Source organism: Triturus cristatus, chromosome 10 (genome assembly GCF_964204655.1).
Source record: "Triturus cristatus chromosome 10, aTriCri1.1, whole genome shotgun sequence".
In the NCBI taxonomy this organism is placed as follows: Eukaryota; Metazoa; Chordata; class Amphibia; order Caudata; family Salamandridae; genus Triturus; species Triturus cristatus.
Genome location: NC_140593.1, coordinates 88,137,109 through 88,425,466, shown reverse-complemented (window position 1 = coordinate 88,425,466; position 288,358 = coordinate 88,137,109). Strand labels below are relative to the sequence as shown.

General features: G+C 47.8%; 2 protein-coding genes and 2 long non-coding RNA genes across 4 annotated transcripts in view; 1 reads left to right on the top strand and 3 right to left on the bottom strand.

Annotated features, from left to right (window-relative positions):
* The first annotated feature begins 52,810 nt into the window (after positions 1-52,810).
* On the top strand, positions 52,811-133,669 carry LOC146788900 (receptor activity-modifying protein 1-like). The gene is made up of 3 exons (XM_085629956.1): positions 52,811-52,932; positions 104,281-104,419; positions 133,299-133,669. The coding sequence occupies exons 1-3, from the start codon at positions 52,887-52,889 to the stop codon at positions 133,570-133,572; spliced, it is 459 nt and encodes a 152-aa protein (XP_085486082.1). The 5' UTR covers positions 52,811-52,886; the 3' UTR covers positions 133,573-133,669.
* On the bottom strand, positions 62,739-220,572 carry LOC146788898 (uncharacterized). Its single transcript, XR_014969722.1, has 3 exons — positions 220,390-220,572; positions 98,258-98,425; positions 62,739-63,857 (listed from the first exon to the last, which is right to left on the bottom strand). It is a non-coding gene; the product is annotated as an uncharacterized LOC146788898 (long non-coding RNA).
* On the bottom strand, positions 152,421-153,589 carry LOC146788899 (uncharacterized). Its single transcript, XR_014969721.1, has 4 exons — positions 153,526-153,589; positions 153,399-153,437; positions 153,231-153,319; positions 152,421-152,796 (listed from the first exon to the last, which is right to left on the bottom strand). It is a non-coding gene; the product is annotated as an uncharacterized LOC146788899 (long non-coding RNA).
* A 66,982-nt stretch (positions 220,573-287,554) lies between the features above and the next one.
* Positions 287,555-288,358, bottom strand: part of LOC146788897 (uncharacterized) — a 2,560-nt gene continuing 1,756 nt past the window's right edge. Inside the window, exon 2 of the mRNA XM_085629955.1 lies at positions 287,555-288,358. This exon is cut by the window's right edge and continues 129 nt beyond it. Within this exon, the coding sequence (XP_085486081.1) occupies positions 287,613-288,358 (746 nt within the window). The 3' untranslated portion in view covers positions 287,555-287,612.

Genomic DNA, 288,358 nt, shown 5'->3' with positions numbered 1-288,358 from the left:
GATGCTGGGGTTACCAGGATGGACTTGCGTAGTCACGAGGTCCATGGCTGCCCGGCAAGGAACTCAACCCGGGTTGGAGCCTGGAACAATGGCCCAGCCCAATGCTGGTCAGGAGGATGTTGTAGGAGACGCACCCTGTGAGATGGATGGGGAGCACGCGGAGGTGACCCCGGAGTCCGCAGAGGTGGATGTTGTTCCCGTGGGGGACTTGCCGACCCCTGCAGAGTGGCAGGTGGAAGGGGGGCCTACCCGGGAGGAATTTTGTCGGGCACAGAGGGAGTGCCCCACGCTTGAAGGTATGCGGCGACAGGCCGAAGCCCAAGCAACGAACCAGTAAAGACCGGCAATTATCATATTTACTGGGAGGATGGTCTCCTCTACAGTGAGCCTAAGGCTCCGGTGCATGGGTCATCTAGGGCCTTAGTGGTCCCCCAGTGCTACCGGACCTTTTTGCTAGAGTTGGCACATGAGATACCACTAGCAGGACACCTGGGCCAGGACAAAACCTTTGCTAGGTTGGTCCCACATTTTTACTGGCCCAGAATGCGAGTTGCCTCTGACACCTTCTGCAAGACCTGTAAGACTTGCCAGGCGAGTGGCAAGACTGGAGCCAAGTTGAAGGTCCCTTTGGAACTTCTCCCCGTGGTCGGTACCCCTTTCGAGCGGGTAGGTATTGACATTGTCGGGCCGATGGACCCGCCGACTTCTTCGGGACACCGGTTCATCTTGGTGTTAGTGGACCATGCCACCCGGTACCCGGAGGCGATTCCTCTGAGGACCATCACTGCACCTACGGTGGCACGGGCCTTGATGGGGCTTTTTACCCGTGTGGGATTCCCCAAGGTCGTGGTGTCGGATAGGGGCACTAATTTTATGTCGGCCTACATGCAGGCCATGTGGAAGGAGTGTGGAGTGACCTACAGGTTCTCCACTCTTTACCACCCCCCGACTAACGGGCTCGTAGAGCGCTTTAACAAGACTCTGAAGGGGATGATCCGGAGTCTGCCCGAGGACTTGAGGCAGAAGTGGGACGTCCTCCTGCCCTGTCTGCCGTTCTCCTACCGAGAGGTGCCGCAGAAGGGAGTCGGGTTCAGCCCCTTTGAGCTGCTCTATGGCCAACCCGTTAGGGGGCCCCTCAGTCTTGTGAAGGAGGGGTGGGAGAAGACTTCTACGAAGCTTCCCCGGGACGTGGTCAGCTACATGCTGGCGTTCCGCAGCCAGATGGCCAAGCTGTGGAAGGAAGCCTCAGACAATCTGGAGGCTAGCCAAGCCGTCATGGAGGAGTCGTATGACCGCAACGCTCGGATGGTGGAGTTGGATGTTGGACAGAAGGTCTGGGTCATGGAGCCAGGAGAGCTTAGTGCCCTCCAGGACCGGTGGACTGGGCCGTACGACATCGTGGAGAAGAGAGGCCAGACCACTTACGTCGTTGACCTTAAGACCCCCCGACAACCCCATAGTGTGTTCCACATCAACCGCCTGAAGCCGCACCATGAGAGATCGGAGCTTGCTCTCCTTATGGTGACGGATGGGAGCGAAAAGGAAGAGAGTGAGCCTCTTCCAGACTTTCTGGCGAATCAAGAGAAGGATGGATCGGTGGAGGGAGTGGTCCTCTCCCCATCCTTGACCCCTGAGCAACAAAGGGACTGCCGCCAGGTCTTGGAGCAGTACGCCTCGTTGTTCTCCCTCACTCCTGGGATCACGCATCTGTGTACCCATGACGTGGGCACAGGGGACAGCCCGCCCGTGGAAAAAACCAAGTCTTATCAGCTGTCCAACAAGGTCAAGTCCAGCATCCAGGGTGAGGTGGTCAAGATGTTGGAGCTGGGGGTGATTGAGCCTTCCAGCAGCCCTTGGGCTAGTCCGGTGGTGTTGGTGCAGAAAGCGGCCCCACCGGGCACCACACCAGAACTTCGGTTCTGTGTGGATTATCGTGGCTTGAACTCCGTGACCAAGACGGATGCTCACCCGATCCCTAGGGCGGATGAGCTGATTGACCGGCTGGGAGCAGCTCGGTATCTAAGCACCATCGATCTGATGTCCGGATACTGGCAGATTGCCATGGCCGATGGAGCAAAGAAGAAGACTGCGTTCTCCACCCCCGAGGGCCACTTTCAATATCGGGTGATGCCCTTCGGGCTCAAGAATGCTCCGGCCACTTTCCAGTGGTTGGTTAACCAGGTGCTGTCTGGCCTAGAGGCCTTCTCGGCTGCCTACCTGGCCGACATAGCCGTCTTCAGCAGCTGCTGGGAAGACCATCTGGAGCACCTCCAGGAGGTGCTACAGGCTCTACAACGGGCTGGCCTAACCATCAAGGCTAGCAAGTGCCAGATTGGACAGGGATCTGTCGTCTACCTGGGACACCTGGAGGGCGGGGGAAGGTGCAACCCCTCCAGGCCAAAATTGAGACCATCTTGGCCTGGGAGCCCCCCAAAACCCAAACGAAGGTCCGGGCTTTTCTCGGCCACACGGGTTACTACTGCCGGTTTGTCAAGGGGTACAGAACCATCGTGGCCCCCCTGACTGAGTTGACCTGGAAAAAGCAACCCCGTAGAGTCATTTGGATGGCGGCCTGTCAAGAGGCCTTCGAAACCCTGAAGCACGCGTTGTGCACCGCTCCGGTGAATCGAACTCCATATTTTAATAAGGAATTCATCGTGCAGACAGACGCCTCTGAGCATGGCATTGGAGCTGTGCTCTCTCAACTGAACGAGGAAGGCCAAGACCAGCCAGTGGCCATTATTTCCCGACAACTACTCCCCCGGAAACAGCGGTGGAGTACCATCGAACGCGAAGCGTTCACCGTGGTCTGGGCCCTGAAGAAGCTGAGGCCGTATCTTTTTGTCTCTCACTTCCTCATTCAGACCGACCACCGACCCCTTCGCTGGCTCATGCAAATGAGAGGCGAAAACCCAAAATTGTTGAGGTGGTCCATTTTCCTACAGGGGATGGACTTTCGGGTGGAACATCGACCCGGAGTAGACCACGCCAACGCTGACGGTCTCTCCCGGTTCTTCCGCCTTAATGAAGTGAACTCCCTAGAGGCTGGGTAGCTCTCCCCACTTTCGGCTGGGGGGGACGCATGTTAGACCTGTCAGCCCTAGGGTGGTCTACCCCGTTTTTTTTGTCCTTTTTGCCTCATTTTTTTCCGCTATCTTTTTGTTGGCCCTAGGTCTCTGGGCGCCTTACCACTGCCAAACAGTGCTGAGGTGCAGGTGCTCTCTCCTTACAACATGGCTGCCACCTGCCCCTGCTACTGCGGAGTGGCGATTGCATACACTCACTAGTAGTCAGGAGCAGTCTGGGACATTTGGATACAGTATCTTCTTCCATCCCGCCTTTTTGTCCCATAGACTATTATGTGGAAGCTCCTGGAACCTTCCAGCCCTGGGAGGGATTATGCTTTGCCGCCTTTGCAGGAGGGTCACCTGACCTGGGGGTATAGGCGGAAAGGAGGGAAACCTGACTAGTTAGTTGAGGCACCACTGGACCTGGGGAACCACTGCCAGAGCGTAGGCGGTTGGGCCTAGGGGAGGAACCTACACTACTGGGGACTTACTGAGTCTAGGCCCTGCAGTACCCAAGCTAGATGAGGGACTCTGCCTGCCTACTGATCTTGCCCAGCGAGGGGGGAGCCCAGGGGATCAACTCCAGTGTGCTGCAGGAACCACCCTGCCTCCTGTGCCAGCCAACTCCAACCACCCACACTGCAACTACCCTCTACAACCACTACCTGTCCACCTCTGCCGGCGCCAAGTCTAGGAAGCGCTGGGAGCCCTCCAAGGTAAGCGCTGTGCCATCCAAGCGCTACACCTCCAGGACCTACCTCCGTCCTCTTCTGCCGGCGCTGTGCTCACTACGCGCTATCTTTGAGGAGCTGGCCGCATGTTGCTGGCACTGGGGCGACCTGAGCGCCTGGCTGAAGGGATCTGTGCGAGGCTAATTGGTGCCCTGACCACGCTGTTTCTCCCCTGAAACCCACCGACACTGGCGGCGCCCCCTTCCGTGCTGAGGAGCGCGAGCCGGCCAGGATCACCGCCGCCGGAGTACCTGTCACTGGTGCTGTGCTCCAGAAGCGCCGTCTGGTCCTGTTCGCCGCCGTGGCCCAGGAGTGAGGAGGAGAGCTGTGCGGGCTTCCCCCGAGCCGTGGGGGAGTCGCGTTGACCCTGTGTCGCTGAGAGGCCGGGGCCGCGCCAGGCCTGAGATCGTGCCTGGGGCCTTGGCTCAGGCTGACGGCTGTTTCGCCTTTCTAGCAGGTGTGCTTCCATTGGCCCCTGTGACCACGCCCCCGGGACAGCCGTGCTCCCATTGCCTCCCGCGCCCGCCCCCAAGTCGCCAAGACCTCATTGGTTCCCAGGCCGGAAAGAGGAACCGGAGGCCGGGAACCGGGGAGGCGGCGTGGAGCGAACGACGGAGGCTTGCCTCTTCCCCCCCCCCGCGCCAAGTGCCATCTTCCCCCCGGAAAGGGAGGCGAGGCCCACGGACATCCCGGGAAGGTGGACTGACTCCGAGTGGCAGCCCCAGGACTGCCCAAGACGGTGGGAGAGGTAGGCCAAGTGGTAGGGGGCAGTGTCTCACTTTCCTCCTGATTGGGCCTGGCATGGTGTGCTCCTGGGGCCTGAATTACTCACCGAGCGGCCCGCCTGTTGAGGGAGTGCCTGTATGACACCTAGGGTTAGGGAAGGGTGCTATTGCTGGATATCCCCACTGAGAGGGTTGCTCTTCAGGAAGGTGGGCCTCGACAATGCTGCCCCTGCTAACTGCCTGCCTGCATTAACTTCCTAATGGATCGGGCTACCCTGAATGAACTCGAGCCTGTGTCAACCGGGAACCCATTACCTGCCGTGGCCCCTGTTTCTGGAAGGGTCTGGGCTACTGCCTTCGTCCGGCCTGCAGTTTCAGGCCCTGTTGCACCTAAGTGAATTGATGCCCGTTTGAACCCATTGACTTATTTGTTGTCCTGCCAGTCCCTGATTCTTGTGGCTTGATGAATTGTTTGATCTACTGAAATACACTGTTTTACTTGCCAGGATGAACTGGCTGTTGCCCAGAAATGCACTGATTTATTCCCCGTGATGAATTAATGGTTGCCCTGCTATTCACTGATTTATGTAACTGAATGAAATGGTTGTTGTTCTATGATTAATGAATGTAGATACCCAGATGAATTTACTGCTGCCTTGCTAAGTAACTGCATTATTCCCGAAATGAGTTGATCCCTCGCTATTTGAAATAGATAAAGAATCTTGTGTTTTACTAAACAACCTGATGTGGTGTCCTTCATTGTGTGTGCATTGCTGAATCTGTGTGAGGGAGTGCTGCACTGGTGGTTTACACATTGCCTACGGGTGCCTTCCTACCTCGCGCCAGGCTACCACGTCGGAATTGGTGACCCCAGTTCTAACAAACAGTATTAATTATTTGTAAATATATGACGTATATGTGCAATGTAGAAAGTCATATCTCTTTGTCTATGAAATGTTTATTTGTGAGATGTACTGTTATTTCATGTTCTAACCATCATCACACACTATTTGTTTGTAATTTGTCACAGTCGAGTTATGTCAAATCAAGTATATTACTTTTCTATATGACAAATGTGTTGTCATGAGATGAATTTAAAAAAACTGAATGAGGTAAATATCAGACCAGTTAAAAACAAGGCATTAGAGTATTTATTCCTATCCTATCCTATCCTATCCTATTAATTTGTTATCATAAGTTGGAATTCACATGCGAAACAGGAGACGGGGAATCTTAGTACCTGAGAAAAAATAATACTAGAGTAAGGATTGTTCATTCTTTGAACAAGAGTAGAGAGACTCCTGTAGATATCCATCTAAGAATTAATTGCAATCTATGGTCTGGGAGGAATTGTATTGTAGCGACTTCATTTTTCAAGCCTCCAGGGCCCTAAACTGAATCACTCCCCTTTAGGAGCCCATTTCTCCTGTCAGCCCCACCTAAAACTGAACGAATTACTAACCATGAAAGTGGGGAGAGGATGTAGTGTGATGGCCAGAGCTGCTGACCTCGGAGCTGAGGAACCAGGTTTGAGTCTCGGCTCAACATCCTGTGATTCTGGGCAAATCACTTAATCTCCCCATGTCTAACATAAATGAATAAATGTGTCCTTAACTGGTGCTGATGAAAAGCGCCGGTGATGGTGATGAGCACCAGAAACCACCAGCTCAAATTAAGCACTGGTCCAATGTACACAACTGGACTCTATCTCCATCAGACTCGTGCTTCATCACAGTCGAAGGAAAAGGCGTGGTGGACCGTTCACATGCTGTTTGTGCTGTAGCTACCAGGAATAAACCTTGGTTTTGTCACTGAAACTATATTTACTTTACTTCATATTGTGGTGCTGGTTTAGTAACCTTATTTGAGTTCCTACCCTATTCTGTCCCGGATTTCACACATGTACGTCAATTCACCAAAAGGCTAGGGGCGGCGGAAGTGACATCACCCACTGTTCACTCAAACACACATGCTTACACATAAACACACTCTCACCGGCAGGCATGCACACAAAATACATTTTAAATCATTTTTAACTTACCTCCTCTGCGAGAGAGGATCATAGTCCAGCTAATTGTACTCCATTTTGTATTACATTAATACAGAATAATAGTGAATCGTATATTGTTATTCACCATTAGCATAATAAAACATTGACAACAAACAAAGATATTGGAGCCCCAGACGGTATTCATGGGCGGCCCCTGTGATCCTAGCACTTATTTTACTACTTCTAAGGCCAGGTGCCGCAAATGCAGTGCCAGGGATTGTAAGGGATAAACCAGGGATCACAACTGTGGCCCCGGTCGACCGCTAAATGACGTCCATGATTTCACAGTAACAAGCTGTCTTCTTCAACGAGGCAGGCCTTCTACTGCACTAACACGTCAGGCAACCAGAGGCTGGCAGGGTTCTCTAACTCTCCCCTTACACCCCAAAGCTTGGGACAGCATGCGGATCTGACTCAAACCTGTCCATGCTCACAACTTTCTTTACTGGAAGATAAATACAGATCAAACAGCCCCCACTAAACTAAAAACTATGGGGCAGATTTATGTTCCCTGGCGCATCCCTGCAAATCAGCATGGATGCGCCAGGGAAGATGCGTCATGAAAGTTTACCCTTGCGACACAATAGATGCGCCGCATTTACAATGCAGCGCATCGTGGCGCAAGGATAAACAGATGCTTGACGCATCTGATGGCGGAAGGTTGGCGCATTGCTGGAGTTGCGTCACAAGCGCGACGCAGCTCCAGCAAGGCTCGGGGGTGCCCTATCGTGACAATGCTGCGTCAATCCTTACGCCTGCTTCAAGCAGGCACAGGGTTTTGACGCAGCATGGCCGGAAAAGTGACTGAGTGAAATCTTTTAAATTTCACTCAGCCACTTTTCGGAGGCGTTCCTGCGCCGGAATGCCCCTCCCCCTGTGCAGGTACGCCCACATGTGGCGCAAGCTTTACAACGTGACGCATCTCCCTAGATGCGTCACGTTGTAAATGGGGCGCAACATGGCGCAGGGTTTACGCCGCCGCTGCGTCACAAAAGTGACGCAACGGAGGTGTAAAAGTGCCGCAAGTCCGTCATAAATCTGCTCCTATGTTCCGTCCACCCAGAGTGGTGCAGAGTGGAACAAGTTATACCTGGATACAAAAGTCATAAGACACACCCGCAGACCCCCCCATCATCCAAACGGGCATCATCATAAAATGGTACTTGTCATACAGATCACAATGGTGCTGGTTGTTCTGTATGTCCTTGGAGGTTAAGCCCAGAGGGCTGAAAGTGTTTGTGTCAATGTGTCTGTTATTTGTATAGTGTGAACCTAGACAGGAAGCAAAAGAGCACTGCAGAGGGTCAGAGGCAAAGATACAATCAAGGAATGACGGGATGAGCAGCAGGTTACTGACAGTGAGAGGGGACGTTACTGCTTCGGGATGTAGAGATCTTAGAAGAGGTGAGTCTTCAACTCTTTCCTAAATTGGAGCAGCGTTGAGGTGGTCTTTGTGGATGTATGGATCCCTTGAATTTATCCTACATTCTACAACATTTCTCAGCAAACCCATCCTGCACCAAGAAACACCAAATAAATAAACTGAATTGGCCCAGAATGGTGCCAAAACGTTTTAGATTTATTGGTCAGGAAAACCAGTCTTGAGGCACAGCTACCTGTACCAAATGCACTTTATAACATTGTCATTAATCTATTCCACAAACCCGGACAACTCTCTTGTGAGAGGCCAAATAATCATTTAACTGGATGACAGGAATGGTGCAAAGATGTTCAGTGATCCCAGTAAAATAACATTTTGCCAATTGAGCACTCCTTGCCGCTCTAATAAAAAAGCCACTTTTTTGGGCCTTGGCTTGTGACTTGATACCACCAAAGGATGGTGCTCTAAGACTTTTGCTGAGTTCAATATCACAATCCATTTTGCCAATGGTAATATCCAGAGTGCATTTGTTTACACGGTCAATTCTCACCAGGGACCATATTATAGAGGGTGCCCCAGGATCGCAATGGACATGTGCTCCCACTTTGTGCACCCATGGTGCACTTTGGTATTATAGAAAGGGCCACAGATGCTTTTGCGGCCCCTCCTCTAATACAAACAGCGCTGGCGCACATGTAGTGCCAGTGCTATCATTAGAGGGTGTTCCCTCAGTTGCATGGGTGCATAGTCCCATGCAAATGAGACAATCAATTTGTCTCTGTGCCCGCACCGTGTTATGGACGTAAGTGCAGAGGCAAACATGCCTTTAGGAAGTGCACTGAAAGTGCGCTACAAAAAGGTGATGCACTTTCAATGCGCTTTCTAAAGGCGGCCATCTTGAGGGGCGAAAGGGGGCCCCATTGAGCCCTCAGACATCTCCTTGAAGGCAGGTGCAGATACTTACTGCACCTGCCTGCAAGGGGATCTCTCTCTCCTTTTGAAAGTGCAAGCGGGTGCTGCCTGCACAGAGAAACACAAAGCGTCTTTTTTTTAAATTGATTTTTCATTGAAAACATTTAACAACATAACAAAGTTATGCCACATTTCTCAATTACAATATAAATCACACATCTAATGTTCTCTTTACTGTTTCATCTTAAAGTGTCTGCACATTCATTTTAGTCTCGGCCATTTTGCGTCTGTACACCAGCCGGGTCCAGAGCATCTGGGTGTTCCAACAGATATACTGCAAGTGGTTTCCAAAAGTCTTTGGGCTTGACATTTTAGGCAATTCTTCTTCATATGTTTTTAGTGTGTCCCTACAGTATATCATGTCCTTTATCCATTTCCGGCAGGTAGGTCTTACCTTGCTCTCCCAGTGTATTGACACCCTCCGTTTTGCTAATAGCAGTGCGGTCACCACTAGTTTCCTCTTTTTTTGGTGGTATCTGATTTAATAGACCTAGCAAACATATTTTTACTGAGCATTTCAAATCACAATCTCTAATACAGCTTAACATCGTTATAATTTGTTCCCAGTACTACCAACCTTCTTACATTTCAATGTTAAGTGCATAAAGTCTGCATCTGGTGCCACACACCTGCGACAATTTGCCTCTGCCCGCAATCCATACCCACATAGCCTTACAGGTGTGTGATATATCTGATGTAAGTATTAATAGTGTATAATGCGCAGATTTCCATTCTGGGTCAACATTCATGTTAGCTTACAGCAGAATTGCCATTCGTCCCTGTTCAGGGGTATATCTAGGTTATGGTTCCATCGCTCTCGTACTTTGTTGGTGTCTTGCGCTATTTCCACCTGCATTGTTCTATACAATTCTGTGACCATATGTGTATTTGTGGTGTCACTTATTATCATCTGCAGCGGTGTCAGTATGGGCGGCTCATTTGGAAAAGTTGGATATAGGACTTTAATTGCCACCCGTAGCCTGTGATATGTGAATTGGAATAATAACATTTGATTATTTACATAATTCAAATGGACAGTTTCTAGAAATGTACCATCTTTATTTAAGTCTCCCATGGTTCTCAGCCCCACCTGGCACAGCATTTCCATATTTCCTTTCTCTTGTGTCACTGAGATGGATGGGTGTTTCGCTAGTGGCAATGCTGGTGCGTATAATGGCAGTTTACGTGTCATCATAACCCCCATTCGGTGCCATCCTGTGTTTTTCGCTTGTATCGTGTTTATTTCTTTTGCGGTCACTTCTGCACTGTCTTGTGTCAAATGCTACTGAGCTATGTGGGGTGTGCGTCCCCTGCCTTCAACGCCAAATGGGGCCTATATCGCACTGGGTGGAACCAATAATGTGCGTACTGTGCTTGCGCACGTAACTAATAAAGCAACAGATAGGGCGCTGCAAAACCCCCTTGCTCGTATGGCAGTGTTAATGTTTTCCAATCGATTCTTGTTTGCTTTCCAGCCCAGACCAGCTTGACCATGAATGCCTTTGGCATTTTAAAGATTTGGGGCCCGATTCACAGAACTAACTTAAGACAAAATCCTAAACTTACTACCATTTTCGTATTCACAGAAGGCACTTACTCATTTTGGTATTCACAGAAGACACTTACTCACTTCGGTATTCACAGAAGTTAGGAGTCCTAAGTTTAGGACTCCTAAATGCCTTCTGTGAATACCGAAAGTCTTAAAATTAGGATTTTTCTCAGTTTAGGAGTCCTAAAGTTAGGACTCCTAACTTTACTACTACTAAACTGAGAAAAATCCTAATTTTATGGCTTTCGGTATTCACAGAAGGCATTTAGGAGTCCTAAAGTTAGGAGTCCTAACTTTAGGACTACGAAATTGAGTAAAATCCTAATTTTAAGACTTTCGGTATTCACAGAAGGTATTTAGGAGTCCTAAAGTGAGGAGTCCTAACTATACTATTACTGAACTGAGAAAAATCGTAATTTTATGGCTTTCGGTATTCACAGAAGGCATTTAGGAGTCCTACAGTTAGGACTCCTAACTTCTGTGAATACCGAAATGAGTAAGTGCCTTCTGTGAGTACCAAAATGGTAGTAAGTTTAGGATTTTGTCTTAAGTTAGTTCTGTAAATCGGGCCCTTGGTTTGGTAGAATTATTGGAATATTATTAAAAACAAATATAAATATTTTGACAGCACAACCATCTCCGCGATGGATATTCTGTCTGCTAAATATAGTGGCATTTGAATCCATTCGCTGACGTGTGTGTCCAGCTGTTCTATCGCTGTCCCATAGTTTGCTCTAATCACTTCCGTTGGATCCCTATGGATCCATATACCTAGATATTTAACCAGACCATTCTGCCATATTAGGGGGGATTCCAGCGGACATGGGTCAGTGGCTACCGTTAATGAGATCACAGTGGACTTGCTCCACTTCATGTTATTTGTTCCGATACCTGCCTATTTAACCGGACACGTGCTAGCGGTTCGGTGTATAGAAGCTTTATCCATTGTATCGACGCTTCTGGCATGCCCATTCTCTGTAGGATTGTGAATAAATAGGTCCACTCTATTGAGTCGAAGGCTTTGGCTGCATCAAGTAATACAGTCGCCGCCCTCAGCTCTGGGTTCGGTTGGTGCTGAAGTGCAGATATAGTTTGTATGTTATGTGATGTGGATCGCGTTGGTATGAACTAAGAATGGTCCGGTAATATAAGGTTTTGCATTAATGGTTGCAGTCTCGTAGCTATTATTTTAGCTAGTATTTTAGCGCCAGTATTGATAAGTGACAGTGGGCGATATGAATCGCAGCTGTCTGGTGCTTTGTCAGGTTTTAGTAGCGCTACTACCATGGCTTCTCGGAGGGTGGGTGGTAATATCTTTTTAGTGTATGCATCCTTGTACATATTCACTAAATGCGGGCTTAGTAAGTCAGCATACTCTTTGTAGAATTCACTTGTGAACCCGTCTGGCCCTGGTGCTTTGCCATTTGGCAATGCCTTAATGGCCTCACTTACGTCTTGCACTCTATTTGGTTGTGCTAGGTATTCCCTTTGGCCATTTGATAGCCATGCTATTGCAGTGTCCTCTAGGTACTCTGTGATCTCAGTCACTCCTGCCGTCTTGCAGGACGCATACAATTTACCATATGTCTCTGCAAATGCCGTCAGTATTCCTTTAGTGTCGTAATGTGCAACATCATGTTCATCCGTTATTTTTATTATTTTCTGGGTCATGCTTTCGGTCCGTATTTTTTTTTGGGCAGTGTGTGACCAGGCCTGCCCCCCTCACAAATGCCCTCACCATCTAGAGTTTCGCCATGTATTTGATTTTGTTTTCTGCAAATTCATTGTAAAGTGTCAACCCTCATAGTTCCTAGTATATCCGCACGGTGCGGTCGGTCATATTCCTCTTCTAGTTTTTTGAGTGTCTTTTCCAATTTCTGCAGCTATGTGCGTATGTCCTTCAGTATTCCTGCACTTGTGCCAATGCAGACTCCTCGAATGGTGGCTTTAAAGGCCTCTCATAACATGCTTGCATCAGTCACTGAGCTATATTTAACTGAAAGTATTCTTACGCTGCGTCCCTGATATCTTTATTGTATACTGGGTCTAACAGTGATGCTCCATTGAATCTCCATATGTACTGTGGTGGTGTGTATGTCGGCACATCTAAGGACAGCAGCACTGGTTTGTGATCTGAGAGTGTATTAGGGAGATGCTGAATGTCAGTCACACAATTGCTGCCCCCCCCCATGCTAGCCAGTAATCACTCCTGGACCAACTGTGTGTACTGTTGAGGTATATGTGCCTTCCTTTTTTGTGGGTTTCGCAGTCGCCATATGTCTACTATGTTGAATTCTTCCATACCATTAAGTATCACCTTCGCTGCTTGCTTGTGGTGTTCTCTTGCTATTAGTGATCTGTCATTGGTAGTATCTAATGCTACATTTAGATCTCCCCCCAACATGATATCCATCTGCGGTACCTCCCTCAGTTCATGTAGAACCCAAGGTCATCTGTGTTAGGCCCATATGTGTTGATCATCCCTATCCTCATACCACGCAATATTCCAATAAGAATAATGTACCTGCCTTGATCGCCCATAATGACACACTCTACTCTGAATTGCACTCCCTTTTTAATCAGAATCATGACACCTCTAGAGTAAGAGGAGTAGGAAGAGGCTATTGCTACTTCCGCCCACCGTTTCTCTACTCCATTTTCAGTATGTTTGGTTAAATGGGTTTTCTGCAACATAGCCATCTCTACCTGGTGCCTATCTAGGAATGCTAACACCTGCCTTATTTTTTGGGGGTTGTTCAGGCCTCTAACGTTCCACGTTATCCATTTCAGCGATGTACTTCAACCTTGACTATGCATTGGTGCGTTTAGTGTACATGCTTATGCGTATCTCAATGTGTGCTTTTCTGTCGTGTAATTCAGAAATGTGGAAATGGGTTTCTAACAGACTAAAGCGCCCCCCCCCCCCCAACCACTACTGCATCCCAAACATGTTGCAGAAGTTCCCACAGAACAAAACAACACTTATCCATATATCAAATGGTACTGCATCTTTAAAGTTTCGTATCATCTAGTACACAACATTTCGGGGCTTACCCACTGTGGAGGCATGCCAGAGTCCCATCTCATGCCCCTACTTGGTGAGGGGCGGCCGTGAGCATGTGTTCCGTGTGACCATCCATCATGTTTCCTTTGAACGTATGTCAAGTCCAGTTAGTAGCATCTGTTGTGCTTCACCATTTTGTCTTCCATCCCCTCGTTGCCGTCCTTTCCAACACAGCACTTCCCGTTCCTTGTGAGTTAACAATTCAGCACCATTCCTTCAATCCTCTTCAGTATGCTGTCTCTTTTGCTTGTTGCCAGTTATTAGTGTATCCGTGTAGTGCATGGCTGCTTTTGGTGTTTGGAAAGCTTTTTCTTTGCCTGTATGCATTAGCTTAAATCGGGCAGGGTAAGAGCATTGCCTAGGATATTTCTGCTTTTTGCAGATGCTTTTTGGATTGTAGATACTCTTTCCTGGCCGCCTGCACTGCCATTGTAAAATCTGGAAAAGAATAGCAATGTGTTTCCCTGATGATTGATATCTCTTTTTTCTCTAGCTATCCGTAATATTGCATCTCTGTCCCTACAGTTTAAGAGTCTTGCAACAATAGGGCGTGGTTGTGCCCCAGGTGGTGGTCTGCGTGCCACGATCAACATGAGCCATAGAGCTTCTACTCCAAAGATGTCTTTCAGCAAGCATTCAACATAAGTCTCCATCTGTCCAGTGTTGGTTGAGTCTAGTACGCCTACTATGCGTATATTAATGCGTCTCGACCTCGCATCTAGCTCCTCATTTTTAGCTTGAATTACCGCTATCACTTTTTCCATATTCTGGCTTTTGTTACTCAATTCTTGTGCAGTGTCTTCATTTCGTTCCTTCTGATTATTTGCTTCTTCCATTTTGGTAGTTAAGTGATCAATTTGTGGGTTTAAATTATCTATTTTACCATCGATTAATTGCAGACTTTGTTGCATAGCTGCCACCATGGCTGCAAGGGTGTCTGTGGAGTTGCCTTGCTCTTCCATGTCTTTCGATGTGACTCTGGTCGCTCTTGTGACCTTTCGCGGTTCAAACGTTATCCTGGGCTGGGCTTTATCTATTTTCCCCATTGAGTTGCAAGGGTGACAGCAGGGCCTTTCCCCTCCGTATGTGCAATGTTTATTTCGCCCATATTACGTACTTTCGTCATGTGGTGTTGTTTATTTCCCTGAGTGTGTATAGCAATGGTCTCCTTCGCCTGTCCGCGAGTAGGCAGCTTCTAGTAGCTTTGTGCCTCCCACACTACTTATTTCCACATGGCTTACAAAATTATGTTGCGGTGTCCTCAGTTGTTTTTACATGCTGCAGTTTTACACTTTGGCCCAGCTATATCACCTTCTTGCTGCTTTTGCATTTGCAGATTTTTCAGATTTGCTGTGCTTATGCTGGCTAAATAGTCGCGTGTCCCCCGCCGCTCTCGACATCTCAAAATTTGTCAGCACAGGCTGTATTTGTCCTCACTTCACGGGACTCCAATCCATCCCTGCTCTGCAGTTAATCAGTGGGGGAGTCCAACCTAAACATGAAATTCCATAAAAACTCAAGTGACAATATACATGAGAAGTACACAAGCTATAACTGAGTATACTGCGAAAGTCAAGAGAAGTAGACTGGTGAATTATCTGCATGCCACACACTAGCAACTGTCAAGGGTTGTGCATGATAATAACGTGAACTGAGGAAGCAATTTCAATCATAATGACTTTATTAGTAAGCACTGCAAAACACGCAGGCAAACAAGGCTGAGGAAGAAAACTGATTGGGTGCTTCAGAACATTGATGCAGATGTTTGTCTGCTTTGATTTATCATTTCTGTAGTGTAAACAATGCTAAATACAAGATTTAAGGTAGACGTATTACAGACAAGTGCAAGCAACACCATAAATAACATTGCATGTAGAATAAAAACAAACCCTATCAGCAAGTACCTAATGACAATCTATATACAAACTGTAGTTGGTAAAGCAAAAGAAAAAGTGCAAATACTTTCAAAGTGCAAAATAAGGCAATCACCAGTCCAGCAATATACAAAAATCAAGCATGTTTTGTAAAACAATCCAACTTTCTTCTTGCATCAAGGTGAAAATATTTTCAAAGTGCATGGTAAAAACAAGTCTAGCAGTATGCAAAAATGAAGCCAGGTTAGTTAAACAATTCCCTGTTTGGTGTGCGCATAAAGGCACACATATTTCAAAGTGACTGATAACTACAGCACCATCCAATAATCAAACCAGTTTAAACTAACAATTCCCTTTTTGAAGACTCAAATATTTCAAAGTGACTAGCAAAACAGTAACAAGTACAGCAGATAGCAGCATACATAAATTAAACCTATTTAGTCAGACTAATTCCCCTTTTGTTTGTGCATGAAGGCATAAATATTTCAAAGTGCCTGGTAAAGTAATAACAATATAGCAGCATAAATATCAAACCCGTCCAGTCAAACAATGCCCCTTTTATTTGTGTATAAAGGTGCAAATATGTCAACGTGAGTGATAAAAACAATAAGTTTAGGAGCATAAACATTAAACCAGTTTCGACAAAGTGTGCCCCTTTAGTTTGTGCATAAAGGCGCAAATATTTAAGTGGCCCGCAAAACAATAACAAGCTCAGCAGCAAAATAAACAAAGCTGTTTACTCAAATAATGCCCTTTTGTCTGTGCAAAAGAAAGTGTCTGGTTAAACTGAATTCATTTCTTCTTGCCTCTATAAACGTATGTTCAGAATATTGAGGTAGCCTATATATAAGCAAACAATATTTAAAGTATGATATACTGGCAGAATACCATATTACTTACTGCTTCCTCATGGAACTCAAAGCAGATATATTTAGAAAATCAGACTTGAAGTAGGAACAGTACTTGCAGGAGCCTGATGAAATGTATTGCAGAGTTTGAAGGCTGGTACAGCAGAAAAAAATACTTAAAGAGTGAACACAAGGCCGAAGACTGCTTACACCAGGAAGAGTGACTGGCAAATTAGACTGGTGGCTGAAGGCTACTACTGCTTGGTTCACTGAGTTGGATAGATGCACTTGACTGAAAGAATGTTTGCGTCTTTGCCTTTCTTTGTGCAAACTCTTCTGTTAAAGCTTTCACATTTATTTTTTTTGCTCGATCACTCTCAATGCTTAAGGTTGCAAGCCCCGACAGCCTTTCCTGCGTCATTGTGCTTCGGAGATAGTTTTTGATTAATTTTAACTTTGAAAAGGACCTTTCTGCACTGGCTACAGTAACTGTAATTGTTAGAAAAAGTTTCAGTGCTGTTGCAACATCCAAAACACTGGGCAGAATTGCATGGTTTCTCAAAAATAAAAGGTCTGCCAGATCCTTTATGTGCCACCTGAGATAAGTTGTATTTGTTCTTTCAGCACTGCTTTGAAAGCGATGAGTTGTTGTGGAAACTCTAGGGACAAGTCTTTTTCGTAATGAGCTGCCAGGGTCATGGCTGCTTCAAACAACTCCTCCTCACTAGCTCTGAGCATTTCTGAAGGCATCATGAAATTAAAGCATTGGATTATGGTGTTCATACCCGCAAATCGAGTTTTTATCTGATTTACAACAATATCTATGTTAGCATAAAACACAGACACCTTAAAATTGTCTTCAGGATTGCACAGTCTTTGGTCTTCACAGAGTTCATCGAAGTGCTTTTTTTTGCGCCGTGGTCGTTTTTGTGTAAAATGCAATTGAATTCCCCATGCAGATGCAAGTAAAGATGCTGAGCTTTTAACATCTTCAAACTGTTCTCTGAAATTGGCAAACGTATTCGCTGCGCTACTTAACATATTTGATGCTTGTAAAAGGTCCAGATCTGTAGACTGAAGCAGTTTGGACACAATATTTATTGTCTCCAGCACTTTGGACTGGATTACAACCATTACCACAATCTCAAAAGTCTCCATGCACTTCCTAAGACCCTGAGCTTCTGTGCGCTCCTCAACCTTTTTAGACTGCAGTAAAATGGTAGTGAGTGCTTTCATGATGTCCATAAACCGATAGCGTACAGCATGGTGAGCATCATGTCTGGATGCCCAACGTGTTGGACAGAGTCTCTTCAGTGTTGGCTTTGAATGAGTTGTGCTCTCTATTGTAATGGTAAGAAGTTCCCACCGTTTGATGCTTTGGCTGAAAAATAAATATAATTTCTGTATAATGTCATAAAATTCTGCAATCTCAGGAATGTGCATGCATGCGTCATTCAACACTAAATTTAGATTATGGGCAGCACAGTGTACATAGACTGCATTGGGTTCTTTCTGTTGTATTCTGGTTTGCACTCCTCTATATTAGGCCTGGGCGAAGCACTACGCTACGCTCGCGTAGTTTGCGAAGTTCGCGCTACTTCGCGCTACGCGAACTGCACGTAGCACAGTGCGAACACGCGTAGCGTAGTGTTGCGTAGTGCTGCGGTCATTTTTTGCTTGCTCGCGGTCCTCAACGTCAAGTTGGCGACCGCGAGCAAGCAAAATGACATCCTGGCGAGACTTTTTCCTTGTTCGCGATCGCGAGCATGGAAAATAAACCTCCCGGCGAGATTCCCAACGCGAGAAGGTCAGGTTTCTCATTGCGAGGGGTCGCGTATGCTCGCGACCGCTCGCGATGAGAAACTACCAGTTCGCGTTGAGAAAGCTGCAGCTCGAGTAAAAATCTACTCGAGCAGCAGAAAACTACAGCTCGCACTGTGCAAGATGCCATTTTCAATGATTGCACAGTGCTGGTTGCTTGTCCGCACTGTGCAATCATTGAAAAAAACATCTTGCACAGTGCGAACATGTTACTTCGCAGTTCGCGAAGTGCTACGCGTAGCTCGCGTAGTGCGAACTTCACTTTGCGTAGCTTCGCGAAGTGCTACTTCGCGAACTACGCCCATCCTTACTCTATATATACCACTCATTGTGCTGGCACCATCATATCCCTGACCTCTACATTTATTAAGGACTAGGCCTTTGTCCTCTATAAGGTTTACAAGTTCCGTTGCTATCCCCTCAGCACTTTGGTCTGTAATTTGATAGAAACCAACAAAGCTTTCATTCATTTTGATTTCAGTTGGAATTTCATCAATATTAAGGCACAGTGTTACATATCGGATAACCAGGCTTAATTGGTCTTCTTTTTTAATGTCCTGTGTTGTGTCCATTATAACAGAGTAAAATGGTGCTTTTTTTATTTCACTTACTATCTCACTTTGCACTTTATTCGAAAGCATTTCAATCAGCTCATTTTGAATAGCAGGACTCAAGTATTTAACTCTACTCTCTGTTGTAATCAGATGGTTTAAAACAGGATCATATTTGGCCAAAAGTTCAATGACTGCCAAAAAGTTCCCACCATCTTTTTCTTTCAGTTTTTCTCTATGTCCTCTGAAAGGTAAATTGCAAGTTGACAACAGAAGTGTAACATCGATGATCCTACTCAGAATTTGTGTCCAATAGTTCACCTACTCTTTGTAGTCTGATTCTAGTTGTGTATCGATCGTCTCGTCTTGCCTCCATCTTCCATGTACAGCACAAGCAGCTAAATGTGAGCGCGTCATTTCAGGTTCTAAATCGGACTACATTAACTGTACATGTATTCTAAAAATCTAGCAGCAGGCCCGGCCCTTATGGTCCCGTCCTACAACAGGGTAGACTGGACCTAACACAGCAGCTTCGTAATCCTTGGAACCATATTACCTTACACTTAATTTATTTATTTAACATAGTTTTGCATCTAGACCAATTGCAGGATTTCGCTCACTTTTCGGTGCAAATCTGACATGAGATGAGGGGTCAGGGGTGAGTGTGTGTAAGACGTCTTTCCCAGGGGGTGTCCATAGACAAGCCTGTTAGCCAATGTAAAACGAAGCAATGGGCGGGCAGCTCTTCACCGACTAGTCTCTATGATTTAACATCTCATTAGCTCAGCCAAAGAGAAGTCCCAGATCTGTGAGGGCGGAGCTATCAGCCATCTTGGCGCGTCACTTTCCCAGTAATTTTCAGCAGGTGATGAAAGGTGGAGAAGGTTAACTGCTTGCCCAATGCCCAGGATAACACAATGTGGTCAACTGTGTGAACGTTGGGATTTGAACCCTGGTTCTCCGTTCATGCTGCCTTCTTTTTCTATGTTAATGATACCTTGCTGTTGTTTCACCCCTTTTAAGAGCCCCTGCAGCTCCACTCTGCCTATTGCTTAAAGATTCAGCCCCCCCCCCGAAATGTTTTCTTAGCCCCCCCCCGCCCGAATTTTGTCTCTAGTTGCTGACTCGAAGGCATCTGTCTACTCACTGGCAGCGCAGCGGCAGGCAGCTCATCGCGCGCAGCATTGCTTACGGTAAAATGCTGAGGTTATGTTTCCTATGCATGGGTTCTGATGAGCAACAAGTGGTGGTAGGGCCCTGGCCTTCAGTAGAGTAGAAATAGCCTTAGGGTTTGACTTAGCATGTTTAACATTGTTATTATATATCTCTCTGTACGACAGGCCCGGCTCCAGGAATTTTTATTTGGGTGGGCCAAGGGTGCATTCGGGTCGGCCACTGCTGGCCTGATTTATCGCTTATATATCTAGCCAGGCCTGCTTCTGGGCCCTCTTTTATCTCTACTTAGTCTTACAAGGCCCAGTAAAATGCACTATTTTCCAAGTCTCTTTCTAAATGTTATCACTCTCAAAAAGTGTTTTTTTCCATGTAATGTCCCTTTGATGGGAAGAGCAGGTTTCTAAGGTGGGAGTATCAGGCAAGTGACACTACTCGGGCTCCCTCTGTGCGAGCCTTCAGGCAGAAACCCTCTTCATTACTACCTCCACCTGACCCCTGATTCTGCAGCGCGCTCCATTACAGGCTTGATTATCCACTTTTCTACCACCCCTCTCCATTGCACCTTATCTCACAGCTGACCTTGGGCCCCAGCCCAATATCAGCCACCATCCAGTTCCTCTTTCATTATTCCCAGTAGAAAACAATAGTAAAATCACCTTCAAACTTAAAAAATTGAATATAGCAGTGAATGTAATTAGCACGCACTTTAAAGTATGCTCCAAAGTTGTCCTAATCACCTGACTGTTAATTAAATAAACGAAAACAGAAAGGCCATGACAGGGCCGGCTTTAGTACTCTTTTTTGGCACACCACCAATGACCTCTTTCTCTGTAGATAACTTAACTACCACCCTCCAACATTGCCCTTCATCTCTCCGTAGCCCCTCCCCCTCATGGCCTCCTCCTCGGCTTCCCTCACTGCCATCCTTCACTAGTGCCCCTCATCTCTCTGTAGTCCCCCACCCCATGCCCCCCCCAGATTACCTCACTGCCACCTTCCACCAGCACCCCTCATCTCTCCATAGCTCCCCCCACCCCATGACATCCTCCTCGGCTTCCCTCACTGTCACCCTCCACCAGTGCCCCTCATCTCTCCGTTGCCCCTCTCTCATATCCATTTCATTTGTTGTATAGCGCTACTCATATCAGTGTAGGGTGTCACAGTGCTTTACATAACAGCACACATTATACAGAGACAATAAATCAGTCTATGGGGAATGTTATATAAGCCAATGAGGATTACAGAGTGTAGGAATCGCATGTAATCCATACTGGTGGGCAATATATTTTATGAGGGTCTGGTCTGGAGAAGCACAAACACAAACTAAAGAGTACTCCAGTGGTTGGGGGTTGGCTTTACTGATAAAAATGTATAACTGCCCAAACAAACTCCTTTTAGTAACATTAGAATAATGAAAGACTGGAGAAGTTCTAACTATATCACAACACAAAAAAGCAAAGTTTGTATGCAGCTCTTTGATGACAGTTCATTGGTCACTGTCCTATGTTAGGATTGTAACTTCTGAACTGCAAGTAACACGAGGATCTCTATGACAAAGGCAGTAACCCACTGAGCTATTCTCATAAAATTCAGTTTATCAGCATTTAAAAACTACCAACAGACACATGGTTGCTCTGCAGCAGGATCGTAAATCACAAGTTATCTGTATTTGTTTTATTGTTGTTGTGCATCATTGGCAGATTCACTGCGAGGGGCAAGGCTCATGTTTGGGTGGGCCAGGCTCATTTTGATTGAGCCTGGCCCACCTGGCCCACCCTCTAGAACCGGGCCTGCTGTACGACCTTCAATTAAGCATGATTGAGCATAGGAAAGCGCAACCTGGCGCAAATGTATAACTAACAGAAACAGAATAAATCTGCATTGGAGTGTCAGGGCCCCATGCCCGGCCGGCGGCCGGATTCCATTAACCACCACCCCACCACCCACCTCTCTGAGGCAGAGGCGCTCCACTCAATCCACTATATCCTGACCTGCCTCCTCGGACATATTCAATTTCTCACCTCCTTAGGCCTGGCTGGCCTGCAGCTTCGGGGGAGGCGAGCGGGCAGCAGAAGACAGGGCGACTTGGCGAGACTAGCCACCAGGCAGGGGCTAGTAGTACTGTCCTCTACTTCTATAAATTAATTATCCTCCTGGCACGTCGGCGGCCGCACCCAACTACTAAAGTCACGCGCACTTTTAAATTACAATGCGCATGACAATGGCACGATTTAGTCACAAGCCCCGCCCCCACCCTGAAGATCGCGGCACCACGCAGACGTATTGACAACAGCTTCTGCGCGCCGCCACGTCCATGCATGCACCATTTTAATTATGAAGAGCCGGCCCCGCCCGGGCGCACGTACTGCTCACCAACTATTGTTTTAAATTAATTTTAAAAGGCCTAGGCAGGCCGGCGCCGGCAGGGCGTGCGCACGCACATGGCACCATAATTATGAAGCGAGGCATAGTGGCCGTCACATTGGCATGCAACCAACGTTTAATTTATGGGGACTTGGGGAGGAGGCAGACAGTGCGTGCGGGCGGTGCGGGCGTGCGCAGTTTTGAGCACCATTTATTATTTTATTTCCGAACACTGTTGAGGCTTGCCTTGCTCTGCCTCTTGCCAGCCCAGAGTGAGGGGTCGGGGGCCCCTGGAGCGTGGGGGCCCCGAGGAGGCAGACCGTGCGTGCGGCATGCGCGCAGTTTTGCCCGTCTCCCAGAGTGAGGGGGCCCCTTGAGCGTGGTGGGGGCCCCAAGGAGGCAGACCGTGCGTGCGGCGTGCGCGCAGTTTCGAGCACCATAACCATTTATTTCCGATTGAGATTCCCGAAGACTCTTATGAGGCAGAGGCTTGCCTTGCTCTTGCAGCCGTCTCCCAGTGTGAGGGGGCCCCTGGAGCGTGGGGGCCCCCCGCACCACGGGGGCTGCGGGGGCCTGTGTTACGCCCCTGCTCCTTTCGCCGCAGTATTCATCAGCCCTACAGCGCGTTCTACGAATGGTGCAAGCAGGCTAGACTGCAGCCGCGGCCTGCCCTTCCAGTGCTATCTGCGATATTAGCAAGAGTTGTTGGTCCAAGGCTCTCGTCCGGGTTACTCGGGCTCTCCTTTCTGCCCGTGGTCACAGTCCCCAGATCCGTTTATGTTTCAGTAGGCTCCTCTGCAATTGCTGATCAGTACTTTAGTCGGGTAACATCACCATTTTGCCTAGCCTCGCCTGGCACGGTCTCCGATTTCAGTATATAGCACAACTTCTTCTTGGTAATTTTCAGCTATATCGAGCCCTTTTTTGCTCCGGTAATATCGCCCAGCGTTTATTCTCATTTGCGCTGGCTGATGTCAGGATTATGATGGATTGCAAGATCACAGCCAGCTGAGCTGCACTAGGTTGCGGCCATCTTGCCGTGGGCTCTCTAGTGCCCCCAAGAAACACAAAGCGTCTTTGAAGCAGCCTCCCTATTTTCACTTGAGTGCGATGCCCCCAGGGCAGTGCGACTTCATAGCTGTGGTGCAAACAGAGAACGTGTACCCTTATGACAATACGGGCCATGGTGGTAATTGCCATTCAGACATAGGAATGAGAACTGGTTGTGTATAGCTCCTAATCAGCATTAGTGCAAAATTCAGTCCAAATACTACATGTGTCTGTTTTATTATTAGCACTAGGTCTAAATGAACCCAATTGTGGTTACGTTTTCTGATAGAAAACCCTGGCTTCATTTCCGTTCAAGTGTAAAGTGAACTGAGTTCTGCCTCCTTAGATAGACTTTTGCGGTTGTCCAAGTTCGTTGTACATTGTAACAAGGCCCCCTGGAACGATAGCAGTGTCAACTATTCAAGGTCTCAGCCCGTGCTTAATCTGCATAAAAATAAGAGCAGGTGCCCAAAAATGTACTTCAGAGTTAGCTTCCACCACTACCCAAGGCCAAGACTGTGTAATAGCAAGGCTAGGTTAGCTTTGTTTCCACCTCCTGTCTCTTTATCTCACTGTTGCTAATTCTCCCTGCTTTCCCCCTTTGGGGAATATTTTGCTAACGCCATGCTCCGGCATTCTGAAAATGCAGGGATGCACCGTATTTAAAATGGTACGGCACATCCCTGCGTATTCACTAGCACTGGCACTAAACTCAACTGCCTAGTGAAAGCACAGGCACCCTTGCACCATAGTGCCTGCATTGAGGGAGTGATTGTTTATGTGCAGGAAGGTGTCCCTTTCCGGCACATAAACAATCACTAATGGTGATTTGTACTTCTATATGTTCATACATGTGTGCATACATAGTTGCAAATCGTCTTTTTTATATGATTGTTTATGTGCAGGAAGACAATCATTAATGGCTTTTTGCTCTTTCTATGTGTGCTGCAGAATGCAAGCTGGGTGGGTGGGTGGCACAACCAGTGCTGAAAGCCGACCAGCAGCATTTGATTTACAAGCCCTGGGCACACATGGTGCACTGTACTAGGGTCTGACAAGTAAATAAAATAACCCAATCATGGAGTCATTAATCAATACATCAATTTAACATAGGGAGCACTTGCACTGTGCACTGAATAGCAGTGGCACAGTGCCCAAAGCATCTAAACCAGCAAAACATATCAAAAGCAGAGGAGGCAATCAGAAAAAATGGAAGGGAAACCCACGCCAGTGGTACCAGGTCTAACACGTGTCCCCTCAGCTGAAATGTGCGGAGAACTACCCTTCCCCTTGGGAGTTCTCTTCACCAGGGCGGAAAAATCTGGACAGACCATCAGCGTTGGGGAGTCTGTACCAGGGCGGTGTTCCACCGTAAAGTCCATCCCCTGTAGGGAAATGGACCACCTCAACAACTTTGGGTTCTCACCCCTCATCTGCATCAACCATCTGAGGGGCCTGTGGTCTGTATGAACACGGAAGTGAGTCCCAACCAAGTATGGTCTCAACTTCTTCAGCGCCCAGACCACAGCAAATACCTTACGCTCAATTGCACTCCACCTCTGTTCCCGTGAAAGTAACCTCCTACTGATGAAGGCTACAGGTTGGTCTAGGCCCTCTTCGTTAATCTGTGATAGAACAGTCCCCACACCATGCTCTGAAGCGTCTGTTTGAACAATGAATTATTTTGAGAAGTTGGGTGCCTGAAGCACGGGTGCTGTGCACATGGCAGTCTTCAAGGTGTCAAAAGCCTTCTGACAGGTGTCAGTCCAGTTCACTTTCTTGGGCTGCTTCCTGGAAGTCAGCTCAGTCAAGGGTGCAACAATGTTGCCATACCCCTTGACAAACCTCCTGTAGTACCCAGTGAGTCCTAAAAAGGCTCTTACCTGTATCTGAGTCTTTGGGGGTTCCCATGACAGGATGGTATCAATCTTGGGTTGCAGGGGTGCCACCTGGCCGCTCCCTACCTGGGCCCCAAGTACACCACAGAACCCTGCCCGATCTGTCACTTACTCGCCTTGATTGTGAGGTCTGCCTTGCGCAGTGCCATCAACACTTCCCAGAGGTGACACAGATGTTCTTCCCAACTGGCGCTGAGCACTGCAATGTCATCCAGGTAGGTGGCCCTGAATCTTCCAGTCCAGCCAATACCTAGTTGACCAACCTCTGAAAGGTGGCAGAGGCATTCTTCATCCCAAAGGGCATAACCCAGAATTGGTAGTGCCCATCTGGTGTGGAGAATGCTGACCTCTCTTTGGCCCCATCAGTCAAGGCAATCTGCCAGTACCCAGACGTCAAATCAAACGTGCTGAGGTACCGTGCAGCCCAAGACTGATCAATGAGCTCATCAGCTCTGGGGAAAGGGTGCGCGTCAGTCCTGGTGACTGAATTGAGCCCTCGGTAGTCCACACAGAACCTGAGTTCAGGTGTTGCACCAGGCGAGGCACCCTTTGGGACCAAGACCACTGGGCTGGCCCAAGGACTGTTGGAGGACTCAATCACCCCTAAGGCAAACATCTTGGAGACTTCCTCCTTGATGTAAGTCTTGACCTTGTCAGTCACTCTGTAAGCTTTGTGCTTCACAGGAGGACTGTCTCCAGTGTCATCATCATGGACGCACCACTCAGTGACACCAGGAACAAAGGAAAACAAATCAGAGAATTGTCCCAACAGTTGGCGACAATCTTACTGCTGATCAGGGGTCAGTGTGGCAGAGAGGCTGACACCATCCACTGACCCATCTTGCTCTGTTGCAGACAGGAGGTCAGGAAGAGGCTCAGTCTCTTCCTCCATTCCATCATCCGTTGCTAGGAGCATGGCCACTTCGGACCTTTCTAAGTGGGGCTTCAGATTGTTAACATGTAGGACCCGCAAAGTGTTCCTTGGAGACCGCAAGTTCACCAGGTAGGTGAAATCACTCTTGCGCTCCACCACCTCAAATGGACCGGTCCACCTGTCCTGGAGCACACAAGGCTCTACAGGGGCCATGACCCAAACTTTCTGTCCAGGTTGAAGCTCAATCAAAGTGGCATTCTGATCGTACCACCGCTTCATCTCTTCCTGGCTGGCTTCCAGATTTGCCTGAGCGAGCTCTCTGAATCGCCGAGTCTGGTTCCTTAAGGCCAGCATGTAACTATATACATCCTGGGGAGGGTTCCTGGGAGATTGCTCCTAGCCTTCCTTGACCAGACCCAAAGGTCCTCTTACCGGGTGTCCATACAAAGGTTCACAGGGGCTGAACCCTAGGGACTTTTGTGGCACCTCAAGGTAAGCAAACAGAAGGCATGGCAAGAGGATGTCCCACTTACGCCTCATTGGTTCTTCAAGACCCATGATCATGCCTTTAAGGGTCGGGTTGAGCCTTTCAACCAACCCATTACCTTTGGGGTGGTAAGGAGTGGTGAACTTTTAGGTAACACCACACTCCTTCCACAGGGACTTCATGTAACTAGATATGAAATTGGTATCACGGTCTAACACCACCTCTCTGGGGAACCCCACACGGGAGAAAATCCCCATCAGTGCACATCCCACCATGGGGCCGTCACTGTCCTGAGTGGGATGGATTCCGGGTATCGGGTAGCATGGTCCACCAAGACCAGGATAAACCTGTTGCCCATGGCTGTCTTGGGGTCCAGTGGCCCCACAATGTCAATTTCCACCCGTTCAAAGGGGGCACTGACTACAGGGAAAGGTTGGAGAGGAGCCTTGTGCTTCCTTCCACTTTTCCCACTTGCCTGGCAAGTTTGACAGGTCCTACAATGAGTATCTGAACTCTTCTGCATCTGGGGCCAATAAAAGTGGGTGACAAGCCTTTCAAAGGTCTTGTCCTGCCCCAGATGTCCAGCTAAAGGTACATCATGAGCCAACCCCAGTAGGAAGGCTCTGAAGCGCTGGGGTACCACCAGCACACGGACTGACCCAGGCTCAGCAACCTTTTGCTCTGTATACATGAGGTCGTTCTCCCAGTAGATCCAATGTGATCCAGACTGATCACCTGCTGCCTGGTCTGTGGCCTGTTGCCGCAAACCCACAAGAGAAGGGCAGTTCTTCTGTTCTGCACAAAATTCCTCCACGAGCAGACAGGCTTATCTCAGAGGCAGTGTGTTAAGCATTTGTGAATACATTCAGTAATACAGTGAAAACACTACAGATGGACACCACACAGGTTTTATAAAAAATAAGTATTCTTTATAGAGGTTTAACACAAGACCACAAACGACAAAAATCCACAATACTGTACTCAAAATTGACTTAAAGATGGTAGAGTTAACTTAGTTCAAGTTGTTGGTAAATGCGACACAGTTCTCACAAAAGTACCTGGATTCGTAACGCAAAATAAACAAAAGGCTCGCAGCGTTGGAGATGCGTCGGGGCCTTGCTTCGGGGGAGACGATGCGTCGCGCCTCCATGCTTCCGCAGAGTAGGGGATGCGTCTTGATCCTTACCGGAGAGGAGGTGATGCGTAGATTCTCGTGCTGCAGCCCAGTTGCGATGCGGCAAGATGGTGCCTCGATGCGATGCAAGAATCCGGTGCGATGTGATAAGATGGCGCCCTTGATGCGACGATGTGACACGCCCTGGCAGCCTTGCGGCGACTCTGTACTTTGGAGCCGTGACAGGCCCTGCGACACGCTTCTCCGATGATGCGACAGCAGACAGCTGCGACAAAGGCACGCTTCTGGGAGATGCGGCAGTGGCACGCTTCTCCGGCGATGCGATGACTACAGCTGCGGCGGCGACACGCTTCTTCTAGTTGCGTCGCGCTTCCAGCTCCCAGCGACACACAGGCTTCTGCAGATAGAATTCCCAGCAAGGGAAATTCAGAGGGGAGCTGGTGGAGTCTGTTGTCCCTGAGACTTCAGCAGGAGGCATGCACAAGTTCAAGCCCTTGGAGAAATATTCTGCAAGATGATGAAAGTTCTGTAAAAGTTCCTTCTCCTCTCCTTGTCAATGAAGACACCACTGCAGGCCAACCCAACAACACAGCACACTGGCAGGGGGGCAGTCCAACTCCTACAGCTTCCTTTGGTTCTTCTCCTTGGCAGAGGTTTCTTCGTGTTGTTCCAGAAGTGATCTAAAGTCTTGGGGTTTGGGTCCTCATATTTATACTACTTTTCTCTTTGTTCTCTGAAGGCAGAGAGGCCTTTACCTAGTCCAAACCAGTTGTGGTCAGTCCTGGAGCACATTGTTTACCTGACTCCTTCTTTCCTTTCAGAGTGCAGGGCAGAGACATCAGACACACCACAGGAGGTGGAGCCAGCATTGTGGAGGGAAGGCACAGCCCTATTCAGGTCCCAGGTGCAACTCCTCCCACCCATCTACATGCAGATGTTCCTATTCAGCCGTGTGCTGATTCACCCTCCTCCCTGGAATCCCCAGCCCCTGTCACTCACAGAACCAGACACACAATACAGAACCTAGCAGAGGCAGGCTTGGACAGTTAGGCAAGAAATTACCTACTTTCTAAAAGTGGTATTTTCAAACACAGAATGTTAAAACCAACTTCACTAAAAGAAGTATTTTATCATTCTGAGCTCGGGCATACAAAATTCAAATTTTTACCATGTTCCCTGAGTCAGTTAGGACTATAAGATGTAATAATCAAACTGCCCATTCTAGCCTATGGAGAACAGGTAGCCTTGCAATAGTGAAAAATGAAAATGGCTGTAATTCACTATTAGGAAATGCCACACACACACCAGGGCATGTCCTACCTTATACTTACAATGTGCCCTGCCCTTAGGTCTACCATAGGGGTGTCTTATATGAAGATAAGGAAGGTTTAGGGACTGGCAAGTAGGTGCACTTGGTCAGTCAGCATGGCAGTACCAGACTGCACACAGGCTCTGCAATGGCAGACCTGAGACACACTTTACAAGCTGCTTCTGTGGGTGGCACAACCAGTGCTGTAAGCCCACCAGCAGCATTTGATTTACGAGCCCTGGGCACACATGGTACACTGTACTAGGGTCTGACAAGTAAATCAAATAACCCAATCATGGAGTCACTAATCAATACATCAATTTAACATAGGGAGCACTTGCACTGTGCACTGAATGGCAGTGGCACAGTGCCTAAAGCATCTAAACCAGTAAAACATATCAAAAACAGAAGAGGCAATCAGAAAAAATGGAAGGGAGACCCACGCCAATGGTACCAGGTCTAACAGTAGCGTGAAAGGGGGCCTTATTTACAATGTGACATTAAGCCACGTTAAGTGGCTTAACACCTCCTTCTAAATAGAGCAAGGGGCTTATCGCCACAGCAACGTCACAAAAAGTGACGTTCCTGTGGCGAATAAGCCCCTGTAAATATATTCTTTTTTTCCCCATGTTTTTCTGCATATTTTTGCCTTTTCTGCGCCCTTTTTCTTACTCTGGATCAAGGTTTCATGCTGAAAAATGAGTACTGGAGACCAAAACCTTCCCTCACATGCATAAAGTGAGCACTGGTTTCAGCGTGTGCTCTTCTAGTTCTGGCAGTATCAGTGCACGGGCAGAGGCCAAGCGCACGGGCAGAGGCCAGGCTTCCCAGGTAAAGTTTATCTTAAAAGTGATGTTTTTTATTGCCTTTATGAAGAGTTTGAAGGCTGTGCCTTCAAGCCTCTTGTGGCATTTCCCAAGAATATTTAATCTAGGGGGTTCACTTTTCTGGGCTCCTGGACAGTTTCTATGTGCTGTGTAGTGCCTGGGTGCTTGTGTAAGTCTGAGAAATGTTGAACATTTATGGAGCATTGCTTTGTAGGTGAGGCTGTCTATAATGATAACACAGCTGGCCATGACTGCGAGCCATTGTAAGGACATAAGACCTGGTGTTCTGTGGTAGGGGTGGTGAGTGCCCGAGATATGTCAGGTCAGTCTGCATTGATAAAAACCAGCCAGCATTGCCTTTCATTGTCTATCCCTGGCATGACCAGTGCCTGCACTAAGATGTGCAAGTTAGCCCCAGGGATGTAGGCTCTTATGTCTCTAAAAACATGTCTCTATAGATTCAGAATATATACACCAAGTTATACACGAGTGTAAGCAATTGGATTACTGGTTGAGGGGGTTGAACACCTACTTAAGCAACAACCACAATCCTTGTAGGGGTGCACCACAAAAGTCACTACATTTGCCTGTGCTTAACCCTCTGTTAGCGTGGCACAAAAGCAGTGAGGGGTTTAAGTATTGATGTAGCATACAAACAGTAATAAAGCGACAGCACAACACAAGAAAAGTCTCAAACCAATGTACAAAAATGGGATAGATTTTAATAAATAAAATGAGACCAGAACTACAGAAACCCGATCAGTAGAACCAGAGATATGCAGTTTCAAAAGTATAGCACATAAAAGCACAAAGCGCTACTTGCGGTTTTCTGGTCATGGTAGACTGGGGGAAAAGCACAAGTTCAGGCCAACGACGATGGAGCGTGGACCAGATACAGGGGCTGGGGCAGTTCCACTGAAAAAGTTACTGTTTCAAAGTCCGGTGAGAAGAGTCTAGTTCACGGTGAAGAAGGCCACGGAGAGAAGGGAGAGTGGTGCGCATGGTTGTCACTGTAGCATGAAGAGCCGGCCTGGCATCACAGTCAGTCATTGCTGTAGCACCCAGATGATTTCGGGAGTCACGGAAAGTGGTTGCCGGAGCTTCGCATTGGCAGTGACCACGGACCGCTGTTTCTTTAGTGTGAAGTGCAGATCACGCATTGCCGGTTGTGGCTGTCGGTTTATGTATCATGAAGAGTCGGGTTCACCAGAGCTGTGTGTTAGTGGTCATTATGGTGACGTGTCACAAAGGCCCCAAAACTTCAGAAGTTCTTCCTTGCTTTAAGAGGAGTACACTCTGATGCCAGCGAATCAACTAGGACCTGGTGAGTCACCTTTTGGGGATCAGAGACTCACTCTAGCAGAGGCCAGCAGGGCTCAGGCAGGTGTAGTTGCAGGTTCAGGCAGATCCAGTTGCAACAGCTTAGCAGGGAAATTGCAGAGAGGCCTCTGGAGCTTGTTGTGTCCCTGTAGCTCAGAGCAGGAGGCCGGTAAACTGCCCCTTGGAATCACCCAGGTCTTCCTGGGAACAAAGAGTTGGCCTGGTTATCCTTTAGAAGGGCAAGCACCAAACAGCAGGAGAGTTCTCTGGGGTCCAGGCAGGCCTCTAGAAGCAGTCCACTGGTAGTAGCAAGGTAGTCTGCTGGAGGTCCACACTAGCCTTTAGCAGCAGGACAGTCCCCTGGGGGACAAGGCAGTCATTCTGCAGTCTTCCTCAAGTCTAGGAGTGTACTGAAGAGTGGCTCATGAGGTCCAATATTTATACCTGGTGCTAGTCTTTGAAGTGGGAGAAACTCCTGCGTTGCCTCCACATCTGGTTTTGGAATGTTTCTTCCTTTCCCTGCCCAGGCTCCAATTGGTCTAGGGTGACAATAGGTTGGTGTCAAGTTCCTTTCTGAGTTTGCTGAAGGCACCCCTTTGAAATGTAAGTGGGGCAAAGTCCTTCTTCGAGGATAAGATCAGGACGATCTTAAAAGACATCAACAGCTCTCAGGAGTCGGAGATACCTCCTTTGAATGGAATTACTGCAGTTTCTGACTCCATTCCACCCAACAATTCCATTCCTGAATCTCTTAGCCTCTGGAACGACAAGTGACAGCCTCATGAAATCCCCATAGCTAGGTTGGACAGTTTTGATTTTATGTCCAAGGAAGGCTTTCACACTCTGTTTATGTCTATCAGATCCGGCTCTCCCTTGGACCTGCTTCCTCCCAATCAATGGAAAAATTGGGAGGATAAGTTACTGCCTCCAATGTTTCAACAGGCCAATTTCCCTCCTCCCATTTCCAATAAAGATCTTGGAATGATACATCAGTAAAATATTTTCCCATCATTTGGAGGACCACTTATTGTTAGAGGATGAGCAATTTGGCTTTAGACCAGACCACGTCACTGAGATTGCCTTACTGTGTGGCACTGATGAAATTCGTAGAATGGTGGACAATGGCCAATCAGTGGTGCTCCTCCTCCTCAATCTGTCAGAGGTCTTTGACATGGTGAACTGCCACACCCTGCTCACTAGATTAGCCTCAGTAGGTGCTGGTGGTCTCGTGTCAAAATGGATAAAATCATACCTACAAACCCCAGCTTTTGCTTGCTTCCTTCTGCTCTAGTTTTAGGAATATTCTACATGGAGTCCCACGGGGCTCCTCACTCAGTCCAATCTTGTTTAATGTCTATATCAAGCCATTGATCTTGCTTATCAAACCCTATAAGATCACTGCAATCAACTATGCAGACGATACTCAGCTGATTCTGTCACTCAATAGCAATCAGTCTGACACTACAAACAGCTTTCAGGCCTGTGTACTGGACATTTCAAATAGGATGAGTTCAAATTTGGTGAAACTAAATGGAAGTAAAACAGAGCTTTTCTGCTGCTCACCCAGTAAGGTTCCGGTGCCTCTGTCCTCCAATCTTTGGCCTTTCCCCATTTGGACTCCGCTCGGTTTTTCAGAGAAGCTTAGGAACCTGTAAATTTTCTAGATGATCATCTTTCTCTTGAAAAGCATGTCAACGGAGTAGCAGGAGTTTGCTTTGCTCTCCTTTCGGAGTCTTAGAAAGCTTTTCCAATGCTACCTGTCCAAGCCAAATTTCTAATTGCCGGGTGTTTCTCAATAAAAGCTGCCCAGGTCTGGAATAAGTTCCCGCCTCACCTAAGATATCAGGCTGACCTGCTTCAGTTTCAGAAAGCCTCTAAGACCTGGCTTTTCCCAAAATAATAATAATCTGATGACAGCTATCCCCCCCTACCAGGACTTAAGCGAACCTAGCGCCAGGATACCAATCTGGTCACAGTCCTGTCTATAAATACACCATACATACATACATGGAGGGAACAGTTCTGCCTCACCTATCCTGGCAGGATGGCCCATCCTGCAAACACTTAGTCCAGTTTTCTCACTGTCTGGGAGGAATACACAGAGGGCAATTGCCAATTATTCACAGTCATGTGACCCAGGGCAAAGCCTGCAGGCACCAAATGGGTACATAACCCATGCTGCAACGGACGCGCAGCGGATTAGACTCTGACGATCACCTGTGTAAATGCTCTCCTCGGTGTTCTATCCTTAAAGTCATTTGCTGGGGAATTCTTAATAGCGCTTTTAGCCTTTGTTTTTAACCTGATGCTGCTAATTACTTTGATTGTTGTATTACTGTGTGCCGGGTGTCCCTTGAGGAACCGCGCTGTGTTTTTAAAAGCTCCAATTGCTTTTCTATTTTAATCATTGTGCTGCGTGTTTACCCCCATTCACTTACTTTGTTAAACTCACACACTTCCCCCCTGAGCCGCTTTCCGGTCCACCACAGCTGGTGCTGATTGTGTGGAGAAAGCTTTGGCTCTGCCCCGCCCCCTCAGGGTGGCGCTCTAGTTTCTCTCGTGCCTACATAACCCATGCTGCAACGGACGCGCAGCGGACGCGCGCCGCGGGTGCGCCGAAGGCGCGCCTAAGGCAAGCCCGTCTGCGCCCGTCCGCGCCCGACCGCGTCCAGAGGCCAGGATTCCTGGCCGGTTTAAGCACTACTCTAAGAAGGACCTGCTGCAGCTAAGACCCTTACCTTCGGGGACTGTCCTTCCTGTCCAGATGGGTAAGGCGCTGGCTGACGAGAATTTACTGCGGCTTCCAGTCGATAAGCCACACCAGTTGCAACCAGCTGCGCCGCTGGGACTGAAGACGGTCCTCCTAAACACAAGATCTCTCACCAAACATTGTCTCGAGGTTTTCACTCTGCTGCAAGATTCTGATGTGGATATCTTTGCACTGTCTGAGACTTGGTTGAATGACTCTACGCTACCTGACTTAGTGGCCTCCCTTCCCCCTGAGTTTACCGTTCTGACGAGCAATCGCCGAGGTTACAAAAGAGGTGGCGGGGTCGCATTGTTTAGTCGTGGCACCTTTGCCTCGGAAAACATTGTGGAGGAATGTCTGGACGGGGCGGAGGTGCTGGGCATTAAGCTTAATCTTACTTCATACTGCCTGATAGTGATAGTGGTGTACCGCCCCCCCCAACCTTCGCCTTTGTTTAATGATTTATTTTTTGATATTATGAGTGATCTCCGAACCAGGTATCAACATATCCTGGTTCTCGGAGACTTCAATTATCATTGGGATGTATTGCCAAGAGAAGGTGCGGCCAGCAGACTGGACGATGATTTGTCATCCTTAGGACTGCAGCAAGTTGTGAAATCCCCCACACATGAGAAGGGCCACATCTTAGACTTGATTTGGACTACGTCGACGGCCGATTTGCGGGCCGATTGTACTCCCTGCAGCTGGTCCGATCATTTACTGGTCAGCCTTCTGCTCCCTTTTGAGAACCGCCCTAAGCAAGCGCCAGTGGGGTGGAAGTCATTTCGGAATTGGAAGGCCTTAGATCCCACCACCTTAGAAGACGCCCTTAGGATGACGTCAGCACTCAGGCCGGGGTCTACAGACCCAGATTCGGCCTCGGCAGAGCTCTCTACCTGGCTGACAACAGCCATAGACGTAGTCATCCCCACCCAGAGGACTAAGTCCCTGCACAAAACTTCTAGAGTCCCATGGTACACTTGTGAGCTCAAAGGAGAAAAACAGGCCCTTCGTCGGGCGGAACGAGCTTGGAGGAAATCACTAGCTTCAGCCGATAAGGAGCGTTTTAAATCCAAATTAGCCCATTATAAGGACTCCCTTATCAAAACTAAATCAGCTTTTTATGAAGATAGGATTTGTAAGGCCAGTAACACGCTGTTAGATCTGGGGGTCTCTAGTTGGCAGAGGTAAGCACCTTAGACCAAATAGGGACCCTTGCTTCTAGTCAGGGTACAGGGACACACACGGTAGATAACCCCTGCTCACCCTCTAGGTAGCTTGGCTCGAGCAGACAGGCTTATCCCCCAGGCAATGTGTAAAGTATTTGCACGTAATCACCACAATGACCCCCCTAGTACCCCACAAACTGAGACCACACAGGTGAGTATATCAAAAATATAGCTTTATCTAGTTTCAGCAGTAAAACTCTATTATCATAGCATTGCACATTAATCTTCTGTTTCTCTTTCAGCTTCCTTGGATCGTTAGGTACGCAAAATAATTAGTCTCTAGTCTATTAAATGAATTCCACAAAGAATATGATCGCAGGTTCTGAGTTCTTAATACACGTTGTTCTGTTGTGCCCTTGCGCTCGCGACTGTAGCGCTCTTCTCCGGCGGTCCCCTCGATGGGAACCAGCTGATTAGACCTACGCGGCAGTCACCGAGCCCCCCCACGCTACGCGGGCTGTTCGGGACTGGCGAAGGATGCTACTACGTCACGGATCCCCTTTCCCTCTACAGACTCACCAGGATGGGGCCCGGGGTGTGAGGAATCGGCGCGTTGGAAGGTTTCTTCGGTGCAGGGCTCCTGCAACTCGCTAGCGCTGGCCAATCCGGTCGCGGCTTGTTCGTCGAGCCCCCAGTGACGTCGACAGAGGTCCCCGGGCAACAACCAATCGCAGCGCAGCTCCTCCGGCCAAGCCTCCACGAACCACCAATCGGGTCGCGGCCTTCTCGCTTCTTCCTTCGCGGCTTTACGGAGCGAGTGGGTCGATACGCCGCCGGGCTTCACAGCGGCTCAGGAGGCACCCACGATCTTTTAGGCTGGCAGGAATGCACGTGCCGATGGGCACGCCGATCTCCTCTCCACGGCAGCCGGTTTCAGGCAGGACTCGGTGCGGCGCTCTCAAGCAGAGCGGAGAGCAGCCAGCGCAGTTCACGGGCAGAACAGAATCTTGTAGTCACGGCAACCTTGATGTCCCTGGGTTGCCAAACAGGAGGCCAGTTCTTCTCAGGCCCTTGGAGATTCAGAGTTTGAAGACACAGCACACAGCAAAGTCTTGTTTGTAGGTCAAGCAGGTAGGGTCACAGCACACAGCAAAGTCCCTTCTCCTCCTCAGCTTCAGTTGTACAGCAGGACAGGTCAGCCCTTAGAGCACACAGCAAGGCAATCTTCCTTTAGTCCTTCAGCAGTCCGTCTTTCAGCAGAGGTTCCTCTTGATTGTAGAATCTAAAAATCTGTTGTCAGGGGTCTTGTACTTATACCCCTAAAAGTCTTTGAAGTCTTTGTGCAAGTGGGTCCTGAGCCCGGTCTGATCCAGTTCTGGGTGTTGCGGGAGCACTTTGTTTTCCTGGCTTCTGCTTTCTTTTCAGAGTGAGGGGCAGAGTCGTCAGCCGCCCAGCAGGAGGTGGAGCCAGCAGTGGGGCAGGCTGGCACAGCCCTATTCACTCCCAGGTGCTATCTCCTCCCTCCACTCTACTTGCAAATGTCGCCATTCAGCGAAGGGCTGACTCAGCCAACCTCCTGGGGGATCCCCAGCCCCTGTCACTCTCAAGCCAGACAGTCAATCCACAAGCATGCCAAACAACCTCTCCTAAAAGATGTGTTATTAAATGCTGAGCTCAGAGATATCAAACACTCATGTCTTATCTTGTTCCTATGGGAAGATAGGCGGATAGCCATTGGCACCAGCCTCCCCCATGTTAGCCTATGGAGCAAGATAACCTTGCAGCAGTGAACACACAAAATGGCCGCTGTTCACTACCAGAGCATGGTACCTGCACTAGTACATGCTCTACCTCTTACATACACTGCACCCTGCCCAGGGGGGTACCTCGGGCCTTCCAGAGGGATGACTGATGTGCACAAAAAGGGACGGGTTAGGCCTAGTCAGTGGGGACACTGACCAGGGTGACATGGCAGTCCGGGGACTGCAGGCAGGCCTGCGGTGGCAGGCCTGAGACATCATTTTAGGGCTACACAGGTGGGTGGCGCAATCAGCGCTGCAGACCCACTAGTAGCATCTGTCATCACCAGCCCTGGCACACACAGTGCACTTTACTAGGGACTTCATGGTGATACAGATATGCCAATAAGGTATATCCAATCAATATGATATTTTACACAGGGAGCACTTACACTCTGGCACTGGTTAGCAGTGGCAGAGTGTCCAAAGCATCTAAACCAGCAAAACGAAATCCATCACAGCATCAAAAATCCAGGTAGTAGAGGCAAAAGATAGGGGAAAAACCCACGCCAAGGATGTCAGGTCTAACACGTGTCCCCTCCAGCTGAAAGTGGGGAGAACTACCCACCCTCTTGGGAGTTCTCATCACTAAGGCGGAAAAACCTGGACAGACCATCAGCATTGGCGTGTTCTGTACCGGGACGGTGTTCCACCGTAAAGTCCATTCCCTGTAGGGAGATGGACCACCTCAACAGTTTTGGATTCTCACCCCTCATCTGCATTAACCATCTGAGGGGCCTGTGGTCGGTCTGAACACGGAAGTGAGTCCCAAACAGGTAGGGCCTCAGCTTCTTCAGGGCCCAGACCACAGCAAATGCTTCCCTTTCAATAGCGCTCCACCTCTGTTCCCTGGGGAGTAGCCTCCTACTAATGAAAGCTACAGGTTGGTCCCTGCCCTCGTCGTCCATCTGTGAGAGTACTGCTCCCACACCTTGCTCTGAAGCGTCTGTTTGCACAACGAACTCACTCGAAAAGTCAGGTGCCTTCAGCACTGGCGCTGTGCACATTGCAGTTTTTAGGGCATCAAAAGCAGTTTGACAGGCCTCGGTCCAATTCACTTTCCTGGGCTGATTTCTAGAGGTTAGTTCTGTCAAGGGGGCAACAATGGTGCCGTATCCCTTGATGAACCGTCTGTAATACCCGCTGAGTCCTAGAAAGGCTCTCACCTCTGTCTGGGTCTTGGGGGGTTCCCAAGCCAAAATGGTATCAATCTTCGCCTGTAGGGGCGCCACCTGGCCGCTCCCCACCTGGTGTCCCAAATACACCACCGATCCCTGCCCTATCTGGCACTTACTGGCCTTGATAGTGAGGCCTGCCTTTTGCAGCGCCCTCAACACTTCACAGAGGTGTTGCAAGTGTTCCTCCCAAGTGGAGCTGAACACAGCAATGTCATCCAAGTACGCGGCGCTGAATTGCTCCAGCCCGGTCAGTACCCGGTTGACCAGTCTCTGGAAGGTGGCAGGGGCATTTTTCAATCCAAAGGGCATGACGCGAAACTGGAAGTGCCCCTCTGGTGTTGAAAATGCCGACCTCTCCTTAGCCCCTTCAGTTAAGGCAATCTGCCAGTACCCAAATCGAAGGTGCTGAGATACCTGGCAGCTCCCAACCGATCCACGAGCTCATCAGCTCTGGGGATGGGGTGCGCGTCAGTCTTGGTGACCGCATTGAGCCCACGGTAGTCCACGCAAAACCGAAGTTCTGGCGGGTCACCGGGTGTAGCAGCTTTCTTGGGAACTAGGACCACTGGGCTAGCCCAGGGACTGCTGGAGGGCTCAATCACCCCTAACGCCAACATCTTGGAAACTTCTTCCTTGATGCTGGCCCTGACCTTGTCAGCTACTCTGTAAAACTTCTGTTTCACAGGTAGACTATCTCCAGTGTCCACATCATGGACGCACCAATTGGTGACACCTGGGGTCAGGGAGAACAGGGAGGCGAACTGACCCAACACCTGGCGACAGTCTCTCTGCTGTTCTGGGGTCAGGGTGGGCGAGAGGACCACCCCATCCACTGACCCGTCTTGCTCCTTGGTTGCCAGGAGGTCAGGGAGAGGATCACTATCCTCTTCCCCACCATCATCTGTAGCCATGAGCATTGTCACTTCAGACCTCTCAAAGTGGGGCTTGAGGCGGTTCACATGCAAGACTCTCAGGGGCTGCCTAGGAGTCTTCATGTTGATCAGGTAGGTCACCTCACTCTTGCGCTCTACCACCTCGTATGGCCCGGTCCACTTGTCACGGAGCGCACAAGGCTCCACCGGCGCCATCACCCACACTTTCTGCCCAGGATGAAATTCAACCAGAGTGGTATTCTGGTCGTACCATCTTTTCATCTCCTCCTGGCTGGCTTCTAGGTTCTCCTGAGCGAGCTTCCTGAAGCGCTGCGTCTGGTTGCGGATGGCCAGCACATAGCTGAACACATCCTGGGGGGTTTTCCCACGGGATTTCTCCCACCCCTCTTTCACCAGTGTGAGAGGTTCTCTAACAGGGTGGTCATACAGCAGTTCAAAGGGGCTGAACCCTAAGGACTTCTGAGGCACCTCCCTGTAGGCAAACAACAGGCATGGTAATAAGACGTCCCACTTCCGTCTCATGGGCTCCGCTAGGCCCATAATCATACCTTTCAGGGTGCGGTTGAACCTTTCAACCAACCCATTTCCTTGAGGGTGGTAAGGAGTGGTGAACTTATAAGTTACCCCGCACTCCTCCCACAGAGACTTCATGTACCTAGAGATGAAGTTGGTACCCCGGTCGGAGACCACCTCTCTGGGGAACCCCACACGGGAAAAGATCCCCATCAATGCACGGCCCACCACGGGTGCTGTGATTGTCCTGAGAGGGACTGCTTCCGGGTACCGAGTGGCGTGATCCACCAAGACCAGGATAAACCTGTTGCCTAAGGCGGTCTTGGGATCCAGGGGCCCTACGATATCAATGCCCACCCGCTCGAAAGGGGTGCTCACTACAGGAAACGGCTGGAGGGGCGCCACGCACTTCCCTCCGCTATTACCACTGGCTTGACAGGTTTGGCAAGACTTACAAAAGGTACCGACGTGCTTCTTCATCTGGGGCCAGTAGAAGTGGGTGACAAGCCTGTGATAGGTCTTGTCTTGCCCCAGATGTCCTGCGAGAGGCACGTCATGAGCCAGACCCAGTAAGAAGTTCCTGAAGCGCTCGGGTACCACCAGCACACGGGCTGCACCGGGCTCAGCAAACTTAGGCTCACTATAAAGTAAGTCATCCTCCCAGTAAATCAAATGTTCCTTGGACCCTAGGCCCGCTGCCTGGTCTGCAGCCTGCTGCCGCACACCAATGAGAGAAGGGCACTCCTTCTGAGCCTGGCAGAATTCCTCCCTGGAGGGACCACCCTCTTGCTGCCAATGGGTCAGCTCAGGCAATTCCCCCAGTTCGGCCACCTGTTCCCCTGTAGGTTCCAGGGCATCCCCCTCAAGTTCTGCTTCCTCCTGGACCGTGGGAACAGTGGGGGCCGGTTTCCCGCGCCCTCTGCCTCTTCCTCTCCTGACAGGTTCCTGGGCCATTGTTCCAGGCTCCGGTTCTACTAATCCACCCTTATTGGCTGTCATGGCACGTGTGGATACACAGATCCACGCTGGCAGTCCTAACATCTCCAAGTGAGTTCTGTGCTCTACGTCCTTCCATGGAGAACTCTCCAGGTCGTTACCCAACAGACAATCTACTGGCAAGGCATCACTGACACAGACTTCCAAGGTACCAGAGACCCCCCCCCCATGTAAAGGGAACACGCGCCATCTTGCAGAGGCGCACTGAAGTGTCAGCTGCCACTACTGGGCGGAGCACATTGGGAATAACTTGCTCTTCAGACACCCATTGACACCTGACAGATGTCACACTAGCCCCGGTGTCTCTCAGAGCCTCTATTTCCCTCCCATTGATGGTCACCTTTTGCCCGTATTTCTTAGTGTTAGCGGGTATCAAGGTATCCTGGACCATCTCTTGGTCTCCTAAAGAGAAAAGGGTCATCATAGCTAATCCCTCCTCCCCACTGGAAATCAAATCCCCTCCCAAAGCTACACTAGCTAACCCTGGGACTGGAGCAGCAGCTGGTGCTCGGGGTTTCTTGGGACATTTAGGGGCGATGTGCCCCACTTCCCTACAAGCATAGCAAGTAGGCGGTGGTCTGTTATCCTGTCTGCCCTTATGGGGCCAAGACTTCTTAGGCTTGGGGGCTTGGGACTCCTTTTCCTGGGAACTGTTTTGGGGCCCTTTAGAGAACTCCTTATTGTTACCCTTGTTCTCCCCACCTTTCTGCTGGGGACCCTGTCCACCCTTGGCTGGGATACTTACCACCCCTTTGTTGACCCTGGTGCTAGTCCAGCGGTCTGCCTCTTTAGCAAGCTCACTGGGATCAGTTAACTTGCTGTCTAAAAGATGCTGGCGCAGCTCTGGAACACATAGACTACTCAAGTGCTCCCAACTAATCAAGTGACACAACCCCACATAATCAGTAACTTTGCTGCCCTTTATCCAACCTTCCAGTGCACGCGTGTACATACTCACACACTCCACCCAAGTACTTGAATCAAGCTTCTTGAAGTTCCTAAACTTCTGGCGGTACTGTTCTGGTGTAAGCCCATACCTGAGGCATAAGGCCTCCTTCATAGTGGGGTAGCTTAAGGTACCTGCTGCTTCTAAGGGTGCTAAGACATCCCTCCCAGAGGCCTCAAAATGCTTCCACAAACCTGCCCCCCAACTCTTCTCAGGCACTTCATTCATCTTCAAGGCAAGCTCATAGGATCTAAACCATGCATAGATATCCTCACCCCTCTGATAATTCTGCTCCAAATCTTTCGGTATGTATACTTTACCCGCCTGTACTGGTTGTGCGCTGCCACCATTCGGACTGGACTCCACCTGTTTAGCTTTAATGTCCAGCTCCCTCATGCTCAACTCATGAGCCAACTGGAGTTTTCTCTCTTCCAAAGCGAGAGCATTCCTCCTCTCCTCCGCCTTCTTCTCACTGTCAAGGCGCAGTTTCCTCTCTTCTGCTTGAGCTTTGAGCTTAAAAAGTTCAATCTCATGGGCCCTAATCCTCTGATTCTCCTCCAGTTCCTCTGGAGAAAGGCCCCTACTGGAATGGGTGCTGCTCGCCCTCGAAGGCGACACATTTACTGGCAAATCATTGGATCCAAATCCATGCTCCTGTGTATCATCCTCTCCAGTAGTATCTTCTGTTACAAAATTTTTGGCCTCCCACCAGGCCCTTAGAGCTTTCTGTAGCTCATCTTTGTTAGCGCTGCCCTTCACTGGGCATCCAAGCTGTTTGCAGAATTGCATTAGTTGATCCTTCTTATATGTGAGCAACTTTTCTACTTCAAATTGCAATTCCACCTCCTTGCCTACTCCATTCAGAGACATGATGCTTCCTAGGTCTTCCAAAAGTAGGTTTCAAAAACTTTTGTGCAATGCAACTGCTAACTAGACTAGTGATGTACAAAGAATCACTGCAGGTCAAGTGCAAATACTGGTTCTAATCCGCACCGCTGACCACCAATGTTAGATCTGGGGGTCTCTAGTTGGCAGAGGTAAGCACCTTAGACCAAATAGGGACCCTTGCTTCTAGTCAGGGTACAGGGACACACACGGTAGATAACCCCTGCTCACCCTCTAGGTAGCTTGGCTCGAGCAGACAGGCTTATCCCCAAGGCAATGTGTAAAGTATTTGCACGTAATCACCACAATGACCCCCCTAGTACCCCACAAACTGAGACCACACAGGTGAGTATATCAAAAATATAGCTTTATCTAGTTTCAGCAGTAAAACTCTATTATCATAGCATTGCACATTAATCTTCTGTTTCTCTTTCAGCTTTCTTGGATCGTTAGGTACACAAAATAATTAGTCTCTAGTCTATTGAATGAATTCCACAAAGAATATGATCGCAGGTTCTGAGTTCTTAGTACACGTTGTTCTGTTGTGCCCTTGCGCTCGCGACTGTAGCGCTCTTCTCCGGCGGTCCCCTCGATGGGAACCAGCTGATTAGCAAAAACCAAAGGAAATGATGGACGGAGTGTTGAACATTGCAAGCACTCACCCCCAGTCAACCGATCTGGGTTTAATCCATCACCGTTCTTTAGCCCACTCTGCCACCCCAGTTCAGACATGGCCATATGCAAATCAGTCTGACCCTGTGCCTCATGGGAACAGTCCAGCCCGAACTGCCAAGCCATGTCTTCCCTCGACCGGAAACAAGCTTCCTATGACCGGTTTCTGGCATTTCAGCCGTCTTCAGCCAGGCTTGCTTGAATCCAGTGGCAAAGTGAGCAAGGGACTCACGTCTGAGCATACCCTGCCAACTTATGGCGAACAAAGCAAAAACCAAAGGAAATGATGGACGGAGTGTTGAACATTGCAAGCACTCACCCCCAGTCAACCGATCTGGGTTTCCGGTCCAGGGAAGACATGGCTTGGCAGTTCGGGCTGGACTGTTCCCATGAGGCACAGGGTCAGACTGATTTGCGTATGGCCATGTCTGAACTGGGGTGGCAGAGTGGGCTAAAGAACGGTGATGGATTAAACCCAGATCAGTTGACTGGGGGTGAGTGCTTGCAATGTTCAACACTCCGTCCATCATTTCCTTTGGTTTTAACCAGCTGATTAGACCTACGCGGCAGTCACCGAGCCCCCCCACGCTACGCGGGCTGTTCGGGACTGGCGAAGGATGCTACTACGCCACGGATCCCCTTTCCCTCTACAGACTCACCAGGATGGGGCCCGGGGTGCGAGGAATCGGCGCGTTGGAAGGTTTCTTCGGTGCAGGGCTCCTGCAACTCGCTAGCGCTGGCCAATCCGGTCGCGGCTCGTTCGTCGAGCCCCCAGTGACGTCGACAGAGGTCCCCGGGCAACAACCAATCGCAGCGCAGCTCCTCCGGCCATGCCTCCACGAACCACCAATCGGGTCGCGGCCTTCTCGCTTCTTCCTTCGCGGCTTTACGGAGCGAGTGGGTCGATACGCCGCCGGGCTTCACAGCGGCTCAGGAGGCACCCACGATCTTTTAGGCTGGCAGGAATGCACGTGCCGATGAGCACGCCGATCTCCTCTCCACGGCAGCCGGTTTCAGGCAGGACTCGGTGCGGCGCTCTCAAGCAGAGCGGAGAGCAGCCAGCGCAGTTCACGGGCAGAACAGAATCTTGTAGTCACGGCAACCTTGATGTCCCTGGGTTGCCAAACAGGAGGCCAGTTCTTCGCAGGCCCTTGGAGATTCAGAGTTTGAAGACACAGCACACAGCAAAGTCTTGTTTATAGGTCAAGCAGGTAGGGTCACAGCACACAGCAAAGTCCCTTCTCCTCCTCAGCTTCAGTTGTACAGCAGGACAGGTCAGCCCTTAGAGCACACAGCAAGGCAATCTTCCTTTAGTCCTTCAGCAGTCCGTCCTTCAGCAGAGGTTCCTCTTGATTGTAGAATCTAAAAATCTGTTGTCAGGGGTCTTGTACTTATACCCCTAAAAGTCTTTGAAGTCTTTGTGCAAGTGGGTCCTGAGCCCGGTCTGATCCAGTTCTGGGTGTTGCGGGAGCACTTTGTTTTCCTGGCTTCTGCTTTCTTTTCAGAGTGAGGGGCAGAGTCGTCAGCCGCCCAGCAGGAGGTGGAGCCTGCAGTGGGGCAGGCAGGCACAGCCCTATTCACTCCCAGGTGCTATCTCCTCCCTCCACTCTACTTGCAAATGTCGCCATTCAGCGAAGGGCTGACTCAGCCAACCTCCTGGGGGATCCCCAGCCCCTGTCACTCTCAAGCCAGACAGTCAATCCACAAGCATGCCCAGGCACACAGAAGGGTCAGACAAGAGAACAGCTACTCTCTAAAAAGTACTATTCTCCAACTCAGGATTTAAAAACAACCTCTCCTAAAAGATGTGTTATTAAATGCTGAGCTCAGGGATATCAAACACTCATGTCTTATCTTGTTCCTATGGGAAGATAGGCGGATAGCCATTGGCACCAGCCTCCCCCATGTTAGCCTATGGAGCAAGATAACCTTGCAGCAGTGAACACACAAAATGGCCGCTGTTCACTACCAGGGCATAGTACCTGCACTAGTACATGCTCTACCTCTTACATACACTGCACCCTGCCCAGGGGGGTACCTCGGGCCTTCCAGAGGGATGACTGATGTGCACAAAAAGGGAAGGGTTAGGCCTAGTCAGTGGGGACACTGACCAGGGTGACATGGCAGTCCGGGGACTGCAGGCAGGCCTGCGGTGGCAGGCCTGAGACATCATTTTAGGGCTACACAGGTGGGTGGCGCCATCAGCGCTGCAGACCCACTAGTAGCATCTGTCATCACCAGCCCTGGCACACACAGTGCACTTTACTAGGGACTTCATGGTGATACAGATATGCCAATAAGGTATATCCAATCAATATGATATTTTACACAGGGAGCACTTACACCCTGGCACTGGTTAGCAGTGGCAGAGTGTCCAAAGCATCTAAACCAGCAAAACGAAATCCATCACAGCATCAAAAAACCAGGTAGTAGAGGCAAAAGATAGGGGAAAAACCCACGCCAAGGATGTCAGGTCTAACACACGCAAAAAGAGACCTTCACTATTCTTAAAGAACTGAGTAGGCTGGCCGAACAGAAGCCAACCGCTACTCAAGTCGATTGTGATAAAATCCAGAAATATTTCCTATCTAAAGTTGAAGATATTATTCTGGCTATTAAAAACACATGTGTCGCCACGTGCCCATTAACAGTGGTGGAGGCACCCTTCGATCCTCCTAAGACCCCTTTCGCTCAGCTCCCGCTGCTTGAACCTGAGGCCCTAGCCCGGATAGTGTCTAGGGTGAAGTCTGGGTCCCCAGAGGACTTCTGCCCCCCTAGAGTGTTCAAGACGCTCTTCCCTCTGATCGAGACCGAGGTCTTGGCCATTTTGAACCTATCCCTTAGTTCCGGACTGGTTCCCCGGAAGTTCAAGGAGGCTATAGTACTCCCATTGCTGAAGAAAGCGGGTGCTGATGCTAAAAATTTGAAGAACTTCCGCCTCATTTCCCAACTCCCGTTCCTGGCTAAAGTCCTCGAACAGCATGTGCTCAGAGCTCTGACATCGTATACCGAGCAACACAACCTATTGCATCATCAGCAAGCAGGGTTCCGTGCACATAACAGCACCGAACTGGTCATGCTTTCAGTTTTGGACGACCTGCGGCTTGCAGCTGACAGAAAGGCCCACTCTGCTTTGATCCTGCTTGATCTCCCAGCCGCTTTTGATACGGTAAATCATGGGTGACTACTCTCCCGTATGCAGCGGCTGGGAGTTACAGGTACGGCTCTCCAGTGTTTTTTTTCCTTTCTGGAAGACCGCCAGCAGAAGGTCCAGCTTGGGGCTCTTATGTCCAAGCAGGGCTCCTTGCCCTGGGGGGTCCCGCAGGGTTCGGCACTGTCCCCCCTGCTTTTTAACATCTACCTCCAACCCTTGGTTGAGGCCCTGGCTGGGCTAGATTGTCAGGTGTTTAACAATGCGGACGACACTCAGTTAATAGTTCGCATCAACCACTCTTGTGACTCTCAACAGAATGTTCAGAACATCCTCAGGTACACCATGAATTGGATGACTCTGAACTCGCTAAAAGTAAACCCTGACAAAACTGAAGTCCTGGTACTCTTTCCAGATTCCTCCCCTTGGTCTGATCTGTTTTGGCCCCAAGAGTTGGGCCCTACCCCCATTCCGGTACCTACCGTAAATAGCCTAGGGATTATACTGGATTCCGGAGTGACAATGAAGAACCAGGTTTCCGCTGTGGTGGGAAGCTGTGTCGGATTACTACGTCAGCTCCGGAAACTATCGGCCCTTCTATCATTCACTACCATGCAAAGGGTGGTAACTGCCTTGGTATTGTCTCGGCTTGACTATGGAAATACAGTCTACATTGGGCTCCCTGCATCACTCCTGAGGAAACTCCAGGTAGTCATGAACGATGCAGCTAGATTGATTTTCAAGCTGCCTCGTAAAACACATGCCACCCCTCTGCTGCGGCAGCTGCACTGGCTCCCTATTAAACAAAGGGTATGCTTCAAGGGCTTGTGTATTGCTCATAAGTCCCTATTCGGCAGAGCACCCAATTATATCAAAGACCGTCTGAAGCCCTACATCCCAGGTCGCCACCTCCGTTCTTCGCAGGCCAGTTTTCTTACTTGCCCCCGCTTCAATTTATCGACACTTGGGGGTCGTGCCTTTTCTGTTTGTGTCCCGCAGCTGTGGAACAAACTCCCTGAGGTGCTCCGGAAAGATCTACATCTACTCTCATTTCGGAGGAGGCTGAAGACTATGCTATTCTCGGAGGCCTATGCGTAGGCTTACGGGATGGGGCCATGTTCAGAGTGTTACCTCGATTGTCTGTTGTCTAAATGTGAAGCGCTTAGAGACCTTGGGTGATTAGCGCTATATAAATTACAATAAACATAAACATAGGACAAGAACATGCCAATTTTTGGAAAATGGCATTTTCAGAATTCAGACTTGAAATCCAACTTTACCATTAAAGAGGATTTTAAATTACACTACTTTTGAGGCCAAACACGATATATCTACCTGTTCCAAATCAAACATTAGCCCTTATTAAATGTAATAAGGTAAACCAATGTTATCCTGTGCGAAGGGTAGGCCACACAGAAGTGAAAAATGATTTGAGGAGTTTTTCATTACCAAGATATGTAAAACTACAAACACATGCCATACCATTTAAATACAATACACCCTGCGCAATGGGCTGTTTCGAGCCTACCTTAGGGATAACTTAGATGTATTAAACAAGTAGGTTTCCGCTTGGCAAAAAAGGTTAAGTTTGCAAGTTCGCATTGCCAGTTTTAAAACTGCACTACAGGGTGCAATGGGAGGCCTGATACATGTTTTAAAGGGCTACTTAAGTGGGTGGCCCAGTGATTTCTGCAGGTCCACTATTAGCATTTAATTTACAGGCCCTGTGTACACGTAGTACCACTTTACTAGCGACAAGTATATTAAATGTACCAATTGGGTGTCAGTCAGTTTTACCATGTCTTAGGAAGAGAGCACAAGCCCTTTAGCACTGGCTAGCAATTGTAAAGTGCAGAGTCCTTGTGAGAAGTTGGCCTGGCATATGCTGTCCTCTAGTTATAGGGGACACCTTGCACCAGTCCAATTCGACTCTTAAGGTGATAGGTTAAAAGACAACCTTTAAAGAAAGCTATCCTAGTGGTAGCTGTGGAGAGCAGCCTTCAGGCTAAGTCTTGAAGGAGTGTTAAGCTTATTGTTTTACCATAGATAACCTCTTGAATGACCAAATGAAAGAGTAGTCCACACAGGTATATATATAAAATGTATGTATTTATTCTAAGAATAGTCCCACTAGTTTCTTTATGAGGCTAGAGGTAAAGTTACAATTCAAACAAGCATTGATAATTACAATAAATAGCACTGGAATCATAGGGCCCCAGGGGGGGATCAAACCATATATTAAAAAAGTGGTATAAGAACCACGACAATTCTACAGACAATGCCTAGGGCATTGAGGGTCTCTGGCCCCTTAAGAAACCACCCATAGTAGTGAGGAAGGGGGCCCATGGGAGACGCGTGCAGTGGTATAAGCTGCTATCGGCATCTCTACTAAACCCTATGGAGAATGTCGCAGTTGAACTTTACAAGATTAAAAACACTTCTAGCAGGAGTTCAAGTTCAAGAGTTTAGAGTTAAGCTTTTGAAGGGCCCACACCCACGAGAGTACCGAGGTACCACTGTTACCTGCCCCAGGGAAGCCGGGTGCATAGGTCGTCTTCGATGTCGAGTCGTGGGCTGGTCTTCAATGGGAAAACGTGAAGAACTGCTGCTAGCAAGAAGCGTTGTCGATGTCGTGAAGATTGAAGATGTAGATTTTGAAGAGGAGGACCTGAAAGCAGATGGGACAGAGTCTGGGTCACGGCACAGTGACCAGGGAGCTCAGGAGAAAGAGCCCTTCAATGTCGGGTGCTTCAGGTGGAAGATGAGTAGCTTGGATCAGCAGCCACGGGCTCCGGGAGGCTTCAAGGAAGGCCAGCTTCTGGAGGGAAACTGTCCCACGCAGGATGAGGGTTGCTGCGGTGTTAGTGTCCGGATTGGATCCACTAAGCCTTGGCAACCACAACCCACGCAAGAATCAAAAACAGCTACTGGTGCAGACCCACGAGGTCTGAGCGAGGTCTCCAGCAAGGATATTGAAGAGCAGGCCTGGGGCAACCAGGGGAACTCTTGAAAGTAAAGATTGACCTCTGCCAGGGCCCACCAGTCGAGAGACAAGGGACTGCGGGAGGCAGCAATTTGGCATGCGTAAAGATGCGCCCACGGGTCGCTGGAGCAGGCTAGGGCATCGATCTTTGGCACAGATGATTCTGATAGGTTGGCTCAGTAATGGGCCAAAGCACAACTTCCCCACTTGTCGGGGTCGGGTGCTGTGCAAGAGGTGGCCGGTGTCCTGGGGTATTGGAGATCTCGGCACCCACGGGGTCCACGGTGCTCAGTCTTGCTGTGCACACTCACTGGCCTCTGGGATGCTTTAGAAACCCACCTCAAGGTAGATAGGAGTCATTGAAGTCCGTAGGAGCAGCAAAGTTCCAACCGGGTCACTTGCAGTGTTTCAGGTGCCTGACAAGCAGGGGGGTAACTCCTTTACCCCAAGGGAGATTTCTTCAGTCAGCTGGGCAGCAGCTCATCGAAGGTCAAGTCTGTGAAGTCCAAGATTAATCTGAGGCTCTGGGGACCCTGCACCCACCTTTATCCAGAGGTAGAGGGGGGTGGCTAAATCAGAGCCCACCAATGAGAGTTCAGGCGGGAAAGGATGGCTACACCCTCTCCCCTTTGTGTGTTTCCCGCCTGGGCAGGGGACAGGATGCCCCTGAACTGGTTCCAGGCGGTGTATGCAGAATGTAGGCGCTGTAGCAGCCTACGTGCAACTTTGAACGGCATCCTATGGTGCACCCACCCAGTTCCAATCCACATAGTCTGTCTGGGGAGGTGGGAACACCTCCCTGCAACAAGATCCCTATTGTCCAGCTGCCGTGGCTGGAGTTCTGCCCAGCAACAGGCAGCCAGAGTCGTGTGGGTGGCGGGTAGCATCCATTTTGTATTACGTGTGCACTTTTAAATTGGTGTCTAAATTCTGCCGCTTTTCCCATATCGCCCCTCTAGCAGGGGGGAATCATGCCCTCATGCCCATGGCTGGACTGGGGGTATGATTCCTTCATGTTTGACACCAAACACGACATGGTTCTGTGCAGCCACTCTCAAGTTATCACGCTATCGCGATTACTTATAATGCGGTTAAGAGTATATGGTATGGCTGCCCTACAAACAACCTTGCACTAGTTTTAATGAAGGTTGCAGAGGGGCCCTACTCAGGTAGGGGTTCCCCCTCACACATATCTCAGCACCCTGCCTTGTAGGATTAGCAAGACCTGCTTTAGGGGTGACCTATGAGATTATATGTGTTGTAAATAGGTGGGATACAGGGTACCTGTATCCCTGTAAGGGGTGAAAGCACCACCTTACCCAGTCTACAGTAGTGGTCTGGTGGTGTCAGTTTTTTATGGCTGTCCCAGGGTGGCACAATAAGTGCTGCAGCCCTGGTAGGCCTCTGAGGGACTCATGCCCTGGGTACCTAGGGTACCATCTACAAGGGACTGACAGGGCATCCTCAGTATCCAATTGGTTTGTACCTAGGATACTCACATCGGTTTAGAGAGGAAGCAGATAGGCTGGGGTCCTGGATAGCAGGGCCACAGCCTGGCTAGAGTCATAAAACAGTCAAAACATCAGCAAAAAGTAGGGGGCAACTATGCAGTCGATGCCACTCTCCTACAGTCCTACAGCCAACAAAAACGAAATCCAGACAATAGGAGGGGAGAAGGCAACAAGTTTGGGGGAAGATCACACCAAGGATGGCAGGTCTAACAATGTGGCGTTTATGTTGTCAGGATTTAAAGCAGGCATTTTGGGCAATGTGCAAGGATCTCCCATCAATGGCTAATGCTGGCAGCAAGTTCTGGAGGTGAAGGTTTGATGTAGAAAGTGTCTGACGGAGAAGTTCCTTCTTGTATATATTCAGTTTGAAGGGGTGTGGGGACGATTTCACATCAACCAAGTAGAGGCAGCAAAAAACATCACCCAAGTAGAAGCAGCAATAAAGTAGAGACCTGTATCAGAGCTCCTAGATATGATATGCATAGTATTTATTTTGGGGCTCAAAGGTTTCCTTGGGAGGCTGCTGCTGGCACTGCCGAATGCTTGCTTTGCTGAAAACTAAGGCTGTCTAGTCTTGATTTTATCCCATACCTCTATATTGCACCACCTCCCACTTCCTCTTTCTTTATCTCACCCTTGCAGTGTCCTTTTCACACCTACTTTCTTTCTTTGTCACTGTTTTCCTTTCTTTCTGTGTTTTTTCTCCTTAGTTCCTGTTTGGTCTTTCTCATGGTTCCTCTGGGTCATGAGACTGATGATGAAAAATAAGTCTGGGCTCCAAAATTGAGTGTTGGTGCTCACCACTGGCAACAAGTGGCACAAATCAAGCTCTGGATATACTCCTCAAAGACCACAGCCAACAATATCGGTGCCATCTTGAAATGGGCAGAATTGAGAAAATGCTAAGCATTTTAGTGGAGCTTAGGGCCTGTCTTGTTAGAGAGATCCACCAGGTGAAATCATTCAACACTCAGGGTCCTTGTGCGCATGGCCGGAGCATTGAGATCTGACACAGAACTCCCACCCACCCACCACCAATCAGGAGCTGTGTTTTTTCATCTCGTCTTTTTGTCTGACCTTTGTTTTTGTGCAGCGATAAAAGAGCTTTTGGAGACCATTATATGGTTCGAAGAGTAATTAAGCCCTGTCAAAGCGAACTGCTGGAAGGTAAAAACGGGCACTTTGCAATATACGGGTGAGACAACACACATGCCCAACACACAGAGACAGTGAGGCGATGCCCTTCAGCTCCCAGTGAATCAGAGAAAGGATATTCTTTGACTCCAGAGACATTGTGACAAAGGTACAGGTCAACATTGCCCTCTCCATTAGCAGTTCTGAGTTTAGCCTCCCTGATGTGCCCTGCCGTGCATTGAGTTCCAGCGCCACCTCAGTGAATTTGAGTGACCTTGTGCCTTCTTCCAAGGATACCCCAGTTTTCAGACACCAAACTGCAGGTAGGTACCGCCATTTAAAGGTAATAGAGCTGAGACAGAGAGATGCCTTAGCAAAGAGAACCATGTTTCCGGTCCTGCAGCCAAGTTAGTGTATCCGGTGGTGGCCACCGCAAAAGTAAATTCGGGGGAGGAGGGGGCGGGAAATATTAATAATAAAATAAACGTGCCTATCACCGATACTGACAAACACCTATGTGGTTCTCTGCACCCAGTGGTCACTGCAAAAGCACAGGCTCCCTGCCCAATCAAGACGCTGCTCTCACTAGATGAGCGCAGCCCCATGATTGGTCTGAGCGGCCTGGTCTGCCACTCAGACAGTGCATGCGAGTCTGTGCTCTTTCTCCAACCCAGGCTGCATCTGTGCAACACAGCTGGGTTGGCAAAATAGAAGTGTGCATGTGGGTTTGGCCAGCCTAAGAGGGCTGGCCAAACAGGCATGTACACTTTACTGTGGCGATCACTCCTCTCCCTGCCATGGCCTGGCCCCGCCCCCACCCTACACCGGCATTGGCTCAGTCAGTCACAGAAAAATAAAATGATATTATTGTTTTATTATCATTTTATTTTTCTGTGGCTGACTTTGACCAGTGGGGCGACGCTCCTCTGCAATTAGTGTGGCTGTGAAAAATCGCCCCCGCCTTCCGCCTTCCGCCTCCCGAGGTGTCTCAGTCAACAGGCTTTGCCCTTTGTTTTTTCCTGTGTTGAGGCTGTTCTAGCAAGATGAGATGCGACTTGCCTTCTACAAGCTATTAGTGAAAAGGAAGTGACATCATCTGCAATATTTGGTGAAAGCTTGACACTCGAGTGCAGGGACATAAAAAGTGTACATACTCACAGCACCCCTTGACTTCTGATCGTGGTCACACAGGAGAGATCTGGCGCCATCCAAGAAGAGTGACCAGGGCTTCTAATGAAGAATCTCAGCTGTGGTTTGTTTTTCCTTCTCATATTCTTGGGTAAGTAAGAAATGTTAGAATGTTTTTTTTCGTCTTCCCATTCATAAGTTCGGGCGTGCCTGGGCTCAAATGCTGTTAGCGCCGCTCAGTGCCTGAAGGGCGATCGGTGCCTAAGGTTTGGAAATATTTCCTATTGGAGTTTCGCATTCTGTACAACTCTCTGCAATTGTTACTGCAGGATTGTCGTGAACTGGCAGAACTTTTAAAAAACAGGGTTCAGTCTGTGCTTTAATGCAAGTTAAAGTAGATCTTTGGCAGAGCTGATAGGTACTTTAGAAGTACAATGTGTACATACGTATCCCAGTGCTAGCAGCATTTGTTTATGAGTATCTGAACGTGCACTTCTTGAACCCTCACAGGGGACTTACTTATCATCATTTCACACAACGCAACACAGCAAGACGCCCTGCTGCGCTGCATTAAAGGGAGGGGGCAGGGATGCACCATGTCTTTCAAGATATGGTGCGTTCCTGCTCTCTGCCTGCGCTGGTGCACAAACGGCTGCCTAGTGCCAATGCAGGCACGCTTGCGTCATGGTGCAAGACTGCATGTGTGACGGGCAGGATTGTATTTGTGCAGGAAGGGATCCTCTGGGGCTTTTTCCGCTTTCTATGTGTGCTGCAAAATGTAGCAAACATACAAAAAGGTCAAGAGGGAAAAAGAAGGAGAAATAAAGCTATGTCTTCTCGTTGCGCCTCCCCTGTGAAGGCGTAGGATTCGGATGCATTCCCAGGTCTACCAGTGTTGGTAAATCTGGGAATGCTTCAGAATACATGGGTGGGTGTGTGGGAACCCCCACGCTCCACCCATGGGATGCCTCAGTGGCCTGGCTTGGTAAATCTCATAATAGATTTTGTGTCACCCTGTGACCGCTTGCGTGGCACAAGGGCGACACAAAGCCCTTGATAGATATGCCCCAGGGTCTTTTGAGTTTTCCTGGTGCGTGCTCACATCAGTCAGTGGATGTTCTTTATGATGCTTACCATATGTACATCTTGTACGACTGCCATACTCAAGTTTTGGAATTCAATGAAATTCTCTGTGTTTCTTTCCGTGACAATGGATGACCAATGGGAAATCCAGGAATAGCCTTACATTGTAATCACGCCCTTGTGGTTTGAACTCTTTAGTTTCTACGTGGACTCTGGGAATTAAATAATTGTTTATAGGTGTAGCTCATAGTGAACATTTATCAACGGCACTTAAAAAACATTTGCTGATAAAGACACCTCGTCTTGCATCCACCACTGAGCAGGGTATTCCAGGAGGTGCATTGGTTGTAAAAAACTGCATTAAACTCAGCTTGACTGCAGCAGCATAGTAAGCTGTCAGGGGCCCTAATGAAAGCTGTTTTGATGGTACAAATAATCCATAATCAGGTGCAGCGGGCCCCTAACACTGCTGGACACTAATGTCACTGCCCCTATTCCACTAGGGCTAGTTATGCTCATGCGTGGCTGTGTTCTAAGGAGCGAGGGAGCCCAGTAGTATTTAAGGGACCATGGGTATAAGCATTTTGAGGAACAAGGGTCCTTTACTATGAAATACCTTAAAACTAATTGCACAGAGATATAATGAAATCTATGTTAATTGTCCAAATGGAGTTGCAGATGCATTTATTAAAACATATAACACATTAATGAGGTGGGAAGCACAATAGAAAAAAGGTCAGAAACCTTTAAGACTCAGCCATTTTACATGTGACCCTAATGAAGACAAGAAAATCATGTCACATATTGCAGAAAGTATCAATGCTCACATATCAAATTATATATCAGTCTTAAGAGTCATAGTAATGTTTGTCAATGACGTTTCGATCCCTTCACAGAGTATTGGGACCATCATCACGACATAAGGAATTATGCCTGAGATGAAAAAAAACTAAATGAAGAGGGCGGTCTCCCACTCTTGGCGTTCACGGCCAAAGTACACCTTACAATCCGGATGGCAGGTTATCTCGCCCTGTCTCGATCTGGTTCCTACAATGGCTAATTTTTTACGCTCTACTCAGATCTCACTGTGCCACTTTGGGACTGCTCGGGCTCCCGTCCTGGCTTGTCATTCGACCACTACAATTGGGTTGCTTCATCTCTGTATTACTCGCCTCAGGCATAATTCTTTATGTATATGTAAAATATATATACATGATTTCTGATTTCTCAATTTTTACTTTGCAACACAAAATTATAAGTCTTGCAGTAACTGTTACATTAACAGAAGTGTAATAATTTGTGCGATGCTCAGTATAAACATTATGTAGGACTGTAATCTGTAAATATCTCGGCTCCGCATGTTATACACACACATACCAGTACAGGGTGAATGAAAGGTTACAATTAAACCAAACCAAGCAATCGAGGAAGGGAAAAGATTAAAATGAGGTGTGGAAAATCCTCAAATAAAAGAAAGAGTGAAAAAATAGAATAAAAGAAAACAAATCAGATCTGGTGATAATTTCATGTTATGTGCTCTTCTGTGATATCAAGAGACCAAAGGTAGTGCAGGTAACGCCATCATTATGCCAATCTGTTTGGAAACCTGGAAAATTCTGCTCCCCCCCCCCCCTTTTGTCACAGAATGATTACTAGCCCGGGAAGAGTGCGCGGCAAGCTCGAACCATGTCCTTCCAGGTCAAAGTGTATCATTCAAATTACAGATTGCAAAGAATAATTTGTGGAAGCAAGTATTGTCACCTTATGCTCACTCACACGGAAATCCGTGACCCTCATCCACTTCTGAAGTCAAATGTGTACTTTTAATTTCTCACTGCAGGGTCTGGGGACCTATCATATGGAAATACAGACGACACAGGCAAGTTGTGTTTCTCATTAGGTCTCGCGTTTGGCAGCGCATGCGCTGCATGCGCTGTCTCAGCGAGACCTAAAGTAATCTATATGTTGGCTGAAACTTAGTCTATTTTGTTTTTCTGCTTGTGATTGGTTTAACTGAGGCATTGTGTTTGTGTTTGTGCTTTCTGTTGGCTGTTGATCCTCAAGTTACTTCCGTGTAGTTCCAAAGCAGCGGCGCTTAACTACAGTTTTCGTCCGCAACTCGCACTTGTTTTCATTAACTGCAGTGTGCCATCTGTTTCTCATGCCACGTTTGTTTATTTATTTAAGACGTGCTCCCCGTGTTCGCGATAGAACGGCGGCCTTCCTCCAGCCCAGCATGCTACTTTCAAGCCTGTTTTTTTATTTCCTACTCACAGCCGGGTCTGTTTCTTCTCACTTCCAGCCACCCTCGGCTCTCCCCTCTCTTTTTAATCTTTCTCTTCTGCGAGGCGCGGGCGCTCGTTTAGAACTTGTGACCTGCTTCCATGTAATTTGGCGCTTGAACACACTGAGCCCACGCCGAATTCATGCAGACGCTAACATTGACATTTATCAAAGGACAGAGCATGACTCCGCCTAACGCTGCGTCTGGTAAACACTGCACCGTTGACGGTCACTTTGTGCACACTCACCATCGTTATGCCAACAGATAAATCCTGCACAGTCAAAGGACTTGTTCTCAGGAGTGTTCTGGTTTTCGCTGCCCATGTACACAGATCGCTGTTCTCATTGTCTAAAACGTTTCATTGGTTTGAGATAGCGCATACACAGACAGTCAGGCCTGTCGCTTTAAAGAGCATGGCATTTTGGCAGTGTGTATGAAAGCGAAAAAGGTGTTAAACGAAACCAATATTTAATAATCTTTAACTGAAAGTAATGCATCCAAGGGCAGTCAGGTGTCAGAGCTGCCGACCTTGGAGCTGGGGAGCCAGGTTCTAGTCTTGGCGTCGACTCAGCGTCCTGCGATTCTAGGTACATCACTTAACCTACCCGTGCCTGCCAACAATGAATGTGTTCTTGTGTAATGTAACAGGTGCTCATTCAAAGCCCTCTAATACCTTGATGTCGTGTTCGCCCTATATAAAACTGAAAAAAAGGCTGTAAGTAAAGAACCAGGGCTCGATTCAGAAATACTTTTCTGTGACTTGTTCGTGGCTTATTCCACCAATCCAAAAGTGAGACAGATATACTCCTGCAATTGAGGCGTAAATCAGTAGTACTACAGGAGTAAGTCAGATGTAGTTGCCGAATCATCGATGACGCATTACTTTTCAGAGATGTCCTTAATGCTGTCTTCTTCCCTGGTGGCTTTAGCTTGTGTTTGTTTCAGCAGCTGCTTTTTTTTATATGTCAGCTGCTGTCTTGTTTTAGGAGCGTCCAACATGTTGAGAAAGGTCAATCCAAGCCGGGATTTCAGTAGATCCACATATGCTAATATTACATACAATGACTGGAATTTATTTGCATAGTCAGTGGTTACCATGAAAATCTCTTGTGCATCGGCCCCTACTGGACCAGGGTTGGACACCCTGAAAAAGCCCCTAATCATTGAATCTGCCCTGGACTCTTAGGCAACAGGGCCTGATACTGGCAAGCAAGCATCTGGGAAGGTGTCCCCTCCCGCCGAGGTATGTGGGTGCCTGCTTGAACTTGGCCTTTAGACCAGTGATAGCGCTGTGTGTCGCCCAGATATTTTAAAGTGACTTCGGTAATCCTTTAATGTATCTCACCTTTATACCCACGAGAAACCCTCCTTATTTTCGTTGCTGTAGGAAGCAAAGCTCTATCAACCCCTGCAACTCTCCTCGACTCCTCCAAACAACCATATATTACCAGAATTAACAGCAAATGGACACCCGAAAATAGTACTCGTGCAACAAACAGAGAGGATGGAACCCGGTGATAGTGCTTTCAGTGTATATGTGTTGAAGCGCTAGAATGTTATGCTGGGAACTCATGCCCGGAAGCAGCATGTGTAATAATAATCATGATCAGGGCCACTGGAATTATGCGGCAGGGAGGACTAAATTGTGCGATACAGCTGGATATTTTATGCAGCGTGAAAATGCTAATTATGTGGCATTACGTGGCACATTTTGTTGATTACCTCATTATTTTTGAATTGGTAGAAGTGTTAACACTTTCCATGTAAGGTTTCACCCCATCAGCACCACTTTGAAACACAAATACAGAAATAAGCAGCAGAAGAGTGAGCAGTCAACCTGACGCATTTTTAGTAACTTTGGCTAGAAACATGCCAGTCCTTGCCCCCTGCCAACTCCCGTCATTTGTAAATTGCTTATTCCCCTAATTGCTTGTTTTATTTAGGTTCAGGCATTTGAACACAGGAGGGTCCGGGACATGCTGGCTGAGCTGTGTTACCTGCTCATGTTTGTGTGTGTCTGCACCCCTCCCCGCCTCGCCACACATCAGTTCTTGTTATTATTCACGCTTCTCTTTACAAAGGTACAAGATATGTATCTTGGCACCTTTATAAGAGAGAGTACGGTAGTTGGTACGGTCCTGTTTTTCGTCTGCATGTCTACTAAAGACAGTATCAGGGCTGCTGTAGGGACACATTTGTGGTGTGCATGTATTAGGTGCCTTACGGGTGCTCCCTGCTCAGCAGTTTCTGGCCCCTCTCTGGGGACTTGCCACATACTACACAATCCTTGCAGTAGACTTGCCGCAGTGGCCGTTAGAGAGCATGCTAGCTCAGGGTTTGCTGCTCCGGCAATGGCTTTCTGCTGCTTCCCAGGTCTCTCTGAGATGTGTGCCGAAAGCTGCCTGCTCCTCTCTCGGCTCCGCTCAGCAGGGCCACCTGTATAAATGCAGGGAAGTCTCGATACCTCTGGTCACCCTGCGCACCGTCTGGATCCGGCCTCCTTCCAGCGCCACATACAGGGCAAGTGTGATCTGCGACACCACACACAGATAGCCCTGGCTTCTTGTTCTATATCTCTTCTGCCTCGTCACTAATGCCTTCTATTCTCTCTTCTCCCTCTCTCCTCGCCAGTGTTTTAGCTAATTTTTAGGTCGAGCCTGTAGCAACGCTCATGCAAAAAAAGCATTTGCAATGCAATAGCTATTGCTATTGGTGTTGCATTATTATGAGCAATGTCAAGATCTCAAACTTTAATAATGCGAGACCTATTGCATTGCAAATGCTTGTTTTTGAAGAATGCTGTTTACATGTATGTTTCAGCACCCGTTGGCTCTGTGCACCGCCCTGATTGCCTCTTTCCTACACACAGTTTCCTTCTCACTCAATGCTGCTTCCACCCATGTCCACTATCGACAAGATTCCCACGGAGCCAGCAGGGCAGATTAATAAAATGTTCCCGCCTGTAAAAGTGCTGGACAGCTATGGTTTAACAAGCATTTGCAATGCAATGGGTCTCGCATTTGTGGAAGTTTGAATTTTTGGCGTTGTAAATGATTTAGTTTTTTTATTTATGTTTAGTTGTTTGGAGTGGAGTGGATGGATGTTGTTTGAAGTGGAATTATGTGGTTTGAATTGGAATTATTAGTTGTTGAATTGTGTGAGGTGGAATTCGGTAGTATGTAGTGTATTTGTGTGTTGTAAATATGTGGTATGGTGAATAGATAGGGGTGAGAGCTGTATAAAATACATAGGGGCATATCAACAACAACCGGCGATAATTATCTCTAAGCGCACTTAGCGCTAGGATAATTATCGCCGGCTAGCATGAATTTTTATCGCTGAGATAGCGTGCTATTAGCAACGCTTATCTCAATAGCGATAAAAATCCTCACGCTAACAGGCTAACATGAGATTATCGCTGGAAACCCAGCGATAATCTCACGTTAGCTTGTTGATAGGGACAGACAAACTTAGCCATGATATCCTCCTTCCGTAGGATATCATGGCTAAGTCAGAAAAATACCAGACGTAAAAAAGCAGTGTTAACCGCGGTTAGCGCTGCTTTTTTTGTCTTTAACAGGGTTAGCGACATTCTTGATAATAGGAGAAATGTCGCTTAGCGACATTTCTCCTATTATTTTACTCTGGAACGCCCCCTTTGCATCTCATTAGAGATGCAAGGGGAAGCGTAGAGAGGGTGCTAACATGCAAATTTGCATGTTAGCACCCTGTTGTTGATAGGGCGCTAGTTTTATCTCTGCTTTTTTGGCTTTTAAAGCCAAAAAAGCAGAGATAAAGCCCTTGTTGATATGCCCCATAGAAAGTAAGAATGAGAGGGATAGGTAGTTTGTGTATGAAGAGGTTTAGCAAAGGAAGAAAATGAAAGGAGACAAAAGAAGGAATTGGTGAAAGAGAAGGACAGGGAGTATGTGGAGAAGAAGAGTGGGGTTGAGGTGATGTAAGTAATGAAGAGAAGGGAAGGAGGTAAGGAAAAGTGAAAGGAGTGAAGGAAGAGAAGGAGCGAGGAATGAAGCGACTGTAAGCAAGTAATATCTGATGAAAAGGAAGGACATAATGTGTTAGAGCGTGGATGGAATGGAGAAGAATGAGAGAGAAAAGAGGACTAGAAGATAGTATCATAGAAAGGCAGGAAAGGAGTGGAGTGGAGTGGAGTGGAGTGGAGTGGAGTGGAGTGGAGGCAGAAGGATGCCAGTAATGCTGTACGAGTATTGTGCTTCATACTTTGATTTTTGTTTTTAGGCTGACATATCGGTTCTCCTGTTCTAAATCTTACTTTCACAGAATTTAAGCCCAATTGTAATTATATGCCATGTCTAATCCCTGTTTCTGAATTTCTTTTTGAGGTCAGAGCCACAACATATAAACCAGCAGACATAGTGGAACTATAGAAACTGCATAAGAGACAAAGATATTGACAGAAAAATATCCCTAGAAATTAGGTTCTCATCCACAATTTAATTTAGCATTTAATGTATGTCCTATGTTTTCTACACTTAGAAGTGACAGCTGAAAATTTAGGAAGCGAGCAGCGATGCTGTGGCCAGGCGTCATGTTAAATTTGCAGTGGCTCGAGGAAAATTCCTTTACTAGCTAATTAACAGCTGTGTTGGATTATGGGTATTTTGTGACACTCATTTAGGGTTAATGTCTACAAGCACTGCTCACTTCAATGACACATAGGTGCAGTGGAGGAGTGCATAACAGGTGGTGCAGTGACAGGGCTGCAGTATTTGAAATGGCGAGTGCCCCAGAGTTGGTATTTACATTACGTATGAGTAGAGCCACTGAAAATATGCGTTAAGGGACGACCAAATTATGCGTTGGGTCTAACTAAATTAGGCACAAAGAAAAGGCAAATTCTGCAGCATAATGCAGCACATTTTGTGTTAGTATTGGCGATTTTACAGGTTCACATTACCTCATTTTGAGCAACGAGTTGAAGCATGCCTCGGGGCGCCAACAGCTCTTGAGATCAGCCGGAACCAATGACTGCATCTTGACGAGGCCGGATTATTTCTGACCTTTTGCCTGGTTCAGAGAAAGAGCTGGAATCAGTCCAGGGGAGAGGGGTGGGCTACTGCCTGCGATTGTGATTGGAGACCATAGAATGCAATGCAGGAAGTGGTTACCATGGCATTTGATAAGGTGCTATGGTGAGATGGCACAATGGGGCGTGGGGGCAGGGGTAGAGGTGCAGAGGGCATTAGGTGGTAGAAGCGAATATCGAGGAGTGACCGCCCTAGGATAGTGATGTTGTAGATGTGTGGTCGATGTAGTGCTTTTATTGCTGAAGCACTAAGCATGGCGCTCCCCCGACAGAACATGGTGTGCGTGTGTGGGTCTGAACGCTAGGTTGCATAAGACACGGAGATAAGGGGCAACGTGCACGGGTGCGGGTGTCATGCACCAGGAGGCACTACAGACTTTGTACTATGATAGGCCCCAGCATACCCCTGCACTGCTGATAGGTTTTCAGGGCGTGTAGTGTAAGTAGGGAGGTGAGGGCCTGCCGGTCGTCTCCTGTGGCCTCCCCTCTTCTCACTGCTCCTCACCCTCACTACTAAGCACAAGACGGAGCCTCAGGCGGCAACATTCGAGAGGTCCTGGACTTTAATGGAGTAACTGGAGCATAATTGAAAGAAGAACTTGTACCCTCTTTGCCATATAAGATCTGCTAGACAAGAGGCAATAATGTATTAGTAAATCTTTGGTATTAGCAATGCTGCGAGATTTATAGGTGCAAGCAAGAGGTGCCCCCTCCTTTTGGGGTGCAAAAGGGGAGCAATTGTCGGGCCACGGGGGGCCCTGGTGCTTCTGCACCTGCTGCACTAAGGCGACAGTGGTCCCTGTGGAGCCGGATCTACGGATTGCCTTAGGGAGTAGAGCACCAGGGGTCCAATGACATTTGGAAGGTAGGAGAGGGTCTCTCCTTTCTCTGGTTCATTATTTCCCAGGATGCAAAGGTAGCTCGTAGTGAAAGGTTTTGGGCTTCATGCTGCTTAGCCGGCGTTTTTCCATGGGGAGAGTGTTTCCTGAAAGGGGGGTGGCTTGGACAGAAAGGCATACATGGATGCATCAAATGTTTTTTTTAAGTCCCTTAATTTAGCTGGGTTTTGTGGTGCCTTTCACAGTATTTTTAGGTGTCGTTCTATGGGCCGCGTTTCTTTTAGGTATCACAGCGATTTACACCAGCACAAGTTGCGTTACAGACTGATAGATTCTTTTCTTTAGACGCAGGGACAGAGCCTGGCTTAAAGTACTAGGGCGGCCGACATTGGAGCTGAGGAACCAGGTTCCAGCCTGACGGAGGCTCAAGCATCCTCTGATTCGGGGCAAATCCCTTCATTTCCCCGTGCCGAAAATGAATGTGTTCATCTGTAATGCAAATGGTGCCCATGTAAAGCGTTCCGATACCTTCCAGTCTAGTTCACGGTTAAAATATATATATATATATATATGTTCCACACGCACACCTTCGTAGTTCCGAAAGAAATTCCAGGACTCTCAGGATTCGTTAGAAAAGGATTTATTGGGCTGTGTCACGCCTCACCAACGCGTTTCGCTTGATAGCTTTTTCACGGTATGGCGGCAGTCTCATTTTCCCTGTTTACATACTGCCTCAAAAGGCTGACATAAAAGTAGGACTGAATTAATACAATGTTATTATGTTATAAATACAAGCGCCATCTTGGCATGTTGTTAACAGAAGCGAAGTTAATGCGCATTCTCAGAGATACAACAGCATAACATGGGTCATGAATAAAATATTAAGACCTAGTTACAAAAACAAAACAATATCGCAACATTTTATGTTGGCAATGTAATATATTCATCGTGAATTCGGAAAATTGAGTTCAATGTCAATCGCTAATTGTCAATAAAGCATTATTGACAATTTGAATTTCGTGCCCAAGTGGGCTTTAGTTACACTGAATCACAATGCCAGAGAAGGAATTCAGTCTGATGCGACTGATCACGTTTTAAAATAAAGTTGTCTCAAACTTTTGCAATTAATCACGTAATTAAGTTATATACACGATTAAACCACCTATTTCGTGAGTGGTACTCATATTAAATCTTTTCACAACTGCGCATGAAAAACGATATCCTTCTATAATCAACACAAAAATATCAACTCAAGGAACTTTAAACCACAATAAGTTTACGTTTCACTTGATCTTGGTGTTGACTTAAGGCACAAGTGTTATGTTCTTTCGGTGCTGTTACTAACCTACATCATTCAGTCTCGCCCAAGTGGGCCAAAATGACATTGGGCTCATTATCTATGCAAACTGATGTCAGTAATCAATTGCTGTTGAAATCTCTTAAACAATTCATCTTTTACATTTTAACATTGTCCTACATTACGGGAAATAGAGGCATCCACCTCAATAAAAATTCATTTTAACTGCACAGGCTAAGATCCCTTATCCTAAAGTAGTTCTAAATACATCAAAAAACACAATACAAAAATATATGTGTTAATAGCAAGATAACATCTAAATAAGCAGAAAATAGATCAGCACATGATTCTGACAACAATTCCAATTATCATAAGTGTACAGCCATTTCTTCACTCGAATTGAGTCCCTCGGGCATCATAGTGTCAAGATCGATTATGTATCTTGATTCCAGGCGTCTTAAAAGGCGCTGTCTGTCACCTCCTCTGTCTTGCCGTACAATTGCATCTATAACGACATAGGATAAAAGTTTTTCATTTTGCCCATGTACATTAAAGAAATGACGGGCTACAGGGTACTGCATATCATGTTTTTTAATCGCGCGTAGATGTTCTAAGACTCGTTTCTTGGCTGGATGTATCGAGCTACCTATATACAATTTACCACATGGGCAAATTAAACAGTACACACAATAATCGGTTTTACAACTGAAATTTCCTCTGATTTCAAAATCTCTCTTGTTGCCTGATACTCTGAGTTTTTTGCAATCTACATTTTGGGTACACGCCTTACATCGTTTACAAGTAACAAAACCACTTGATGTTGATTGGAAACCCGTATTTTTGGCACTGATCATATTATTGCACAATTCATCTTTCAAGGATTGACATCTGCGAAAAGTTATCTGTGGTGAATCATTTAAATATTCACTTAGAGTCAAATCACTTTTTAAGATATGCCAACTTCTCTCAAAAAGCTTCCTGATTTGAAAAGCATTTTTTGAAAAAGTGGTAATAAATCTGACAGAATCTTTAGATTCAGGTAATACAGGTTTAGAGTGTAAGAGATTAGATCTAATTAATGAATCTGCCTTGGTGATCGCTTGTTTGATTATCTTATCAGAGTAACCACGTTGTTTGAATCTTATGCTCATTACAATTTTCTCTTGTTCATATTCTTCAGTGGTACTACAATTGCGCTTTGCTCTGATTAGTTCCCCATAGGGGATACTTCGAATCAGGCTGGATGGATGAGCGCTCTGAGCATTGAGTAAACTGTTTCCGGCTGTTTGCTTTCTATGCAATTTTGTAACCAATGAGTTGTTTAAAACCAAAATCTCCACATCCAAAAATACAATCATAGACTCACTAATTTGGGAGGTAAATTGTAAGTTCTTGTCATTGTTATTGAGAGAGTCAATGAAGGTTAAAACTGACTCCTCATCACCTTTCCAAATTAAAAATATGTCGTCTATGAACCTTGCCCATATAACGATCTTATCTTCCTGAGCTTCCCAATTTTGGGACACCTGCTCCTCCCACCAGCCCATGTACAGATTGGCATAGCTGGGGGCGAAGCAGGTGCCCATTGCGGTGCCTTGGATTTGTTTGTAAATGTTATTGTTAAATAGGAAGTAATTGTTTGTCAAACAATACCTCGTCATTTGCAACAACATTTCAGTGTGGGCTAGTAATGAAATCGGTCTGGCTCTTAAAAAATGTCTAATGGCCTGGATCCCCAGGTCATGTGGTATGCTTGTATACAGACTGGTAACATCCAAGGTTACCAGTAAAAAGTCATCTTCCCATACCACCCCATCAATTAGTGTCAGGAAATGTGTGGTATCCTTGAGGTATGCTGGTAAAGCACTGACAAAGGGTCGTAAATAATGGTCAATGAACTTAGATGTTGCTTCAAGTTGAGAGCCCATAGAAGACACTATGGGTCTCCCTGGAGGTTTCTTCGGATTTTTATGCAACTTGGGGAGCAAGTACAATACTGGAAGTTTAGGGTGTTTACAATAGAGACTACGAAATTCATCCCATTCAATTAAACCTGCATCATTCCAATTAACCAACATTTCATTATATTTGGTATATGAAGCTGACACTTCCGAATGATTGCTGATCATGTAACAGGTATTATCATCAAGTTGTCTTTGCCCTTCCTTCAAGTAATCAACTTTGCTCCACACCATCACATTGCCCCCCTTATCAGAATTCCTGATAACAATAGAATTGTCATTTCGTAATTCCTCAATAGCTTTGTATTGTTTAGGGCTCAAATTACCTTTAGAGTTATTTCCTAACTTGAATCTCATTTTTTTGAGTTCCTTAGTGATGGTTCTATCAAACACCTCGATTGCATCACAATGTATAGATGGTATGAAGGTGGATTTAGGTTTAAATTTACTTGGTTCAGCATGGTCCACCACTGTGCCAAGTGCTTCCAAATTCCTTACTGGATCTTCATCATAAGGAATATTGGTATCTAACTGTGCCAAAGTATGTAAATTTTCAATATCCGAAATACACAGTGATCCCGGGTCTCGTGGGTTAATGTTAGGCTTAGTGGTTGCTTGAGCGTGAAACCATTTTTTTAATTTAAGTTTTCTCAGAAAACAAAAAACATCAATGCGAGTCTGAACGTAATCCAGGCGTCTAGATGGACAAAAAGATCGGCCTAAGGAGAGTAAATTAGTATCAAGAACTGATAACTTACGATCCGATAGGTTCACCACATTCATTTGGCACCCCTCCTGGCTCGTGTTGACAATGATGTTGTTTTGTTTAGTTCTCCTCTTTCTTCTCCTTGACCGGGCTTCCTTGTTCCTGCGGTTCCGCCGCGCCCTCTGGTTCTCCCTCGAGCGCCACTTCCTCGGCCCCGCCGAAAATCCTGTTCACCTTGTGCTGCATTCATTTTGGCTCTTGTCATCATTTGGAATTGTTTTAGAAAGTTGTTCTTCCCCAGGTCGCTATCTTGTATGCTCCGTGCTAGAGTTTCTCCTGAGATTTCAGAGACATTGCTATCCGATACATCACTCTCCTCAGTGAGTTCTTCCCTTGCTGGTTTTTGAGGAAGTTGATTTGATTTTGATGATGATTCATTGAAGAGGTGGTCATATTTTTTATGGAATGTTAAAGTTCTACCTGCCTGGTAGTCTTTATAGTCTCTGATAAACTTTCTTTGTTTTTTGCAGGTAATTTCGTTTTCCAATTTGATGAGCTTTATTTGAACCTTGGCCATAAATCCATCGAATGCTTCCTTAGAGATCAACTTTAAAAGTTCTTCATTAATTTTATCAATTTCTTTAAAGATCTCAGCCCGATCTTTTAGGGCATATTTGATAAGAATTCTCATCATTACTGTAGAGCATTCTTTAGAGTTGCCTGCCCATTCTTCAAGCATCTCTGGATCTGGATTCTCGTGCGTGGGGACTGTGTAGATACGAAGTCCTCTAGGAACGCGTCCTACATCGATGTATTTTTGCAGTGATTCAGCCTCCCACCACTTCGACAGTTCTTTTTTATGCAGCTTTTCCAATTTGTCATAAAGAACCTGGATCAGAACTTCCTGATTGATAGCCGTATGTTCCTGGCTCGGTAGATTAACATTTGATGATCCATCTGATATTTGTGTGAAGAATAATCTGTTAGATGTTTCTTTTCGTTTGGCTTCTATTAGGGATGCCATTGCAACAAAGGCGTATGCGACACCTGCTCCAAAAAGTCCTTAATTCGCGTTATCCTGTGCCCGCTGACTAGCTTGTCAGCTTACAGTCAGCAAGGCTCCACTCCGCACGACATGCATCAGCGCGTCCATAGCCACCCAGGTTCCAGTTCGGACGAATCCACCTCCGTGGCGTCGCCCTCCGGTTCCCTTAGTTCGGCTGTAATCAACTTGTTGGAAATCTCGTTACGTGCGGAAATCCACACCTCCGATTGTGATAGCGCCGCGTTCACTCCTGTTTTAGATGCATAGATAATGAGCCCAATGTCATTTTGGCCCACTTGGGCGAGACTGAATGATGTAGGTTAGTAACAGCACCGAAAGAACATAACACTTGTGCCTTAAGTCAACACCAAGATCAAGTGAAACGTAAACTTATTGTGGTTTAAAGTTCCTTGAGTTGATATTTTTGTGTTGATTATAGAAGGATATCGTTTTTCATGCGCAGTTGTGAAAAGATTTAATATGAGTACCACTCACGAAATAGGTGGTTTAATCGTGTATATAACTTAATTACGTGATTAATTGCAAAAGTTTGAGACAACTTTATTTTAAAACGTGATCAGTCGCATCAGACTGAATTCCTTCTCTGGCATTGTGATTCAGTGTAACTAAAGCCCACTTGGGCACGAAATTCAAATTGTCAATAATGCTTTATTGACAATTAGCGATTGACATTGAACTCAATTTTCCGAATTCACGATGAATATATTACATTGCCAACATAAAATGTTGCGATATTGTTTTGTTTTTGTAACTAGGTCTTAATATTATATACATGACCCATGTTATGCTGTTGTATCTCTGAGAATGCGCATTAACTTCGCTTCTGTTAACAACATGCCAAGATGGCGCTTGTATTTATAACATAATAACATTGTATTAATTCAGTCCTACTTTTATGTCAGCCTTTTGAGGCAGTATGTAAACAGGGAAAATGAGACTGCCGCCATACCGTGAAAAAGCTATCAAGCGAAACGCGTTGGTGAGGCGTGACACAGCCCAATAAATCCTTTTCTAACGAATCCTGAGAGTCCTGGAATTTCTTTCGGAACTACGAAGGTGTGCGTGTGGAATATAAGGGAAACGGAGCCCATCCGGGACCGCCACGTGAGAAGCTCCAGACTTCCGTATCTTAGCGTTCGGATATATATATATGTGTGTGTGTGTGTGTGTGTGTGTATATATATATTCACTGAAAAAACCATAGGTTTCACACACGTTATAGTTACGAATCAGCATTTAAAAAACCTTGCAAATTCACTTAAAAAACCATAGGTTTCACACATGTTATAGTTAGCTGGACATTTCACTCGTAAAAAACCAATGAAATTTCCCCGTTATAGTTAGTGCAGGCAACTATAACTCACGCGACCGCAATCCTCTGCTGATGACGTCAGATATTACATCACTGTATTTAGACACTTATTTACCCATGTCTTCTTCCATTAATCTTTAGCTATACATATATTACAAATATTTATTTTTCAGAAAGACACATACGTCATCAGTGATGTAATATCTGACGTCATCAGCAGAGGATTGCGATTTTTAATAAATTATTATTATTTTTTTTTCTCCCTTGGGGGTCCTTCTGTGACCCCCTGACCAAGGCTAGGGGGTCAGGAACTGTCCACTCTGCCCCCTTTTCACGTTCTCCACCTTTGTTTTTCACCCCCTCAGACTGCGAGATACAAAATGGCGGCCGACACTTCCTGGTTTCGACTGATTCGAATGTTTACCGACATCTAACAACCAATCAGAATTGCGCTCGCGCACGGCAGGGTGCGCGCACTGTGCACGCACGGTGCGCGCGTGTAGGTATTGATATGCTTTTAAATGCTATTTTCTCAGGAAATACTGAACAGATTTACACCAGACCTGCAAAAGGCACTTCCTTGACCTTATGGCTACCTCTCTGCCAAATTTCAAGTAATTCTGTTCAGCCGTTCGGGCTGTAGCTGTGTCTAAAGGTCCTATGGAAAAATGCATGGGGAAAATGCGTTTTGGGACCCCCCTTTTTTCTCGTCCCCCACTTTACGAATCACCCCGAGACTTTCAGGGTAGGAGCTGAGCGGAGCGCCCCATTAGTTTTGAAAATTTCGCAAGGATTCGTCAACCGGTGCCAAAGTTATTCAAAATAGAATTTTGAGATTTCCTATGGAAACTAGGTTGTAACTATAACTATCTACTGGCGACCGCCAGTAGATAATATATTATCTACTGGCGGTCGCCAGTAGATAGTTATAGTTAGGACCGTGTTTCCATAGGAAATCTGCAACATTCTATTTGGAATAACTTTGGCGCCGGTTGACGAATCCTCGCGAAATTTTCAAAATAGGTGGGGCGCTCCGCTCTGCTCCTACCCTGAAAGTCTCGGGGGGATTCGTCAAGCGGGGGCTGAGAAAAAAGGGGGGTCCCAAAACGCGTTTTCCCCATGCATTTTCCCATAGGACCTTTAGTCCGAGCTACAGCCCGAACGGCTGAACAGAATTACTTGAAATTTGGCAGAGAGGTAGTCCTCAGGTCAGAGATGTGCCTTTTGCAGGTCTGGTGTAAGTCTGTTCAGTAGGCCCTGAGAAAATAGCATTTAAATCAATATATATATCTGTAAGCGCGCTCCGTGCGCTCACGGTAAGCTTACGGTAAGCCGTGCGCGAGCTCAATTCTGATTGGTGGTTACATGACTGTAAACATTCGAATCGGTCGAAATCAGAAAGTGTCGACCGCCATTTTCTGTCTCTCGCACTGAAAAACAAAGGTGGATAACGTGAAAAGGGGGCAACGGAGAGAGTTGCAGACCCCCTAGCGTTTGTCAGGGGGTCCACAAAGAACCAAAAAGTACGAAAAATACATTTAATAATTTTAAAAAAAAATCGCGGAGTGCGCGTACGGTAAGCTTACCGTACGCGCACGGCAAAAAAAAAAAATAAGAAAAAAAACCGAAATAACAATCACATTTATTAAATAAATTGAAGGACCCGCAAGGGAAAAAAAAAATTGTTACTGTGTAAAAAAAGGCGAGGCGCGCACAGTATGAACTGCGCAACGTGGGCGCTCGGTGCGCGAAGCGCACCAAGTGCCCACAGCGCGCGCACGGTGCACGAAGCGCACCGTGCGCGCAGGGTGTGCGCTCTGTGAAAAACCAGAAAAAAAAATAAAAAAAAAATATATAACTTAGCATTTAAAAAACCGTACAAATTCACTGAAAAAACCATAGGTTTCACACACGTTAGGAATTAGCATTTAAAAAACCTTGCAAATTCACTTAAAAAACCATAGGTTTCACACATGTTATAGTTAGCTGTACATTTCACTCGTAAAAAACCAATGAAATTCCACGTTATAGTTAGATCAGGTAACTATAACTTGCGCGACCGCAATCCACAATGTGTCATTTCAGATGTCATCATTGATGTGATGAGTGATGTCACTGACCATGTCATGAGTGATGTAATATGTGACGTCATCAGCAGTTTATTGTGGGCGCGCAAGTTATAGTTACCTGATCTAACTATAACGTGGAATTTCATTGGTTTTTTACGAGTGAAATGTACAGCTAACTATAACATGTGTGAAACCTATGGTTTTTTAAGTGAATCTATATATATATATATATATATATATATATATATATATATATATATATATATATATATATATATATATAGCTTTGCCTAGAATCACAGGATGTTTTAGCCTGCCGCCAGACTCGAACCTGGTTCCCCAGCTCGGAGGTCGGCCGCTTTAGCCATTAAGCCACACCCTCTAAGATCAGCCGTGTGTCTGGAATGTCGGTGGCCTTCAATGTACAGAAAGACAATTGTAACTTTCAAGTTAAAAGAGCAGATAATGGTGTAAATTAGCTAACAATAGCATGTGCCGTTCACACACACTGACTCTTGCCTGACTGCAGCCGAGACGCGCAGATGTGACGCTGAAGTAGTCTCAATGAGTACGATGAGTTTGAGGTGCACAATCACAACGCACAGGGGTTGTGTGTGCGTTTGATGTAGTCTGTGGGTGTTAGGATGCTCGCTCATGACGCACAGATGTGGGGTGTCGCACTCACTGTACGCAGATGTGGGTGGACTATTTGTATTGTTCCCATGTTAGATGCATGCTTGGGGCAAGCAAAGCAAAATGAATCAGCACGCAAGGGCAGTCCATCTCCCCGGAGCCAGATGGCTAAGTGTCGAAACGGAGACCAGAGAGAGAGAGTTCCGCGGGCTCCAGCAGGGAACATTCCAGATGGTTCTTAGTGTCAAAGTGCCTCAACCTGGGAGCTTAAGTCCCCCACAGCTCCGATCTCACCAGTAGGCTCATGCCATTTTGTTTATAAACTTCCCTTTCCTGGCATCCTTCAACTGAAATGAAGACAGAAACACACTAACAGTGGATATAGTTAACCCAAATATGGTAGCAGCTTATAAGCCTGAGAGCTCAGCAATCTTACAAGAGGTGGACAGAAATAATAAGCAGCCTTGCTTCACAGGGCGCAATCTCTGTGACAGCACAAACTTTATGAGCGACCGGGCCTCTTCTTGCGCCAGTTTTCATATTGCATCTTCACAATAAACCTAACAAGCTATGGAATGCAAATGTTGCTTTGAAAGGCTGTGCACTTCAGCTGGCACTCGGTGCGTTAGCATCAGTGATGGTGAAAAACAATTTAAATTTGTTCTTTTGTCCAAGTACCTCTCACTGTAAATCAGTGACTGAGGAAATGCAGGAGTCTCTAACTGACAGTGTTTTGTGAGTGCGATTACTATAACTTTGTATGTGCATGAGTACAGATGTGTGTACACACACACACACACGTGCACAAACACCCTTCACGAATGCCCATTATAGGGGGTTCCAAGAATTATATTTGTGGCCAGTTGCATCTCCTTCCCCTGTCCCCAAGCCCTTAGAAATCACTTCTAGAGATACCGCTGTGGCTGTAAACATCTGCGCTGTTTCAGGTCCACATCCCCCTGAGGTCTACTCTGACTTTCATCCTTCGGAGGTCGATAAAACGAGTGCTCTGTCTTTCATGCGAGCGTAGCTCTGCAGCACCGTTTGTAAAGCGCCTAGGCACTTTGGAAAGAGTGTGCCCAGAGCAGTGGCACCCAGCTGAGAACAGATGTGAATGCTTGGAGCAGTGAATTGGTAGCTGTATGCCTGAGAGGGAGGAGGATGTCTTCTCTCAGGAGTTCACCGATATTTAACCACAAGGGCAGGCGCCCACTTTGGGACAGAGTGCTGCGCTCACAAGCACATGCCTCTTTACTTAAAAATGCACGGCATGCAGGGGAACGTGTGGCAAAAACAGTTTACAAAGACTAAAATATATATTTTTTTTATATATATAATTTCTTTATTCGGCTTTACACATTGGAAAACCATAAAAGCAACATTTTTCTACAACGCTCCCGGTGATTCAGGACGCTACGCTGCTTTTGGGGGCCTCAGACCTACAAACCCACGGGACTGCGAGGACCACGGAGCATTGCGCTCCGCTAACTGTGCTCACCTGTTCCTCTTCCCGCTGGTCTCTCCTCAACGCCACGCCTCGCGGCCCCCGCTGCGCGGCTGCCGCTTGTAGGCTTCAGCATTTAAAATCTTGGCTGGTGCACTTCAGGCTGGGTTTCTACAACGCTCCCGGTGATTCAGGACGCTACGCTGCTTTTGGGGGCCTCAGACCTACAAACCCACGGGACTGCGAGGACCACGGAGCATTGCGCTCCGCTAACTGTGCTCACCTGTTCCTCTTCCCGATGGTCTCTCCTCAACGCCACGCCTCGCGGCCCCCGCTGCGCGGGCGCCGCTCGTAGGCTTCAGCATTTAAAATCTTGGCTGGTGCACTTCAGGCTGGGTTTCTACAACGCTCCCGGTGATTCAGGACGCTACGCTGCTTTTGGGGGCCTCAGACCTACAAACCCACGGGACTGCGAGGACCACGGAGCATTGCGCTCCGCTAACTGTGCTCACCTGTTCCTCTTCCTAACGCCCCGCCCCCTTTCCCTACACATAATTCCGCAGCGCGGATCGCAGCGCGGGCGAAGCCCGGGCCAAGGGCGGGCCCGTTGTATCCCGTTCGAGCCCACAAGAGTCCGGACCGGGCCACCTCTCTTTCATCCACGGACTTGTGTGTAGGTTCTAACTGGGCTCATTATTCACAGTGTTTGCATTGTTTGCTGGGTGACAGGGTTTAGCGGGTACAGCGGGAGCTAGGCATTGCATGATATAGTTGTGGGTGCTTCAACGCTTTTTTTCCCTATATTTCGATTTAAGCGCAATGGCTACCAAAGTGGGCAGGAATCTTGCTCGTAATGACAACCTCACGGGCACTCTAGACAATTTCATTATCAGAGCTAACTCAGTGATAGATCAGGGCATAGTTCTTATGGAACGCAGAGTTTCGCAAGAACTTGCTCAGGCCAGACGTTCTTCTCTGGGTCCTCTAGCCTCTGCTTGTACCCCCCGAGCCATCGAGGGTACTCCCAACTGCCCAGGCGCCAAATCATCCATACTCCCACTGACCCAATTCATAGATGACACACCACAAAGTGACACCACGAGCTGTGATGAATTGCTAACATCACCGAAAGCTAGATCCCCCCCACCGCTGTGTTCAGGCCCTACCCTGCGAAATAAGAAGGATAAAACTCTGATAATGCCTCCGAAAAACAAATCCAAAGCTCCTAGCGGGAAAAGAACCCATCCTGGGGGTACTAAAACTTCAAAGCGTCGGGATAATCTAACCACTGTAGCTCCCACTATGTTAAGTGAAGATTCCGAGTCATGTACCCCGCACCCAGCTGCTCCTACTGTTACGGTTGATGCAAGTGCCTCTCCCAACACTTCGCTTCAAACTGAAGGGGTTGCAACAATGTTGCAACTTAACTCATTGCTGCACACCCTACTTGATCCTATTATTAAAAGGTTAGATAGCATAACAACCCACCTGGCACAGCTTGAGACTCATATCAATGGTGCATTTGGTAACGTCCACAATACCACACATTTGCAATGCTCCTGCCAATGCACCCACAATAGTAGGACGGATGGGATAACACCAGCTGCACCTCCAAACCACCCAAACACTCAGCTACTGTCTAACCACCCTGCAACAGTTCAGGTAGCTCCTGATCTTATTGTCAACCCAGCACCTTTACAACTTGAAGACAGGCTCACTAACACCCAACAACCAGTTCCTAATATTCCAGTATCTGTTCTTGTGGCAAAAGGTAGTGATAGTGGAAGATCGTCAAGGAGGGGAGATCTGGGAGTGGTACTTGGGCCCACTTCGACAATTGATTTACCTCCCGAATCATGCCCCCTTGTGGTCATACTCACAGGCGTTCCTGAAATTAGTGAAGCTACCACAGAAGATTTTAATTCCCTAAAGAACAAGACGATGCAATGGTTGTGTATCCACAGGCCCCTGCCCCCCCACGTTAGTAGTGAGATTATCATGGTCAGAAGGGTGGGTTGGATAGGTCACACCCCCAAAACTATACAAGGTGACTGCGTCATAGTCAACTTCAGGGACCCCAGAACAGTGGAGTACATTTGCAGGTGGGGATCCTCCCACATTGAAACCAAAATCGCAATCTGCCCACTTACCTCTTTTTACCCTAGTGAATCTGCGATACGGCAAGAAACTGAATGGACCCTTGTACCCCACTCCCGATGGGGGCGTGTAGGAAAATCAAGGCGAGAAGCCCATACCTTGCCCCGCCCTTCTATCCCCCTCTATAACAGGTTCAGCCAGTTAGATCAGGTGGACTGACTGGTTAGGCCGATAGATGGAACCCAGGTTTCCAACCAGATTGAGGTAACTCGTGAAGGTAACATGCTTCCCTGTAACAGGGAGGTTCCTTCTCCTCCTGGAGGGATCAGCTCTGGTCATTCCCCAGAGAGAATTGGCTGTAGTCTCAGTGAGCAACACCTCACAGAAAAATCAGCCAACGATAGTATTGCTCCCGCAGACCCCATTGAATCTAATCCACCGGAGAGTCTATCCCATTCGCCTGTTCTCATATCCTCACCTATGAGCCACGATCAGCACATGACTATAACATCCTGGAACGTGGCGGGAATAAGCACCAAACTCAAGTGCCCTGAATGGGGCACCTTTGTAGATACCTTCGATGTGATCTTATTTCAAGAGACTTGGGCCAGGGAGGGAGCCCACAGACTGGGGTTTGTGGCCTTTAATACCCTGGCGTGATGGGGAGGCATCGGGAGGCCGTCCGGTGGCCTGATCACGTGGGTTGGTATCCACCTGGGCTGCAAAGCAGAATCAATTCAGACCAACTCAGCTGACATCCTATGTGTCTTATTGACATGGCCATCCTCCTTTAAACTAGCACTAATCAATGTCTATTCCCGCCCTACAGCACTCGCAAGGGAATCCAACACCATCAGGGAACTATCAGCTTTTCTCGATTCACTGAATCGGGAAACTCAGTATATAATTGCAGGCGATTTCAACTGCCACTATGAGCCCTTAATAGGGATGAACGAGGGGGCCCTGATGGAAGAGGATGAGTTCTGGGGAATCCCTCCCTGCAACTCTGCTCCTGCTAAGGCTTGGTCTCCACTAGCCACACAGATTATGTCCCTTACCCTCCACAACTCAGTTAGGGCGGTTAATAGTAGGAAACCTTCGGACATCCCTTCCAGGTGTACGTATAATAAAAAAGACCACGAATCTCACCTAGACTATGTCATGGTCGAGACCAGGCTTTGGCCAAAGATCGTGGATCTGGAGGTACTGCCCAGGACGGACAGTGATCACAACACCCTGGTGTTAAAGATGCTATCCCCCCTTGTTTTAAGGCGACAAACTGAAGTGCCAACTGACCCTGGCCTTGTTTTATCCAATAATAGGCGGCGAGTCAAATGGGCGAAACTGCGAGAGAAGAGGGATGCACTCTCCAGCCTATATTCAACTATCCTCCCTTTCCTCACCATGGCAAGGGACATCCTGATTGCAGGAGAGCATCCTGTTCCTCCTGTGAACTTGCTTACTCTTCACCAGGATCTGGTGGACACGTTAGCCGATATTTTTAATCCAACTGTAACAACCAACAAACCTATGGTGCCCCGCCTTTCCTCCTGGTATAATGCTGCGTGCAGGAAGTCAAAAACGAAACTGGTAAATGCAATTAAGGATGGTACTGATAGCTTAACTATTCGTGCTCTTAGACGCTCTTACAAGGAAGTAATGGAACAGGCAAAAATTGCCTGGAACTGGGAGCGCTGGCACAATCTTGCCTCTGCACTCACTAGTAAGGAATCGCGGAGATTCTGGGCAATTGTGAATAATGGGACTGCTGAACCCCGCAATGCAATAGAAGTAAATCTAGATCCTGGGGTTTGGGAATCCCATTTTAAGTCTCTTTATGCGGCATCCCCCGACCTAGACGTTCTGCATTTACATTCCTATATATCTGGAGACGATGAGGATGAGACCCTGGTTTTCACCCACGAGGATATCACCATTGCCCTGGGAAAACTGATGTGGGGCAAAGCACCAGGATTGGATAAACTTCCCGGAGATATGTTTAAGGATCAGCCCTTGATTTGGGCACCGTACCTGTGCGCTCTATTCAATACTATCCTGCGAGGCGCAGAAGTTCCAGGTTCATGGTTGGGAGCTGAAATTATACCTATTTTCAAAAAGGGATCACCCTTGCTCCCAGTAAATTACAGACCCATCAGCCTCATTGATGTCCCCCAAAAAATATTTGCGCGAATTATTCTAGATCGTTTGCAAGAGTGGATCAATGAGAACGAAATTCTGTCACCCTACCAGGCTGGTTTCAGGAGTAAAACATCTACTACGGATCAGTTATTCCGCCTAGCTATGCTGTACTGGAAGACTGTCACAATAGAGGGTGGCAGCCTCTATATGGTGTTTGTTGATCTCCGTTCAGCATTTGATACCGTGCCAAGGGGGAAATTGTGGGCTGTTCTCCGGGATCTGGGAGTACCCAATGCTCTGTTGGATATACTAGTGAGATTGCATACACAGAATTTTGCACAGGTCAGGTGTGCGAGGGGAGGAGCTTTGTCTGCGAGGTTCCCGGTAAACAAGGGAGTTAGGCAAGGGTGTGTCCTTGCCCCCACCTTGTTCTGCCTATACGTGAATGGGTTGATTTCCTGCCTGGATGCAGTATTAAACAACGACGCACCTAGGCTGGCAGGTAAGAAAGTCGCGGCCATAATGTTTGCCGACGACACTCTTTTACTATCTAAATCACCCATGGGGATACAGCGCATACTGGATGGGTTTCATGAATTTTGCATTGATCATGGTCTACAGATCAACGTAGACAAAACCAAATTCATGATTTTTAATCCCTCATGACGCACCAGACCCCCTCCTATCTTGGATACAGTCTCGCTTGAGAGAGTGCAGACCTTTCAATATCTAGGTGTCACATTGAGCGAAAACCTTTCCTGGGTGCCCCATCTCCTAAAATCTCAGCTCAAACTGACTCAAATAGCGGGCGGAATATTGAAAATGAATAATGCCTCAACATACAGGCCCATAAGCCCAGGGCTCGAAATCTATAAATCCAGGGCAAGAGCAGCGGCCTTGTATGGTGGGGAACTATGGGGGCACGTTGTGAGTCCCGAATTAACCAAAGCGGAGAACAGATTCTTGAGGCAGCTGCTATTGCTCCCACAAAGTACTCCCCTCATTCCTTTAAGGCTCGATCTGGGTTTATTCCCAATTCAGGAGGAACTATCTATAAAACCCCTTAGATTCTGGAGGAGATTATGGCTAACCTCCGAACCTATACAATATAGAACTGAACTTCAGGAAGTACTAAATTTGAGCAAAGCTGTGCACATTCCCTGGCTCTCCTATGTCAAACAGGAACTAATGTTAATGGGTCTTGCAGACATGTGGCATCAGCCAGCGATTGCCTGCAGTGAGATCTCAGGGAAACTGCTCACCCAGTCATATAGATCTAGACGTACTAGTGCATGGTTGCATGACTCATGTAATGGTTCTATGGTAAATTCATTCCTAGAGATAAAAACTGTATACTCTTTTGAGGATTATTTGAATGTAATTTACCCTGTACTGGCTAGAAAGTTATATATTCAATGAAGGTTTGGCTGCCTCCCTCTTGCATGCCTTACTAACAAGTGGTCTAGCACTGGGGTTTCCAAATGCCCAGGCTGCGGCACGGACATAGAGAATGATTGTCACATCCTATTCTTCTGTCCCATGTACAGCAGAGCCCGGAAGCATTGGATTGCACCAGTATGTAGGAACCTGGGCTTCCGCAAATATGCAGATGCACTTAGAATCTTTAAATCGAACACAGCAGGTTATATTGTGTTTGCACTCTCTAAGTATCTCCATGCATTTTGGATAAAAAGGAGTTTTATAATTCGAAACAGTGCCTAGACAAACTTGGGTTATTAGCCGTAAATTTTAGTATTGATGTTTTCTATTGTGTATTTTAATGTACTGTGTTTTATATGCTGCTTTTATGGCCGAAACAGGTCGAAATAAAGTATTATTGAAAGATAAAAGCAACATTTGATAATACAATTTCATATTAAAAGAGAGATCATCTTACAAGATAAAATTCAGACAGACACAGATTAATATGTTAAAAACAAGGAATCAAGTTATTTCGTTACGTCTTCTGGGACTAGATCCAGCATAATTTTTACAGATTTTTCCTATGCTTCATAATGCATTTAAAAAAATTAAGGACGTGATAGCAAACCGGTTCAGATTCTAACAGTTGGAGACGTAGCATTGCGGTGCGACATTGTCTAAGTCCCCATCGCCTTAATAGTGGTAGTAGCCAAATTTTCCGGTGTGGATGATGGAATTTACAAAGCAATATTGTATGTAAGTTGGTCTGTATTGATTCCTCATCACAGGAACAAGCAGTGAGAATTGGGTCCCACCTATTTCTCTCTGGAAAAGCTACTAGTCTATAAAAAAAGTCTAATCTGAATCTTGTCAATAACATTCTATCATATGTACTAATCTGTAGTGTTAAATAAGGCTGGATAAAGTAAGTGGTCTGGATCATGTTGGCATGGAGGACCGAGGGTTTTGTCGGCTCAGAGGTCTGCCTCAGGGATTCTAGGTGACTCAGAGCCAGTTGTTTCAACGCTCTCTTTGGTAGATCAATAATATCTTCGGGTTCAAGATAATACTTCTCCATGCCAATATCTTTGAGGAAGTTTCTGACATACTGAAGCCATGTTATTTTTAAGGATTGATCAAGACAGAGCCATTGAGTCCGCCACGATTGCCTGTGTCAGCGCATTTTTGTCAGAGGTCCAAATGCGCCGCCAGAGCAATAATGGTTGGATCCTTAACAAATCCTCTAAGTAAGGGATTCCAAGTTCCAAGTGGGATGCGTAGATTGATGTACGTCTCGGTGTAGCTAAAAGGAAACTGAGGAAGGTGTTTTCTGCCACCTGAAGGGCGCTAACATCTATGTGTCCCCAGACTCCCGCCCCATACAGCGCAATCGCCTGACACTTGGCGCTATAGATTTTTAGTAGCTCCACTGGTGCCCTCCCCCCAGTCTCTGGGAGAATCTCATCAGGGCCACTATGGCTCTTTTAAAAAGATGGCACCTGGCCTCTACTGCTGGCCTCCAGTTTAGCCTTTCGTCGATCATGATACCCAAATACGGATACTGGGCAGTTACCTCAAGTTTTTGGTCTTTGAGATAGATATCCTTTGCTCGATTTTTCCCACTGCCTGCTATCATGACAAACGTTTTTTTGACATTCACATGTAGGTCCAGCCCGCCCATAAAATCCGCGTACCTATTCAGGGACTTCTGTAATTCACGCGGAGTGCGCGCCAAAATGACAGCATCATCTGCATAGAGCAGAGCGGGAATCAGGCGCTGTTTTACCCGCAGGAGATCCTGGCCCCCCCTCAACATCTCTTCCTCCAAGCCATTCGTATACAATGAGAAGAGAAAGGGGGCCAGGACACACCCCTGCCTGACTCCACGCTCCACTCCGAAAGACGCTGTCAGCTCCCCCTTCACGCCAAAGCGCACCCTCGCAGAGGCTTTGGAATAGAGCTCTCTCAAAAAATCTAAAAGAGGGGGCTCCACTCCCATTTGTCTCAAAACCATCCAGAGTTTTGCATGTGAAACGCAATCAAAAGCAGCGGACAGGTCTACATACACCATATAGACCGTGTCCTTCTTTGCTTGGATATATTTACCCACTATCAAAATAAGATTAAGGGCCTGCTCCACCGTTCCAAACCCCTCCCGGAATCCAAATTGGAGATCGGAAATAATGCCTCCCTCCTCAGCCCACCGCTGGAGTCGCTCAAGCACCACCCTGCCAACGACCTTGCCCAGAGAATCCAGCAGTGAGATGGGGCGGTAGCATTTGGCGTCCTGACGATCCCCCTTTTTAAAAATTGGGACCATGATAGATTTAGTCCAACATTTTATCAGTCCCACTTTTGCGGCTGCAGTGCACACTCTAGTGAGAATGGGGGCCCAGAGATCCAGATTGAATTTAAAAAGATCCACTGGGACCCCATCTGGGCCTGGGGCTTTCCCGTTTTTACTTGTTTCCAGTGCCACTAATACCTCGGAAATGTCAAAATGCAGGGATATTGGGTATTCAACTGTTGAATGTGTGATTGATGTCCCTACTGATGTTACTGTGTTTTTAAAGATTTTAGAAAAGTGGGACACCCAAGTATCTTCCCCTATGGCCAGTTCTATCTTGGGACTGTTATCGTCTGTTAGGTAGGGGGATTTGACTGTTCGCCAGAAAGCCTCACTGTTTTTAGAGACAGCACTAGTGTGCAGGTCGTTCCATAGTTTCTGTTTTAGTTCTTCTATTCTTTGTTTACGTGCCCTTCCATATTGCAGTCTAAGGAGTTGGATCTGCTCCGAATCTCTGACTGTTTTATTCAGGGCCACCTTTAGCTTAGTTAGGGCCACGGTACAACTATGGTTAAACCACCCTTTAGTAGTTGGGTTCGAGCTCTTTGGATTTACTGTGAGAAGTCCCTTAATTTTCTCTAATATCTGGGTAAAATTATTTAGGACTTCTTCATCCGTTTCTAGTAGATCCAGGCATTTAATTATGTTTGAGTGTGCCGCTTTTACCAATTTTTCAGTAATTTCGGCTGGGTTTATCTTCCCCCACTTTAATGTATATCCATTTTGTTTACCTAACTCCAATTTGTTCTGGGCAAGAGTTTTAGCTATGACTGCAGTTAGGGGTTGAGAGTTAATTAAATAAAGATCCATCCTCAGGGCAGAATGATCGCTTAGTGTGTTAGTCAGGACCTCAAGGGACCTAGCTCTGCGCAACAATCCAGGCAAAAGGAGGATGTAGTCGACTGTCGTTTTGTATCCCCTTCCCACATATGTTGGTTGCAGGAAGTTTGAGCCTAAACTTGGCTCGTTAGCTATTGAGAGTTCCAAGTCAGATAACACGTTGTTCATAGCAATCTTCACCTTGGTATGGGCAAAGTGCATGAGGGGAGCATCATGTTCATCCACTATCCCACAACAATTTTTCCCAGCATGTGGGCATGGATGCAGATTAAAATCTCCTCCCCATAGAAGATGAACCACCCCTTTTCCTGCCTTGAATTGATAAAAATGGGTTAGTTTCTCCTGGATGTTAAAGAGAAAGGTCAAGAATTGGTCCTCCTCTAAATTATTGTAGAGGTTGAGCAAAAGGATAGACTCTTTGTTTTTAAAAGAAAGGGAAAGTAATTGAAAATTTGGATCAGAATCGACTATGGATACTTTTAAGTGGTTCACAGTATTTGCAATATACGTGGTCAGCCCTCCCTTAGGTCTGCCTGCAACACTGCCCAGAGCTGGGGTGAAGTATGTTTTATAACCCAGGAGGTGGAGCTCCGTCATGGACCATGTCTCCTGGAGGCAGATGATTTTACCCGGCTCCACGAAGTTCATGGCAGTCCCATCCTCAATTTTGGGGCGAAGACCCGCAACATTCCAGAAGAGGATAGGTAGGGGCTGCAGTTCTGTGTTAATCGCCGCATCTTCATTTGCTAGGCAAATTGTTTTTACTTTAGGCGTTAAATGGGGTGTCTTAGGATTAGTAGATTCGGTCGCCGTTAGTGGTCAGTCGACCGTTTTAAGGCCACTAAACCTATTCATCGTCGGGATGCTGGACCAGGCATCCCAGCGAGGCAGCTCTCTATAGGCCGTCCTCTGTGTGTGCGGACCCCAATCATCCCATCCTCCTCCCAAATGACGTGGCCCCACTGTGTGCCAGGAACTATCATAATCATGGTGACGAGGGTCCACTATTTGCCTTGGGTTGCCATATTCACAGTGACGGGGAGCTGCTACTTCCCTGGGGCTGTCATGATCATTAACCCCTTCAGCGCTGCGGGAATTCCCCCGCGGTGCTGAAGGGTTCGAGCGCGGGCGGGCCCATGACGGAACGGTTCCGTCATGAGCACAGCGCAACCGATGCTCATGACGGAACCGTTCCGTCATGGGCATGGAAGGGGTTAAAAGAACCATTGCGATGTCTTGAAGGGTAGAAAAAGGAAAGTCGCTTGGTGCCTATACCTCCATTTACACTCGGGTACTCCCAAGAGCAAATATAATCTACCACTCGGGGGTCTTCGAATGTAATCACAATACAATCTCCCGGTATTGTTTTTCTGCCGTTTCCCACCTAGGGAGTCCTACGTACCATCAGAATCCTACATGGCCAAGTTGCTGGAATAGGGCGATTGGTATTTAGCCAATGTTGGGCCTTGTTTTTCAGTGACCACGTAGGTTCTGCATTGTAATCCACTAACTCGGGCACACCTGTCATTACAACTACAAAGGGACATGCTTCCGGTGGCATATCAACAGCGAATCTAGCTTCGGGAGGTCCCCTAGGGTCACCTCTGTTGGAAACTGGGGCCGAAGTTTTTGGGGCAGGTGTTTTGGGAGCCGGAGTTTTAGGCGCCGATTTTTTGGGTGCCGATGTTTTAGGCGCCGGTGTTGTTGCTGACAGAGCATTACCCTGGGGTAAGGTTATGGTAGCATTAGTGGAAGGTTTCGCTACTCTGTTAATATTTAATGTTTCAGGGGGTGTTGGTTTAGGTGTTACATTTAAAGGTATAGGTACATTCTTTTGTATGGCTGCGGGCTTGAGAAGAGTCTGTTTGTTTCCCCCCATTTTTTGGGCCCCCGGCACTTGCTTGGACTTTGTGAGGTTTATAAAATTAGATAGCTGGTTCTCTATCTGTAATAATCTTGCTTCTACTGGTGCAAGGAAAGATTTCAATAGATCTGCAATATTATGTAGCAGTTGTGAGTTATTGCTATCGCTTATTTCCTTCCTACAGGGTGAATGAGTGGAGAATTCCAGGCTAAAGGGGTCTGGAGTATCATGTGCGGACTGATTTATGATCACAGAATCTACTACCTGTTCAGCTCTAGGGGGTGCGTTCTCTTTCCTACTAGGCGTGTCACTGATCTCATTGGGGATGGGATTTTTCAGATCATTCTTTCTTTTCCTTATAGCGCCCTCCCTCCTCCCTCTTGCTTGCCTTGTTTCATCCGGTGTGATTTGGGGTATCAGCTCTGATGTCCTTTCTAAGTCTGAGCTTATCTGGAGATCGGAAAGCTGGGAGGCCGACAGGTCCACATTGTTTGGTAGGCTACGCCTACCCTCACAAAGCGTCCTTCGCCCAGAGTTGTTGTCTATTACGGGGGTTCTTGCATCCGCTAAGTTGCCCATGGAGGATCTCTTAGCGAGCGCTAAATCCAAAGACACCCTACCTTCCATCAGACTAATACTTTGGTCTATGAATGAGTTTGACTTGGTGATGAAGTCGTCCATGGGACCTAAAAGCTTGCCTCCACCCCCGATACTTTGGTTTTATTTCCTCTAGTTAAGACCATTGTTCCTGTTAGACCAATACAAGGAGTTAACGTCTTATATAAACAGATAGTCAGTAAAGCTGAATCTTTGGGAACTCACAGGTGCAATGTCAATAAGGTAACAGTACGTACGATTTTAGTGTAAGTTCCGGATGAATGGAAGTTAGAGAGATGGCCCGGTCCGGTCTCTCCCGTCCTCGAACGGCCTCAAACGGCCCGCCCTTTGCCCGGGCTTAGCCCCGGGCGCTCCCGCGCAGCAGGGAACTACGCTCCTGAATTAGAGAAAATAATGAGCGGTGGGGGCGTGGCGGTCAGGGAGAGCAGCCCAGGTGTGACTGGTTGGGCTCGCAGGGACTCCTGGGCAATGGAGTCCCCGCTGCTCGCAGCCCTGGTCAGGATACACTCGCCCCAGGTATCAGGCAGCCCCTTCTGGCAACTCCCGCGATAGTCTGGCACGCTGCGGGACCCGCGCAGCGGGTCCGGCGAGTTGCTGGCTGGAAGACGACAAAGAAGAACAAAAGGACAACCTGACGGCAATCCAAGGGCCTCAAGATGCGGTTAGTGTCCCGCTGGTGGTGGGTTGACAGTCCGCTTTTACTCCCGTGGGCGGGGGGGCGTGGCGGTCAGGGAGAGCAGCCCAGGTGTGACTGGTTGGGCTCGCAGGGACTCCTGGGCAATGGAGTCCCCACTGCTCGCAGCCCTGGTCAGGATACACTCGCCCCAGGTATCAGGCAGCCCCTTCTCACAACTCCCGCGATAGTCTGGCGCGCTGCGGGACCCGCGCAGTGGGTCCGGCGAGTTGCTGGCTGGAAGACGACAAAGAAGAACAAAAGGACAACCCGACGGCAATCCAAGGGCCTCAAGATGCGGTTAGTGTATATATTTTTAAAAAAGAGCACTGCATTGTCACCAATACACCGGGATTAAATGTGGGCGAAAGTGCGTTTTTTCCCCACTTGAGATATGCACCACTTTCGTAAAACATGAGTGTAATATGTGAAATACTCCTGGGCTGTTGTCTGCACGAAAGCTGAGCTCGAGCCTGCCCTTGCATGCAAATCCCAGGCCGGACACCAGCTCCACATATCTCCCATACAGAAGCTACAACGCACAGCCAGGTACATAGTTTGTGTAAGACATTTTCAGCTGCAGGAAGAAGAAGAGCGAGGACCGTCTCCCTCTTCCTGCCACACTGAAGTGCAAAACTGCGCCCACGCCCAACTCTTCCACAAATACCCCCAGTACCCTAAGATACTGGGGCAGCGGTGTGGACAGACACTAGATCGAGTGAGGCCAGGACAGTGGTGGTGGTGGGTAGCAATGGATGTTAGAAGCACGGAGACCCTCAGCGGCACAGTCACAGCTCACAAACACGCTGCACAAGCAGACACAAAGAGCAGACACAAAGTAGCATCCCTTGGCACATGTTAAAACAGAACCCCATTATAAATAGTAGAATTACTTGTGAACATGTGACTGTTAAGAGGCTCACAACACCGCAAGTGTTTGTCTGTTCTCAAATGTGATTTCACAAGGTTAGGAATTTGTTCTTTACTGCCCCAATAAACTTTGGCGAGCAACCATGTGTCGGAGCGTGACGAGCTCCGAAGGCTCCTTTCGCCGTTTCGTCCGGCGAAGCACTTTCTTATCTTTAGGGAGAGCAGTTATGGTCATTGGTTGTTATTTAAGGCCGCTGGGGAAGAAGAAGAATGGGTTGAAGCGACAAGAGCGATAAGTGCAGCCTAGGAAAGGTATTATATACGCTGCTGGAGGGAGTATATAGAGTGGGAGGGGCGCCTGCTGCAATCTGGAGAGGAGAAGGTATGCGCTACATACAGCATGGGAAGGTGGGGTGGAGGCCAGGACTGCTGGGCAGGTAGGAGCTGGCAACTGCAGTTTTAACAAGTCAGATCCCGGAGGCATTATGGAGAAGTATCTCGCCACACAGGCAGAGCAGGGGAAGCCGATGGTCTCCCGCCGCCCAGGAGCTGCAGAACTGCCGCAGGGCAGCGGCAGGAGGTCTTCTTGGATGTAGTGGGAGCAGCGTCAGCACAAGCGCTGCTCCCCAGATGGCAATCCGGGATCTGGGTGCGACAGGATTCCCAGCAGAGACTGCATCATGGGACAAACAAGGAAGTAGTCCCTACAGGAACAGATAACGCCGAGCAGCGGAACAAAACTATAGTTGGTCGGTGCTGCTTCCAGCCGAAGGGAAGCAAAACGGAAGTGCCGCATTGGACCGCAAGCCAACCATAAGCCCGCTAACAAAATAAATGCCACAGTTAAGGAATGGCAAGCAGCAGGAGAAACTACCGGCAAGAGGAGGAGTGTCACCGAAGTATACAGATTATGTAATGCCTCGTAGAGGCGGCGCATGCGCTGCCTATATGCGAGACCTAAAAATGGTTGTTTCTTTAAATGGCAACAAAAAGAGCTGGACCCACCACACACTCAAGTCTTAAAATAAAATGGTTAATGCATTGGATAAAAGTATTTCTGGTTGTCCAGTCGCCTATTTTGTGCTGCATTATACAAGCAAAAGCAAAGAATTTGCACAGAAATATTTTCCTCATAAAAGGCATATATATATATGTTTATTTATTCAGCTGCCTGAACTTGAACTTTCAGGGACACACGAATGACATTGTAATGCTATTAAATGTTTTTAAAAATGTATGCAGTTTTTCTCTGGGAGCAGCACAGATGGGAGGAGGAAAGTCATTAACCTACATATAATTTTAGTCTGGCTTGGCAGTGAAACTGTCACCTGATCTTATAACCTACACCAATATTATTCTACAAGCTATTTGCTTGTATTGCTACACATTACAAAACAACGTTCCTTTATAACCAGCCCTATTGACATTGCCAGTGCTTTTTATGGAGCGTTGTGGCAACATGACTAAAGTAATCCTAGAGGGTATTTCAGTACCTGAGAGTGCTGATGTGATGAAAATCTTGTCTTTGAAGCTCACAGAATCTCTTGCTCATCCTCCTGAAGCCTGCCATGCAAACAAGGCAGGCGAGGGAGGATCCCAGAAACTGTCTGAATCCTGTTGTTCACTGAAGAAGTCTTGTGTATTGAGTTTATGCTAAATATGTGTTAGACCTGGCACCTTGGCGTGAGTTTCACTTCCACTTTTAGATGGTGTGCCTCGATTGTTTTGCTGGTGTTGTCCGCTCAGGGCGCCGCGCCACGGCTAATCCGTGTCGCAGCGCAAGTGCTCCCTAGATAAAGTGCTCATAATTGATATACATGATTGGTTTATTGGATTCACTGTCAGTCCCCAGTAAAGTGCACCCGGAGTGCCAGGGCTTGTGAGTGCCAATGCCGCTAGTGGGCTGCAGCGCTGGTTGCGCCACCCACACCAGCGGCCATGTAAAATGTGTCCTGGGTCTGCCACTGCAGACCCCGCGTGCAGTCCCGTACTGTCACGCTGGCCGGACAAGTGCACACACTTGCCCGCCTCCAAAACCTTCCCTTCGTCTCATGTTAGTCACCCCTCTGGTAGGCCCACGGGCAGGGTGCATTGAAGGTGTAAGGTAGGACAAGCCCTGAGTGTGTGGCCTGTCCTAGTAGTGAATTACCGCCATATTCGTGGTTCACTATTGCAAGGCTGCCTGTTCCCCTTAGGTCAGATGAGCTGCTGGAATTATTACATTCCATAATCCCAGCAGGCTCAGGGAACATGGTAGAGAGATATGTTTCATATGCCTGAACTTGGAATGATAAAATACTTCTTGTACCCAAGTTTATTTTACTATCCTGGGTTTGTAAATACGACTTTTAGAAAGTTAGTATTTACTCGCTTGACCATTTCAGCCCGCCTCTGCTGTGCGTGTATCTGACTGTCTGGGCTATGTAAGTGACAGGGCTGGGGGGACGACAGGTAGCGAATGGCAGGAGGACACCTTGGTGGGAGGTGGGAGTGTCCCTTGGACTCTGAATAGGGCAGTGCTCCACTACCACAATGCTGGCTCCGCCCCCTGGGGAGCGACTGATGACTCAGCCTGCACCTGGCCCAGGACGGCCGAAGCGCTGTCCACAAGGTGCTCCTGCAAGTACTTGCCCCCTGAATGCCGGCTCCACCTCCTGTGGAGCGGCTGATGTGCCTGCCCCTCATACTGAAAGCAGAAGTCAGAGTACCCCCAACAAAGTGCTCAGGACTGAGAACGGTTATGCGAAGGACCCCCTGGCCTGAAAGAACAAAAAGAAATGTGGTATAAAAGTAGGAGCCCTGCTCCTTGCAAATCAGAATCCTGTCTACCACAAAGAAGCTCTGCCCGACTAGGAGGAGAAGAAGACGCTGGAAGGACTGGCCTGCTGCTTGCCTTGCTGAGAAAGGAGAGGAAAAGACTTGCTGAAAAGACTTTGCTGCTTTGTGCTTGAACATTCTCCAAGGGCTTGATCTGAGCTTGCCCCCTGAACTGAACCCCAGGACCAGTGGGTTCTCTGTGCTTTTGCTCGTCCTCCAATTCGAGCCGTGTGTGCATCCCGCTGGAAAGGGACTGCGCCCCTCATCGCCCCCTCCTAGGGCCGTGACACTCGGGAGCTCGCCGCCTTAACCCCGTGAGAGCCCCGCTCCGTCCGGAGCCGCTCTCTGTCCCCCGGCTAGGTTGTCTGCGCCCCTGTCACCGCCTGCCACTGGAGCGCGCTGAAAGCGCTGTCATCCCTCCCGCCGGAATCCTTCCGACGATCGTGATCTTCGCCGGGCCACCAGCTGCACGGACCGTGCCCTGTGACCCCGCTTCGCTATCCTCGGAACACCTCAGGCCGCGCCGCCCCCGCTGTGGAGACCCCCCCTGCACCGCCGTGCTAAGGGTCGCTGGCCGCGCCTGCCTACCTGCCCACACCCGCTGATTGAGGACCCAAGAACACTTCCCAAAGCTGAGCGTCGCACCGACCCGTGCCGACTCTCCACACAACGTTGCTAAAGGAGTTCCAGTATCGGGGTCGGGGCCCGTACTGCCTTACTTCCCCGTAAATCCTCACCACACTGCACGCCCGTCTCACCTCCCGCTGCCGCGGAGCCGCCGGGGGGAGCTGTGCATGGCGCAGGCGCGCCCACGACAGATGCGTGAGCCGCGGTAGGCCTGAAGTAAGTCAAGACTGGAATCCCCCAAGTGACATTTGTAAAAGACTAAAGAAGCATCCGCTTAAGGAACCGTTTTGCCTGCTTTATAATCTGGTGGCATAGAAACAACGTTACTAGTCTTGTGATAAGTCTGCATATTGAGATAACTATTTTTATATAAAGAAGCGTATTTTCACATACCTAAGCCTGGTGGCCGTTTCTTGGGGAGATTAATGTCTTTACTGTGTGTATGATAATAATTGCTTAACCAACAACGCCTGAAGAATCGCCTTGGCTGCTCACGCCACGCACCTAGAGGGTGAGCAAGGGTCATTCCAAAAGGGGTTATCCTTTGCCCTGACGTGGAGGAGAGGGTCCCTGCTTGACACAAGGACATCCTTGCGCCAATCAGAGATCCCCGAGTCTAACATTGTTGGCAGCGGCTGGGATTTCGGATTTGCATTTGTAATTTGCCTACAGTGAATTATTAATCACCAGATAGTGAGAGCAGACCAAGTTACGCAGCCACAAGTTTTCATTTTTGAACTTTGTTGAGACATCTGCCATTATTGCAACCATGCCTGGCTCACTCCCTGCTGGAAGAGCACTCTCTGTGATTTCTGGAATAGATGAGGTGGATTGGGAGAGACTGGAGGGTTACACAGTAGAGCAATTGAAAGGCTACAGTGTAAAACTCCGAATTCCCCATGCTGGATTCAAGAGGAAGAACCAGTACACCAAGGCGTTGAGAGCCTGGAAGGAGTCAAGGGACCCACAGAATGCGGGGGACATCATCCCACCCGACAACTTTGGAGAGCCCAGCAGAGTCCTGTCCCCAGAGGAGCTGGCAGACAGGGCAGCAGACAGGGCGCATGCAATGGAGATGGCAAAGTTGGCAGGACAAATGGAAATGGAAAAGCAGAAGTTGGCCTTGGAGGCACAACAACGCCAAATGGATCATGATATAAGATTGAAGGAGTTGGAGCTGAAGGCGAAAAGTTTGGACACAGCTCCTTCTGGTGGCAGCACTCCGCCGGTGCAGGTAGAGTCCAAGGTGTACATCCCCAAAGATGTAGTTAAGGAGTATTTTAGAAAGGATGACATAGGGCAGTGGTTTAGAGCCTATGAGGTGGCCATGTCTTCACACCGGGTCCCTGAGAAAGACTGGGGAGCGGGGTTGTGGGGAAGGTTCCTTGCTGAAGGGCGTGACACACTGTTAGATTTACCCTTAGATCTCCAAGCCTCATACCCCCATATGAAGGAAGCTTTAATGACCAGGTATCGGTTAACTACTGAGCTATATACACAAAGGTTCAGGGAGACTAAGAAGATCCCTGAGAGTACGTATGTGGAGTATGTAACTTTTTTTTGCAGAGCACTGGATGGTTGGGTGAAGGGTAGCAAAGTGAATGATTATCAAGGGCTGCTTGATTTAATTGCATGGGAGCACTTGTCCAGTCAATGTTTTCCTGAGCTACGCCAGCACCTGATTGATAGCAAGCTGTCCAACCCGAGGAAGCTTGCTGAGGAGGCGGACCGCTGGCTCAGCACCAGGTTCCACAAGGGTCAAGTGGGAGACTCCGCCAAAGGTGGGCAGGGTCCCCAGCAGAAGAGTGGGGGGGACAAGGGTAAAAAGAAAGGGTTCCAAAAAGGCCCCCAAAGTAATTCCCAAGGGAACCAGCAGAAGGGTTCTCAGCCTCCCCCACCCCCGCAGCAGAACGGGGCCCGACAGGTAGGCCTTTTCCAAAGGGGCCCTTCAATTGTTACAGGTGTGGTGACCCGGGTCACATTGCCACTGATCCTAAGTGTCGCCTGTTTGGTAAGACAGCACCCACTGGTGCTCCACCCCGGCAAGTAGCTAATGTTAATTTTGGGGAGGAGGTAGCAGTCCAGGGGGGTGGGGGTCCTGCACATATGACCCTAGTCTCGCTAGGAGACAGTGAGTAGTGACCATCAATGGAAAGAAGGTTGAGGCTCTTAGAGATACAGGAGCCAGCGTGACCTCGGTGAGGCAACACCTGGTGTCTCAAGAGCAGATTTTACCCAATGCCTACTGTAGGGTTGTCAATGCTGACAACATAGAGAGTCGTTGTCCAATGGCTCAAGTTCCCTTTGAGTGGGGGGAGGTCTCTGGTACTCTATAAGTCGCTGTGAAAACTGACATGCCTGTAGACTGTCTGCTAGGGAACGACCTGGAGAGCTCCCCGTGGGAAAAGGTAGAGAAGACCACGCATCTGAGGATGGTGGGTCTACCCGACTGGGCGTGCGTGACCACCCGGTCCATGGCAGCCAGTAGGGGTGTTGAAAGGGTCCTGGAGCCTGAGGGAGAGGTCCAGGAACCGGCCTTAGGGAGAAGGCGCAGGAGGCGCGGGAAACCGGCCCCCAAAGTTCCCACGGCCCAGGAGGAAGCAGACCCTGAGGGGGATGCTCTGGAGCCTACCGGGGAACAGATTGCCGAACTGGGGGACCTGCCTGAGCTGACCCATTGGCAGCAAGAAGGAGGCCCCTCCAGGGAGGAATTCTGCAGGGAGCAGAAAGAATGCCCTTCTCTCGTGGGTATGCGGCAGCAGGCTGCAGACCAGGCCAATGGTGTTCAGGCCAAAACACACTACGTGTACTGGGAGAGTGACCTCCTGTATTCAGAGCCTAAGGCTGCTGAACCTGGGTCAGCCCGTGTGCTGGTGGTACCCCAGAAGTTCAGAACCTTCCTACTGGGGCTGGCTCATGATGTGCCTTTAGCAGGACATTTGGGGATGGACAAGACCTATGACAGGCTTGTCACCCACTTTTACTGGCCCCAAATGCACAAGAATTCAGATTCCTACTGCAGAACCTGTCAGACTTGCCAGGCAAGTGGTAAGAGCGGGGGGAAGCACAAGGCTCCTCTGCAACCCTTCCCCGTGGTCGGTACGCCATTCCAGCGAGTGGGTATTGATATTGTTGGGCCTCTGGACCCCAAGACAGCCCTGGGCAACAGGTTCATCCTGGTCTTGGTGGATCATGCCACCCGGTACCCTGAAGCCATCCCTCTGAGGACAGTGACGGCCCCCGTGGTGGGACGGGCACTGATGGGAATTTACTCCAGAGTGGGATTCCCTCTAGAGGTGGTGAGCGACAGGGGGACCAATTTCATATCCACATATATGAAATCCTTGTGGAAGGAGTGTGGGGTAACTTACAAGTTCACCACTCCTTCCCACCCCCAAGGAAATGGGTTGGTTGAGAGATTCAACCGAACCCTCAAAGGCATGATCATGGGCCTAGACGGTCCAATGAGGCGTAAGTGGGACGTCCTCTTGCCATGCCTGCTCTTTGCTTACCGAGAGGTGCCACAGAAGTATCTAGGGTTCAGCCCCTTTGAGCTTCTGTATGGTCACCCGGTAAGAGGACCTCTGAGTTTGGTAAAGGAAGGCTGGGAGCAATCTTCCAGGAAACCTCCCCAGAATGTATACAGTTACATGCTGGCCTTCAGGAACCAGACTAGGCGTTTCAGGCAACTTGCTGAGGCAAATCTGGAAGCCAGCCAGGAGGAGATGAAGCGGTGGTACGACCGGAATGCCACTCTGGTAGAGCTTCAACCTGGACAAAAGGTGTGGGTCTTGGCCCCAGTGGAGCCTTGTGCACTTCAGGATAAGTGGACAGGTCCATTTGAGGTTGTGGAGCGCAAAAGTCCTATCACCTACTTGGTGGACATGCAGGGCCCGATTCACAGAACTAACTTAAGAAAAAATCCTAAACTTACTACCATTTTGGTATTCACAGAAGGCACTTACTCATTTTGGTATTCACAGAAGGCACTTACGCATTTCGGTATTCACAGAAGTTAGGAGTCCTAACTTTAGGACTCCTAAATGCCTTCTGTGAATACCGAAAGTCTTAAAATTAGGATTTTTCGCAGTTTAGTAGTAGTATAATTAGGACTCCTAACTTTAGGACTCCTAAATGCCTTCTGTGAATACCGAAAGTCTTAAAATTAGGATTTTTCTGAATTTAGTAGTCCTAAGTTTAGACTTAGGACTACTAAATTGAGAAAAATCCTAATTTTAAGAATTTCGGTATTCACAGAAGGCATTTAGGAGTCCTAAAGTTAGGAGTCCTAACTATACTACTACTAAACTGAGAAAAATCCTAATTTTAAGACTTTCGGTAGTCACAGAAGGCATTTAGGAGTCCTAAAGTTAGGAGTCCTAACTTCTGTGAATACTGAAATGAGTAAGTGCCTTCTGTGAATACCAAAATGAGTAAGTGCCTTCTGTGAATACCAAAATGGTAGTAAGTTTAGGATTTTGTCTTAAGTTAGTTCTGTGAATCGGGCCCGCAGTCTCACAGGAACCCTTTGAGGGTCCTACATGTTAACCGCCTTAAGCCCCACTTAGAGAGGACCGAAGTGGGCATGCTGCTGGCCACTGATGATGGAATGGAGGAGGAGACTGAGCCTCTTCCTGACCTCTTAGTAGCCTCTGAGAAAGATGGGTCAGTGGATGGAGTTAACCTCTCACCCACCCTGACGCCTGAACAACAGGAAGATTGCCGCCACTTGCTGGGGCAGTTTCCAGATAGGTTCTCCCTGGTTCCTGGTGTCACAGATTGGTGCGTCCATGATGTGGACACAGGAGACAGCTTACCTGTGAAGCACAAGGCTTACAGGGTAACTGACAGGGTCAGAGCTTGCATCAAGGAGGAGGTCTCCAAAATGCTTGCGTTAGGGGTGGTTGAGTCCTCCAGCAGTCCTTGGTCCAGCCCCGTGGTCTTGGTCCCCAAAGCTGCTGCGCCGGGAGCCACACCTGAACTCTGGTTCTGTGTGGACTACAGAGGACTCAATTCAGTAACTAAGACTGACGTGCACCCCATCCCCAGAGCTGATGAGCTCATTGATCGGCTGGGGGCTGCCCGGTTCCTCAGCACGTTTGATTTAACGTCTGGGTACTGGCAGATCGCCTTGACTGATGGGGCCAAAGAGAGGTCAGCATTCTCCACACCAGATGGGCACTTCCAGTTCCGGGTCATGCCATTTGGAATGAAGAATGCCCCTGCCACCTTTCAGAGGTTGGTCAACCAGGTATTGGTTGGGCTGGATGAGTTCAGTGCCGCCTACCTGGATGACATCGCAGTGTTCAGTGCCACCTGGCCCGAGCACCTGCGCCACCTCTGGGAAGTGTTGATGGCTCTGCGCCAAGCAGGCCTCACGATCAAGGCAAGCAAGTGCCAGATCGGGCAGGGTTCCGTGGTGTACTTGGGACACCAAGTGGGGAGTGGCAAGGTGGCACCCTTGCAACCCAAAATTGAGACCATCCTGACTTGGGAACCCCCCAAGACGCAGACCGCAGTGAGGGCCTTCCTGGGGCTCACTGGGTACTACAGGAGGTTTGTCAAGGGCTATGGAACGATTGTTGCCCCCTTGACAGAGCTGACTTCCAAGAAGCAGCCCCGGAAAGTGATCTGGACTGACACCTGTCAGAAAGCTTTTGACACCCTGAAGACTGCCATGTGCACGGCGCCCGTGCTCTTGGCCCCTGACTTCTCCAAGGAATTCCTAGTGCAGACAGACGCTTCAGAGCATGGTGTAGGGGCTGTTCTCTCACAGATGACTGAGGAGGGCTGGGACCAACCCGTAGCCTTCATCAGTAGGAGGTTACTTCCACGGGAAAGTAGGTGGAGTGCAATTGAGCGAGAAGCATTTGCTGTGGTCTGGGCGCTGAAGAAGCTAAGACCCTACTTGTTTGGGTCTCACTTCCGGGTTCAGACGGACTACAGGCCCCTCAGATGGTTGATGCAAATGAGGGGTGAGAACCCAAAGCTGTTGAGGTGGTCCATCTCCCTACAGGGTATGGACTTTACGGTGGAACACCGTCCTGGTACAGATCACGCCAACGCTGACGGTCTGTCCAGGTATTTCCGCCTTAGTGACGAGGAACCCCTTTGGCAAGGGTAGTTCTCCCCATATTTCTGCTGGAGGGGACACGTGTTAGACCTGGCACCTTGGCGTGAGTTTCCCTTCCACTTTTTGATGGTGTGCCTCGATTGTTTTGCTGGTGTTGTCCGCTCAGGGCGCCGCGCCACGGCTCATCCGTGTCGCAGCGCAAGTGCTCCCTAGATAAAGTGCTCATAATTGATATACATGATTGGTTTATTGGATTCACTGTCAGTCCCCAGTAAAGTGCACCCGGAGTGCCAGGGCTTGTGAGTGCCAATGCCGCTAGTGGGCTGCAGCGCTGGTTGCGCCACCCACACCAGCGGCCATGTAAAATGTGTCCTGGGTCTGCCACTGCAGACCCCGCGTGCAGTCCCGTACTGTCACGCTGGCCGGACAAGTGCACACACTTGCCCGCCTCCAAAACCTTCCCTTTGCCTCATGTTAGTCACCCCTCTGGTAGGCCCACGGGCAGGGTGCATTGAAGGTGTAAGGTAGGACAAGCCCTGAGTGTGTGGCCTGTCCTAGTAGTGAATTACCGCCATATTCGTGGTTCACTATTGCAAGGCTGCCTGTTCCCCTTAGGCCAGATGAGCTGCTGGAATTATTACATTCTATAATCCCAGCAGGCTCAGGGAACATGGTAGAGAGATAAGTTTCATATGCCTGAACTCGGAATGATAAAATACTTCTTGTAGCCAAGTTTATTTTACTATCCTGGGTTTGTAAATACGACTTTTAGAAAGTTAGTATTTACTCGCTTGACCATTTCAGCCCGCCTCTGCTGTGCGTGTATCTGACTGTCTGGGCTATGTGAGTGACAGGGCTGGGGGGACGACAGGTAGCGAATGGCAGGAGGACACCTTGGTGGGAGGTGGGAGTGCCCCTTGGACTCTGAATAGGGCAGTGCTCCACTACCACAATGCTGGCTCCGCCCCCTGGGGAGCGACTGATGACTCAGCCTGCACCTGGCCCAGGACGGCCGAAGCGCTGTCCACAAGGTGCTCCTGCAAGTACTTGCCCCCTGAATGCCGGCTCCACCTCCTGTGGAGCGGCTGATGTGCCTGCCCCTCATACTGAAAGCAGAAGTCAGAGTACCCCCAACAAAGTGCTCAGGACTGAGAACGGTTATGCGAAGGCCCCCCTCGGCCTGAAAGAACAAAAAGAAATGTGGTATAAAAGTAGGAGCCCTGCTCCTTGCAAATCAGAATCCTGTTTACCACAAAGAACCTCTGCCCGACTAGGAGGAGAAGAAGACGCTGGAAGGACTGGCCTGCTGCTTGCCTTGCTGAGAAAGGAGAGGAAAAGACTTGCTGAAAAGACTTTGCTGCTTTGTGCTTGAACATTCTCCAAGGGCTTGTTCTGTGCTTGCCCCCTGAACTGAACCCCAGGACCAGTGGGTTCTCTGTGCTTTTGCTCGTCCTCCAATTCGAGCCGTGTGTGCATCCCGCTGGAAAGGGGCTGCGCCCCTCATCGCCCCCTCCTAGGGCCGTGACACTCGGGAGCTCGCCGCCTTAACCCCGTGAGAGCCCCGCTCCGTCCGGAGCCGCTCTCTGTCCCCGGGCTAGGTTGTCTGTGCCCCTGTCACCGCCTGTCACTGGAGCGCGCTGAAAGCGCTGTCATCCCTCCCGCCGGAATCCTTCCGACGATCGTGATCTTCGCCGGGCAACCAGCTGCACGGACCGTGCCCTGTGACCCCGCTTCGCTATCCTCGGAACACCTCAGGCCGCGCCGCCCCGCTGTGGAGACCCCCCCCTGCACCGCCGTGCTAAGGGTCGCTGGCCGCGCCGGCCTACCTGCCCACACCCGCTGATTGAGGACCCAAGAACACTTCCCAAAGCTGAGCGTCGCACCGACCCGTGCCGACTCTCCACACAACATTGCTAAAGGAGTTCCAGTATCGGGCTCGGTGCCCGCACCGCCTTACTTCCCCGTAAATCCTCACCGCACCGCACGCCCGTCTCACCTCCCGCTGCCCCGGAGCCGCCGGGGGGAGCTGTGCACGGCGCAGGCGCGCCCACGACAGATGCGTGAGCCGCGGTAGGCCTGAAGTAAGTCAAGACTGGAATCCCCCAAGTGACATTGGTAAAAGACTAAAGAAGCATCCGCTTAAGGAACCGTTTAGCCTGCTTTATAATCTGGTGGCATAGAAACAACGTTACTAGTCTTGTGATAAGTCTGCATATTGAGATAACTATTTTTATATAAAGAAGCGTATTTTCACATACCTAAGCCTGGTGTCCGTTTCTGGGGGAGATTAATGTCTTTACTGTGTGTATGATTATAATTGCTTAACCAACAACGCCTGAAGAATCGCCTTGGCTGCTCACGCCACGCACCTAGAGGGTGAGCAAGGGTCATTCCAAAAGGGGTTATCCTTTGCCCTGACGTGGAGGAGAGGGTACCTGCTTGACACAAGGACATCCTTGCGCCAATCAGAGATCCCCGAGTCTAACAATATGGAAAAAGTAAAGAGGGGGAAACACATGTTGCCTGTTTGTGTCTGTAAAACTGTTGTTGATAAATAAGGAATGAGGAAGACTATGTCACAGAAATGAACGAGTAAAGAATAAGTCCAGAATTGCTTTTACATTTTTGCCAACAAGGTGTCTGGAATAGCCACAAGTGAAATCTTGATTGTAAGGTGAATACCAGGGGATTAAGAGGGGGATTAATAGGTAAAGGCGAGGAGAGTTAATATTGCTACTGTTGCATCTTGAGGTTAGGAGAATCACCAGTAGTATAGTCACAAATGTCAACAATGATTTTATTATAGGGATGAAAGACTGATCAGAACAAATGAGACGGACATGATTTGCTTATCATGTCAGTGGGATTGATGTATTTGATAGAGGAGTTCAAATGATTCAGGCATTACAAACTGGTCACATCATTTAAGATGGTCTAGATATGCCTGGTGGAGGAGATCAGAAGAGATAAACATGGCTGGCTGATCCTATCTTGTTGAGTGAGATCTTTATTTTTGGCACAGGAGGTCATATGAGGTAGACATAACGTTAGGAAACAAATAGGAAATAAGCATTTGGCTATTGAGGAAAAAAAACCTTGCCACTTTTGCACATTGAAATGCTGTTGAGGTCCGGTTTTTATCCTTTTTTACCAATCCCTTTAACAATGTGTCTCTTTGTACATAGTGTTTTATTCTGAAACATAGTCCATTTTTAGATACATTTATGATCAATTTTATAATTCATCAAATGTTTTACTTGATCCTTTTTATCCTGTATTGTATGTTGTGCTTTTATGATATTTTTTATCGCATAAAGCTTTACCTACCTAAATAAGCAGCAGAATCACGTGAAGGCCAGGCAAGCCGCGTCGAAAGATGTTTGAACTTTGTCAGAGAGAGAGACTGGCATCACCTCACTCTCTGGGAATGCTGTTCACCTCACAAGATACGAGCGCATAGTGTACCCGCCAGCCTCCAGCGAGCTTTCATCAATCCTGTAAGGACAGCACATGCCAGTAGTTAGTATTACAGAGTATCTGAACAGAATATTACAATTTGCCATAAGTTATGTACAACAACAGGGAACGCGTTGTGGATACAATACAATGATCTGCTATACCTGGATTGCCTCTGTTCAGCAGAGGTCTGGACATAAGGCACGTGTTCCTTTGTGGAAATGTTAGTGCTCGTAATAACTTGTTCTCCAACCCATTTGGGAAAACCCACACAATCAGTTCAAGTCCAATGAATCTGTGATGTCCCTGTCTCACCTGGAACACTCACAATGGACAATACCTGTTCCTTTACAGGATACCCGTATCTATCATCCCAAAGTCTCAATATTTACATTTTCCATCAGGGCAAGTGAAGCGCTTCAATAGTTTGATTCTGTGGTCCATTACGAGAAGATTGAGAACCAAGGTGAATGCACTTCACGAGACACCTGTGCTTTACCTTGTTCCACGAAGCGACTTCTTTTGATTTTCTCGAGCTTCTTCTTGTCTTTCATATTCTCTTCGATTGCCAGTCGATATTAAGAAGAGATGTGAGACTTGCAGGCTCTGGACTGGATCTATGGCAGAGGGAAAAGCAGGGTCCTTCTTTCTTGAAAATCTGTCTGTAAAGCAAGTTTGGGAAGCCTAAACGTGGCTTATATACCTGGTCACATGTAGGAGGTCTGCCTTCCATGCAGGACTTATGAACCGTGCAGCAGTACGGTAAATCAAACGAAGAGCATTTGGGATGAGCCACATGCTAGCTCCACAGCCTTCATAAATCACTCAGGGAAGACCTACAGGTGATGAGACTAGAGGTAGGTCTGACACAGTGGTATTGATTGGTTGCTCGCTGTCCTTGATAGGGGAACCTTGGGCATGATACTACCATTAGATGAATGGTGATTGTGGGCAGAGAAATAAATGACATCTACACACATGGAGTAAAATCCCTGCCGTCTAACCCACTCCTTTGTTGTTCACCAGTAAGAACCTCCCACTTTGGGGATTTATTTCCCAAAACCAAAATTGAAGATGATTTAGCGGCCATGATATGGTGGCCCGCCTGGCATTACATTTATGATGGAAGTACTCTTGCTGTGTCACCTAATGCACTTTTGTCCGAAATACCTCAACAGAGTGGCAGGGACCTCCAAATATGGCAGATGGGGTACTGCAGTGCATTGGAAGTGAGGGAATTTTCATAGAAGAATTATAGGTCTGGGTTAAGATAAGATAGTTGTGCCTGTTGGACAAGAGTAAATGAAAGAAGCATGGCTAGGTGATTATATCATATGATGTAAATAGGCCAGGTGGGTAACCATGGGGAAGTAGCTATGAAATGGGAGAGTAAGAAATAGACCCAGAGCCTTCACCCTTGTAGTAAAGCAGTGTGAGAAATAATATCACATCTTAAATTGATCTTCCCTCACTACAGGGATGATTGAAAGAGGTGGCAACTTTACTTTTTTTTGCACTTTAATATAAGCTGAGCTGCAGATGCCATTAAGTCTTGCTTCTCAACCAAGCTAGATTCATCTGTGTTTTCAGAGGCGGCACAGTTATACTCTGCTGGACGATTGTATCAAACTTTTAAAGGGTTAAATGCTCTCTGTCGAGTACATTTTTAAAGATTGACTTGAAGAGTCTTGGTTATGATCGTGGGGGTGCGGGCCATCCAGGATGCTTATTCCATGAAACTGCGGACAAATAGTTTTTCTGTGCCCTGAACCTTGTGAATCTTATGATATTGTTTGTGTCCAGTAATCCTTCTGTATGCATTACATCATTCATGTCATATGATACCAAGCAGTTTTACAGTGTCTACAAGAATGGCTCGGCTGTCGCTGGGAGAGGCCCATATTGCTTTCTTGTTTGAATCAACACTTTATTTTCATATAATGCCTATTGTGCGAGACTTGTTTTTATGGATAATGCTTGTCCAAAATGAACAAATTAATCATAATAGGTAAGCAGACTTTACAATCTGGTCACATAGATGGGCAATGCACAATTGTACTAAAGAGGGCCTGGAAGATATCTTCAAGTGAGACAAATGTGCGCTGTAGAGTTCCGTACACAGTTCATTTGCTCTCTGCTCTGATGTTACAGTTACATATTACTACATTGAATGCCTCTACATACAACCAGACCATTACATCCACTTTGTTATTACCTCGACCTGTCATGTCCTCATTCTGCCATGACCTTGACCTGGCACCTTTACTATTCTGACTTCAATTCTCCCAATGTGGACTTTAAAACAATGACCTGGCAGTTTTACTACTCTATCTTCATTTATCCCAGAGTAGGTGCTAGAGTCAAGACTCTCATGTGACCCATTTACTACTCTATCTTCAGTTCTCCTAGTGTAGATGCTAGAACCATGACCTGTCAGCTTTAGTACTCTATCTTCAGTTCTCCCAGTGTAGATTCTAGGACCATCACCTCTCAGTTTTACTACTTTGTCTTCAGTTTTCCTAATTTGGATACTAGAACCATGACCTGGCAGTTTTACTACTCTATCTTCAGTTCTCCCAGTGTAGATTCTAGGACCATCACCTCTCAGTTTTACTACTTTGTCTTCAGTTTTCCTAATTTGGATACTAGAACCATGACCTGGCAGTTTTACTACTCTATCTTTAATTATCCCAGAGTACATGCTAGAACCATGACCATAACCTGGCAGTTTTGAAACTCTATCTTCATTTATCCCAATGTGGATGCTAGAACATGATCCTTATGTGACACATTTACTACTTTAACTTCAGTTCTCCCAATGTGGATGCTCGAACCATGACCCTGATATAGCAAATTTGCTGTTCTAAATTCAGATCGTCATGTGCGTCTGCTAGAGCTCTGACCCCGCTGACTCACTATTCTAAATTCAATTCTCCCAATGGGAACGCTAAAGCTATGTTGAGGTCATGGAAAGCACAGGAAATGGTCAGGCTGAGGTATGGTTAGTGTTGTGGCTGCTGATGTGACAAGGCAGTGCTATGATATGGTATTAAAAGTAAAATTATCTTCTGCTGATGAATGCTACAACCCAGTTGCCACCGCTATCTATTGACAGAGGTGCTCCTTTCTTTCTCTCCTCTGTTCTCTAATAGAACCTATCAGCATTTTGCTTTAACTTCCGCAAAACAAGATCTATGTTTCTAGAGAACTGCAAACATTTACTTACTTAAGCACATGTCTGAGTCTTCTTATATTTAACGATTGCTCTTGCAGGGGATGCTGAGACATCATTCGAAGAAGATGAAGCAGATCGTAGTTATTAGAAAAGTTTGCCTACTAAAGCAATACACGCTAATATATTCATGTACAACAGACCAGAAGTGTGGCTTACACAAAACAAGTGCCGTGGAAGTAGGACTCCAAGGGTAGAAATAATCTGACTTCCTAAGATCTTTGCCCCTGAAAAGTTTCTGTTTCTATATGGGGACCATACTTTAGTACCAGTTTGTAAGCTTTTTCTGGAGCATAAGGTAGGTACCCAGGTGGGAAAATCTTATCAGGGCTTGCAAATTCTGCTCACTAAACAATTGGAATGAGATGATATCCGTGTCTGAAATGTGGGCAAAACATGCAGAGGTTGTAAAAGCTACTGATGTGCGTTACCCGCTGCACAGAAGAGTCATGGCTCCCGATGTGGTCATAGATGTATCCACACGTAGTACCTGCAGAGCTTGTGGTCTTTAGTAGCAATAGGTCGGTTAGCAATAGGTGAGAGTCAGGCTTGCCACATCTCTAATTTTAACTTCAAAAGAAAAATGCACTTTTGCACCCTTTCCAGCTCCAGATGGCCAGTCTCAGACCAGCAGTCAATGTCATATATTTCCCCGTGTAGCACCGGATTACAACACATGTGCGATGAATGGTACAAATTGCTCACCCAGTATCTATTATTTAATATTGACTTGCAGACCAAGGAATGAGAAATGATATGCTAACTATGCATGTTTCCTTCATCCTGAGGTATACAAAATGGGATGATGACCTATTTACCTGCCCTATTTACAGCAAATGTTATCTGCCGCAAACAGTGAGGTCAGACCACACCTAGCATATTAGGAGCAATTTGTGTCATACAATTTCAGATGAGTGTCTCATTTTGGACCCAAATCTGTACCAGGGGTTTCCAAAAATCAGGGTAATGGAACTCATACATGGGAAGCACCAAAGTGACACCAAAAAATGGTGGACAGAATGCTTGATTTAATCGCAGCCACTGGTAATTACTCGGGCCACAGCCCAGCCCATCGTTCTTTTGCACAACATTCCACCTCAGTTTGGACCCAGCTATATGCAAATCAGTCTTGACCCTGCTCCAATCAGAACAGTGCAGCCCAAACTGCCAAGCCAGGTCCTCCCTTAACCAAGCAAACTAGGACAGGTTTTGCCCTAGATATGGGCTCATCAGCCGGGTAAAGCTTGGTTCCAGTGATAGAGTGTGCACTAGACCCACGTCTGGGCATACCCGTTCCATTTAGGGCATCACACTTAGGTATACTAAAATTGGTCCTGGGTTCCTTGTGTTCCGGGTCAGGGAGATCCTGGCTTGGCAGTTCGGGCTGGACTGTTCCCATGAGGCACAGGGTCAGACTGATTTTCATATGGCTGGGTCCAAACTGAGGTAGCTTGGTGAGCAAAAGAACGATGGGTTGGAGCGCTACCCCGAGTGATTGCTAGTGGTCAGGCTTATTGCAAGCAGCCTCCCATCACCTTTTGTGTGTTTCAAGCACCAAAGTGGCATCACGCTCACAGTAAGTGTATGCAAATTTCTTATTACATGAGACAAAATTAACGTGCTTCCTTATTACTGACCTAGGTCTAATTCCTATAGTTCCCTGATTTTCCTTTCCCTCTGTAATGAGCATAGGTTTTCTCTCACAAGTAGCAGCTGGTTTTGAAAACTGCATGTGTTTTTTTTTCTTGCAACTATTGTATAATACAGTAATTTGTGGGCCTTTGGTAGGCATAGGGATCCCTTGCGTCCCCTTTAACTCTGAATGATCCAAATCACTCAGCAGGTGTGACGGAAAGGTACGGAAAATTACACTTGCATACAGAATCACACTTGCATACAATTACACTCTCATAGGAAAACATCACAAGTGTTGTTAAACCGTGTGTCACTAGTTGCCTGTAAGCGTCTTGCACAAAAGTGCATGCTTGGTGCAGAGGTTCCTCACAAGCGGTTCAACACTCACAAGGGCCCGGTCCTTGATGCTCAGATAGGCCACCTGGGGATGCAGTCTGCGTGAAGCAGATGTTCCCGTTGTTAGAGGGGCTTAGGTTATAGAACCCAATGACGACTGGTCCTACAGAATCAAGCTCCAAGCAGTAGGATTATCCTATAGGTTACAGCTGGTGCCATGATGCCAGTGTCCATGTTGTCCTTTGTCATGCCTGTTTCATCAGCACACCAGTGTGTAGTAGAGCATCGTAGCCACGTCAGTTTTCACAACGTGCATATACATAAAGCACCCTAAATAGGCATATATCGACCTTGACCCAGTATGTACTTTAACACCAGAGTAACATCAATTTTCGTACTTTTCCATAATTCCCCAGAATGCACAGCACTGTGCCCTGCAGGTAAAGCCCCAGAGCCAGGCCAGTATTTGCCTGGTATGGAAAGTACCAAAGATATGATACAGGTACGAGCTAATTGCAGATCACGAGAGACTGAGATCCCAAGGAATTTCTGTGATATTTGGACTTCACTCACCTCTTCTAAGCAGACACATAATTCAATGTTTTATTCATAGAATTGTTTTGTAGAGCGCCTGTGATGGAAGTCACTGTACCGTGAATAAGTTGCTCCCCTTTCCTGCATCTCTCCTCAGCCTACTTCCGGCCGGCGGACGGGGACAGGGTTTGCTCTGAAGTCTACCCGGAGACGCTGCTGCTCTGTTGGACGGCCTTCAACGCAGCCATGGCAGCGGTACAGGAAGAGAACTGGTGCCGCTGGCCTCTTGTCGCCAGGTCTGTAAGAGAAATGATTTCTTGACACTACCTTGGTAGAGTTCAAGCTGCGTTTCCTTGAAGCTACTTTGTGAAACCCACTAGAGTGAGGCTGGATGAAGGGGTGGATGCATGTCTGTGACAGCCCAGACTGATGATACTCTGTAAATGTGGATAGTGTTTTAAGTGTGACGTAATTCCCTACCCCCACGTGATAACGACACTGCAAAATCTCTGCTTCCTTATTTAATGCATAAAGGAATGTCCACTCGATGGAAACGTATTGAAAGTTCATTCAGAGGCAGAGATGAGGACCATAACGGTCCAGGCTGACTAACAGCTCGCGGAAGGACCACCAAAGCCAAACAATTCTAAATGACGTCGGCAGATTCAAAAGATATACCCATAATCTCCATACCATAAACAATATGCACATACAACAAAAACTGTAGAGTGAGCAATTAGAATACGATTAGGAAAACAATGTGAATAATAAATATTGATCAGGGGCAGTATTACACAAGCACCCCCCCTTCCCCCAGGGCACAATGAGAGTTTGCGCCTGCTTTACGTGCCACCAGGCACTTAGGTATAGGCCTGGGCGAAAATTTCGTTCCGTTCGCGGAAATTGCGATAATTTGACATTTTCGCGTTCCGCGGAGAGCGCGAAAATGTCAAAAATTCCGGTTTCCGCAGCTTGGCGATAATTTGTTCCTTGCTCGCGCTGTAAAATAATACATTCTCGCGCGCGCGCGATCGCCTTACCTGAATCCCTGCGTTCGCCGACAAGTTTTCTTGATCCGGTCGCGTTCTCCATGAGATGTTGTATTGTTTTTAGCCATTGCGCTGTCTCGCGCCCGCAGTGACGTCATGCGTCGCGCGATCACGTCTTTCTTCTCGCGATCATGCACCGCGAGACAACTCAAAACAAGATGGCCATGCCCGCAAGCAACCGCATGGGTAAGTTGGCGACCCGCAACCATGCAGAAAATCTTGCGAACATGCCGGAAAAAAACTTCCGCATCTTCACGATATTTCCGCTTGTTTGCGATAATTTTAAACATTTTCGCGATAATTTGCGAAAGTTAATTTCGCAAATTCCGCCCACCCCTACTTAGGTATACATATCCTTGTGCGGCCTCTTTTGTAATACAGATAGTACTTGCGCACACACAGCACCGGTGCTATCATTACAAGGCATTCCCTCAATTGCATGGGGGTGTGTCCACCTGCAAATGAGGGAATCACTGTGCCCACGCCGTATTATCAATGTGTGCACAGATGCAAACATGCCTTTATAAGGCGCACTTTCAGTGCACCACAAAAAGGTGGCTCTCTTTCAGTGCCCTTTCTAAATGCAGCCTTCTACAGGGATAAAAGGGGGTTGCTTGGACCTCCCAGATACCCCCTTGCAGTCACTCACTGCACCCGCCTGCAAGGAGATCTCTAATCCCTTTTAAAAGTGCTGGCACATTGTCGCCTACACAGAGAAACACTGAGCATCTTTTATACAGCGGCTCCGTATTTCTCTTGAATGTGCTGCCCGGGGGGCAGCGCGAGTTTGCGGCTGCCACGAAGGCAGCACATTCTTCCTGATCGGGTGCACTTCCATGCTTGTACTCGGAGCATCTGCTTTAAGGTGCGCCCTAGCGCAAATATGCAAAGTGCACCCTATCTGTAATACGAGTCCAGGTATTTAAAAATTAAAGTAACCATGTGCACTGTGCATGAGATGCATACCACGCATAGTAATCTTGCTCTACAAAAATTATATTGCAACAGAAATTACAAATCATTGACAGTTCAATATAACTCATCCAAACTGGTCTTCTCCTTGCATGCTTGGAATTCTATGGCAGGACCGGAGGCTTCAGATTAGGCTGTATCTTTCTCCCATTTATTACACTCCAGCAGCCTTACAAAGAACCACAACGTATATTGAAACTACATTTCCAATGAACACAGGAAAAAGGGAAACAGAATAAAAAGTCCAAACAGCATCAAGCCAATCCTGTGCAAGGACGCCTCATAACTTCCCCTGCGGACACTCTATCTCCCTCTTTCTTCGCTGCTCCAGCAGCATTAAGACGAGTGACTTTATTTTTCTTCATTCTGATTCTTAGATTACTGTGTTTTTATCTGTATTGCCTTCGCGATATAGTGAAACTTGTGGGTCTTTGCCTTGTGTGTCTTTTGATCTGCCATTACCACCATTCCATTTAGAAGATCGGCCGCAGGAGCGTTTTTCCGCTCCTTCGAGGCCGCGACTGGGCGGAATTTGCGAAATTAACTTTCGCAAATTATCGCGAAAATGTTTAAAATTATCGCAAACAAGCGAAAATATCGCGAAGATGCGGAAGTTTTTTTCCCGCATGTTCGCGAGATTTTCTGCATGGTTGCGGGTCGCCAACTTACCCATGTGGTTGCTTGCGGGCGCGGCCATCTTGTTTTGAGTTGTCTCGCGGTGCATGATCGCGAGAAGAAAGACGTGATCGTGCGACGCATGATGTCACTGCGGGCGCGAACTGTCGTGAGACAGCGCGAATGGCTAAAAACAATACAACATCTCATGGAGAACGCGACTGGATCAAGAAAACTTGTCGGCGAACGCAGGGATTCAAGTAAGGCGATCGCGCGCGCGCGAGAATGTATTATTTTACAGCGCGAGCAAGAAACAAATTATCGCCAAGCTGTGGAAACCGGAAATTTTGACATTTTCGCGCTCTCCGCGGAACGCGAAAATGTCAAATTATCGCAATTTCCGCGAACGGAACAAAATTTTCGCCCCGGCCTAATGAAAATGACATGAAAGAAGCAGTCTAGACCGTCCACGAATACTTACATCAGAAGGTTTAGCCTGAAAAACACTCTTAAAACAGCTCCATTTATGTTTTACAGACAGAGTTCCTGATTTAGATTTTGCCAAATATCATGTCTGTCGAAATATAGATCCCATTATATCCTATGGAATTTATATTTCGGCAGACATGATATCCATCACCGTTGTGACGGAGTAACCCATCCGCCAAGATTTAATACCTTCGCTGCAAAGGAACCATTCTCAGGACTTACTACATTTTTGCAATTTGATTGCATGTCTCCAACATCTCCGAACAAATCTATAAAACTCATTGTGCCATTTACCTCTGGATGATGCTGTCACTGCCACTCTTGCTAAATTATTTTCTGTGATCCTTCCTGAAACTCATCCAGTGTCTCATCCTTCATTACACATTTCATGACACATTGTACATTCCATACACGTCCATCCTGAGTTACTACTGTGTGGCATCTGACCGTAACTGCTTTAATGGACTTGCCAAGCTTACAACAACCTTTGCAGATCCAGTCAGATTTCAAGATGCTCACCCAGCTGTCAGTGTTTTTTTTTTATTTAAAGGACTGATTGATGGTTTTGGGCCTATGTGCAAGTCTTTAAAGATGAGAGCCCTAAACAAAAATACAATATTTCATGAAATCCAGAGAAACCGCATAGGAAAATCTACACTGTAAAATCCACACAAATCAAGGTTTAAAGTGCAATCTATGAAGGCGTATTTTGTCTAAGTATGATTACAGAAGACATAATGATTTATTTTAGTCAATCAATTTAAAATACCCAAATATGTAAATCAATTTAAACCAGCATGGGCAGTGAAAGCTGAGCCCTATCTAGATAATAATTAGAATTGAATATGGTCTAAGACAAAGCAAACAATGAGACAAATGGCTTTCTTTCATAAGGACTGCTCTATAAAATTGGAGGAGCGGATATAGATGCATTCTAAGTACATAATGATAAACAGACTAACATGGAGTCTGCTCCCTTAGGAACCAGAATCGTAGTTGTGTTTCACATCCAAAAAGGAGCCTTAATATACATTTTAAACAAAGAAAACTGTACGGTCAGTGTAGTTTGACATAAAGATACATTAAACTAACCAATAATAAAACAGATGACTAACCCTGCATTATGTTTCATAAGAGAAAACAAAAGTACATTCACAATATAAACAGCACCTCTGTCCGGTTGTAGGAAATGGCCTTTAATTGTTCCAGACAGACCTGTTCTTTCCTCAGGAACAACATGATCAGAAAATATTGCATTTACAAATGTTACAGTGCGAGCAAGACTGTAGAACAAATAGAATTTAATATAATTAATAAAACGCTGGAGGTCACAATTGCAACTCTCAGTGCACAGGCAGAGACACATGAAAGCATACCATCTTTTAACTTGCACATCACACGCACTTGAAGGTGCATTTGAAAACTTGACTCGCCCGCTCATGTCAATTTCAGAAATCCATTGTATTTAACACAGTGCAAACAGTACATTTACGATTCTATCATGTTAATTAAAGCACATAATTATTGTTTTGAAATTTGCTACCACTCAGTGTTCCATCTTAAATCATGTTTTAAAACACTGTAAGCTTAGCTGCCACTCTTCAGGAATCTTATCAGTTTCACAGCTGGAGATTACTCTTGATGTTATCTCTTTTTTTACCACTATTGATTCAACTGTGGCACAATAGCCTTATCTTTTATCTCACAAACTCTTTCCATTCCACCTCATAGCTTCATACCAAAACCACACAATCTTTGAGGACTATTAAAACCAAAGTGTCCTTTGGTGCCTCTGCCTACTAAAAACTTCCGTAAGCCATTCAAAGACAATTCCTATGGTTTTATGGCTGACAAATGTCTCCTCCCACAAAGGCCCGTAAGCTCCCCAACAACTCTCTTTCTATCACTGTATATCTTCTTTCAGTGGCATTGAGAGTTCTGGAAGCAAATTTCATACTCCATTCACCCTTTCCTGACCTCTGAAACTGAACTACCCTCACACCATTGAAACTGGAATCCACTGCCCAATAGACTATTTTCCTGCACAGAATGGTTTGAAATTTGGTGCCTCAATTTTATCCCACTTGACTTGTTCAAAGGTTCTTTGCTCTATATCTGTCACAAATTCGGTGTTCTTACTTAACAATAGTCTCAAATGCTGCATGTTGTCTGAAAACTTGTTCACAAATGTGTTGGAGTGCTTACATAACTCTGCAAATGTGCAGTTGGGTCTCACATCCAAATTGGAACCTTATTAAACTTTTTAAACAAAGAAAATTGTTCAGTCAGTGTAGTTTGACATAAAGATACGTTAAACTAACCAATAATAAAACAGAAAATACATCATATGGTAAAATGACTTTTGCTCCATATCTAATGACCAAATGAGAGCAATGTTTCTAAATTGTCTGGGGCCGACGATTTGAGTCAGGGATCTGCCAAAGCAAATTTAGGAATAACACCTCCACTTGAAAATCATGTGGCCTAAATAATCTACTTTATCTTGGAATATATTACATTTCTCAATTTTGAGGGTTAATCTATACCAGTTCATATGCTTACAAACCTCCTGTATATGCTCCGCATGTTCCCTTTCAGTTTTGGAGAACACAGATATGTCATCCTGAAAGCACTTAGCGTAGGTCTCAACATTTCGGAAAAAGTGAAATATGGCCCTTTGAAATACAAAGGTCGCTGAGTCCAATCCAAAAGGCATCCTCAAGAATTGAAACAGGCCAAAAGATGTAAGAAAAGCAGTGAGATGCTTAGAATCTGAAGTCAGTGGCACTTGATGATCCACAGAGCACAGATACAGAATGGAAAATCACTTAACCCCTTCAAAGGTGGATACAAACTAATTTATTTTAGGTAACAGATGACAATCAATAAAAATGCTGTTGTTTACAGTTTTCTCAACTTATTGTCTGCTTTCTCTCTAAAACAATTGGTGAAAACCCTTTCAGTCAAATCCACCTCTTCAATCACCTTTTCATGTACCAGCCTCTCCAAAGACCCTTTAGTTCTCACCTAACGCTTATCGATATATCTCTCAACTTCTATTTTATTGGTTCTGCACTGGATTTCAATTTAATTTTGTGCAATAAGCCTTTCAATAATTCACGCTCTTTAGAGAACACATTGGAATCTGTCCCCTTAGCCATTTGTCTCTCCTGTATTTTATCAAAACCGGGACCTGTTTCTCACTTCTTGAGTTCAAGATGATGTCTGGCTTCCATGAGTCTTTTCATCCAAGTACATTTAGCCATTTTATGGGGACATACATTTTTCTGCCAGAAGTTCTGTAATAAAAACTAAGAATAATCCTGCAAAACCCCATTATATCATTTGAACTCCCATCAAAGGCTTCAGCCACAGCATCGGATGGTTCCAGATAATTTTTAGAAATAAATTCACCAAAGGTTTCCTTGAACACATCTATGGTAGAGCTCATCCGTGTAGATGCAGTATCAGCCACAAGAGCCAATGTCTTCCCTAAAACAACACTTGACACATAGGTGGTGTCCTTACTTTGGTCCTCTATCTCACTCCGTGCTTCCTTACAGTCATTAACAGCTATTAGAACATTGGAATGTTGGCAGCTCCATTGAAAACAATGGAGTGCTCCGGGCTTATAATGGCTGGTATAAGCCCGGAGCGCCAACATTCCAATGTGTCTTTGTTCACAGCTCTGGCTGTGAACAAAGACTTCAGGGAGCCTGAGGGGATTTCAATCCCCTCGCGCTCCCTGAAGGCTTCGTTTTGTTAGAACATTCTGCCCTCTAGTGGCAGAATGTTCTAATAGCCTTATAACCCTTCGTAGCAGGGCTATACCGGCTTTTAACGTCCCGCTGCTGTTGTTAAAGTACCTCGCCTTCGGCTCGGGCCTTTAACGCTACAGCGGTCCTTTAACAGCCGGTATAGCCCGCTACGGTGGCCTATAAGGCTATGATATAAAACCTTTCAAAGCACAATTACATTCAATGTATTAGGCTGAGCCACAACATCCTTACCCTCATTCACCTAGGCCTCTTCTTGCTTTATTTATTTTCTTAGAAGCTCTGCACATTTTAGCAAAGTGTCAAGACCTACCAGCATTTTTCACTCTTTGTCAATGACAGGATACAATTTTGATGATGCCAGATGGCTTATACTGCCAAATTCGTACCACATAGGACTATGGTCATTTGTTTTGTACACAGTGTTCCGATTTGTTTATTTCCAATCCACATTCATCTTTTGGACTGCTCACTCACCTCAGCAGTCAGATTCACATCTTGTGACTTAGGATGCCCTATTACCCAAAGTTGCTCCTGAATCTTCTTACTCCTCACATACACAACACTCTGATCGATGATCAATATGTTTGTCATGGACCCACAATTACATGGCATGGAAAGACCCTCCAGGGCAGGCAAAATTTGTCAAAGGATTTACCTTCATGTTTTACTGTAGTGTAAAATTAATATCTATCAATTGCCAAGCTAACATTGGATTTAAATCTCTTTAAATAACAACTTCGACAACTTATATAAATTAAGTTTCATCTCTCCTATTCAATGGAATAGGTGAGTCTTACTTAGCCTGCAGAAATATTGGTAGAGACCCCAACTGCAGGATGAAACCAAACCCCTACACAAGGGAAAGAGAGCGAACAATTCCATTAAAGATATGAGCAGATATCAATCAGCAGTATCAGTATCAATATCAGTAGCAATAGAGAGTCAATACAACAGTGGGCGGAATTCGCGTAATCGCGTTACGCAAATCTCTGCGAAACGGTAAAAAATCTCCGCGAACACGCATTAAATTCCGCGAACACGCGGAATTGCTTGTTCGCGATGCTTTTTTCCTGTTCACAATCGCTGTTTGCGTGCTCGGGGAGAAATATCTCGCGAACACGCATTTTGAGAACGCGAACAAGCCAAAAATTCCGCAAAGTCGAGGAAAGCCGAATTTTGGGCAATTTCGCGTTCTCCGCGGAACGCGAAATTACCCAAATTCCGCAAATTCCGCGAGCGGAACGGAATTTACAGCCCAGGCCTATCCTGACACCAATGCACTCTCCTTAAAGAGCAGTATAGTCAATGCAAGTTATAAGATGTGTAATTGTAACGATGTGTGCACATCACAGATTGTCGAAACACTACATAAAAGAATAACACTCAGAAAGTTATGTACATTAAAAGAATGGAGCTCAGTAAGGACCAAAGCATTTTTCATAATTCCATCAATACTAGACAACCATTGTCTCCTACAAAATTCACAGACCTTGCATTACTCTTGGAGAGCCGACAACATGCGATGGCCTGGAAGAACCCTTGTGGTGCTAGCCTTGTACTGTGGTGTTCAGAGGTAGACAAATGGGTGGAGTGCAAAAGCACAACCCTGCAGTGGGAGGCATAGCACAGACTTTGATCACTGGACCATGCGCAGGCATGGGACACTACACTATGGGACTGTCTCCAGGTGGATGACTCGTCAGTCTTTAGTTGCTCCCCGAGAGTTCAGAGGGAGACTTTGATTGATTGCGTGTACCTCTTCCCACCAACTGGGCGTACTCATCAAGGGGCATATCAACAACAACCGGCGATAATTATCGCTAAGCGCACTTAGCGCTAGGATAATTATCGCCGGCTAGCGCCGATTTTTATCGCTGAGATAGCGTGCTATTAGCTACGCTTATCTCATCAGCGATAAAAATCCTGGCGCTAACTGCCTAACGTGAGATTATTGCTGAAAACCCAGCGATAATCTCACGTTAGCTAGTTGATAGGGACTCACAAACTTAGCCATGATATCCACCTTTCATAGGATATCATGGCTAAGTCAGTCCTGAGCAGGTGTAAGGAAAGTAGCGATAACACGGGTTATTGCTACTTTTCCTGACGCTATGCTTCATAGCGTTAGGCTTGCTGATAGGAGAAATGTCGCTTAGCGACATTTCTTCTATCATGCCCGGTCAGGAACGCCCACTTTGCATCTCATTAGAGATGCAAAGCTGGGCGTTAGGAATCCTGACGCTAAAGCAAGGTTTCACGCGTTAGCGTGACCTTGCTGATTAGGCGATAAAATTATCGCCGCTTTTCGGCCGAAAACGGCCGCAAAAGCGGCGATAATTTTTTATCGCCTGCTTGTTGATATGCCCCAAAATGTGCTCACCAAACTTACACATTCCCCTATTTTGCTAGGCCCTACCTCTCCTCACTTTTCCCCTTTTCTCTTTGTTGCTCTTTATTGATTTTGTTTGTGGTTTTTCTTGCAATAGTGGGTAAACCTCGTACATTGATCCATCTCCTCTAAGAGACACTGCTGCTTGACCAGGGTCAGACTATATTGGACCCTCACCACTCGCATCGCGAGACTGTTGTACAGATCTTGTTGTTTGATTTGTGCAAAATTGGGCGGGAAAACAGAGCGGTGTGACTGTATAGTAACTTATCCTATGTGCATGGAAGCTAATAAATTATGTTTTTAAAAAAAAAAAAACATTGTTATCTTCTTAGGAATAGAGGATGGCCTTGATGGTTGTCACAAAATAACTTTAGGCTGCACAGAACGTTCTGTGAATGCTAGAGGAAGCCTCAGTCCTCACACACAGCAAAGGTCCATGGGAAGATTGAAACAACTCCACTTCGATGGCTCCATGGATCAGCAATCAGGTTGATCAAATGCAGTGCTGAGGTATACTTGAGAATGATCCCACTGTGCAGGCTTCAGGAACGTGGCCTCAGACCACAGAGAACATCCGCTCCTGATTCCGTCGAAGTTAATAAAAATCAATTTCTTGCAGACTGCACTAGGGGTGGGCGGAATTTGCGTAATCGCGTTACGCAAATCTCCGCGAAACGGTAAAAAATCTCTGCGAACACGTAGAAATTCCGCGAACACGTGGAATTGCTTGTTCGCGATACTTTTTTCCTGTTCGCGATCGCTGTTTGCGTGCTCGGGGTGAAATATCTCGCGAACACGCATATTGAGAACGCGAACAAGCAAAAAATTTCGCGAAGTCGCGGAACGCAGATTTTTGGGCAATTTCGCGTTCTCCGCGGAACGCGAAATTGCCCAAATTCCGCAAATTCCGTGAGCGGAACGGAATTTACCGCCCAGGCCTAGACTGCACCCACACCTGTGCTGAAACCACCAGATAGGCACAGTTACAAATTGACATTTTCATCACCCCAACTGTGAAATGATGACATTGAGGTGGCAGGAACTGGTAAATTGCTTATTCCAACAAATAATTTACAATGGCAAAAGCAAACCATAGCATTTTAAGAACACGCGCACATAGCAAAGGGCCTAAGAAACAAACCCTGATGTATCACAAAGCCTTTTCAAAGGGTCAGTGTGCAGTAACGTAATCCTCACGTGCCTCTCCTATGGACATGCAGTGTTTTGCTGTTCTGCTCACAAAACTTTGGCCAGATTCTCAGAAGCGGTTGTATGGCAATACAACGCATTGCATACCTTTACCGCGCATCATTTACCATGCAATTTTTTAACACTCATTGCCTTTACCATGAATGCCTTTACCACGTAAGGTAAGTTTATTAAAGATAGGTTAAATCCATATGTATGTATATATTTTTACATTATTAAAATGTTTCCTTTTTATTTTTATTTGGAGGAGACCCCTATACTTTCATTTTAATTGTCTTTTTTTTTCAAATTGGAGGAAACTGCTAACAACCCCCTGTTTTTAACCTTACCACCCTATGCCCCTACCTGCCCCATAACCCTAAAACACCCTTACCACCCTATACCCTTACCCACCCCTAAAACACCCATACCCCGCTATACCTTTATCCAACCTATATCCTATAACACATTTACCACCATATATCTCTACCCACTCCTAAACACTAAACTGCCCTTACTACCCTATACCCCCACCAATCCCTAAACCCTAAAACACCCATACCATCCTATAGCCCTACCCACTTATAAACCCTAAAACAGCCGTACCACCGTATACCCATACCCACCCCTAAACTCTAAAATATCCTTACCAATCTATATCCCTACCCACCCCTAAACCCTATTGATATATGTATGTATATACATACAAACACACATACCTTACATATACTTACCTTTAATGGTAAAGGCATGCGTGGTAAAGGCACATACCTTACGTTACCTTACTTTAAATATACTTGCCATGCATGTTAAAGGCATGCCTGGCAAGGTCCTGGTATTGTGTTGTATCGTCTCTTATTTGGGTGCTGCCCTTTCCAGTATTTTTCATGACTATGATAATATTGAATTTATCTGTCTGTGCTCTCTGAACAAGTGTAAAGTGCTCTGATACCCAAAAGGGTCATGTTCACGCTATATAAAACTTTCACAATAAAAATAAATAAAAATATGTGTGGCATTGCATGGTAAAGGCATTGTGTGGTAAAGGATGCTTGGTAAAGGCATGCAGGGTATTGCTTGGATTGTAAAGGCTGTTTCCAGTCAGTGGCCCTCTCTCCAATCCCTGTAGAATCCACTCCAGTTATGCATAAGGGGTGGGGTATGGTGGAGTGTTCCACTGCCTCTTTCTCCCTTGTTCCCGCCATTCTGCCATCGCTCACACAGAATCTACCTCAGACTTCCCATGGGGCAAAGAAGGATGTGCACTCCCTCCACTCCCAACGGTCCCACCTAAAGAATGAGAGCAGTGGCCCCTGTGTCACTACTTCAATAGCGATGGTGACATCAAGCATGGCTGCTCTTGGATGCCCACTCTGCTGATTGCTTTCCTAGGAGATGGAGGACCTCTCTAAGCTGACAACTGCCCTGGTGTGGCTGGCTACAGCACTCCATCCTCACCCCTCAGGAAAAGGGGTGGAAAACATCCATTCAACCTATCCCTTGAACAAACATGGGGATGAGTTATTTGTTGGCGTACATGGGTGTGTAGCTCATAAAGCCCTATGGCCCCTGGGAAGCATGCAATTCAGTGTAAACTTTTTTCTTTTTAAATCCTTCTTAGTTTTTGGGAACAATGGGAGATATTAAAAATGGAAACACTTTTGAAAGTGCTGAACTACATCAATTTTGTAACTGTAGATTGAGAACAATTATTGAAGTTCTTTAAATGTCATACGTTGTCACTTTTAAGAGTGTTTGATTTTACTAATCTCACAGAGTGATCGCAAACACTGAGCAAACTCATTATTCCTTTTTAGAGGTATAATGCTGGAACCATTGATGCTTTATTGCAGCTACTGAAGATGCATACTTTCAGTGACTTCCCGGCACCAGTATTGATGCCCAATACTGCCTGAGACCATCGGTACTCATCAATAGGTGGGCAATTCAGCCTCAGTGCCTGGGGCTAGTAATCCTTATTGCTTCCAAGGGGCCACCAAGCCACCTTATTGTCTTGACTAAAGCTACCATAAAAGGATACAATCAATAATACAAGCAGCTGAGTAAAACACACATGTGATTCAGATAAAAGATCCAATGAACAATGAATCATTTTAAGAACATCATATACAGTAAATCGGTATTCAGTCAGGTCTCGACTGCCTTGACATCCAGGCAGCCTGTAAAAAAATGATCACTGCAAATAAAACGTGAACGTTAGGCAGCATCTGCAAATAAACGAGACACACCTGGGTAAATTTTGAATTTTTAGCAGAGGGATTTAAAACTGCTTCCTGGGCCTGCTAAAATAATCCCAAAACATTACAAAATGTAGGGTGTCCTGGGGAGACCGGTTGTCGCAGCCGCAGGGCAACCTACATCCTGAATGAACCCAACCACAAGGTGAGACCAAGAGATGTGACAATTGACCAAATCAAAATCTTGCCAATAATAATCTGTCTTGCCTGTTGGAGACCAGAACTAAATAGTGCTCCATGCCATGAACTGTTTTAAGGAGCAAATGGTGTCTCACCAAGGCCCGCTCAAGAAACAACCCTTTTACAACCTTTAAATCGTGGGATGTCAATGAATGGGGACTCATAAATATGTCCTCTCTTCCTAAGGAGGCAAAAGCTACCTTCACATAGGTTAACCAAGGGATTTTGTGGGCAGCACTGACGGACAAGCAATCCGATAAAATCAGCCTATTAAGCTGTAGATCCTCCTTAGTCCAGATTGTTATCCAGCAATGTAAGGGACTAAGAGCGACTAGGTCTGCTATGCAAAGGCAACCCAGCTATAGATGGACTGAAAAAGCCGGTGTGGATTGTGGAACTTGGACAAGTCCTGGCTCTTTGACTGAACTGGAGGAGACCCAACCTACCCCACTCCCCCCCAAGCGATTGATTAATTGGAACCTGGACCAGTCACCTTAAAATTTCAATTACCCCGATTGTGTACATTTTTGCGTACCGCCAGATCTCGCTACCATACTGAGTGTGAGACAAGCATTTTGTTTGGTAGATCTGAAGTGAGACCTGGGGTCACCATGAGCCCATCCTGCTTGCAAAACTGGCCACACCCCGATGGTTTTGGCAAGCTCAGCACACTTTCCCTCCAAAATGGGTTTCCAGTACTCTTTTAGTTTAAAAGATCCCTAGATAGGGGAATGACAAAAGTTTGCCTAGAGTGTGTGGGCCCACTTTAATCGACTTAGCGGATCATGGGCCAAATGTCATGACATAGGACTTGGAGAGGTTCACCGTCAGGTCCAAACTGCCCATACAGGCCACAAATTGGTTCAGAAGGAGCTGCAGCCCCCGACTGTACAGGCCAGGAGGACCACATAATCGGCATGTAACAAAACCGGCAGTGACCTGGCACCTACCCTTGGGCAATCTGTCTTAACTGAAAGAAAGGCATTCTCAAGCCCATTAGCATAGAGGTGAACAAGAATGGGGCAAGGATGCAGGCCTGCCTGACTGTCCTGCTGGTTGGGAAGGATCGGGTACAAGCAGCGACATTGGAAAAACATACTAAAGTGGAGGTGTCAGCGTAACGATTAGCAAATAACAGCACTATGATCGGATCCACCCCTAGTTCAGGTAACATGGACCATACTTTCCCGCGATTCACCGGGTCGAATGTGGACATTAAGTCCATGAAGGCCAGGTGGAAGGATTCTGACCGGACTACTGTATACTTCTTGATGGTCAGAGGTGGACCTACCTGTCCTAAAACCATACTGAACATCTGACAATAGGCTGTTGTTATCCTCCACCCATACCAATAACCAATTGAGAATAAGCCTCCCAAGGACTGCATCAATCAGGAAGATGGGGCAGTAACACTGGGGGTTGTCCTTATCCCCCTTCTTTAACACAGGTACAATAACAGCTGTTGACCAGGAGGACAGGACCCCGCCTCTTACTGCTGCATTCAGAACCTGTGTCAGTGGGGGCCCCAGAGTTCAATGTCCTCCTGGAACAGGTCCGGGGGAATGACGTTGAGTCCAGCAGCCTTATTACGTGTAAGCGAGCTAATACCTGCCATTACTTCATCCAGGGTGAGGCCCATGGGGGTCCTTGCCAATGCGCCATCTACCGTGGCCTCTCTCACCGCTACCTCACCAAAATTATAGACCCCTGAAAAATGATCAATACTTTGGAGCTCAGAGATATGAGTGCACATTGGTGGATCCGTCGCTCCCCCAAAGCAAGGCCTATTAACAACTCTCCAAAAAGGAGAACTGTGTCCACTCTTGCTAGCCTGGGCAAGGTCTTTCCAGACCGATTCGGTAATTACCGAATTTTACCGATTCGGTAATATTTTCCGAAGGATTACCTACATACAAGTTACCACTTCTTAACTACCGATTCGGTAACGTTCGGTATTTAAGAAGTGGTAACTTGTATGCTACCTACATGAGGCCCTATGTGTGAAAAGAGCTCATAATACCCACCCCTGCGTAGGGGGCGCGTGTAATGCTTTATGAGAAAGGGACTCTTACCCAAACCCATGCCCATCCCTAATGTAAGGGATAATATAGAACAGCTACCCACTATAATAAACTAGACAAAGACGTCCATAGAGAAACAAAACCCAAACTGTGGAAGCTGGCACATATACATTTAAGCGTAAATCCATCAGGCATGTATACTAAACATTACATACATAGAACTGGCAAGGCAAAGACACTACAGTAGAAATCTCTCATCCGGAACATGCTTGATGTAGGAAAGAGAACGTAGATTAAAAAAAAATCAATTCAAATACATAAACGTCATATTTCATCTTGGCAGAAGATGGCAGCACAACACTGGGCAGAAAATGGGAAAAATCATGACGACAGCTGTGAACATTTTCATGCTGAGACTGTTGAATACAAGACAAGGTAAACGTGGTTGAATGCGTGGTTTATTGCTTGGTTAAAGCACCCACGACCGGAGCCATCCAACCGTGAAGAAACCAACGTCCAGAGTGACGTTAATCGGAATCTCCACGAGTGGAAGACAACGATCTGGAATGCAGACAATGAGAATACATTAGTCGCGTGAACCCAGGCGACTCTAATACACATAGCATTGAAACAGGGTATTGAAACAGAGTAAAACACCTCTACAACACCTTCCCCTCTTTGAGGAACAAGAAAAATAAATAAATATACATAACATTATTCCAAAACATAGTCTGTCAATCTACACGAAATTCTTCTGAAACGTGAAGATCTTTTTGCCGTTGCCACAGAAAATTCACCAGCCCCCGTGGCACTGGGCTGAATTTCAGGAGACAACGGCAAAAGTTCAGGGGCAACAGATTGAATAAGTTGACTCCCAGATGGTTCCAAAACACAACTTGAAAGAGGTATAGACAATGCACCACTGTCAGTAACAACGGGTTGAGCAATTTGTGCACCAGATGATGCCGAAATACCAACAGAAGAAGGTTCCTCATAGGTCAAATCAAACCAGTCACAATGTTCTGACTCTGAACAGGTATGTTGTCTAATAACATCAGCTTGAAGGGGAGATACCTTAACAAGAGCTCTCTTGTTCCACCATCCTTTGTTGTCAAGGAGAGCGGAACCTCTACTAACATGAATGACTAATGTAGGAGAAGAAAATTTTGATTGCCCTTTTGGAATCCTTTTGGGATTTTTGATGAGCACCCAATCTCCCCTTTCCAAAGGTTGATCTACAAAATGTTTGCCAGCATCAAAACGTGCTTTCATAGCATTTTGCTTTATTTTAACATATTCTTGGATGGAAGCAGGCTTAAGTGAAGCACTATCATCTTTGTGAAGCCAAGTGGGATTGAGATGAGTATGCACTTTCCTTTTCCTAAGCAACGTAAAAGGTGCAATGCCAGTGTTGGAATGTGGAGTGGTGTTATAAGCCCAGACCTTATCATGTACAAAGGATAAAGGATCTAATCTAGAAGATATTGCAGTCTGAATGCCCTCCTTAATTATCCGATTGCACCTCTCCACCAAACCATTAGAAGAAGGCGAGTATAAAGCAACCTTGAAATGAGAAATGTCATGAATCTTGAGAAAAGAACACATCTTTTGTGACACAAAGTGTGTACCATTATCAGTGACAATGGTTTTATGGAAACTTTCAACATCAAACACTGTTTGCAAAAATTTCATAGCATTATCAGTTGACGCTGCATTGCAAAAATAGTATAACCATTTAGTATAGTAATCAATCAAGACAATGAGAAACTTGTTTTCATTAGGTAAAATATCATAAGGTCCAGAACAATCTAAACCAACTTTATCCCATGGGCCTACAGGAAGAGGAACAGGATGCAACAGAGTGGAAAGAGTCTTCCAATGTTTGTCAGAAAGAAGACATTGAGTGCAATTGTCAATCATTCTCTTGACATGTGCATTCATGGAAGGCCACCAATAAAATTGTTTAATGCGTTGACATGTCTTGACAACACCAAGATGTCCTTGATAGGCCGAATGAATGATTGAATTTCGTAAGGATTCAAGTGGAACAAACAACTCATGACGCATAATCATATTGTTAACTAAAGAAAGTTCTTCCGAAACATTCGCAAAAGCTCTTAAATCTGGAGATAGATTTCTGCGCTCAGGCCATTTGTTCACAATAAAACTCTTAACCTTGGAAAGTGTGACATCATCATTATAAGCCGAACTCCACTCGGACTCAGATATAGGTGGACATTCCGCAATAGCATCAATTGCAGCGACAACACATTCAACATCATCATCAACAATGGAATTTTCCTTCAAAGACATTCTTGAAAGACAATCCGCTCTGACATTTTTTCCCCCAGAAATGTGTTTTATGACAAAATGAAATTCATGAAGTTTTGATAGAAGTCGAACAAGCCTAGCAGAGGCTCTGTTCGAGGTGCTGCTTGAAAGCATGTGCATGAGCGGTTTATGATCCGTGTAGATTTCAAACTCACGACCCCAAATGTATGGTTTAAATTTCTGTATGGCCCAAACACAGGCTAAAGCCTCTCTTTCGATCGTACTGTATCTAGTCTCAGCTGGTAAAAGAGTTCCAGAGGCGAAGGCAACAGTGTGTTCAACACCATCTACCCATTGTCCTAAAACAGCCCCCAAACCAGTAAGACTAGCATCTACAGTAATAAAACATTTTGAACCATCAGAAAAAGGACATAAAGCTGGTGAGTCCTCAATAAGTTTCTTAACATGCTCAAAAACTATTTGTAGGTCGTGTGACCAAACAAACTTCACGCCCTTTCTCAAAAGATTCCTTAAAGGTTCAACAATTTAAGCATAGCCATGAACGAATCTGGCATAGTACTCTGCCAGGCCAAGGAATGAACGAAGTGCATCCCTATCTTTGGGAGGGGCGGCATCTCTAATAGCTTTTATCAATGAAAATTTGGGTTTAATGCCATTAGGAGAAAGTGTATGACCCAAATAGTCCAATTCTTGAACTGCAAATTTGCATTTATCATGCCTAACTGTCATCCCAGTTTTCTCTAAAACTCCTAACACTCTAGAGAGAATCAAATCATGTTCCGCAATATTTTTGGCAAAAATCAAAATGTCATCCTGGTAAGCCTGTACCCCAGGAATGTCACGGAATAGATTATCCATTAGTTTCTGAAAAATGCTAGCAGCTGAGGCTAGACCAAATGGAAGCCTCAAATATTTGTACGCCCCAAATGGTGTAACAAAAGTTGTTAATTCTTGGGACTTTGGAGACAAGGGAATTTGATGATACACTGACTTAAGATCCAAAAGAGAAAAGAACTTAGACCCACCCAGATTAGCGAGTAGATCATGAATCTTGGGTAAGGGATGACAGTCGACGATGATATTGTTGTTCAATGAGCGCAAGTCAGCACATAATCTGATCTCGGCGGACTTTTTATGAACTAAAACTATGGGAGAGACCCATTCGGAAGAATCACAAGGTGTAATAGCCCCCTCATCACACAAATTTTTCAATATTTTTTTTAATTCATCCCTCGCACTCAAAGGAAGAGATCGGACTTTATGAACAATTGGTTGGGCATTGGGCTTGAGACGGATTTCATGCTTGAAACCCAAAACTGTGCCAACTTTATTTTGAAAAACCTTTGGAAATTGATCGAGTATATGATCAACTTTATGAGTAGACACAGATAATTCAGACACCTGAATGTTCTCAGGCTCAAGATTAGAGTAATAATCATCTGGGATATCACCCAAGGTAATCGGTTGATCCGACCTGGGTTTGAGCATTAAACCCATTTTGGCTTGATCCAACCAACCCAAGATATTTCTACCTTTGAGGGCAACATATACCTTAGTGAAAGTTTTTCTACCAAGGCATTCGATCTTTGAATGGAAGTACCCTAACATGTCAATATCTTTTTCGCCATATGCTTTTGGGATTGACATCAGACACAAAAAGAGACACGCTGCTACCCCAATTTGAATGAAATGTAAGGTCTGATAAAATAGTGATAGGCGAACCAGAGTCAGCTTTGACCTGTAAAGGAATGGTACCAACAATTAATTCACACAATGGACCCTTGACTTTAGAAAAATCAATAGAATCACATTCAATAGACAATGAAACATCGTTGAGTCTAGTGGAAGACCACTCTAGATTCTCATCAAGTTCAAGGTTATTCACTCTGGTGAATCTTTTGCCGCCTCTGCAAACAGATGGAAAATGACCAATTTTTTTGCACAAGGAACATTTTTTTCCAGATGCAGGACAACTAGGAGAATTTCCCAGATGATTTCTTGACCCACACCTATAGCAAATGGTGATTTTCCTTGATGATTGTCTAAAAGGCTTCCTGACGAGATTCACAGAGCAGGAAGCAGATGGAGACTCTCCATCAACCGTGTGTACACTTACTTGAGCGGCTTGACTCTCTTGTAAAATTCTTGAAGATATTGTTGCACGTTCAATGCCCTTAGCAATATCCACTATTTCTGCAAGAGTGGGATTTTTACAACTTAATAAACGTTCTTGTATTTTTTTAGATGAACAAGAAAAAATGAACTGGTCTCTAATTGAAGTATCTGTACTTGGACCAAATTCACATGTGGAAGCGAGAATTCTGAGTTGAGCAATATAGTCTTCCACGCTTTCATCTGCACTCTGCTTACGTTTGAAGAAGTTGTGCCGCTCCAAAACAATACTGGGTTCATCATCATATTGTTTTTTTAAACGACACAGGGCTTCTTGGTATGTGTCCCAACCATCACCTGAATCTCAAGGAGGAGGAATAGGTGGAAGATTCTCAAATACCTGTTGGGCAGCGACTCCAAGACAACCATATAAAATGGCAACCTTGCGAGCAGGAGGATATTTGACCGCATCAATGGCAACCAAATAGTTTTCAAAACCCTTTAGCCAATTGCGCCAGGCCAAAGATGGTTTGCCGGGAGTCTGTAAAAATGGAGCTGGTGTTTGGAATTGTTGAGATGAAGCCATGACAGAAAAAACAATAAATATATAAACAAATAAATAAAAATAACACTGATCAATTGCAAAAATAATTGCAATAATGATTCAATAAGTAAAAAGCGTGCAGATCGCTGAGTACGACATGCACTGTTCTACCATGCAGATGAGAGTGTACATATTGCAGAAATAGGCGATGATGAAAGCGTGCCTATCGCTGCAAAATTTGACCTTTAAAACTGAAAGCTGAGAGCGTAGTGCAGGACTTATTAACGTGGTAACAGAAGCGTGCACAACACTGTAGAAAGGAAACAGCTTAGTTTGTGAAAGCGTGCCTATCATGGGTTGGAAGCACTTCCCTCGGTTAAAAACACTTCGTTTGTGGAAGCGTGCCTATCGCTGTAGGAAGAAGACAGCTTCGTTTGTAGAAGCGTGTCTAACGCGGTAGGCAGGAAACAATTCCTTTGTAATTAAATATGGACGCTTGACGCTGTCCCCATGGTTACGGCTGTACGTGATTTCTAGAGGAAGTTGGCCTTGTTTCGTTGTGTGATGTAAGGCGTGCGTACAGGCGGGGTTGTTGAAACAGACACAGCGCGAGGAGCCGGTTGGATTCGAACCGACGTGCGCGGAGAAGTAATGAGGAAAAGTCAAATATATACAACCTTTTCAGCAGTGCGAGGTCATGAAGGACGATGTGGAACAGAGTCGCTTCATCAGAAAGGTTGCTGACGTGGATGGAAGAAGCGATCAGCTGCTCGGAAGGAACACAGTGGAAATCCTTGGAGAGAGCTCTGGGTGGTGGTGGGTGCCGGAAGAAATCCCGCTCGTCGCCAAGTTGTTGAATACAAGACAAGGTAAACGTGGTTGAAAGCGCGGTTTATTGCTTGGTTAAAGCACCCACGACCAGAGCCATCCAACCGTGAAGAAACCAACGTCCAGAGTGACGTTAATCGGAATCTCCACGAGTGGAAGACAACGATCTGGAATGCAGACAATGAGAATACATGAGTCGCGTGAACCCACGCGACTCTAATACACATAGCATTGAAACAGGGTATTGAAACAGAGTAAAACACCTCTATAACAGAGACCCACTGAGACCCACAGCTGTGAAATTGTAGAAACAAAACCTTCCGATGAAATCTTGCACAGATGAGATGATAAACAATATCCTTCTAAGAGCGCACAAACTTGTGTTGAAATGCAGCTCAGCTGAGCTGATCTGTGTAATTATTTCCTTCTCAGAGCCAGTCAACTGTGAAGAGAAATGATGGAAGCTTTCCGTGCAGACAGTCTTTAAAAGCACTCACACGCAAGAGCTGCTCAGCTGTGAAGAGAAATGATGAAACCTTTCCATGCAGGCAATCTTTAAAAGCACTCACACGCAGCGTTGTGAAGCGTTCAATGGCATTCCAGAAAGAACCCTGAGAACTGATGACGTTATGATGCTGACTAATCACCGAATCCCTCTTCAGGATTCCAGTGCGTCATCAGTCACAGCAGGCAGCCCAGGCGTGAAGAGATCCTGCTCTAACGAACTTTCAATGAGGGATATGTGCACCGAGCTGATCCCCACTGAGACCCACACAAAGGTAAGCCTCCTCACGCTAGTGAAGACTCGTGCCTCATTTTTAGGTCTCGCCTGAGCCAGCGCTTTAGCGCTGCTCTGGCGAGAGCTATAGAAAACGGGGATTTGGAAGTGCAAACGAGTGCTTTTCAGGCCCCCAACTACAGTGCATGAGCGCCGGGCGCGCGCACCATTTGGCAGCCTGCGTGTACATTTCGCGGGCGCTTTGATGTTCTCAGTGAGCCGCGCGGCCACTGCGAACATCCAAGCGCCCGCGAAATGTACACTTTCACTTTAGCAGTAACGTTCGCACCTACTTGTTTTCTTTTGATGCCTCGCGTCCGCTTTACTGAGACGCGTTTTACGAGCATGAGAGGCATGCAAGTGACTCACCACCATCCCCCACTCCCGCCGGGCTCCAGAACAACAAGACTCACCCATACCGTGTCCAGGCAGGGGGCAGGTGAGCAACGATCCACTCCCTGGCGCACGTCGGGAACAGCCCTCAATCTCCGGCTTCTCTACTCTGTTCCTCTGCACCAGTCTCTTCGTGCCCCTGCTCCTCGCTGCTGTGGACATTGTCCGTCTGTGTTTGGGCTGTCACTGGGGTGCCCCAGCTGGTCACCGCTTGTTTTTTTTAGAAGTGAACGGCTATTGGCAGATTTATGTGTGTGGTTATGCAGATGCGTGAGTGGGTGAATGCGATAATAAATCATTGGTCGAATAAATAGCATAGGAAGGCACAGTGAAAACCAAAGGCACGGGGTTGGCAAGGCAGGATACGGACAGTTGGAACGAAGCGAATGGGCACAGAATGCCATCGAGGACATACCCTCGCACACAGCTTTGAATTGTAGACCACGGTGTCCGCGTTCAGCAGCTCGGGTTTTCTAAAGGATACGACACTTACCAGTCTGTGTACTTTCACAGTTGCAGCTGATACACTGTGGTTTGAATGGATGCTGGGCAGCTTCGCTCTGGCAAGGCTAAGCCGTCCCACGCAGCACACAGGAGAGTGAAAGCCTTCTAGGCCGGGGTCTCTCGAACTGCAAACTACATTGTGGGAAGAGAGATATTTTTAAGACAAGCTGTCTTTTGGTCCCAAGGTTCAGTGCGGCTGCTTCTAAGGTCCTGGCATTGTGAATGAAAAAGTGCTTCGCCTCGACTGGGGTAGTAATCTTATAGAAATGCAATTACAATTATCTACACTCTGCCTTTTCTCAGCGTCTCCCGCCTCCGGTAGCAACATGTTTATCTCTGTTGGAGGTACCTAACACTGCAAACATTTGCCCTACCAATGCAGAAGCAAGTCCTTCCCCACATGCGTGTACACAATTGCCCCTTCTATGTCCTTGTCACCACCTTTCTCCTAGATATCTGGTGCACTTCCTGAGAGGCTGGTGACTCTAGACCCTGACCTCACAGTGGCTAGCATGGCAGCATTGTGTTGATATGACACTGTGTACGGCGGTTGGGTAAATACCGCCGATTCATGTTCAAAGTTTGACATAACACTTAAATTAATAGATTTTCCTAAAGCGCGCAAGGGAACAGTGGGAAGACATCTCGTAGAAAATGGAAGGATGTCTCCGAGCAGCAGCACCATGCACAGCCCTTTCAGTCTGGAGCTCTTTCAAGTTTCTGTAAGGTGTACTTGACATAAGCGTCTAACTCTGACCTTACCAGTCTGCGCGCCATATATTCGTTCCCGTTTGCAACCCTATCATGAGTAACATTGACCAACGTAAAATAAATAAGCTAAGTGTATTGATGAGTTATTGCACCCTCTTTTGCGGTCTTTGTGTAACTTCTAAGAACCAGGTCTGTGTGTAACTTGCAGGTTTGATCCTAGATTCCCAGTACCTACATACACTTGGCCCTTGAGTCTTAATCCCATAACGTGAGTCCTGTTAATTATGTAAAAGCAACACTCGTTATTTACAGCAGCGTGGACCTCTTAGACTGCAGCAGGAAAAGCAGCATAAAATCATCACAATTAAGTGATCTATAAAAAGTACACACTTAAAAAAGAGAGCAGCTTAGCGTGATTTTTAATACTGTAAATATACTAGGAGAGCGGGTGGGTAAAAGAACGTGCTACAGGTAAATAACTGTGTCTGATGTCTGGATGCAGCAATCTGCCTTGTTTATCTGTCCCTGGTTGACAAAATGAGTGGGCAACAGAAACCCACGTTACTTGTAGCTCTGTTATGATACTGCAAGACATGGGAGAAACTTAAACATCAAAGCACATTCTGAGTGAAGTGATGGTATATGATTTAAAACACACCATGACTTCTTCAGAGTGGCAGATGCTGGCATGCGGGTCTCAGTACAGAACAAGCATTTGCAATGCAATAGGTCTCGCATTTGCAAGAGGTTGAGCTATTGGCATTGTAAATGGCAATGCCTTTTATTTATGTGTTTTGAAAGCCTGCAAGCGGTGCGTAAACACGCACTACTTATAGTTGTTGCTTACAACAAGCAAGGCTGGCAGTAAAAGAAGCACAGTTACTGCCAGCCTTGCTTCTCGTAAGCAACAACTAAGTACAAAGTGCGTGTTTACGCACCTCTTCCAGGTATTCAAACCACATAAATAACAAGCATTTGCAATGCAATAGATCTCGCAGTTACGAGAGTTTCAGCTATTGGCATTGTACATAAAAATGCCTTTTATTTATGTTTTTAAAAGAAAAACAAAAATAAAAAGTATTATTATTTGCAATGTCAATAGCTCAAATGCGAGACCTATTGCATTGCAAAAATGCTTGTGTAACTTTCAGCCATGCTGCACAGCACCTAATCAGGTGTACAAAACTGATAAAGTAAATGTACATAGCCTATAGCTCTCCCATAGGTGAGACCTATTGGCACTGCCAATGCTTATTTTTCCTGGGTGGGTTTTTGCAGGTACTGGTGCTTTAAGTGGGATGCTTGGGCCACTGCGAGTCATGTGCTCCCAGGTTAAACCGTGTCCAGTGCTCCCTTTCACTCACTTACATTAATAAAAAATAAAATAAAAAGCAACGCTTGGTAGCAATCTTGCGTGTGGATCAATGTTCCTGAGAGATTTACTGTTTTCACTTGAGGGGCTACAGAGTTCAAGTTGATACAGATGGGATTTGAGAGCAAGGGAATAGAATTCTAGGGGTTGTTTTCTGGTTAAATCAACCGAAGCTAACGCGATAGAAAGGTTATAAATGCTTGTTGGTGATATCTGAGGAGGAGTGCACCGGCATCTGGACGAGCGTGGGCATGACTGGGTGTAGGGGGGGAGGAGCAGTTTGTTAAAAGCGAAGCAAAATCAAAGTATTGGAGCAGACTGAGCCATGTTCGGGGGAGAAATATTGATTTTGGCCCAGTGGAAGGACGTTCTTATTCGAATTTTAAACCTTAGCTTACGTGTTGCCATACTGCCCAAATGTGCAGGGGACAGACAAATATTGTCATAGTCTTGGTGTGGGAGGTCAAACATCTCCTCTCACGGTTCGATTTCGAATCTGATTTTAATTATTTTGGGATGATAAGGGTAATTATTGACCCCATCGCTATTATGAGTCCTGCAGGAAGACGGGGGGTAATTGTCTTTCACCCAGGGACTCCAGCTGCTCAGGGCAGTAGTCCTCTGAAAATATTAAAAGCACGAGCTCCAAAGGCATTAGTAGATCAACTCGGGCATGCTGGATGATAAAAGAGATACCCATGGAGTCGAATGTACCTGTAAAAACTTATTTTCCTATATTGCATAAGAGTTATTAGGGTGAAAAAACATGTGTCCTAGGCCGCAGCATGCGTGTTGGCGCCTATAGTTTGGAAATAGAGCAAGACCTATGTTTAGCGCATCAGCCAAAGTGAAATATTCGCAGTTAATCTTTACGGGCCTGAAAGAATACATGTACGTGTAAACGCTACAAATGAACAAAGGGGTTGGTTACAGCTGTTCGTATGAGCACGAGTTGCTCATATGCGTCACATCTTGCTGTTGGTTGGAGACGTCCTCAAAAACAAAGACTCAGGGAAGTTACGAGATATCTAGTGATTCTTACAGGCTTAAAACAATGTATTATGCCTTGTTATATTTAAAGGGAAGCATGGGGGCTATGTGCAGCTGTTTAAATAAGCACAAGTTACTTCTCTGCGCGCCAGCTCTGACTGTTGGTTAGAGGCTAGATCGAACAGTCAGCATAATTACGCGCCTATTAAGGGTTAAGAAATCCCGCAAGGAGAGCCACATCAAAGGCTCAACAGATTGCCAGGCAAGCTAAGGGTTATAGCATCCAAGTGAGAAATCTTACCGCTGTCCGAGGCACACGTCTCACACCATGGAAGTGGGATCCGGGAATTGACTCGTTCCATATATGGAGGCGTGTTAGAAGCAATGTACAGATTTAAGAAAAATACAGCAAGTGAAAACAGATTCGGTGCCTATGTTTTGCAGAGTTGATCCTAAAATGGCCAAGTAATTAACGAGCCTTCGCCGGGCTCGTGAGCATAATAAAACTAGAAAGTGAAAGTTAAAGTGATCGGGCGGAGGCAGAGGAGAATGCAACTTAATGACCCGTGACGGAGGAGACAGATGGTGGCTGTGTCCGCGAAAGTGATCAGGCAGTGCTTTTCAGGCTGCCAAATGGTGCGCGCGCCCGGCGCACATGCACTGTATTTGGAGGTCTGAAAAGCACTAGTTTGCACTTCCAGATCCCCCTTTTACAAAAGCTCTCGCGAGAGCAGCGCTAAAGCGCTGGCTCCAGCGAGACCTAAAAAGGCATCGTCATTTACACCGCCAATAGCTAAAACTCTTGCAAATGCGAGACCTATTGCATTGCAAATGCTTGTTAAATTAAAAAATGACAGTTGAAAAGTCGCCAACGACATCAGGTCTCAGAATAGACCAACAATAAATGACAAAAATGTGTCTCACCCGCCTCTGCTCCCTGTGACACTGAATCTGTGATGCGCCAAGATTCCACCACATCTTGTCAACACGCAATTATCCACTGCCAGGGAGAAACTTGGAATAACCAAAGCTTGTCAGAGTGGCTCCGTGTCACATCCTCAGCTGTCCTTCATGTGAATTCTCCACGCTGAGAATGACCACCACAGTGCACGTTTACAAATCCAAATCGATGTGTGAACTCACATAGTGGATACTTGTGGCACTTAAAGTCCTTTTCCTGGCTCCTCCAAAGTAACTGTCACATCCAGTAGCAGACAGACATTGCGCAGGACAGCTCATGACATGTTCAGCATACCAGCACAATTTAAAGAAGTTTAAAGTCATTACCAAGAAACACTCTTTTCTTAATTGCACTGCTCTTGTGGCATTTACACAGTACAGCATGCTTTTGGTGGGATTGCTGAATATGCTGTACCTTTCTCTTTTGTTGCGATGATTCCTCTTGTGTTGCTCGACGTGTTGCCTCTTGTATGCTTGATGTAGCATCGTTTATTAGTTGTCTGAGCTAGTAATACTTGTGGCTCCTTCTCACTCTCTGGACTCATTACAAATGTCCTCTTGCGCTTCCTTGACCAGTAGTGGAGATAAGTAGGCCAGTGGGAACGTCTCCAACTCTCGATTGTCGCCAAAATATGTTGTGTTCTGTGGTAGAAATAGACACTGGTAGCCAAGTAGATTTAACATGTACCTTTAATCTGTAGTCGGTTCAAGTACATCCAGATGGTAGGTAAGTACATCAGACAGGTAGTCCAGGTAACAGGTGAAGTATAAGTAGATTAGCCAGTAGTCAAGCCATAAGTTCCAGGTAGTAGGAAACCCCTTGTAGTAGCAACCCCACCAGGAGCAGCCTGCCTGCTGCTCAGCCCCTCTCTCTCTAACTGTCATTCCTCACTCACACAGACACCCAACATTCCATGCATCACTGCATTCCCAACATTCTACAGTAAACATGCACATTGGCTGAGCAGCAGGATGAAAGGATGAAGTGTTGAAAATAGAATAACTATGCAGGGCATAACACAAACCTTGTCAGGTCTATAAAAAAAACAATGGGAGAGCTACAATGCCATGTAGATCAAGAGGCCTGTGTTAAGAAGAGGCATCCAAAATGTATGACTCAACCAAGGGATTATCAAAATTAACCACTACTCAGTCCCCCGCCCATTTCTTGCTGTCCTCGCCGACCCAGCTGGACTAGATATTCATTAGTACCTCAGCCCAGATTTGATATTTGTTACTGACCGGAACCAATGGTTGCCCTTACTCATTGTGGCCAGAGATTCCGACTACTGCCTGGGCCCAAAATTGAAACTCTCTACTGACAGGGGCTAATAAGTATCATCATTACTGTCTTTGGCTTTCCAGACTTATTAATGACAGAGCAATTAATGCTCATTAATTCCTGTAGCTATTGATACTAAACTGCTGCCTGGGGCCATTGATGCTTATTAATGTAATGTGCCATGGAAACTCTTTTTGTGGCTCAGGGTGCTGAATACTGGCCATGACCATTTATGTTCATTACACGATTGATGCTTTTCACTGTCTGTGGCCACTGGCAGCCATAATGATTTAAGCCACTGATACTCCTTAGTGCCTTGGGCCATTGATGTTCATTACTGACAGCTCTTGAATTTTCATTTCTGGCTCGTGTAGTACTCTTGTTAATAGTTGTAGGAAGTAAAACTAATTTCTACCTGGTGACTTTGAGGTTCATTCCTACACACTTTAATACCTGGGGCGGATAAAAAAACAAATTAAAAGTTTACTTTACTTTGTTTGGGACAATAATGGCAACAACACAAACCCTTACCAATAAAGGAAATTCACTGGGTAAGGGCAAGCTGACATACTCGATTTGTAATGTCACTTGCTGGATAGTCTTTCAATCCACCATTGATGTACTGTGCTCCATTGCATCCTACTTTCCTTTGCTTATCTCTATTTGAACATTTTCTGTAGCACTCCAGTCAGGTGTAATTTGGCCTCATACACATAGAACAATAGATTACATGTAACAGCAGTAATAACAATAACAACAATTTAAACATAACACAACTCAAATGGGTATTAGAGAAGGGAAATCAATATACAAGACAAATGGCAGTCTTCATCTAAATATGCGAGGAAAGGGACAACAAGTGTATATTGGATGGAGTTAGCATTGAGGACCACTATGTTAGGAAGGTCTATTCTGAAAAGATGAGTTTTTAATTGTGTGCAGAATGACATAACGCTGAGGTTTTATCTTAATTTGCTGAGAAATTAATTCCAGAAGTTGGTAGCCACACCTTACAATGAATGATGTTATGCATGTGATGGTCTGAAATGAGGGCAATTCGAGAGTAGTGTATTCTTACTGACCAGATCTCTTTTACTACCAAAGATTTTGAGCAAGTCAGTGAGGTAGGATGAAGTGTTGGGACCATTGCTTTGTACACGAGACAGCCCTGTTTGAACATACTTCTCTCCTTTTGGGAGCTAATTACAAGCAAAAAATATGGAATGTGATGGAATGTGATCATACTTTCTTGAGGAAGGATGAAAAGAGTCTGGCTGCAAAATGGAATGTGGCTTTCAGGTGCTTAAAGGATTATCAGGGCAGACCTGCCAGGACTACATTACAAAAGTTTAGTGATGATATAATTAAAGTGTATGCAATAATAGTAATAAAATATGGTAAAGGAGCATGACATCCGAGGGATTCATACCTGCTGACAATCTCCTCTCTCTCATTTATTCCCACAGAATTTATAGCGATCTCTCCGAATGTACTGAATATGCCGCCCTTCAACTGCACTGTTACTGGCCCAATCCTGAGATGGAGCGCTTCTTCCTTCAGATCCACATTGACTTCTTTTCATCCTGCCCTTCTCCAAGTGCTCCATTCAGTGATCCACCAATGGGCCACATCATAGCCATGACCCTTGTACCGACTTGTCTGATCGCCCCAGCCATTGCGCTTCTCACTTGGAAGAACAGCAGACCGCATGTAGTGAACATGGACCTCATGAAACGTTAGGTTACATCATTATGCCTGAGACTTTGTTATTGTGGTCTTACAGTGGGACAGAATAGAATATAACACGCCTCCTTTCTTACACAATAAATCACATAACAGAATACCTCTTAAAATAATAGCTCACGGTTCTTAAAGGAAATGCTGTCCAAGATCAAAGGTGTATGCATCAGGAATTCAAGGCCAGCACACTGATGTGCTCCAAGCCTGGAACTTCAAGTCAGTGAGAGACATAAGTCAAATGTCCAGAGTGCCTTAAATAAGGCATTTCCTATGTAGGCATGAAGCAGTCACCTGGTATATAGCAGACAGTCTCCCTTGGATGACCTCATGGGCTATGACTTCACCACGAAAAACGCGTGGGTATATCAGCATGTTAAAGAGAGAGAAAACTCCATTGTCCTACTTCCCATGTGAAGGATCAAGTGTATAAAACAAAGATATCCCTGTGAGTACTTTAAATGAAATGAAATGAAATGGTATTTGTATAGCGCATGGCTACCCAGAGGCATCCCAGCGCTCCGGGGTTGGCTAGAGAGCAGGTGGAATTACGGGAAAAGCCAGGTTTTCAGAAGTTTGCGGAATGTAAGGAGGTTGGTTTCCCTGCGGATGGTGAGAGGCAGGGTATTCCAAAGCCTGGAGGCGTTGTAGGAAAAGAGGCGGCCCCCTGTCCGAGTTTTCTTGATTCTTGGGGTGTCGGCCAGGTGAAGGTCATCGGAGCGTAGCTTTCTATTGGCTTTGTATGGTTTGATCAGGTTTCTTAGGATGGGGGGACCCTTGCCCTGGAAGATTTTATGCGTGATGCAGAGGGCTTTGAAGTTAACTCTCTCCTGAATCGGGAGCCAATGGAGTGATCTTAAGGCAGGCTTAGCCGAGCACCAATTTTTAGTGCCTGTGAGAAGTCTTGCTGCCAAATTCTGGACTACCTAAAGCTTAGAGATGACTGTTTTGGGGGCGCCCAGATAGAGGGCATTGCCGTAGTCCAGTCTGGAGAGGATAAGCCCCTGAATTAGGAGCTTTCTTGAGTGGCAAGGTTAGAGGGGGAGTATTTTTTGTGTAGTTCGAAGCAGACCGTAGCAGACACCAGCGGTTTTCCTTGCTTGGGTTTGGAAAGTGAGGTCCTGGTCGAGCCAGATGCCCAGGCTTTTTATCCCTTTTTTAGGGGGAGGCGCCGGTCCCATACAGGTCGACCACATAGATTTGGGAATGAAGTTTGACTGGTTGTCCAGCAGTAAAAGCTCTGTTTTTTCGCTGTTAAGTTTAAGGTGTGATCTGTTCATCCAGCTAGTAACTTCTTTGACGCAGGAGCATAAGTCCACCGGGAACTGATCCGCCTGATTCAAAGTTACGATTAGTTAGGTGTCATCTGGATAGGTAACCAGTTTAATTCCAAAAGGGGCTACTATTTCCTCCAGTGGGGACATATACACAACAAAAAGTGTAGGGCTCAGGGACGAGCCCTGGGGGACCCCACAGTGAAGCGAAATGGGTTGGGATCGAGTGTTACCTTTGAATACCTGGAAGGTTCTCTTTTCCAGGAACGATTTCAGCCAGGATAAGGCCATGCCTGTCACTCCTGCTTTGTTGAGACGGTGTACCAGGGTGGAGTGGTTCACCGTGTCAAAGGCTGCACTTAGGTCCAGGAGGATAACGGCTGCGGATCCTCCCGAGTCAAGAATCTTTCTCGCCTCCTCCACAACTGCTATCAGTGCGGTTTCGGTGCCCTGACCAGGGCGGAAACCCGTCTGGGAAGTCTGGAGTAGTCCACCGGACTCGAGGTGAGCAGAGAGTTGGTGATTGACGAATTTTTCTGTCACCTTACTGATTCCCGGTAGTAAGGAGATGGGACGGTAGTTGCCCATCTCAGTGGGATCTCAATGTTTTTTTTTTAGTAGTGCCTCTACCATGGCCTTTTTCCAGTCCAGGGGAACGGTGCCCCTTGTTAGGGAGGCATTGATTAAATTAATAATGGGGGAGTTGATGGTAGGTGTAGCTGACTTCAAGATGTTAAGTGGTGCCGGGTCGAGCGGGGAGCCGCTCTTGATCAATTCTAATATGGGGGGAAATAGTTCCTCTGTGAGAGGGGTGAATGATTCTAAACAATGGGTATTATTCTGAGGTTCAGGTTTGTGGGGCTCTAGGTAGTGATCATGGTTGTTAGGTGGGAGGTGTTTTAGGATATTTTGAATTTTGGTGGAGAAGAATTCTGCCAATTCATCGCATCGATGGCCGGAAGAGTCAGGGGCTGGGGATGGGTCAGGAACTTTCAGGAGTTTTTTGACTATGAGAAATGTTTCCCTGGAGGAGTTAGAGGAGGATCGAATTTTTTCTTCGTAGAAGGCAGCCTGTGTTGTTTTTAGAGCTGCTTTATAGGATGCAATGGATGATCTATATTCGTTTTTTTTATTGCTGGCAAAGTCATTCCTCCATGCTCTTTCTAATCTCTTGCATTGTTGTTTTAGTTTATGGAGTTCCGGAGTGAACCAGGGGGATTTGCAGAGAACTGCATCCTCCTGAGGCGGAAGCCGGGAGTAAGTTAGTTGCTTTTTAAACTTTGAGTGTCACAAATTATTGCATTTTAAACTGTTTACCTTGTTCCTGGGCACTAATTGGGGATTTGAAGCTCGCCTTTTGTCAGGGATTCGTGGCGGTTCTTGGCGCCGCTGCAGGACCTGCTTCGCACACCTCGCACGCCATCACCGCTCGATCCCTCAGGCCACGCCCCCTTAGTGTGGACACGCCCCCCATCGAGACTACTTAAGGTCTCCGCTCTCAAAACCAGTCAGAGAACTGTATCCTCCTGAGGCGGAAGCCGGGAGTAAGTTAGTTGCTTTTTAAATTTTGAGTGTCACAAATTATTGCATTTTAAACTGTTTACCTTGTTCCTGGGCACTAATTGGGGATTTGAAGCTCGCCTTTTGTCAGGGATTCGTGGCGGTTCTTGGCGCCGCTGCAGGACCTGCTTCGCACACCTCGCACGCCATCACCGCTCGATCCCTCAGGCCACGCCCCCTTAGTGTGGACACGCCCCCCACCGAGACTACTTAAGGTCTCCGCTCTCAAAACCAGTCAGAGAACTGCATCCTCCTGAGGCGGAAGCCGGGAGTAAGTTAGTTGCTTTTTAAACTTTGAGTGTCACAAATTATTGCATTTTAAACTGTTTACCTTGTTCCTGGGCACTAATTGGGGATTTGAAGCTCGCCTTTTGTCAGGGATTCGTGGCGGTTCTTGGCGCCGCTGTAGGACCTGCTTCGCACACCTCGCACGCCATCACCGCTCGATCCCTCAGGCCACGCCCCCTTAGTGTGGACACGCCCCCCACCGAGACTACTTAAGGTCTCCGCTCTCAAAACCAGTCAGAGAACTGTATCCTCCTGAGGCGGAAGCCGGGAGTAAGTTAGTTGCTTTTTAAATTTTGAGTGTCACAAATTATTGCATTTTAAACTGTTTACCTTGTTCCTGGGCACTAATTGGGGATTTGAAGCTCGCCTTTTGTCAGGGATTCGTGGCGGTTCTTGGCGCCGCTGCAGGACCTGCTTCGCACACCTCGCACGCCATCACCGCTCGATCCCTCAGGCCACGCCCCCTTAGTGTGGACACGCCTCCATCTACCCTTCCACCTCCCTTATAATCATGTGCATCTTCCGGTCGCGCAGCGGACGCGCGCAGCGGGCGCGCCGCCGGCGCGCCGAAGGCGCGCCAAAGGCAAGCCCGTCTGCGCCCGTCAGCGCCTCGCCCGTGCCCAGTGCCACCCCCCCTGCACAAAAAATCATCTATTCAAGAGAAGCCCTACTAAAAATCAAACCAGACCCAACATCCTGCACCAGATCCCTTGACCTGACCACCTGGTCTGGCTTTTGGACCTGCAGGTGCTGCAGTTACAGTTTAGGCTTCAAAGCAAGTAATCAGCCACCCGTACAAGCTAGGAACCTACGATGTGGACTGATCAATGTCAGGTCTATGGGAAAGCACGCCGCACATATATTTGATCTCATAATGGAGAATGAACTTGACTGTCTCTTTATGACGGAAACCTGGCTGACACCTAATAGTAACCCTGACATAACAAACTCCTTACCCCCAGGATATCTAATCTCTAGAGAGGATAGACCTTGCCAGAGGGGTGGAGGCATTGCTATTGTCTATCGCGACACCTTGAATTGCCAAACTTTCCTTATACCTGACCTCAAAGGGGCGGAAAATGTTGGCTTTGCTCTAAAAATACATGACTCTTTCACCTTTACAGGGGCCCTGATCTATCGACCACCTGGCTCACATACTGACTTCATTGATAGTATCGGTGAAGCTATAGGCCACTTAGTCCTCAAATCAGCCAATTTCACCATCTTGGGAGACGCTAATATACATCTAGACGCCCACTCGGACCAGGCTACAATCTGCTTCACCGATACCATGAATGTACTCGGTCTGAAAACTCTTACCACCTCCGCCACTCACAAGGCGGGACATATACTTGACTGCATCTGCTCCAATATTGAAACACTTAAGGTAGATACCCCGCAAATACTAACTTGGACAGACCACAGCTATATTCCGTTCGAATTCCCCGTAACATCTCATTCTCGGACTAAGAAAACCAACGACCACCCAGGGTCCAACATGAAAGGACCCCGTTGGAAAGATCTGATAGGACAACCAGATTTCCTGATAAAAGCTGACACATCTAGACCGACTCTGTCGGGAGCCCCCGACAAAGACAGCCAGGCCTTTAAGGAATGGATCAACTCACTCATAAAGGGCCAGGAGTCCATCCTTCCCTGTTTGAGGACCAAGAGAAAACAGAGACCTATCGCCCCGTGGTTCTCTCTCACTCTAAAAGAGGAACAACGGAAAGTTAGGGCTCTTGAACGAAAGTGGCGACTCAACTACACAGAGTATGACCAAGATTTGTATAAAATCGCCCGTCGGCAATACCACAGGTCGATTAAAACGGCCAAAAGGGAATACTACAAGGATGCCATTATTAATAGCAAGAACAAACAAAAAGAAATTTTCAATATTGTTAACGCTTTCATTAACCCTAAGACTACGCAGAAAGACATCCCCCCCTCACAGAGTCTCTGCAACACTATTGCAGACTACTTTGAGGGAAAAATCTTAACCTTGACCAAAGATTTCCCACAACCCCACTGTAATGAGGAGAACAAGGTCATCAACTCCGGACTAAAAATCAATACCTTTGCTTCCTTTCAACCGGTAAGCAAAGAAGAAACACAGACAGAAATCCTTAAACTTACATCCGGATCTCCCTTTGATCCCTGCCCTCCGCTAGTGCTTCATTCACTAATAGTGGTTGTTAATCCATTCATCAATAGCATCATAAACTCTTCACTCACCCAAGGTCTGGTCCCTGAGGAATGGAAACTCACAGCAGTCAAACCCCTGCAAAAAAAAGCACTACCGGACCCTGCTACCCTTACAAACCTCCGTCCGATCTCCCTACTCCCAGCTTTATGTAAACTTACAGAGAAAGCTGTTAACAAACAACTTACTGCCTTCATGGAAAACAATAACATCTGGCATCCCAACCAAGCAGGTTTTAGAGCCCAACACTCCACAGAATCAGCCCTGATCTTTTCCTCCGAAACCCTCCGTGGAGCATTGGATCAGGGAAAGAAAGCAGTCCTGGTTCTATTAGACCTGTCCGCGGCGTTTGATACGGTGTCCCATGCCATTCTATTAGACCGTCTAGCCGCGGCAGGAATTGTTGGAACCGCATTGAACTGGATAAAGAGCTTTCTCGCAAATAGGAGACAAGTTGTGGTCTTAGGACAGTACAGATCAGAGGAAAAGTTAGTAGGATCTGGAGTCCCTCAAGGATCCTGCTTAAGTCCTACACTTTTCAATATATACATGGCCCCGCTAATCCATCTTATCTCATCCTTTGGCATAGACACCATTGCATATGCAGATGATACTCAGCTCATTCTGATACTGGAAAATGGTACCCAAGAAGCCGAAAGAAGGCTCCAAAGCTGCCTTACCGCCACGTTCAGATGGATGAACTTGAATCATCTCAAGTGCAATACTGGGAAAACAGAAATCCTTCCCTTTGGCAAGGATAATTTCTTCAATCCCTCAGTATGGTGGCCTGATGATGCCATTGCTCCCCCTAGCACTGCCTCCTCAGTCCGTAACCTAGGGATCAAATTTGACCCCGCCCTGAGTTTTAAACAGCAAGCCACAACCGTAGCAGGGACCTGCTTCGGAATCATTAAAGGACTCAGGAAATTCTACGACCTAATTCCCCTTTCCGCAAGGAAAACGGTCGCAGTAGCCCTCATCACCTCCCGCATCGACTATTGTAATAGCCTATATGCAGGGACTAACAAAGAAGTCCGCCATAAATTACAAATGGTACAGCATGCGGCTGCCAGACTAGTACTAGGGTGGAAAAAGAGGACCTCAGCTACGGCAGCAATGAACCTCCTACACTGGCCGCCCATTAACAAAAGGGTGCTCTTTAAAATTCTATTGATCACCTTTAGGGCTTTCAATGGAAAGGGACCCAACTACATACTAAAACTGTTCAAACATTACAACCCCACGCGATGCCTTAGGTCCCAAACGGCCAATCTTCTTATCATCCCTAAGTTCAGACTCAAGACTAAAGGAGGAAAATCTCTGGCAGTACTTGGGTCCAAGGCCTGGAACCTTCTTCCCTCCTCCCTCCGTCAAATCTCTACAGAAGCGACCTTCAGAAAGGCCCTCAAGACTTGGATTTTTGCTCTCCCTGAATGGGAGTGCAGGAATCTAGTTTAATTACCCTCCGCATGGATCATCATCAGGAGCTGATTCTTCTCTACAGCGCAAAGATGCTCCCTGGAGTGTAACCTGCGCTTTATAAAAACCCCATTACATTACATTACATTACATTTGTTCGTCCCACTTTTTTTTTATAAGATCTTTCTGGGCAGTACTATCTCCAGTGTGTTCTCGACCCATGAGGAGAATTTCTTATCTGCTACTGAGGGGTCAGGATCATATGTGGGTTTGGTTAATTCTAGTTCGCGCGTCCAGTCCTCTATATCCAGTTTGGGCCTGGGCCGTTCTAGGGTGTGTGCGGCTGGCGTGTGGGGGCCCTCAGTGAGTAGGTGCCAGATGAATGGTATTAAAAAATGATCTGACCAGGGGACGGGGATAGGTTCCATTCCTTTAAGTTCTGTTATGTTTGAAAAAATAGGGTCTAGGAGATGACCTTTCATGTGTGTAGCTTGATGGATCTTAAGGTGGAGTTGGTAGGCTGCGAGGTCAAGTGCTAATTCGGCAGCTACTTTGTCCAGTGGGTTGTCAAAGTGCAAATTTAAGTCTCCAAGAAGACTAAAGTTGGGTGAGGTACTGGCCAGGGAAAGTACAGTTGCCAGTAGCGAGCTGCAGAATTGTCCCAGTGCTCCCGGGGGGCGGTATAGGAGGATGCCAGAAAAAGATCTAGACGGGGAGATTTCAATGGTGAAGTGGGCGTTTTCACAATCTAGAAGGGGGCTGTCCAGGATGCGACAAGTTAGGTGTTCTTTGTAAATGATTGCTATTCCACCACCCTTGCCACTTGTTCTGTCAAGGCGTTGAATCAAGTATCCCGGGGCGAGAGCCTGCACAACGTCTGGGTCAGAGCTTGGAGAAAGCCAGGTCTCTGTAAGAAACAGAACGTCACATTTTGTGTCCTGTAGGAGAATGGAGATTTCCAGGGAGTGTTTAGGTAGAGATTTGCAGTTCAGCAGGGCCATGCTAAATGGATTCCCTGCTGGGTGTTGGATTCCTATTGATGAAAGTTCGTATGGGCAATGGGTGCCGTTGTTTTGCAGTTTCTCAATGGAAACTGAGTGAGAGCATAATATCTTTGGGGCCTGCATTAATTGGAGTAGTTTTTCCCTGGAGTAGTGTAGGGGGGCTGTGGGAGTAGGAACAAGAGTTCCTGGCCCTGGGCCCGATCTGGTGTGGACGGGCGCAGATGGGCTTGCCTTTGGCGCACCTTCGGCGCGCCAGAAGCGTGCCCGCAGCGCGCATCTGCTGCGCGTCGAGGCGTGCATCGGGCTTTATGTAGGTGCTCTGGCAACTAGACCGCTAACCGTTCCAGTTGCAATGAGGCACTTCCGGTCTGCGTTGACCTTCCCTCCACTCAACCGGAACAATCCGTGGTGGACTGTGGAAGACGCAGACCTGGTGCACGTGTGGGATACAGTGAACAGTGAGTGATTATAAAATCAAATGCGGCGAGTTAAGAACGGCGAATTAAAACAGTTAGGACTGGTGTTTCATGCAATGGGCATCAGTTAGACTTGATACAATGCAAAAGCAGTAGGTTAAAACAATGTGTGCAGAGCGATTCGGGAGCCCTTTACCAGGCGCTCCTTCCCTTAGTCTAATTACCCGGTTTAGGATCCTCTAGCGCATCTATAGATGCTGAACATATAACTGCCTGTGTTTCTGATTATACTTTTTATAAGTGTGCTGGCCATGTCTCTTCTCTATATTAGAACATTGGAATGTGGAGCACTCCATTGTAGACAATGGAGTGCTCCATGCTTCTACGGGCCGGTAAAGGCCCGCAGAGCAACATTCCAATGTTTTACAAAAGCCTCTCAAAGCGCGAGGTAATTTAAATCCCCTCGAGCTTCGAGAAGCCTTTGTTTAATTTGTTAGAACATTCTGCCCTCTAGTGGTAGAATGTTCTAATAGCCTTATAGCCTTTCGTAGCAGGGCTATACCGCTATTAAAGTCCCGCTGCTTTTGTTAAAGTCCCTCGCCTTCGGCTCGGGCCTTTAACGCTGTAGCGGGCCTTTAATAGCCGGTATAGCCCGCTACGGCGGGCTATAAGGCTATAGTATGCCCTTTTCCAGGGGCTCTAGTTTCAGAAAACAAATCTCATCGAAAAATTAGGTTGCAGGGTAAAATCTGTGATAATTACACTAGCGATCCCCTAGGGAGCTTAATTCAAATCCTCTACACATCATTTCTACATTATCTAAAGTCTTTAAACCATGATGAGTAAGTCTGTACTGGATTCTCATGATGCAACATTTATTAGGGCCATAAAAGTACTTGAATATAGGAAATATGCATAAAGAGAAATGAAAGTGATACCTGTTTCATCATAAAATTCATAAATATGATCTATTACAATCAGTTAAAATACTTTAATATAATCAAGTTGAGAGAGACGTAGGCAAATAAAGTACAATTATGGACAGGAATTCAAGAACACATAACACCTTTTTCAAAGGCTGTTCATGAAATGCAGCTTGCTATACTTTTTACAAAACTGTAATATTAAATGCCGTATCAAATGTATTTTTTGTCATCTGATGGCCCAAGTCAGTCAGTGGGTTTCTCAACCATTAGATGATGAGAACAATTTTCAGGATAATTAAATTGATGCTTTTCTACAATATCAATACAAAAAATTAAGTAACAATAACAATTTGTTATTATATATCTCTAACACATATCCTTGTTTTTTTTTTTTTTTAAAAAAGGACTTTTCATTAACAATTTACCAAGTTTTGCTCAAACATCTTATTATGCTCGCACCATGAAGGGCTCATTTTGCTAGTGGAAAAATACCAAATTAGGGTTTAAATTGAATAGAGAATCTTATAATTGCAATTAGGTTCTGGCCATTTCGGTAAAGGCAAAAAATCTTTAAAAACTGTATTGAAGTTACCTGCACATCATATCATTTAGAATGCATTCTGGTTTGAACTTGAGCCTAAGGGGGTGCGGCCTGGACAGTCAAGGGGGTGTGGCCTAGATATGAAGGATGACAGATTTGTTTTCCACTGCCCCTAGTCGGGGATGAGATGAACTCCCTGGTATACCCAGGGTTGGATTGGGATCTAAAAGCAGCCCGGGCACACCAAAGAAAAGTGGCCCACATTTGCGTATTGCCTTTCCTCAAAACACTGCTTCAGGAAAGTTTTATGAAAAGAAAGGGGTGGGGGGCATGTTTTATTAACTTCACTTAGATAGAAAAAATGCAGATTAGTCCACACTGCTCAGCCACACATGAATGCAAATGAGACCACTTCTCCTCAGGCTCCCTGCCCCCGCTCAATCAGCATACATTAATGGGCCAGCCCTGTGAGAGAAAGGGAGTGATACCTCCACTTATCTGCCTCTAGAAAGGCCACTCAGGCACCCATTGGGCCGCTGGCGGCATCCTAACAGCACAGGCAGCCCCAAAAAGCAGCCCACAGCTGGAACTCAGCTACCGGCCGTTCGGCCATTTCCCGAGTGCCCACCTTACCAATCCGACCCTGGAACCTATCTGTAATTTGAAGTTTTTCAGAAGCACAGCACGAGCAGTAAGCAGCAAGGAATAGATGCAACACATGAGGAACAGCGCTCTAGGTAGAACACTGAAGAAGAGATGCCCTTCTTATCTGCCTGGGGTCACACAGAGGTGGCTATGGCCACGGGCTTGACTGGGGAACTAGGCCTAGCATAATATGCCTGGAGCCATGATACACAAATCGGGTAGAATTGAAGCAGCGCCTAGGAGATAGAAACATGCAGTGGTGGTAGTGGGAGCTGAGCTGGTTGTGTGAAGGAACGCAGCCTCCAGTAAGTGTGAGGGCCATGGAGAATGGCAAGGGGAAGAGGCAGCCCAGAACTGGCTTGGCCCAGAGGGATCACAGGAGCCCAGACGAAGAGGAACTTGAAAGCCAACTGTGCTTTCTGCACCACCAGGTGAGCTGAAAACCTGATGACTTAGAGCAATCTTTTGAACCACAAGCAGTGCACAGGATGGGAGGCAGCACCGTGGGAGATGCCATTTTCCATCACATGCAAAGCTGATTTAGTATTCATGAGCAACTGACACAAGGAGATACGAAGATCTGGTAAATTGCTCTAGATGTGGCAAAATCAGGAATGCAACATCAAAAATGAAGGGGAAGAAAATGGTATACGGGACTATGGCAAGGTTCGACTTGAATCTTAATGAAGGAGAAGAAGTAGGAATAGTGAGAATAAATTGAGAAGGGCCTAAGACTGCTGGCCAGACATCCATGTCATATCTCAAAAAGAATGAGAGGAGCCCCTTTACCACCAAAGGAGTAGGGCACCAAGTAGACCTCAGTCAAAAAAGTGTTGGCCTTCGATGGTGGTGGTATTATGTTCTGGTGATATGATTATGTGTATGAATGTATGTGTTTTGGTGAATTAGGTTGCCCAAAGGGGATTTCTTTATGACTGAGATCCATGTCAAAATTACTTCCTTCTCCCAAAAGGAATCACTGCTGAAAAAGTCCGATGCAAGTGCCCCATAGTGTCCCACAGTGATAGTATCATACTGCTTCAGGAACCCCAACAATCCACCTTTAAGAAAAAAAGGGCTTTTACACACTGACGGGAAACCTGCGGACTCCAATCGAGGGGAAGTACAACATTGATGGAAGTAGGAAGAGGCTTGGTAGGCATCAAAACCCAAATGGACACTGCCACCCAGACTTTTGACAGAGAGTGGAAATGACACACATCAGTTGCAGCTGAGGAGGAAAACACAGGATGAGAAAGATGGACCCTGCTGACTGAACAAGAACCACCTGATTTTCTTTGAACCTCACAGCAGCCACACATCTTAAGGAAAACGATGATTGCATCTGCTACGAAACACTAAATACAGTTTAAGAGTGGGAGGCATTTTATGGCCCTTAGAAGGGAAGTTAGATGGTCACTGAAGCCTATGGAAATTCAGTTCAAGTTGGCAATTCATTTTCCGATGTTTTATGTTCCAATCATTGGTGGTGGTAATTATGGAAATGTTTATTCAGAGATGGGAATTTGGTTGGGGGGACGTTACTTTATGCTGGCAAATGGAGCACATATTGAAAGATGAATAACTGAAGCCAATGATTGATAGAAGAGATGGCTGGGTTGGGGACATTTAATGTATTGTGATGTAGGGTTCTTTAAAGAGGTGAGTTTTTTAACTCTTTCCAAATTTGGTGCAGTCCTGATGGATACAGAAATGTTGTTCCACATCCTGGGTGCATAGATTAAAAAGCCCTGCTGTCTTGTTTATCCTTTTTTATACTCCTTAATCTGCACTCTGATGGTGTTCTAGCTGAGGGTGTGCCACCACCACCACCACCAGAAATAGTGAGATTGTCTGGAAGATAAACTGGGTGTTGGACATGATGGCTTTGTAAATTATGAAGCTGGTTTTGAAGATAGTGTGGGCCAACAAAGGGAGCCTATGGAGTTCCATTAGAATGGGGTGATGTCATCAAATTTCTTGAAGCCTTGGCTGAAACATGCTGTTACATGTAGGATGCCCCTAAGAGGTGCCAGTGTTGAGTTAAATATAGCATGTTACAACGCATGCTATTACATCGCGTTCCTTTACAACACGGTCGTTACAATGACCGCGTTGTTAGAACGTGATACCTTTACAACGCAAGTCATTAGATCGACATGCTGTAGGGGGCGCTCTAACCTAAGGAATAGTATAATTTACGAGCAGAGACTTGCGTTTAGATGGCGGCTATCCATTCGGGAGGGAGCAGTTGAGGAAAAGGACTTTTAGGTGTTTTTTGAATTTTTGGAAGGACGAGATAGTCCTGATACCGACTGGGATGGCGTTCCAGATTTTGGGTGCGTTTCCGGCGAAGGACCGTGCGGCAGTTTTTTGTTTGCGTGTTTTCATAGGGATGAGTAGTAGGGTGCTGGAGCTCCTGAGGTTCCTTGTCTGACCAGCCCTTTTGAGTTTAGCAGCCAAATACTCAGGTTTTCCAGTGTGCAGGGCTTTGTGTGTGAGGCAGGCAGTTCTGAAACTGGCACGCAGTTCGATTGGGAGCCATTTTAGTTCTCTGAGTGCTGGTGAGATGTGGTCGTATTTCCTGATTCCAGTGACCATTCTAGCTGCTGCGCTGAGAGTAGTTTTGAGGGGAGCTAGGTGAGATTTTGTTGTACCAGTGAGGATGGCATTCCCATAGTCAAGTCTGGATAGCACCAGTGATTGGGTGGCTTGTTTGAGGTCGTTGGTTGGGATGAATGGTTTTATTTTGTTAAGTAGCTTCAGGTTGACGAAGGCACTCTTTGCGGAGTTCTTGATGTGTTTTGCCATGTCTAGTTTTGAGTCTAGGGTGATTCCTAATGATTTAGTGGAGTGGGTCAGAGTGTGATTGTCGTTAAGAGCATCCAAAGCTTTTAGCCATTCTGAGATGTGAGGGTTCTCTTCTTTGTTGGAGATGAGGAGTATTTCGGTTGCGACAGCCAATGTTGGATTTCTTTTGGAGTGACATTTAGTCTGTGAATGTCATCAATGGAGGACCTTTTTTAGATAGATCTGGGTGTCATCTGCATAGCGGTGGAAAGGGATGTTGGTATTTTTGAGTAGGGTGGTAAGGGGTTCCATGTATATGTTGAACAGTTGGGGTGAGAGTACTGAACCTTGGGGGACGCCCCTGTTGACGGGGTGTAGGTCGTAGGAAAAGTTTTTTTTTTATCCTTTGTGAGCGGCTATGTAAGAAGGAGGAAAACCAGCGGAGGACCAGCGGAGGACCACCTCATCAACTCCTACCATTTCTTGTAAAGCCTTGATGAGAAGTTGGTCAGTATCGAGGGATTTGTGGATGTCGTCTGTGATGTTAAGGATCGCGGTCTCGGTGCTATAGCCTTTTCTGAAACCTGATTGGAGGGGGTCAAGAAAGGTTGATGCTATCCATGTGCTGAGTCAGTTGTTGGAGGACGCATTTTTCAAGGATTTTTGATAGGAGGGGAGATTAGAGACGGGTCGGAAGTTATTCAGTTCCTTGGAGTCAAGGCCTGTTTTTTTCAGTAGTAGTGTGACTTGGCCAACTTTGATACGTATTACAGGAAACAGTGGTCCCTGAAACCAAACGATAGAGCAGAAAATGAATATAGTCAAAATTGAAACTATATTTTAGCCAGTGTCCAGCCGGGCATGGCAACTTTAATAAGTAGAAATTCTTGACAGTGAACAGGGAAATGTAAGTAGAATTCGGTGGGACACAAGCCTGTATCCTCTGACTTACATACCGAGTAAACAGAAAATGACAAAACACATTCAGGCAATTACAGTGATGTTTCTGTGACAGATAATGAATAGCGAAACATCTGATATTCAGACTGCCACCTTCACACTATATTACATACAGCAATATTTATGGTGTAGGGTGGGCAACAGAGTCGACGGCGTTTCGATCCTTATGGGAAAGATACAGGATCATCATCAGGACTAAATTAGTTAAATTGCCCTTATTTGGAATGCCTGAGTAAACATTAGACATAAGGCAAACGTACAACCAACATAAATGTGGAAAAAACATAATAAAGGGGAGGGAAGGGAAAAAAAATGGAAAATAATAATCAATCAGTTGGTGATTACAATAAAAACAATACATTTCGCATCAACCAGGTACTGCGTCAGATCAGGTGCTCATTCAGGTGTGCATTCTTATGTAAAAGTGACATCGCAAGTGGTTGTTTTATGGCGACTAATGTCTAAACAGAAATATGAAAGATAGGCGATTTCAAAGGTTACGTTAGAAATTTGTTAAATTAAAAAAGACATTTAGGACAGCCGTGGTTCGATAGTCACTAGATGCGCGGTACGATGTGGACCCGTGAGGCGTACGAGGACGTTAAGTGAAGAGGGGTGGTGGGGAACGAAGGTGAAGAGGGGATAAGTGAATAGGGAATAACCTCATGTTGCCATGGAGGCAACGAAAAAGATGGCGAATCACGGAAAGGTACCGTTGAGATAAGGGTACGAGTTTACGGTAGGACAATGCCTGTGAAATAATAGAAAAACATAAGAAGGGCGAAGTGTGGAAGTGAATGCGTAGGGCGTGCAGCGAATGAAGGGCTTACCTACGGACATTTGTTCCGGGAGGAAGGACACGGATAGGTCTAATGAAGGAAAGTGAAAGCAATAAATATGGGTCCAAGTATGAGCAGCGGGACATCTGGATCGTGAGTGCTTGGTGGGAGGGCTTACCTCAGTCAACTTGCAGAAATGGGTTCCGTGGCCATGCAGTGTGAACGGACGATGCCGGATCAACTGTGGGGGCAGAAAGGTGAAACTGCCTAAAGTAGGTGTTTCAGGTCATGTGAGAAGTCACATGGTGTGGCAGGTCATGTGGGTGGTCACATGGTGTCATGTGACCAAGGAACAACGCCGTGCGAGTGAAGGCAATTGTTGGTAGAACCAAGGCGCCATGTTGGGAGGGTAATAAAATAGTGAAAAAAGTGGCCGGCGATAGCGGGACGAGTGGAAAGAAAAGGAATTTCAGTGAGAAAATGAATAATAAACGCAAAACGCAATATACAAGGAATTTACAGTCTGTACATACATATAGATGAAACATGAGAATTATGTGGAACAATGATCATCAGACAACCAGTGATGGGTAACGATTGACATTAGTCATGGAGCCTGGTGTAGAACCCACGGGGGTGTGAACAAGAGTGGGTATTAAATCATTGTTCAGAAAATGAATCCAAAAAAGTTCATAGTAATGAGGTCCAGTCCTCAAGGCGATTCAGCCCACTGTGTATGCTTCCTGTTTTGAGAATCCATTTCAATTCCTCTTTGTTTAACAGTTGGGCGAGATCGGCGCCCCTGGGTGGGATCTTCACTACAGAGATTACTGTCCAGCGTATTTCATTCTCAGAGTGGCCCTTGGCCTCAAAATGTTCGACCAATGGAGCGTTCGGAGTTTTGCATCTTAATCTGCTTCTATGTTGGCAGATTCGTACCCGAATTTTTTGTGTGGTCTGACCTATGTAGATCATATCGCAGGGACAAAAGATAGCATAAATCACATTACAGGTGTTACAATTACTGAATTGTGTGAGTGGTTTACGTATATTACCATATACAAATTCCTTGCAGTCATTGGTGAAACCACATACTGAACAATTGCCACATTTATTATGACCAGTCAAAGAGGGTAACGACCAATGGTCATGAAGGGTACCAGTGTTTGTGGTGCTGGGAAGAGCTGCTCTGACCAAGTGGTCCTTAATGTTTTTGTTTTTCTTAAAGGCAAAGAGAGGTTTCTCTAGGTTCAGTATTCCAGCATTGACTACGCTCCAATGTTTTAGAATGCTTTTCCGTAGTTTGTGTGAGGAGAGGGAAAAAGTTGTCACGCATACTATGCGATTCTCTGATTTCTTGTTTTTGGGTTCCAAGAGAGTGTCCCTGGGACAGTACCAGGCTCTTTTGAGGGAATTCCGGATCAGTCTTTTGGGGTAGCCTCTGGAGGTCAGTTTGTTGCTTAGTACTTTGGCTTCCCTGAAATAATCCTCCTTAAGAGTGCAATTGCGTCTGATGCGGAGATACTGAGAATAGGGAAGGGAGTCTCTAAGAGCTCTCGGATGGTTACTGTTGTATTTCAACAGAGTATTGCGCTCAGTTGGTTTTCTGAACAGGCTAGTCACCAGAATCCCGTCTCTGTGAATTATATTGAGGTCAAGAAAAGGAATGGAAATTTTGTTATGTGTGAGTGTAAATTTCAAACCACCACAGTTGTTGTTCAGCCAATGAAGGAAATTTCCGAGCATTGCCTGGGTGTCATGCCAAATAAGGAAAATATCGTCTATGTATCTTTTCCAGTGTGACAGGGCAGAGAAAAAAGGATTGAGTGGGACCAGTATACAGTTCGTCTCCAGAGCATTCATGTAAAGGATCGCCAGATTCGGGGCAAAAACTGCCCCCATCGATGTTCCTTTAGTCTGCTGATAGAAATGCCCGTCAAACAAAAAGAAATTCCTGGTCAGGCAGATCTCAAGAAGTTGTAAAATAAAAATAGTTGGAACTGCGTGTGGTCTGATGCGTGTCTCTAAAGTTTCTTCAATGACGAGCAAAGCCTCTCGTTGGGGGATGTTAGTGTAAAGAGACTCCACATCGAGAGTGCAGAGTGTATCTGTAGAGGGATCAAAACCCTGGTTTTCGACCAATGTAATCATCTGCATGCTGTCTCTGACATAATATGGTGTAGATGGGACGAACTCCTTTATGAAAAAATCTACATACAAGCCTAATGGCTCTAGAATGGAGCCGCAACCGGAGACGATAGGGCGTCCAGGGGGGTGTTCAGTGTCCTTGTGGATTTTAGGTAAGGTGTAAATAACTGGTATCCGAGGGGCCTTAGCATTCAAAAACTGGTATTCGAGTTTAGAAAGGTACCCTTCGTCTAGGCCCGATTTGGTGGTTTGCTGGATCATTTGTCTGAGTTCATTAGTGGGGTTAGTAGGTAGTCTACAGTAGTGATCTGTATTCCCTAGCTGTCTTAATATTTCGTTTTTGTAGGTAATGGTGTCCTGGAGTACTATCCCTCCCCCTTTATCAGCAGGTTTGATGACTATCGTGTTGTTATTCTTAAGAGTCTGAAGTGCTGATTTTTCTGCCAGTGAAATATTGTAAGGTATATAGTGGTGTTCTTTGGCCAGTTGTGTCAGGTCATTTAACACCAATTTTTCAAAGGTGGGGATCTCCGGTGGGACCATATTGGCAGAGGGGGAGAAAGTGGAAGGAGGCCTCAAAGGAGTATTGGGTGCCTTAGGTAAAAAAGGATTTAGCAGGAAATAGCTGTGTAATCTCAGTTTGCGAAAAAATCTCAAGACTTCTGTTTGTAGGTCGAGGAAATTAGTTTTGGTGATGGGTACGAATGACAAACCCTTGCTAAGTATCGATAATTCTGGATCAACCAAGTGGTGTTCAGTGAGATTGAATATAGGGAGTGAGAGATTGGTGAGGGAGATAGTGGTGTCCGTGTGCTCAGATTGGTCTACCAGCGGTAGTAATTGCGTCGGGTTTGCCGTTCGCCTGGTTGGTTTTGCCAGTGGGCACGTTTCAGACCCCCTCTCCTTGGTGGTTCGTGCTGGCCACGTCCTAAAAAAGAGGTGGAAGGTTGTGGATTAACTGGTGTTCTATTGGTATTGCTGGTCCCTTCGCCTGGGTCTGAGCTATCAGAGGATTCTACAGAAGTGTCAGAGAATCCCACTAAAGTTTGTCCTCGGTTGAAACGTCCCCAGGGGCGGTTATTGCGTTGGTTATTATAGGATCGGTTAGCGTAGAAATCTTTGGTGAGATAGGGATAAGTACGTTCAGTGGAATAGCTCTTAATATCCTTCTTTACTTTGGTAGATTTCTTATTCTGTTCTATTCTATAGAATTCTTCCACTGTTTTTTGAACTTGTTCCAACAGCCGCTTACTGTCAGGAATCGTGTCGTTGCTTGTTATTTGTCGTTCAATATCTGTTATCTCTTCAAATAGTTTTTTAAGTTCCTCTGTGGCTATGTCAATACCTAGGACCATCCAGTGCCTAGAGCACGTTGTGCTAATGTAGCTAAAATTTGTGATATATTTGGGAATGTCGGTGAAAATTCCAGGTATGTTCCTGACTTGGAGGCCTGCAGGGATGATATCAGCTTTTAAATACTCAGTGAGCATTCGTATCATAAGTTGTAGCCTGACTGTTTTCTTTTTCGTTTTCTCTAATTGTTCTGGTAATGTGGAGCCTGTTTCTTGAGGAGCATTGGCGGAGTCAGAAAAGAGGGAAGGACCTTCTAAAATCTTTTTAATGTATTCATCGGTGTATAAAGGTGCGTGATCTGACATGACACGAAGTGATGCGAGGGAAAAGGGGAAACAGTTAAGGATATGGTAGTCGGTAGGGAAGGGAAGTGGCCCACTCTCTATACAAGAAGGGGAATAGGACTATAAGCCCTTGCAATCCGGCGATTGCGCTTACTATATCAAAGGAGGAACAAGGGCACCCAAAGGAAATAGACAGGGACCTTGGGTAGATACGTATTACAGGAAACAGTGGTCCCTGAAACCAAACGATAGAGCAGAAAATGAATATAGTCAAAATTGAAACTATATTTTAGCCAGTGTCCAGCCGGGCATGGCAACTTTAATAAGTAGAAATTCTTGACAGTGAACAGGGAAATGTAAGTAGAATTCGGTGGGACACAAGCCTGTATCCTCTGACTTACATACCGAGTAAACAGAAAATGACAAAACACATTCAGGCAATTACAGTGATGTTTCTGTGACAGATAATGAATAGCGAAACATCTGATATTCAGACTGCCACCTTCACACTATATTACATACAGCAATATTTATGGTGTAGGGTGGGCAACAGAGTCGACGGCGTTTCGATCCTTATGGGAAAGATACAGGATCATCATCAGGACTAAATTAGTTAAATTGCCCTTATTTGGAATGCCTGAGTAAACATTAGACATAAGGCAAACGTACAACCAACATAAATGTGGAAAAAACATAATAAAGGGGAGGGAAGGGAAAAAAAATGGAAAATAATAATCAATCAGTTGGTGATTACAATAAAAACAATACATTTCGCATCAACCAGGTACTGCGTCAGATCAGGTGCTCATTCAGGTGTGCATTCTTATGTAAAAGTGACATCGCAAGTGGTTGTTTTATGGCGACTAATGTCTAAACAGAAATATGAAAGATAGGCGATTTCAAAGGTTACGTTAGAAATTTGTTAAATTAAAAAAGACATTTAGGACAGCCGTGGTTCGATAGTCACTAGATGCGCGGTACGATGTGGACCCGTGAGGCGTACGAGGACGTTAAGTGAAGAGGGGTGGTGGGGAACGAAGGTGAAGAGGGGATAAGTGAATAGGGAATAACCTCATGTTGCCATGGAGGCAACGAAAAAGATGGCGAATCACGGAAAGGTACCGTTGAGATAAGGGTACGAGTTTACGGTAGGACAATGCCTGTGAAATAATAGAAAAACATAAGAAGGGCGAAGTGTGGAAGTGAATGCGTAGGGCGTGCAGCGAATGAAGGGCTTACCTACGGACATTTGTTCCGGGAGGAAGGACACGGATAGGTCTAATGAAGGAAAGTGAAAGCAATAAATATGGGTCCAAGTATGAGCAGCGGGACATCTGGATCGTGAGTGCTTGGTGGGAGGGCTTACCTCAGTCAACTTGCAGAAATGGGTTCCGTGGCCATGCAGTGTGAACGGACGATGCCGGATCAACTGTGGGGGCAGAAAGGTGAAACTGCCTAAAGTAGGTGTTTCAGGTCATGTGAGAAGTCACATGGTGTGGCAGGTCATGTGGGTGGTCACATGGTGTCATGTGACCAAGGAACAACGCCGTGCGAGTGAAGGCAATTGTTGGTAGAACCAAGGCGCCATGTTGGGAGGGTAATAAAATAGTGAAAAAAGTGGCCGGCGATAGCGGGACGAGTGGAAAGAAAAGGAATTTCAGTGAGAAAATGAATAATAAACGCAAAACGCAATATACAAGGAATTTACAGTCTGTACATACATATAGATGAAACATGAGAATTATGTGGAACAATGATCATCAGACAACCAGTGATGGGTAACGATTGACATTAGTCATGGAGCCTGGTGTAGAACCCACGGGGGTGTGAACAAGAGTGGGTATTAAATCATTGTTCAGAAAATGAATCCAAAAAAGTTCATAGTAATGAGGTCCAGTCCTCAAGGCGATTCAGCCCACTGTGTATGCTTCCTGTTTTGAGAATCCATTTCAATTCCTCTTTGTTTAACAGTTGGGCGAGATCGGCGCCCCTGGGTGGGATCTTCACTACAGAGATTACTGTCCAGCGTATTTCATTCTCAGAGTGGCCCTTGGCCTCAAAATGTTCGACCAATGGAGCGTTCGGAGTTTTGCATCTTAATCTGCTTCTATGTTGGCAGATTCGTACCCGACCCAGCACCACAAACACTGGTACCCTTCATGACCATTGGTCGTTACCCTCTTTGACTGGTCATAATAAATGTGGCAATTGTTCAGTATGTGGTTTCACCAATGACTGCAAGGAATTTGTATATGGTAATATACGTAAACCACTCACACAATTCAGTAATTGTAACACCTGTAATGTGATTTATGCTATCTTTTGTCCCTGCGATATGATCTACATAGGTCAGACCACACAAAAAATTCGGGTACGAATCTGCCAACATAGAAGCAGATTAAGATGCAAAACTCCGAACGCTCCATTGGTCGAACATTTTGAGGCCAAGGGCCACTCTGAGAATGAAATACGCTGGACAGTAATCTCTGTAGTGAAGATCCCACCCAGGGGCGCCGATCTCGCCCAACTGTTAAACAAAGAGGAATTGAAATGGATTCTCAAAACAGGAAGCATACACAGTGGGCTGAATCGCCTTGAGGACTGGACCTCATTACTATGAACTTTTTTGGATTCATTTTCTGAACAATGATTTAATACCCACTCTTGTTCACACCCCCGTGGGTTCTACACCAGGCTCCATGACTAATGTCAATCGTTACCCATCACTGGTTGTCTGATGATCATTGTTCCACATAATTCTCATGTTTCATCTATATGTATGTACAGACTGTAAATTCCTTGTATATTGCGTTTTGCGTTTATTATTCATTTTCTCACTGAAATTCCTTTTCTTTCCACTCGTCCCGCTATCGCCGGCCACTTTTTTCACTATTTTATTACCCTCCCAACATGGCGCCTTGGTTCTACCAACAATTGCCTTCACTCGCACGGCGTTGTTCCTTGGTCACATGACACCATGTGACCACCCACATGACCTGCCACACCATGTGACTTCTCACATGACCTGAAACACCTACTTTAGGCAGTTTCACCTTTCTGCCCCCACAGTTGATCCGGCATCGTCCGTTCACACTGCATGGCCACGGAACCCATTTCTGCAAGTTGACTGAGGTAAGCCCTCCCACCAAGCACTCACGATCCAGATGTCCCGCTGCTCATACTTGGACCCATATTTATTGCTTTCACTTTCCTTCATTAGACCTATCCGTGTCCTTCCTCCCGGAACAAATGTCCGTAGGTAAGCCCTTCATTCGCTGCACGCCCTACGCATTCACTTCCACACTTCGCCCTTCTTATGTTTTTCTATTATTTCACAGGCACTGTCCTACCGTAAACTCGTACCCTTATCTCAACGGTACCTTTCCGTGATTCGCCATCTTTTTCGTTGCCTCCATGGCAACATGAGGTTATTCCCTATTCACTTATCCCCTCTTCACCTTCGTTCCCCACCACCCCTCTTCACTTAACGTCCTCGTACGCCTCACGGGTCCACATCGTACCGCGCATCTAGTGACTATCGAACCACGGCTGTCCTAAATGTCTTTTTTAATTTAACAAATTTCTAACGTAACCTTTGAAATCGCCTATCTTTCATATTTCTGTTTAGACATTAGTCGCCATAAAACAACCACTTGCGATGTCACTTTTACATAAGAATGCACACCTGAATGAGCACCTGATCTGACGCAGTACCTGGTTGATGCGAAATGTATTGTTTTTATTGTAATCACCAACTGATTGATTATTATTTTCCATTTTTTTTCCCTTCCCTCCCCTTTATTATGTTTTTTCCACATTTATGTTGGTTGTACGTTTGCCTTATGTCTAATGTTTACTCAGGCATTCCAAATAAGGGCAATTTAACTAATTTAGTCCTGATGATGATCCTGTATCTTTCCCATAAGGATCGAAACGCCGTCGACTCTGTTGCCCACCCTACACCATAAATATTGCTGTATGTAATATAGTGTGAAGGTGGCAGTCTGAATATCAGATGTTTCGCTATTCATTATCTGTCACAGAAACATCACTGTAATTGCCTGAATGTGTTTTGTCATTTTCTGTTTACTCGGTATGTAAGTCAGAGGATACAGGCTTGTGTCCCACCGAATTCTACTTACATTTCCCTGTTCACTGTCAAGAATTTCTACTTATTAAAGTTGCCATGCCCGGCTGGACACTGGCTAAAATATAGTTTCAATTTTGACTATATTCATTTTCTGCTCTATCGTTTGGTTTCAGGGACCACTGTTTCCTGTAATACGTATCTACCCAAGGTCCCTGTCTATTTCCTTTGGGTGCCCTTGTTCCTCCTTTGATATAGTAAGCGCAATCGCCGGATTGCAAGGGCTTATAGTCCTATTCCCCTTCTTGTATAGAGAGTGGGCCACTTCCCTTCCCTACCGACTACCATATCCTTAACTGTTTCCCCTTTTCCCTCGCATCACTTCGTGTCATGTCAGATCACGCACCTTTATACACCGATGAATACATTAAAAAGATTTTAGAAGGTCCTTCCCTCTTTTCTGACTCCGCCAATGCTCCTCAAGAAACAGGCTCCACATTACCAGAACAATTAGAGAAAACGAAAAAGAAAACAGTCAGGCTACAACTTATGATACGAATGCTCACTGAGTATTTAAAAGCTGATATCATCCCTGCAGGCCTCCAAGTCAGGAACATACCTGGAATTTTCACCGACATTCCCAAATATATCACAAATTTTAGCTACATTAGCACAACGTGCTCTAGGCACTGGATGGTCCTAGGTATTGACATAGCCACAGAGGAACTTAAAAAACTATTTGAAGAGATAACAGATATTGAACGACAAATAACAAGCAACGACACGATTCCTGACAGTAAGCGGCTGTTGGAACAAGTTCAAAAAACAGTGGAAGAATTCTATAGAATAGAACAGAATAAGAAATCTACCAAAGTAAAGAAGGATATTAAGAGCTATTCCACTGAACGTACTTATCCCTATCTCACCAAAGATTTCTACGCTAACCGATCCTATAATAACCAACGCAATAACCGCCCCTGGGGACGTTTCAACCGAGGACAAACTTTAGTGGGATTCTCTGACACTTCTGTAGAATCCTCTGATAGCTCAGACCCAGGCGAAGGGACCAGCAATACCAATAGAACACCAGTTAATCCACAACCTTCCACCTCTTTTTTAGGACGTGGCCAGCACGAACCACCAAGGAGAGGGGGTCTGAAACGTGCCCACTGGCAAAACCAACCAGGCGAACGGCAAACCCGACGCAATTACTACCGCTGGTAGACCAATCTGAGCACACGGACACCACTATCTCCCTCACCAATCTCTCACTCCCTATATTCAATCTCACTGAACACCACTTGGTTGATCCAGAATTATCGATACTTAGCAAGGGTTTGTCATTCGTACCCATCACCAAAACTAATTTCCTCGACCTACAAACAGAAGTCTTGAGATTTTTTCGCAAACTGAGATTACACAGCTATTTCCTGCTAAATCCTTTTTTACCTAAGGCACCCAATACTCCTTTGAGGCCTCCTTCCACTTTCTCCCCCTCTGCCAATATGGTCCCACCGGAGATCCCCACCTTTGAAAAATTGGTGTTAAATGACCTGACACAACTGGCCAAAGAACACCACTATATACCTTACAATATTTCACTGGCAGAAAAATCAGCACTTCAGACTCTTAAGAATAACAACACGATAGTCATCAAACCTGCTGATAAAGGGGGAGGGATAGTACTCCAGGACACCATTACCTACAAAAACGAAATATTAAGACAGCTAGGGAATACAGATCACTACTGTAGACTACCTACTAACCCCACTAATGAACTCAGACAAATGATCCAGCAAACCACCAAATCGGGCCTAGACGAAGGGTACCTTTCTAAACTCGAATACCAGTTTTTGAATGCTAAGGCCCCTCGGATACCAGTTATTTACACCTTACCTAAAATCCACAAGGACACTGAACACCCCCCTGGACGCCCTATCGTCTCCGGTTGCGGCTCCATTCTAGAGCCATTAGGCTTGTATGTAGATTTTTTCATAAAGGAGTTCGTCCCATCTACACCATATTATGTCAGAGACAGCATGCAGATGATTACATTGGTCGAAAACCAGGGTTTTGATCCCTCTACAGATACACTCTGCACTCTCGATGTGGAGTCTCTTTACACTAACATCCCCCAACGAGAGGCTTTGCTCGTCATTGAAGAAACTTTAGAGACACGCATCAGACCACACGCAGTTCCAACTATTTTTATTTTACAACTTCTTGAGATCTGCCTGACCAGGAATTTCTTTTTGTTTGACGGGCATTTCTATCAGCAGACTAAAGGAACATCGATGGGGGCAGTTTTTGCCCCGAATCTGGCGATCCTTTACATGAATGCTCTGGAGACGAACTGTATACTGGTCCCACTCAATCCTTTTTTCTCTGCCCTGTCACACTGGAAAAGATACATAGACGATATTTTCCTTATTTGGCATGACACCCAGGCAATGCTCGGAAATTTCCTTCATTGGCTGAACAACAACTGTGGTGGTTTGAAATTTACACTCACACATAACAAAATTTCCATTCCTTTTCTTGACCTCAATATAATTCACAGAGACGGGATTCTGGTGACTAGCCTGTTCAGAAAACCAACTGAGCGCAATACTCTGTTGAAATACAACAGTAACCATCCGAGAGCTCTTAGAGACTCCCTTCCCTATTCTCAGTATCTCCGCATCAGACGCAATTGCACTCTTAAGGAGGATTATTTCAGGGAAGCCAAAGTACTAAGCAACAAACTGACCTCCAGAGGCTACCCCAAAAGACTGATCCGGAATTCCCTCAAAAGAGCCTGGTACTGTCCCAGGGACACTCTCTTGGAACCCAAAAACAAGAAATCAGAGAATCGCATAGTATGCGTGACAACTTTTTCCCTCTCCTCACACAAACTACGGAAAAGCATTCTAAAACATTGGAGCGTAGTCAATGCTGGAATACTGAACCTAGAGAAACCTCTCTTTGCCTTTAAGAAAAACAAAAACATTAAGGACCACTTGGTCAGAGCAGCTCTTCCCAGCACCACAAACACTGGTACCCTTCATGACCATTGGTCGTTACCCTCTTTGACTGGTCATAATAAATGTGGCAATTGTTCAGTATGTGGTTTCACCAATGACTGCAAGGAATTTGTATATGGTAATATACGTAAACCACTCACACAATTCAGTAATTGTAACACCTGTAATGTGATTTATGCTATCTTTTGTCCCTGCGATATGATCTACATAGGTCAGACCACACAAAAAATTCGGGTACGAATCTGCCAACATAGAAGCAGATTAAGATGCAAAACTCCGAACGCTCCATTGGTCGAACATTTTGAGGCCAAGGGCCACTCTGAGAATGAAATACGCTGGACAGTAATCTCTGTAGTGAAGATCCCACCCAGGGGCGCCGATCTCGCCCAACTGTTAAACAAAGAGGAATTGAAATGGATTCTCAAAACAGGAAGCATACACAGTGGGCTGAATCGCCTTGAGGACTGGACCTCATTACTATGAACTTTTTTGGATTCATTTTCTGAACAATGATTTAATACCCACTCTTGTTCACACCCCCGTGGGTTCTACACCAGGCTCCATGACTAATGTCAATCGTTACCCATCACTGGTTGTCTGATGATCATTGTTCCACATAATTCTCATGTTTCATCTATATGTATGTACAGACTGTAAATTCCTTGTATATTGCGTTTTGCGTTTATTATTCATTTTCTCACTGAAATTCCTTTTCTTTCCACTCGTCCCGCTATCGCCGGCCACTTTTTTCACTATTTTATTACCCTCCCAACATGGCGCCTTGGTTCTACCAACAATTGCCTTCACTCGCACGGCGTTGTTCCTTGGTCACATGACACCATGTGACCACCCACATGACCTGCCACACCATGTGACTTCTCACATGACCTGAAACACCTACTTTAGGCAGTTTCACCTTTCTGCCCCCACAGTTGATCCGGCATCGTCCGTTCACACTGCATGGCCACGGAACCCATTTCTGCAAGTTGACTGAGGTAAGCCCTCCCACCAAGCACTCACGATCCAGATGTCCCGCTGCTCATACTTGGACCCATATTTATTGCTTTCACTTTCCTTCATTAGACCTATCCGTGTCCTTCCTCCCGGAACAAATGTCCGTAGGTAAGCCCTTCATTCGCTGCACGCCCTACGCATTCACTTCCACACTTCGCCCTTCTTATGTTTTTCTATTATTTCACAGGCATTGTCCTACCGTAAACTCGTACCCTTATCTCAACGGTACCTTTCCGTGATTCGCCATCTTTTTCGTTGCCTCCATGGCAACATGAGGTTATTCCCTATTCACTTATCCCCTCTTCACCTTCGTTCCCCACCACCCCTCTTCACTTAACGTCCTCGTACGCCTCACGGGTCCACATCGTACCGCGCATCTAGTGACTATCGAACCACGGCTGTCCTAAATGTCTTTTTTAATTTAACAAATTTCTAACGTAACCTTTGAAATCGCCTATCTTTCATATTTCTGTTTAGACATTAGTCGCCATAAAACAACCACTTGCGATGTCACTTTTACATAAGAATGCACACCTGAATGAGCACCTGATCTGACGCAGTACCTGGTTGATGCGAAATGTATTGTTTTTATTGTAATCACCAACTGATTGATTATTATTTTCCATTTTTTTTCCCTTCCCTCCCCTTTATTATGTTTTTTCCACATTTATGTTGGTTGTACGTTTGCCTTATGTCTAATGTTTACTCAGGCATTCCAAATAAGGGCAATTTAACTAATTTAGTCCTGATGATGATCCTGTATCTTTCCCATAAGGATCGAAACGCCGTCGACTCTGTTGCCCACCCTACACCATAAATATTGCTGTATGTAATATAGTGTGAAGGTGGCAGTCTGAATATCAGATGTTTCGCTATTCATTATCTGTCACAGAAACATCACTGTAATTGCCTGAATGTGTTTTGTCATTTTCTGTTTACTCGGTATGTAAGTCAGAGGATACAGGCTTGTGTCCCACCGAATTCTACTTACATTTCCCTGTTCACTGTCAAGAATTTCTACTTATTAAAGTTGCCATGCCCGGCTGGACACTGGCTAAAATATAGTTTCAATTTTGACTATATTCATTTTCTGCTCTATCGTTTGGTTTCAGGGACCACTGTTTCCTGTAATACGTATCTACCCAAGGTCCCTGTCTATTTCCTTTGGGTGCCCTTGTTCCTCCTTTGATATATTTGGCCAACTTTGAGGCATTCAGGTATGACGCCGGTTCTCAGGGAGCTGTTTATGATATTGCACCAGGACGGGGCTATGGAGAGTTTCAGTTTTTTGGTCAGTTCGGTGGGTAACGGGTCAAGGACGTGAGAGGCTGGTTTGGAGGTAGCGATCAGTTTGAGGATCTCGGTTTCCGGGATGGGGTTGAAGGACTTCCAGGTTTTTGTGAGGGGCTTGGGCGTGCTATCTACTGTCACTGGGGGCAGGCTTTTACAGACTGGGTTGACGTTGATGTCCAGTGAGAGCTCAATCTTGGTTATTTTTTCTTTGAAGAAGTTGGCAAAGTTTTCACATAAGTCCTTGGAGGCCTGTAGGGAGGATTCCGGGGGTTTGGAGGTTTGTTGCCTGATGATTTTGAACAGTTCGTTGGGCCTGTTTTTTGCGTTGTCCAGGGCGGCGCAGAAGAAGGTGGATTTTTCGCTGCTGATGTATTTTTTGTATTTCCTTTGGGCTGCTTTGAGTTGTCCAAGATCTGGATGGGATGTTCCTGTTTTTTTTTAGTTTCCAGGGGACTAATTTAATCAAGAATGGATGTCATGTTTGTGTTGTAGTAGGAGGTGAGTTCTGTTGTGGATAGATCGTCCATGGAGGCAGTGAGGAGAGAGTTAACCCTTCCCTCTAGGTCAGTTACGTTAATCTGAGTAAAGTTTCTGGTCCATTTCAGAGGGTCTTGGGCGGGGGGGTTTAAGTGTCATTGGCTGAGTTAGGTGGAAAAGGATAAAGTGTTGGCCGGACCAGTCCACAGGCAGGGTGCGGTCTATCGTGACAGTGTTGTGTTGGATGATAATGGCATCTAGGATTGCTCCTTTGTTGTGGGTTTCCTCTAAGCAGTGATGGGTAAGGTTGTTGTCGTGAAGCAGCTCCTTCAGGTTCTGGATTAGCAGGTTGTTTTCTTCATTCCAGTGTAGATTGAGGTCGCCCAGAATAAGGTTGTTCGTGTCTCGGAGAGAGCAGTGGGCAATCAGGTCGGACAGGTGTTCAGTGAATGTGGTGGTTTTGCCTGCGGGGTGGTAAATAAGGTGGCAGATGAGTGTTTTGTTGTTGCAAGTGTTGATGTTGGTGGTTAGGCACTCAAAGGTATTGTAGTTGAAGGAAATATTGTTTTTGTGGATGATTGCTATGCCTTCACCTTTTTGATCTTTTCTATCTTTATTGGTGATTATAAAGCCAGGGGGGACAAGAGTATCCATGAGTGGAAATGAGGAGTCATTTAGCCATGTCTCGGTGATGAATGCTATGTCTATGTCGTGGGTGAGGATGGATTTCGCTAGCTCTGTGGCAAGCTTTGTGGCTGATCTGCAGTTTATGAGCATGCAGTTTGTGGGGGACATCTCTGTTGTGGGTTTTTCCGTTCGGGGGACCGTGGGGATGATAGTGCTGGTGGTCAGGGGTCTGGGGGATTTCGGAGGGGCCTGTTCTCTTCCCAGTCCCATGATCACCTGTATTTTGGATTGGAGGGTGTCAGTCATAGGATTGTCGTACGAGGAAGCGAGAGCTGCCGCTTCACTCGCAGATGTTTCATCTCTAGTTCTTTTTGGTCTCTGTGTCTGATTAGAGAGGGGGGTAGAGGTCCCTTTCGGGTGGGGACCCTTGGAGAGCCTCTGTTTAGAGAGAGAGGGGAAGGAAGGGAAATGGTGTGGCTTTAGGGGTACGGCGAGGTTGGTAAGGATTTCACGAAGACCCTGGACTATGGTTGTTATCTGGCTTTGTACTAGATTGTCGTAGAGTGGAGTGGCATAGAGTATTGTAGTAGAGTGTGATGGCACAAGGTGGAGTGGAGTGTTGTAGAGTGGAGTGGCTTAGAGTGGAGCAGAGTGTCATAGAGTGGAGTGACATAGAATGTCATAGAGTAGAGAAGCATAGAGTGATGTGTAGGCGAGTGGTGAAGATTAGAGTGGTGGAGTGGAGTAGAGTGGAGAAGTGTGTCATAGAATAGAGTGGAGGAAAGTGGAATGGAGTGGTGATGAGGGATTTGCATAGAGCATTGTGGAGTAGAGTAGTGCATTGAGTGGCATAGAGTGGAGTAGACTATCAGCGTGGAGTAGAGTTTAATGGAGTTATTGTAGAGTGGAGTGTTGTAGATTGGAGTGTCGTAGAGTGGAGCAGAGTGGCCTAGAGTGAAGTGGCATAAAGTACAGTCGTGCAGAGAAGATTGGCATAGAGTGCATTGGTTTTGAGTTCAGTGACATAGAGTTCAGTGGCAAGAGTAGAGTGGTGCAGAGTAGAGTAGAGTGGAGTGGTGCACAGTAGATTGCAGCGGCGTAGAGTGCAGTGGCGTAGAGTGGAGTGGCGTGGAGTGGTGCAGAGTGCAGTGGCGTAGAGTGTAATGGCACAGAGTGAAGTGGTGCACGGTAGAGTGCAGAGGTGTAGAGTATAGTGGCGTAGAGTGCAGTGGGGTATAGCAGCATAGAGTGCAGTGGTGCAGAGAAGATGAGAGTTGGGTAGAGTGTAGTGACATTCAGTGTACTGCTGTTGAGTGAATTGGTGTAGAGTGCAGTAGAGAAGCGCAGAGTTCAGTGGTGCAGAGTAGAATGCAGTGGTGCAGATTAGAAGAGCATAGAGTTCAGTAGCGGAGAGTGCATGCTTGCAGAGTAGCGTTCATAGAGTGCAGTGGCATAGAGTGCAGTGGTGTAAAGTGCATTGGCATAGAGCGGAGTAGCATAGAGTGTTGCGGAGTAGAGTGCTGTAGCGAGCAGTGGCATATAGTAGAGTGGTGCAGGGCAGAATAGAGTGCCCTAGAGTGCAGTGACAAACAGTGCAATGGTGTAGAGTGGCTTAGCTTGCAGTGGTGTGGAGTGGAGTGGCATAGAGTGTTGCACATTAGAGTATAGTGGTGCAGAGTAGTTGCCATAGAGTGCACTAGTTTTGAGTAAAGTGGTGTAGAGTACATTGGCGTAGAGGACAGTGGTTTAGAGTAGAGTGGCATAGAGCACAGTGACATAGAGTAGAGTGGTGTAGAGTAAAGCGACCTAGAATGGCGCAGCATAGAGTGGAGTGGAGTAGAGTGCAATGGCCTTGAGTGTAGTGTCGTAGAATACATTGTTTCAGAGTACAGTGAAGTGGTGTAAAGTGGAGCGGTGCAGAGCAGAGTGGAATAGCATACAGTAGTGGTGTAGAGTGCCCTGACATAGAGTGAAGTGGTGTAAAGTTGAGTGGAGTGGCCTAGACTAGAGTGGTGTAGAGTGCATTAGCGAAGATTGCATTGGTGCATAGTAGAATAGAGTGCATTGGCACATTGTAGTGTGGTGTAGAGTACAGAGGTGTAGAGAGGATTGTTATAAAGTGCGGTGGCATAGAGTGCAGTGGCATAGAGTATAGTGGCGTAGAGTGTAGTGGCATAGAGGGGAAACAACCTTTACAACGCGGGCATTACACCGTGATACCTTTACAACGCGGTCGTTAAAATGACCGTGTTGTTACAACGCAGTAACATTACAATGCAAGTCGTTACAACCACTTGCTCTAGCTGGCACTCTAAACTAAGAAATAGTATAATTTACTATTCCAATACCTTCCCTACTGTTGCACACACTGGAGTTGGAATAGTAAATTATACTATTCCTAAGTCCAGCGCGCCATCTAGAGCAAGTCATTGTAACGACTTGAGTTGTAATGGTACTGCGTTGTAACAACGTGGTCGTTGTAACAACGGAGTTGGAAAAGCATGCGATGTAATGACTGTCGTTGTAAAGAGACATATTTGGCATAGAGCGTAGTGGCATAGAGTGCATTGGCATAGAGTGGCATAAAGTGGTGCAGTGGCATAGAGTGAAGTGGCGCAGAGTAGAGGGGTGTAGAGTTCAGTGTTGCAGAGTAGAGTGTTGTGGGGTGCAGTGGTATAGTGTGAATTAGTGTAGAGTGCAGTTGCATAGAATTGCGCAGCATAAAGTAGTGTAGAAAGCAGTGGCATAGAGGACAATGGTTCATAGTAAAATAGAGTGGTGTAGAGGTCAGTGACATAAAGTTCAGTAGTGTTGAGTGCAGTGGCACTGAGTGCAGAGGCATAGAGTAGAGTGTTGTAGAGTAGAGTATATTGGCATACAGTGCAGTGGCATAAAGTGTATTGGTGTAGAGTAAAGTGGTTTAGAGGGCTTTAACACAGAGTGCAGTGCTGTAGAGTGCAGTTATGTTGAGTCGTGAAAAGTAAAGTGGAGTTGCACAGGGTAGATTGCAGTGGGTGGAGTGGAGTGGCGTAGAGTGGAATAGCACTGAGTAGAATAGTGTGGTGTAGAGTGCAGTGGCATAGAGTAGATTGTGAAGTGGTGTGGTGCAGTGGCATGGAATAGAGTGGTGGAGGGTGTAGTAGTGCATAGTAGATTAGAGTAGCTTACAGTGGATTGGCATAAAGTGCAGTGGCCTAGAGTGTAGTGATGCAGAGTAGAGTGGTATAGTGTTGTGACGCACAGTGCCCCAGCAAGACCCCCTACACTGCCCCAACACCACTGCACTGCCCTAAACCCTGAAACACCACCCCCTGCACCACGTCCTACACTGCCCTAACACCACTGCTCTTCCCTAAACCATGAAACACCACCACCAGCACGTCCCCCTACACTACCCGAAAACCACTGCACTGCCCTAAACCCTGAAACACCAGCCCCAGCATGACCCCCTACACTGCCCGAACATCACTGCCCTTTACCCTGAAACACCTCCCCCTGCAAGACTCCCTACACTGCCCGAACACCACTGCACCACTGCCCTAAACCCTGTAACACCACCCCCAGCACGACTCCCTACACTGCTCGAATACCACTGCCCTAAACCCTGAAACACCACCCCCTGCAAGACCCCCTTCACTGCCCGAACACCACTGCACTGCCCTAAACCCTGAAATACTACCCCCAGCATGAGCCCCTACACCGCCCAAACACCACTGCACTCCCCTAAACCCTAAAACACCACTCCCAGTATGACCCCCTACACTACCCGAACACCACAGCACTACCCTAAAGCCTAAAACACCACCCCCAGCACGACTCCCTACACTGCCTAAACACTACAGCACTACCCTAAACCCTAAAACACCAGCCCCAGCACGACCCCTCACACTGCCCAAACACCACTGCACTGCCCTAAACCCTGAAACTCCACACCCAGCATGACCCCCTACACTGCACGAACACGACAGCACTGCCCTAAACCCTGAAACACCACCCCCAGCACGACCCCCTACACTGCCCGAACACCACTGCACTGCCCTAACTCTGAAACACCATTCCCCAGCATGAACTCCTACACTTCCCAAACACCACTGCACTGCCCTAAACCCTATAACACCACACCCAGCACGATCCCCCTACACTGCCCGAACACCACTGCACTGCCCTAAACCCTGAAACACAACTCCCAGCATGACCCCCTACACTGCCCAAACATCACTGCACTGCCCTAACCCATGAAACACCACCCCCCTGCATGACCCCCTTACTCTGCCCAAATACCACTTCACTGCCCTAAACCCTGAAACACCAACCCCAGCAAGACCCCATACACTGCCCGAACACCACTGCCCTAAACCCTGAAACACCACCCCCAGCAAGACCCCCTACACTGCCCCAACACCACTGCACTGCCCTAAACCCTGAAACACCACACCCAGCAAGACCCCGTATACTACCCGAAAACTACTGCACTAAACCCTGAAACACCACCCCCAGCAAGTCCCCCTACACTGCTCAAAAACCACTGCACTGTCCTAAACCCTGAAACACCACCCCCTGCACCACCTCCTACACTGCCCTAACACCACTGCCCTGCCCTGCACCATGAAACACCACCCCCAGCATGACCTCCTACACTGCCAGAACACCACTGCTCTGCCCTAAACCCTGAAACACCACCCCCAGCACGTCCCCCTACACTGCCCGAAAACCGCTGCACTGCCCTAAACCCTGAAACACCAGTCCCAGCATGACCCCCTACACTGCCCGAACACCACTGCCCTTTACCCTGAAACACCTCCCCTTGCAAGACTCCCTACACTGCCCGAACACCACTGCACCACTGCCCTATACCCTGTAACACCACCCCCAGCACGACCCCCTACACTGACGGAACACCACTGCCCTAAACCCTGAAACATCACCCCCTGCAAGACCCCCTTCACTGCCCGAACACCACTACACTGCCCTAAACCCTGAAATACCATCCCCTGCAGGCCCCCCACACTGCCCGAACACCACTGCACTGCCCTAAACCCTGAAATAATACCCCCAGCATGAGCCACTACACTGCCCAAACACCACTGCACTCCCCTAAACCCTAAAACACCACCCCCAGCATGACCCCCTACACTACCCGAACACCACTGCACTACCCTAAACCCTGAAACACCACCCCCAGCACGACTCCCTACACTGCCCAAACACTACAGCACTACCCTAAACCCTAAAACACCAGCCCCAGCATGAACCCCTACACTTCCCAAACACCACTGCACTGCCCTAAACCCTAAAACACCAGCCCCAGCATGACCCCTCACACTGCCCAAACACCACTGCACTTCCCTAAACCCTGAAACTTCACACCCAGCATGACCCCCTCCACTGCACGAACACCACAGCACTGCCCTAAACCCTGAAACACCACCCCCAGCACGACCCCCTACACTGCCCGAACACCACTGCACTGCCCTTAACCCTGAAACACCAGCCCCCAGCATGAACCCCTACACTTCCCAAACACCACTGCAATGCCCTAAACCCTAAAACACCAGCCCCAGCATGATCCCTCACACTGCCCAAACACCACTGCACTGCCCTAAACCCTGAAACACCACCCCCAGCAAGACCCACTACACTGCCTGAACACCATTGTGCTGCCCTAAACTCTGAAACACCAGCCCCAGCACGACCCCCTAAACTCCCCGAACACCACTGCACTGCCCTAAACCCTGAAACACCAGCTTCAGCACGAACCCCTACACTGCCCGAACACCACTGCAGTGCCCTAAACCCTGAAACACCACCCTAGTATGACCCCCCACACTGCCCAAACACCACTGTACTGCCCTAAACCCTGAAACACAACCCCCAGCATGACCTCCACACTGCCCGAAAACCATTGTACTGCCCTAAACCCTGAAACACCACCCCCCTGCACGACCCCCACACTGCCCTAACATGACTGCACTGCCCTAAACCCTGAAACACCACCCCCCTGCACAACCCCCCATACTACCCGAACACCACTGCGCTGCCCTAAACCATAAAACACCACCCCAGCAAGACGCCCTACAATGCCCGAACACCACTGCACTGCCCTAAACCCTGAAACACCACCCCCAGCAAGACCCCCTACACTGCCTGAACACCACTGCCCTCAACCCTAAAAGACCACCTCCAGCAAAACCCCCAACACTGCCCAAACACCACTGCACTGCCCTAAACCCTGAAACACCACTCCCTGCACAACCCCCTACACTGCCCAAACACCACTGCTCTGCCCTAAACCCTGAAACACCACCCCCCACACATCCCCCTACAAAGCCCGAACACCACTGCTCTGCCCTAAACCCTGAAACACCGCCCCCCGCACAACCCTCTTCACTGCCTGAACACGACTGCTCTGCCCTAAACCCTGAAACACCATTCCACGCATGACCCCCTACAATGCCCGAACATCACTTCTCTGCCCTAACCCTGAAAAACCAGCCCCAGCGAAACCTCCTACACTGCTCTAACAACACTACTCTGCCCTAAACCCTGAAACACCAGCCAGCACGACCCCCTACACTGCCCGAACAATACTGCACTGCCTTAAACTCTGAAATACCAGCCCCAGCACGACCCCCTACACTGCCCGAACTCCACTTCACTGCCCTAAACCCTGAAACACCAACCCCAGCGCGACCCCCTACACTGCCCGAACTCCACTTCACTGCCCTAAACCCTGAAACACCAGCCCCAGCACGACCCCCTACACTGCCCGAACACCACTGCACTGCCCTAAACCCTGAAACACTACCCCCAGCACGACCCCCTTCACTGCCCGAACTCCACTGCACTGCCCTTAACCCTGAAACACCAGCCCCAGCACGACCCCCTAAACTCCCCGAACACCACTGCACTGCCCTAAACCCTCAAACACCAGCCTCAGCACGAACCCCTACACTGCCCGAACACCACTGCAGTGCCCTAAACCCTGAAACACCACCCTAGTATGACCCCCCACACTGCCCGAACACCACTGTACTGCCCTAAACCCTGAAACACAACCCCCAGCATGACCTCCACACTGCCCGAAAACCATTGTACTGCCCTAAACCCTGAAACACCACCCCCCTGCACGACCCCCCACACTGCCCTAACACGACTGCACTGCCCTAAACCCTGAAACACCACCCCCCTGCACAACCCCCCATACTGCCCGAACACCACTGCGCTGCCCTAAACCATGAAACACCACCCCAGCAAGACGACCTACAATGCCCGAACACCACTGCACTGCCCTAAACCCTGAAACACCACCCCCAGCAAGACCCCCTACACTGCCTGATGACCACTGCCCTCAACCCTAAAAGACCACCTCCAGCAAAACCCCCAACACTGCCCGAACACCACTGCACTGCCCTAAACCCTGAAACACCACTCCCTGCACAACCCCCTACACTGCCCGAACACCACTGTTCTGCCCTAAACCCTGAAACACCACCCCCCACACATCCCCCTACAACCCCCGAACACCACTGCTCTGCCCTAAACCCTGAAACACCATTCCACGCATGAACCCCTACAATGCCCGAACATCACTTCTCTGCCCTAACCCTGAAAAACCAGCGCCAGCGAAACCTCCTACACTGCTCTAACAACACTACTCTGCCCTAAACCCTGAAACACCAGCCAGCACGACCCCCTACACTGCCCGAACAACACTGCACTGCCTTAAACCCTGAAATACCAGCCCCAGCACGACCCCCTACACTGCCCGAACTCCACTTCCCTGCCCTAAACCCTGAAACACCAACCCCAGCACGACCCCCTACACTGCCCGAACTCCACATCACTGCCCTAAACCCTGAAACACCAGCCCCAGCACGACCCCCTACACTGCCCGAACACACTGCACTGCCCTAAATGCTGAAGCACCACCCCCAGCATCACCCCCTACACTGCCCGATCACCACTGCCCTAAACCCTGAAAAACCACCACCTGCAAGCTGTCCTACACTGCACGAACACCGCTGCACCACTGCCCTAAACCCAAAAACCCCACCCCCAGCAAGACCCCCTACACTGCCCGAAAACCACTGCCCTAAACGCTGAAACACCCCCACCTGTAAGACCCCCTAAACTGCCCAAACACCACTGCACTGCCCTAAACCCTAAAACACCACACCGTGCAGGCCCCCCACACTGCCCGAACACCACTGCACTGCCCTAAACCCAGAAACACCACCCCCAGCATGACCCCCAACACTACACAAACACCACTGCACTTTCCTAAACCCTAAAACACCACCCCCAGCACGACCTCCTACACTACCCGAACACCACTGCACCACCCTAAACCCTAAAACACCACCCCCAGCACAAGCCCCTACACTGCCCGAACACCACTACACTACCCTAAACCATAAAACACCAGCCCCAGCATGAGTCCCTACACTTCCCGAACACCACTGCACTGCAGTAAACCCTGAAACACCACCCCCAGCAAGACCCCATACACTGCCTGAACACCAAAGCCCTAAACCCTGAAACACCACCCCAGCAAGACCCCCTACACTGCCCCAACACCACTGCACTGCCCTAAACCCTGAAACACCACCCCAGCACGACCCCCTACACTGCCCGTACACCACTGCTCTTCCCTAAACCAAGAACACAACCCCCAGCACGACCCCTACACTGCCCGAACACCACTGCTCTGCCCTAAACCCTGAAACACTACTCTCAGCACGTCCCCTAAACTGCCCGAACACGACTGCGCTGCCCTAAACCCTGAAACACCAGCCCCAGCATAACTCCCTACACTGCCTGAACAGCACTGCACAGCACTAATCCCTGAAACTCCACCCACTGCATGACCCCCTACACTGTCAGAACACCACTGCACTGCCCTAAACCCTGAAACACCACCCCCTGCACCACCCCCTACACCGCCCGAACACCACTGCACTGCCCTAAACCCTAAAACACCAGACCCAGCACGACCCCTCACACTGCCCAAACACGACTGCACTTCCCTAAACCCTGAAGCACCACACCCAGGACGACCCCCTACACTGCCCGAACACCACTGCACTACCCTAAACCCTAAAACACCACACCCAGCACGACTCCCTACACTGCTCGAACACCACTGCACTGCCCTAAACCCTGAAACACCCCCCCAGCATGACCCCCCACACTGCCCGAACACCACTGCACTACCTTAAACCATAAAACACCAGCCCCAGCATGACGCCCTATACTTCCCGAACACCACTGCACTGCCCTAAACCCTAAAACTCCAGCCCCAGCACGACCCCCTACCCTGGCCAAACACCACTGCACTGCCCTAAACCCTAAAACACCAGCCCCAGCACGACACCTCACACTGCCCAAACACCACTGCGCTGCCCTAAACCCTGAAACACCACACCCAGCACGACTCCCTACACTGCTCGAACACCACTGCACTGCCCTAAACCCTGAAACACCACCCCCAGCACGACCCCCTACACTGCCCGAACACCATTCCACTGCCCTAAACCCTGAAACACCATCCCCCTGCATGACCCACTACACTGCCCGAATACCACTGCACTGCCCTAAACCCTCAAACACCACCCCCAGCAAAACCCATACACTGCCCAAACACCACTGCCCTAAACTCTGAAACACCACCCCCAGCAAGACCCCCTAAACTGCCTGAAAACCTTTGCCCTAAACCCTGAAACACCACCCCCAGGAAGACCCCCTACGCTGCCCGAAAACCATGCCACAGCCCTAAACCCTGAAACACCACCCCCTGCATGACCCCCTATGGTGCCCGAACACCACCGCACTACCCTTAACCCTGAAACACCACCCTCTGCACGACCCCCTACACTGCCCTAACACCACTGCACTGCCCTAAACCCTGAAACACTGCCCCAGCACGACCCCCTACACTGCCCGAACACCACTGCACTGCCCTAAACCCTGAAACACCACCCCCAGCACATTCCCATACACTGCCTGAACACCACTGCACTGCCCTAAACCCTGAAAACCCACCCCCAACACGACCCCCTACACTGCCCGAACACCACTGCACTGCCCTAAACCCTGAAACACCAGCCCCAGAATGACCCCCTACACTGCCCGTACACCACTGCACTGCCCTAAACCCTGAAACACCAGTCCCAGCATGACCCCCTACACTGCCCGAACATCACTGCACTGCCCAAAACCCTGAAACAACACCCCCAGCACGATGCCCCACACTGCCCGAACAACACTGCACTGCCCTAAACCCTGAAACACCACCGCCAGCACGACCCTCCACACTGCCCGAACACCACTGCACAGCCCTAAACCTTGAAACACCAGCAGCAGCACGACCCCCTAAACTCCCCGAACACCACTGCACTGCCCTAAACCCTGAAACATCAGCCACAGCACGACCCCCTACACTGCCCGAACACCACTGCACTGCCCTAAATCCTGAAACACCACACCCAGCACGAATCCCCACACTGCCCAAACACCACTGCACTGCCCTAAACCCTGAAACCCCACCCCAGCAAGACCCCCTACACTGCCCGAACACCACTGCCCTAAACCCTGAAACACGACCCCCAGCAAGACCCCCTACATTGCAAGAAACACCACTGCCCTAAACCCTGAAACACCACCCCCAGCACTGCCCGAAAATCACTGCCCTAAACGCTGAAACACCCCCACCTGTAAGACCCCCTAAACTGCCCAAACACCACTGCACTGCCCTAAACCCTGAAACACCACACCGTGCAGGCCCCCCACACTGCCCGAACACCACTACACTGCCCTAAACCCAGAAACATCACCCCCAGCATGACCCCCAACACTGCACAAACACCACTGCACTTTCCTAAACCCTAAAACACCACCCCCAGCACGACCTCCTACACTACCCGAACACCACTGCACTACCCTAAACCATAAAACACCAGCCCCAGCATGAGTCCCTACACTTCCCGAACACCACTGCACTGCAGTAAACCCTGAAACACCACCCCCAGCAAGACCCCATACACTGCCTGAACACCAAAGCCCTAAACCCTGAAACACCACCCCAGCAAGACCCCCTACACTGCCCCAACACCACTGCACTGCCCTAAACCCTGAAACACCACCCCAGCACGACCCCTACACTGCCCGTACACCACTGCTCTTCCCTAAAGCAAGAACACAACCCCCAGCACGACCCCCTACACTGCCCGAACACCACTGCTCTGCCATAAACCCTGAAACACTACTCTCAGCACGTCCCCTAAACTGCCCGAACACGACTGCGCTGCCCTAAACCCTGAAACACCAGCCCCAGCATGACCCCCTACACTGTCAGAACACCACTGCACTGCCCTAAACCCTGAAACACCACCCCCTGCACCACCCCCTGCACCACCCCCTACACCGCCCGAACACCACTGCACTGCCCTAAACCCTAAAACACCAGACCCAGCACGACCCCTCACACTGCCCAAACACGACTGCACTTCCCTAACCCCTGAAGCACCACACCCAGGACGACCCCCTACACTGCCCGAACACCACTGCACTACCCTACACCCTAAAACACCACACCCAGCACGACTCCCTACACTGCTCGAACACCACTGCACTGCCCTAAACCCTGAAACACCCCCCCAGCATGACCCCCTATACTGCCCGAACACCACTGCACTACCTTAAACCATAAAACACCAGCCCCAGCATGACGCCCTATACTTCCCGAACACCACTGCACTGCCCTAAGCCCTAAAACTCCAGCCCCAGCACGACCCCCTACCCTGGCCAAACACCACTGCACTGCCCTAAACCCTAAAACACCAGCCCCAGTACGACACCTCACACTGCCCAAACACCACTGCGCTGCCCTAAACCCTGAAACACCACACCCAGCACGACTCCCTACACTGCTCGAACACCACTGCACTGCCCTAAACCCTGAAACACCACCCCAGCACGACCCCCTACACTGCCCGAACACCATTCCACTGCCCTAAACCCTGAAACACCATCCCCCTGCATGACCCACTACACTGCCCGAATACCACTGCACTGCCCTAAACCCTCAAACACCACCCCCAGCAAAACCCATACAATGCCCAAACACCACTGCCCTAACTCTGAAACACCACCCCCAGCAAGACCCCCTAAACTGCCTGAAAACCTTTGCCCTAAACCCTGAAACACCACCCCCAGGAAGACCCCCTACGCTGCCCGAAAACCACTGCAAAGCCCTAAACCCTGAAACACCACCCCCTGCATGACCCCCTATGGTGCCCGAACACCACCGCACTACCCTTAACCCTGAAACACCACCCTCTGCACGACCCCCTACACTGCCCTAACACCACTGCACTGCCCTAAACCCTGAAACACCACCCCCAGCACGACCCCCTACACTGCCCGAACACCACTGCACTGCCCTAAACCCTGAAACACCACCCCCAGCACATTCCCATACACTGCCTGAACACCACTGCACTGCCCTAAACCCTGAAAACCCACCCCCAACACGACCCCCTACACTGCCCGAACACCACTGCACTGCCCTAAACCCTGAAACACCAGCCCCAGAATGACCCCCTACACTGCCCATACACCACTGCACTGCCCTAAACCCTGAAACACCAGTCCCAGCATGACCCCCTACACTGCCCGAACATCACTGCACTGCCCAAAACCCTGAAACAACACCCCCAGCACGATGCCCCACACTGCCCGAACAGCACTGCACTGCCCTAAACCCTGAAACACCACCCCCAGCACGACCCTCCACACTGCCCGAACACCACTGCACAGCCCTAAACCTTGAAACACCAGCAGCAGCACGACCCCCTAAACTCCCCGAACACCACTGCACTGCCCTAAACCCTGAAACATCAGCCACAGCACGACCCCCTACACTGCCCGAACACCACTGCACTGCCCTAAATCCTGAAACACCACACCCAGCACGAATCCCCACACTGCCCAAACACCACTGCACTGCCCTAAACCCTGAAACCCCACCCCAGCAAGACCCCCTACACTGCCCGAACACCACTGCCCTAAACCCTGAAACACGACCCCCAGCAAGACCCCCTACATTGCAAGAAACACCACTGCCCTAAACCCTGAAACACCACCCCCAGCAAGACACCCAACACTGACTGAACACCACTGCACTGCCCTAAACCCTGAAACACCACCCCCCCACGACCCCCTACACTGCCCTTACACCACTGCTCTGCCCTGAACCCTGAAACACCAGCCAGCACGACCCCCTACACTGCCCGAACACCACTGCACTGCCTTAAACCCTGAAATACCAGCCCCAGAATGACACCTTAAACTACCCGAACTCCACTTTACTGCCCTAAACCCTGAAACACCAGCCCCAGCAAGGCCCCCTACACTGCCCGAACACACTGCACTGCCCTAAATGCTGAAACACCAGCCTCAGCACGACCCCTACACTGTCCGAACACCACTGCACTGCCCTAGACCCTGAAGCACCACCCCCAGCATGACCCCCTACACTGCCTGAACAGCACTGCACAGCACTAATCCCTGAAACTCCACCCACTGCATGACCCCCTACACTGTCAGAACACCACTGCACTGCCCTAAACCCTGAAACACCACCCCCTGCACCACCCCTTACACCGCCCGAACACCACTGCACTGCCCTAAACCCTAAAACACCAGACCTAGCACGACCCCTCACACTGCCCAAACACCACTGCACTTCCCTAAACCCTGAAACACCACATCCAGCACGACTCCCTACACTGCTCAAACACCACTGCATTGCCCTAAACCCTGAAACACCCCTCCAGCATGACCCCCTACACTGCCCGAACACCACTGCAGTACCTTAAACCATAAAACACCAGCCCCAGCATGACGCCCTATACTTCCCGAACACCACTGCACTGCCCTAAACCCTAAAACTCCAGCCCCAGCACGACCCCCTACCCTGCCCAAAAACCACTGCACTGCCCTAAACCCTAAAACACCAGCCCCAGCACGACCCCTCACACTGCCCAAACACCACTGCGCTGCCCTAAACCCTGAAACACCACACCCAGCACGACTCCCTACACTGCTCGAACACCACTGCACTGCCCTAAACCCTGAAACACCACCCCCAGCACGACCCCCTACACTGCCCGAACACCATTCCACTGCCCTAAACCCTGAAACACCACCCCCCTGCATGACCCACTACATTGCCCGAATACCACTGCACTGCCCTAAACCCTCAAACACCACCCCCAGCAAGACCCCCTACACTGCCTAGAAACCTTTGCCCTAAACCCTGAAACACCACCCCCAGGAAGACCCCCTACGCTGTCCGAAAACCACTGCACAGTCCTAAACCCTGAAACACCACCCCCTGAACGACCCCCTATGGTGCCCGAACACCACCGCACTACCCTTAACCCTGAAACACCACCCTCTGCACGACCCCCTACACTGCCCTAACACCACTGCACTGCCCTAAACCCTGAAACACCACCCCCGCACGACCCCCTACACTGCCCGAACACCACTGCACTGCCCTAAACCCTGAAACACCACTCCCAGCTCGTCCCCATACACTGCCTGAACACCACTGCACTGCCAAAAACCCTGAAAACCCACCCCCAACACGACCCCCTACACTGCCCAAACACCACTGCACTGCCCTAAACCCTGAAACACCAGCCCCAGCACGACCCCCTACAATGCCCGAACACCACTGCACTGCCCTAAACCCTGAAACACCAGCCCCAGCATGACCCCCTACACTGCCCATACACCACTGCACTGCCCTAAACCCTGAAACACCAGTCCCAGCATGACCCCCTACACTGCCCGAACATCAATGCACTGCCCAAAACCCTGAAACAACACCCCCAGCACGATGCCCCACACTGCCCGAACAGCACTGCACAGCCCTAAACCCTGAAACACCAGCAGCAGCACAACCCCCTAAACTCCCCGAACACCACTGCACTGCCCTAAACCCTGAAACATCAGCCACAGCACGACCCCCTACACTGCCCGAACACCACTGCACTGCCCTAAATCCTGAAACACCACACCCAGCACGAATCCCCACACTGCCCAAACACCACTGCACTGACCTAAACCCTGAAACCCCACCCCAGCAAGACCCCCTACACTGCCCGAACACCACTGCCCTAAACCCTGAAACACCACCCCCAGCAAGACAGCCAACACTGACTGAACACCACTGCACTGCCCTAAACCCTGAAACACCACCCCCCACGACCCCCTACACTGCCCTCACACCACTGCTCTGCCCTAAACCCTGAAACACCAGCCAACACGACCCCCTACACTGCCCGAACACCACTGCACTGCCTTAAACCCTGAAATACCAGCCACAGAATGACACCTTACACTACCCGAACTCCACTTTACTCCCCTAAACCCAGAAACACCAGCCCCAGCACGGCCCCCTTCACTGCCCGAACACACTGCACTGCCCTAAATGCTGAAACACCAGCCTCAGCACGACCCCTACACTGTCCGAACACCACTCCACTGCCCTAGACCCTGAAGCACCACCCCCAGCATCACTCCCTACACTGCCCGATCACCACTGCCCTAAACCCTGAAAAACCACTCCCTGCAAGATGTCCTACACTGCACGAACACGGCTGCACCACTGCCCTAAAACCAGAAACACCACCCCAAGCAAGACCCCCTACACTGCCCGAACAACACTGTCCTAAACCTTGAAACACCACCACCTGTAAGACCCCTAAACTGCCCAAACACCACTGCACTGCCTTAAACCCTGAAACACCACACCCTGCAGGCCCCCTACACTGCCCGAGCACCACTGCACTGCCCTAACCCTGAAACACCACCCCCAGCATGACCCCCAACACTGCACAAACACCACTGCACTTCCCTAAACCCTAAAACACCACCCCAGCACGACCCCCTACACTACCCGAACACCACTGCACTACCCTAAACCCTAAAACACCACCCCAGCACGAGCCCCTACACTGCCCGAACAACACTACACTACCCTAAACCATAAAACACCAGCCCCAGCATGAGCCCCTACACTTCCCGAACACCACTGCACTGCAATAAACTTTAAAACACCACACCCAGCACGACCCGCTACACTGCCCGAACATCACTGCACTGCCCTAAGCCCTGAAACACCACCCCCAGCATGACCCCCTACACTGCCCGAACACCACTGCACTGCCCTAAACCCTGAAACACCACCCCCAGCAAGACCCCAAACACTGCCTGAACACCACTGCCCTAAACCCTGAAACACCCCCCCAGCAAGACCCCCTACACTGCCCCAACACCACTGCACTGCCCTAAACCCTGAAACACCACCCCCAGCAAGACCCCGTACACTGCCCAAAATCCACTGCCCTAAACCCTCAAACACCACCCCCAACAAGACCCCCTACACTGCCCGAAAACCACTGCATTGCCCTAAACCCTGAAACACCACCCACTGCACGACCGCCTAAGCTGCTCGAACACCTCTGCACTGCCCTAAACCCTGAAACACCAACCCCTGCATGACCCCTTACACTGCCCTAACACCACTGCTCTTCCCTAAACCATGAAACACCACCCCCCGCACAACCCCCTACACTGCCCGAACACCACTACACTGCCCTAAAACCTGAAACACCAGCCCCAGCACAACCCACTACACTGCCCGAACACCACTGCACTGCCCTAAACCCTGAAACACCACCCCCAGCATGACCCCCTACACTCTCCAAACACCATTCCACTGCACTAAACCCTGAAACACCATCCCCCTGCATGACCCACTACACTGCCCGAATACCACTGCTCTGCCCTAAACCCTGATATACCACCCCCAGCAAAACCCATACAATGCCCAAACACCACTGCCATACACCCTGAAACACCACCCCCAGCAAGACCCCCTACACTGCCTGAAAACCACTGCCCTAAACCCTGAAACACTATCCCCAGCAAGACCCCCTGCGCTGCCCGAAAACCACTGCACTGCCCTAAACCCTAAAACACCACCCCCTGAACGACCCCCTATGGTGCCCGAACACCACTGCACTGCCCTAAACCCTGAAACACCACCCCAGCACGTCCCCAACACTGCCCGAACACCACTGCACTGCCCTAAACCCTGAAAACCCACCCCCAACATGACCCCCTACACTGCCCGAACACCACTGCACTGCCCTAAACCCTGAAACACCAGCCCCAGCACGACCCCCTACAATACCCGAACACCACTGCACTGCCCTAAACCCTGAAACACCAGCCCCAGCATGACCCCCTACACTGCCCGTACACCACTGCACTGCCCTAAACCCTGAAACATGAGCCCCAGCATGACCCCCTACACTGCCTGAACATCACTGCACTGCCCTAAACCCTGAAACAACACCCCCAGCACGACCCCCCACACTGCCCGAACACCACTGCACTGCCCTAAATCCTGAAACTCCAGCCCCAGCATGACCCCACACACTGCCAGAACACCACTGCATTGCCATAAACCCTGGAACACCAGCCCCAGCACGACCCCCCACACTGCCCGAACACCACTGCACAGCCCTAAACCCTGAAACACCAGCACCAGTACCACCCCCCACACTGCCTGAACACCACTGCACAGCCCTAAACCCTGAAACACCACACCCAGCATGATTCCCCACACTGCCCAAACACCACTGCACTGCCCTAAACCCTGAAACACCACCCCAGCAAGACCCCCTATACTGCCCGAACACCAATACCCTAAACCCTGAAACACCACCCCCAGCAAGACCCCCTACATTGCCCGAACACCACTGCCCTAAACCCTGAAACACCACTCCCAGCAAGACACCCAACACTGACCGAACACCACTGCACTGCCCTAAACCCTGAAACACCACCCCGCACAACCCCCTACACTGCCCTAACACCACTGCTCTGCCCTAAACCCTGAAACACCACACCCGCACGACCCCCTACACTGCCCTAACACCACTGCTCTGCCCTAAACCCTGAAACACCACTCCCCGCACGACCCCCTACACTGCCCGAACACCAGTGCTCTTCCCTAAACCCTGAAACAACACCCCTAGCACGACCCCCTACACTGCCCGAACACCACTGCTCTGCCCTAAACCCTGAAACACCACACCCCGCACGACCCCCTACACTGCCCGAAAACCACTGCACTGTCCTAAACCCTGAAACACCACCCCCGCAAGACCCCCTACACTGCCCGAACACCACTGCTCTGCCCTAGACCCTGAAACACCACCCCCGCTCGACCCCCTACACTGCCCTAACACCCTGCTTTGCCCTAAACCCTGAAACGCCACCCCTGCACGACACCCTACACTGCCCAAACACCACTGCTCTGCCCTAAACCCTGAAACGCCACCCCCAGTATGATCCCCTACACTGCCCAAACACCAATGCTCTGCCCTAAACCCTGAAACGCCAGCCCCAGCACGACCCCCTACACTGCCCGGACACCACTGCTCTGCCCTAAACTCTGAAACGCAAGCCCCAGCACAACCCCCTACACTGCCCGGACACCACTGCTCTACCCTAAACTCTGAAATGCAAGCCCCAGCACAACCCCCTACACTGCCCGAACACCACTGCAGTGACCTAAACCCTGAAACACCAGCCCCAGCACGACCCCTACACTGGCCGAACACCACTGTACTGTCCTAAACCCTGAAACACCATCCCTATCTCCACCCCCTACACTGCCCTAACACCACTGCACTGCCCTAAACCCTGAAACACCACCCCCAGCACGACCCGCTACACTGCCTGAACACCACTGTACTGCAATACACCCTGAAACACCACCCCCAGCACGACCCCCTACACTTCCCGAACACCACTGCCCTACACCCTGAAACACCACCCCCAACACGAGCTCCTACACTGCCCAAACACCACTGCAGTGCCCTAAACCCTGAAACACCACCCCCGCACAACCCCCTACACTGCCCGACCACCACTGCACTGCCCTAAACCCTAAAACACCACCCCCGTACGACCCACTACACTGCCCGACCACCACTGCACTGCCCTAAACCCTGAAACACCACCCCCGCACGACCCCCTACACTGCCCGAACACCACTGCACTGCCCTAAACCCTGAAACACCACCCCCCGCACGACCCCCTACACTGCCCGACCACCACTGCACTGCCCTAAGCCCTAAAACACCACCCCCAGGACGACCCCTACAGTACCCAAACACCACTGCACTACCCTAAACCCTAAATCTACCCCCAGCATGACCCCCTACACCACCCAAACACCACTGCACTACCCTAAACCCTAAAACACTACTCCAGCACGACACCCTGCTTTACCCAAACACCACTGCACTACGCTAAACCCTAAAACACTACCCTCAGCACGACCCCTACACTACCCAAATACCACTGCACTACCCTAAACCCTAAAGCAGTACCCCCAGCATGACCCCCTACACTACACAAACACCACTGCACTGCCCTAAACCCTAAAACACTACCCCCAGCACGACCCCCTACACTACACAAACACCGCTGCACAACCCTAAACCATAAATCTACCCCAAGCACGACCCCCTACACTACACAAACATCACTGCACTACCCTAAACCCTGAAACACTACCTCCAGCACGACCCCCTACACAACACAAACACCACTGCCCTACCCTAATACACTACCCCCCGCACGACCCCCTACACTATACAAACACCACTGCACTACCCTAAACCCTAAAACACTACCCTCAGCACGAACCCCTACACTACTCAAACACCACTGCACTACCCTAAACCCTCAAAAAGTAACCACCATCCCACGCCTAATCCCCCTTACCTCTCACTCCTCATGGTTCCTCTCTCCTCATGGTTCCTGCTTCATGTCGTCTCTGAGGGGCGGTGCATGTTGTTATGAGGAAACGGAACAGCCTCTGTTTCCTTTCAAGGACGTGGATCATCTACATTTTTTTAGAACTCATGTTCATTTACCATACATACCTTTATAACAAAATTTGTTGTAAAGGCATGTGTGGTAAATGACCATGCGTTCTAAAAAAATGCGTAGTAATGACTTCGCGATGTACAACGCATGCGTGGTAATGCATGCATTGTAATGGTATCGCAAAGTAAAAAATTTGTTGTAACGGCTGTTTACCAATCGAAGCTGGCCCCTGTTCTTCAGTGAGTCATTTTTTGGATAAACTAGGAGGAAGGAATGTGTTTTTTTTTACCAAAAAGTGCATTCCCGGCTGTTGTATTGTGAAAGTGTCCGCGTGGCCTGGTTTCACTTCCGGTGAGAGAGTGGAAGAGTCTGTTTGGATCTAAAGGGGTTCTGCTGTTGGACGGGGCTGGCACAACACGTCATCAGAAAACACAGTTAATGGAAAGCGTTGTCCCCAAAGTGTGGAGCAGTGCCATGAGAGATCAACGAGTGTGTGTCCCACCGCAGTATTTGAGATGTCATGAGTGATGTCATCAGTGATGTCACTGACCATGCCATGAATGATGTAATATGTGACATCATCAGCAGTGCATTGCGGGGGCGCGAGTTAGCTGAACTAACTATAACGGTGGAATTTCTATGGTTTTGTAAGTGAAATGTCCAACTAACTATAACGTCCCTGAAACCTGTGGTTTTTTCAGTGAATTTCTAAAGTTTTTTAAATGCTAATTTCTAACTATAACGTGCCTGAAACCTATGGTTTTTTCAGTGAATTTCAAAGGTTTTTTAAATGCTAATTTCTAACTATAACGTGCCTGAAACCTATGTTTTTTTCAGTGAATTTCAATGGTTTTTTTAATGCTAACTTCTAATTATAATGTTCATTTAACCTACAGCTTTTTCCGACACCCAAGAAGGACACAACACCCACTGCCACAACCCTCAGGACCTCCCCCCGTACCACCCTTCTCACTACTGTAATTTTTTTTATTTATTATTTAACTATATAAAGTCTTCTTGTTTTTTAAATATTAAACAACTACATACAGTATGAAAGGGAGCCCAGCCCAGAGCCACATCTGAAGACCAACACATGTCATAGACCTACTGATCAAGCAGCTCCGACACCCAAGAACGCCACAACACCCACCACCACCCCCAGTACCCCCCCCCACCACCGAAGCAGCACAGAACAAGACAGTGAAATTTCCGAAAACGGCATGGCCCCTCAGCCACACAATAGCTGAATATTGGGAAAGGTGTGAACAAACTATATGTGAAGGAAGCAATTCACCCATGTTTAACAATGCACACAATGCAAAGTGTAGCGGTGATGTGCTGGACACATCTCAGTATGCAGAACACACACCTCTCCATGTGCACAAATACTACTGGTGTTTGTACTGTTGTGGACAGTGGACCCAACCATGTTACTTACGTCAAACACTAGGGAAGATCTCAGTCATTTAGCTGTGTCGTCCCCCCCTGTAAGCGTAAGGTTAACCGAAGTGGGCTGGTCCGATGTACGCAACTTCAGTGTAGGAGTGTGAATAAATAGGCCGGAGCTCTGGGTGTGGTTCACTTGTGGGAATGCCAAAGCGTCTGCCAGGGCGGCGCCCCTCACCCTTCCACGAGGCCACCGACATGACCGCCAGCCTCCTCAGCCGATCGCTGGCTTCCGCCACACAGGCCCCCAGTGGCACAGCACCACGGACTTGTCTGTACAAACTACTGCCTTCGATATACACTGCGGACAGCAACACTCACAATTCAGATCGAGTCGCGATTGCAGATGACGCAGTCCAGTAGGCAAGAGACATTGCTCAAGTCAATAACAAAGGCTGTGGGCCCTTCCTGACCGCTGCCTCCGGCCTACACTGCGGTCAGTAGGGCTCACAATTCAGATGGAGTTGCGATTGCAGATGACGCAGTCCAGCAGGCAAGAGACATTGCTCAAGTCAACAACACGTGGCTGTGGGCCCTTCCTGACCGCTGCCTTCGTCCTACACTGCATTCAGTAGGGCTCACAATTCAGATGGAGTCGAGATTGCAGATGACACAGTCCAGTAGGCAACAGATATTGTTCAAGTCAACAACACGTGCCTGTGGGCCGTTCCTCACCGCAGCCTCCTGCCTCCACTGCGGTGAGTACGGCTTACAATTCAGAGTGACTCGCGATTGCAGATGACGCAGTCCAGTAGGCAACAGACATTGCTACCAGTGCAGCCAGCCGGGACCACGCATCATCCCTGACTGCGCACATGCTAAGTGCTTCAAGTACCACTAACTCTGTGCAGCTCAAGTCAACGCCACATGGCTGTGGGCCCTTGATGACCGCTGTCTCGGGCCTACAATGTGATTAGCAGGGCTAACAATTCAAGATTAGTGCCGATGCAAATTGTGTAAGAGAGTATAATCGGTTAACGTTAGACCCGGCCTCGTGGCATGGCCATCCCTGACCCCTGGCCACACCCCCTGACCCGTACGCCTCATTCAGTCCCTCAGTACACGGCCTAGCCAGTCCTGCCCACCAGGACCCACACACACCCGACCCGGACTTCCCTGTCCGTGCCCTCCATCTTCCCAGCACCACCAGGCCCGCGTGCCCACTTCCTGCACCTACGATGGCCGCCCGGCCCCAGCATAACCCAGGCCTAGAGGCGCCACCACGGCTGGCGAACATCGCGCTCCCATAGAGTGAGAGAGGGAGGAGCAGTTTCCATCACACCTCTGGCCTCCCCTCGGGAGATGGGTTTCGATCGGCCCTCTGGCCTCCCTGAGGGCTGGCTCCACGCCTGCTGGGTGTCTGGGACTCCTCCCGACCCGGCCCTGAAAGGATCAAAGGACAACATGGCAGGAAACTCCAACGAGCGGCCCCCAGGTGCTAAGACCCCTGCCTACACGGACCCCGGACATCAAAGAGGAGCGGACCTATCTCAAGGGGTGCTCTGGGGCTATCTGGCAGATTCGACTCTGGAACGACGAGAGCCCTGCTGACGTGGTCGCGGCTCCCTTGCAACCTTGGAACCCCTGAGCCCTGCTGAGTCACTCGCGGCTCCCCTGAAGATCGTAAGACCTCCGAACTTGTGCTTGAGCCCTGCTGCGTGACTCGCGGCTCCTCTGAAGATCGTAAGACCTCCGAACTTGTGCTTGAGCCCCGCTGAGTGACTCGCGGCTCCTAAAGACTCCTCTGGTCCGACTGGACCACAGCGTATCCCCCGGCTCGAGGATTGTGAGCTGTGCGCTGGGTACGCCCCTTCACCTATCCGGATCCCCAAAGACTGTCCCGCTACCCCCTTCCCTACCGAGACTCTCAGAGCCGGTGCTCAATTTGTACATATCTACCTTGATGATCATAAAGATCTGACGAAGCTGAATAGATAAAGATCTGTTCCCAAGAACCTACCGTGTGGTGTCTCTTTGTCGTGTGGTGCCGTGTGCGCGATCCTAGATACGAGACTCTTCCCCCTGAGGAGTCTCCCGCCAGTGCCCGGCTACGATACCCCGAGGGTAGGTCTCAGGGTGTTCAGGTAACCTCCCTGACTCCTCTGGGGTCACCTTCTAACATTGGTGGCAAGCGACGGGATTCGGGCCCATCATCTAGAGATTGTGCCATAAGCAGCGGACGCACCACCGGCAAAAACGGCAGAAGAAAATGCCATGAGCCTTACAGAAACCAACGCGAGTGCTGTGTTCCAGGCGGAACAACTGGAAGAGTACACGCACAAAGAACTGAAGCAATTCTGCAAAGAACTAAAAATAGCTACTACTGGTCTCAACACCAAAGAAAATATGCAGAAGGCACTGAAAGCTTGGGTGGAATCCGGAGACCCCCGCCCAGAAGGAGCGGTGGAGCTCAACGACGAAGCTGGACTCGCCCCAAGAGAAAGCAGCAGCAACCAGGTACGAAGCTTCGTACCAGACGGGGGTCTATCCCCGGAAGAACTCGCAGACAGAGAGAGAAGTCGTAATCACAAACTCGAACTGGCCAAACTGAAAATTGAGGGCGAGTTGAAATTAGCTGAGAAAAAGCTAGCAGTGGAACAGATGAGAGTACAAGGTGAGCTGGAAGAGAAGAAACTCCAACGAGAGCACGAAGGACGAAGACTTCAACTGGAGCACGAACGAAGCTTGAAAGAAATCGAGCTCAAGGCAAGAACCGAAGAAACTCGACCCCTGGAGAACCGGGGGGCACCACCCCAGGTGGAACAGAAGGTCCACACCCCCAAAGATATGGTCAAGGAATATTACAAGAACGATGACATCCAACAATGGTTCAAGGCCTACGAGGTCGCCATGACCTCCCACCGAGTCCCGCAGAAAGATTGGGGGGCCGGGTTGTGGGGCCGATTTTTGAGCGAAGGGAGAGACACCCTGCTCGACCTACCATCCTCCATGCAGACCTCCTACAGCCACATGAAGGAGGCCCTCCTCACAAGGTACGGCCTCACCCCGGAGATGTACCGCCAGCGGTTCCGGGACTGCAAGAAGATCCCCGGCACCACGTGGGTGGAGTATGTGAACTTTTTCAGCCGTGCATTCGACGGGTGGATTAAGGGCAGCAAAGTAACCACCCTGGACGAACTGACCGACCTCATGTTATGGGAACACCTGGCGGCGAACTGCTTTGTGGAGCTACGCCAGCATCTACTCGACAGCAAGCTCACGGATCCGAGGAAGCTGGCTGTCAAGGCGGATCGTTGGACCAACACCCGGGTCTCCCGGGGCCCTGTAGGAGAATTCCCCCGAGCAAGTCAGGGACCACCCCGCCAGAGAGGGGGGGGAACCAGGGAGGGCAGAGGGAACCCCAGTCCAGTCCCCCGAAAAGCCAACCTCCACACTTCCCGGCACCCCCACCAGCTGTATCCGGTCCACCCGTGAGACGGGGGCACCGGGTGACCATCACTTGTTTCCGTTGCCAGAAGCCCGGCCTTTACGCCAATGACCCCGAATGCCCCATGGCCCCGCGCGTCCCCACTACAGCCCCCCCCGCCAGACAGATAGCCAACGTAGCCCTAGGGGAGGAGATTGAGGAGACCGTAGAATGGGAACCCGCCGCCATGGCCTTGGTATCATTAGGAGACAGAGAAATGGTCCCTGGGAGCCTCCTGCCCTCCAACACGAAGAAATATGGGCAGCTAGTGACGATCAAGGGCCAACAGGTAGAGGCCCTTCTTGACACCGGGGCGAGCATCACCAGTGTCCTCAGCCACTTAGTCCAAGAAGACCAGATCCTCCCCAACCTATTTTGCCCTGTAATTACAGCCGACAACACTGAGAGTCTCTGTAAGGTAGCCCTGGTGCCTTTTGAATGGGGCGGAGTGGTCGGAAAATTGAAAGTAGCAGTGAGAACCTCCCAGCCGGTCGACTGTCTCCTGGGGAACGACCTGGAAAGTTCTCCCTGGAAGCAAGTCGAGCTCAAGGCCCACCTAGAGATGATGGGTCTCCCCGAGTGGGTGTGCGCCACCACCCGATCTATGGCGGCCCGACTGTCCCCCCTTGGGGAAGTTGAGGACGCACCTGCCAACGAGGACAGGATTGTCCCAGCCGAGGTCCCCCACATCTCCCCACGTGGAGAATCTGTCACCAGCAACGAACCCCTACCGTCCGACCCCGCATAGATCGCAGAGATAGGCGATGTGCCCGAGTTGGCCCAGTGGCGCCACGAGGGAGGCCCCTCCCGAGAGGAGTTTTGCCAGGAGCAAGCCACCTGTCCCTCCTTGGTCGAGCCCCGGCAGCAAGCCGAGGCCCAAGCCGCGGGCGACCAATCTGGAACACACTGGCTATATTGGGAAAATGACATTTTGTACAGCGAGCAGAAGTCGGTGGAGCTAGGATCAGCCCGGGTGCTGGTGGTACCCCTACGCTTCCGAGACTTCCTCCTGGGCCTGGCTCACGATGTCCCCCTCGCAGGCCACTTGGGCCAAGACAAAACCTACAGCCGCCTAGTGACTCACTTTTACTGGCCTAAAATGAAAGCAGATGTAGAAACCCACTGCAAGTCCTGTCCCACATGCCAGGCTAGTGGAAAAAGTGGAGGAAAGCGCAAGGCTCCCCTCCAACCCTTCCCGGTCGTCAATACCCCGTTCGAGCGGGTCGGGATCGACATCGTGGGGCCACTGGACCCCCCAACCTCACAAGGTCACCGCTTCATCCTCGTCCTAGTGGACCATGCCACCCGATACCCGGAGGCCATTCCCCTACGCACCATCACCGCCCCCGTGGTGGGCCGGGCGCTGATGGGGATCTTTTCCCGTGTGGGTTTTCCCCGCGAGGTCGTAAGCGATCGCGGGACGAACTTTATCTCAAAATACATGACGTCCCTGTGGCAACAATGTGGAGTGTCCTATAAGTTCACCACACCGTACCACCCCCAAGGAAATGGCCTAGTAGAGCGGTTTAACCGGACTCTGAAGGGGATAATCGTGGGACTTGAAGAGCCCCTCCGGCGCAAGTGGGACGTCCTGCTCCCCTGCCTCTTGTTTGCCTACCGGGAAGTTCCCCAGAAGTCCTTGGGGTTCAGCCCCTTTGAGTTACTCTACGGGCACCCCGTCTGGGGGCCCCTCAGCCTGGTCAAGGAAGGATGGGAGACGGCGCCCCGAGGCCCCCCCCCCGAGATGTGTTCCGATACGTTCTGACCCTCCGAAACCAGACGAGGAAGTTTCGAGAACTGGCCGAGGCCAACCTGGAGGCGAGCCAGGAGGAAATGAAGCGCTGGTATGACCAGAATGCCACTCTGGTCGAGTTCCAGCCGAGCCAGCAGGTATGGGTCATAGCCCCCGTGAAACCTTGCGCTCTCCAGGATAAATGGACCGGGCCCTTCAAAGTCGTCGAGCGGAAAAGCCCGGTCACGTACTTGGTGGACCTCGGGACCCCCTTCGGGTCCTTCACGTGAACCGCCTCAAACCCCACTTCGTGCGGACGGAGCTGAGTCTGCTGCTGGCCACCGATGACGGGGCCGAGGAGTCAGACCCCCTCCCTGACCTCCTGTGTACCCAGGAGAAGGATGGCTCCGTGGAAGGAGTGAACCTCTCTCCATCCCTCACTTCCCAGCAACGCGAGGACTGCCGCCAGCTCTTAGGGCAGTTCCCCAACTTATTCTCTCTCGTCCCCAAGGTCACCGACTGGTGTGTCCATGACGTGGACACCGGAGATAGCCCGCCAGTGAAGCAACGAGCCTACCGAGTCCCTGATCGAGTCCAGTCCTGCATTCAGGCCGAAGTCTCGAAGATGTTGACCTTGGGAGTGATCGAACCCTCAGACAGCCCCTGGACCAGCCCTGTGGTACTGGTCCCGAAAGCAGCGGCCCCCAGTGTCGCCCCAGAACTCCGATTCTGTGTGGACTACCGGGGACTCAATGAAGTCACCCGAGCCGACGCTCACCCCATTCCCCGAGCAGACGAGCTCATTGACCGTCTCGGGTCGGCTCATTTCCTCAGCACATTCTAACCTGCGGGTACTGGCAAATTGCGCTCACAGAAGGAGCCAAGGAGCGGTCCGCCTTCTCCACCCCGGATGGGCACTATCGCTTTTGCGTGATGCCCTTCGGGGAAAAATGCCCCGGCCACCTTCCAGCGACTGGTAAATAGAGTCCTGGCCGGGCTGGAAAAGTTCAGCGCCGCATATCTGGACGATATCGCGGTTTTCAGTTCCGAATGGAGTGAGCACCTCCAGGCAGGCCTCACAGTAAAAGCCAGCAAATGTCAGATTGGGCAAGGTTCGGTGGTCTACCTAGGGCACCAAGTCGGAAGCGGGCAGGTCGCCCCTCTGCAGCCTAAGATCGACGCCATCCTAGCCTGGGAACCACCCACTACCCAAACGGAGGTCCGAGCCTTTCTGGGCCTCACCGGCTACTACCGGAGATTCATCCGGGGGTACGGCAGCCTTGTCGGTCCCCTCACGGAACTCACGTCCAAGAAACAGCCCAAGAAAGTGCAGTGGACCTCTGCCTGCCAGGAGGCATTCGATGCCCTGAAAGCGGCCATGTGTACTGCCCCCGTGCTCCAGGCCCCCGACTACTCCAAGGAGTTTGTGGTACAAAACGATGCCTCCGAGCATGGCATTGGGGCAATCCTGTCACAGGTAAATGACCAAGGCCTAGACCAGCCCGTAGCCTTCCTCAGCCGAAGGCTGTTACCCAGAGAACAGAAGTGGAGCACCATTGAACGCGAGGCGTTCGCCTTAGTCTGGGCCCTCAAGAAACTCCGACCCTATCTGTTCGGCACCCATTTCAAAGTCCAAACCGACCATCGCCCCTGCGATGGCTCATGCAGATGCGAGGGGAAAACCCCAAACTATTGCGGTGGTCAATCTCCCTCCAGGGGATGGACTTCACCTTAGAGCACCGCCCTGGTACTGACCACGCCAACGCTGACGGCCTCTCCCGGTTCTTCCGCCTCAGCGAAGAGAACCCCCAAGAGGATGGGTAGTTCTCTCCGGCTTTCAGCTGGGGGGGACGCGTGTTAGACCCGGCCTCGTGGCATGGCCATCCCTGACCCCTGGCCACACCCCCTGACCCGTACGCCTCATTCAGTCCCTCAGTACACGGCCTAGCCGGTCCTGTCCACCAGGACCCACACACACCCGACCCGGACTTCCCTGTCCGTGCCCTCCATCTTCCCAGCACCACTGGGCCCGCGTGCCCACTTCCTGCACCTACGATGGCCGCCCGGCCCCAGCACAACCCAGGCCTAGAGGCGCCACCCCGGCTGGGGAACATCGTGCTCCCATAGAGTGAGAGAGGGAGGAGCAGTTTCCATCACACCTCTGGCCTCCCCTCGGGAGATGGGTTTCGATCGGCCCTCTGGCCTCCCTGAGGGCTGGCTCCACGCCTGCTGGGTGTCTGGGACTCCTCCCGACACGGCCCTGAAAGGATCAAAGGACAACATGGCAGGAAACTCCAACGAGCGGCCCCCAGGCGCTAAGACCCCTGCCTACACGGACCCCGGACATCAAAGAGGAGCAGACTTATATCAAGGGGTGCTCTGGGGCTATCTGGCAGATTCGACTCTGGAACGACGAGAGCCCTGCTGACGTGGTCGCGGCTCCCTTGCAACCTTGGAACCCCTAAGCCCTGCTGAGTGACTCGCGGCTCCCCTGAAGATCGTAAGACCTCCGAACTTGTGCTTGAGTCCTGCTGAGTGACTCGCGGCTCCCCTGAAGATCGTAAGACCTCTGAACTTGTGCTTGAGCCCTGCTGAGTGACTCGCGGCTCCCCTGAAGATCGTAAGACCTCTGAACTTGTGCTTGAGCCCTGCTGAGGGACTCGCGGCTCCCCTGAAGATCGTAAGACCTCCAAACTTGTGCTTGAGCCCCGCTGAGTGACTCGCGGCTCCTAACGACTCCTCTGGTCCGGCTGGATCGCAGCGTATCCCCCGGCTCGAGGATTGTGAGCTGTGAGTTGTGCACTGGGTACGCCCCTGCACCTATCCGGATCCCCAAAGACTGTCCCGCTACCCCCTTCCCTACCGAGACTCTCTGAGCCCGTGCTCAATTTGTACATATCTACCTTGATGATCATAAAGATCTGACGAAGCTGAATAGATAAAGATCTGTTCCAAAGAACCTACCGTGTGGTGTCTCTTTGTCGTGTGGTGCCGTGTGCGCGATCCTAGATACGAGACTCTTTCCCCTGAGGAGTCTCCCACCAGTGCCCGGCTACGATACCCCGAGGGTAGGTCTCAGGGTGTTCAGGTAACCTCCCTGACTCCTCTGGGGTCACCTTCTAACAGTTAAGAAGACTGAATGCTCCCAATCTGTGCAGCTCAAGCCAACGTCATGTGGCTGTGGGCCTTTGGTGACTGCTGCCTCCCTGTCTTCCTGGGCACCAGGGCACTCAGGGGTAACTGTGCTCCAATCGCATCAACTGGAGTGTTCCCCACGGGTGTCCTGGGGCCACAGTACTAGTGAACCCAAAACTGGATAACCAAGTACTCCTCTCCAGCACTTGACTCTCTCAGGGTAGCGAGACAGAGCAGTCCAAGGCTTACTCAAGGAGGTGAGGTGGGGTTAGACATTCAGAATACAGTGCACACCGTACCACCAGCTGATAAACTCAATGTCCAGTCAGTGCGTTACTTTTTATAAAAGAAAAGTACTTTAATACACACAAGATAATTATGCTACACATAAAACTAGGATAAACAGTGAAAACCAGATGTCTCTACAACCCTCTGGGACAGAGTTCTGACCCCAAACAGTACTATAGCGCCTAGACGCCAAGCACTATAAAAACACAGTTAACATGAAAACACATAATAAGCATTACATATTACAGACCATGTTACACAGGGCTGCTTTCATTCACTAGAGCCTTGATACCAATCTCTGGATTGAAAGGATATAGTTTCAGCATATGATGTGAAGTCAAATGTTCTTGATCAGCCCCATAACCCCCACCCAAAGCAACAGAAGTGCCCTCCCGTCGTGAGGACACCGCTCTAGTGATGTCAGGGATCTGACCACAGGGGCCTGATGTCTTGGCACAGTTTAGTGGAGTCCCACTAGTCCAGTAGCCACTGGCTAGCTGTAGGAAGGTAGTGGCTGGACAGAGTGCCAGTTCACCCTGATACCCCAGAGATCACAAAAAGAAAGGTGGGAGCCTGTTTCACTGGCCTCTATTCCCAGCTACTGCTTGTACAGGCTCCCAAAGCGCAGGGGAGGAGGTTAGAGGGGATTTGATCTCACCTTCAAGGACTAGAATCAAGCTTCCCCCTCTCTGGCTCCCTTGATGAGCTGCAAGCTTCCTTCCACACCAGCTTAGTTGATGTGCCGTAAGCTTCCTTTCCACACCAACTCCTGTGATGTGCTGTAAGCTCCCTTTCCACACCTTGGGCAGCTGTCTGTAATTTCCTTGTTCAAAAGCGCGCGCTCCACAAGTCTCACAGAAACAGCTGGTCTCCAATGTTGTTGATGACCCGGATTCTTATTGAACTCTTGGCAGCAGACTCCATTCGTCATAGAGAAAACTGCCTTAGTTCCAGACGCAGTGAACAGTGTCTTATCTCCTGCCTTCACACTGCGGGTTGCGCCTGGCTATCTTCAGACGGGCTTCAGTCATGGACTGTTAGAAGGGCGACCTCCGGGGAGTCAGATGGTGTCGGACTGACCACCCTGAGAGGCACCGTTCCATAAGGAAGCAGCCGAGCGCCGCTGAGAAGCCTCCTGGGCGAGGTCCTTCTCCTAGGATCGTACAGCCAAGTAATGCCCTCCCACCACAAAGGGACACAACCAGGGTATCAATGCTCACAAGTCGTTTATCAGAATTGAGGGTAGGTCTCTGTGGCAATATTTACAGGCAGATCAAGGGATCCAAAAGAGTCTCAGGGTTTGGTTAGGAACAGGGGTAGCGGGACAGTCTCAGTATCAGCCCGGGACGTCGTCCCCAGGGTTCGAGGGGTCGCTTTGGTGAGGTTGAGCCGCGACGAGGTCAGCAGGGCTCCGGTGGTTGCTTCAGCGAGGTCGAGCCGCGACGAGGTCAGCAGGGCTCCGATGTTCCGTGAGGGTCTTCTTCTCAGCAAGGGGGAGCCGCGACGCAGTTAGCAGGGCTCGAGTTCTCAGTTACAGGCAATGAGTCTCTCTCCGTAGGGTCAGCCGCGATCCGATCAGCAGGGCTCTGGACTCCAGGATACAACTACTGTCCTGGTTGTGGGTTGCCCCAGATATATGGCTGGAGCCCTTTGATGTCCGGACCCTCGCGCCGGGGGGGCCGGAGGGGCCGGGATGAGAGAGTCCAGACACCCAGCGGGGGGTGGAGCCATCGCCCAGGGAGGCCGGGGGGCGATCGGACCCAGGCGTCGGGGGCCGGCGGGAGGCCCCATCGAAACTCCCCTCCTCCGGGATCTGTGGAGTGGCCACTCGACCCCCTTGGGTCGGGTCTTGGCGCCTTGATGTTGGGGCTTCGCAGGGACCGAGGCCCGGGCGGGCCGCGTCGCGAAGGCTGGTGCGGGTAGCGGGGTACAAGCTCGGGGGGCCCCGAAGGGTTGGGGTTGCCCCCGTTTGGTCTGGTAGGAGGGTTCGGGACCATGCCACGAGGCCGGGTCCAACAGTCGTCCACCCCAGCGGAAGGCAGGGAGAGTCACCCATCTTCTTGGGTGTTCTCCTCGCCGAGGCGGAAGAAGCGGGATAGGCCGTCGGCGTTGGCGTGGTCGTTGCCGGGCCGATGGTCTACAGTGAAGTCCATCCCCTGCAGAGAGATGGACCATCGCAACAACTTTGGGTTCTCGCCTCTCATCTGCATTAACCACCGCAAGGGCCGGTGGTCGGTTTGGACCCGGAAGTGGTTGCCGAAGAGGTAGGGCCGGAGCTTCTTGAGGGCCCACACCACGGCGAAGGCCTCTCGTTTAATGGTGCTCCATCTTTGCTCCCGGGGCAGCAGGCGCCGGCTGATGAAGGCCACCGGCTGGTCAATCCCCTCAGAGTTCACTTGGGACAAGACAGCCCCGACTCCGTATTCCGAGGCATCAGTCTGTACCACGAACTCTTTGCTGTAGTCGGGAGCTTGGAGCACGGGGGCGGTACACATCGCTGTCTTGAGGGTCTCGAAGGCTGCCTAACAGAGGGGCGTCCAGTGCACCTTCTTTGGTTGTTTCTTTGAGGTGAGCTCCGTGAGGGGGCCCACAATGCTTCCGTAGTTCTTAATGAACCGCCTGTAATAGCCCGTGAGTCCCAGGAAGGCCCTCACAGCGGTGTGGGTGGCTGGGGGCTCCCAGGCCATGATGGCGTCGATCTTTGGCTGGAGGGAAGCCACATGGCCGCTCCCCACTTGATGTCCCAGATAGGTTTTCGGATCCTTGCCCTATCTGACATTTGCTGGCTTTTATTGTGAGCCCGGCACTTTGGAGGGCGGTCAGAACCTCCCAGAGGTGCCTCAGGTGTTCGGCCCAGTGGCTGCTGAACACCGCAATATCGTCCAGGTAGGCGGCGCTGAACACTTCTAGGCCGGCCAGTACCTTGTTCACTAGTCTTTGGAAGGTCGCCGGGGCATTCTTCATGCCGAAGGGCATCACTCGGAAGTGGTAGTGACCATCGGGGGTGGAGAAAGCAGAACGCTCTTGGGCGCCCGGGGTGATCCTGATCTGCCAGTATCCGGCGGTGAGGTCAAAGATGCTAAGGTAGCGGGCTGCTCCTAGGCGGTCGATCAGTTCATCTGCCCGAGGAATGGGATGGGCATCAGTTTTGGTGATGGCATTTAATCCCCGATAGTCCACGCAAAACCGGAGCTCCGGGGCGGTGTCCGGGGCGGCAGCTTTCGGCACCAGGACCACAGGGCTGGCCCAGGGACTGTCGGAGGGCTCGATGACCCCCAGGGCCAACATCTTGGAGACCTCGGCGTGGATGCAGGCCCGCACCCGGTCGGAGACTCGGTAGGCTCGGTGTCGCACGGGGGGGCTGTCCCCGGTGTCGACGTCGTGGACGCACCATCGGGTGACTCCGGGAGTGAGGGAGAAGAGAGCAGCGAAGTGATGCAGCAGTCCTTGACACTCTTGGCGCTGCTCCGCAGTCAGGGTGGCGGAGAGGATGACTCCCTCTACGGAGCCGTCCTTTTCGGAGGTTCTCAGGAGGTCGGGCAGGGGCTCGGAGTCGTCCTCAGCCCCATCGCCCGTAGCCATCAGCAGGCTAAGTTCCGTTCGGGCAAAGTGGGGTTCGAGCCTGTTGGCGTGGAGAACCCGGAGCGGGTTCCTGGGGGACTCCATGTCGACCAGGTAGGTGACGGGGCTCTTTTTCTCTACCACCTTGAAGGGCCCGGTCCATTTGTCCTGGAGAGCACAAGGGTCAACAGGCGACATGACCCAGACCTGCTGGCCTGGCTCGAACTCGATGGAGGAGGCGTTCTGGTCATACCAGTGTTTCATTTCCTCCTGGCTGGCCTCGAGGTTGGCTTCGGCCAGTTCCCTGAATTTCCGGGTTTGATTCCGCAGGGTCAGGAGGTACCGGTAGACGTCGGGCGGAGCATTCTGGACGGTAGTCTCCCAGCCTTCTTTGACCAGGCTGAGGGGGCCCCGGACAGGGTGTCCGTACAAGAGTTCGAAGGGACTGAACCCCAGAGACTTCTGTGGGACCTCCCGATAGGCAAACAGGAGGCAGGGCAGCAGGACGTCCCATTTGCGTCTTAGGGGCTCCTCCAGGCCCTTGATCATTCCTTTCAATGTCCTATTAAATCGTTCGACTAGTCCGTTCCCCTGGGGGTGGTACGGGGTGGTGAACTTGTAGGTGACCCCGCATTGTTGCCACAGGGACCGCATATATTTTGAGATGAAGTTCGTGCCTCGGTCGCTCACAACCTCCCGGGGGAAACCCACTCTGGAGAATATTCCCATTAAGGCCTGGCCCACTACGGGGGCCGTCACTGTTCGGAGAGGGATGGCTTCAGGGTATCGGGTGGCATGATCGACCAGGACGAGGATGAAGCGATGTCCTTGGGAGGTTCGGGGGTCCAGAGGCCCCACGATGTCGATCCCTACCCGCTCGAACGGGGTGTTTACTATTGGAAAGGGTTGGAGAGGGGCTTTGACTTTTCCCCCACTCTTCCCGCTGGCTTGGCAGGTCGGGTAGGTGCGGCAATGATTGTCCACGTCCTTCCGCATTCGGGGCCAGTAGAAGTGGGTCACCAGGCGGCTGTAGGTCTTGTCTTGCCCCAGGTGCCCGGCGAGGGGCACATCATGCGCCAGATTGAGGAGGAAGTCTCGGAATCGGAGGGGGACCACCAGCACTCGGCCGGCCCCCAGTTCTGCGGTCTTCTGCTCGCTGTAGAGAAGGTCATTGTCCCAATAGACCCAGTGGGTCCCCGTTTGCTCTCCGGTGGCCTGGGCGGCTGCTTGCTGTCGGGTCCCTTCGAGGGAGGGGCAGGTTTTCTGTTCTTGGCGGAACTGCTCCCTGGTGGGGCCACCTTCTTGGCGCCATTGGGCGAGTTTGGGTAGGGCGCCGAGCGTGGCGACCTCGTCCGGGGAGATTTCTGGCGGCCCGGACTGAGCGTCGGCTTCTTCTTCGACGGAGGGGGGTGGCGATTCGGGCCACTCCGGCTCTTCGGGGGAGCAGGTATGCTCGGCTGGATGGCCCGGGCGGTCGTGGACCGGGTGGTTGCGCAAACCCACTCGGGCAGTCCCAGCATTCCCAGATGCTCTCGGCGCTCGACGTGGGCCCAGGGGGAACTTTCCAGGTCGTTCCCCAGGAGGCAGTCTACGGGGGCGTCGTCGCGGACGGTCACCTTCAGCATGCCCGACACTCCCCCCCACTCGAAGGGAATCCGGGCCATCTAGCACAAGCTCTCGGTGTTGTCTGCCGACCGAACGAGGCACAGTACATTAGGCATGATCTGTTCGGGGGTCACCAAGTGGCAGCGGACGGCTGTCACGCTGGCTCCGGTGTCGCGGAGGGCTTCAGCCCGGCGTCCATTAATGGTGACCCACTGTTGGTACTTCTGGGTGTTGCTCGGGATGGGAGCCCGGGGCACCATTTCCCGGCTGCCCAGGCATACCAAGGTCATGGCGGCGGGTTCCCATTCGGTTGGCTCTGCGTCGTCGTTCTCTTCATCTTCTCCCCCTTCTCCCAGGGCCGTGGCCGCCAACTGGCGGGGTGGTGGCCCGGTGGTCCCGGCTCGTCGGTTCACGGGGCAGGTCGGGTCACTGGCATAGTGCCCTGGCTGTTGGCAGTTGTAGCACGTTACCGTCGGTCGAGGCCCTGGTCGGGCTAGGGGGGTCCCTCTTCGGGCGAGGAACAGGGACGTGCGGTTCGGGGGCGGTCCCCGGGGAGGACTCCGGGGCGGCCCTGCTGGAAAGTCTCTGTTTCGGTTCGATCCCCCTCCTCCGCCGCGCTGGCGGGGGGGCCCCAGGTTGTTCTGCTGGTACTCCCCCATCGAGTTCCGAGGGACCCGGGTGTTCACCCATCGATCGGCCTCGGCGGCGAGCTTCCGCGGCTCGGTCAGCTTGCTGTAGAGGAGGTGCTGTCTCAGCTCGATGAAGCAGTTGTTGGAGAGGTGCTCCCATACAATGAGGTCGAACAGCTGTTCGTAGGAGGTGACTTTGCTGCCCTTGATCCACCCTTCCAGGGCTCTGCTGAAAAACGTATTCCACCCAGGTGGTACCGGGGAGCTTCCTGCAGTCCCGGAAGCGCTGGCGGTACATCTCTGGGGTGAGACCATAGCGGGTGAGCAGGGCCTCCTTCATATGGTCATAAGAGGTCATCACTGCGTCTGGGAGCTGTAGCAGGGTGTCTCTGCCTTCGCTGAGGAACCGTCCCCATAGGCCGGCACCCCAATCTTTCCGGGGTACCCGATGGGCGGTCATGGCTACCTCGTAGGCCTTGAACCATTGTTGGATGTCGTCGTTCTTGTAGTACTCATTGACGACATCCTTGGGGATATGTACCTTCGCCTCGACCTGCGGAGGGTTGTCTCTGTTTCCGGGGGCGCCGGTCTCTCCATTTTTGGACTTAATTTCAAGTTCTTTAAGGCCCCGCTCATGCTCGAGGGTTAGCCTCCTCTCTTCCAGTTCTCGGTGCCGTTTTTTCTCCTCTATTTCTTCTTGCAACCGTAGTTGCTCTAGGGCCAATTTCTTTTCTGCTAGTAGGAGTTCGCCGTCCAGGCGGAGTCGGGCGAGCTCTAACTCGTGGGTCCGGACCCTCTCCCGTTCTCGCATCTCTTCCGGGGAGAGGCCGGTCTCCATGCTAGTTCTTCTCCCATCTGCTGGGGCTGCGGCTGGTTGCTGGTGCACGCTTGGCACCGGGTTTTCTTCGGTTTGGGGGGAAGCCGCTTCGGGCTCTACCCAGGCCCTTAGGGCTTTCTGCAGGTCTTCTTTTGTGTTTAATCCGGTGGTCACGATGCCTTTGTCTTTACAAAACTGTTTTAGTTCCTTATGGGTATATTCCTCCAACCGTTCTTGTTGGAACTCCGCGTTTGGGGTGGTCTCTTGGTTGCTCATAGTTTCTCTGTGTCTGGGTAGGTAGTAGGTGAGTTACTCGCTGTACGATTTGCGTCGGGTTCGGATCGCACCGCTGGCCACCAATGTTAGAAGGGCGACCTCCGGGGAGTCAGATGGTGTCGGACTGACCACCCCGAGAGGCACCGTTCCGTAAGGAAGCAGCCGAGCGCCGCTGAGAAGCCTCCTGGGCGAGGTCCTTCTCCTAGGATCGTACAGCCAAGTAATCCCCTCCCACCACAAAGGGACACAACCAGGGTATCAATGCTCACAAGTCGTTTATCAGAATTGAGGGTAGGTCTCTGTGGCAATATTTACAGGCAGATCAAGGGATCCAAAAGAGTCTCAGGGTTTGGTTAGGAACGGGGGTAGCGGGACAGTCTCAGTATCAGCCCAGGACGTCGTCCGCAGGGTTCGAGGGGATGCTTTGGTGAGGTTGAGCCGCGACGAGGTCAGCAGGGCTCCGGTGGTTGCTTCAGCGAGGTCGAGCCACGACGAGGTCAGCAGGGCTTCGATGTTCCGTGAGGGTCTTCTTCTCAGCAAGGGGGAGCCGCGACGCAGTTAGCAGGGCTCGAGTTCTCAGTTACAGGCAATGAGTCTCTCTCCGTAGGGTCAGCCGCGATCCGATCAGCAGGGCTCTGGACTCCAGGATACAACTACTGTCCTGGTTGTGGGTTGCCCCAGATATATGGCTGGAGCCCTTTGATGTCCGGACCCTCGCGCCGGGGGGGCCGGAGGGGCCGGGATGAGAGTCCAGACACCCAGCGGGGGGTGGAGCCATCGCCCAGGGAGGCCGGGGGGCGATCGGACCCAGGCGTCGGGGGCCGGCGGGAGGCCCCATCGAAACTCCCCTCCTCCGGGATCTGTGGAGTGGCCACTCGACCCCCTTGGGTCGGGTCTTGGCGCCTTGATGTTGGGGCTTCGCTGGGACCGAGGCCCGGGCGAGCCGCGTTGCGAAGGCTGGTGCGGGTAGCGGGGTACAAGCTCGGGGGGCCCCGAAGGGTTGGGGTTGCCCCCGTTTGGTCTGGTAGGAGGGTTCGGGACCACGCCACGAGGCCGGGTCCAACATGGACCAGTCTTGAACAACAGCTGACCACTCAGGCCAGACTTTTATCACCTCTGATTGATAGGCTCATCCAATCAGAGGGTCTGCTACTTTTGCATCCTGAATACACCTCCAATCACAAACCCTTCATGGCATGTTTAATGCATGGCTAAAGCATGCACAATTTCCCTCCATGTTTTTCTGGTACCAGCCTGTGCATCCCTAAAGAGGAATTTTAATTAACTCCAGCCCAGGAGGCACTGACCAGTGGGGGAGGGTCCTCTTAGCAGAGATAGTGCCGCTAAACCCAGATAAGAGCTGAGTGTCTACCCCAGCCCACCAGGCATTTCAAAGGAAATGGGGAGGGGCACAGGGGAGCTGGGATGTCCAGCAGAACAGCTTGCATTCCTCACACTGGCTCAGCTCACCGTTCTTCCCCAGTACACCCACGGGCTCTCAAACACACGTCAGGTAGACAAAGACAACAGGACCACAGGCATGGCAGACTGCACAGACTTGGTCAGGAGGGTGCCTAGGGACTCATCCCTCCTGACTATTGATTTATTGCTGCCACCAGTGTCAGTCTACCACAGCCTTAATAGAGAGGGCAGTAGCCACTCTCTGAAAAATAGGGGTGCACTAGGCATAACCCCCTCGACTTCAGAGCCAAGCTCTAGGGTCTCAATCCATGTAAACAGGGAGACCCTCAGTGGACATGTATGATTGTCATGCTCACTGAGGTAGGGATCTAGAAACCATACAGTAGCTTTTGAGTGACTTGCCTGGAGATTAGCATAAGGCAGGGGAAGCACTCTCTCTAGACACATGCAGGAGACTTCCTCTCCAAATAACCGGCGACACGTGGTGCCACTAACGCTGTTCAACACAAGCCGCAACACGTGATGCCACTAACCCTGTTTAACACAAGCCAGTGACACGTGGTGCCACTAACCCAGTTCAACACCAGGCGATCCCACATGTGGAAATGTGTTGAGTCCTGAATGACAGTGACCCCAAGTCCGTGGCAGCGACCACAGCACCAGACTCCCTTTGATTAGTGAGGCATATTTCCATATGCAAGGCCAGTGACGCGTGGTGCCACTAACCCTGTTGTTGTAAATTAAGGCAGAATGTGATTAAGCATTTACTGAAAACATTAATGCTTCCCCTTTTGATCATGTTTTCTTCGTTATGTTGACCGAAGTCCGGACTCCATTTTGTATTGACATGCTGCCATGTGTTCACCACGAGGAGAGTCCGACCTCTGTGTTAGTTGCTCTTGTAATCTGCCTAGCAACAGTTTATAAATAGCTCTCTCTTGTCCGTCTGGCGCATGCCCAGACTTGACCACATCTGTTATAATTAGCTTTGCTTGACCATGTCCTTTCGCGGGCTCAAGGAGTGTGTTGGCTCCGCCCATGTATTGATTCAGTATCGAGAATGACCATAAATGGTAATGTTCTTCGGCCTCATGTTGTATCCACCCACTTATGAGCCCCTCTGTTGTGTATAAAAGGGGACTGTGTACGAATGTTCTTTGTGCTACTCCATGCAATACTGAAGAGTGTTGTGTGGATTGTAGGACCACCCTTAAGGGTTAATAAACGTTGTTTTGTACTTTGCAGTTTCCGTGCCAACTTCCTTATAGATTCCGTTACAGGAGAGCGAACCCTTGTGTCTTGCGGGCCTAGCTGGGGCCTGTATTCATCAATTGGCGCCCGTCACGTGGGGCTCATCGGCGACTCGGATGCTCGAAGGACTGGTCGCGACGAAGGTGAGGAGTTTGGCCGGGGACGTGATCACTGCCAGCGGCGTCTTAGCCCTGGCATCCCGAGGTTTTTCTTCCTTCCCTTCCGAGCTGACCGTCTGGGTGGCGCCGGTCATCGACTGAGACCTCTTCTGTCGGTCCTGCCGTGAGAGCCGTTTGGGCGATTGTGGAGCTTGGCAGTTGGAACCTGGACTCTTGATTGGTAAGAACCGTTGTACGGTACTTGCTCCGAGTTTTGAAGCCTGGGTTGGCTATTTGAGTTTTGATTGATGATGACTAGTCATATTTTGAATTTGTCTTTGTGAAAATATATGCGTTGCAACACATATAGGCAGGTAATGTGGAGAAATTTCTCCAGGAGCTGTGTAAACTTTGAACGGCGCAACGATTAAGTGCCATTTTTCCTTATAATATTGCATATTTTGCACTATTTCTGAGCATGCCTGCTTTCAGCGCACTCCGTAAGTGGTGCTGCTGTTTTGGTAACCGGTTGAACCTCGAGGAATCTGCTCCAGCTCCCCCAGAGGGGACTCCTAATAGGGATATGTATGTGAAGCATGGTCTTTCTTCCATAATGTACAGCACGCTATGGAGGAAATACACGAGGAAGGATCCTGAGTTGCGATGGCCTTTGTATGGATCGTTTGATATACGTAAGATTGAGTATGTGGAACAGTGTATGTGTAAGCGACGTGCTCGTCAGGATATGTTTGAGTGTGTGCGATTATGGGTGAAGGAAGTGCGTGAGCGAGAGAAACGTGAGAAAGCGCTGTTTGATAAAGAGCAACGGAAGAATGACCATGTGCGAGCGCAGGAAGCGCAGCATCGGGAGGACAAAGAGCATACGGACAGACAAGAGAAAGAGCGTAGGCTACAGGTCTCGGGTCAATATGTTGTTCGCCAGCCGCTTTATCCTGTCCTTAATAATCCTGATGATGATTTTTATTTACTAGATCGCTCTCCGCCCCCTTATGTTGGCGCATCTGCTCCGCGGCCGCAAGATTCTGGCCCGGCTCCGGGTAAGGTCGACACACGGTCCATGTTATCGGCCGAGCATATGGCTGAGCTTCGGAAACTTTCCCTCCGTGCACTTAAGGGCAAGATGTCTAAGGAGGAGTTGTTCCATACTTGGGGGTCGTGGCAAGATAGAGAGAGGGTGTATTTTCTGTCTCATTTCGCGGATGAAGTAATTGCTGCTTTCCGAAAATATTCTAGTGTCCTTGAGCCTGACGAAGTGTCTTCGGATGCCGGAGCATTACGTAATGGTGTTTTTTCTCCCCCTAAGGCTCCTGAGGCGGCTCGGCGGCTGTTCGCTTTACGGGACGAGGTGCTGGCCCTTAGAGAGAAAGCACGCCAACAAACGGAGGAGGGGAAGCAGTTGGATTCGTCTGCAGCAGGGGGCCACCCATCCGCCTCCCAGTCAGATAAGGATGACATAGTGCATGCTAAACCAATGCGAGAGGCGGCGCCTTTGTATGTTCCTCCTAAGGGAGCAGGGACTAGCTCGGATATTAACTCCGCCGATGCAAGGGGATATTTTGTATATAACTGGGTTTACACTCCATGGCATAGGGCCGATGTTATGGCACTAAAGAATGCGTTGCCTGACCCCCGCAAGAATCCAGCGGCCTTCTATGAAGAAGTCGAGGGGGCCTTGAATTCTTGCATTATGACCTTAGCGGATATAGACCTGTTCTTTGGCCTTATCCTACCGCCGGATACGTGGCGCTCTGTCCGAAAGGTAGATGATGCGGTTGCCTTCAAGGCCCGGTGGTCCGACCTTGAGGATGAGGATAGGGAACGGAAGCCTGCACAGAAACCACCCCAGAATATTTTAGATCTCCCTGCGGCTATTGTGGCTAAGTTGAAGACGATTATCCCCCCTAAAAAGATTGACTGGAATATGTTAACTGCATGTAAGCAGAAAGTTGACGAGTCAGTTGCGGACTTCTTTACGCGCTTTGAGGAGACGTTTCATGATTTTAGTGGCCAGTCGCTTACTGACGACACGGGCCGCCACCTTTTCGCGGACAAATATGTGGCTAATCTGCTACCGGCAGTTGCGGCCCGGTTAAAAGCGAGCGAGAGTTCCTGGTCCTCCGCGACGCCGACGGCCCTTCTGACTATCGCTCAGTATTATGAGCGTCAGGAGCACGAGGCGCAGGGCCAGGAGGAGAAGAAATCGAAAGATCTCAAAACCAAGGTGATGTTAGCACAAGTATATGGCCCGCCCCGACGGGGTAATAATAATAGAGGAAGGGGCGGATCTTATGGTCCCCCTTCGGGCCGATCTGATTTGAATAGGAACCAGTGTGCGTACTGCAAGCAGTTGGGCCATTGGGCCAGGGATTGCCCAGCGTTGCGTGCTTCGCGTCAGGGGCACACTCCGGGTGGCCCGAGAGGTAGAGGGGGCTTCTCGAACTTTAGAGGGAATTCTAACGATAATGTCCGTTTCGATACTGCCGGGCGGCACCGAGATGGCTCAAATGTTTTTGATCGCCAGCACCAGTATCATGTATCGGACATCGATCAATCGGGATATCATGATTCTCAGCATGCATAGGAATGCGTTGGATGGGGGTCCGAATCAGTTGAGGTGCCGGTCGATCAGACGGGTCCTTATGTATCGGCTGAGGTTTTAGGTTCTACTGATCAGTTCCTAGTGGATACAGGAGCGACACGTAGTGCATTGTCTAGGTACTTGGTTCCGGGGGCTCCCCCATCCGGCTCAATAGTTACATCGGTAGGGTTTGACGGTACACTCTCCCGAAGCCCTCTTTCACAGCCCCTTGCATTTAAAGTTGATTGTTTTTCTGCGCCCTGTCCGTTTCTGCTTGCTCCATATACACCGGATAACATTATGGGCCTTGATATGTTAAAGTACTTTAGGGCTACAATCCGCTGCTCCCCTGAGGGTGTGAGGGTGATCTTAAATGACAACTATCCCAGGTCTGGGCGGATGTGTACGATATCAGAGGATGCATTGTTGGCTACCCTCCCCCGAGCTTTATGGGCGACTTCGGACACAGATGTGGGGCAAATGGTGATTCCTCCGGTCCACATTAGTGTCCAGGAGGGGGCGGTGCTACCACGCCTCCCGCAGTATCATATTTCCCAGGAGGGCGAGGAGGCTCTCATACAGATTGTGCAAGACTTGATAGCAGTAGGGGTAGTGGAAGAAGTTCCCTATAATATCTGTAACAGTCCGATTCTCCCAATTTTGAAAAAGGACACGGATGCAAAGGTCTATCGGTTCATAATTGATTTGAGGGAGGTAAACAAGATCGTGGTACCTCAGTACCCGGTGGTTTCCGATATCACGACGTTGCTTACCTTGGTCCCGCCTACGGCGACCATGTTCTGAGTGATTGATTTGAAAAATGCCTTCTTTTCTATTCCCATTCACCCTGATAGCCGATTTCTTTTTGGGTTCACATTAAACAATAGATCTTATCGTTTTTGTAGAATTCCCCAAGGCTATACAGAAAGCCCTAGTATTTACAGTCAGGCTTTGAAACGACAGTTGGATTCCTTTGTTCTACTCGAGGGGGTCGCCCTCATTCAATATGTCGACGACATCTTGTTGGCGGCTGACACCCTGGAGTTGTGTGAAAAGAGCACGTTATCCCTCCTTTCCTTTTTAGCCTCCCACAATCATAAAGTATCTAGGAAGAAATTGCAATTCTGTAGACCAAAGGTGACTTATTTAGGTCACCTTTTGTCTAAGGAGGGGCGTGCACTCACACCAGATCGTATCCAAGTAATTTTGGACACACCGAGACCATCCACGCAGAAGGATGTGCGTGCATTTTTGGGTCTTGTTTCTTTTTGTAGACAGTGGATATTGGGGTTTTCACACATAGCCAAGCCATTACTAGCTCTCTTGACAAAAGACACGCCCATTCCGATCCCCTGGTCAGATGAGTGTGATGCTGCGTTTCAGCAATTGAGACAGGCCCTTTGTTCAGCACCAGTGTTAGGGACCCCTGACTATGCAAAACCCTTTTCGTTGTATGTGCATGAGAAAGATGGATGTGCATTGTCAGTCTTAGTACAGATGCACGGCGACAAGCAGCGCCCTTGTGCATACTTTTCGGCTGTGCTTGATCCTGTCGCCCGAGCATTACCAGGGTGTTTTCGCTCGGTAGCGGCGACAGCTGTGTCAATACGCCAAAGTGAAGGAATTGTGTTGTCCCATAAATTGTTGGTGTTAGTTCCCCATGCTGTGGATGCCCTGCTTAATCAAACAAAGACGCAGCATTTGACCAGTGCCCGTTTAACGGGATATGAGCTGACGCTTTTGGCTCCTCATATTACGTTAAAGAGGTGCGTGACCCAGTACCCCGAGACCCAGCCTGAGGCGCAGAAAGCGCATGATTGTATTCTTGTGACTGAGGAACAAACAAAGGGTCGTATTGATCTCCAGGATACGCCCTTTTCAGAGGTAGATGGAGAGTTGTGGGTAGACGGATCATGCCTGAAGCTACCAGATGGTACGACTTCAGCAGCGTATGCAATTACCACATTACACACGATAGTGGAGACAGCACGCTAGGGGTGGGCGGAATTTGCGAAATCGCGTTACGCAAATCTCCGCGAAACGGTAAAAAATCTCCGCGAACACGCAGAAATTCCGCGAACACGCGGAATTGCTTGTTCGCGATACTTTTTTCCTGTTCGCGATCGCTGTTTGCGTGCTCGGGGTGAAATATCTCGCGAACACGCATATTGAGAACGCGAACAAGCAAAAAATTTCGCGAAGTCGCGGAACGCAGATTTTTGGCCAATTTCGCGTTCTCCGCGGAACGCGAAATTACCCAAATTCCGCAAATTCCGCGAACGGAACGGAATTTACCGCCCAGGCCTACTGAGCACGCATACCACAGAAAGCAGCTCAAGCAGCGGAACTGATAGCCTTAACACGAGCATGTGAGCTCAGTACAGGATTGTGTGTGAATGTTTACACAGATAGCCGCTATGCCTTCGGAGTAGCGCACGATTTCGGCCTACTCTGGAAGGAGAGAGGGTTCTTAACGTCACATGGGGTACAGATAATGCATGGGGAGTTAGTCCACAATCTCTTAACCGCATTGACATACCCGAAGAAAATTGCCATTGTTAAGTGTAGTGCCCATAGGAAAGTAGTTGATAAAGTTGGAGAAGGGAATGCGTTAGCAGACCGAGTAGCACGGGAGACTGCGACGCAGCCCGGCGCTACTGCCATGTATGTAGTAAAGTCACAGGTGGAAAGATGGCGTGATGCGAAGGAGGAAGTGCGAGAAATGCAAAGGACCGCTTCTGATAAAGAGCGGGAGCAATGGGCTAGCGAGGGAGAGTTGGATGATGAGGGCTGTTGGAGAAATAAGCAGATGGATAGATGGAAGTTACCCACGGCTTTCGTACAACCTATGGTTCAAATGGCACATGGGCTAGCACATGTTGGAGCTTCCGCAATTGTGAAATTGCTTACCCAAGTCTGGGAGCATCCAGAGATTGCTAGCACAGCAAAGAGGGTGGTGCAGACCTGTATGATTTGTCTGAAGTATAACCCAGGGAAAGGCACTCGAACTCCAGTAGGAGGATTTGCGACGCCCACTGCACCCTTTGAGGTTCTGCAGATGGACTACATCCAGCTTGAGCGCTGTAACAATTTGAAGTATGTTCTAGTAGTGGTTTGCGCTTTCAGCAAATGGGTTGAGGCGTACCCTACGAAAGACAATACTGCAATGACCACGGCGAAGCTGCTGCTAAAAGAGTTTTTCCCTCGATACGGCGTCTGTAGACTTCTGTGGAGTGATAATGGCCCTCACTTTGTAGCGGATGTTATAAAGTATGTCTTGAAGGGTCTAGGCATCACTCAGAAGTTTCATGCCGTGTTCCACCCTCAGTCTGCAGGACTAGTCGAGAAGTATAATGGTACACTGAAGCTTAAGATCGCCAAAATCCAAGCTTCAACATCTTTGACTTGGCCAGACGCCCTGCCACTGGCGTTATTGTCAATTAGGTCGGTGCCACACTCTCGAACTGGCCTTACGCCATATGAAATCGTATTTGGACGCCCAATGAATATTTGGGGTCCACCAAGGCCTAAGGCTGTGTATGATGTACCTTGTGTAATGATGAGCGATTATCTGGCACAGTTAACGGATAATTTGGTTTCTATTCATCAACAGGTCCGAGAGGCGCTCCCTGATCGGTCTACCGGTGAAGGACATGGTCTCCGGCCTGGAGATCATGTTATGGTGAAGGTTTTCGACAGAACGAACAGTTTGGAGCCGAGATGGGTAGGACCTGAACAAGTCCTCCTTGCAATGAGGACGGCAGTGCGAGTCTCGAACAGGAAGAATTGGATCCATTCCTTGCACTGCCGAAAGGTACCGCCCGGATTGGTGGAGTCTGCCGTGCTGACCGATCAACGAGAAATCCTAGCAGCAGAGACAGGCCGTGCTGCGAAGCCGAATGACACTGAGGAGCTCTTTCCGGACCACACGACTTCTGGAGGAAGGCGATATCATCTTCGACCAAGGAAGTAAGGTTTCCAGTGCCGGGACATACTGTCAGAACGGCCCTTGGGTTAGTGAAACGGAGAGCCGATGAGGCAAGGGGGGGGGATCAGCCCTGCATTAGTGTAGTGACACCCGTCTTGGCCCGCTGGTGAAGAAATCAACCGCTGCCCAAGGGGAAGAGTTCTGACAGACTTTTTAGTTTCAGGAAGATATCAGGGTATTGTTTCTTTTGACATGGAGAAGAAGAAAATCCTTTGTGCGTTGGGGTTCATGCTAACAGTAGCTATCGTTGGTATAACCACATGGTTTGTGGAGGAGGCAACTCCTGCTCGAAAGACACTTGTGTTGACGACTCCAGTGCCTGCGGAGCACTACTTTTATACACTGCCATATCAAGAGTTGAAGCATCGACAATCCTATTTGAATAACACTTTCATTCAGATGCTGCATCACACCCACGTTGCTACGAACGCTACGAACTGTTGGATATGTGGGATGATGCCAGCCCATCAGAAGAAAGGAGGAACGCCATTCATACCACTTCCTTTCTCTCATAATGGCTCTTGTAGAGCATGGTACACTTTGCTGTTTGCCACTCGGAAACCGACAGTGGGACGATTGCTTTTTAGACTTAACAGAGAATGCCATCAAGACAAGAATGGGTATCCACAAGCGAATGGGACAATTTGGGAATGGGAAGAGTACCGACCGGACAATGAATCCATCCCCTATATCTTCACGAACACAAGAGACACTGTGGGGAAGGACAAATTCGTAATCCAAGTAGCACAAGCTCAAGCAGATTTGTGTGTCCAGAGTGTGGGTTTTATCCCTGTTGGTGTCAGTGATTGTATAACTGTATTGAACATCGACGGGCTGAACAACAGTACCTTCCTAGCGTCCCATAATACCTATTTTGTATGTGGAAATAAAGGTTATTACCATTTGCCGGCTGGGTGGTCCGGGGTATGCTATGTATCATTCCTATTACCTCCTGTATTCTTAGCACCTGCGTCATATCATAAGGATTTGAAACTGTTGAATAATGTGACTGTAAATAGATATAAACGTACTCTATCAATTGATGATGTGGATCAGACCGATACCAGCTTGCAACAGTATATTGATTTTAACTTAGGACTGTTCTTCTTTGTTGGAGCTGCTTTGAACAGTAGGAAGATCCGAAGATTGACAAGAGTGGTAGAAGCTGTGACAAATCAGACTGCTGCCGCTCTTGGGAATCTTACGGAAGAATTACAAATAACTAGGATTGTTGCATTGCAGAATCGTATGGTACTAGATGTAATGTTAGCTGATCGAGGTGGAGCCTGTAAAATTATTGGAAGTAGCTGCTGTGTGTTCATCCCTGATCATACGCCATCCGTTTATAACGCCATTAACAAGCTGCATAAAATAGCAGCTGAAATCCACACAGAAAACGGCACTTGGTCCTTTTCTGGATGGTTTTGGGCGTTGGTTACTGCCTGGGGATGGAAGGTCTTAACTGGTCTCTGCATTATTATAGCAGTTCTGTTCCTTTTCTGTATGTGTATTCAATGTGGACCATTGTGCTGTTCCGTATGCATTTCATTCTGCATTCCAGATAAGAAAGCTATTGCCGATGTTGCTCGACAGAAGGGTCTAGCTAAAGAGGTTAAGGGAATGATGATAATTGATATATATGATGATTATTCTTGGAAACCGGATGTCTTCAGTAAATGCTGAAAGGGTCGTCTGTTGTAAATTAAGGCAGAATGTGATTAAGCATTTACTGAAAACATTAATGCTTCCCCTTTTGATCATGTTTTCTTCGTTATGTTGACCGAAGTCCGGACTCCATTTTGTATTGACATGCTGCCATGTGTTCACCACGAGGAGAGTCCGACCTCTGTGTTAGTTGCTCTTGTAATCTGCCTAGCAACAGTTTATAAATAGCTCTCTCTTGTCCGTCTGGCGCATGCCCAGACTTGACCACATCTGTTATAATTAGCTTTGCTTGACCATGTCCTTTCGCGGGCTCAAGGAGTGTGTTGGCTCCGCCCATGTATTGATTCAGTATCGAGAATGACCATAAATGGTAATGTTCTTCGGCCTCATGTTGTATCCACCCACTTATGAGCCCCTCTGTTGTGTATAAAAGGGGACTGTGTACGAATGTTCTTTGTGCTACTCCATGCAATACTGAAGAGTGTTGTGTGGATTGTAGGACCACCCTTAAGGGTTAATAAACGTTGTTTTGTACTTTGCAGTTTCCGTGCCAACTTCCTTATAGATTCCGTTACAGGAGAGCGAACCCTTGTGTCTTGCGGGCCTAGCTGGGGCCTGTATTCATCACTGTTCGCCACAAGATGACCCCACATGTGGAACTGTGTACTGAGTCCTGAATGGCAGTGACCCCAAGTCCGTGGCAGTGACCACAACACCAGACTCCCTTTAATTAGCGAGGCATATTTCCATATGCAAGGCCGGCGACACGCGGTGCCACTAACCCTGTTCAACACAAGCCGATCCCACATGTGGAACTGTGTCCTGAGTCCTGAATGGCAGTGACTCCAAGTCCATGGCAGCAACCACAGCACCAGACTCCCTTTGATTAGTGAGGCATATTTCCATATGCAAGGCCGGCGACACGTGGTGCCACTAACCCTGTTCAACACAAGCCGATCGCACATGTGGAACTGTGTCCTGATCCTGAATGGCAGTGACCCCAAGTCCGTGGCAGCGACCACAGCACCAGACTCCCTTTGATTAGTGAGGCATATTTCCATACGCAAGGCCGGTGACATGTGGTGCCACTAACCCTGTTCAACACAAGCCGAACCCACATGTGAAACTGTGTCCTGAGTCCTGAATGGCAGTGACCCCAAGTCCGTGGCAGCGACCACAACACCAGACTCCCTTTAATTAGCGAGGCATATTTCCATATGCAAGGCCGGCGACACGCGGTGCCACTAACCCTGTTCAACACAAGCCGATCCCACATGTGGAACTGTGTCCTGAGTCCTGAATGGCAGTGACTCCAAGTCCATGGCAGCAACCACAGCACCAGACTCCCTTTGATTAGTGAGGCATATTTCCATATGCAAGGCCGGCAACACGTGGTGCCACTAACCCTGTTCAACACAAGCCAATCCCACATGTGGAACTGTGTCCTGAGTCCTGAATGGCAGTGACCCCAAGTCCGTGGCAGCGACCACAGCACAAGAATCCCTTTGATTAATGAGGCATATTTCCATATGCAAGGCCGGCAACACGTGGTACCACTAACCCTGTTCAAAACAAGCCGATCCCACATGTGGAACTGTGTCCTGTGTCCTGACTCCTGAATGGCAGTGACCCCAACTTCGTGGCAGTAACCACAGCACCAGACTCCCTTTAATTAGTGAGGCATATTTCCATATGCAAGGTCGGCGACACATGGTGCCACTAACTCTGTTCAACACAAGCCGATCCCACATGTGGAACTGTGTCCTGAGTTCTGAATGGCAGTGACCCCAAGTCCGTGGCAGTGACCACAGCACCAGACTCCCTTTGAACAGTGAGGCATATTTCCATATGCCAGGCCGGCGACACGTGGTGTCACTAACCCTGTACAACACAAGGCGCAACACCTGGTGCCACTAACCCTGTTCAATACAAGCTGATCCCACATGTGGAACTGTGTCCTGAGTCCTGAATGGCAGTGACCCCAACTTCATGGCAGCGACCACACCACCAGACTCCCTTCATTTTTATTTGTTGTTGTTTTGTTTAAATAAAATGTTTTATATGTAAATCTATACATGACTAAGATTCTCGTTTGTCCAACTGCACAGGGACAATTCCGGGCCTAAGAAGGTTTTTGGGGGTATGTTGGTAATGTGGGAAGAGGGTGCATTACCTGCTGATGTGGGGAGAGGCAGCGTGAAAGGGGTATCTCTCACAGAAAGAACTCCGGTATGTTTTCAGAAATCCCTCGGACTGATGCCAGCTGACGAACTGAATCACAAAATGGCTTTTTAATGCTTATGTAGTGTGACTTATGAACAGTTCGCACCCAGGCTCGCAGAGGGACAACTGCAGCCGTCCACTCTACTCACAGATGCAGTAGTACGAGCCGTCTGCTCCCAAAGGAACAGCAGCATAGTAGCTTGCAGAGGTACAGGCACAGCAGCGTACTAGCTCACAAAAGTAGAGAGTTGCGAGCCGACGGACTGGCTTCTAACGGCATAGCTGCGAAGTGGTGATGTTGGGCAGAGGGAGCGTGACAGGGTTATCCCACACAGACAGAGCTCCGGTATATCAAATTGCCCCGGGACCTTTTTCTTATATTTTCACTTGATGCAAGAAAGCGCGCTTTCTGGACCAAGGCCTTTCTCCCTACCAAATTTGGCGCAATTCCGTTCAGCAGTTTGACCTGTAGCCCTGTCTAAAGTTTCCTATGAAAAATCGATTGAGAACACGTTTGCACCCCCCACATAGCTACCTGTCGCAGGCGTACTCGCTGTTGGTTTGCAGGTCAGTGGTCTAGTTGTCAACATGTCACGGCCACTTCCTGAGGGCAGGTTTGCAGTTTGCACACACACCACACCCATCCGGCACATGCATCACAGGCCATGTGACCACGCAAATATAATGGATCGACAACGTCACATCCTTTATTACCAGTGGTGACTGGATGGCGGACGTTCCACGGGTCTCAATCATAAAGAGTCCATGAAAAGTTGCGCAGAGGGTTAGTCTCACCCTGATCTGATGTGGCCGTCAGGGGCCTACCACCACGTGGCGCGGACTTGAGTTGCACAGGGTTAGTGCCACCCCAAGCTGATGTGGCCATCAGGGGCTTACCACCACGTGGCGCGGACTTGAGTTGCACAGGGTTAGTATCACCCGAGGCTGATATGGCCGTCAGGGGCCTACCACCACGGGGTTCAGTGCATTCGAGCTAGTGTTCGGACATAGACCTTGCACCCTTCTAGATATGACAGCTGAACAGTCGACAGAAGAGGAGGATGAGGGGAAACCATTGTTAGGTTACTCAGCCACCTTGAAGAAAATCCTAGCGACTCTGTGGGAAGAGGTTCATCAAAACCTTGAGAAGGCACAGCCAAAACAGAAGACATATTATGATAAAGGCACTCAAATAAGACAGCTGACAGTGAGGGATAATGTACTCATACTTTTACCTTCCTCGGACAAAAAGCTGCTAGCGACCTGGCAAGGACCATATACAGTTGTAGGACTAGTAACCCCAGTTACCTATAGAGTAGCTATTTCTAGAACAGGACCCAAGGGACAGGTTTACCTGATTAATCTGTTGAAGAAGTAGGAGAAACCCCCCCTCAGAACAGAGGCCCTGTTGCTTCTGTGAACCACATTACCTGTACAAAGTCTATAGAGATACCCATCCAACCCTCCTGCTCAATGTCTATAGAACGGCCAATAACAGGAAAAACACTTAGTGACCGCTTAAGACAGCAGTTGTATATCCTGCTAGACTGTTTCCCAGGGCTCAGTTCCAGTAACCCGGGGAGGACTGCCTTAGTAAAACACAACATAAAAACAGAGACAGGGACAGTCATAAAACTACGGCCTTATCGCATCCCAGCCGCAAGACGCCAGGCTGTAGAACAAGAAGTGGACGCGATATTAAGAGCAGATATCATCGAACCCTCACAGAGCAACTGGTATTCCCCGGTGGTGTTGGTACCCAAACCAGATGGGAGCCTCCGGTTTTGCATCAACTTTTGCCAGCTGAATGCCCACTCCAAATTCCACAGTTATCCCATGTCGAGAGTTGATGAGCTCATAGAGAGACTGGGAGGGGCTTGTGTAATGTCCACCATCGACCTGAGAAAGGGACACTGGCAAATTCCTCTCCATCCAGCCACCAGAGAGTAAACGGCCTTTTCTACTCCATCCGGCCTGTATCATTTTACGGTCATGCCCTTTGGGCTAAACGGAGCCCCCGCTACCTTCCAAAGACTAATGGATATCATTCTATAAGCTCATCAACGATACGCAGTGGCCTCTCTGGATGATATTGTGGTATACAGCGCTGATTGGGAGACCCACTTACAACACACGCGGTGTCTCTTCTTCTCTCTCCACCAGTCAGGTCTGACACTTAACCCCAAAAAGACCACTCTGGGCACCAACCGTATAGAATATTTGGGCTACTCTATTCAAGCAGGGACACTGCGACCACAGTGCACAAAACTAGAAGCCATCCAAAACATATCAAAGCCAAATATCAAAAAGGACCTAAGAGCGTTCCTTGGCCTGGTAGGGTATTACAGGCTTGTCTTGTCACAGCCTGACCAACTGGGTGATCTTCGGCCGATCCTTTACCTCAGCCGTAAATTGTTCCCACGAGAAACCCACTACACAACAATGGAAAAGGAATGCCTTGCCATCAAATGGGCTATGGAGGCCCTATAGTATTATTTATTGGGACATACTTTCTTTTTGGTTACTGATCAGGCCCCCCTCACCAGGCTTGCCACTCACAAAGACACAAACCCCAAGATACTCCGCTGGTTCTTGTCCTTACAGCCTTTTTTTCCAGGCCCTTCATGCACCCGGTCGAGCTCAAGGGAATGTGGACTTTCTATCACAGTATCTGTCAGAGACATGCCCCAATCATTCATGCCAAGAAGGAAGGCAGTGTAATCTACCGCCACCCTCTGCCTTGGTAACCGTGAGTATTAGCCACGATGGCGCCTTCAGATGTTGTTTGTACGTGCCATGCCCCTCAGATGACTGGCACCTTCTGTGTGGGCTTGCTGACTGCACGGGCCCGCGACTATGTTGACGTTGCGATCACTACCAGCGTTGCTCCAGAACCTCATCCTCGCTTAATTGGTGACGGCTCCCAGCATTGTCCGCGTGGTTACCTTGCCCTCATCGGTCAACACGGTGTTTTTTCTTGTGTAGTCACAGGTAACACAAGCCCGCGAGGGGCCCCGATGGGCGCCCTGTTTACACACCTGACCTCACCTTGGTGAGTGTGGGGTTGTCGACCGGCGCCTTGCCGGGGCACTGCGCTACGCCCCCCTGGGACCTTTCACTTGATTTTACTTTGTGCTCCTTACTTGGAGGCCTGGCACCACTACAGTTCACAACAAACCCAGTGTTCATCTACTGGACACGCAGATTCACTGTGTGACCTCCTCGACCCTGGGCGCATTAGCCAGGGATTTCATGTATAGTTCCTCATACATCAACTATGTCTCTCTTGTTTTCTTCGTTTTGTTTTTGATTTTATATTAGGACACTACACTTTAGTGTCTCCACTAGCCGGATCTGATACCACACATCCATGACCCTAATGGGGTGAGTTACTTTTTGTTGTGTGCCACTCCTGCTGCTTTCGTTCCTTCTTTTTATTACATTATCTCACTGTTTCAAATTTGTATGACAGACACGTCATTACGCATGCCACTAGCAACCTTGTTCAGCATGCGGTTTGCATCAATTTGTTGCATGTATTGTCATTTACAAATATTGTGACTTGTATTTCTAGTATTGTAATCTTGTCTTTTACCTTGCAGGCTGTGTTTTTAGAATTACAGGTACCACACTTTCTTTGGGTGCTGTAAGGGTGGTCATCTGTATACTGTACTTTAGACCACCACCATTTAAGTGTAGGTAGATCTTTTTGGTCCTGACGAATTGCCATCAAATAGACTTAAGGGCAAGAAACATGTTGACCACTTGACAGACGCAATTAACCCACATCCTTAGAGTTGGGATTAGCGTTGTTTTGTCTTATTATTTTTAATTAGGGTAGGGGCCACGTTCATGAAAACATTTTCTGAGTGGACCTTCTCCCCTATTTTACTTTTTCCTACACATCACCATCACCTACACAATTTAGGGCCCTCACACGCACCTCACCCACCGGCTTTTGGAAAAAAGATCTCCGCCAGGAAGGCCCCATCTCGGGTGCCGATCGGGGATTACAGCGCCGCCCCGATAAGGAGCAGACCCGATGATGAAGCATGACATCTAGCTGGCTGGGTGTGTGAGGGTCTTTTTCCAACTAGGAGAAGTTTCTTCTCCACTTCTTGCGCAACTACTTACTCTCAAGTAGAGCCTATTTCTCAATACACGTTCGCCTGCATTCACATTAGGAACTGCACACCATTCTTGTTATAGTGTAATCCTACGCCCTTCGCGGGCGGGAATTCCAAGACGGCACCTGCGGTCGGACGTCCAGAGGGGAAAGTAGGCAGTCTAGTCTCCACACATAAGAGAGGACCTGCCCAACGAGAGGAGGGATAAACAACAGAGGAGAAAAACACTGAAGAGGACGGTGGTTCGTTCTTCGTGTTTCCCGAGGATCTGGACTTCAAAGGCTGGCAAGAACCCCCGCGGTAGGCAGAGGAAGATGGAGAGGAGAAAAGAGACCCACAGACAGAGGAACCGCCCAGAGGCAACACTCGAGAGTCCAGCTGACCCAGATAGGAGGAGGGTGGTGAGACTCCCCCAGCCACAACCCAGGAGGGCCATGGCCATCGGAAAGTACCCTTTTTCAAAGATTTTACTGCAGGTTGGTGGAGGATGGGGCGGTGAGAAGTACGTACTGCCCGTATTCACTGAGACCCTTATTCCCACCACTTGTCCCTCTTAGCTGCACAATCCTGGTCGTGGGTGAAGGTGGCGGTAGGCAGACTGACCCAAACCCACTATATCTGACCATTGTTTATTTTTCTCCGAGGGTTCGGGCCACACTCCCTCTTCTGGCGTCCTGACAAGGAGAAGTAGATAACGAAATATCTCAATCCCCACCCTCTTGAGGAGAACTTGAAAGAGAGAACGTCCACATTATACAGTGGCTGGACTGACATCAAAAGAACCTTCCTTTTGTTATTGTTTTGTTTCCTTGCTTTAACCCCATATGACCTGTTCCTCGCCGCATATGGACGGGCCAATAAAATACCCGCTAAACCTCGCTCCTAACTCCGTGCTCTATATTCATGGGTGGCCACATGGCCCGTGTAGACAAGTGTCTCTTAGCCCTGATAATGTCATCCCTTATTAGGGACTGGCAGCCCCTTATGTGGTGAATCCATTGGGTGCACTTGTTTAGGAGAGATCCCTTGTCTTCTATGTAAGGGCGGCAGAGAACTCCGCTCCGGCAGCGGAGTCTGCGGAGATTTGCCTACTCCACGCTCCTCTGGCAACACGGAGTATAGGGCAAAACTCCGACTCTGCAGCAGAGCCAGCCCCCCTGCTAAATAGGCTCCCCGCCTCCACCCCCCTAATAAAAAATATTTACAAACTAATTTAAAATAAAATAAACACACTTACCAGTTCTGCGGAGTTCCCGGGCTGCCCTGCTCCTCCTCGCCGTCTCTCTCCTACGTCAGACATACATCTTGCGAGAACTGCGCAAGCGCACGCACGTGTGCCTTTCTCGCAAGATGTCTTGCGAGGAATGCACATGCACGAGCACTCGCGCATGCGCAGATCTCGCAAGATGTACGTCTGATGTAGGAGACAAACGGCGATGAGGAGGAGGGCAGCCCAGGGACGTCGCAGTATAGGTAAGTGTGTTTTAATTTATTTTTAAATTCATTTGTAAATATTTTTTTAGGGGGGTTGGAGGCGGATAGCAGAGTTCCACTAAGTTTTTTTCCAACTCTGTGCAAGCTCCCTGATTGCTTTTGTACATTTATCATGTACACAACGTTACTTGTATCTAATGTTTTGGCAGCACTGCCTGGCACTCAAGGCAAACCGGCCTGAGACTGGACGGGGATTACAGGAGGAGCAGATGCCACGGTGGGGTGTGTGGATTACCAATGGGTTGCCACACTATTGAGCACCCTGTCAGGTTGTGTGTGGCCTATGCTAGCACACCTCAGTGACGCATCCCTAACTGATCTATTTGTACTCTGTGTTGCTTGAGCCTTGCTGTTACCTGGGGGCTGTCTTGCAATACCCATGTCCTGTTAGGGGGTGGAAGTAGGCTTTGTGTGTGCTCTCATTATTGATTTTACCTGCTGCATTTCAGAGTGAATCCTACTTAGGGAGTCAGAAAGGCTACTGATGGAAGCTTTGAGGGCACTCATTTTGCTCATCAAGGGCCATATGTAGGTAGCAACACATTTACCGATTCATAAATACCGAATTTTACCGATTCGGTATTTATGAATCGGTAAATGTGATGTAGGTACTGATTCGGTAAATTTTACCGAATCGGAAAAATTCGGTAAATATGAATCGGTATTTACCGATTCGGTAATGGGGCATACCTTCCCATTGATTCCTATGGGCCTGGAGGCCCATAGGAATCAATGGGAAGCCAGTCACCATTACCGATTCGGTAAATACCGATTCGGTAATGGGGGGAGCATATACAAGGGTGGCAGGGTGTCACATTGACACCCTGTTGCACCCCTGATTCTTGCATGTGTGCACATGTGGCGCACATACATGCCCTAAGGGCATGTATGTCTGCCACATGGCACTCTTACATCTGCAAAATATTGCGTTTTGCAAGGTATTCGTTATTTATCACCAACCTGTATTTGGTGGTAAATAACAAATTCTTAATTCTAATTTGCACTCTTTAGAGTGCTCCCTACATTCAGGATTCGGTATTTACCGAATCCTGAATTATGCCTCCTACATCCCAAATAGCTAAATACCGGTCGGTAACGGGATATTTACCAAATTTCGGCCGTTACCGACCGGTATTTAGCTACCTACATGATGCCCCAAGTCTATTATCTTCATGGAGACAGATCTTTGGAAAGGGTCCACAGTGGCCCTACAGGGGCCCCACTTATTTACCCAACACTGCTCCTTCTATCTGTGCTCTTATGGTGATTTTACCTGCTACTACTTGGCCCTCTGAATAGTACTGCGAGTGCCATTCTCTGTGCCCGCCTCTGTGCCCGGCTCCCAATACTGGGGGGGGAGGAGGTCCAATGACCCTAGATGGTCTGTAAGAGTGGAGTATCTATTACTACAGGGAAAGACAGCCACATCGTTTTGGGAGGCATGCATAGGAGTTCCCCCGCTATCAAAGCTCACAGGGGATACATTTGAGGATTCAGGCGGTGAGATCCTACTGGCTGACTTTTTGAACATTGCAGGTATGCGCCCAGGTATGCGCCCATTGCATATAGCACTACTCAAAACCTGGGAAGTACTATTCTTAGGCAAGGTATTAGTAAGTGTAGTGTCAACGAGTCCCTCTCATTCAGTTAATAAACTGTTTATTCTGTCCAATGCACCCCCCCCCCCCTGCTGCCAGGCTTGTACTTAAGCCTTTCTTCTTCCCCTTCTTTGCCTTCTTCTTACAGCCATCACCCGTACCTCCCTCACAGGTGTTTTTCTTTCCCATTGTGGCCCCAAGTTTATCTGAAGAGGGAAGCAAAAGTGGATCTATCGGGTGGCCTTCACGGACGACACCGATGTCAATTAACCCCAGGAACTCTGGCTACAATGTCAAACCTTCAACTTCACTAGCCAAAGTTAATTTCGAGTTCTGGGTCAAGTTCACCTGAGCAAGATGTAGAGATGTCCAGATGTCAGAAGGGTTGCCCGGTAAGGCCTCCTCCGGGCAAGGATGGGCCCGCCCTTGGCCCGGGCTTTGCCCCGGCGCATCCTGTGCAGTGGGAGTTGTGGCGCGCAGCCCCGCCCTCTGGACAAGGTGATACTGGGACTTGGAGTCCCTGCCTGAGGTCCGCTTAGTCCGGTTCGTGTGCCACACAGTGGGAGTTGTGGCGCTCTTATCAGCGCCTGGGCAGCAGCCCTGCCCTCTGGACAAGGTGATACTGGGACTTGGAGTCCCCGCCTGAGGTCAGCTTAGTCCGGTTCAAGTCCCGCATAGCAGGAGTTGTGGCGCGCTTATCAGTGTCTGGGCAGCAGCCCCGCCTTCTGGACAAGGTGATCCAGTTATTTGGAGTCCCCGCCTGAGGTCCGCTTAGTCCGGTTTGTGTAGGAAAGTGATATTTTTGGGAACAATATTTATTTTCCTATATGTTTGTAAATCGATATTGTGTGCATCAATTATATGTCATTGATCCAAAAATTTGAAGTTTTACCACTTGAGAGTTATTCTTTTCATCTAAATGTCAATAGACACTTACTAGAACTTTATTTGGATGAAATGGTCTCTGAATGGGGAACTGAATATATGTCTCAGATATAGATCCTGGCCACTGACAGCTGGATCTTGTTATTTTGCTAGAAATGTACTATATTCCAAATTTGAAGAACAATTGAATGATACACGGTTACATTTCTTTTGCCATCTTTGTTTTTTCCTGTGTCACAGTTGGCAATTACAATGGCCACTGGAATAATGTGATTGGAATATGTGGCCGTTTTTTGCATAATTATATGTACCCATTTTTTACATAATTATAGATTTGTCCCATTTGCCACATAATGCACCATCTGCTGCATAATATGCAGATTTTAATAACAATACACTTTATTTCTACCTCCAACGGTTTAAATGTTACTACAAACGCAGCAACTTATGTCGCTGCACCCTCAAAGGCCCTTTGCAAAGCTTGACTGGCCACCTTTCTGTTGCTTATTGCTCTATTTGGGTGCTAAACTGATACTAATGAGGAGCAACCAACGCCCAGACAGTGCTAACAAGTGTAGAAATAACAAAAAAAAGAAATTCGACTATCATAAAATTTGCTGAATTACGCCACAAAATATTTGCCTTTTCCTGCTGCATAATTTACTCACCCTGCAGCATATTTTGGCGTTCCCCTGCCACATATTTTCAGTGTCCCTTACAATTACTCCTTCATCTGTTGTTACCCAGGTCTTGTGGCGAGCTTAGTTGCAAAGGAGGACATGTTCATGAATTTTCTATGCTTACCATTAGGTTATCTGTGACTATGGTTAGTGATTAATGATTGTTGTTTGCTATTTATTTGTGTCTTTACTTCAGAAAATAAAAAAATAACACTGACATAGAGGCAAAGAGAGCAAATATTTAGAAAGTTCTACGAAGACCAAAAGGAACTAGGATTGATATGGATTATAAAATAATTGTTGTTAATAAATCACATAGGCTAGGGGAGGACAAGCACAAAGTGGACATAATACAAATATGACCAATAAAATAAAATTACAAAAAATAGGAAACATAGTAATGCAAATATAATAACAACAATTTGAAGACATGGTACCATTAAACAGCGTGCTAGGGGAAATTACATTGAAGTAAACCTTTAGGGCAAGGTACATTGAAGTCACATATTTCAACTACTGAAAATGCTTTTGTATAGTTCAAATTTGTTAAAGTGAAAAATTGAGTTATTCCGAAAAAAACATATTAAACATCTGCATAAACTACTTCTCCAGCAAAACACAAGAGGATTTCAAGTTTTTGCACAATAAAGGGTTTAATGTTCGATTACACTAAAGTTATTTTGGCACTTATGTAAAGCATAAAATGCAAATTAGACCATTCATGAGGGGATATGTCATTGCTGAGTCACTAACTCATAAGGAAATTCCACCAATAAAATGCAATTCTCATACAAGAAGATATGTGCTTAGAGAATGATTTCAAGGCAGCCCAGGGTGGGCTCACTTCAAAAGTGTTAAACTGACACAAACCTGCATATTTATGGGTATTCACAAACCTTACAAGGGCAGCATCTTGCCTTAAAGGGTGTCTTTAAACATACATGGTGGTTTAGGTAATGGGGTACTTGCATGGAAAAATATTTTCCTAGTGGAGAAGCAAAACATAATAGAAGGTGCTAATACAATGTGGAGTTCGAAGTCCTCATGCAGGCATGTACAGCTGTGCATTGCTGTATGCGTAAGTGGATGCACTGATTGTATGATTCACAAATGAATGAGTAACTTGTGCTGTTAGAAAAGTTTGACTTATCTGTGCACCTTCATAAAAATCAAATGTCCGCTTATTAGGGAATTTACTTAGGTATATTATTGCAGATGTTTGGCGTTTTAATGTTTATCATAAAATCTGCAAGCAGAAGGGAGTGGACATTCCATGAAGGCATGTCCTTGACAGTTTGTGAACCCCCATAAACCAGTGAATTTTTGATGTTCACAAAGTTACCCAAATCCAGTCCCACTCATGAAACAGTGGAAGGATCTGTTTCAAGGGTTTTGAAGGAAAGGTTCCCCCGTCCAAGGGCAACTCCTAGCCTGAGGGGGGGAGTGTCGCCAAAAAATAAAATGGCAATGTATTACCATTTCATTTTTCATCCCCTGTCCCGAACTGAACATCAGCCAATTCTGAGTGAGAGCCGCATGTCAATTAGGTTGGGTTCCTCGTTTCAGGGTCTTCTGCACCGTTCTGCAGGAGTCTGTCATAGCCCTCCCCTTGTTTACTTCCAATGCTTCCTGTGACCTGACCCACTGATCTGTCAGGTCCTGGGTTACTTTCAGCAAATGTTGCCACTGAGTGTGAACTCATTATTACAGGCTTCCCAGGAGTATGGCTGCTGCTGCGAACCCAATCCCTCTCCAGGAGCTCTCGCCATACAGCTCCAGTGTCCACCCCTAGCCCAGGAACGATGTGATCAGTGTATGTATAGAAGGTTGCATGAATGTACAAAGTGAATGCATACATTAAACCCTGCACAGATTTATGTTTGTGCAAATGAGTGCTTGAGAAACTCATGAATCCATACACTTAGTCAATTGCCCACTCATCCATACGTGGACATCCTTTTACATAAACCTAATCTTTGTTATCTGCATTAACTTAGTCGTTCACACCTATGCACAAACAGCAGAAGCACTTCCACGCAGGCCTTTAAGTGGGATGAAAAAAATGGGGGGTCTCTCATAGGGGTGTGGCCAATGTAATTAAGGGAGTGGGTTAAAAACACATATGCTAAAAATCAGTGTTCAGCATAGTGTGCCGCCCGACTAGTATTTTGCTGTTACTGTCATTGCATCCAGAAACCGATGAGCAAATCTAAAATTAGAGCCATTAAATCACAGTTTTTGGAGAAGCAATAGGGACTTAAGGAAGAAAAGGAGCTAATAAAACCAATGGTTAGACAATATATCACATTACCTTTGCATAATCAAGTTCACCATATTTACTTATTGTAAATAATGTTTTTCATCGTTTTTTGTTAACAGGATTTCGATTACACCTGATCCCTTGGTTTTTAGCTGTCCCACAAGGTTTTGCGAAACAAGGTACTCCCAAACCTTGTCCTTGTGACGACTTTTCAGAACAAGATACCTTACATTTTATCTTTTTCTGTGATTTTTATGCTCAGTTGAGTAAAAGATTTATAATTCCCCTTCTAAAAGATTGCCATTTTTTTCAAGTTAGGCCCGCCTTGCTATACCTCCAAATGCTATCTTCACAAATGGTTTGTTTTGGGGTTGCAAGTTTTTTATCAGGAGCCATCAGATGTAGAAAAAAGCTGTCATTTTAACAATTACTATCAAATCATCTTTTTTGTTAATGTAATCATGATTACTTGAATGTCTACTGTTATTTGAATTGTAAATTTAGCACATTGCACTTTATATTACAGCATTTTGCACGTCATTGGATACCCCCTGTTCTATTTAGTAATTTTAAATTGTAGTGTCTACTATACTGTGAATACTAAAATTAACTTCTTACATATTAATATTTGCCCAATTGTTTATGATAATGTGAATGTAGGATTTTGTACTCCACTAGTTAGTATTCGATATGTTATATGTTATCATCTGCCCCAGTTAGGAATTTTAACTTGCTTATTCTATATAGTAATATGAATTTGGCGCTATGCACTTTATATGAAACCCTCTGCTCTGTCCAATATGTTTTACTTTATTTTCTGGTTTCCAAAACATGAAATTTTAACTGTCATTTGTAAAGCAATGTCTTTTTATTGATGAACTGTTTCCTCCTATATGTTCACTTTTATGGCATTGATTTGTCGAATAAAGTATGTAAATAATGTTTTTCATCGTTTTTTGTTAACAAGATTTCGATTACACTTGATCCCTTGGTTTTTAGCTGTCCCACAAGGTTTTGCGAAACAAGGTACTCGCAAACCTTGTCCTTGTGACGAGTTTTCAGAACAAGATACCTTACATTTTATCTTTTTCTGTGATTTTTATGCTCAGTTGAGTAAAAGATTTATACTTCCCCTTCTAAAAGATTGCCATTTTTTTCAAGTTAGGCCCGCCTTGCTATACCTCCAAATGCTATCTTCACAAATGGTTTGTTTTGGGGTTGCAAGTTTTTTATCAGGAGCCATCAGATGTAGAAAAAAGCTGTCATTTTAACAATTACTATCAAATCATCTTTTTTGTTGATGTAATCATGATTACTTGAATGTCTACTGTTATTTAAATTGTAAATTTAGCACGTTGCACTTTATGTTACAGCATTTTGCACGTCATTGGATACCCCCTGTTCTATTTAGTAATTTTAAATTGTAGTGTCTACTATACTGTGAATACTAAAATTAACTTCTTAAATATTAATATTTGCCCAATTGTTTATGATAATGTGAATGTAGGATTTTGTACTCCACTAGTTAGTATTCGATATGTTATATGTTATCATCTGCCCCAGTGAGGAATTTTAACTTGCTTATTGTATATAGTAATATGAATTTGGCACTATGCACTTTATATGAAACCCTCTGCTCTGTCCAATATGTTTTACTTTATTTTCTGGTTTCCAAAACATGAAATTTTAACTGTCATTTGTAAAGCAATGTCTTTTTATTGATGAACTGTTTCCTCCTATATGTTCACTTTTATGGCATTGATTTGTCGAATAAAGTGTAAAAAGAGGAAGAAGCATCCGGAAATATGATACAAGTAACATCATACATACAAGTCAGAACTATTGGTTTTGTCAATGGCTGTAAGTTGCATAAGATAAATAAGCAGCAACTATGGCTTGTATATAATATTGAAAATGCTTCCAATTAAAGCCCTGGTGACACCACCACAGTGTTGCTGCTCTTGAGTTTCAAAAAGAGAAGGGAAATCCAGAGAGAAAATGACTCTCTTTAAAGGATTTCTCTTACCCTACAACGCTCACCTGGCGTGACGTCATGCCGTAACATCTCCACCAATGAGCAGTGTGAGCACATGCACGTCCATATGCCTGCTGTCACTGCAGTCCAGAAAAAAAATGGGACCACCTGTGCCAGGGCACAAAACAGAGCCCGATAGAGACCTGTTTCGAGGCCCCCTCTAAAAAACTGCCAGTGCTCAGCAGTGGTGAGACCCGGCCCACTTAAAGCCCTGCTTCCACGTATATAAAAAGTCAGACTTATTGGCAATGCCAATACTTACTTAATCGCTGTTTTCAGAAAATGTGAATTTGAGACAAAACGTTGGAACAATATATCTAGATAGGTTTTTATTAGACATGTTGCAACTTGTTATATCAATTTCCCAAGTCACTAGCTTTGGGTATGATCTAAAGTTTGAATATCCTGGGAACGAATCAAGCTAGCAGGAAGTCATTGCAATGTAACTGCAGGTCCTTTTTGAAGCATTGGTCACCTCTACAGTGACAATTTCCCAACAATTAACATATTTGTGTATTTTTTGTTGTGTTCACATTTCGTGGTAACATGTGTCTTTGATACAAAGCATAATGAGGAATCCAGTGAAAGTGTTGCATCAAAAATCCCAGCTCAAAAATGTCTTAATGTCTGCGGACAATATCAGAGAAAATAATTCAAGTAAGGCAAGTTTGGCAACAAGTTAAATAAAGAATTGACTTTTGGTGAGGGGATTGTGTTGCCATGTTGTGGACCTCTGCCTCTGCTAAATGACAGCTGAATAAAGATATGTGGGTATGGACCACTGACCTCGGCTTCAAGCAGGGTCCCTGTAAGTTTGTCGTTACGTGGGGAAATAAGAAGTCTTTTTAGATCACAAAATGCTGGTGCACACGAAAGTGCCAAACTGACTCATTTCCATTCTGCAACATAACTGATGGACAGATCGAAAGATAAAGTAACTGCACTGTTTCCTTGGGGAGCGCCTTGATCAATAAAGCCTGTAGATCTCTTGGTCTCTTCTTTCAATACTGTGATTCTTAGCAAGACTGATACTCTGCCTGCATTGTGTGTGTTTTAACCTCACTGTGTGGGCTGTTTCTTTTGCTGGGTGTTCTTCCTTTTGTTGCTGATGGGTGGTTGTCTGTCGGTTGTCTCTTTCTTTGTAGTAACAGGCGTTTATAGGATGTCTCCTGAAAGCAGAGTTGTCATTTGAATCATGTGGGAGCCGGCCTCGTGGCGTGGTCCTGTTTCCCCGAGCTAAGCCGCACGAGGTCCCATGCACCTCGGTGCTCCTCCATTTTGGACTATACGTCACTCCACGTGACCACCTGTGTGACCCCGCTTCACCCGGCCTCTGTCCCAGCGAGGCCCGACATCGAGGCGCCAACCCCTGGCCCGGGGGATACCACGTGAACCCTTCCCACTCCCGGCGGAGGGCAGTATCGATGGGACCCCCAACCGTTCTTCCACACCTAGGTGCGATCACCCCACAGCTCTCTGGGGCCTGGCGCCTCCCCTGCTGGGCGTCTGGCCGCTCTCTACCCGGCCTCTCCGCCCCCTCCGGGCGCAAGGGTCCGGACATCAAAGGGCTCCAGTCCTATATCTGGGGCGACCCGACAACAGGACAGTAGTTGTATCCTGGAGTCAAGAGTCCTGCTGATCGGATCGCGGCTGACCCTACGGAGGAAGACTCTGCCTGAAACTACCTGTTGAGCCCTGCTGACGACGTCGCGGCTCCATCGTACCTACAAGACCTTTACGAACCTTTGGGGCCCTGCTGACGCCATCGCGGCCCGACCTTGTGAACTTGCCATCAGAGCCCAGCTGACCTCGTCGCGGCTCGACCGAAGCGGACCTACCACCGGAGCCCTGCTGACTGTGTCGCGGCTCGACCCAAGCGGAACTACCACCCGAGCCCTGCTGACGCCGTCGCGGCTCTCCTCGACCAAGCCGCTCTGAGACAGCATCCAAGGTCTGGCACAGAGCCCCCTTCCACGTACCTGGTTGGTACTGAGACTGTCCCGCTACCCTATTCCCTTCGAGACATTGAGACTCTTACTGGATCCCTCGATCTCACTGTAAATATTGAACGTACTACTTTTTGATAAAGAACCAAGTCAAGCAACCGATATTGAGTCTTGTGTGGTGGTGTTACTGGGCCTAGTACGATCATAGGAGAAGGACCCCCCCCCTGCAGGGGCTTCTCAGCGGCGCTCGGCTATACTTGTGCGGTAGGAAGGTGCCCCGGAATAGTCTCCCCGACTCCCCGGTGGTCCTCGCTCCAACATTTGGTGGCCAGCGACGGGATCCGAGCCAGACGCAATCGTACAGGCAAGTAACGCAACCACTACCTGACCAGACGGAAAAAGAGAAAGGGAACCATGGACGGCCAAGAAGCAACCGTGGCCGCAATCTTCCAGCTGGAAAAACTGGAAGAATACACCCACAAAGAACTCAAACAATTCTGCAAAGACAAAGGGATCGCAACCACAGGATTGGGCACCAAGGAAGAGATGCAGAAAGCCCTGAAAGCCTGGACAGAACCCGAGACCACTCCACCCCGAGCCGAAGGGACCTCGGCCCGGGACGGAACCCTGCCGACCCCAACCCCGACAGATGGGGGGCGAGCCGACCCAGAAACCAGCCTTTCCCCCGAAGAAATGCGAGAACGGGAGAGGGTCCGGACACACGAAATGGACCTCGCCCGACTCCGGCTGGACGGTGAGCTCCTACTGGCGGAGAAGAAGATAGCCTTGGAGCAACTACGGCTGCAAGAGGAAATCGAGGAAAAGAAACGGCGTCGGGAACTAGAGGAGAGACGGCTAACCCTCGAGCACGAGAGGAGCCATAAGGAACTTGAACTCAAAGCTAAAACGGGGGAGACCAGCAACCCCGGAACCCGGGACGCTCTGCCCCTGACCGAGCCAAAGGTTCACATCCCCAAGGATGTCGTCAAAGAGTACTATAAAAATGACGACATCCAGCAATGGTTCCGAGCGTACGAAGTAGCCATGACCTCCCATCGGGTACCCCGGAAGGATTGGGGTGCCGGCCTATGGGGGAGGTTCCTCAGCGAAGGCCGGGATACCTTGCTGCAACTCCCCGACGCGGTGATGACATCATACGACCACATGAAGGAAGCCCTACTCACACGCTACGGACTATCAGCTGAGATGTACCGGCAACGCTTCCGGGACTGCAAGAAGCTCCCCGGTACCACGTGGGTCGAGTACGTGGACTTCTTCAGCCGAGCGTTGGAAGGTTGGATAAAAGGAAGCAAGGTCACCTCATACAATGAACTGTTCGACCTCATTGTCTGGGAGCACCTCGCCAACAACTGCTTTGTTGAACTAAGGCAACATCTCCTGGACAGTAAACTGACCGAGCCCCGGAAGCTCGCCGCCGAAGCAGACCGATGGGTCAACACCCGGGTCCCCCGGAACCCAGTGGGGGACTATCCACGGAGTACCACGGGACCTCCCCGCCAGCGAGGCGGAGGAGGGGGGTCCCACCGCAATCGAGAATTCCCGGCCGGGCCGCCCAGAAGCCCGCCACAAGGCCAAGCCACCAACCACACTTCCCCGACCCAGGGCCGAAGGGGGACCCCTATCGCACGGCCTGGACCACGACCGACAGTGACCTGCTTCGGCTGTCAGCAGACCGGCCACTATGCGAGTGACCCGGCCTGCCCCGTGAACCGACGGAACGGGACCACTGGGCCCCCTCCCCGACAAATAGCCGCCGCAGCCCTGGGGGAGGAAGAGGACGAGGAGGAAAACCACGACGACCGGTCCCCCGAGTGGGAACCAGCTGCCATGTCGCTTGTACGCCTGGGCTCCCGAGAAATGGTGTGCCGAGCCGCCATCCCAAGCAACACCCAGAAGTACCAACAGTGGGTCACCATCAATGGACGACGGGGCGAGGCCCTCCGGGACACTGGGGCCAGTGTGACCGCTGTCCGCTGCCACCTGGTGACCCCCGAACAAATCCTGCCGCATGTCCTCTGCCCTGTCCGGACCGCGGACAACACCGAGAGCATGTGCCGGATGGCCAGGATCCCCTTCGAGTGGGGAGGAGTGTCCGGCACCCTAAAAGTGACTGTCCGCGACGACGCCCCAGTGGACTGCCTCCTGGGGAATGACCTAGAGAGCTCACCCTGGGCCCAGGTAGAACGCCGAGAGCATCTGGGGATGCTAGGACTGCCCGAGTGGGCCTGCGCCACCACCCGGTCCATGACCGCCCAACCAGCCGCTGCCACGGCCCCCGACAAGCCGACGGGCCCCGAACTATCACCCTCCTCCGGCACGGAGGAACCTGACGAGGAGGCCGGGCCACCCGAACCTTCTCCCGACGAGGCCGCCTCCCTCAGCGAGATCCCCGAGCTGGCCCAGTGGCGCCACGACGGGGGCTCCACCCGCGAACAATTCCAGCAAGAGCAGAAGGCCTGCCCGTCCCTCGAGGGGGCCCGACAGCAAGCGGCCGCCCAGGCTGCGGGGGACCCCACGGGAACCCACTGGGTCTATTGGGACAATGACTTATTGTATAGCGAGCAGAAAGTCGCCGAACTAGGGGCCGGCCGGGTGCTGGTGGTCCCCCTCCGATTTCGAGAGTTCCTCCTGAACCTGGCACATGACGTGCCTCTCGCCGGACACCTCGGGCGGGACAAAACTTACAGCCGCTTAGTGACCCATTTCTATTGGCCCCGAATGAGAAGGGACGTGGACCATCACTGCCGGTCCTGCCCGACCTGCCAAGCTAGCGGGAAGACTGGGGGGCGAGTGAAGGCACCCCTCCAACCATTTCCAGCCGTCCACACCCCGTTCGAACGAGTGGGGATCGACATCGTGGGACCCCTCGACCCCCGAACCGCCCTGGGGCACCGCTTCATCCTGGTACTGGTCGACCACGCCACCCGATACCCCGAGGCCATCCCACTCCGCACCGTGACAGCTCCAGTGGTGGGCCGGGCCCTGATGGGCATCTTCTCCAGGGTGGGGTTCCCCCGAGAAGTGGTGAGCGACAGGGGTACGAACTTTATTTCGAAGTACATGAGATCCCTCTGGCAACAATGTGGGGTCACCTATAAATTCACTACCCCTTACCACCCCCAGGGGAACGGACTGGTCGAGCGGTTCAACAGAACCCTGCAGGGGATGATCAAGGGCCTGGAAGAGCCCCTGAGGAGGAGACGAGATGTCCTGCTGCCCTGCCTCTTGTTCGCCTATCGGGAGGTACCACAGAAATCCCTGGGCTTCAGCCCCTTCGAACTGTTGTATGGGCACCCCGTTCGAGGGCCCCTCAGCCTGGTCAAGGAGGGCTGGGAGGCGGCCATCCAAGATGCCCCCCCCGACGTCTACCGGTACCTCCTGACCCTGCGGAACCAGACTCGGAAGTTCCGGGCCCTGGCAGAAGCCAACCTCGAAGCCAGCCAAGAAGACATGAAACGCTGGTATGACGAAAATGCCTCAGCCATCGAGTTCGAGCCGGGCCAGCAAGTCTGGGTCATGTCGCCCGTGTACCCCTGCGCCCTGCAGGACAAGTGGACCGGGCCCTTCAAAGGAGTTGAGAGGAATAGCCCTGTCACCTACCTGGTCGACATGGAGTCCCCGAGGAACCCCCTCCGGGTCCTGCACGCCAACCAGCTCAAGCCCCACTTTGCCCGAACTGAACTAAGCCTACTGCTGGCTACCGACGATGGGGGCGAAAGTGACTCCGAGCCCCTACCAGACCTCCTGGGGTCCTCGGGCCAAGACGGCTCCGTGGAGGGCGTCCGCCTCTCCGCCACCCTGACACCAGAACAGCGCCATGACTGCCAGAAGCTGCTGCAACCCTTCGCTGCCCTCTTCTCTCTCACGCCCGGGGTGACCCCCTGGTGCGTCCACGATGTGGACACAGGGGACAGCCCCCCTGTACGACACCGCGCTTACAGAGTACCTGACCGAGTCCGAACATGTATACAGACCGAGGTCGCCAAGATGCTCGCCCTCGGAGTCATCGAGCCTTCCGACAGCCCGTGGGCCAGCCCGGTAGTCTTGGTGCCGAAGGCCGCCGCCCCCGGCACGGCCCCCGAACTCAGATTTTGTGTCGACTACCGGGGCCTGAACGCAGTCACCAAGACCGATGCCCACCCCTTGCCACGAGCCGACGAGCTGATCGATCGCTTAGGGGCCGCCCGTTACCTAAGCACCTTTGATCTCACCGCTGGGTACTGGCAGATCAAGCTCACTCCCGGCGCCCAAGAACGATCCGCCTTTTCCACTCCCGATGGGCACTACCACTTTCGGGTAATGCCCTTCGGTATGAAGAACGCCCCAGCGACCTTTCAGAGGCTAGTAAACAAGGTCCTGGCCGGACTAGAAGCCTTCAGCGCGGCCTATCTTGACGACATTGCCGTCTTCAGCGACCACTGGGCCGCGGACTTGGGACACCTTGGGGAAGTCCTGGCCACTCTCCAAAGAGCCGGGCTCACCATTAAGGCCAGTAAATGCCAGATCGGTCAAGGATCTGTGACCTATCTGGGCCACCAGGTGGGGAGTGGCCAGGTGGCGCCCCTCCAGTTAAAAGTCGACGCCATCCAGGCGTGGGAGCCTCCCGCAACCCAAACCGCTGTCCGGGCTTTCCTAGGCCTCACAGGCTACTACCGACGATTTATCAAGGATTATGGCAGCATTGTGGGCCCCCTTACAGAGCTCACTTCAAAGAAAAAGCCCAAGGCGGTGCACTGGACGCCCCGCTGTCAGACCGCTTTTGATGCTCTCAAGGCAGCCATGTGCGCTGCCCCTGTGCTACAGGCCCCTGACTACAGCAAGGAATTTGTAGTCCAGACCGATGCCTCGGAGTACGGAATCGGGGCGGTCCTCTCCCAGGTGGACACCAAGGGCCTCGACCGACCTGTGGCCTTTATCAGCCGCCGACTGCTGCCGCGAGAACAGAGGTGGAGCACCATCGAGCGGGAGGCCTTCGCCGTGGTATGGGCTCTCAAGAAGCTCCGGCCCTACCTGTTCGGCACCCACTTCAAGGTCCAAACTGACCACCGGCCCTTGCGGTGGCTCATGCAAATGCGGGGCGAGAACCCCAAGCTGTTGCGCTGGTCCATCTCGCTGCAAGGGATGGACTTCACTGTGGAACACCGGCCCGGCAACGACCACGCCAATGCTGACGGCCTGTCCCGCTTCTTCCGCCTCGGCGAGGAGAACCCCCAAGGAGATGGGTGACTCTCCCTGCCTTCAGCTGGGGGGGACACATGTGGGAGCCGGCCTCGTGGTGTGGTCCTGTTTCCCCGCGCTAAGCCGCACGAGGTCCCATGCACCTCGGTGCTCCTCCATTTTGGACTATACGTCACTCCACGTGACCACCTGTGTGACCCCGCTTCACCCGGCCTCTGTCCCAGCGAGGCCCGACATCGAGGCGCCAACCCCTGGCCCGGGGGATACCACGTGAACCCTTCCCACTCCCGGCGGAGGGCAGTATCGATGGGACCCCCAACCGTTCTTCCACACCTAGGTGCGATCACCCCACAGCTCTCTGGGGCCTGGCGCCTCCCCTGCTGGGCGTCTGGCCGCTCTCTACCCGGCCTCTCCGCCCCCTCCGGGCGCAAGGGTCCGGACATCAAAGGGCTCCAGTCCTATATCTGGGGCGACCCGACAACAGGACAGTAGTTGTATCCTGGAGTCAAGAGCCCTGCTGATCGGATCGCGGCTGACCCTACGGAGGAAGACTCTGCCTGAAACTACCTGTTGAGCCCTGCTGACGACGTCGCGGCTCCATCGTACCTACAAGACCTTTATGAACCTTTGGGGCCCTGCTGACGCCGTCGCGGCCCGACCTTGTGAACTTGCCATCAGAGCCCAGCTGACCTCGTCGCGGCTCGACCGAAGCGGACCTACCACCGGAGCCCTGCTGACTGTGTCGCGGCTCGACCCAAGCGGAACTACCACCCGAGCCCTGCTGACGCCGTCGCGGCTCTCCTCGACCAAGCCGCTCTGAGACAGCATCCAAGGTCTGGCACAGAGCCCCCTTCCACGTACCTGGTTGGTACTGAGACTGTCCCGCTACCCTATTCCCTTCGAGACATTGAGACTCTTACTGGATCCCTCGATCCCACTGTAAATATTGAACGTACTACTTTTTGATAAAGAACCAAGTCAAGCAACCGATATTGAGTCCTGTGTGGTGGTGTTACTGGGCCTAGTACGATCATAGGAGAAGGACCCCCCCCCTGCAGGGGCTTCTCAGCGGCGCTCGGCTATAATTGTGCGGTAGGAAGGTGCCCCGGAATAGTCTCCCTGACTCCCCGGTGGTCCTCCCTCCAACAAATCAAAGGCAAAATTATAGTCGCAGTTACCACAAATGCAGTGACCCATCCCCCGGACTGTTTATGCTGCCTGTACTGTGTCAGCTTCCCACGTCGAAACGATTGTATCGGTCTGGAATTCCGCACAGGAGAACAAAACTTAAGAAAACCAATCACAAGGAAACTAAAGAACACACACGCACACACATACACACACACACGCACGCACACACACACACACACACACACACACTACTGTAATATAGTTCATAGAAGTGAGTCCACTTATTTAGTGGATGCCTGATGCCTGTAGGGGTCCCTGGAGTGTAGGGTGCCCAGTAGTCTCACAGTCGTCATGGGTCTCCGCCTGGCCTGAGACCTAGTATCCGACCCCAGAGTCTGGGTATAAGCAAGCACTGGCAATGCGAAAAATTCTTGCCTTGGAGTGTTAACATAAATGCAGGTATGAGGCAAGCACAAACGATGGGAGGGACTCAAATGGATTTACAGCTCTAAACCTACATTTATGGACAAAACTAGCTACATTTGTACCTGCCAGGTATAAACAAAAGGATTCTGGAGAAATGTGTAGTATGAGGTCCCAAACAACGGGTGGGATATGGGCTGTAGGAGACCTGGTTAGCTTTGAATGCTTATGTGAACAAACCTGTACATCTGCGGGCATTCACAATCTCCAATCATAACCGTTCCTACCCTGAAAATGACACAAAGAGCTGGAGCAACTCCCCTCGTGGGGTTGGGGGGTGGTCAGATTACCCCATATTTCATTGTGGGCGGGGCAGGGTATTAAGAAATTGAGTTTCTACGTGGTGAAGTGTTTTCTCAGGAAGCAAACAAATGACATGTGCACATTATGCTGTATTTGAACACTGTTTAGTTGCCCTCTATGCAATTATGTACCACTGAAAACGAAAAACATAAAAATATCACAACATTACCTCAGAAGCACGCCTGGCGAAAAGGGTAGAAGTACATTCAAATGGATGTGTAAATCTCTGCATGTACTTTTAACCATTTTTGTGTGAATTTGGGACATTTGTGTCTCTAGAAACCAGCCTGCCTCGTTATGTCATGCTTAAAATATGTTTTGCTGGAGAACAACCTGTTAACAAGCACTGCAACACAAAGATGGTCACAGTGGAGATTAATTTTAACACAAAAAAAATAAAAGCATCACCACAACAGATCAAATGAATGCAATTTATTCTCTAATCATCACATGATTATAGAGGACAGCACGATTGTCTGTGCATTTCTAAAAACGGTGCTCTAGAAGAAGGGAAGAGAGAGTGCTCAGGAAAGAATGTGCGCTTGTGAGGGTTGTAGAAGAGGAAAGGCAATGTGCAATATATACATCAAAGATCGCTGATACCTATCCAGCCATATGAAGGCAAATCAATACAAAGCAAACATAGCATGATTCTGACACAGATAATTGGTTTCTGTCATCTGTACTTCAAAGGTTATAAAGGACCGTCGATGTTTCGACCCCTTTGAAAGATGTAGTTTAATTGTTCCTTAGCCTGGAGTCTTCATCAGGACAAAAGGGAGAGACCTAGAGACAATTAGATCGACTCATGTTAGTCTGGTGATGGAGAGTGCTAAACTGAACATTGATGAGTGATAATAATGAATGTTTACTGATTGGAACCAGCTGGAAGATTCAGGCTGGAAATTTTAGGAATGGTAGACCCATGGGCTCTTGCGTCAGAAAAGGCGAGGAAGGAGAACTTACAGTGGGCTGAAAACGAAAAAGGAGCATGTGTCACCATTAGCGCTGAGTGGAGAGGGGACTTTAAAATGTCCGGAGGATACAATGCCACTTACTTCATAGTGTAAAATGATGCCAGAATAGATCTCGAAGGATCCTCAGTAGGATCGTAAATGACCAAGCGTTTGAGCGCAGGTAAACTCCAAAGTGGTTAAAGAATTGCAATTCCCAACCTGGACAGAGAAAAGTCAATATCCTCCTAAATGAACAAACAAGCATCTAAAAACTCATGCAAAATGAGGGACTAAAATACAGTCTAAGATAGTTAAGACCACCACACACTCACTTTGTCTTGGTGAGTTTAAAAGACCTGTGCGCTCTGCAATCTTGGTGTTGTTTGAGATGAGACATGAGAGCAGGGCTGTGATACGTGTCCCATTCAATAAATCAGTCAGGCGTTTGTTGAGCGCGACTACTCACCCGTAAGGGTCTCAAGGTGCTGGGGGTGGGGGGATGGAGGTTCCAGTCCATTAAGGAGGGGGTCTGTCGACGAGCCAGGTTTTGAGGTTTCTTTTGAAGATTTGAGCAATGTTGTCTGTCTGAGCTGGAGTGGAAGGGCATTCGAGGCTCTCGCCTCGAGGAAGGAGAAGGAGCGGCCTACCGATCTGGTCTTTCTGGTGCGGGGGACCACGGCATAGGAGAGCTGGGCCATTAAGGCAACAAAGGTCAAAAAGACCTTAGATTCCTGTTAAAGATCGTCACCCACGACAGGGGAAGATGGCGGCCGGCTAGGACGCCAGGTCGGGAGCTCCGAGAGAACTGCCCTATGTGAGATCAACGAACCGGCTATATTTTCCCGTCTCTTTGCTGCGGAAGAAGATGTCTTGACACCGGGTGAAGTACACGAAAATCCAAAATATACTAACAGTTACGAGACCCCCCGCATGCAGTAGACGCACGATATGAAATATGTAAAGGCTCCGGATACAACATGCCACCGGAGGGATTAAATATACCCGCAGAAACCTACCGAGTCGGAGGACCGCAAAACAGGTGCCTGATTCTTCTTACACTGAACACTTTGTCTCGGCAGGTGAGGCAGGAGAAACGGGAGGAGCAGAAGTTTCCCCCTTCTTCGAGTGTGTGGAGCGCTGCACAAAAAGCTCGCGAAGCCGTTCGGCGAGCTGCATGCAGAGTGTCCTTTCCGTTCCGAGGCAGCGGGGGCAGTGACAGAACATTCTCAACAGCGGAAAGCAAGGCAGCGGAAGGCAAGGCAGGGTGTGAGTCATACTCAACCGGGAGGTGGCTGTGGCGTTCTACTAACAAGGTCAGACAATATCTGTGCAAAGGAGGATTTTCAAAACCAAACCCAGTACTAGTGGACCTGTGGGACTTGTGCCCTAAGCAGAATACGGTCCAGGGGAGTTGGGTTACTGTGCAAAATATCCCAGAAATAAAAGTGTTTTGCTCGCTCACTAGTGTAATAAGGGGGATTTTCTGGACCCCAAGTGAGGGCGAAGAGATAAGCACAACCAATTCTCTTAAATCGGTCAGAGCATCGCTCTGGATGTTAAACCCAGGTACTACTGAAAGCAAAAGAAGTGAGGGAGAGGGGGTAAATTGCCTGGGATTTGCAAATACTGGAGGGCCAAGTGTACCTACTCAATTACAAGAGACACAATCTAAGACACAAGCCAAGGGAGTAATAACAAACATTGAGCATGAGAAAAGCAGGTCTACCTACTGTTTAAGAAATAGAGACTTTCTCCAAAACGCAACTCCAGTGGACCCTAAACAACACATTGCCCCTCGCAGCACGAAGAGAAACTCAAAAAAACAGGTTAAGCTGGACTCTAGTAGTTTCTACACAAAAGGGAGAATTCGAAAAGAATCAGGGAGTAGTGGAAATGCGGCACTCCCCCCCCCGTGTGACCCCCTCCCTTAGATCCTTCTTTAACATCCAAGAACAAAGCCGAAAGAGCGTGGTAAAAGGGACCAACTCCACGAAAATTGTGACAACTTCCCTGGCTTGCGTCCCTGCACCAACCGAGTCCCATACCAAATCTGTCATATCATCAGCCCCTTTAATGATGTCTGAGGTAATCTCTGATCCTATCACCTCGGCTATGCCAGCTCAGCCTAAATCAACAGTGGACTCTCAGCTGACTCCGGCAGACGATCAATTGAATCAACATCAGAGTGAGATTAGAGTCCCGGGGAACCAAACACAAATCCTGACCTTAGGCTTAAGTCCAACAGACCAGTTCCTTGAGAAGATGCTGGAGGAAAGGAGGGCAAAATTTGCAATATCAGAGATGAATCAGGGAAAAATTCGTGAGGTATGTGAGGCCCTAGACACTAAGATGATTGCACTGAATGATCGGGTTACTGAAGTTGAAGCAGCAGTTGAGGGACTATCCAAAAAAGTAGAACAAAATGAAAAAGACATAAGGGTTCTAAAAGAGAGGGAAAAAAGTACGAGTGAAAAACTGGAATCTTTGGAAAATCAGGCGAGAAAAAACAACATACGAATATTAAATGTCCCTGAAGGAAAAGAAGGGGTAGATGTCAAGAAATTTATAGTTCAACTATTTGAGGAGCAATTCCCTTGGACCAAAGAAATAGGACTAGATGACGATATTCAAAGAGTCCACCGCGACCCCTTTGGCAGAAATAAAGAGAGGAAGAACCCAAGAAAAATCTTAGTAAATTTTAAAACCTATAACATCAAGGAAAGAATCCTGAGTGAAGCTTTAAAGAAAGGCCCTCATAAAAAAGATGATTGGACCTTCAGAATCAGATCAGATATCTCAAAATCTACCCAAAATAGACAATGGGAACTCGGTCAATACATGCAGGAACTAAAAGGTCTAGGAGCCTCAGTACAGATGAAGTTCCCGGCCAGCCTCAGAATTATGTGGCGAAATAAAATGCACAACATAAGGGACCCAGCTGAAGTCGCTCTTTTCCTCGAACAAATGAAAGACCAGGCAAAGAGTCAATCAGGGCCGTCTACAGGAGTTTGAATTATACTTATTACAGGAGTGTAGGGTTGCGGATTTAGTACTTGGTGATTTAGCCTAGTGATTGGGCATCTAAACATGTATTTAAAAAAAAAAAAAAAAAAATTGGAATATATACAATCCGTATAAATCCAAAATATATGTATATACAAGGATGAGGAGAGCGCACATATACCAAAATGAAGAGAAGGGAAAAAAAAAAAAAAAAAAAAAGCGGGCAGCCTTGGAGCTCAGAAGGGGCATTAATATACCCCAATACGATAGAGAGGGAGGCTTCCCCAGGGTGGGCTATGTATCATTCCAAAATATAAAAACTCAAAAAAAAATGCACAGGGGTGGGGAGCAAGTTAGGGAAAAAATCAAAAAATATCCTCAGAATGCAGCAAAAATAGAAGAAAAAGCAACAATGGGAGTTATTGTGGACCACCTAGGACAAGTAAGAGAAAAGGGGGTAAAGCGGATTGTAAGATCAGGAGAGAGAAGAAATGTCAGGAAGAAACGTTAACATATTATCTTGGAATGTAAATGGTTTAAGGCTACCAAGTACAAGGCGTCGAATTTTGGAATACTTAAGGGTAATAGATTGTGAGATCATAATCCTGCAAGAGACACATCTATTAAAAAAGGAATGGGACGACATTATAAAAAAAATGAGTTGGGTAGATTGCTATGTTTGTACAGATCAGGAGTGTGTCGTAAAAGGGGTAGCTATACTCTTTAAAAAGTCAGTAAAAGCCCGAATCGAGAGAACTGAAGTTGATAAAAAAGGTAGATGGGCGATTGCTAGGGTCAGAATTCACAACACTCCATATACGATAGCTGGGTATTACGGGCCGAATCTAGATGACCCTACCTCGCTACAAAATTTATACACTCTTTTATTATCGTCAGTAACTCCAGTGGTCTTAGGAGGAGATTTTAACTTGATTCCAGACCCCAAGACAGATCGCCTGCCCCCAACGAAATACATAAATCTCCCAAAAATGAGGGAATGGTTACGAATCTACAGAAAAGATTTGGGGTTGGTGGACATCTGGAAGGAGAAAGGTGATAAAAATTACCCGTTTACGTTCAAAAATAAAAGACTGGGCCATCAATCCAGAATTGATTTTTTTCTTGTAGAAAAAACGATAGTATGTAAAATCATTAGGGTTGAGCATTTACCAGCCTTACTTTCAGATCATTCCGCTGTCCTACTCAAAACTCAATTGGGCATGGCACAGTCTAACATAAGATGGACGGTGGATCGAACCATTTTCAATGACATACAAATCATTGAGAATCTAATTAAAGAGTCGGAGAACTTCTTTGAAAATAATAAAGAGGGAGTATCTCCTCAAACGACATGGGATGCATATAAGGCTGTTATTAGGGGGAAAATACTCAGTCTGGCCACATATAAAACCAAAATATCAAAACAAAACATTAGTAGGTTGGAATCCGATATTAAAAATTTTGAGTTATTAATTGAAGAGGAGGTGGATCTGGAAAAAAAAAGAAGTTGGAAGTAGACAAGTTGGCATACGAGGAAAGATTAACAGGAATTCTAGAAAGTAAGGTTAGAGAGAGATGGGAGGTAAGCAAGCTCGCTCATTATAAATATGGGGAGGGCTGCAGTAAGCTGTTAGCATGGAAAACGAAGACCGATACCAATAGGAATAAAATACTTAATATCTTACCACAAGACGGTACTGTCCCGTGTTCAGAAGAAGGGGTAATAATGAGAGAATTTGTAGACTTCTTTTCTTCCCTGTACACTGAAGATACTGCTCTACCAATTGAGGACTTAGAAGAATACTTATTCAATTTGGAACTCTCTAAGCTAACTAATATGGAAAAAGAAGATCTGAATGCCCCATTCACTAAAGAGGAAGTAGAAGAAGTAATAAAGGGTCTGAAGAGAGGTAAATCAGCAGGTCTAGATGCCCTCCCCAATGAACTATATAGTAAACTTAGGGAGGATATAGCTCCCCCGCTCACAATTTTGTTAAACACAATTTACTTGGAGAAGGGGAGACTCCCTGACTCTTGGAATGAAGCTACGATATGCATCCTGTTGAAACCCGGTAAAAATCCAGTTAAATGTGAATCCTACCGCCCTATAAGCTTACTCAATTGTGACTATAAGATCTATACACAAATATTAGCAAAGAGGCTCGGCAGGTTTGCAGGAAAACTGATAAAAGAAGATCAGAAAGGGTTTATAAGGGGTAGACATTTACAAGATCTTACACAGGAGCTTATTGGATCAATAGATATAGCTATAAGCGAAAAAATCCCCCTGACAATAATAACATTGGATGCGGCCAAAGCATTTAATAGAGTTAATTGGGCTTTCTTGAATGCTACTTTAGCAAAATATAACCTGGGAGAAAATTTCCAGGGAGCAATCAAAGAAATTTATCGTGCACCAAAAGCTAAGGTCCTAATTAATGGGAATTTAACAGAAAACATCCCCATATTTAGAGGGACCCGTCAGGGATGTCCCTTGTCTCCCCTTCTTTTTAATTTATATATCGAGCCCCTGGCAAATAGGCTCAGAGTCCATCCTGAAATAACACCTTTCAAATTTCAGACTTGGGAAAAAAAAATAGCCTTATATGCAGACGATGTGATGATTTTCACGAGTAACTATATAGGTTCGGTTCAGGCAATATATGACACCTTAAGAAACTTTGGGAGGGTTTCAGGTTACCAAACTAACCAATCCAAAACTGAGTTAATGAGTTGGAACTCCCAGGTAGACAACACATACACCAGGGAGAAGATTAAATATTTGGGAATAGATCTGATTAAAAACCTAAACAAGATACCTGAGATAAATTTGGATAGAGTTACAGCTGACGTTAAAAAGTTATTGAAAGCATGGGGGGGTCTCCCTCTAACCTACCTAGGCAGATATAATATAATTAAGATGTCCATCCTCCCAAAATACACATTTCTATTTAGCGCAATCCCATTGGAATTTAAGAGAGAAACTTTAAAAAAAATACAAGGGGAATTAGCGAGTTTTATTTGGATGGCAAAAAGTACACGCATTGCCTGGAGAAAATTACGGAGAATAAAAGCAGAAGGAGGAATTGCCAGCCCAGACCTAGTGGAATATTACAGAGCCTTTCAATTCAAGAGCATGAGGGTTCTTCTAAACAATTATGATTTGTACCCGGAACATCTTAAAGTAATGACTAAAAATACTGGCCATTTTTTATTCAAATTTGGACACCCAAAATACTTCAAAAAAGTCCAGTTGAAGACTTTGAGAGCAGCAGCTAAGCTTTGGTATCAAATCAGGTGCACTCTAAATATTCCATACTATAGTGAGTTTGCGCCCATTTGGGATTCACCAGGAACACCGGAATGCCTCAAAGACAGTTTGGCTATACCTCTTAAATCTTCAGGTTTCCAAGTATGGGGCCAGTTATTGGCCGGTAACAGTATAATAGACTGGGAAACTCTGCTCCTGAACTCAAGTACAGCCCCTTCAAAATTCAAATATTATCAGCTCACCAGCTGGGCGAAAACAGTGAAGGAGAAATTTTCCGGAAATAGGACCATGGAAACAATCATGATAAGAAATCCGCCCAAAAAAAAAGAAATAGCAACATGGTACTGGGCACTGGTAAAAGCAGGAGAGGACGAGTTTCTGATTCCCGATGAGATCTGGGGGAAAGACCTGCCGGCGCTGGATCTCCAAGACTTGTGGCAAGTATCAATGAAAAAATGCTGGTCAATTGTGAAATCTGCCGCCTTAAAGAGAAATCATCTCTTTACTTCCCATAGAGCATACTGGACGCCGAAGCGACTTTCTAACTTTGGTGGATCCGTTGCGAAGGCATGCCCTAAATGTGCTCTTCCGAGAGCAGATGATGTGCACATGTTTTGGCAATGTCCTCATATTGAAGGCTTCTGGCAGGAAGTGAGTAAAACCATAGATTTGGTATTAAGAAGACCAATGAAAGTAAGTATAGATCTTGTTATTTTTGGGGTCAGAAGACAGGATTTGCTAATAACGTTAACTAAGAAGGAAGAGAATCTTCTGTTTATAATGATTTTACTTGCACGAAGAGAGCTCTGTTTAAAGTGGATAAAACCAGTCCCGCCCACACATCTGGAATGGGTGGCCTCAATTAACAAAATAAATAAATGGGATAGGAGAGGGAGGCCCAGTAAAAGGTATAAGTACTGGGAAATATGGGAAGCCTCTCAATTCGCAATCTAATTCAGTAATTTTATGTTACAATTAAGCTTTGACCCATTTAATTCCAATGATTATGCAATGGCAATAAAACCACAAGCATAATCCTTGTGTGAGTGATCAGAGTGGTCAGCTCCCCCAGCGCACATGGAAAAGTTTTGGAAGTGTTACGGACGAAAGGGGACCCTACTCTAAAAACTCTACAGAAGGTACTTCTCCAACGAATGGAGAAATGGGATGGTCTAGAAAATAGAGAATTGGGTTCCCGATAACTCCAGATACACTACATTGCTGTATGAGGAATAAAAAAAAAAAAAAAAAAGATCGTCACCCACAACATACCTGGGTGTCAATGAAGCGATGAACCAATCTGAATGACAATCAAATGAAGGGAAACTTGAGTAACTAATGCGGTGCTTGCCCGACAAACTAAATGGTCAAACTGCGCGAGCTTACATTTTAAGGAAGGGTTAGCTACAACATGCCTTGAACTCAATGAAAACAGTGGATAGATCAGGAGAAGAGGAACATATAGTTACTTAAAAGGGCAATAGCCAGGCACACTGAATTAGTAAACAATGAAGAAATCAAGCTAAATACTGAGAAATATCCATCCGCTCCATCTGTCTTACCCATACATTACTCATGCGGCGCATGCAAGACAGACTACACACAGTTAAAAGGAGGGTAAACTACAGCACACCTTGAATTCAAATGAAGCAGTGAATACATCCACTTGTTGCAGCATCAGCAAGTTCTCTTGCTGCGTTGCATTGCTCCAAATATTACTAACTCTGCCCCTAAGTGTGTGAGCAGAGGTGCGCGGCACTTTGACCACAATGGGGGGAGTACCCGGGGCCATAGATGGAAGAGCCTGAGCCAGCTGTAAGTGCCAGGGTGCTCAATTGCTTTGTGCTCATACTACTGCGTGTAGTATTAAGTACCAGTTTGCATTAAAAGTAGTTTGACTCTTGAAAGTGAAGCACTGGGTTGGACAGTCAGTCAGTAAGCTCTTGGGTGTTTATTGAGCACTGTGCTAGATCAACGCCACCGATGGCAGGAAGAAAGGCCACAAGCTCCTGCAGGTAACATCTGAGATCCCAATGGGGCCCCTCCTGGCCTCCAGTCACCTGAAAACCCCACCCCCATCAACCTGACTGAGCATCTTACTGAGCAACTCAAGGAAAAAGAGAATGCGCTTAACACACAACTGGACCCTTGCAGAACCTCTCTCAAATTACTTTTTAAAAAGTACATTAACATTTGCTAAACTTGTTATAAATTCTTCTTGACACCTTTTGTGACTGTCTGCAGATTTTAAGAGCTTTGAAATTTGACGACCTCAATTGAAGGTGATAGGACACAGAAAAGTATTTTGGTAGAAGGCATTTTGTTCCCTTTTTGATTGATTTCTGATTTGGCGTTTGTCCTTCTTAGCCATCCATACTGAGCTTTATTGCATAATACGGTTATTGATTGTCCTGAGCTGAGAGTGACTTTCTCCCATCCTGGTATATGATATGGGTGTACTAGGAAACCCCAACCTCCTCTGAGCATATGCTTTTACCAGATCCCATTAAGTGCTAGGATTTTGCCACAGCATTCTACACACAATGTCTACTAGGTCGAGCCTACTAGACGGATATGTGATGATGCAACGTAATCATTTAGATCGCGGTACGTTACATCGCAGTTATAACAACGCAAGTTGTTACAATGACTTGCGCTACAGGCGTTGGATTTAAGAATAGTATGATTTACTATTCAAACTCCAGTGTGTGTAACAGTAGGGAAGGTGTTGGAATAGTAAATCATACTATTCCTTAGTGCAGAGCGCCATCCAGCGCAAGTCGACTTGCGTTGTAATGACCGCGATATAAATGTATTGTGGTGTAACAACCGCGTTGTAAAGGCTGTTCGCCTACTAGACAGCTCACACGCTGTCTTTTGCAAGACGTATTTTGGCGTACTAAGAACATAGAGGGGATTGGACCACTCACACAGCCCTACCAAGTACCATGCATCACGCGTTAGACTGTCGCATTTTAATGTGGTGGTCCGCATCACCGCATTAAAATGCAGTAAACACGCATCTTTTTCAATGATCTGACCACCTGCATGCTGAGAGTGAAGCAGGGAAGCGACTGCAACTGGGGTAGCTGCATTTACAGAAGAGCTGGATCATATGAGGGCTGGGGCAGCCGTAGTGGGGCTCGCACAGCCGCCTCCTGTGGCAGGGCGACTCTGGTGTCAGGACAGCAGCATGATTGAATTTGTGAGCCTGTCGGCTCCAGGAGCAGCATCACCTTCTGCTTCTCTGTGTCATCACAGCCATTCTCTGCGGGGCCAGGCGCTTCCAAACTGCTCACTTCTGCCCTGGACAACCCCGGCATAGCCACCTGCAGTGGCAGTGCGAGGGTCGTGGGGAGATTAGGGATAATTGAAGAGGAGCGCCACTCCCGAGGAGGCTGGAGGTAAGGATGGCTTGCCCTGTCCCGAAGAATTTAGGGGCATATTATCAAGCACGGCGTTAAAATTATCGCCGCTTTAGTGGCAGAAAACTGCCGCGAAAGCGGCGATAATGGGCTTGATAATATGCCCTGGAGAATTCCCATAGAAGCCCATGTTGACACCAGAACATGGGCTTCTATGGGAATTCTCCAGGACATATTAGCAAGCCCATTATCGCCGCTTTGGCTGCAGTTTTCTGCCGCTAAAGTGGCGATAATTTTGACGCCGTTTCTTGATAATATGCCCCTTAAGGAGGCACCGTTTACAGTCTGCCAGCACTGCACTCTGCTGCACATATTATTGTCTATGTCACAGTGGGCGCAGCTGACTGCATTAGCAGTTGAGACCCCACCTCGTCGGCAGCCTCAGTCCGCGACTGGCCTAGCGACGTGGCATTCAGAAAATACCTGCAGCTGCTAGAATTATCCTGGGTCGCACCATCCCTGACTGTTGCTGCTTCCCGGCAACGAACTGGCGCCACCCCTAGTGTCAGTGACCTTTTGGGGGCTTCACATTCTGCCGCTGGAGAATCACGATGAAGGAATGGGCGGGGCCGTGTCAATGAACACACTAAACTTTCTAGCTAGTTCTGCACCAGAATGAAGCCGCTGGCTTCTGGGCTCCCACAGGTCGGTCACACGGGTGCAGACTCTCACTGACTTTTGTGATGCTGTGGGAGGAGGGTTCGGCCGGCGCAGGTGGTGGCAGGATGAATTCAATTATTTCAATTTCTTGACCACCGGCCAGGCCCCCAGGAATTGCTGCTGCCACCTGGCGCTGGCTGAGTTAAGTTACAGGAAGACCGACGCCTGTGTTTGACCTCCTGACCTTGACACACAAGTGCAGGTTAGTGTCCTTCCATTTCTGGTGCTTTGCAGCAGTTTCAAGATCTTCTTAGAGTATCTTGTTGTTCAAATGGGTGTAATATTCTGATATTCATCTATTTCCCTTGTCTTCATTGCTTGATTTTGCTTGTGAGAAAGTGTCACTCATAGTCCTTGAAATGTCACTCATAATTACACAGAAATTATGAAAATGTCACACATGGTAATCTGAAACCTTGGCAGCAATGCTCCCATTGCTTTCTAATGGCTGGCTTTCCTTTTAATTTTCATTTACCTGCTTCTTCTTTATGTTCCAGCTTGTTAATCTTGTGTTTGTCTCTTGCATGGCCATTGCCTCTTTACAATCTCTTTGATTGCCATCTCTGCACCACTGCTTGGTTTTCAAGCTCTACTTTTTTCTTTTATGTTAGGTACTCCAAGAGAGTGTTTGTATTTTTGAGCCGGCTTCCTCCTTCACATCTCTCCTCCTGCTGTCCAGCGTGGCTAAAAAGCATTGGCAAAGCCAGCAGGTCACATAGACAAGACCTCCTGGCTTTGTCGTTCCTTGTTGCATTAAAGTTTGTCACTCAAACAGTTAAAACATTGCCATGTCGACATCATTGTCTAAAATGGGCAAACACAATTTGTCAAAAGTCTGATTGCAGTAAATTACCAGTAGAACCTCGAGCTGCAGTGTATAGTTTGCAAAATAAGCAAGTGCAGGAGCCTGACGATTTTATTAGGAGCCCACTGCCGAACACCAGGCTTGCTTGCTGCCAAGGATACCCAGTCTTGATTCCACCTTATGCCTCTTGTATCCACTCCTTACACTTTGTGTCTCTTTATCTCACTCTTGCATGTTCTTTTTCATATCTGCCTTCTCTGGGTCACAGTATTTCTATTGTTCTTTTCCTTCATTTTCTGTTTTTCTCTATCCTTTTCTGGGTCAACATTTAGGGATAACAATTAGGTCCCAGTCCCCAAAAACCAGTCCCATTGGGACTACCAGCTCAAAATAAGGACTGTGATTACTCGAAGCTTCACGTAAGTTCACCTGTCGGCGTTGGGTGGTTTGAAACTGATGGACATCTTGCTTCTTCCGGAGTTGGGTGGTCTGATACTGATTGACGATTTCATTCTTCCAGAGTTGGGTGGTCTGATACTGATGGACTACTTGCTTCTTGTGGAGTTGGGTGGTCTGATACTGATGGACTGCTTGCTTCATTCAGAGTTGGGTGGTCTGATACTGATGGACGACTTGCTTCATTCAGAGTTGGGTGGTCTGATACTGATGGACGACTTGCTTCATTCGGAGTTGGGTGGTCTGATACTGATGGATGACTTGCTTCATTCAGAGTTGGGTGGTCTGATACTGATGGACGGAGTTGAGTGGTCTGATATTTTTTTATTTATTTATCTATTTATAAAGCGCGAGTATTCATCCAAAGGATATCATGGTGCTAAAGGAGAGCAGAACACAAGTGAGGAGTTCTTCAAGTGGGTAGCTAGTGACGGATCAAACTTTAGGGAACAAATACGTTTTCAGTTTTTTCCTAAATGCTAAGTAGCCAACAGTGAGACGGAGATCAAGCGGAAGTTTATTCCATAATGTGGCCGCAAGGTGGGAAAAAGAGCAGCCACCTACTCTGGACTTCCTGATCTGTTTAGTCTGTGCCTCTGCCTGGAATCGTGATCTCAGGTTCCTCGCGGGAGCATAGAATTTGACTCTATCTTGGAGGATCTTTGGGCCCAGATAGTGTAAGACCTTCCTTGTAGGTATGGCTCAGATACTGATACTGTTGGACTACTTGCTTCTTCCGGAGTTGTGTGGTCTGATACTGATGGACTACTTGCTTCTTCTGGAGTTGGATGGTCTGATACTGATGGACTACTTGCTTCTTCCAGAGTTGGGTGGTCTGATACTGATGGACTACTTGCTTCTTCTGGAGTTGGGTGGTCTGATACTGATGGACTACTTGCTTCTTCCAGAGTAGGGTGGTCTGATACTGATGGACGACTTGCTTCTTCCGGAGTTGGGTGGTCTGATACTGAGGTACTACTTGCTTCTTCTGGAGTTGGGTGGTCGGATACTGATGGACTCCTTGCTTCTTCCGGAGTTGGGTGGTCTGATACTGATGACCGACTTGCTTCTTCTGGAGTTGGGTGGTCTGATACTGATGGACTAATTGCTTCTTCCGGAGTTTGGTGGTCTGATACTGATGAACGACTTGCTTATTCTGGAGTTGGATGGTCTGATGCTGATGGACGACTTGCTTCATTCAGAGTTGAGTGGTCTGATACTGATGGACTACTTGCTTCTTCTGAAGTTGGGTGGTCTGATACTGAGGTACTACTTGCTTCGTCTGGAAATGGGTGGTCTGATAGTGATGGACTTCTTGCTTCTTTCAGAGTTGGGTGGTCTGATACTGATGAATGACTTGCTTCTTCCGGAGTTGGATGGTCTGATACTGATGGAGTACTTGCTTCTTCGCTCTCCTTCTTTTGGGTCAGGGATGGTGGTGAGGTCCGTTCTCTTGAGAGTGGAGGTGCCTTGAGGAATACTGTTTCTACTCTAACTCATTCTTAGAACGGGCTCCTCTCAGGGGGCTGAATCACCAGTACTGAGTACTTGCGTCTTCCGGAGTTGTGTGGTCTGATACTGATTGACTACTTGCTTCTTCTGGAGTTGGATGGTCTGATACTGATGGACTACTTGCTTCTTCCAGAGTTGGGTGGTCTGATACTGATGGACTACTTGCTTCTTCTAGAGTAGGGTGGTCGATACTGATGGACTACTTGCTTCTTCCAGAGTAGGGTGGTCTGATACTGATGGATGACTTGCTTTTTCCGGAGTTGGGTGGTCTGATACTGATGTACTACTTGCTTCTTCTGGAGTTGGGTGTTCGGATACTGATGGACTACTTGCTTCTTCCGGAGTTGGTTGTTCTGATACTGATGGAGTACTTGCTTCTTCTGGAGTTGGGTGGTCTGATACTGATGAACTACTTGCGTCTTCCGGAGTTGGGTCGTCTGATAATGATGGACTACTTGCTTCTTCCGGAGTTGGGTGGTCTGATACTGATGAATGACTTGCTTCTTCTGGAGTTGGGTGGTCTGATACTGATGGATGACTTACTTCTTCCCTCTCCTTCTTTTGGGTCAGGGATGGTGGTGAGGTCCGTTCTCTTGAGAGTGGAGGTGCCTTGAGGAATACTGTTTCTACTCTAACTCATTCTTAGAACGGGCTCCTCTCAGGGGGCTGAATCACCAGTACTGAGTAAAGTGCCCCAGTTTAAAGCCTTTGCACTACTTTGAGCACTCGAGCAGCTGAAACGTGCTCTTAAGTGCCTGCTCAGAGAACTCCCACAGTTCAGTGATGAGGATGGTGGAAGGCTGTGCAATGAGCCATCAGATGGAAGGGACCATTATTAGGTAGTTCTCCATCTCTGAAGACATTGCAGTCTCTCCATAGTAGCAGAGAAGTTAGTCCGTTCTCTATTATAGATTTAGACCAATTCATCATAGCCGCTTCTCACTTTGCTCTTTTTATCCGATATCCCCTTTGTCATTGGTCTGTGTCCACCCTTCAGTTGTGCTTTATTGTGCTTCAGATCTTTAGTCTGTTTGTTCAGGTCACTGATTCCTGGCTCCTGAGTCTATTTTAAAGTTACCGAAAAGTACACAGTCATGAAGTCCGTCTGCTATTTAAACAGAAGATGGAGTGGAAGGGAAGGGGAAGAGGACAGCAGGAGACAGCACAGAGAACTGATCAGAAGACTTGAAGTAGAAGAAGAAAATAAAAGAAAGGAGCCAATCGAGCGAACATGGCGGACAAATGGAGAGAGTTTGCTGGGTAAAAGCAAAGACATAATCAGGGAAGTAGATGGCAGAAAGGGAGAATGACAGGTGAAAAGAGAGATGGAAAAGGAAATTCAGAAAGCAAGAGTGGGGTCCTTCTGAAATTGAGGACTCGATGTGGGAAAATACCCATTGGGGGAAAAAGGCATAAAAAACAAAGCTACATCGAGAGGTTCAGAGAAGCACAGCCTGTTAAAACCAAGCACAGCTATTATATCTGACCAAGATACGCTGGTGCACTGGTTACATTTCGTTTTTAGGTCTCGCCTGACCCAGCGCATGCGCTGCTCTGGCGAGACTTATTGAGAGGGCTCCAAAAAGTGCTACCAGGCCAGCCTAGAGCTACAGTGCATATGCGCGGGCGCGCGCGCTTGACCGCGATTACTTTCATTTTAGTGGCCGCACGGCTCCTTTGATCGCGATCGCGATCACCTTCACTTTTGCGGCCGCACGGCCGCTTGTTATTATTTTCTTTTTATTACCCCCTCTCCCTGCAACCTCGGTCTTAAGCTCGTCCGTTGCTCCCCCCACTCTGTTACTCTTTCATGCCTCGTAGTTGTTAAATAAAGTATTTCTTTCAGGGTTTTTTTTATGGATTATCTATTTTTTAGGGCCTGAAAGCTGTTATCCACTGCTGGGTCACTACATTTATGTAAATTGCTTTTGCTGTTGTTAAATTTTTTATTTTTTATTTACGAATGTGTGCATATGTCATCACGCTGGGGTGCTGTCGCATTATGAGGCATGGGCACGTCCACATAGGTTTTTTTTCTTATGAAATTATGTGTAGCATCGGAAAGAAGCATTTCCAATGCTATTTGTAAACGTTGCCTTTTAATACATTAGTTAAGATTTTCGAATTCGAACGGAACTTTTGAAGTAAAATCTCTTATAGTAGTGCAGTATGTTACTATTTGCAGTTTAGCTTGCAGCAAACTTAAATGCTTGGAAATGGATAAACAAAACGAATACCCTCTTTTCCATAGTGTTTGAAGATCATATGAGGAGATAACATTGTAAAGCTTATCCAAGTCCTTTAAAATAGATGATCGTTTGTTAAAATGTTAAACATTTTAATTTTAGAACGTGCTTCATACCTGTAACCGAAGACATTAATAGTTAGTTAAAAGTTTTTTTTTAAAACATGTAAATTGTTCGTGAAGACTTTTAAAGGCTATTTAGGAGTAGGAGTTAACACAATTGCAATTTGTTACATGAAAGCGTTACAAATGTTAGTTAAGAATCAGTTTTAATTTCAGGTGAAACAAAGCCTCACTCTTCACAATAGAAGTAAATACTGTAGGGAACCAAGTCATGAAAATAGATATTTCTGTGATTGTTTTTTTTTTGTTTTTGCAGATTTGCACAAGCAAACTTTTCATCGAGATAGCTGGATTTTGGGCATGACTTTTTTGCATTGCACTTTTCATATGATTTATGTTAAAATATTTGGACCTGTTTGAAATGAATGTTTGTGGAGATTGCAAAATGTGACGCTTAGTGGGCATCACTGGAACAAGAACTGCATACTTGCAGCTTGCATAGATTCTGCAGCTTCAGTCAGCTCAAGCTAATGCTTTGAATAACCAGGCAATCCAACTGACATTTTAGTTTAGAGAGTTACATTTGTGGTACCTCATTGCTATTAAAATTCTTGTTGTGTTCTGATACTAAAAGCTTGCATGGTCTGCTAGTGAGATTGATGACGTGATACATGGAACCCGATGCACAAAAAGACAGACCATCAAACTAGGAGACATCCAAACTGAGATGTTGCTGAGCCCTCTCGGAACCTGCAGTCAGTCTTCTACTTAAGAGCACAAAAACATTGCTAGACCCAAGAAAAGCTAAGCTAAGAACAGTACCTTGTTTGCAGATTGGTATGGTTGCTGGGGGATTCACTGGTTGCCTGGATCATCAGTCCACTTGCTCAATGTTCATCATGCTGTTATCTGATTTCCAACAAACTAGTTTCTTTCTTTTTTTTTTATAGGATCTATAACATGGTCTTCCACACTCCATAATGAGACAGACCTTGGAGATTATGATGTGTTTACAGTAAGTGGCATTGTGTTACTGTTACTTAAACTATTTGCATGTATTTATTCACCTATTTATTTTAAAAGAAAAAACTTATGAAGTACAAAACTTGTTCCCATTTTGGGCTTTTTGTTATCCTTGCATGTATTAGAGTTATTTCATTCATTTGGGTGAAGTAGGAGGCTTGTACAGTTACTGGTCAGACTTCTCACCCATGACAAAGAAACAAAGAAGTTGGATGAATAAGGTGATGTTAGTGAGACAGGAAAGGTGGTTATACTTTATGGGCAGCTAGTCTACACAAGATACGAGGTGTCCCAAAAGGTTTTGAGTTATTTTTACTGGGAACTGGTGTGTCAAATTGGGCTCTTGTTGCAAACAATTGGTTGCATGGAAAAGAGAACTTGAACATTGTTGCGGATATTCATAGGTAGGCAAAGAAATTCTTTTTAAGTCTGGGCTACTGTGCTTTTTTTCAAAATATGTCAGAATGTGGTGCTCCAGCTTGCTCTATTCCAATCACTTGCATTGAAAACATTGTAGGAAATGATTCTTTTCTTCGCATCATAAAAGGGGAGGTAAATAAATGTGGCCTGGGGCAAAGGAGTAATGAGTATCAGTGTGTCAAATTGTAATTTAAGTGGCTGTTCCCTACTATAATATAGTTTCAGAGTAGTAAACAAGGATATAGTACAGTAGGCGTTTGCTTCACTGTACTGAGACACAGTTACCTCCTTTTCTTCTCTGATGTACTACTTTGATGTACTACTTTGAGAAGAACATAAATATTATAATCTCATATAGAAGTGGGAGCTGCAGTAGTAGCTTAGGTGTACTTCATGCAGCCTCCTTCACAATGGTGTGATATTCAGTACAGCCTTGCTTCAGACGTGTATCAGTTCTTCGCACAATAAAATCAGTCCTTGGCACTAAAAATTGTAAACACAGGTTATGGAAAACATGAGGAAGCTAGATCTGAGCTGAACGTAGACGTTTTTCTATAACCTATGCTGCATTTCCAGTGCTGTGCAAAACTTGTGGCCTATATGTCATATTAGTTGGAGATTGCTTTCAGCAGCACCAATGTAGGTGTTTGCGCAAACAGTGATTGCGTGGGGGGCAAATGACCAACTTTCCCTGTTGTCATTAGCATGCCACTTCCTTAATATACATTACCAAGCTTAATATGGTGTCTAGAAGAACTAAAGAGCCGCATGGTCTTTGAGCTGGTAATCTCTATATTGAATTTTTATACTGTTTTGGTGTCTAGGGTACCAGTGATTTTGTATTTGGCTTATGTTGGTGCTTGACTGTTTTCTCTCTTTGAATAAAGATGTCACTGTTGGAAGGGATATTTGAGAACTCTGTGTAGGGCGCGTTAACATGAAGTCTTCTTGGAGAAAGTCTTCTCTCTGGCGTGTTCCAACCGTTTCCAAATAATTGTTGAGATGCCCAATCCTAAAGGTGCAGGCTCATTCTGTTGAAGCAAAGCCAGTATGCATGGAGACGCAGCGCTGTAATGAATGGGAATTATGCCTGAGCACTTAATTCTGAGAAGAGGCATTCTGTTGATGTCTATCTAAACATAGTAGTTACTCTTTGTAATGTGAATAGCATGACTTTGTAGTTCCTTTTGTGAAATCTCAACTTAAACCATCCATTCAGCCTCTATCTAGGCTTGCCTTTCTGTAAAACCTGGAAAGCGTGGAACCAGGGTGTGCCCCATCCGCTGGTATTGCTTGAAGAGCCCATGCACTAAAGTGTTCTCTTGTGAACTTAAATGAATGCCATATAAAGTTTCATTCTTGTGTACCTGGTGTAGAATCTCAATGCAAAAATTATGCTTCCGAAATGAGGCGTCAAGCACTGGATACCTACAGTGGTCAGAGAAATGATATTGATATAATTTAATCAATACCCCTGTGTGACTGATGCAAGTCATCCATTTGAGCCACAGTGCTTGCATGGTAGCACACTGCGTTTGGGAGCTGAAGCTTATCCTGCCAACACCACATATGAATGCTGGCACACTTATTTCCTTTAGGCCTAAGAACCCAGTGGTCTCCCACTGGGATATCTAGCTGACACCTTGAATACACTACCGACTGTTGGAGTTCTAATGTTACTGGCTACATGAGTGAACCCCATCAGTATAGTAGTAGCAGTAACGTCACAAACTGAGACGTTTGGTGTACATGAGATGAGTTGCAATAAAAACAAGCATTGGCATAGCCAATAGGTCTCGCTTTTGGGGCCTTATAAGAATTTAGTTATGCAGCACAATATCCTTGGTGCAACAACATCAACTCTTTCATGAGTAAACACTTATAAGGTCCCAAAAGCGAGATCTATTGGCTATGCCAATGCTTGTTTTAAAAGGAGCAAATATGTTCCTGCCTAAACATGGCGACATTATGTTTAAAATAAAAAAGTTAAATGCAAAAATAAATTAACCATCACATTCTTTTAGTAGATGATTAAGGGACTTCTCAGCAAGTTGTTAGAACAGCTATACAAGCTCCACGAGAAAATGTTGTTGCAGGTGCCAAAAAGGGACTTTTGGCTTTGAATTCCGCGAACCAGAATACATTTGAGTGATTCGGGGTTATGACTGAGCCATCTCCATGTTCCTTCTCATTGGATCACACAAAGTGTAAGCTGAGTCAGATAAACTTCGATATTCCAAAGCTTTAAGGGAGCCCGGTTGGCCCTTCCTGCCCTTATTTTAACCCCTCTCAGTGCCCAGCATCAGAACCTGGGAGCCGGAGAGGTCCTTTTTTAGTCACCTCCCTGGTGACAAGGATGCCCTTATCTGCTATGCGTTTCCCGAGGCCTGATCTGGAGCGCCTGTGCTGTATGTAAGTGTCAGGGGTCTCAGCCTCTGGGGAGGGTTGGGTTTATCCGCTTGGATTCCAATACTGCCTTCGGTCCTGAGATGCATGTTTGTTTTCATAGATAAACTTGGACTGGACGTAGCATTGATGCACCACACTCAGAAACTCAGATATTCCTGTTTTTACAGCTTTATTGACAAAACAAGCCACATAACGTATGAATGAACAGGGATTTGAAAAGATATGGACAACAAAAGTATACTAACAGACATACATATTCACATAAATTAAATAGTTTAAAACAGTACCATTGCAAGTGATTCACAAGAAAAACATCTTCATGAAAACATTAAATAGTGTAAAAAGTTAGACAATAAATTATTTGTTCCACTGCAGTGGCATTGCCACGTTGATTGGCACACCGTGTACATCTTAAAGCATCTTTCTTCGTCTCTGTGTCTTCTTCACATTTATAATTCACAGTACTAGCTACACTCAGTGCTCCTAAAGGGGGACCCTACACAGAGTGGACCCTACACAGAGTGGAAGGACACAGTCTCTCTGCCCCCCATGCCCAACAGATGCTTTCTTGTATCCCCAATCGATCGTGGTGAGGGACGGGGTAAAATGCGCAGCCATTTTTGATTTAAAACATCCTGTCCCCTTAAGACAAGTGTCCGTATGAGAGTGAAAAGGTAAGTCCAAGGACTATCAACACACAGACACATAAAAGCGGCAAAGGCCACTCTACAGGTGTGATCGCACACTCAAATACATTTATATTATTTCTTTACATTAGTAAGATTTAGTTCAAGAGACAAACGTTTCAATAAATATTCAAAAACTTTGAACCAGAATATATTTAAAAATAAGGTCACCCTCCCAAATGGACCTCCTTGGTAACCCCTCCAATCAGTGGAGTCAATACATAAGAGCTTGAGCTCAGCCTGTGCAGCCGACTCTACAAATATTGTGCCCTGTGAGTCCACCAAGAGAGTACATAGAAACAGAGTCCTTCATGTACCAAAATAAATAGAATTCATCATTGATGCCTGCATCAGATTTGAACTATAATAAATGATTATAAATAACATTATTAGAAAAAACGCACTATAGGATCAGACATTATAAAATATTTCACATTCTGTACAAAATGTCGGAGTCTGGTACCATGCATGTATTGGGGGATCCAACTCCAGAAGACATCGTCAACAACGCTGACGGTGATCACCCTGAGAACCAGGAAGTTTGCAAGACGTGATCCACCCATGTGAGTAGGATATGGCGTCTTTGTTGACATGTAATAGATAGACATTGGAATGGATATCTCATGCCAACACGGGAGGAGGCGTGTGCATGCCCCAGGCTCTAGCAGAGTTTGAAACTTGTAGGAAGAGTTCTACCACCAGTCACCACATCTGTCCTGAGAATGATTCATCTGGTGTGAGTTAAACCCAAGGTTTAACCAGTGTGTGGGTTGAAGAAAATGTAACACCTCAAGGCCATCAATTGATCTACTGATGGATCACTCTTCACCTCTTGCACAAAAGATTTAACTGTCTACAACCTCAACCCGAACCACAACAAGGCACCCCTGACTATTAGTGTGGGGGCACAGAACTAAATGAGCATTAAGACGTTTGTATCTCAAGATACACCACAGCCAAGTGATTGCATCTGTGGACATTCAGCGCTACGATTCCCGCAAAGGAATGAGTTGTGTCTGCTGAACCAGAATTATGAGAGAGGTCTGTTTAGAGGGTTTGTCAAAGGTGACTCACACTGAGACGTATCCTGAGATTTCAATATTCACTGGAAAGTTTAAAGTTGGACAGCCATTCAAATTACTTTGAATGCAGTCTGCAACTACAGGTATAAGCTCTCAGGTGCAACACCCACATCACCCGAATGGCATTTAAGTGAGACAGGAGAGGTGGGTGGTGTGTGGACTGAGCACATTGATGTGCTACTAGATTTGCAGACCATGGAGACTGGTATTCAGGTCAATAAACCGGATGTGTGACAATAACCATTGTTATTAACCAGTTCTGCATTAATGACTTGGTGAAAGCTAAGGACAAGTAAATGTATTTACAAAAATATACTTTTTTCTAAATGTTTTCAGAAATTTCAAACACTGTTGCCCCTAGTCACACAGTTACTGGAAATCCTTTCCCATGAGGTCATATTATACGGAGACATATATCCCTTTAAATGACAGCTAGGCAATAAGGTTCAGATATGGTTATTTCATAACTGGAAACTGTAAAACGAAATTGGCTTAGGTTGAGAGTTGATTCTGTTGGTGTGGTTGTTTGGAAATGACTGGCTTATCGAGGTTCAATGCACGTCCACTCATCCTCATGCCAGCGCGTTCTTCACCCGCTCAAATGTCTGCATGACGCGGGCAGTGGGCACGCAGCCCTCCCTAACAATGGTCAGGATGCCTGTGGAGAAAGAAGTACAATGTCAGCAGATAAAGACCACAAAACACCAACCAATGGAGACAAGTGAGCTGGTTGGGAAAGGGTGGGTTTCGCCCTCCTAGGATGTGAAAAGGCACTCAATCAACAGCCCTGTCTTCTTCCTTCTTGCAGAGAAGAGAAGAGCCTCTTTATGATGAGAGGTGGGATCATAGCTAGATCTGTGCAAAACTGAAATGACTCTGGCAAAATGTGTGCAATTTTGCATAACTACAGAGACACTGGTTCATGCACAAAATAAATATCTTGTCAGAGACAGTTTCTGCTAGAACCAGTCTCCTGCCAATACCTCACATTCTATTACACAGAAAAAGTTTCACGAGATACTGCCAACTCCCATTTCACAAAATTCAGATAATTTCGCATAATTTTTATGAAATTTTGCAAAACAAATTACATGATTTTGCACACACCTATTCAAAAGAAGGATGTGCTAAATTCTCATGCTGCATGCATGCTCCTAAAAGGCTGAAAAGCACCATCTGGAGCTGGAAACTACACATTTCAATAATCCATTAATACTGAAAACCTTGAATCTTATTGCTGAAGATAGCATATCTCCATGAGTCCCTCATTCTTTTATTCTTGTGTTTGATTAAAACTCTCTTTGCAGAGGGACAGAGGCATGTCACCAGCTTAGAAATCCCAGTCTGGTGATGGGTATCTTGAGCCAAATTAGCGTCCGGGGGAACAGTAATGGGATAGAATTAAGCACCAGCACTAGACTCACCTTCGTCTATCTTCAGGCAGTTCACCACGGTGGAGCCCACCAACTCGTTGGAGTCCCCATCGCACAGCACTCCCTCCAACTTGTGACTCAAACGCCTGTTGCAAAGATGGAGAGAAACACAGACCTCTGTATGAGCTCTTGTAATAGGAATTGACAAAGAACATCTACCAGCTCTGATCATCAACATGATGAGGACAGCCTACAATGAGCCCAACAAATGTAACTGCACCCAAATACATTAAAAGTGGATCACAATCAGGGTAATTTAGAGAATGAAAGCCATGTGTGAGTGAACATTCGCCGGTGGCCCTGCACAAACTCCAATCCACCAGGTTGGACTGGTCTCTTCATGGAACAGAGAAATATAATAAATATCCAGAGGATGTCTAACATTAGATGGGGAGTATTAAAGAACTTTTTACAATTTCATTACCAAGTTATCTAGGAATACATGTGCTCTACAATACAGATGTGCTTCAACACTGCAGTTTATTACAAACTAGATTAAAAATCGGTTCAGATCAGATAAAGTTTACACTCTGCTCTGTTATTCACATGCCAGTCAGTAGACTAATAAATTCTCATTATATCCATTCCCTACCCAACTCCTCCATGGCTCTTACCTCATCTCTCAGCAAGCAACCAACCTACAGCCTATTCCACACTCTGCTTTTAGCACCTCTGTCTTGAACTTATACTTACGAGGTAACCATGTCATGGTGGGTGCTGTCACTCTCCCCGCTTGGGTTAGCTGAGGTGATAGCCAGGGGGCCAGTCATGTCCGTAAGGTGTGCACAGATACTATGGTCTGGCACTCGGATCATAATGGAGTCCTTGGTGCCCACAATGTCATATGCCAGTCCGACCCCTGAAAAGAGAGAAAACAAAAGCATCTTTTAGCAGCAGTTCAGACTCAAGTGAATGAGTGGTCAGTGGTTGACTAACTATATTTATATAGATCACTCCGTAAGGAGCTTGCCTCTAGGCTCTTATGAGAGCGGATCATAGAGCTGAATTGGTCATGATAAAGTTTTATCAGCTAGCTGAGGTGTGGGCCTGAGAAGCCATGTGGGTGTTTGAGCCGTGGTCTACAGATCAGACTAGACAAGGGCCGGGAGTCACCATGGGCCACTGAGCAAGGAATACAAGAGCAGGATGAGATGAGGGGGTGTACGCTAGTCTTCATGGATACATTGGTCATGGTATGTGGAAGTAGGAGCCAGGTGGAATGAGGGTCTCTTGCCAAACACCAGGGGGTTTATCGGCTGTGGTTTAAGGACGCAGGAGTTCAGTGAGGCAAGGGTTTATCTATAACATGAGCGTTTATGGACCACAACTTAGAAATGCAAGTGCCAGGTGAAATTATGTGTTGTAGAAACCTTGGGGGTGCACTAGAGTAGGGTCCAGCAATGCATGGGCTAGGTTGAAATGATGAGCCGTAATGGCCATGAGGCGGGTGGATGGAACCGAGATTAAGATTATAGGGGGAAGATGATATGAATATAGGGGGGCAGGAGCTAAGAGAGAAGCACTTCTATGGACAATTTGAGAGTTTACAGAATGTGAACAAGTTTTTGGTGTGCTAAATGAGATGAGGGTCTGGGAAATCCAAGTGATGGTATGCTTCATATTCTATGGATTCAGGAGCCAGCTGAGATGAGGATCTGTACACAAGAAGGGGTGCATTAGACTACGGTATGGTGAATCTGGCAGTGGGGGAAGAGCACATAAAGTGATGGATGGAATGCCTGGAAGGTAAGGAGTTCCCAAAAGCATTGTGCTTCAAGAAACATGAGCTAGGTATGCTACAATCATATCAGAGGAGTCTTTATTTGGGAGCTTGAATCACGGTTTTCAAATTGGGTTAAGTGAGATGAGGTTCTCTAGACACCATGATGGTGTATGACACTAGTGAGCGCATAAGTACATGAGATCAATAGTTGGGATAGCAAAGCACATTGTGTATGGAAATAGAGCAGTAATTGGTCCTGAAATATGCACCACCCAGTTCTATTTCACGACTCCTCCCCTAAGCCGCAAGTCGCTAGAGTAGGAAATCCATACAGAGCTTCCTCTAAGAAGATGGCAGAGATGATACTCACCCAATCTCTTGAGCCACTCTCCTTTCTGAACGATGCAGCTGATGCCCCCGGGGTAGACACTCTCCATGAATTCCCACAGGAGAGGGCTAAATGGGGGCTTCACGTTCCTCAGCTGGCCGAGGTGGGAGATGCAGATACAGATGGGCTTCTCCAAGGGTCGGTCCTAAAGCAGACAAGAGATAAACAGAGGGGGTGTTTAGATGGATGAGCATGAGGAGAGGGACCTCTCCGCTGCTGAAGCATCAGGGCACATGACCTGGGAAGGGATCATGGGGCAACAGTGACACTTGATCAATAGTACAAACTTCTAAAGTGCTACAGTCCTTGGTTTGTAAACGGTACACAGAGTAGTGTTTAGCCAAGGAAAAGCTCATTCATACAGGTTAAGGAGTGGACTAAAATCTATAAAAATCAAACACTAGAGTTAAAGTACATTGACAGTACCCTTAGCTAAGCCACTGAGAATTAGTGTGTGGTTTATATTGATCTAAGTGGCTCTAGATGCTGATGAGCATAAGAGATCACTGGAGGGGACATCATATAGAATATGACAAGGACGAGTGAAGTTTTGAACCTTGTATGGAAAACTAAGGGGCATATTATCAAGCTAGGCGATAAAATTATCGCTGCTTTAGCGGCAGAAAACGGCCGCTAAAACGGCGATAATGGGCTTGATAATATGCTCTATGGAAATCAAATTGAAGCCCATGTTAGATGTCCTTCAATTTAACATGGGCTTCAATTTGAATTCCATAGAGCATATTATCAAGCCCATTATCGCCGTTTTAGCGGCAGTTTTCTGCCGCTAAAGCGGCGATAATTTTATTGCCTGGCTTGATAATATGCCCCTTAGGGACCTCTTTGTTTGTCAATTTGAATCTTGGTTTTCACAATCATTGAAGAGGGTTGTTCTTTCCTGATCTTTGAGTAGACACTTGTTTACATCTTTCTGACAAAATTATTGGGACAAGTCAAGTAATACTTTGCCCACTTTTCCAGTGACAACCACCACAAGAGTGATTCTTGAATGGGCAATGGAAGCTGTTTTTGAGACCTGAAATGAATGGGGCCTTTGCAATCTGAGCTTTTTACAACGTTTTTAAATCCTCTTTAGCTGTTCTCAGTTATCATGTTAACGTATCTGTAGAAAATATAATACCAGACCAGCCCATCACTAAAGTCAACATTAAGCCTGGGTGCTACTCCACCCCACAGCTAGAGTGGCACCTTGGATTTAATTATAGCCTTAAAGACACCTGGGAGAAAATGTACTTAGTAGTCATGCAACGGAGCATAGTAACCAAAGTTGTTGTTCTGTCCTGCATGAAAGAGAGTGAGCAGGATAGTGTTATATCAATTGAGATATGGTGCTTTTGCTCTGATCCCCAGCGCTGGTGCACTTTGGGTTGCCCTCTGCCATGCACACATCCTTGCACCATAGGGCATGACTGTCCGTGTGAAGCTCAGCATAGTTTGTTTTATATTTCTGGGTACTCTTTCTCTACAAAACACTTTGCTTAAACATAGTTAAAAACGTTTCCAACCTTGTATGTGTGATGTACAGTACAGCACACATGCTAAGTTTGAAGAGAAAAACATTTCTCCATGTTTATGTTTGCCTTGGGAGGTATACATTTTTGGCACAAAGCCCTGTCTACAAATCTTAGTAGATATGCCTTGCATCAAAATCCATGGGTGATTGCATTGGATTGCCCGTGTGCCACCTATGGGACACACCCCTTGATGCAGAGTAGTGCAAATCAGCGCATCGTGCTACTTTGTGTTACTTTATGCCTATTTATCAGTGCAAAACTTGTTTTGTGCTGGAAATTAAATCCTAAATCAACACTTTGCACCACTTTGCACCACGTTTGGTTTACTACAATGACGCAAAGTGTGCATAAATCCGGCCCATGGTTCTGTGGAAATATGGATTTTTCTGGTTAGTTATGTCCCCTATCTTGGACCCCAACGGTTCTATGTGCGTGTCACAAGTACATGTATGTTCCCTCCAGTTCCAGTTATGAAGACGCAAATACATATGCGTCCACCATCAACATGTCCTCTGTCAGATCCGCCATGAACAGGCCGGATATTCCATTCCTAAATATGAAAGGCCACCGGCTTTATATGGTTCACTTATGCCATTTTACAGTCCAGGCAAGTAGGCCCTGATTCTGTCATCAAACTCTTCTTGCCTTCTGCCTCTGAAAGCTCCAGTCTGAGCCTGCATCTGTGACCATGAACTTTGTCTCATTCTCTGCGAGGCTCACGAAGTCTGACATCAGCCTATTCTCTGCCAAGAACTGTATTTCACCTTCGAGTTATCTGCTTCCCCCTCAGCCGATGCATTCCTGCCTAGTAGTTTAAGTAAACATTCTTCCAGTTACCAAGCAAAGGGCCCGGCTTCTCTGCCCTCATGCAAGTAATTCATAGTCTTGTTACTATGGAAGATTCCTGCCCTCGCATTTAGTGTAGACGCCTAGACGCTTGTACACGCACGCACAGTCAGTATAGAATAGATTCTGTCCGAGAGTCCTTCTTTTATGGATAACATAGTTCTTTAAACATAGGATGTTAGATATGATTTGGGATTAGGTTGACTTGACCCCCCAGACTTCTTGTCTCCACATGTAGAGCTAAATGTCAAGTCCCCTTCACCCCCTAGTTACACGTCAATTACACGTCATACTGCTGCGCGCGCATCTATGCCAAGTATTATCTTATAGATCCACCTATACATGACATCACAACCAATTATGTTCCTTTTTACTCCTTATTACACCCATTTTTTGGTTACATAGATATATCGTCATTTTCCTTATCAATTGTTACGCCTACTGTATTCGCTTCATTGTAATGTATGTTCTATAAAAGCCATTTCATGTCAATAATGTATGTACTTCACTTCCTGAACCTCCGGGGTGATGGAACTTGAAGCATCCGATTATAATCGATTATTGGAATAAAGCCCATTCCGAACCTCTAATACCACGGATTCTGCCTCTCATTTTATTGAGCTATTTTATTATGTTTCTGTATCAAATTCAGTCCCGGTAAAGGAAAATTATTTACCACATGATGGCGCCCGAATAGGGACACTTTCTCATCTCACACGCCGGCGGTGAGTTGCAGGCCCGGTCTCCTGCCACAGCTGGACGGACAATAACGCGTACCAGCAGGATTTCCTGTATCTCCCTCCGGCCAAGCGGGGGCGACTGAGACTGCGATCAACACCCAGACGAGGCGGTGAGAAGTGCGAAGTATCCCGACCAGAGCCTAGCTGAGAGAGCAAGATCCGAGGTACACAGAGACCCACCAGTCCGAAGTCAAGCCCAGTGTCCGACGAGTCGAGTCGAGTCCAGTCCGGTTCAAGTTCAAGTTACTGAGGCCTTCCGTTTCCGAAGCTACCCGGTGAGTACCATTGCTGGGGAGGCATTTCTGACGTGCACATAGGTTGTGCCGGTCAAGACGGGTTTGGGTACACAAATCCGGTCTGCACTGTTTTAGCAGTGTATCTGTACTGTTTAGCAGTATATCAAGTATTCCGAAGTATCCAGTTATTGTCAAGAATTAAGCTTGGTGATTAGTTATGCAGACGATCATCATTGTTGTTTCAGTTAAAGGTTCAATGTTAAATGTTTAATGTGTTTAAAAAACGTCCTGTATAGTGTGGTATGAATGACTGTTCATTATCGTGTTTATTGTATTAAATCTGTTCAAATTCAAGTATCAGGTCAGTTGGTCAAAATCAAGTATAAGGTCAGTTCTCAATATGCCGCTCTTCTCGAAATTAAGACAGATCACCACTAGAAAAGGGGTTCTCGAAGAAGCCGTTCCTATTCCTCCTAGGGACACTCCAGGGCACTTTATGTATCACAAACATGGCTTAGACGCTATATTATTTCTTGATTTATGGGTAGACTACACCAAGGGATTACCAGAAAGTCAGAGGTGGCCCGCAGCGGGAACCTGGGATGCAGAGTGCATCATGAAAGTTGAGGAAGAGTTATGGAAAAGGAAGGTCAGACAGTCACAGAAAGACGCCGTTGAGTTATGGCGTAAAGAATCTCATAGACGCACAGAAAAAGCACGTAGACAGGAAGAAAAGAATAAAGAAAGTTCAAATAAAGTTCGAGAGAATCTATTAATTGAGGAAGGTAGCCGAGTGAAATCAGAACAAGTAAACAGACAAAGAAATGCCCTTATGAATGGTATGTATCCCCTTCTGGCCGAAGGATTACCTAAGGCTACTCCAGAAATACCGAAAGACTTGCCACCCCCATTGTTCCCAATAAAGGTACATCCTAAGGGGCATCCTAGAACCGCAGAAGATGTTTTTCTTTCCTCATATTTAGATGACGCAGCTCCCGAGTATGCTAATTCCGCCCCACATAGACCGCATACCAGGGAGGTTCAACGCCAAGATCCAGTGCCCGTATCCCTACAGCAACAAATCGAGTCACAAGTTCCGGCAAGCACATCTGTTTCTGCATCCGCTCCTACAGCTACTTCTACAGCTATGTCCACACCTGTAGTTGCTGTGTCACGTTCGACGAATCCTTTCACGCCCGACACCCCAGATGGGGCTACGGGAGGTGCTAGCAACATTTTTTCTACGCCACCCAGAATAAATAAACTTACTTTTCAAGAGTCAGCACATCCACGTACACCGAAACTCATAAGTGCCCGTACGCTGAAGGAACTTCTTATAGATTGTAGATATGACCCTGTGCCCGGTAAAGAGGACGAAATGACCCTGGCATCATTGCGTATCAGACGAGCCGCAGTGTATTTAGGAAAGTTACCAGGAATGACTGAGCATCTAGATAAAATATATCATTTTGTCCAAACAGGGCGAGATCCAGAATGTATTAACAGAGCTATGGAATACCAGAAAGTAGAGATACAGGGGGAACTGTTACGTTTCCTCATAAACTGTGTGATCAGAAATCAAGACCGACCGGGGGTAGACCCGGAAGCAATGAAAATTCTTACAAGATGGAGTCAGAATATATCAGAAGGGAGACACGATAAGCAAAATTGTATAATAGCCATGTGCCGAAAGATCCGTAAAGAAATAGAACGCCTACACGAAGAAAGATTAGAGGCAGACGAGTTCGAACAAAGCGAGGAAGAAGGGTCAGGACTGCCCGCAGGACAGTCGGACACCATAGCCTATGTAGGTAGAGGAAGATCTTGTAATAGGAATCAGACTAGATGTCATACTGACTCAATACGTCCGATATGTCCAGATAATAACAGGAATTTCCAAATACCTATAATAAATATAAGGTCTAACGAGCATTCGTTCCAAACCGCCGACAAACTACTCCAAGAACGAAGGGGTTATCATTTTCTCGATTCTATGGATGAACAAGATTTAGCCAGGGCAGCTGTCCATTGGGTGGACAGTCCCGGAAAATATAGTGATGATACAGTAGTACGCACATTTTTTAATCTTACCCCAGATGAACAGAGGTTAGCTGGGATTTATATGATTCAACAACTCATTATACTATATCGGAGTCAGCATTCGGACCCTGGTCCCTTACCTGACATACTGACTGAATTACTTATGAATAAATGGAGAGGTTCAGGTACTAAATTAATTAAAGAAATTCTAGAATCAAGAAAGCAGTATATTCTTTTTGTATGTTCAGACCGTGTCTCATTTCCCGTCAAGGAAAGAACCACGTATCACATGGATAGACAGAATCCTCTACGAGAAGTACACCCAATAAAGGGCGAGGACAACGAGTTTAAGCGCGTATTTGTATATACGCCCATATCAAAAATAGAATTGTTACAAATGAAAAAAGTGGTACCCAGTCATGACAAAGATCCAGCGGGTTTTCACCGAGAAATTAAAGACATGTTACTCATGGGAGAGTATACCTATCCCGACATTATGACAATATTAAAGGTATTAATGCCTGCTGGTATTTATGAGAAACTCAAGGAAAAAGAGTGGGAGGTAGGAGACCAAAAGATAGAATGGTCAGTGTTAGAAGCAGAAGAAAAGGCCCGAACTGCAGGAGCAGGACTTGGGGATAGAACTAAAGCACTGCCAGGTTTATTAGTACAGGTACTGCCACGTTTATTAACTACGAAAAAGGAAGATTGGGGTACAATTTCAGCCTGTAAACAGAAGCAAGATGAAGACACTAGTGATTACTATGCCCGATTTGAAAAATGTTTTGGTATAAATAGTGGCATAAAAGCAAGTAGCGAATCATACCCACATCTGTTTGTAACCAAATTAGTAGAAAATGCCCTGCCACCAGTAAAGAATAGAGTATTAAAATTCGAGAGTACCTGGCAAGGTAACACTCCATCACAAATGTTACAAATGTTACAGTACCATCACAATAGAATTAGAGAGGAACAAGAACATGAACACAGACGCATGAAAGACACGAAAATGAAAATGCTAGTTTCCCAGACAGTTCCAGCTGAAGGACATAAAAAGGGTATGACACATTCCGATTCAGCAGGACCTGTAAAAGGGACATGCAATTATTGTAAAAAGCCAGGTCATTACGTACACGATTGTCCAGTTTTGAAACATAATATCAGCATAGGTAAAACACAAGAAAGATCACGGCCATTTAGACAAGAGCAGAATGAACAAGGAGCTCCGCAGCATGCCCAGGCCATGCCAGCCGCACAACAGCCAATACAGTTTGTGCCAGCTGCACCACCGTTGCCTGTTGCTGCCACACAGACAACAACACGACAAATGTATCAGACCGCACAGTATGAATATCCTGAGTATCAGCGTTACGCATGAACTAGCCTAGAGAGGGAAGTTGACTTACCCCTTATTGAAATCCCAGTAGACCAAGAAGGACCTTATGTACATAGTGAATTATTAGGCCAAGATAGAAAATTTCTACTCGATACAGGGGCAAGTCGAACGACCATAAAACGTAGTGAAGTTCCAGGGGCACCCCTCTCAGGCTCACAGAATATTTCCCTTGGTTTTTCAGGAAAACCTATTGTTAATGAAGTGTCACAACCACTGCCACTTACGATAGGACCTCTGACCCGAACTACAGATTTATTGCTTACTAAATCATGTCCAGAAAATCTGTTAGGAATTAAAACGTTGAAAGCTCTAGGAGCCATAATATGTTGTTCTCCGGAAGGTGTAAGGTTGTTTTTACGTGATTTTAAAGGTCACTATGTGTCTAGAGACATGGATCCCCGACTGCAGACTTTACCTACACGTCTATGGGCACAAGGCCCTACTGATGTTGGTTGCATGAATATTACACCATATCGAGTCACATTAAAGGCAGGAGTGGTGCTACCACGAATGCGACAATACAAGTTACCACCAGATGCTGTAGTGGCTTTACTACAAATCATTGACGAGCTCATTGCCCAAGGACTAGTCGTGGAAACGGACTCCAATGTATGTAATTCGCCGATAATTCCGATTCTTAAACGAACAGATCCTAAGGCCCCGCCAGTCTATCGATTGGTTATTGATCTGCGCGAGTTAAACAAATGCATTGTGCCACAATTCCCTGTGGTCCCAGATATCTCGTCATTACTGACAGCTATTGTTTCCGAAGCGACATTCTTTACTGTAATCGATCTCAAGAATGCTTTTTTCAGCGTCCCAATAGATCCGGAAAGCCAATATTTATTCGGATTTAGTTTAAATGGACGTAGCTTTAAATTCTCACGCGCACCTCAAGGATTTACAGAAAGCCCCAGCATCTATAGCCAAGCACTGAAACGAGAACTAGATAGTATCCACATGCCAGTTAACACTGCTCTGCTCCAATACGTCGATGATCTGCTGATCACCGCAAGAAGCGAACCGGAATGTGAAAAAGCATCACTGACAGTTTTAAAATTTCTAGCCGAAAAGGGACACAAGGTGTCCCCTTCTAAGCTGCAATTCTGTGTCCAGCGAGTTGTTTATCTTGGACACTCGCTGTCCAAGGAGGGAAGGCAGCTTACACCAGACCGCATTCAGTTAATAGCTAACATGCCAATACCCAAGACACAAAAGGAGGTGCGGGCTTTCATAGGCCTCACTTCATACTGTAGACAGTGGATCCCGCAATATGCATTTCTAGCAAAACCACTCATCCAGTTGACAACCCAGGAGGCAGCCACATCGACTGTTCTCCCTTGGACTCAGGAACATACACAAACTTTTGAAAGCCTAAAAAAGCTTTATGTCAAGCACCTGTTTTAGCAACGCCATGTTACAGAAAACAGTTTACACTCTTTGTTACAGAACGCGAAGGTACTGCTTTGTCAGTACTCACACAGGAACAAGCAGGAGCACACAAACCATGTGCTTATTTTTCTAGTACATTAGATCCCGTAGCTCAGGCTTTGCCTGCATGCCTAAAATCAGTAGCAGCGACAGCCTTAGCAATTAGACAAAGCGATGCCATAGTGTTAGGACATCCATTGACAGTTCAAGTACCACACGCAGTGGAGGTTCTTGTAAATAGAACACAAACACAACACTTGACTATAGCGCGACTTACAGGATACGAACTTACATTGTTTCAGCCACATATAGAAATCAGACGCTGTAACACATTGAATCCTGCCACACTTTTGCCAGTAACCGGAACAGACCCACTAGCTCATGACTGTATTGAAGTTATTACTATAACGACAAAACCCAGACAAGACTTGACAGATGTCCCATTGTCAGATTCAGACCTGACGTTGTATGTAGATGGTTCATGTATGAGAACGAATACAGGAGAGTTAGTGGCTGCTTACGCAGTCACCACAGATACTGAAGTCATTGAAACTAATCGTATAAATACTTTGTCAGCTCAAGCCGCAGAGCTCATTGCTCTGACACAAGCCTGTATTCAAGCCACAAGTAAAAAAGTCAACATATACACTGATTCACGTTATGCATTCGGAGTTGTACATGACTTCGGCGTGCTGTGGCGAGAGAGAGGTTATTTAACTTCCCACGGTGCCCACATTCAGCACGGACCCCTCATTCATGCTTTATTAGATGCAATACATCTACCTACTACAATATCAATTATGAAATGTAAAGCTCATACGAAAGTTACTGATACCATTTCTCAAGGCAATGATCTAGCCGACAGAACAGCTAAACAGACTGCTCAAACTCAGACTCCCGACATGACAAAGACAATAGTCCCGATACCGACACATTGTATGACAGTTAAAGATCCTACTCTTGACGTAATTGACATACAGACACATGCTACACAAGACGAAATAAAGAAATGGGCTGAATTAGGAGGGATCCAAACGGACCAGGGATGGATGATGAAGGAAAAGTCTGTGTGGTTCCTTCCTGATTCAATGGTCCAAGTTATAATTAACACTACACATAGTCCAGCACATCTCGGAGAAAAAGCTATGCTAGACAGCATTCAACACATTTGGTTCAATAAACATTTACGAGCAGCAGCAAAGCAAAAAGTCCGTACCTTTATGATCTGTTGCCAGTTTAACCCAGGAAAAAGCGTTCCCGTAGAGCAGGGTGGATTTCATCCTCCTAATCACCCTTTTGAAGTCCTACAGATGGATTACATCCAGATGGAACGATGTCGAGGATTCAAATATGTTCTCGTAGTTGTCTGCGCTCTTTCCCGCTGGACGGAGGCATACCCGGTTTCAGATTACACTGCCCCGACTACTGCCAAACAGTTAGTTCGAGAATTCTTCCCACGATACGGTTTACCACGTGTTGTCTACTCAGATAACGGCCAGCCGTTCTCATCCGAATTAATGAAACACGTTTCACTTCTGTTAGGATATCAGTGGAAATTCCACTGTGTCCGACACCCCGAGGCAGCAGGTCTCGTAGAAAGACATAACCAGATACTGAAAATCAGATTGTCCAAAATATGCAGAGAGAAAGGTGTCGACTGGGTAGTAGCATTACCAGTTGCACTCTTTTACATGAGAATGGTAGCACACTCTCGAACAGGGCTATCCCCGTATGAGGTGATCTTCGGCAGACCACCAAATATGTGGGGGACGCCCATACCACGCAAAATAACTGATGTTGACTGTAATATGCTGACAGATTATTTGGCTTCCTTGATGTCTGCACTACAATCTTGTCGTTCACAGGTAGCTGCAGCCTTTCCCGACAACACTGAGGTGAAACCCCATGACATAGTTCCGGGTGATATTGTATTTGTGAGAAATTTCGACCGAAAGACTCAGCTGGAGCCCAGGTGGAAGACACCCAAGTTGGTTCTGCTAACCACAAGGACAGCCGTGAAGATCGAGGGCCGCAAGGGCTGGATTCATTCAAGTCATATCAAGAAATTTCATGGACAATACTCGGATATAGACATTGTGCCCTGCACTCCCTCACAGACTGATTCAAAACTTCCTTTGGTTGAAAAGACTGAAACAGAACTTTACAAAGTTAAGTTGAGGCCTAGAACGTCAGACGGTTTGATTGTTTAAGTCCTCTCCTAGGTGAAGCGGTTGAATCTGTCTCTGACATGTATCCTCAAGACCTGAATCATGGACAGTCGCGAAAAATGATGAAACGACAGGCGTATTGTAAATCACTGCGTAGCCATTGTATAGTGACATTATTAATTTTGTTTTCCTTAAGTCTTTTAATAATTATTACAAGTATGTTGTTGCACATATATTACCCTATTGCCAGAAATGTTCACAATGTTATTGCAGAACATTCTTTTAGTGACTTACCTCCGCATGAATTGTCCTATAGACTTGCGCTGCGCAATATTACTTTCATTAGTATGTTACATCATTCCCATCAGACTAGTAATGCCACTAATTGTTGGGTGTGTGGCCGGCTCCCTCCCTATCAGAATTATGAAGGAGTCCTGCCATTCTTTCCACACCCATTTACACACAATGGCTCCTGTGGAGCATGGTTCAGTTTAATCAATTCCATAGACTCAGACACAGCAGTTTACCAAGATCATTGGGTATGGGGAAACCTGAACCTAGTTTTACTCAAGGTCTGCTATCCTGACAAGGAGGGTCGCCCCAAAAGAACAGGAACTGATCTAGAAAATGAAGTATATGGACTAGGTAATTTTACACCTAATCTCATGATTCTAAATGTCGTATCCGAAGTTGAACTAGTCTTACCCACCATGTCAGTATTCCCAGCGAAGGGTGAATTGTGTGTAAGAAAGGTTGGTTCCATACATATGGGCCATATTAAGTGTACTACTACAGTAGAATTCAGTGATCAAGGCAAATCTTCATTCAGAGCTTATCGCCACTCCTACTTTATATGTGGTCAGACTGCATATATGCGTTTACCTCTAGATTGGGATGGTACCTGCTACATTGCATTCCTTTTGCCACCTGTTTTCCTAGCTCCTCCTGATTATTATAGAAATATTCATTTAGTACACAATAGAGAGCGGAGAGATCTCCCAATTGTCGATTATACTGAGACGGCATGGGACAAGTATGTAGATTTCAATAAAGGCATCTTTCCCTATATAGGTACAGTTACCAATAGTAAGCTGATACGTAGATTAACTAGAACCCTTGAAGCAGTAGTGAATGAAACTATTTCCGCCTTAGGCAATTTAACAGAAGAGCAGTCTGCTATGCGGATTGTTGTGCTTCAAAATCGTCTTGTCCTTGACGTCATCTTGGCTGATAGAGGCGGAGCTTGTAGGGTCATCGGATCCAGCTGCTGCGTATTCATACCAGAGAATTCGCCATCTGTATATAAAGCTATAACTCGCCTTCACAAGATTGTAAGCCAGATACACCAGAACCCAGGCACTTGGACTTGGTCCAGTTGGTTTTGGAGTGTGATATCAGCCTGGGGATGGAGAGTTCTATCCTTCCTAGGTATTGGCCTTCTCATACTATTCAGTTGCTGTATATGTCTACAATGTGGACCAGCGATTTGTGGTCTGTGTGCCACATCGTGTATTCCACCACCAAGATTTCATTCAAGATCCCGGAAGAAGAAAGAAGAACAAATGATGCTATATGAACAGATCAATGGATTAATGAAGATTGATATCTCTTGAAGGGAAAGTAGGGGACAAGGAGGGAATGTGGAAATATGGATTTTTCTGGTTAGTTATGTCCCCTATCTTGGACCCCAACGGTTCTATGTGCGTGTCACAAGTACATGTATGTTCCCTCCAGTTCCAGTTATGAAGACGCAAATACATATGCGTCCACCGTCAACATGTCCTCTGTCAGATCCGCCATGAACAGGCCGGATATTCCATTCCTAAATATGAAAGGCCACCGGCTTTATATGGTTCACTTATGCCATTTTACAGTCCAGGCAAGTAGGCCCTGATTCTGTCATCAAACTCTTCTTGCCTTCTGCCTCTGAAAGCTCCAGTCTGAGCCTGCATCTGTGACCATGAACTTTGTCTCATTCTCTGCGAGGCTCACGAAGTCTGACATCAGCCTATTCTCTGCCAAGAACTGTATTTCACCTTCGAGTTATCTGCTTCCCCCTCAGCCGATGCATTCCTGCCTAGTAGTTTAAGTAAACATTCTTCCAGTTACCAAGCAAAGGGCCCGGCTTCTCTGCCCTCATGCAAGTAATTCATAGTCTTGTTACTATGGAAGATTCCTGCCCTCGCATTTAGTGTAGACGCCTAGACGCTTGTACACGCACGCACAGTCAGTATAGAATAGATTCTGTCCGAGAGTCCTTCTTTTATGGATAACATAGTTCTTTAAACATAGGATGTTAGATATGATTTGGGATTAGGTTGACTTGACCCCCCAGACTTCTTGTCTCCACATGTAGAGCTAAATGTCAAGTCCCCTTCACCCCCTAGTTACACGTCAATTACACGTCATACTGCTGCGCGCGCATCTATGCCAAGTATTATCTTATAGATCCACCTATACATGACATCACAACCAATTATGTTCCTTTTTACTCCTTATTACACCCATTTTTTGGTTACATAGATATATCGTCATTTTCCTTATCAATTGTTACGCCTACTGTATTCGCTTCATTGTAATGTATGTTCTATAAAAGCCATTTCATGTCAATAATGTATGTACTTCACTTCCTGAACCTCCGGGGTGATGGAACTTGAAGCATCCGATTATAATCGATTATTGGAATAAAGCCCATTCCGAACCTCTAATACCACGGATTCTGCCTCTCATTTTATTGAGCTATTTTATTATGTTTCTGTATCAAATTCAGTCCCGGTAAAGGAAAATTATTTACCACAGTTCTGAGGCTCCCGAGAGCTGGAAGCAGTGAGTTCTTCAATAAAGATGGCAACAGCAATAGACTCTGGAGTTAAAGGCAAATGTATATTAGTATTATGGCTGGAAAAACGCTACATACCTGTTTATATATATTCATTGTAATGACATTTTGTTTAATTTGAAGTTAGGATTTGGGTTGGTACGAAATTCATTAAATAACATATTTCCATTCATTGAGGCTAAAGTTAAGACTAATTTATTTTACTATCCAGCAATCTGAATTAATTTAATTTAATTTAATTTACATCAATCCAGGGTTACAGTTAGTATTCATTTTAATTCATGTAATTTACTTTGATTTGGTTTAATTATATTTTATTTGCCTTTAATATTATTATTGCAACACAAAAATAATTAAATTACACTTCATTTAAATGAGTTTTCTATTGGTATTACTACTAAATTAAGTTAAATTAGAGGTAGTGTGAATGTACTTTAAAATTATAACATGTAATGTAATTTATTTAAATTCAATTGAACTAAGGCTAGCAGTTACAACTGCAGTTCAAATAAGATTAGTTTTTTCATTTATTTACTTTGTTGTAATTTAGGTGTTAGGGGCAATATTAGTTACAATTTGTACAAATAAATGTCATTGAGTTCATAGAGTTAGCCCTAGGATTGGCTTAGGGTTAGGGATGAGGGGGTGAAGTGATGGTTGGGGATAATTATCTAGTTGAGGTAAAGGTCATTACAATATTAGGGAGAGGGGATCAAAGTAAAGGCAATTGGAAGTTATTGTGATGGAGTAATGGTATGGGGCAATAATAGTTGAAATATTGACACACAACTCCCTGGCAGTGAGCATAAACTAGTCAAGGATCTGGCTAATACTGATTATCTATGCAAGAGGGTTATGTGTGGGAGAACACTGAGGAAGTGACTCTCATACAGAAGTGAGAAATGGGAAAGAGACTATCTTCACATAAGATAGCAAGCAAGCTGAATGCAAAGAACCCCATAGAGTCCTTACATTAGAAGATCAACCGAAGTCCCAAAATGTAATCTATGAAATATTCACAAAGGACTAAGAAGGCGTGGCTTCAGAGGATTTCTGCACTCGGCTGGGTATGACCTCGGTGTCGCATGTGGTACTCTATAACACCCTCATCGATGCTATCAGTCAGGAAAGGCTCAGATTCATCCCGATCGATAATGTCCTGATACAAATCAGAGACTGAAGACCATTGAAGGAGGTCCCAATCACATGGAGGACAAGGAGCATCCACAAATCAGCATTGGTCATGGTGAACACTGAACCTCTCATTGAAACATGGAACAGAACCAGGATAATGTGGGGAGGAATCAATCAATGCAATAAGGAGACTCCACTGTAGTACCAGGAGACTCTTGAGGAAACATCATACAAAGAAAAGTGGAAGCTGGACTGAGAGCATGCCCTCCCTCTCAAACTCATGACATAATGAGAAGCCCATCTGGAAAGGATGAGGCGTATCCTGGCACCTCATGCTGCTAGATGTACCACGGGGAGAAAACAAACAAGGGAACCCAGAGATCACCAAGCAAATCACTTTGCCTAACAAAGAGCGTTCATGAACCTATCAATGACAAAGTCAATAAGATTCTCTATTGTACAGTTTATGGAAACTTAACACTCTGTGTGCTGTGGCGCATGCCTACCTTGATGGTGTAAATCTTCTGGATGGCCTGTGGGTGTTTGCAGGAGGCTGCCAGGGCATACACTGTGTCAGTGGGGACCCCGCACACACCACCATCATCCAGCAGGGCGGCGATGGTCCTGAGACTGCTGGTGCGGCGGGAATCAGGACATACGCAGGAGCTGGACACTTCGATTTTCTCCTTGGGCTTCATTTCCTAAAAGGATGCAGAGAAGAGACAGACTGAAGCAGCGTCTTCCACATCTCCCAATGCGAGATACACACACATCCCTGGAGTACAATCCCTCGGGTGGGCTCTGCCAGGTACAGACAGTGGGGCAGTGCACCGTCCCTGGGTGGGCTCTGTCAGAGGCACTGCCTGCTAAGAATGGAGAAAGTGTGAGTGTAGGCAGCTGCCTCTGGGTGGATTCGGTCAGAGAGATATGGGTAGAACAATCCCTCTGGTGGGCTCTCTCGGGTACAGACAGTGGATGATGGCAGCATCCCTGTGTGGGCTCTCTCAGGTACAGACGTGGAAGACACCACCTCTGGGTGGGCTCTCTCGGGTACAGATGGGGGGAGGGGCCGTCCCTGGGAGGGCTCTGTCAGGTACAGACAGTGGGGAAGGGCACCATTCCTGGGTGGGATCTGTCAAGTATAGACACTGGAGTAGGGCACAGTTCCTGGGTGAGTTCTGTGAGGTAAAGACATTGAGGATGGGCTCTGTCAAGTAGAATGTGGGGTCATGCACTGTGCCTCAGGTGGACTCAGTAAGGTATTGAGAGTAGAATGGGGCACTGTCCTTTGGGTGAACATTCTCAGGGATATAGCTGTGGTACTTCCTTGGGTGGAGGGGGACTCTACCATGGCAGATATGTTCATCCTCACTTTACCTTGACTAGAGGAGGTCCCATGGGAATAAGGTCCTTGTTGAAGAGGCAGTTTCCGAGGGATGCCGCTGCCCAGTAGACACAGATGGAGCTGACAATGGCCAACACTGCAACTGGAGGAACAAAGAGAGGCAAAGTCAGGCAAACTCAACCGAGACTCACATTTAAAACAAAGTACAGAACCCATCACATATACCATGAGCACGTACATCACAGTAAGTCATGAGTACATCACTGTGGGTCACAAATACACAAGAGCTTGAAGGCCTGAGTTGATACGCAAGCAGGCAATGCCTACTTTCAGCTGGACATGTGATGAGACATTTAGAGTAGCAGCTTTGTCCTAGAAGGCCACATGGCCTCATCCTGATTCACCATTCATCTGCTAAACGCCCGTAGTACTGAGGCAGCTTTTGCCACATCTGAGATGCTCCTGACATTGCATCACACAATGGGCATTTCAGAGGCAATGATCTGACAGTGAACCTCCGTGTTTTCCTTCAGTCCAGTTTACCTCTGGGAGGAACCATTACTGATGCAAGCATGAAGGGAATTCTAATGCAGTCACTTGCTTTGTGTATAATGACATTTCTAAGTTTCCAGTTCTGCAGAAACACACAAGAGCCTTGATAATTGAAGTTGGCCTTGGTGATGGACTAGATACTCAATTGACCCCAGAGTTACCTCTAACAATGGCCACCGAGAGTCACCCAAAGCCGCTGGGCATGTCCATTCCATTATTGACCACTTACTCTCGAGCGGCAGGGGCAGTCGTTCCAAGGTGAAGAGTAGGAAGCAGGTGATGGCGGCTTCCATCAGCAGGGCCAGCAGGAAGAAGACCACGTTGGCGTAGGCGACTATGGAATGAGAAGAAGTAGAGGGCTTTAGGGATCGAAAGCAACAGACATCAGAGGCTGGCTGGTGCAGCAGTGACCTTCTTTCCTCATTAAAGGGGGGTGTACCACAAGTGATGAGCACGGACCACAGAGGGTTATAGGTGGATAGCTGGAATGTGACCGGCACCATTATATGGATTCATTCAATTGTACAGATCAATCCAAACTCACTACGTTTGTACGACCATCCATCTCCTAGGGCCGCTGGTCCTTCAGCGTGCACTGAGGAGATGGACCATCAACAACCACCTTAGCAGACTTACCCAAGACCATGAGGAAGGCGTTGACGATGAGGAAGGCGACGGCACCAAGAGCGAATTCACTATGACTGGCAATGTCGATATTCAACAAGGGACCTGAGAGGGGGAAAGACAGAGAACAGGGCGTTAACCCACAGTCAACAGCACGTGAATTGGGGCATGTCATCATCTTCCTTCAAAACCAGACTAATGTATGACCTAAAGCAATATGAGGCACTTCACAGTACTTCTGTATTTAACATCTTATATTTCATGTCACGGTTTCAGTTTTTCAGTTATTTCTATTGTTACAGTAGAGTACGTTGTGCCAACATACATGTATGTATTGCTGCGCTGCAGTACTATTTCTCACCACCTTGTAGAGCCTTGAATTATTTGATGATTTAATAAACATACCCCTATTAATATGTCTAGTGCCAACCACTTTCTAGTAAATACATATTGAGCAATATGCTATCAAAGGCATATTTGGTCTTTGTTTGATGAAAACTCTGAGATACTGTTTGATGCCTTGGTTTGCTCACTAAGCGTGTGACTATGGGGCATGCCTGCATCTGTATGATTTTAATAAAACGACAATCATGCCCTCACAGACACTAAAACAGACTTCGTTTGTACATAAATTTTTATACATGCATTAGAACAACAAAGAAATATTTACCTGCGAACCGTAGCCAGGTCCAGGTGGCCCACACCACAGCGTAGCAGAAGGGCAGGACCGCCCCAAATCGTCGACCTCTCTGGACCACAATCCTGGAGACGTACAACTGGAAGAGAGCGCCTGGGATCAGCACCCAAGGGATGGAGAGGTGGGCTCTGGTGGGGTCACTGAGGCTGCCCTGGATGGCAGACAAGGAGGCCAGCCCGTTGCAGATGAAGAACAGAGCATCGGGGAGCTGGCTGCCGGTGCTGTGGTCTTCAAGGTCACCGTCTTTAGATCTGCCGGTCACACGCCTCAGACCCAGAAGCAATGTTTGAAATGTCGCTGATGACATCACTTGGTTGCCAAGAGGGATCAGAGCTTTATCCGCTATAGAGTTAATGAGGCTGGCGAAGGTGGCGTAGAGGGAGATAGCTGTGTAGAGGCTGCAGGCCACCGCGAAGAAGACACGGGATCCAAGGAGGGGGATCTGTTGGATGGTGGAGACAGTGAGGAGGAGGAAGCCGGCATTCTGAAGCACCTCCAGAAGGTCCCTATTGAAGGACATGACACAGAGGATGCAAGCGGTGACCAGGAAGAACTAACTCCCCACCATGCCCGCTCGGCTCCCACCCACATCGTCCGTCGAGAGGAAAACGGTCAGGGTGAACTCTTCCCAGGATATCACCAGCCAGAACAGGCTGTGGAGGCCAAACTTGGTGGTGTGGTAAACGTCATCATGCAGATAACTGTAGTAGCTCGCGCAGAGCTGGGAGAAGGCACTGATGTGATGCTGACTCATATGGCACCAACGTAGAAGGTCTTCATGTACCCAGAGCCGTAAAAGGCAAAGATTAAAGCGGCCACAGTGTCCGCGATGTATGTATGTAACTGAATGAAATGGTTGTTGTTCTATGATTAATGAATGTAGATACCCAGATGAATTTACTGCTGCCTTGCTAAGTAACTGCATTATTCCCGAAATGAGTTGATCCCTCGCTATTTGAAATAGATAAAGAATCTTGTGTTTTACTAAACAACCTGATGTGGTGTCCTTCATTGTGTGTGCATTGCTGAATCTGTGTGAGGGAGTGCTGCACTGGTGGTTTACACATTGCCTACGGGTGCCTTCCTACCTCGCGCCAGGCTACCACATCGGAATTGGTGACCCCAGTTCTAACATTGGTGTTCAGCGGTGGGATTGGGACTTGCGCTTGTGCAGCACCCTACGGGGATTCAGTGTGCGCCGCAATTGGACACCTATCCTAACGCAAGCAAATTGACCTTCACTGTCCGTTTGAGTGTATAGGCTCCTGTTGTGAACCTGTTGCCTACTTCCTAGGGCCCGATTCACAGAACAAACTTAAGACTAAATCCTAAACTTAGTACCATTCTGGTATTCACAGAATGCACCTAGTACTTCTGGTATTCACAGAATGAACTTACTACTTTTGCGATTCACAAAATGAACTTAGGACTTTTGCTATTCACAGAATCCATTTACGACCACTAAACTTACGTCCGCACCCGGGCCGGATTTTCCGCACCCGGAGCGGAGTTTCCGGGCCCGGAGCGGGAAGCCCGCATGCGGGCCGGAAACTCCGCTTTAAGGGCGGATTAGCCGCTCTCGGGCCGGAAACTCCGCTCTCGGGCCGGAATTTCCGCTCTCGGGCCGGAAATTCCGCTCTCGGGCCGGAACATCAGAATTGGGACCAGACTACATCACTGTTGCCATTGATCATTTGAGCCAAGGGGAAACACCTGTTCAAGTCCCTACCATCCCCCACCATGCATCAGCTGACGCACTCCAGCCAATCCCAGCCAACAGCTCCAGTTAGCCATCATGTTGCTAGTGCCTACCATCCCCCACCATGATCCAGCTGAAGCCAATTAACACAGATTGACCAGCAGCAAAAAACATTTAAAAGCAGCACACAGTGAAGGCACCGGTTTGGTCACACGCAGTTTGGATTTCCAAGCAGAGACCGGCCAAGAAAATGGAGCTCATGAAGAGAAAGCGGAACTTCACAGCAGAGGAGACCACCATGCTTGTGGAGTTCATTGTGAGGCACCATAAACGCCTCTATGGACTCCCACCCTACTGCACCAGTGGGAGCCAGAAGGCAGCCCTGTGGCAGCAATTAGCCACTGCTGTCACAGCATTGGGGGAGGACAGGCGCACTGTGCAGGACGTCAAAAAGAAATGGCAGGATGAGCGGCTGAGGGTAAAGGATAAATACGCCAGGATGGAATTACAACAGATCCTCCCAGCCGCACAATCTGGACCACGCATCCGCCTCACCACACAGGAGGAGGACATCCTGACGACCATACACCCCCACTTGGTCCATGGGCTGCCTGTCAGTGACGTCCGCTACGTGGTACCAGGTAAGTGGGATGAAAAGTGAAAGTGCATGAATAGAAGGTCTGTGTTGCACTGTCAGTGTGAATAAGGAAGTAGTCCAAAGTGTATTAATTAATCCGTAAGTCACAGACTCCTGTGTCACCCTCTGTATGTAGCACTACAAGTCCCACAATCCTTAGGGATGGAAATGGCAAATCCCTCCTCCACTCCTGAAAACATGGCCACTGTCCAGTTGCATTAATACACCAGCATGCTAAGTAGCAATTGACAAATTACAGCAGAGATGCCCCAGTAACAATGCCACACCCAATCCAACTCTTGTGCAACCGCGGATGCGTCACATTGACAATGCGGTGCACTGTGGCGCTGGGATAGTCAGATGGGTGTCGCAACTGATGGCATCAGGGGGATGCTCTGCTGGAGTAGTGTCGCAAGTGTGACGCAACTCCAACTATGTCCATGGACCGCCTACACCTAACGCTCAGGGCAACTCATTACAGGTGCGTCAAGCTGGTTTAAGTTTGCATGGCAACACCCTATGAAAAGTGACTACGTGAAATGCCGTCAATTACAATGCATCACTTGTACGAGGCATCACCAAATAAACACACACCCTGCAAAATCACAGCTGATGCATGTTTAATGTTGCGCAGGCCCGCACACCGTGAGGCATCAACATAGATGCATAACATTGGGAATAAGTCTGAAGCCCTAATTTTCATCTCTACTGCTGTACTCAGAACCTTAATCTCAGCAGCTTGGAAAGATACACAGGCCCCAACATTTCAAATGTGGCTATCCAGATTTCTAGGTATACATAATGTGGAGGCGGCTCTGTATCAACTTAAGGGGAAAAAATCAAGAGAATTGGGGTTGAAGATTTGGGCACCAGTGGCTGCCTGGCGCACTAGTAGATTGTCATAATCTTACTGATTTTCAGAATATAGCTACGTCTGGCTTCTAATATTTATATCTTCATTAGCTATACGTTCCTTCTCGCTCTCTTTCTTCCTCTGATTGTGGCAGATGGCTCTTTGTTTTACTATATGTATCTTAACGTCTAGATCAACATCGACGCCACATCATTCTATGATTTACAACCTCCAATCTCAATTAGACACTAGAAATGTAATTCGTCAACCGACTTCTACATGCCTTGTTCTTGCTTCATCCATATTTGTTTTTTTATTTATTTTGTTTTGGCTATTTTTGTAATTTGCTTATACCTCATTCAGCTTTCTTATTTAGTCAAAATGTATTCATATTGTATTGCTATAGTGTAACATGAATCCTCAATAAAAATTTAAAAAAAATAAATAAATAAAAAAAAAATAAAAAAAATTGGGAATACGTCCAAATGTGTCACCTGTATTACCCCACCGCTGTGACACAGAAGTGACGCAACTGCGGTGTTAATGTATTACAAGGGGCGTGGAAACATGCCACTAAATCTCTATGAAGTACATCACCCCGTGCAAGCTGAAAGCACAAAGCAGAAGGTGAGAGAACCATCTGGTCCAAAAGTCAGACACCTATTCTGTTGTAAATTTCCCACCCTGCCACGCCACTACGACCCCAATGCACCACTGCTCCTACCTGCCCAGTCAGCAGCAGTACTGCAAAACACTGTTAGCATGCAGAAGAAATGGGGAAATCACAGAAATGTTCCACCAGCACATATTCCAGATGTTTAGTTTTCTCTCTTCTCACCCATTGACACATTCAGCCAGAGCACAGACAACTGCCGTAGCGGAGGTCCCTGCATCTACTGGGAGGCATCGCCACCGTACACCCTCACCGACTGGTAAGTCAAAGTGGCCAGGAGATGGTCAAAATGCATGCATTGCCAGGAGTGACAGAGGGACATGTAGTGCCCACATATGAAAGTCAACCAGAGATGTAAAAATCGCTGCATTACTATTGGAGTAGTCAATGGACATCCACCTTTAGATAATTATAATTGTGAACAGCTGAAGACAATATATTACATGTCTTGGCTCATCAAACCTTCGTAATTGCTGAACATGACATGTTTTACAGCAACAGGACCAGACCTGGGAATCCAATCCTGTCATCGAGTGCCACAACTACTCAAAAGGGTGCCCCCACTATGTTGTAATGGTGTCTGTAGACGTAATCAATCAAAGTAATTGACTGAAATATGGCAATGTTGAACAAGTGAGATCCCAGGGTCATCAGTATTGACAATGCATACACTGTCCAACTTTGAATGTTTCCAATATAGATCAAATGCCCAGTCCACACAGCTGGTCATGTACCACTTACATTGTCTGGCTTCTGGGTTGGCCATCAACAAAACACGATAGTGGACCTCACATCATGATCCGTAGACATGTCATTGTGATATTGGTTGCATCCAGGTAGTGGGCCCATTCGAAGTAATGTGGGAGCAATCATGATATTACGTATAACACACTAATGCTACGCTGGTGCCCACAACTGCTTGTGCTCATCCTTTGTGCCAGAAATCTAGTGCATCACATGTGGCTGCCGGAATGTTAAGTAGCAAAACACACTTATCATTGTAGGTACAACGAGGTCCTCCCAGAATCAAAGACACACACTGACTTCTGCTACAAGGTTGGCTGTGACATCTGTTCAGGGCCCACACACTGTTCCGGTGCTGGGCCAAGGGAGGGGAACCCAAGAATATATCAGGCTGACTGCTCAAGAAATGTGCCTTTCACGTCCGCCGTATGTTGCATGTGTATTACAACACTGTTGTCCTGCATCACAATATGCTCACATATGGCATTTGAACCCATGCAAGATCAGACCCTGGTGGCTAATGAAAGGATGACACAAAATGTATGCCAAGTGAGTGCAGAATGGACATTCAATAGTACCATGAGTCATATGAAGTGACCAAAACACAACCGGCTTGCAATTCAATGATAGGAAACACCATGATGAAAATAGCATGGCTGAGGCCAACACTGATGCCAGTAGTGTACCTTTGAGATGAATGTAGGGGCTGCTAAGGTGAATCTTCATGTAGTTACACCTGCTAAATGACTAGGCTGAAGAGCAACACGCTAATCCAGTGCAGGCAGAAGGCATCAAAGCCTCTCAGCCTATCCGCAATGTTGCATTCTGCTTGCCTCCTCTCCTACTGTATTCACATGTATAGGTGAGTGTTTGACAAAAGAGGTTTGGATGTCTGCTGTACAAGACACCAATCGTCGTCAGCTAAGTAGTACCATGATCTGGGAAATAGAGTACGCAAAGAGAGGACACTCAAAGGATGGACATAAGACATCTGTGTTCTCTCATACAAATATGTGTGACTTCATGCGTGGGGAAGCACAAATGAGCAACATCATGTCCCTGACAATTGTAAATCTCACACATGAAACCCTTTCTGACTTGACAACAAACAACATGAGACTCTGGAAATATGTAAGTCTGAATGGCAAAGGTGATAGCAGTGTAATGGGGAGGAATCCGGGTCATTTATCCCTTCCTATCAGTCATCTTCTCATACATGTGTGTCTGTTGATGTGTCATCTGATTGATGTCACTGCTGTGTGGAGGGAACGGCTGGCAACTGCTGCATGTGAGCAGGTGCCTAAATGTAAAGTTCAGGAGCTAAACATGCTGCACATAGTTCTGGATTACCCACAAATGGTCATTGAGAATGACATGTTGGCTCAGAGCTACCATCTCTTGTTGCAAAATATAGACCTGTATGTCTTATCACAGATGCTGACCGGATTACACCCCAGCAGCATGCACCATCCCGGGGACTGTATGACATCCAACCCTCGCGCAGCCGTCCTCCAGGTAATTCTAGCATGAGGTGTCTGTTGATGTGTCATCTTATTGATGTCACTGCTGTGTGGAGGGAACGGCTGGCACCTGCTGGATGTGAGCAGGTGCCCAAATGTAAAGTTCAGGAGCTAAACATGCTGCACATCGTTCTGGATTACCCACAAATGGTCATTGAGAATGACATGTTGGCTCAGAGCTACCATCTCTTCTTGCAAAATATAGACCTGTATGTCTTATCACAGATGCTGACCGGATTACACCCCAGCAGCATGCACCATCCCGGGGACTGTATGACATCCAACCCTCGCGCAGCCGTCCTCCAGGTAATTCTAGCATGAGGTGTCTGTTGATGTGTCATCTGATTGATGTCACTGCTGTGTGGAGGGAACGGCTGGCAACTGCTGGATGTGAGCAGGTGCCCAAATGTAAAGTTCAGGAGCTAAACATGCTGCACATCGTTCTGGATTACCCACAAATGGTCATTGAGAATGACATGTTGGCTCAGAGCTACCATCTCTTCTTGCAAAATATAGACCTGTATGTCTTATCACAGATGCTGACCAGATTACACCCCAGCAGCATGCACCATCCCGGGGACTGCATGACATCCAACCCTCGCGCAGCCGTCCTCCAGGTAATTCTAGCATGAGGTGTCTGTTGATGTGTCATCTTATTGATGTCACTGCTGTGTGGAGGGAACGGCTGGCACCTGCTGCATGTGAGCAGGTGCCTAAATGTAAAGTTCAGGAGCTAAACATGCTGCACATCGTTCTGGATTACCCACAAATGGTCATTGAGAATGACATGTTGGCTCAGAGCTACCATCTCTTCTTGAAAAATATAGACCTGTATGTCTTATCACAGATGCTGACCGGATTACACCCCAGCAGCGTGCACCATCCCGGGGACTGTATGACATCCAACCCTCGCGCAGCCGTCCTCCAGGTAATTCTAGCATGAGGTGTGTCACTGGCTTCGACTCCAAAGCCATGACCGAGATCCTGATTCCCCTCTGCATGTAATCAGCAGTTGTGTACAAAGTGAAATACAAATCAGGAGTGTTATGTGCCTGTCTGACAATTGGTGATGCAGATAATTGAGAATGTTGTCACTTCCCTCTACAGCTGCTGGTTCAGGGACAGCTAGGCCCGTGAGGAGACAGGTCCAGCAGGTGACACTAGGGGGGAACACCAAGGGACAGAGAGTTGTGGCTGGAGCTGGTGAGTTTGCCTGTATCTGTGTAACCCCTCAGTGCTATGGTGTGAGCTGTCATTTGTGGTGGTACCCTACACAGGTCACATGATCCTCATCTGTTGATGCAAAGTACAGTTGATACAAACCCTTGTTTTGCACCACATGTCATACAAGGTCAATCCCTAATACGGTTGCAACCTCTGTTCCAGGGGATGCTGATGACGAGGATGACAGGCCTATGACCAGTGCGGGCCGACGTGGAATCAGAGGGGAGAATCCCCTGATCCTCCAAGCTGTCATGTCGGCTGCAAGCACTGCTCAGGAGGAGGAGGAAGAATATCCTGAGGACCTCTGCTTGGTGGATGATGAGGACTACATGTCTGATGATGAAGATGGCAATGCGCGATATCGTGCCAGACTGGCTAAATCGGTCAGGGCATCAACTCCTCTGCCAAGCAACGTCCCTCCGCCTCCTCCCAGGCATACCATGGCCTGTCCCCAGACTCGAGCAAACCAGCCACAGCACACACGCATCACAACACAGACATCACTCCCTCACAGTCCTCACGTCCAGGACCAACATGGTGGTTCCCCTACCCACTCTTCCCTAGACAGTGTATCCCTGCCAGCCTCTCCACCATCTGGGGGTAGTACCAGCCCTGTTGTGCTGCTGGAATCCCCTGGGCACCATTCACCTGCCCACAGGCTGACACCTCCCACCCCACCCCCTGCCGTAGGACCTGCACATCCCATCCATGGCAGACAGCTGCAGAGAGGGCCTGCACCTGGCTGTGATGACCAGTGGGAGCAGGACTTCTTCCAACAGCAGAGCGATGTGAGGCAGGACATTAGTGCCATAGGGGCTACCCTGTCCACCATGTCGGACTCCCTGCAGGACATGGTCCACTTCCCTCAGGCGGTGGAGAGGCTGAGCCAAGTGTTGGATAGGATGGATAGGACTTGGCAGGACATGTCCAGAAATATGCGAGACATGCTATCCATCCAGAGGGACGAGAGTGCAAGACACCATGCCTTGGCCATGAAGATGATGGAGGGCATTTTGAGAGTGAGCCAACCTTTCCCTTCACGGTCAACGCAGGGAGGGGAGCCATCATATCTGCCCACAGGACAGCACATCCCCACACCTGTACCAACTGCACACCAACACAGCGAAGGGAGACATCCACACCAGCGGGCTGAACTGGCACTCCCAACACCACCCCCTGTACAGTCACTCCCGCCACCTGCACAACCATCCCCACCTGTACAGTCACTCCCGCCACCTGCACAACCACCACCAACACCACCACCTGTACAGTCACACCCGCCACCTGCACAACCACCACCACCACCACCTGTACTGTCACACCCGCCACCTGCACAACCACCACCACCACCCCCTGTACAGTCACACCCGCCACCTGCACAACCACCACCAACACCACCTGTACTGTCACACCCGCCACCTGCACAACCACCACCACCACCACCTGTACAGTCACACCCGCCACCTGCACAACCACCACCACCAGCACCTGTACTGTCACACCCGCCACCTGCACAACCACCACCACCACCTGTACAGCCATCAAGTGTGCAAACACCATCTGCCACAGCACATGTGGATGACCCTGGACAGTCCCTTGGACAGTACCCACCTCCACGTAGGCGGCGAGCCAGACCTGAGCACTCGGAGCGGTCATCCCCCCCCAAATTGCGGCGTCGCACTCACCAGTGACAGGAACCCGGGACAATGTGATCACGTGTTTGTGTGTGCACCAAATAAACACCTACCAAAACTAATCATCTGTTGTGTATCATGTCCTGTGTAACGTTGCAGGTGGCCTGGAGATGTGAGAAGGTATGTGTGTGTGTGACACAGTTACAAGTGTGACCCATCGTTGCAACCAGCCATTATGTGCATAGCAGATGACCCATCAAATATGTGTCCATATTCAGAACCAGACATTCAGAATGAAGTTAAACAAGTGGAAGTTATGAGTATTCCAAATTGTATTTTGAGAAGGTACATAAGAACAACCGTCCGTTTGGAAGGGAGAAAGGAAAACAAATGAAGATCTTAATGCAGAGGGAGATGTGAACCTGGATTGGGGTGGGGCAAAAAAAATATAACACGTCAGGGAGCGTCAGGGAAAACAGTCTATTTACAAGGGGAAAATGAAATAGTTGTTCACGTCTAAAGTCAAGTGTCCTTCTGGTCATCCTCTAGGACCACAATGTCCAGATCCTCAGAGTCCGATGCAGGCACACGTCTGGCGGGTGCAGGAACAGGCACCACTTGGGTTCGTGCCACACGAGGAGTACGGGGGGAAACAGTGTGGGGCAATGGACAGGGGGAGACATTGACAGTGGTATGGGAAGGGATTGGGGAGACAACAGACGACATGGCTGCGGGCAGTGAATTGATGGCGGTGGTGAGGGTGGCCATACATCGGAGCATGTCCTCTCGCATCATGCGTACCTCCATACACACTTGTAGCGCGATGCGAGCGGACATGTCTGGCTGACCCTCACACATCCACATCAGGTCCACTGGCACAGCCACAGGAGGAACAACACCGGGAGGGGCCTGGGGGGAAGAGGAGGGATGTGGTGCCTGAGGTCCGGAGCCAATGATGTTGGGGAGCTGGCGGCTACGATGAGGGGGACTGGTTGCAGGGGATGCAGCTGGGTCCCCCGATGGAATGGGGAACTCTAGAGGTAGGGAGGGGCTGATGGCAGGCCCAGATTGTTTGTTGGCCTGCCCCGAGGACACCTTTTCAGGGACCACAGGTGAAGAATCCTGAGGAGAGTTGCTCTCCAACACCTCATGGTCCGAGGTGTCGTGTTCACCCCCCCCCCAATCAATGTCTGCAGCCTCCACCTGGGATGTGGCACCAGCATCAGGGTGTCCCTTGTCAGTCTGGGTGGGCGCAATCCCCTTGCCTC

Excerpts from the sequence above, each read along its gene's own strand:
- LOC146788900 (XM_085629956.1), top strand. The coding sequence starts at position 52,887 with ATGAAGAATCTCAGCTGTGGTTTGTTTTTCCTTCTCATATTCTTGG. Across the intron at positions 52,933-104,280 it reads TTTCCTTCTCATATTCTTGG|CCTACTTCCGGCCGGCGGAC; the intron begins GTAAGTAAGAAA and ends ATCTCTCCTCAG. Across the intron at positions 104,420-133,298 it reads CGCTGGCCTCTTGTCGCCAG|AATTTATAGCGATCTCTCCG; the intron begins GTCTGTAAGAGA and ends TTATTCCCACAG.